The following is a 288,358-nucleotide window of genomic DNA, read 5'->3' as shown; positions in this document are numbered from 1 at the left end:
TAATTACGCAGGGCCCTAATCCATAACGCTGCTCCTTGCATATATACCATTGCTCCTTGCATAACGCTGCTCCTTGCATATATACCATTGCGTGCCGTCAGTCTCCCACAGAGTTAACTGACCTAACCATAGCCATGGGAGGAGATATATATTTAACATACAATAAGCAAAGCAAGCAAAATTAAAAAGAGGTAATTATATGGAGCAAACGGCCTTTCTTCTCAAAGGATAGCAGGATGTGCATAAATCCGAACTCTGCAAGCCGCGTTTTGAAACATTCGTGCAGCTAAGAATAGGGTGGCCACTTTCTTCTCTGCTCCTGTCCCTTTAACAGCTGCCTGGGACTTCGGCTGAAGTTATTCCTGGCATGGGGGAAAGAAAGCTTCACCTGTTTGTACATAACAGGCAGCTGCTAAAGACACAGGAGCAAGGCGATGAAAAAGTACGGTATATGGCGGCATTAGCTCAGTTGGTAGAGCACGAAACTCTTAATCTCAAGTTCGTGGGTTTGAGCCCCACGTTGGGTGAATGATAGCTGTATTGCAGGGGGCTGGACTAGACGATCCTCGTGGTCCCTTCCACAGAGCCATCTCCATGGCTCTATGGTTCTATGGTTAGCCACATGCCCCTCCATAGCCTCTACCGCTTGTCCTTATTTCAAAAGTCAGTCCACAGTCACTTGTAAGATGGATCAGACCAAAGACCCAAATAAATCCAGCTTTCTGCTGTCAGCATTCATCTAGATCAGTGTTCCCCAACCTTGGGCCTCCAGCTGTTTTTGGACTACAATTCCCATCATCCTTGACCACTGGTCTTGCTAGGGGATGATGGGAGTTGTAGTCCAAAAACAGCTGGAGGCCCAAGGTTGGGGAACACTGATCTAGATGACAATGGGAAGCAAGACATGGGCGCAATAGCTCCCCCCCGTTACTTGTGCACCCAGCATATTGCCTCTGATCCAGAAAAAGGCCCATTCTTATGTTACCACCCTCCGAACCTCTCGCTGTGGGGAGGCACATACAGAAGAGCCTCTGATTATGATTGCCGGGTCGAAGTAGGTTCATAGGGAGAGAGGTAGTCCTTGAGGTGTTGAGTTTTATAGGTCAAAACCATCACTTTGAATTGGGCCCAGAAACTAATCAGCAGCCAGTGCAGTCAGGCCAGGATGGGAGTAATGCGCTTGAACCGTCTTGTCCTGGTGAGAGACCTGGCTGCCAAATTCTGCACTGGCTGAAGTTGCCAATTCATATTCAAAGGCAGCCCCATGTATAATGCATTGCAGTAATCTATGAGAGCTCAAGCCAGGAAACAGTAACCATCTTGAACACTTTCATCCTTCTTTCGCTATACCCACTAATAATGCCTTGCTACATGATCAAAGGGGGGATGCAGGTGGCGCTGTGGGTTAAACCACAGAGCCTAGGAATTGCTGATCAGAAGGTTGCGGTTCGAATCCCTGCAACGGGGTGAGCTCCTGTTGCTCTGTCCCTGCTCCTGCCCACCTAGCAGTTCAAAAGCACGTCCAAGTGCAAGTAGATAAATAGGTACCGTTCCGGCGGGAAGGTAAATGGCGTTTCCGTGCGTTGCTCTGGTTTGCCAGAAGTGGCTTAGTCATGCTGGCCACATGACCCGGAAGCTGTACACCGGCTCCCTCAGCCAATAAAGCAAGATGAGCGCCGCAACCCCAGAGTCGGCCACCCCAAAGTCAGGGGCCCCTTTACCTTTTATATGATCAAAGGACTCTCTGGTTCTAGTATTGTAAAGAGAGGAAGAAAAAGTTCTCTCTTATCTACTCTATCTCAGGAACACTTTCACACACCTCAAATCACGTCCCACCTCCCCTCTCCTCTTTGCTCCCCGCCACCCCCCACAACAGCCCCCGAAGATCTCGCTCAATAACTGCGGGCCGAGCTGCCGCAAGTTGGGCTCATGCTAAAACCATCACGCGGGCTCTCCAGCACATGCGGAACTCTTCACAGATCTGTGTGACCGACATTCCCATCCTGCCAGCTGGAGCGAGTTCACTGGCCTTAGCTGCACACTTTGCTTCCACTGTACAAAGCAGACAGCATTTTTTCCTTGAGTCTTCCAGTTCCCCACACGCTATATCCTGGCCGGGAGCCTATGTCAGTACACAGCAACTCCATTCAGATAACACAGAGGCCAGGATAGCACACAGGCCGCTCCAGGCACAAGACACCGCTAAGCTCCCCGAATGTTGTAAAACGGGTCAGATTAGGATAAAGCAAACACACACTGATGATGTTAACCAGCCATTGCTTTGGCCACCTGCCAGGTGACACCTAGTTTATTTCTGCATTAAAAGGTGCTCTGCCAACTTTGGAACTGGTTCTGCTTTGCAGTAATTGAAGTAGTATAAAGCAACATTCTTCTTGTTGATACAGACGTGATCTGTATTGTTTTCAATAATTGAAACACATGGTTCGTATCAACAGTGTAGCTTGTGGTTGATGCATTTGGGGCGGGGGGGGGTGGCAGGGAGGAAGAGATCACAAAGTTTATTCAGCTTACACAGATCTGAGTATTCTCTTCTGAGTTCCAGCTCTCGGAGAGTCTTAGCAATTTCATCTCACTCAGCAGAAAGTATCCGGACCGTGCCAAATGGGACACTCTGCAGATTACAGCGTCCAAATGGGACACTTTTTAGATTAAAGTGTCCAAAACTACGGTTCCTTGATGAGTTTTAAGTTTCTCCGATTTGTCCTTTTAAGGATTAAATGCTAAATGGGGGGAGGGGTTTTAAAATAGCCATCCATGTAGAATGAAAATGAACTTGTGTCAGATCCACCACACCCAAGAACATGGGTTATGTATTCAGGTTGCCTCCATGCATTGATCATTGAAGTCTGAACTTCTAAGCTAATGTGCAGGTAGACTAGGGGGTATTTGCTATTATCACCATTCAGATCGCACAGGCAAAGCAATGGCTTTGCAGAGTGTTGAAGGAGGTGCGACAAAAGGCACCACTATCAATTCTGGTAAACAGATATTGCAGGTTATGTAGTGTGTCAAAAGTCAGAAAGACCCATTTGAGTTGAGAAAGCAGTAAGGTGGTTTTTTTAAAAAAAATGTGTGCATAGGTTATAAACAAGAATACCTGACTCATATTACTTTCAGTTATTGACCTGGTTTGTTTATAACACTCTAAACAAACCACTATCTGTAGCCAGGGTTTGTTACACCAGGGTTGCCTGGTGGAGATAAACCATGGGCTTGGGTTTGGATGTAACCCCGATTCAAACCATGGCTTAGCTCAGAGCAACCCAACGGCAGGGGCAGAACTAGAGGAACTGTAAAAGTGGACATAATCTTCTCTGTGCTAAGCCACAGTTTGGCTTATGCAGGGTTGCCATATTTCAAAAAGTAAAAACCAGGACACCCTGGTTGTTGAGCTTATTTTTAGGAAGATCCCAAAATCGTTGAGTTTTGTGGGACTTGTGCTCAGCTAACCAGACCTCCAGTACGCCTCTTGCCATGCAGCCCCATGATGCCAATGGGTGGAGATGATGACTCACTTGCAGGCTGGTCATTCTGGAGTACCGGTAAGTCTTCTCAGGAGCATGGGAGTTTTCTTGTTAGGCTACATCCAGCTTGTTTGCCTCATGTTGCCTACTGTTTAATCTTGCCCCCCCCCAGTCCCCTCCCCTTCTTTTGTGGTCTCCTCTGAGCTTCACAGAACGAGGCTGCTTTCAGATGACCTGTTTATTGAGCACTCAATAATTCTGATTTGTTTGCACAGAGTTTGTGAGGAAGTTATACAATGCTATTTTTCAAACACTTGTTCTGGTGTGTTAGGAGGGTTGCACGTCACTGCATCAAGCCATAGTTATCTCACGCTTGCCAGCACATTTTCCTATCACTTTCCTTATCCCAAAAAAATGAATTTTGCCAGGTTGGGGAGAGTGAGTTTATTGCACCTGAGCACCTAATTCACTAACTGTGCAACCTGAATTTGGCAGTATGTGACTGAACCCTACTTGCAAAATTGCCTGCCGCTCCCCCCCCCCCGGAAAACCCGCTATCTACTGCTGAATCCATGGATAACTCGATTGCTGTTTGAACTGATTCAGCAGTAAACAGCGGGACAAAAAAAGAGAGAAAAGCCCATTCAGACATGGACATGTGTCTGGAAAACAGGATGCAAAATGGATGAGCCCACGAAACAGGTTGTTCACATATTGCTCCCCTTCCCCAAGTTTATTGGCTTCTTCGCAGAAAAGATAAATAATCTGGATTAAATGTGGGAGAGGGAGAGCCTGGCACTTTAAGGCCAACAACCTCATGTGGACGCTGCAAAAAAAGAAAAAGAAAACACCTTTGCTTGCATAAAGAGCAGCCGTCCCACAAGAAACACCCAACTGGAACGCCATGTGTGTAATGTGGTTTTCCTGCTGTGGAACAGGTGCACAAAATAAAAGACTTGGTGACCTAAAGGGGGAAAAGAACGGGGCTTTTCATGTCTGATGTGCGACTGGTTTCAATTGCTTTCTTCACAGGATATAAAATTTTATGGGTGCTACTTACTTGTTTCATTGTTTTGCTTTAATATTGTGTTTTATTCTTCTTGTGTTTCTAGTAAGCCACCCCCCCCAGGGAAATATGTTATTGGGTGGCCTATATAAATACAGTGAACAAGCAAACCATGCTCCTTAAGAATTAAAGATATTAATAGCACTGGTCCAAATAATTACAGTAAATTTTGTCATCAACGTGCTGCATTCTAGAACAGCACCCCAAATCTGGTTAATGACAGGGCCTGCCCTGGATATTAAAAAGGATTAACAACATCATACACACTCCTGCCAATGATATACAGAACAGAGAAGTGAAATGGTCCCTGCTTAGAGGACTTGCAATTTACACCACAGGACCTATAGTCTCCATGTATATATATACAGCGGCTGGATGTCCATGGATACTTGAGTTGGGATTCATGAATTGCAATTCTATGATTCTGTGAGATGCGTATTGCCTCTGAACCCAGAGGTAGCATAAGCAGAGAGCCAACCTCTTGTCAGCCTCTGGCCTCCGGCCACTCCAAACTCTGAACCCACCATAAAAAAAAGGTTCTGCGGTTAAAAACCTACCAGATGCAGCCTTCTCCCCTTGATCTCCCAGCCTAAAAATACTCTTCTCTCTTCACCACATTTTGCTATAAAAACACCTTTGCACAATATCACAGGCCATTAGAGGGAGGTTGCCTGCAGGACTGGGGCAGGCGAAAGAAGCGTCACGCCTAGGGAAAGCCTGCTGCCGCTGAAAAGTGCAAGGCGTTCCGTTAAAAAACCCAAACCGATTAAAAGGAAATAAGACCCCCCAAAAAGAGGACTTGCACCAGGATATTCCCCACCCTCAGACGCAAACCAAAGAAAGCAATAAACAGTTGGCTCCCGTGACTGCGAACAGAATGGCAAATATTCAATGGTTTGGCTCTGCCACTGAGATGGGCAGAAAAATGCAGCTGAAAGAGAATCGCTCGCACTCTCCTGCCCCGCTCACCCCAAACCAGATGAGAGAAGGACGCTTTATATGAAAGGAAGCCACAATCTTGGCACTAAATGACAAAGCACACCTCAGATTCCAGAGGCAACCATGTCTCTCTTTAATGACTAACAGATTTATTGGCGCATAAGTTACCATGGGCTAAAGCCCTTCATTAATTGTTTGTTTGTTGTTGCATTATTTCATACACCTCACTTTTCCGTTCATGACAGCTTGGGGGGGGTGGGAGGCTGACAATGAAATTGCAACAATAAAAGAAAAAGCAGAAGCAAAATACAGCATAATACAAACAGTGTCCTGTTATGCTGGAACTGCTGGAACTAATAGGATTTGCTGCCTGATTGAACACAGTGCAGGGGATAATCGGTTCTCTACAGAGGGGGAGTTCCTTAGCCAGGGTGCCGCCACCGAGAAGGCTCTGTCTTGTGTGAAAACACCCACCCCACCCCTAACCTCCAGGCCATATCTCATGAGGTAACCACAGGCACAGCTTCCCCTGCAGTTCACAAAACTTGAGTTGGCTGGTACAGAGGAAGATGCTTCTTCAAGTGCTTTGATCCTTCAAGTTGCATGCAACACCTCCCCAGCTGGTGGATATTTGGCACATATATGGCTAGAGAATGGAGGAAATGTAAACAGTGGAACTGAAAGGTCATGAAGTGCAAGAAGCACAGTTAAGGTCCAAGCATGGGGGGCATAGGGTTTTAGAACAGGGGTGGCTAACCTCTTCTGGGCCAATGGCTGCATTGACCCATGGCTATCCCACCGAGGGCTGCATGATAAAGTGGGGTGGCCGAGGTGAAAAAATGGATGTGGCCAAAACAGAACATTAATACATTTTATCAAGGCTCTCTCTCTTTCTCTCTCTCTTGGTAAAAAAATGAGCTGCTGGCACTCATATATTCATATCATATTAAAATGCCCTGGCTGACAGCACAAAAAGGATGTGATGGCACTCCACACTAGTGAGTAAGATCCCAAAAAATGCAAACTGCCTTTTATTACATTTCATTCTATTCCTAAATCCCTCAAAACTTGGTCTTTCCCTGAGCTGGCGAAACTCGCTTGGTAGCAAAAAGTGAGTGTCATCAGCTCAGTCCTGTGGAATTCTGCCGGCACCTTCTGTTTCAACTTTTTAAACGCCTGCTCCAAACTCTTCTATTCCACCAGGTTTATGCAAGCGCTTCAAAACACTTATTTCCACAAAGGCTAACTAATGTCTGTTTTTAGCTTCTTCTTCTTTTAATGGTTTTACTGTATGGTTTTATGTATTTTTGTTGTAAACCACTTTGATATTTTTAAATGAAATAGTATATAAATGTTTTATTATACACACACACACACACACACACACACACTGATTCTATTTTTATTTTAACCATTTTCGTCAAAGTCTCAAAGCATTGCAGTGGAAGAAACAGAAGGGAAGGGAACAGTCTGCTGATTGGCAATGCTATTAATAGAGCATCAAGAGTCAGCAACAGGAAAACATCAATTAAACATTTGGAGGGTTTTTTAAAATCATCAATTTACTTAAAAGTGACAAAAATTAACTGGAGGCACTTTGGGATGCCCAACGAAGGTAATTAACCTAAGGAAAAAGTGGATAAGTCTGGCAGTGTGTGTGTGTGTGTGTGTGTGTGTTGCCATAAAAAAATATGTATTTCCAAAGAAAAACCACAAAATTGTGGCATTGTTATATTGAAACTGGACCTCCCTAGCCATCGGCTTAACACTGAGGTGCCGTGCAATGTTTATGAACATCTCAATGTGCTCGGGAGTTTAAAATAAAACATGCCAGCACACTAGGCGTATGCAACGCAGAAAGGAAAAGGCAATACTACATAACTGGCCCGTGGTTAGACTTGTGTATTTGAACGTTGGATTTGCAATGTAACGACACCAGTATATGAATTACGTGTCTGAGTAATTGTGTACATCAGTGTTGTGAATGAGTAGGCTCAGCAAGTGTGTGAGAGAGCAGAGACTATGAGTGTGGTGTGAAAACTGGAAACAGAAAAAGCTCTACATTCAAAAAATTGACTTACACAGATCTCTGCTTCTACGACTACTGCTACATTTATCATCTTTACTCAAAGGTAATGCACATGGCTCATCCCTCCCCCATTGCACCCCCACAGCAGCCCTGAGGGAAGTCAAGAGGCAGGCCAAAAGTCATTCGGTAAATTTCATGGTGGAGCGGCATTTGAACACAGGTCTCTCCAGCCTCAGCCCAATAAAATAACCAGCACATTACACTGGCGAACAACAACAAGAAGAGGAATAATTTAGGCTTATGGCGACAGTGCATTTGAACTTATTCTGCCTAGAGTCCTGTTATTTTTCCCCAGCCGGAAGTAACAATCTGAAAACCCGTACCTTTGTGGGAGAGCAGAAGAAAACACTCACAAGCTAAAATGTGCTTTTTTGCAAGATCTCCCTGCCAATAATACAATGCCACACACCACAAGAAGCTTGAGGAAAACCCCAGCTACACTTCGCATGATACAATGTATAGCTTGTGCCATTAATTTCTCATTTTCCTTTGTTAGCTCTGCGAATGACATCATGTTAAGTCCTGAAGCATGACACTTCTGGCAGGACTCCTGTTTGGCTGCTTGCATGGAGTTAAAAGTTCTTTTTTAAGCGCTATCCTCTACGTTTAATAAGAATGATTAATTGAAGTGACTTTTTAATGATTTAGTTTCCTCCTCTTTGGAATAAGGTGTGCCGGGGGGGGGGGAGCTTGCCACCACTCTTACAGCCACAGATGGGCCGTCGCTGTCACTCGGAGGTTCCTCAGAAGAAAATCAGAGTACGTTGGCATGTAAATCTCACTGAACTCAAGGGACCGTAGCTCAGCTCTGAAAGCTGCCGATGGAGCCAGGAATTACCAACTCAAACAAAACTCAACTTTTGTTGTTGTTGTTGTTTAGTCATTTAGTCATATCTGACTCTTCGTGACCCCATGGACCAGAGCACACCAGGCACTCCTGTCTTCCACTGCCTCCCTCAGTTTGGTCAAACTTCATGCTGGTAGCTTCGACAACACTGTCCAACCATCTCATCCTCTGCCGTCCCCTTCTCCTTGTGCTCTCCATCTTTCCCAACATCAGGGTCTTTTCCAGGGAGTCTTCTCTTCTCATGAGGTGGCCAAAGTATTGGAGCCTCAGCTTCACGATCTGTCCTTCCAGTGAGCACTCAGGGCTGATTTCCTTAAGAATGGATAGGTTTGATCTTCTTGCAGTCCATGGGACTCTCAAGAGTCTCCTCCAGAACCATAATTCAAAAGCATCAATTCTTTGGCGATCAGCCTTCTTTATGGTCCAGCTCTCACTTCCATACATCACTACTGGGGAAACCATAGCTTTAACTATACAGACCCTGGTCGGCAAGGTGATGTCTCTGCTTTTTAAGATGCTGTCTAGGTTTGTCATTGCTTTTCTCCCAAGAAGCAGGCGTCTTTTAATTTTGTGACTGCTGTCACCATCTGCAGTGATCATGGAGCCCAAGAAAGTAAAATCTCTCACTGCCTCAATTTCTTCCCCTTCTATTTTCCAGGAGTTGATGAGACCATGATCTTAGTTTTTTTAATGTTGAGCTTCAGACCATATTTTGCGCTCTCCTATTCCACCCTCATTAAAAGGTTCTTTAATTCCTCCTCACTTTCTGCCATCAAGGTTGTATAATTGACTACACAAAAGCCTTTGACTGTGTCAACCACAGCAAACTATGGCAAGTTCTTAAAGAAATGGGAGTGCCTGATCACCTCATCTGTCTCCTGAGAAATCTCTATGTGGGACAAGAAACTACAGTTAGAACTGGATATGGAATAACTGATTGGTTCAAAATTGGGAAAGGAGTACGACAAGGCTGTATATTGTCTCCCTGCTTATTTAACGTATATGCAGAATTCATCATGTGAAAGGCTGGACTGGATGGATCCCAAGCCGGAATTAAGATTGCCGGAAGAAATATCATCAACCTCAGATGTGCAGAAAAGCTCATCTGAGACCCACTCTATCCCGAAATGTCAAGGCTGAGGACTCTACGAAGCTAAGGGGAAGAAGGTGGAGAGAAAGCTTTTTGGCACTGCGGCCTGTGTTGGCACTCAGCCCTTACGGCTGGAGAAATGCCAGAGCTTTAAATCTATATATCATCCCCTGCATCGTAAAAACAAAACAAAAACGGCACAGATTATCTTTCCATAAATTCGCTAGAATGGTGAAGCTTTGGTAAAGAGAATAAAAGGGGATCCTTCCTTTACGCTCCTTTCTTTTGGCCTACTTCTCAGGTGAATGCTATTAACAACATTGTCTGTGTTTTTAGGAAATCACTTTCCTTCAGGATAGATAAAAATCAACGATTTTAAATATATATATAAAAAAATCGATGTTTTTTAAAATTTAAATTGGGTTTTTAAAATAAAATGCTTTTGGAGGAAAAATCTTTCTAAATATAGTTTTCTATTTAAGTTACATTGTAGTCCAAAGGCTATTCATCAGGAAATAAAGATTTAAGTTTTTCATGTGCGCTAAAACTCAGTCTAAATTGTTTAACCACATCAGATAAAAAACATGGATAAATATGCTATAATGTTATCGTTTTGGTTAAATAAATTGTTTAAATTGTTATTAAGGAAATGATTATTCTTCTCCTTCCAATAAAGTACAGCAGAAAAGTTGTCCAAATATAAACAGTTAACTTATTAAACCTCACAATAATTTTATAATTATTTGTCTATGTATTTCTAATAGTATAACCAAATCAGTAATTTTTGTTGGGAAAGATGGAGGGCACAAGGAGAAGGGGACGACAGAGGACGAGATGGTTGGATAGTGTTATCGAAGCTACAAACATGAGTCTGACCAAACTGCGGGAGGCAGTGGAAGACAGGAATGCCTGGCGTGCTCTGGTCCAGGGGGTCACGAAGAGTCGGACACGACTAAATGACTAAACAACAACAATTTTTGATATAGCCTAACTGTAAAAACAACTCTGAAGATTTATTATTCCAAAAATGAAACCTTCATCTGGTTGTAAATATTAAGATTGTACCAGCAAGAATTAGTCTTTCTGTAAAAAAAAAGAAAAAAGAAAGAAAAGATTGAAATCAAATCTTACTGACTAGTGATTTAAATAGTGATTTAAATCAATTTGATTTAAATCAAATCCACCCTGCTTTCCTCCCTTCCAAATCCATTGAACTTTTGGTCCAGGGATGGGGAGGAGAGACCACAGAATAAAAAAAAACTGTGGGGGCTTGTGGCATTTTTCTGCCTGGCGCAAAGGACAAAATGGCACCCTCCTCCCAACTGCTGGTTGTTGGGGCGCAATAAGGGTCAGTGCGCCTGGCTGCTAACCAGAGAAGGTTGGTGGTTCAAGCCCACCCAGGGATGTCTGTGAGCCGATTCCTACATTGCAGGGTGTGGCGTTTGACCGTTTGTTTGAAAATGTCTGTACAGGGGAAAAGAAAGAGTTAATAGGTAGACCAATAGGAAACCCAGAGGTGGAGCCTACCTGTTTATAAAAGGGCTTAGCCCAAGGTTTGGATTGGCTGGTTTTAGTTGGTTGGTTGGGAAAGGCAGTTGGGAAAGCAGTTGGCAGACAGTTAGAAATAGAGAGACAGTTAGTGCAGTTGGTTCTTTTGTGAGGGGAAGTAGAAGAGTTAGAGACAGGATAAAATAAGACTAAGAAGGTCAAGAGTAACAACGTTTTGAATGCAGTTAAAGTTTATTTGTGTTTGCAATAAACTACACTCTTCTTTGCTAAGAACCTGACTGATACTAAGTGATTTACCGGGAGGACCTGGTTGGTGGCAGCGGATTAGTGGTGTACAGGTCATGACCGGGGGCTCCGTACAAACGCCACCCAGGGGGATGGACTGGATGACCCCTGAGGTCCCTTCCAACCCTACAATTCTATGATTCTATCTGCAGAATCCAACCGGGCATTAACACTGATGATAGTCCACTGTCCACCTGAGAATGGCAGGCTAGCCCAGGGGTGCTCAGAGGAGGCTAGCTCAGGTGTCTCAGGGGAACGGTGGAGTGTGCAGGCTGCTGCTAATGGGGCCAGCTGTGCAATGAAATTTTGGTATATTTGAATATCTTCTCTCGCAGAAGGCACAACAAGCTGGTAGCCATGATGGTTCCAATGGCTGAAGCAAGTCTGAGCCTTTCACAGACCATGACTTTGACAACAGCAGAAGCAGCTGAAAAGAGAGGAGCTCAGGGATAGTTTTTAAAAAACAATTCTCTAAGTTGTGTGCCTTTGTTTCTCAATTTGATCCTTTTACATTGTTTTGTATGTTTTGTGGTATTTCATGCATTGAGATTTGCTGTTATTTTTTATTGATTATAGATTAGCAATTCTTTATTGTAATTGATGAGTGTAAACTGTTTATTATTTGCCAATCTTTAATTTTACTGTTGACTATTGGATTCCTATGGAGTTTTGAATATTGCTTTATTTATCAGCAAACTGCCCTTAGACTTGCAGGTATAGGGCGATATAAAAATTCAATAAATAATAAAAGTAAGAATAATATTTGATATGTTATTGTTATTGGGACTTTTCACATTTTCACATTTCTGATCGTTAATATTAATGTCTGGTGTTTTATTATTATTTTTATGTGTGTTGGAAGCTGCCCAGCGTGGCTGGGGCAACCCAGCCAGATGGGCAGGGCATAAATAAAATGGTTGTTGTTGAGCCTCTGAATACTTGCTGCTGGAAATCACAAGTGAGGGAAAGACTGTTGTGCTCATCTGGTTGGCAAATGTGAGAACGGGATGCTAGATGAAATAGGCCTTTGGCCTGATCCAGCAGGGGCTTTTAATGCTTTTAAACATTAAAGGACACACCAAGGACATATTTACATCAAAGACTTTAATGGTCTTAAGATTAATGTCCACTGCCAGAGAACTGGAGTTTGTGGCAGATCTGAAGAATTCTCTACACCTTCTCTAAAATCAATAATTCCCAGATTCTTCTATAGAAGCCATTATAGTTGAGGTGGTAAAAAGCCAATACAGTACAGTCGAACCTTGAAAGTTGAATTCCGGAAGTCATTCCGGAAGTCTGTTCGACTTCCAAAACATTTGGAAACCAAAGCGTGGCTTCTGATTGGCTGCAGCCCCGTCGGACGTTCGGCTTCCAAAAATAGTTTGCAAACCGGAACAGTCACTTCTGGGTTTGCGACGTCTGGGAGCCAAAACGTTCAAGAACTAAGCTGTTCAAAAACCAAGGTTGTCACACAGCTGCGTCCAATAGGAGATAAGATAATAGGATTAACCGCTCTTTTCAAATGCACATGAACCAAAATTGGAACCATGAAAAAGAGCATCATCTTGTACACTGTGGCTCATTAGTCCCCCCCAAAAAATCCTGAGAACTGAAGACTGCTGGGAACTGTAGTTCTGTGAAGGGTAAACCACAGTCTCCAGGATTCTTCAAGGTAAGCCATGTGTATTCAATGTATGGTCTTGTTATGACCAAAGCTATTTGATGCATAATGGCCATGTCAAATTAAAAAGTCAATTCCAGATTAGTTTAAGGAATGCAGTCTGCCTGTCTCTCATTTTTGGAGATTGCTACAACAACATGTCTCCATACAAAATGCCTCCAACCCAAAGCACCAATAGTAGCTGTGAATTCAAAACAGTAACGATGAAATAATAAAACAAGTTGCTGCTGTTCAAAGGCTACGAGAATGAAATTTATGAGCAGAGGGCTTGTATCTACTCCCCTCCCATATGTAAAAAGTAATTAACGGATTAAATCCAGGCAATTCCGCAGCCAGTGGAAAATGCTGAGATGCCTTTTACATCGCATTGGTTTAGCTATATCTGTCGGGTCCGGAAAGTTCTGTGGAAGGAGAAGCATAAATGCTTCAGCCCGCATGAATTACGATGTGAAATTGTCACTGTGGTTAATTTCAAAATGCCAGAACCTCAAATGCTAAAAATGCTTCTGAGACAAAATCTATAAATTCATAGCTGCTGTGTTCTTCCCCTTCCCCTCCTCCTCGTCCACTTTTCGGATATTTGCAGCCTTGTTACTTGCTTATTTTTTACCTGTGGTACCTGGCAGGAGCCTGTGTGACTCAAACAGATCTGCTAATTTTCTTTTTTCTTGGGAATTTCACTGGCATTCCCTCACAGGCGTCCTACCCCTGATCCTGTTATATGTGTGTGAATACACTGGATTTTTTGGAGTGAGACAACATATATTTTTATGTTTTACACCACAGGTGGAGAACCTACTGTCCTCCAGAAGTTGCTGGACTACAACTCCCATGATCCCCTATCCTTGGTACAGCAGCTGGGGCTGATGGGAGTTGGAGTCAAACAACATCTGCAGGTAATCAGACTGGCTACCCCTGGAAAACCACCTAAAACCAGCCTTCTTAAAAAAAAGATTTCTATCACAATGAAAATCCTCAGTCCATAATATCATCTATTGAAACAACACTGTTTGCCCTTACCCTCCCATATGTTAGAAGTACGGGAGGAAGGCAGGGATGGTGAACATCAGGGATGGATGAAAGTGGTCCATGCCCAGCCACACCAACTCTACCTAGTCCAAACCTTTTACCAGCCTTGGTTGGCGCTCTACTTGAATGCTCTTGCCAGGCTGGAATGTGTCCTCCTGATAATGCTTCTTTTTATATATATATATATTATATTTTTAATCAGTTTTCAAATACAAAAACAAATTTATACATTCCATACATCTTAATTACATCTTACTTCTCTTTTTTGACTTCCCTCAATTTGTCTGCCATTCCTTCCTATTGTTACTTTTTACACATTTCTGCCCTTTTAACCCTTTCCTCTCACAGAGCTTCCTTAAAGCTTAGAAATGGAGGCAGTGAGAGATTTTACTTTCTTGGGCTCCATGATCACTGCAGATGGTGACAGCAGTCACGAAATTAAAAGACGCCTGCTTCTTGGGAGAAGGGCAATGACAGGCCTAGACAGCATCTTGAGAAGTAGAGACGTCACCTTGCCAACAAAGGTCCGTATAGTTAAAGCCATGGTTTTCCCAGTAGTGATGTATGGAAGTGAGAGCTGGACCATAAAGAAGGCTGATCGCCGAAGAATTGATGCTTTTGAATTATGGTGCTGGAGAAGACTCTTGAGAGTCCCATGGACTGCAAGAAGATCAAACGCATCCATTCTTAATGAAATCAGCCCTGAGTGCTCACTGGAAGGACAGATCGTGAAGCTGAGGCTCCAGTACTTTGGTCACCTCATGAGAAGAGAAGACTCCCTGGAGAAGACACTGATGCTGGGAAAGATGGAGGGCACAAGGAGAAGGGGGCGACAGAGGATGAGATGGTTGGATAGTGTTCTCGAAGCCACAAACATGAGTCTGACCAAACTGCGGGAGGTAGTGGAGGACAGAGGTGCCTGGCGTGCTCTGGTCCATGGGGTCACGAAGAGTCGGACACGACTAAACGACTAAACAACAACAACAACAACAACAACAAAGGGAATTGGGGTTGCTTGTGCGTAAAGGGTGCTGCAGCTCTAGGCAACGTTGCCTGGCTAAACCTTTCCCTGGCTGGACAGCCCTTTCTCCATGGCTGTGTCAGTCGCTGGCAGAATCCGTTAGTGGGCGTTTTCTGAACTTCTTCCAACATAAAAACTCTTTGACCCCAAGTCTCCTCCTAGCCTCCCTGCGCGGAAGTCTCCTGCGCAGAGTGGGCGTGCCCAACGGAGGTCCTGGGCTCTCCCCGCTGGTCTCTGTGGAAGAGTCTTGGAGCCCTCTCTCCGCAGTTCCCCCTTGCTTCCTGGTGTCCCTCCTATTTCCTTCCTCAACGGAAGTTTGCTCTCTCTCCCTGCTGGTCCCTTCTCCTGCATCGTTAGGGAGCCTTACCTCCACTCTAGGCTCCGATGGCAGTTCCCTGACACTTACAAACGTAATTTTATTATCACTCAGTTTTTGCATATATTGAATAAACTTTTCTCAATCTTCTGTAAATCTTTGATTTCTTCGATTCCGGATCCTTCCTGTCATTCTGTCCAGTTCTGCATAATCCATCATTTTAGTTCTCCATTCTTCTATCGTAGGTAATTCCTCCTGTTTCCATTTCTGGGCCATCAATATTCTTGCTGCTGTCACTGCATATAAAAATAACTTCTTTTCTTTCTTATTTATCTCATTACCTGTAATGCCTAGTAAAAATGCTTCTGGTTTCTTAACAAATGTATATTTCAACATTTTCTTCAATTCATTATAAATCATTTCCCAAAAGCATTTTACCTTCTTACATTCCCACCACATATGAAAAAAGGTACCTTCTTTTTCTTTACATTTCCAACATTTGTTACTTATCTTATACATTTTTGCTAACTTCACAGGTGTTACATACCATCAGTGCATCATTTTCATAATTTTCTTTTATAACTGTGCATGCAGTGAATCTTAAACCATCTTTCCAAAGTCTTTCCCAATCCTCCATTTGAATATTATGCCCTATATCTTTGGCCCAGTCGATCATAACTGATTTTACCTCCTCACCCTTTGTACACCATTCCAGTAATATCTTATACATTTTTGCTAAATTCTTATAATATTTCAATATTTCTGTCTGAAATTTTGATTCTTTGTCAGCAAAACCCCTCTGATTTAAATCTTTTCTAAACATCTCATTAATTTGAAAATAATGCAGCCAGTCATTCACATAGTCTTTAACTTCTTCAAATGATCTCATTTTCCATTTTCCTACACTTTTACATATTAACTTCTCATATGTCACCCAACCCCCTGTCATATTGACTTTCTTCACACTTATTGCCTCCAACGGCGACAACCAATATGGAGTTTTTTGTTCCAACAAGTTTTTATATCTTTCCCACACTTCAATCAAAGACCTTCTTATAATGTGATTTTCAAAACCTTTATGTACTCGTCTCTTGTCATACCACAAATATGCGTGCCACCCAAATCTATTATCAAAACCTTCAAGATCTAACACATCCGTGTCTTCTAATTTCATCCATTCCTTCAACCAACAGAAGCAAGATGCTTCGTAATACAATTTCAAGTCTGGCAGGGGGAAGCCTCCTCTTTCTTTTGCGTCCGTCAGTATCTTAAATTTTATCCTCGGCTTCTTACCCTAGGCTGATAGTGCTTCTTGCTTGCACTGAGACTCTTAATCTCAGGGTCGGGGGTTCGAGCCCCACGCTGGGCAAAATATTCCTGCATTGCAGGGGGTTGAACTAGATGACCCCACTAAATTATTAGTTAAAAACATGAAGAAAGAACCGAATTAGAACAAAACATTGAGATCGAAGTCCATAAAAAGGTTAAATATTTAGGGATTTGGTTAACATCAAGAAATATAAACATTTTAAAATAACTATGAAAAAATTTGGCTTGAGGTAAAAAGAATTTTAGAAATATGAATCTCTCAATGTTAGGAAAAATATCGGCGATTAAAATGAATGTGTTGCCAAAAATGCTATTTCTTTTTCAATCAATACCAGTCATCCTGAAAGATGAATGTTTTAAAAAATGGCAGAAAGAGATTTCAAAATTTATCTGGGGGGGCAAAAGGCCAAGGATAAAACATAAAATACTTACAGACGTAAAAGATAGAGGTGGGTTTGCCCTCCCAGACCTTAAATTGTATTATGAATCTGCTTGTTTGGTATGGATCAGGGACTGGATGAGATTAGATAAGCAAGAGGCATTAGAACTAGAAGGACATGACAACAGATTCGGCTGGCACACATACTTATGGTACGGGAAAGGGAAGGTTCATAGAAGTTTTTACAACCGTGTAATCAAGAAATCACTAATGAGAGTATGGGAGAGATACAAAGACTTATTGGAACAAAAGACCCTGTGGTGGCTTTCACCACATGAAGCATTACTGCTCAAACCACTTGGAAAGAAAGGAAAATGGCTCACATATGTTGATTTATTAAAGGAACGTGATGGAAAATGGAAATTAAGAGATTATTATGAGATCAAAGACCACTCTCAGAGTTGGTTGCATTATCGACAACTATATGAAACACATAAAGAAGACAGCAAGAAAGGATTTAGTTATACAAGATCTAGGTTTCAAACGGAAGTGATCGAAGGGAAAGTGAAATTACTGAAGGCCACATACAGCATACTATTAGAATGGGAGAGGAAAGATGAAGAGGTAAAATCAGTTATGATTAAATGGGTCACAACATTATGATGGAAGATTGGGAAAAATTATGGAAAACTGATTTAAAATTTACAGATTGTTCCCTATTGAAGGAGAATTACATGAAGATGATGTACAGATGGTATATAACACCAGTGCAGTTAGGGGAAATGTACAAAACTAGTTCAAATATATGTTGGAAGTGTAAAGAAAAGGAGGGGACATTTTATCATATGTGGTGGGATTGTAAGGTAATTAAAAAAAAATGGGAAATGATATATAACAAATTGAAGAAAATGTTCCATTTAACATTTGTTAAAAAACCTGAAGCATTTTTATTAGGGATTGTAGGGAAAGATCTGCCAAAAAAGCTGAAAAAATCTTCATGTATGTGACAACGGCCACAAGAGTTTTAATAGCACAAGGATGGAAGACTGAAGAAACCCCAACTAAAGAATCATGGCAACAAAATGGATAGACTATGCAGAACTGGCAAAACTGACATACAGTCATACCTCGGGTTAAATATGCTTTGAGTTGAGCGTGTTCGAGTTGCGTTCCTTGGCAACCCGGAAGTAATGGAGCATGTTACTTCCGGGTTTCGCTGCTTGTGCAGACGCTCAAAATAACGTCATGCGCATGCGCAGAAGCGGCGAATAGCAACGCGTGCGTGCACAGACGTGCCGTCGCTAGTTACGTTTACCTCTAGATGCGAACGGGGCTCCGGAATGGATCGCGTTCGTATCTAGAGGTACCACCGTACAAGCTATGGGACAAGGATAACTGTGACTTTAAAGATGAATGGGAACCCTTTACAAAGTATTTGAAGATGCAACAAAGCGAACTGGACTCCTTGGCTGGTTTTGAATAAACATTCACAAACTTTTTATTGACAATTATTACTTAAATACTTTGAGGATCTATACAACTGTGTAACATGCAGAAAACAGCATTTTTAGAGAAACCAAAGACTGGAACTGAGGGAAGTCGGGGGTGGGGGTGGGTGGGTTCTGTGGGGGGAGGGAAGGGGAGGGAAGAAAAAAGGGGGGAAATAAAAAACTTAAAACTTAAGTTTTAAATTTTAGGGTTTTTTATGTAATATAGGTCAAAATAGATTAAGGTAATTTAATGACAGGATATTATGAAAAATGGAAAGGATTTGCTGTTATAATTAACAACTAGAATACAAAAAAGGGAGGTGTGAGGAGATTGATGAAATAAGGTCATGACAGTTAAGGATTTGGGAATATTGGATCTGTTTTAAAATTTTTGTGGTTTATTCTTGTTTTTTGATTTTGATGTGTTATGTGTTTTGTTTTTGGTTTTTTGATTTTGATTTTTATCGATTTGTATTGTTTGACTGCTGTTTGTCTTTCTATTGTTTCCCCCCCCCTTCTTTTTCTCTCTATTTCTTTGTAATCTTAAAATTCTTAATAAATATCATTTTTAAAAAAAGAAAAAAGGGGGAAAATAAGGATGATATGTTTCTGGATAATATGTTTTTTAAATTTTGAATAAAAAAGTAGTTTTTTTTTAAAAAGAACTAGATGACCCAAGTGGTCCCTTCCAAATCTACAATTCTAATAGCCCCCCTCCCACAAACACATTTAAAAGGCCATAGATTGTTTAATCAGCCAAGGGCGTGGTTATAGAGAAACATTTTCACCTTATCCCAATACAGGGGCACTAACTATAGGGCGTGGAAGGGGCTTCAGCCTCCTCAATATTTCTAGGCAGGGGACTTATCCTCCCCAATATTGAGGGGGCTGCCAACCTCCGCCGCCCCCAGGTGAGCACTGGCCTGCATCGCATTGGAGACCTGCGTCACAAAATTCAGATAAGTGAGAAATTCAAATGATGGTTGTGCTTTGGAAAGTGCAAATCTGGTAAGATTCAGCCTTAAATGTGAACTGGATCGATTTTCTCCTCTACCCCTAGTCCAAACACAATGTGGCCAGTCTAGTGCGTTCTTGCTTTGGACTCAAATAGCCATTCTTCCTGCTCTGGGGAACAGCATTTACATTCGCCCTTCCTTGGTTTACTGGTGGTTTTCTCAGGCAAATAGTTTATCCTCTGGAGTCCTCATAAAATCTCCTTATCTTGCTGGCTGCTAGAGGGAGACATGTGGTTTCTCTCTGTTGTTCCCTTGGGCCCAGGAAAGACTGTTTGCCTGAGAAAGTCAAAACAGGGGCATAGGCTGCTTTATATGGAGCTAGACCCTTGGACCAGCTAGCATGGTTTCAGGCAGGAACTTGCCCAACTCTCCCTCCCTAGAGAGGCTGAGGGTTGAACCTGAGACCTTCTGCATGTAAAACAGATAATTTACCACACACACAATCTTGGGACATTACCATCTTTCCACCCATCCCTCATACATAATTTCTTCTTTCCTGTAGGAGGTTGGCAGTCTTCTACTTCTCCTGGATCACAGAACCTGGATCCTCAGGTTGTGGCGATAGCTAACTTGCGTTTTTTCTAGTTACAGGTAGGTAGCCGTGTTGGTCTGCCACAGTTGAAACAAAATAATAATAATAATAATTCCTTCCAATAGCACCTTAAGGTCCCCTGACCATAAGTCCAGTCGTGGCCGACTCTGGGGTTGCGGCGCTCATCTCGCTTTATTGGCCGAGGGAGCTGGCATACAGCTTCTGGATCATGTGGCCAACATGACTAAGCTGCTTCTGGTGAACCAGAGCAGCGCACGGAAACGCCGTTTACCACGGATTTCCGGGGTGGCGCCGTCGGCAATGGCGGACTCCCTCTGAACTGGAGGGACAAGCTCTGCGCGAAACGGGTCTTTTCCGCTACGGCGAAGCGGGGACCCTTTAAAAAATCACAGGCGGATGAAGCCTGTGACCATGGGACTCGGCAGGCACCCTTAGCGTCCCCCCGGGCTCTGAAGCGAAGAGGGGGAAGTGGTGCGGTGCTGAGAGTCAACTGCTCTTTCCGTGGAGTGAAGCCGCATAGCCGTTGCCGGAGAGCGCTGCCTTCTTTTTGGGACAATTTGGATTTTAAAAATAATCACCGTGAGTACCTAAACTTTGAAAAATTGGACTATAAATAAGGAACTGTGAAAAGAAAGGAATCGGACTTAAAAAATTATTATAATTTGGTACTGAAACGGGAAGGTCTAAACAGGAAGTCAGCCTTCCGTTTCCTTGTAGACTGAACAAAGCAAAGACAAAGTAAACTAAAGCTTTGAAAATTACTATTAAATGAGTGGATTTCATCATCTAAAATAGCTGAACCCCCCCCTTCGGCTGCAGGAGGAGAAGGGGGAGCTTTCTTTGGACTGTTTTAACCTGCAGAAGTAAGTTTAAAGCAGAGTAATTTTCCACCGTCCTGACCCGGGAGCGGGGTGTCAGGTCTGACGTTTGAAGCTCATTGACCAGAAACAGAAGTCGTTTGACAGATAGTTAAAAGAAGAGAAACATTGTGATTCCACTGTTTTCCTTCGCATTTTAAAATAACAACGATTGACAAAGTATCTAAAAGAAAAAAGGGGAGAAAAAAAAGAGAAACTCTGGGGTTGGATCTGTAACAGAAGTTTTCCCCCTAGAGGGAGACTGTGAAACTGTAACTAATTCTAGGGAATTTCCAGCCGCTACAGTATAACTCGTGGGAACTGATTGGTGACCTTGAAGGACAATGCATTCAGAAATGTTGTTGTGCGCTTTTTACAAAACAAATGCTCTATTGGAAGAATTACATGAAGGAATGAATTTGATGACTGACTTGGTTGGAAATCTTAAGCAGACAGCAGGAAATTTTGGACAGGCAGTAGGAAAAGGTATGGAGCCTACCCAGGAACCAAACCAGGAGTGTGCCTTGACAGAACAGATGAAAGAAGAGGATTCTGCTGAACTTGGGGAATCAGAAATGGAGCCAGAGATGGAGGCTGCGGCCCTGCAGGAACATGAGTCTTTGGATTTGGCAACTGATCTTCGAAAAAATCAGACTCGGAAAGATAAAGTTTGGACTGGACTGAAAATGGGGGGTTGGATTGACCCCCCTGAGCAAGGTTATATCGACTTTCCGAGTCTGGCAATGGGCCGCGAGAGGTTTGGAGATATGGGGGCTCTAAAGTTTGGAGGGATTCTGAAATATGCTTTTAAGTACTACATGGAGCTCAGTCTGGACTGTGGAAAAGGGACTGATTGGTTGAAAAGGGGCAAAAGCATTATTAAATTGGAGATTACACGAGTGAAAAGAGCTCACCCTGTCAGGGGGATTCGAACCGCTGATCTTCTGATCAGCAAGTCCTAGGCTCTGTGGTTTAACCCACAGCGTCACCCGCGTCCCTTAGTAGCACCTTAGAGACCAGCTAAGTTTGTTATTGGTATGAGCTTTCGTGTGCATGCACACTTCTTCAGATACACCATTCATTACACAATTATGGGATTTCATCTGAGTCTAGACACAGGGCAGAATGAGGCAGTACAGTGGTACCTTGGGTTACATACGCTTCAGGTTACAGACTCTGCTAACCCAGAAATAGTACCTCGGGTTAAGAACTTTGCTTCAGGATGAGAACAGAAATCATGCTCCGGCGGCGCGGCAGCAGCAGGAGGCCCCATAAACTAAAGTGGTGCTTCAGGTTAAGAACAGCTTCAGGTTAAGAACGGACCTCCGGAACGAATTAAGTTCTTAACCTGAGGTACCACTGTATCCAGGCCAGACCAGTGGAGGAGTGACGTCTGCAGTCATTGGAAAGAGTAGTAGTGATATTTAAACCAGGAAAGCCATCACTTGTTATGTGATAATACTCATTAACCGAAAAGGATGGGGTGGTGGGTTCCAGCGATACAAATGCTTTAAAATCAACATGAAATTTCAGCTGCGTTGTGTTTGCATGCCTTCAATTGCTCGGAGCTCAAACATTCATCATAAGAGATAGGTGCAGAGTTAGGTCTGATAACGTTACCTCCCCGGTAGGAATACATCAATAATAATCTCTTTTATTATGTTTTATGGCTGCCGTTCTCTTAAAGCTGTAGACCCAAAGCAGGTTACAACCCAGGGGCAACCCGGCCAAATAACCAACATATAAATAAATAAATAAATTATTATTACTACTACTATTATTAATTTTTTTACAAATCAACAAAGCAGTAAAAACAGCAACATCAACCACCTCATAGAAACGTATCTCAAAACTAAGATGCAACAGTGCAATACATTTAATAGTGCGTATGAGCAGAGTTTGCCTTGTACTATGATAGAGCTTTAGTCCATTTGTGGCTGCTTCCAGAAAGTCAGTATTTTGAGGGAGGTAGTCAAGAGCATATAGCAGAAATGTAGGTTTGTGCAATTAAAGCGCTCTGCTGAAACAAATCTATTAAATAAATAAATTGCTGTTAGGAAAGTGATAAGGAAATGCATTTGAATGAAATATTGGGAAGGCCTATTACCTCTCTACAAACAAATCAGAATGAACACTCAATAAAGATCAGACATAGTCTAACCTCCATGAAAGCTTTGTGCAAGTAAGCTAAGATTAATAATAATGATAATAATATTAATTTATACCCCGCCCATCTGGCTGAGTTTCCCCAGCCACTCTGGGAGGCTTGATAATGCTTGATAATGCAGATCATTTGCAGGAGCCTCGTGTCCCAATTATGGCACCTGGAAACCTTTTAATCAGAGGTGTCAAGAGTTTGATCTGTCATCTTCTACATGCAAAGTGAGTGCTCACGAAAACAATGGCCATCACAACACCTCCCAAGAGCATGCTACCTCCAGCCATATAGCTGTTATATTTGTTTCATATGCAGTTATTTTATTATGCTGTTTGAAGTATTTCGGAAGATATATGCAAATTGCCTTAAGTACACCAGTGGCCACACAGATCTTGGGGGGCGGGGGGGGGGCAAAACAAAATCAATAAATAAGGAATACGAGCACTCCCTCATTTGCCTGTGGGATGGTCAGGGAGCCAAGCTATGCTGACATTTTTCAGAATGGAATACTCTTTAGGCCCAAGGGCAATAAAGGTGACACGTATGGTTGTTCAGCAACTCCCTTTCACAAATCATAATTAAAGCCTGGCATTGGTGCTGACGGCTCATCGAAATTTAGGGCCGTTGTAATGTCTTGCGTTACAGCTTTGTGCTTAGTGGATGAGCTTTTTATTACCGTAATGTGTTGGCGATTAACGAAGCAGGCTTGGCAGAGCAGAAAGACACGTTTCCATATTTTGGAACGTGTTGCCATTCAGATTATTGCATCTTTCTTAGCCAATTAACCATGTTGAAATAAACAGGGAAACAAACTAGCTGACTTCTGTTATACAATCACCTCTTGCAGGAAATATAAATCTGCTGTCTTTTTTAATTTGCTAATATGCAGCGAATGAAAAATGTATCAAGCAAAAGACACATTTCTCAAGTGGCGAGGAGGCTTTCCCTCAGGGAAACAGCAGCCTGATCTCTCAGGAGATTTGAACCAGTTTCTTTTCCCTTGGAATTAATTTTAGTGGACTGTGTTCACTTCAGCACTCCAGGGGGAAAATAAATCACAACGAGAATATAATGCTTAAACAGGGAGTTTAGGAAGCTGCATGGCAGCAATCGTACCAGGCAGTGTGGAATTTAAGATCTTATGCAAAATTCAGTGGGGTTTGGTATAATCTCTTCGCTCATTTTTTTAAAGACATGTTTCTATCTCTCATCCTGGCTATAAATAAATACTTGAAAGAGGCTGTAGCAACTGCTAGTCTTTAAAAAGAAAGAAAAGAAAAGAAAAGAAAAGGAAGATGGTTCTTGTGTGTGGAAAGGTCTGCTGGCCTTCATACAGGACATCTGCACTGTATCCAGTAGAGCTGACCTGAAATATCTCAGAGAAAATTTCTAAGATTTCATTTTCATTTTTCTCACCTTCCTAGAAAATGGAGTGCTGCAGAATTTTCTCCAAATATCCTCTACCAATTTTTGTGGCACCCTGCCATTTTCTGCCTTCAATGCCCTGGAAAGATGTTAGTGTAATGCACTGAGGGGGAGTAAAATAGTGGCCAGGCTGCCAACGCAGCAAGCAAGCAAGCAAAAGGCTTAGGGGGAAAACAAATAAGCTCTGCTACTTTCATTGCTGTGGGATGTGGGTGGCGCTGTGGGTTAAACCACAGAGCCTAGGACTTGCTGATCAGAAGGTCGGCAGTTCGAATCCCCGCAACGGGGTGAGCTCCCGTTGCTCGGTCCCTGCTCCTGCCAACCTAGCAGTTCGAAAGCACGTCAAAGTGCAAGTAGATAAATAGGTACTGCTCCGGTGAGAAGGTAAACGGCGTTTCCGAGCACTGCTCTGGTTCGCCAGAAGCGGCTTAGTCATGCTGGCCACATGACCCGGAAGCTGTACGCCGGCTCCCTCAGCCAATAGAGCGAGATGAGTGCCGCAACCCCAGAGTCAGCCAAGACTGGACCTAATGGTCAGGGGTCCCTTTACCTTTACTTTCATTGCTAATAGTGAGCCACATCCCTATCGGAAAATTTTTCCTCCTGTCACTGCTGCTATTGCAAGTCTATTGAACTTGTAGTCTGCCAGATGTTGGTCAGATGGTGGTCTGCCACCATGGCCAGCATTACCAGTGGGTCAGGGATGCTGGGAGTTGTAGTCCAACAACTGTACTTGGTTGGGCTATATTAACGTAATTTTGTTGTTGACTTTATGCTGCCATGATTTCTGTCCTTGATGTTGACAGTGCAGAAGTTTTTGGAAATAAGGTAATAAACACCTTCAAGCCCCCAGGTTCCCCTCACCCACTCCTGGGTGAACTGCCATCTCTTCGCTTGCTGAGCTCTTTTGCCTTTCAGTAGCTGGGATGATAGTCACAAATATGACAGGATAAGGTTTTCCCATCTCCACAATGGGAGAAACTTCAGCTGTAGAACAGAACTAATGTGGCACAGCAGACAGACCATTAGATTTGGGTTACAGGCATGAGTTTTCAACTCCTCCAATAGGTAGCTCATAGCATAGACTTGGGCCCATCACTAACTCTCAGTTTTACTGGGTTGGGCAGAATGTGGGAGAATGTGATAGCCTCATGTTTTCTGCTTTGAACTCCTCAGAATAATAATAATAAAATTTTATTTATATCCCGCCCTCCCCAGCCGAAGCCGGGCTCAGAGTGGCTAACAACGGTAAAAGAAGACTGCTAAGATACAGATTGAGAAGAGAAGACTCCCTGGAAAAGACCCTGATGTTGGGAAAGATTGAGGGCACAAGGAGAAGGGGACAACAGAGGACAAGATGGTTGGACAGTGTTCTCGAAGCTACCAGCATCATCATGAGTTTGACCAAACTGCGGGAGGCAGTGGAAGACAGGAGTGCTTGGCGTGCTCTGGTCCATGGGGTCACGAAGAGTCGGACACGACTAAACGACTAAACAACAAGATACAGATGTGATATACAAACACACCCATTTTTGCCTGATACTTGAGCATGCCAGAAAAGAAAGAGATGGTAACTCTTAATTACAAGTCCCCTCTAGATTTGTGGCAAGCCAACAGCTGCAGTCATGCTCACAGGAGTCACTGTTGGGATCTGCCTGTCTCGAGCAACAATGGAATGTGCTTCCAGGAGTGAAGTCACAGCGCCTGCTGTGGCTGCAGAGACTGGTATCGCGTAACTGCCGCCTGCTGCATTGCTTTTGCAGCAACAGCAGCACCACAATGACCTCTCCGGGGCACAAGCCTGAGCAGTGTGCATGGAAGTCCTGGCCTGCCCCCTCTCAGCCTCACTGATGTGGTTCAAAGGAAAGCAGAGAAATACGTTTGGCACCCGCTTGGAGTACATCAAAGCAGGGGTCCCACTCTGCTTCACACTTAACATGATAAACATTTTTTGTGTGTGCATGCACGTGTATTTAAAGACAGTAGGCTTCGGAGAACCCATCTGTTTGTGAAAGGAGCCAATTGACCAAATAACCACACACGTTCTTCCTCCTGCGTCTGAATTAACAGACAAGAAGTTGGCAAACACCAGAAAACAGAAAGCTAAATGAACAAGTCTGCTGAGTTTGCTAGCCCAGCTGGGCTACGAAACCTTATCTGCCGTGTCTTTTAGAATACAGTTTATTAAGCTCTGGTGCTCTTGTATAATTCAGTGCTGAAATTTGCTTATTTAGTTAGTTAAAGGACAGGGCGGGGTGTGGGTCTGCTGTTGCAGTTGTTGAATACAGTGGTTGGCAAGCTTGCATCATTAATCAGATCTGTGCCTTGCTCACAAAAGTTATTCATGTTTAGGGCATTAAAGCTTGAAGCTGAAATTGCAGCAGTAGGCAATTTGAGTAGGCGTAGCCTGTCCGTCTGCAACAGATTTATGACTGTTTACTCAACAATGGATTATATTGGGGGAGGCGCTGAGCGAGGGAAAGGGAGAAAAAGTCCCATTTCAGAACACTACCTCAAGCCGCAGTGATAACGTGTCTAATTTTTGCTCTCTCCCTTTTCGGTCATAGGAGCTTGTTTCATAATGACTGCCAGGGCTGATTCACACTTTACTAAACAGACATGCCTGCCATGTATCCATCGGTGCAGGAGTGTACAGGGGATGACCCAGACGGCCAGTGGCTGTGACTGACTGCTCCTCCCTGGAATATATTTATCTCCATGGACGTGCAGTTTTCTAGTGTTTACCATGGCAAATACACACTGCAGACATGTGAAGTGGTGCTCTGTTTGGCCCACGAAAGACTTAAGCCACAGTGTGCAACACATATTCACTTTGTGAAATTCACCATCACAAGGTGAGATGATAGCAAGTGGCCTGGATGGGTTTAAATCACCTCCACGCTGTATAGTTAAAGCACATTGCTTCCCCCTAAGAATTATGGGAAGTGTAGTTTACCCATCTTCACAGAGCTGCAATTCCCAGCACACTTAAGAAACCACAGTCCCCATAATTCTGTGGGGGAAGCCACATGCTTTAAATTAAATTCGTGGAGGAAAGCGGGTCTATCAAGGATTATTGACTGTGACAGATGCCACATGCAACAAAACGTTTCATTTTAATTGTTTTATTTTGTTTATTAAATTTATATATCTTCATCAAAAGATCTCAGGGTGGTTCGCAGAATAAAATACAAGATAAAACAAAAGTAAATAATTAAACCAAAACAACATAACAATACCCCCTTCCCACAGAGACATTTAAAAGGCTGTAGAATATTACAGTGCAGCCTCACCTTCTAACTGAAACACTTCTCCTTGGTTTTATTAAGACACCTAGCCACACCTTCCTTCGGGATACTTTATATTTTTACTTTTATTTTCTAACTGAAATACAATATTGGATTGGGGTTTTTTGAGGGGGCGGGTGAGTTGGCTGATACCTCCCTCTTGTATCACAGAAGCCCCATTTTGGCTACACAGCCATCGAAATTTCACCTCTGCTACCAGGAAATCATTACTGCCATCACGGCCTGATGATGCACTTCCAAAAGGCACCTGTCTGTCTCCTGTGCAGTGCGGGATTCAGAACTAGACAGACCTTTGGTCTGATCCAACAGGACTCTCCTGGTGCCAGTGTTTCTCAAACTTGGGTCCTCAACTGTTGTTGGACCACAACTCCCACCATCCTTTAGCTAGCAGGACCAGTGGTAAGGGATGATGGTAGTCCAACAACAGCTGGGGACCCACGTTTGAGAAACACTGCCTTATGCTAGGATTTATGGCAATGCATAAGGTTTTTAAGGCAGGGCTTTGAAGTCCGAAGCTTATGTGGGGTCAAATAAATGTGGAAGTTGTCGTCTGTGGCGACTCACGTTATGAGATACACGGCACATGTTTAGAGGAACTCTAAAAACAAGTGACACCAGGTGTCCTGTGGGAAGGAGAAGGAAAGTACCTAGGCGGCTGTCATAGAAGACAACAGAGCCGGCTATGGCTGGATTGTCCCACCTCCCAACACATACAGTGGTACCTCAGGTTAAGTACTTAATTCGTTCCGGAGGCCCGTACTTAATGTGAAACTGTTCTTAACCTGAAGCACCACTTTAGCTAACGGGGCCTCCTGCTGCCGCCGTGCTGCCGGAGCACAATTTCTGTTCTCATCCTGAAGCAAAGTTCTTAACCTGAAGCACTATTTCTGGGTTAGCTGAGTCTGTAACCTGAAGCGTATGTAACCTGAGGTACCACTGTACTTTGACTGGGCCAACTGACACCAAATGACCTGTGGGGAGAATCCTGATGAATTGCTATGTGTGAATATTGAGTGTTAAGGGACATTTGTAAAGCTGTAAAGCTTCTCCCCAAAGATACTGGGTTCTCCCATCATGGCCTAGTGACTTCCATCTCTGCCTTTGCCTCTCAGTTTCCTGGACCTGGCCACCTCTTCTTGTCCTCTTCTGCTAAGAGGGACAGCCTTACCATGAGGCAGCTGCCACCATTAACAGATTATGAGTTTCCTACAACAGTGGCTCAAAATATCTTGGTCCTGTGTGCTGGCGCAGAAGTTCAAGAGAAAGAGGAGGAAGTACACAGAAACACAGGCAAATCCTTGCATTATTATAACATTTTCTCCCATCTCTGCACGCCAAATCACTTTGGGGTGTTGAAACTAAAGGGCATTTTGCACACTAGTGTTCCAGTCCCAAATACACAGCCATGCACCAGACTATCTGCCTGCAATGCCAACAGAACGTTGTGGTTTGTGACGCTGCACAGCCACAGCAGCCTGAACACTTCCATCTGGACCAATTTATTTGCTGGTGCAGCATGTTTCGGGCTCAGGCCATAAATATGCTAACTTTTAAGGCCCACGTTGAAGGGGCCTATTCACGCAAGGCACAACAAACAAAAATGAACGGCACTGTTTTCTAGAAATGGGCTTGCCGTTCACAATAAGCGCATTTCAGCTGCATAGCAATGCTGGGGGGGAAAGCACCATATCCAAATTAATAATCCTTTACTCCCAGCTTTGCAAATCCAATTGCTGTAAATATATTGTCCTTTTCCTGAGGCTTTTATCTTGTTAAGTTATTTGCTGTAAATGAAATGCTCTTCTGAAAGAGCTGCTCTGTGTATCAGGTTCAGAGCAAAATGAGTTTCGTCTTACTTGTCTGTTTTGCCAAGAGGGCTATGTGTAAATTAATTTGAGAAATTTTAGTTGCTTGATTATATGAGTTTCAACCAATTCAACATTTAATTGATTAAATCTGCACCAATTTACACATGATTTACACATGCCTAAAACAGACAAATATGAAGCGGATTTATACAAAGATCCATGCCAGGTGGGCAAGTGCCTTCTCTCTCTGCCCCTCCTTTCCCAGTGGACCAAGTTTGGTAAAGACAGCCCATGTGGTTCCCTTCAGTTGAGATCAGAGTCTAGCTCCCATTGCCCCTGACCATCATTGGCCATGATTAACAAAAGGGAGAGAGAGAAAGAGCCTCTCCCCCATTAATTAGGGTAAGTAAAGACTATCTGAAATATACTCAGAGTCCTGTAGTGATTTCATGCTCTTTATTGCAGCTTGTAAAAAAGTTGATAGAATTGCCCCCCCCAAACCTCAGGCTGTTATATACATTATTTACACAATGAGACCCATCTGATTGGCTGATTCTGCTTCCCTCCTGGAGCCTGATTGGTCTTTTCCTGCTGGCCAATCAGTTGTTGCATTCTAGGATCCTACTTGCCTATTGTTCTAGGATCCAAGCTTAGTACATAACGCTATCCTTCCTAGGTGGGGACAGAAAATAGCAATCCCCACCCCAATCTGCTAAGTGCTGAAGGTGATATGACAGGACAATTATGAGCTTGAAAGAGTTGTAGAGTTAGAATGGTCCCAACCACCCCACCATCACCTCTTTTAAACAGGCTTTTGCCAGTTTTTATAGTATTTCGAAACACGTACAACCTATTTCATCAGAGACAGCAACAACAGGAAATGAGGACTGGAAACTTAAAAAAACAAGGCAGTGGAATTGTGAGCATTAGCACTTAAGAACAATTATTAGTAGTAGTAGTATATGGTCTCAGAGCAGTTCACAGGATTCAATCATTTCCATCAGTGACATACAAGCCATGCCCCCCCCAGTCTATACTCTAGCCTCATGCTACTCTGCTATGTGTCCCATGAAGAGCGTGACTTCTTGACACAGAAACAATGACCAGGCCTTAGGGAGGGGCATGGCAGCATGGGCAGAAATCCCATCATTTTCACAACCAACATGGCTCCATCATCCATATATCGTTGGAAGTGGCATGGGCTCCAGGGGAGGGTATGTGGCCCAGTGGTACACCGTCTACTTTGCATGCATAAGGTCCCTCACATCTCCAGGTAGGACCACCAGGAAAACCCTCTGTCTGAAATTCTGGAGATCCACTGCTGGCCTGTGAATATAATTCTCTATTTTCTGACTGGGTGTTAGTCAGCTTCCCATGTTCCAATAAAATGATTCCCACAACACTACAACAATGAAAGAATCAAGCCTAGTGGGCTCAGATCAGAAGGGGTGGATGTGGTGGCTTATAATTCCCTTGGCAGAGACTATTTGTTATCTTTCCAGGGCCCAGACATGAACATTTGCACAGAGGATCCCAAATGCAATATCCCTGCCATCTCTACTTTAAAGAATCTGAAACAGCAAGACTGAGGGGAAAACTCCTCAGGAGGCCTTGGGGAGCTGTTGGCAGCCAGACTGAAGTTTAGTCTGTTTGATCACTAAACACAAGTGGGCGAGATAGACCTATGGCTCAGTATAAATCAGCTTCCTCTATATATGACTTGAAGCTACAGTTTAGTCCCTAAAGCCATGAACTGTACAAATCACACTTAATAAAACCAAGGTTCAAACAAAAATTAAAAATATACAAACTGCACATGCTAGGATTCGAAAAGCATATCAGGGAATCCTGAACCTAAATCAAGATAATCATACACGCTCTCTATTTTGGATTCGACTTAATGGTTACAAACATCCTCTTAGTGCCAGATTTTGGTGAGAGTGAGAAAAAACCCACCCACCCAACCTTTTAAACCTCCCTCTCTTAAATTGAAACTTGATATATAGTGACTCAATCTCAAAATGTTATTATTTATATGACATTATTTCATGGAACGGGGGAACACTTCTTTTTGGATCATTCGAGAACAATTCCAAAATGTGTGTAAAATGCTGGCTTTAGGCTTCTTACATCTCCATTGTGGACTTATTGCCTATACTGTACATCTAAGATGCTTTGGCGTTAAATGCCACTTAAGAAACCTATTTTGTAGACACTTTCTTTGAGGCTTATATTAATAGTATCCTGTGGCACATTCCTCCAACAACACATGTTTATCAGTATTTCCCTATTTAATTATTTTTTCCCATTTGGACTGATGAGGGTTAGGACTCCTGGGTAGGCAAACTATCTGGCCCAATCACCTTCTAAATCTGGCCCGCGGATGGTCCGGGAATCAGTGTGTTTTTACATGAGTAGAATGTGTGCTTTTATTTAAAATGCATCTCTGGGTTATTTGTGGGGCCTGCCTGGTGTTTTTACATGAGTAGAATGTGTGCTATTATTTAAAATGCATCTCTGGGTTATTTGTTGGGCAAAGGAATTTGTTCATTTATTAATTTTTCAAAATATAGTCAAGCCCCCCCACAAGGTCTGAGGGACAGTGGACCAGCCCCCTGCTGAAAATGTTTCCTGACCCCAGAGTTAGGTAAAGGCTCCAAGTTTGTAATGATATCATTATGACATGCCTTTTAAAAAAACAACAACCTGATATAGTGTTAATCCTTCTCCCCACCTAGCAGAACTTTGAGAGTAGGAGGGAGTGCAGAATTGGCCTGTGCGCAAGAAGTAGTTAAAACTTCTCTTTCTGCCAGTTCTCCCAGGTTCCCTTTCTCCCCGTGGGCATATTTCTGAAGGCTGGCTAGGGAAGAAATGGGTGCAGCATGGGACATGAGGAAGAGCAGTGGCATATAAAAAATAGGCAGGGGAAGACTGAAGATCCCATCCTGAATTGCAGGATTCTATATTGTCATTGGGGACGCGGGTGGCACTGTGGGTTAAACCACAGAGATTAGGACTTGTCAATCAGAAGGTCGGCAGTTCGAATCCCCGCAAAGGGGTGAGCTCCCATTGCTCAGTCCCAGCTCCTGCCAACCTAGCAGTTCGAAAGCATGTCAAAGTGCAAGTAGATAAATATGTACCACTCTAGCGGGAAGGTAAACGGCGTTTCCGTGCGCTGCTCTGGTTTGCCAGAAGCGGATTAGTCATACTGGCTCCCTCGGCCAGTAAAGCGAGATGAGCCACGACTGGACCTAATGGTCAGGGGTCCCTTTACCTTTTATATTGTCATTACAAGGCAAACAGGGGTTTAGGTCACTCCATACTTGCCTCATAATGTGCTGCCCAGTTTGAAGTTTCTAGGCACAAGCTCTGCACTGGAGGAGGCGGGTGTTTAAAAAAGAATTCCTTAGTCACAAGGAACAAGTTGCAGGGCAAGTGAGCATCGCCTCCGTGAGCGAATTACTTCTCAGCAACAAAACACAGAGGCATTCGGTGGGGTCGCTGTGGTGAAAGTCTATATGAGGGCGGACACACCTTTGTTCTGGGTCCTCCTCCTTTCTCCTGCATGTGGGGGGAGCACCCTGTTGCAACAGTTCAATAAGGATCAGGCTTACGAGCTGCTTTGCTTCTCAATATTCTCTGGTTGGCCTCTGTTATTTTCTCCGACCAATGGAGAACCTACAAAGGACTCTATAAGGGCTCTTGTGTCCCCCATAAGGGAATAAAGGCAGATTTTCATTTATTACAGTACAGACAATGTTATGGGACAAATCTCAGGAAAAAACTGCTTTGGTAGGGTGAAGACACCTCGAGACTACTAACATCTATGGCATTGGAATGAAGGAAGGTGTTCTTCGGCCTCTGCATTTGGAACAGCAAATGCTGCATTTTGCAACAGTGGCGGGTTTTATTTTATTTTATTTTTCAAGTTCAAGCGTTTCACACAGATAGGTCCCATTTTTTTATTTTAAAAAACCAAACCAAACCTAGATAGTCTTTCAGAGACAGGCATCTTTGGTGTTTTTTTTTACTGCTTCCAAAGCTGCTGAAGAATGGCGAGGGCTGCATGTTTTTAGCCCAGCTCAGCCCACATTTCGTGATTCGATGATGTTGCATAGGCCATGGCGTGGGCAGAGCCAAACCATTTTGAGAAGAGCCCCAACTGCTTTGTGCACAAGTTCCATCCAGGTCATGTGATAACATCATAGTGTGGGAGGGACTGCGAAACCCCACACGCCCCCAGAAAAAGAAAGCACCTTGTTTTCCCTTAGAAAATGCGTAATTATCTGAGGGAAATCACTACTACGAGACAAGATGACGTCGAGGTGTTGTATTCCAGCACTGTCACCTTAAGGGCAACCCAAACCACAGCTTCTCCTCTCCTTCTTCCCCCTTAAGACTTGGACAAGCCCTGCTACAGGCCTAGGTTAGGAGCCGTGCCACACAGCTTCATATATAACCTCAAATCAAATCAGGCAAGCTACTGAGGTGAGGCCCAAATTCAGTAAAACAAGTCCTTACTTTTAGACAGCGTTCTGCCTACAAGGTTAAAGAGAGCTTCAAAAAGGCACAGGCTATTTGTTTTCAATTGGTGGCTGAAATATACTCGGAGTTGAGTGTGGATTTCATGCTCTTTATTCAGCTCATAGTAGTGAGGAGGAATGGAAGTTCCCCCGAAATGTCTGCTTTATATACATTATATACACAATGGGCCCCACATGATTGGCTAATTCCGGGATTCTCCTGTAGGCCAATCAGGTTGCGCATTCACTTCCACCTGGAGTTGGATTGGGTGGCTCCTGCGGACCAATCAGACTGCTGCATTCTGAATCCTATTGTTCTAGGACCAATCAGACTGCTGCAATTTGGATCCTATTCAACTCAGTACATAACAGTGGCTCTGGATACACAATGTTGACACAATGTACTAGTGGCTCCCTTTTTCTTGTTGTCATTGTTCGGGTTTTTACAAAGAAAATGCAGGACGAGAGCAAGAGAATTAACAGGTGCCAAAACAGGACTGTGGGGTTACTCTTATACCTCAGACCAGGGGTAACCAAACATGGCGCCCTTCCAACGTTAATGGACTACAGTTGTCATCATCCCTGGCCATTGGCCAACCTGGCTGGGGCTGATGGGATCTGCTTTATTAACATTTACATAATCTCCCCCCCATCTTTCTTCCAAGGAGTTCGTGGCAGCTTCTCTTCATCTCCATTTCATCCTCACAACCCTGTGAGGGTCCATCTAGTCCCACATCCTGTCAATGGTCAGCCTGATGCTTTTGGGAAGACCACAGGCAGGGCATAAACGAAACAGCTATTAGGAATTTCAAGGGGAATTTTGTTTTCATAGTTAAGTGCATGATAAACACATCCTTTGAAAGCCATCTACGCTGAAGTGCATGCATCCCATGAGTTCTCATCAACGGATTACTGAGTAATTTCAGCTGATTGTGTTAACGCAGGAAGCTGCCTTATCCCAGTGCAGACGAAGAACTGTGTACACACAAGCATTGCATTCTACATTCAGTGCACACTGAGATCTTCCCGTAGTCCGCACACAAACTGGACCTACTACAAATTTCATACCCTTGGAAAGCACTTTCCCACAAACTGGTTTCATCCCAAAAATTAAAGCTGAGAGAAGGTAATTCTGCATTAGCTCCCACTGTGTCCATCTGAAAACCTAACAGAGGTGGTCCCAGCAACAGTGTGTTTGTGTGTGTAGAAAGTGAAGTGAAAATTATGTTTGCGGCATTTTAGTCAGCTTCTGTGATGTTTCGGTTACACACACTAGTCACCATTTGATGACCTTCATTTGTCATCACCAAGCGAGAAACATAGAAGTGTGAACCAGTCTGCATCATAGAATCATAGAATAATGTAATTGCAGCATTGGAAGGGACCACAACAGTCCTACAAGCAGCCATAAATGTTGGTCTAGAAACTTGCAAGTCTTGTATACTTCAGGCTTTGGCCTAATATGTAAACTGGTTTTCTTTTTTTTTAATTCATCATCTGTCTCATGTGTTGTGGGCCACAAGTAATAGTTTGCATGAATGGCATCAGACCAGATGGCTTGGGTCAGAATTTGACTTCAGATAGTTTTAGGAAGTCATCTTTCCCGTTCAGAACTGATTTCCCCTCATGTAATATTAGAAAACACGTCTGTTGTTTCCCCCCCTTGCCCTGCAAATCATGGTTCTTCTGAACATCATATTTCTCAAAGAAGCAGCTGCAAAGCCCAACCAACCATGCACCAAAGTGAAACACCTTCAAATGACTGGCATGAACATTCAAATGGCTTATTGTCAGAACAGGTTTAAAAATAGGATTTTTCAAGATAAACAAACTCAACCTCACAGGAAATGAGTGAGCAGCAAATACAGAAAGTCAACATGTTAGATTTCTCGTGAAATCTTAATTTCGTTGTGTAAATAACATACAGTAATCTTATGAGGATGAGTATTTCCATAGCCACACGCTTGCTCTTCTCAGAAGGAAAAACCCTTAAGTATCTATTTACCAAGCAAAAATCATGCAAACCTCATGACTACAACAATGATGTGTGTGTGTGTGTGTGTGTGTGTGTGTGAGAGAGAGAGAGAGAGAGAGAGAGAGAGAGAGAGAGAGAGAGAGAAGCTGACCACTTCAAGTTTTAGGAAAGATCAAGAGAACATTTTGCTAGTGTTGAGTGGTCTATGAGAATTCAGTTGCTGTTACCGGAAAAATCCGAGGGCCCCCTTGGACAAAAAGTAAAGACACCAACCAGAGTAAATTGGAGCAAATCAGCAGCCTGTAGGCTTGGCCTTTATTGAACTGTTGCAACAGGGTGCTCCCCTCACTTGCAGGAGAGAGGAAAGACACAGAAAAATGGGTGTGCAAGGCCTTATAAAAACTTTTGAAATTCCCACCCTGTAGATCAAGACCACCCCCAGAAACATCATACATCACAGAAAGGAGGGGTTGAGGGAGGGGTGGTGGTGGTAACCTGAGTGTCATGTCACCTGGCTGGTTCCCTTCTCCCCCTCCCCATGAGTCATTTTCAGAAGACAAAAGGTAGTTGCAGTTTCCTGCCCCCTGAGGGGGAATCCAATCACTGTTCTTTTGTTATAGTCCGTGTTGAATCCACTCGTGTATGCAGTGTTGATGGTCTTCTGTCTGAGACCATCAGGGTTGGCATAGCAACTGGGCAGGGCTCCTGTGTATGTACTGCTATGGTCAAGGATTATGGCTGCCCTGTTACAAACCTTCCCCATTTTGTAGTCCTTCCTTCATGGAGTAAAATAAAAGTGGAATAGTACAAATCCGATGTATGGTTGATTTTCTATGAATTTATAAAGAAGCGTAGCGTATGTAGTGTGTGAGTGTGTGTGAAGTTTGTACAACTGAATGATTGGGGGGGGGCTTCCTGCTACATTGCCTATTTTTATTTTTAAAAAATTGCACTAGGATGCACACACAGAAAAAGGGGAATGAAGAGAACCAGTCCTCACCCCTCTGCATTTCACAAAAGTGACTGCTTCAGGACTGAGGAACCAGGATTTAGAAAGACTGTTATAAGAATTTTAAGGTCCTACAACAGTACCTACCAGAGACTTGCAAATATGCCCACTAATGATTATTTTGACTAACCAGTTTGCTCTATGCATGCTTATGTTAGATGATTGGGGCCTAAAATAAAGAAAGGTGATCCATACTTATCAGAGCAAGAGTGAGGCTTACCCTAAAGGGATGGCCAGGTTAGTTTCTTACAACAAACACAACCAAAAGTATTGTGAGGCCATAAAGACTGAACGATTTATTGTGCCATAAGCCTTTTGTGAACTAGAGGCCACTTCATCTGATGCATGGAACTTCATTGTCATCTGGCAGATATATAGAAACACACACACAAATGTAGAGAGACAAAATAATAAAAATGATGAGGCTAAAAGGTCATAAAATGCAAAGGGGACAGTCTGGGACTTCCTTTGACACAAAATCAGTTGTATACAAGATTAGCAGTCTTACTGGGATTCTTAGTCACGCTTTCTTCTTTCTTTTCTTTTTTTAAGCTGGCATTTCCTTAAAACTTAAATGTCATTTCGTTCTTATGAGGAGACATTGACAATCTTTCCATTCAGTGTCGTACCAGCTGGTAATAGCAAAAAAACTACCACCGATAGAAAACAAAGCTGGCTTCAAGGAAGCTGCACATTTCATTATTACTTTTGGGGGGGGGTGTTTTGGCCAGAGCAGTCAGGAATAAAAAGCAGTACCGAGGAAGTGAAGAAATTTCACTTGGGAGTCTCAGAGACATAGGACCTTGTGTAATGCGAAAATCTCACAGAAACCCGAAGTCTAGGTTTTACAACATCCCATTTTGTTAAGAGACGACAGCTATTTACTTGAGACACATGTAGGGCAAACTCCCCCACCCCTCCAAACCATTTGAAATACCCAAGCATCTTGAGCTGTTTTGCTATCACAGAAGCCACAGACTTGTCGGTATCTGCCTCCTCAACAGTTCCTAATATAAACAACTCTTAGCTCACTCACATATATAGCACAGGTGGGAGGTATGTAATGTCCCCAGGGTTCTTGCTAGAACCAGTTTCTGGGTGGTTTGTTTTTTTAAAAAAAATGTTAAGTTACTAGTTCTCAAGGTTGCAAATATAAGTTTGAAAATAGGACAGGAAAGTGTGGCAGGAGTTGGGGTTTTTTGTGTTTTTTTGTTTTAAAAGCCCACATTTATTCTTTGCTTCTACTGTAAACCCATACAAGAATTTTCAAATGCTTTCTTGAGTTTATCTCGTTTGATGGCATCAAATGCAGAAGCAAAGCAAGAAGTTCCATCAGCTGTAGTTTGGCATCTGCCGGGTTCCTGAAAAGTGTATGCAAATTATGCTGATGGCATGCATCAAAACACATAGGACCCCTTACAGATTTCTGGTTTGTAGCCTTCAAGTGCTGACACTAATGAATAGGAAGAGGCAAGCAAACGGATCACGTGACTGGAGCAGCTCTCCTATGAGGAAAGGTTCAATGTTGAGGCAATTTTTTCCATCTAGGAAAAAAAATTTTCCATCTAGGAAAAAAAATATGAGGGTTAGGGTTAGGGTTTATGCATGCTGTGAAGAAAGTGAATAAACTTCCCCCAGCTATTCTAGGCTGCATCAACAGAAATATAGTGTCCAGATCAAGGAAATCATAGAATCTTAGAGCTGGAAGGTCCACCAAATGAAGCTGAATAATGGCAGATTGAGGCCAGACGAAGGGACACACTGTGCCCCACAGCATATAATTAAACAATGGAATTTGAAGCACAAGATACCTAATGTCACAAAACTGGTAGCTTTCCTCATTTTTATACCTTTTCTGTAAAATGAGAAATCAAAAATAATGGTCATGGAAAGGTATAAATGTCTATATAGACACACACACAAAATGGCCAACTGACATATCTTTAAACGGGGAGTAGACAAATTCACAGAGGATATAGCAATGACTCTTAGTCGTGATGTGGGCTACAGGCAAACTCCAAGACTGGAGAAAGCCAGCCTCTGAATACCAGTTGCGGAAGAAACACAAGTAGGAAAGTAATATTGAGTTCATCATCAGGTCTTGCTCACAGGTTTCTCACAGGCAGGTGAGAGAACAGAATACTGGCCTAAATGGGCCTTTGGCCTGATCCAGTCCAGCAGGGATCTGCTTAAGTTCTTATAATGAAGTTTCATTTAACCAAATCACAAAAGCGGTAGGGCAGAAATGGCCACTGCTCATTGCCACACATTGATTCACTTAAATATATAAAAATATAAAAACCGCCATTGCCTAACGTTGAGACAGAGCTGATGAAAAGGAGAAGAAAACTTACCACCTATTCACCACAACCTAAGTTTGGAGGAAGGGAAGGTAGGAAACACCAAGACAATCAGAAATTACAGGTAAAGGAGTGTGCTGTTGACATAAGATTATATTGCCATGAAGCTATGTAAGGAGCATACTATGAACCTAGATTTCCCAGTACTGGCATTTGAGTCGAATAGGGTTTTAGCTGTATTGCTCAGGTGTATGTTACACTCAGTACTAGATTGTTAGGAAAGTGTCGGGAGTGTGCAAAGACCTTGCTAGATACAGTTCTTTTGCTGACTGTCTCTTCTGTTGACAGCGTATGCCCTCAGTTTCATTTCAATGCAAAGGAAGCTTTGCAGTTGTCAGGCACAAGGAATTGCAGCAAAAGGGAGGAAATATTTGCAACTGATAAACAGAGAAAATAGTCCCATGCAATGTGGCACAAAGAACCAGCTGCACACATGTAAGATGGGGGGACAGGTGGATTGCTAGTAGCACATGTTTAAAGGATCTAGGGGGTCTTAGGAGACCACAAACTGAACATAAGTCAACTGCATGATGTAGCAGCAAAAAAAAAAGGCTAGAGTTGTTTCGGCAGTGGAACAGATTCCCAGGAGAGGTAGTGGACTCTCCTTCCTTGGAGGTTTTTAAAGTAGAGCTTGGCTGGCCATCTGTCATGTGTGATCTATTTAAGATTCCTGCGTTGCAGGGGGTTGGACTAGATGACCCTCGGGATCCCTTCCAACTTTACAGTTCTGCGATTCAACAGCAAAATGCTGTAAAACTGTTTTTTTTCTTTCTTTTAAGCAGGCACTAAGAAGCCTAAGCTTCTCTAAGGCAATATAAGTAGCCACTATGTCCCACGTGTTAAGTGGCTTTCCCCCTGAGCAACAGTAACCAGAGTGTTATTTCGTCTGCATATATATTTTCACATGCCTATTCGGCCAGATGATAAAGTGACTTGAAACTGGCATGTACAATACAGCCATCCTTTCCCAAGGGGTAAAGTCCCATTTATGTTGTCTCACTGCCACCTCTGATAGAAGTTTTTTTTAGGTTTCTAGAGCGCCACAAAAACCAGCAACATGAGTTTTGCGTGCCACATGCAAGCCTCCTAAATGTATTTCCAAGCCACAGAGAAGTATATTTTTCATACCCTGTTTTCCAAGTGACAGCAAACCCAGCTCTGACTTCAAGAGCCTTTCCCCAACAATTGTACTCAAATGCTGCAGAAGAACATCTACCCAACCTCACACCTACAGGTGCCTTCGCTGTGGCGAAATACTTTTTTTTTCATTACTCAAACTGAACTATGTTGTTGGTGAGGAAACATGGTCCACAATCTTCCTCTGCCAGTTGTGGAAAATGCCTCCCCATATCACACCATAGCTGTCAACGTTTCCCTTTTCTTGTGAGGAATCCTATTCGGAATAAGGGACTTTCCCTTAAAAAAAGGAAAACGTTGACAGCTATGTCTCACACGAATCTTCCTTTACTGTATCACATACATTAAGTCCTTTAAAATCAATGCAATGGGTGGAAGAAGAAGCAGATTTTGGCTAAACTATAGGAGAAATGTCCTCAGGGCTTACTGTGTTTTGACAGTGGGACAGACTGCCTCCGAGAATAGTGGGCTCTCTTTCACCGGAGATATTTAAGCAGACGCTGGATGGTCATCTCTTGGAAATGCTGTGGTTGCATCCTGTATAGCAGATCCAGCATTGATAAGGAAGTTGGATTTTCCAGCTTTATGATTCTAAACAATAATGCTCAGACCAGCAGGACCAGCTTTTCCTCCAAATGCCCTATCAATTTTGTGAGTCTTTCCTGTTTAGTTTTTCGATAGTTAGTTAGTTTTTGGGAGGCAGCACACGCCCTTCTTTGAAATTCTAAGAAACCACCTCCTTTAAAAAATATCTTTTTTTGCTTCTACAGAAATATTACCTGCACTGCAACAAAACTGTCCCTACACTACTGGGGAACAGAATACTGGTTCTATGCTGCTGGATCGGGGCTGCCAGTTATTATAGTGCTAAAAATAAAATAAAAATATTTAAGTATGTTTGTTGTTTGGGGCTTTTTATGGGCATCTGGAAAGGATCCAAATTGTGAACCAAGGTTATAGCATGTCTAGACTTCAAAGGCTTCTTCTTGAGCTGCTGAAAAGGTTAAAACAATTTTCCTAGCGAAACCGAGTGTGGGTTGTGAAAGACCCATATTAATGAAGAAAATTTCCCCCTAGGGCTGCTTGTTTAGTATCACCAAAAGTCATCAAGTTTCAGTTTGAGTTATTTGTATTTATTTGTAAAAAACAAAGATTAAAGCGGCAGAACAAAAACAAAAACCTCATCCTGAATTTTCTGTTCAACAACCGACTTACTTCAAGAGACAAAATGGATTGTATACTTTGTTCACAGGTAACTCTTTTGCCCACACTATGAGAGGATGACAAAAGGCTGTGTTCTTGCCTCCAGGCTGCGATGTGTAGGAAAAATTATTCTGAGCACGGCTCATGAATCACACCGAGGATTTTCCCTGCCTTTGCACTACTGTGGAAACATGCATTTAAATGCAGCAAATTCATCATGCCAGTGGCTTCCCCCTCCTTTTAATCGCTGGTTCTTCCTTTTAGTTTTACCACAGATGGGGCAAGGCAGGCGGACACTCCACAGTAAATGTCAGATAATTAAATTTATAAGCTGCAATCATAGCTACAAATGCAATCAAAAATTCAAAAGCTGAATAAAGCTTTGATTTAAATCAGCCTCACAGAACAGGAAAGGATCCTTCATTTTAAGTACAGATTGTTTCAAAGCAATTTTAGCATAGGGCAGCCGAGAGATTTTTGAATTGTGAGCATACAGGCAGCAGAAGCAGTTCTGTCAGTGGGGTTATCTAAAAGATTTCTCATCAAGGTAATTCATCAAACATCATCTAAATACTGCAGACTCTTTTCAGAGGTTAGCTACATAGTGAAATAGAGTAAAACACACACACACACACACACACACACACACACACACACACACGTCTCCAGTGGTCTTTCAGCTTTATATCTGTTTTTGTACTTCTTGGTGTTGTTGGCTGCTGTTATCAGTTCTATCTGCAATTTGTGGCCAGTTCTCTCATGCTTTAAGTAGACATTTTGTTCCTGAACTTCTTATAACACTTAAGGTATTGTACAGTACACCCAGTTTGTGGAAAGCCACAACTTTTATGTATGCCTGCGCAAGTGTGAGAGAGAGAATTATTCTTTAAGCCAAGAACTAAATATTTTTACCAATCTCTAAATGCTGCAGAGAGTAAAATACTGACGATTTTGACTAAATAAAAATCAAATCTTTTCTTTTTAAATATTTTCTACATGTGCCACACACACACACTGCAAACCAGGCACACAGTATTTTTCATGATTAACAAGATTTTTAAAAACTTCATACAATCTGAATTACTGTTAATATAATTGCTAGCAGTTTGCGATCTTGAAGAAAAGCACTTAAATTAAATCATTAGACAAATATAAACCCAATTAAATTACTAGACAAATACAAACCCAAATTTTAAGTCTTTTAATATTTTCCACAGGGGTAGGAGGAACAAGGATACTGTAAAGAAGAATAGTTCTGCCAAGCAGAAAAGAATGTAAGTTCCTTCAAAGCAAAACAGAAGTCAAACAAATCAGATATGAAACAGTTTCTCTAATTTTGCCACATGCGGCAACCAAGTTAAATTGCCGTTTAAAAAACGGTGAGTTACTTTTTTGGCTTTGCTACACTAAACTGTATGTAACTCAACAAACAAACCCCTTTTCGTCGGGGTTTCAAAAACAACCGTCACCCAACAATGCTGAGAAAATAACGAGACAACAGAGTCATGAAATAAAAGCACCTACTGCGAATACTCAATTCCCAGTTAGGCAATATCTGAAGCAATAATTTAAGAAGTATTCTCAGCTCTTTAAAGCAGTTGTATCTCCCACGCTTTCTTTCCTGCGAGTCAAGAGACACAATGACACATTCTGAAACCATTCACTAAAGCTCCCTTTTCTGCAAATACCTATGAAAGTCAAAATTGAATTAAACCGATTCTGAAAGATTCAAAACAGAGTTCTAAAGTGGGCGCACTTAAAATACAACAGCACAACACACACGGAAAGCACAGCATTTAAGCCGGCTTTCTTTCATTCTCAAGTAAGAATTGTATGGTACGGTGGTGAAAATGTCTCATGGCCTTTTAATACTTAGGCAATTCTTAACATTTCACAAAAAAATACCTTAGGAAGGATACCAGTATTTCCTGTTGAATTTAACCTATTTTTGGATCAAAGACCCCACTGTAATTAGTATTTCTTTGTCTAGTTTATTATTTATCGTGCCATTTATTTTTAAGGCATTTTCCTGGTTATCATTTGGTGTGCAAAATCCCTCCCAGTAAATATATTTCATGTAGTAATTGACAAATCTTCTCCTTTTTTAAATAAAATTATTAGCAATAAAAGGTTACCAGCCTTCTGTCTAATTGAAACAGAATAGACGTCAGACTTTGGATGCAATCCTTTATATGTATTTTGATGACTAAGCCTGATTGACTCCATGCAAAGCCCATCAGTGTCTCAAAAACAAAAAAATAGAACTTAGGACAAGCCATCTAAAATGTAACCCAACTCTTCCATCATCCCTCTGTATTCCCTGCTATTATCAGCCATCTTTTAACCTGAACTTACTTTCCTGTTGCCACTAAGCCAAAGAATAAACAGAACCACCTATTTACAATTCAGTCCTCTTCATATAATCAAAGAAACAACTTATAACAAAAATGAGATACATACAATGGGCTGTTAAAAGTACTACTGGCAAAGGACATTAACAAAATCATAAAATGAACACCATTTATTGTTGCGGGTAAATGTATAATTTCAAAATGAAAGTTAGCAAGGGTTAGTAATTCATTACTATTTTTTAAAATACCACATAGTGTGTACCTCCCTAAAATGACTTTCACAACTGCCGTCACGTTTTCAGCAGCTGCTAAATTATATACTGCGGATTATTACATCCTCAACTTTTGACTCATTTGTTTCTTGAAATATTTCCTTTGTCTGCGTACGATTTACTGTAACTCATCTTTGCCAAGAACAAAACTCAAAACGACTTCACAGAGGGTGATCTCGCATGCTGTGATTTGTATTTGCCGTTCAGTCTGTTTGCAAGAGTCCAGAAACACTGAATATATTTCAGTTTTGTGGAAATGGCAAAACTTGACAATGCCATAAGAGCTGAATAATAGCTAATAAAGACAGATTAGTTATCAAGCACAACACCTATGGATATTCAGAATATGCTTCCTCGTTGCTAATACATTTAGGGATATGCCAGATTCAGAATATTGCTAGAGAACAAAATTATTAAATACTAACTGTTAACATAACAATTTAGAAAGTATGCAAAGGCCCAAGATTCCTGACAACTTGTTTATTATTCTCTCTCTCTCTCTCTCTCTCTCTCTCTCTCACACACACACACACACACAGAGAGAGAGAGAGACAAAATAATTACAATAATATAGGATTGTCACCTAATTTGCAGAAATCTTAGTCATGAATTTTAGTTTCAACTGATTTATTCAGTTGGTTTACTAAACATGGCTAAAAGCAATAGCTTGGGAGGGAAAAAGCCGATTTCTTTATTTTTAGATTGGGGTAGGCAACCTAAGGGCCGGATCCAGCCCAATCACCTTCTCAACCCCGCCCGCAGACAGTCCGGGAATCAGCGTGTTTTTACATGAATAGAATGTGTCCTTTTACTTAAAATGCATCTCTGGGTTATTTGTGGGGCCTGCCTGGTGTTTTTACATGAGAAGAATGTGTGCTTTTATTTAAAATGCATCTCTGGGTTATTTGTGGGGCATAGGAATTTGTTCATTATTCCCCCCCCCCATATAGTCTGGCCCCCCACAAGGTCTGAGGGACAGTGGACGGGCCCCCTGCTGAAAAAGGTTGCTGACCCCTGTTTTAGATCATGCACATGTTGTAGCTGGCATCATTCAGAGGGGCCATTCTCCACTAAGAGACAGGGAAGGGGAATAAATTGTAAGATTTTGTAATAGTTTTTGGTTTGTTCATTTAAATACAAGTTGATAAAAACCACTGTTGGCAATCATCATCGTAGAAGCACCATCCTCTACTAAGGCTTCAGACCTCACTAGGCCTCTGCTGGCGGCTGCATCCTATGAGCAGAATTCCATTGGTTGTGTGGCAGTGGCCCAAAGGGCCACAATAAATGTGATAATGTGTACCCCTGTAAATCCTTGAGTGTGCTTCTAATAGAGAAGTTATGGTAGCCTGTTACTGATTTTGCAAGTTGCCGCCCCCCCCCAATGGGTCAGAAATACTGCTAATATGTGAATCACAAAGATACAGCTCAACGCTGGAACATCAGTTGCTACGTTGTGCAAATGGCGACACGTAACATAGGTTCCCAATATGCACACTAACACAGTGTAACAGAACACGATGGGAATAAGAACTTAATCAGCAGAAATTGTCAGTGCTTACTGTGCATGTGTATTAAACATGAAATGAGGTAATGGCGTATACGATTGCTGAAAATTGAAATGCTTTGTTTGAAATTTTATAAATACCACTGCCTGGACCACCGGGCGGGGTTGCAGTTTTGCAGAACGATCCGACTGTAACCTATTGCTTTGCAATAAACAACGTTGGACTTCTAACTCCTCACGTTTCTGAGTTTTATTGGCATAAACTCAGGAGATAAGCTGTTTTATGGCCCACAACAGTAGGATGCTGTTCCTACCTGCCATTCCCACCAGCAAAGAGGTGGAAGTGACTTTCACTAATTCCCTCTTCCCCCTTCCATCTTGGCCCCCAAAACCAAAAGATCTGCCCATTGGGGCTGGGAACGCAGCATGGGAAATGGTAAATTGGTAATAAATGGTTCCCTTCTCCCGACAGCAGGATCCTCTGTGCTGGATCTCAGTTTCATCTGTGAATAGAAGGAGCTGTTCCATCTACAGATGCCTAGTTAGGATCCAAGCCAGAGAGAAGGAATGCCTTTTTTTTAAAAAAAAATGATGCTTACCACCAACTCTATAGTTTGTTATGTAATAAGACCTGCACTCAAAGTAATTTTTTTTTTAAAGAAAAGAAAATCTGGCGCACAAGTTAACCGAGGCCACTTTTCAGTGATTAAAACCTTTGTTTAATCAATTAACCAACTGATCCATTAAACACTGTGGCACTGCAAAAAAATATAAACAGGAAACGGGAGATCTAATTTGTTCACAGTGGAATAATGGCATCCCTGCAGGTACAATATGTAAAGATTTAACCGAAGAAAGGTTAAATGCAATAGCAGCAACATCTATGCCACTCTTCTACAGTTAAGATGAAACAATGAACAAAAAGCACCTGCTTTGATCTTTAATGTTCTTGAAGCAGTTGTGTCTGAAGCATAGAAACAGATGAATCAACAACTCTACCTGCAGTTCAACTATATGTTTGCAGTCTGATCCCACGCATGCTTACTTGCTAGTAATGCCTACTTAATTTAGTGAGGCTTTATTCTTAAGTAAGCATGCAGAAGACTGCACCCTTACGCTGGCAACCGCCAACATTGGTTTTCTATACTGTTTCAAAGCTTGCAAGACCTGTTTGGATAAGAGATAAACAGAGCAGACAGGGCAGACAAAATAAATGTAAAGGATAAACTCTCTTAAGACACTTTCAAATCTCTTTAAAATATTGCCTCCAAAATACAGGCACAGTCATTCAGTCATTACTGGGGGGGGGGGCGAGTTTCACTATACAGTAGTTCAGAAACACCCTTTTCTAAAAATGAAATCCATGTGAAGCATCAGAAAAGTCATTTCACAACGTAGAATTGATTAGTAAGCCAAATTACACTGCGACGTGTTTGCACCGGGGAGACAGAGAAAAAAACAATCTGATGCCTTGAAGTGTATTTATTTTTACAGTACTCTTACCCACTGTTACAGCAATAGGCTGTGCAGCCAATAACTCATTCCACAACACACCAGCCCTTTGAGGGAGGCCTCTTATTTGCACAGGTGGCACAGCAGCAGACGAGGTGCTGATGGACCTCAGTGAGTACATGACCAAAAGCCTTTGAAAAACAAATCTAAAGCATAACATACACTGGGCCACACTGGTTTCCATCATTAGTGCGTTCATTCTCACGAATAAAAGCTGGCTAATGAAGGTTCAGAATATCTGGTAAATACTTCCAAATATGGAAGTTTTTGTGCAACACTGCAAGAGGGGCCTTGTTGGTGGCGACACCCCTGGCTGCTCCCTGGTTGGTGTTGACTTCTTGGTGGCGGTTCGCTGTTTGTGGAATGCCCTCCGTGACTTTCGGCAGGGTGGAATTAAGCACTGCTGTTCACCCAAGCACTGGACGACAGAGATACTGGCCGTGGCAACCTTTAAATTAGCAACTGCGTTGCTAAAGTGATTGATTTAAAACCTTTTAAGGTGTTTTTGATGAAGTTACATTTTTGAAAAAAATGCACAGCTGAGATGTTTCCCACTTTAGGCTCCTTTGGGAGGAAAGGTGGGGGTTAGAAACTTAAATAAATAAAAAATATATGCTCCGGTTAGTGGTCAAACTTGCCAGATTTCACTAGATGTAAGGTCTTGATAGCTGCCCTGCCAGCAAACAGTCCTCCCAACAACCCACCAAAAATCTGAAGGAAACCATTAAATCAGGGGTAGGCAACCTAAGCCCGTGGGCCGGATCCGGCCCAATCGCCTTCTCAATCAGGCCCAAAGATGGTCCGGGAATCAGCGTGTTTTTACATGAGTAGAATGTGTCCTTTTATTTAAAATGCATCTCTGGGTTATTTGTGGGGCCTGCCTGGTGTTTTTACACGAGTAGAATGTGTCCTTTTATTTAAAATGCATCTCTGGGTTATTTGTGGGGCCAGAATGTGTGGTTTTATTTAAAATGCATCTCTGGGTTATTTGTGGGGCATAGGAATTCGTCGTCCCCCCCCCAAAAAAAATAATAGTCCGGGTCACCATATGGTCTGAGGGACGGTGGACCGGCCCACAGCTGAAAAAGGTTGCTGATCCCTGCTTTAAATGAAGCATGGGTAACGTGCAATGCACAAAACTTGTCATGGGTATACTTATTTCGATCTATTGTGGAGCAACTGTAGACTGATGCGTAGGTTGTCAATCTTTTTCATCAAAGATAGCCGAAAACAAAACTGAGAGAAACAGCTTGTGGCTTCATAAAGGCTGAATTTACATAAACATATTTTAAAAAGGAAGAAAGGGCTCTGGTTTGATAAGAGGTAGCACTCGCAGCATGTGCTGTAGGTATCTGACATTTAGAAGGAGCTATCATCACACATGTCAGCTTCACACACACAAAGCCTATATATATCTTTAGATGAAACCTCACTTCAAGAGATTCGATAGTTAGACAAGCCCTTGCTGGTTTCAAATTTAGAAAAACTTCCCTATTGCCCCCACTTGAATTGGAAATAATAATTTGAAAAAACCACCTACAGTACACAGAGAAATAAGATTCTGTTTAAAAGAAAAAGTGGGTTGTCAGCTGTTTCCTATTTTAAACAAATATCTAAAATACCTTTAGTCTACACCCGTGGTTCCAATAAAGACTGTTGTCTATACAAACAGCCAAGTCTCACATGATTTGTATCTGCAACTAACAAAATAAAGCGGCACGTGCAATGTGCACATCTTTGTGTACGTTTTCTTCATGGTCTCTGACCACTTCTGGGTTTTTCAAATGAAAATCAGTTTCATGTTAAACAAATAACAACATTCGCCCAGTGTTTTCAGCTTATGTTGTTCCACCCTTCCTCCACCACAACTCCCTCCCTTTTCAAAATCTGATTTTGGGGTGGGTGGGTGTGACTTTTTTTCTATTTTCGCAAACACCTTATGGATGCATGTGACTCCTATTTGTAGACATTCAGAGTAACCGTCCTAATCCTTATCACCCAAGCGCACAACTGCTGAGAAGGACCTTATAAAATGTGGTGGACATGGTTTCAATACACATCCATTGCATTGTGAAGCCATTTGATGTCAGTAATGAGAAAGAAATTCATTCTGTTTTAATACCAGCCTACCTAATATGTACTTCCTGAACCAATATGCAAACTGAAATGCAGGTACCCTTCGTAGTTCAGGCTTATTGGAATTTTCTAATGTAGTTCTCTCTCTCTTGGCAATGCTTGCAAAAATGCACACAAAAAAGGCATATGAACTTTCATGGATTTTTTTAATGAATACTTATGCAGAAATAGGGCAAACCAAATTTAAGATTGGGAAACTGAGAAACTGAGAGAGAGCAATACTTTCAGATTTGCCCATCCCTTATTTGTGTTCAGAGCAGAATATGTGTGTTCAGAGCACTTTCACTATACTTAGAGGCTGAGATCCAGTGTTAGTCATATATTTCATTATCATTTCATTTCATTTTACAGTATTGTAAACTTCTTTAATTTTAAAATTTGTCCCCTGATTAATAGGCAGCATGCATTTAGTTGATTCATCTAACAGAATTAATCATTTCAGTGCTCCTTTCTGAAGTGCAAAGTAAGAAAACGATTTGAAATTTCTCACATACACTCACGCATTTACCAAAATAGCTCCTCTGCGCACCTGGCTAATCCATCCATCTATCCTCTGCCCGCCACTTCTGCTCCCTAGTTGTGCCCCTAGTTACAGTCCTTACTGCACTCCAGACCTCCAGAATTACTATTACTTTGAGAAGACTGGCACAAAGAAAACTAAGAGGCACATGGCTCCTTAAAGACTAATAAGTTTAAGATGGTGTCATAAGCTTTTGTGAACTAGAGCCCATTTCATCATATGCATGAGGGTTATTTATCCTTAGTCACAGGTATATACAGTAGCCAATGACATGGTGGGGTAGCAGCACTCACCTGACCCCCCAACAGCTGAGTCGCTGCTGTTTACCAGCAAGAAGAGGGGTGTGTGGCAGGGAGGCTGGTGTGGTGCGCACACCCCAGTGCAGCCAATTCTGCACTCATTTGCACCATGCCAACATCCCTGCTTACTCCTCCTTCTCCCTATTCCTGTTAGCAGCGACTCAGCTGTCAGGAGGGCAGGTGAGCACTGCTACGCTCCCCTCACCATCTAGTGCCAATTAGAGAATTGCATACAGTGAGGTCCAAGGGAAACAAATGCAGAAAGGTATATAAGGCAACTCCTGTTTTTCGCAGGGGTTATGTTCTGGGTTATCACACATGTCGGCAGAGCACACATAAGCCCATCATGCCCCAGTTCTGCCGTCACACCCTCTTCCGGGTCTGAAAACAGCCCATGCACACATAGTCATGCATTATTTGAACACACGCAAAACAAGAGTTGCCTGTACAATGATAATTATGCTCAAAGAAGTTACTGAAACAAAAATGAGGAAATGTATGGAGAAGTTAGGTGAACTTGGAAGGGGATGGTGACAACACTAAGGGGCAAAGCAAAGTGTCTACAGCAGGTGGTCTGAGACCTGTATTACTGGTCGGCGGTTCGAATCCCCGCGACAGGGGGAGCTCCCGTTGCTTGGTCCCTGCTCCTGCCAACCTAGCAGTTCGAAAGCACGTCAAAGTGCAAGTAGATAAATAGGTACCTTCCGGCGGGAAGGTAAACGGTGTTTCCGTGCACTGCTCTGGTTCGCCAGAAGCGGCTTAGTCATGCTGGCCACATGACCCGGAAGCTGTACGCCGGCTCCCTTAGCCAGGAAAAGCAAGATGAGTGCCGCAACCCCAGAATCGGCCATGACTGGACCTAATGGTCAGGGGTCCCTTTACCTTTTTATACTGAGCGAATATTAGTGCCCTACCTAAAATTATTGTGATTCTGTGGGTGTTACCTTTCTTTTGTGGCCAATTTTTTTTTTGTCTAGTGGAGAGATTCTAGAATGTTTGCTAACATATTCCCCCAAGTGTTTCCTCGCTGAATTCTAATTGTTTCAGAATGTATTCATTTCTTTTTACCTGTGTTCTGGCAATTCTTAGTGGAGCAATATGACAATTTATGTGAGACTGGAGTAGAAGAACAACCTTTGGATTCCCCCCTCCCCACATTACAATCCACAGGGGATCTCAAGAAACCCCATTCTGTCATCCACCGTGAACACTTGGTTCCTGCTTAGCGCTAACCCTTTGAAGAGGCAAGTGCTGAGCTTCACATAGATTCACATGCAGCTGATTAACACGGCACTTCGGAGGTGTTTTAATGTATTCTTCTCATTAGAGCTGGTGTGTTTGGGGGTTGGTTGACTTTTCCTAAAATGTCTTATGATTTATGTAGCAGCAAATTATACAATGATAAATGCGCTTCCTCTGCAAAGAGGGGGCACATCTCCCCCACATGTATTCACTTCATTTTAATACCAAAATTCATTTTTTTATATTTTTCTTTGCTTTACTACAGCTTCTTCCACAAGTGGTAGAAAGTTCAGCGCAGCCTTTTCAGCATGCATTCATAAATTATAATTATATCTATTACCTGTTATTATTATGACTATTATTATTTTTAAATTCATATTATCCAGCTTTCTCACCAGGACGCCCAAGAAAGCTCACAGAGCTAAACCAATACAAAACATCGTAACAGGACTGTGAGTACCAAACACAATAAAAAATCCTGTAATACTAAAATCACTACACCTAATAAAACCAATTTAGCAGCCCAGCACATAGTAATTTCAAGATCATAAATTCATGAGAGAAAAAATTAAATAACTAAAGTTTCCTGCAGAGAAGCTAGCAATGAAATCGTAGGGCAATTTAGAGGGTTGAGATGGGTAGGTGGGAACATATAGACATATCCAAAAGCCCAATAAAATTTTATCCTTTGTTATTTTAAATTCATGATCCCATGTTGGTAGATATGCATTCCATATAACACAACACATTTTTAAAAAACAAAGAAGACAGAGAGGTAGGTGCATTTTGTAATTATCAATTTTTCTGGCTTCCCACATTAAGGTATCACCTGGACATGCTATCGCTGCAGCCTTTGTGAAATAATGCATATTCACAGATTTGCATTCACATAACCACACATTTAAAAACCCCAGCAACAACCACTAGCACTACTTCAATTTGTTTTTCCATTTGGTTTTCAGCAAACTCTGCCTCCCAGGTTGCTTCACCTCAGACTCTGCTTCCCATTCTCATACGCAAAGGCCGGTGCCTGGGACGCAGCCATTTAATCCTATAATCCAATGAACAAACAGGTAAAAACATGCATCCCACAGGATGTGCAACAGTCCACACAAACAGTCTATTTAAAGAAACCTAGAACATATGCATCTTAGACAGCATCTTAAAAAAGCAGAGACATCACCTTGCCAACAAAGGTCCGTGTAGTTAAAGCTATGGTTTTCCCAGTAGTGATGTATGGAAGTGAGAGCTGGACCGTAAAGAAGGCTGATCGCCGAAGAATTGATGCTTTTGAATTATGGTGCTGGAGGAGCCTCTTGAGAGTCCCATGGACTGCAAGAAGATCAAACCTAGCCATTCTGAAGGAAATCAGCTCTGAGTGCTCACTGGAAGGACAGATCGTGAAGCTGAGGCTCCAATACTTTGGCCACCTCATGAGAAGAGAAGACTCCCTGGAAAAGACCCTGATGTTGGGAAAGATGGAGGGCACAAGGAGAAGGGGACGACAGAGGACGAGATGGTTGGACAGTGTTCTCGAAGCTACCAGCATGAGTTTGACCAAACTGCGAGAGGCAGTGGAAGACAGGAGTGCCTGGCATGCTCTGGTCCACGGGGTCACAAAGAGTCAGACACGACTAAACAACTAAACAACAACAACAACAGCAACAACAACAGAACATATGCATCCCCGTGCAAGTAAAATGCAACTGCCCTCTAAAAAGTAGAGGACCCGGACATCCTAAACGGATGGCACTAGTGATGATGCCAACACTGAGGATGGATTTCTGCGTTTCTGTTGAGGTGAATCCATTTGGTGTCTGAAACTTTGCCAACCACGCTATGCCTCCCGCGGTGTTCAACAAACCAGGTTGCTTTTTATATGCTTGGGGGGGGGGAGTCCCCAAAGGCCATTCCAGATCCAGTACCCCCTCTTTATTTGGACTAGAGTTGACTTGATCTGAAGTCCAAACAATCTAGCATGCTGTTAGGGGCCTTGGACATAACTTCAGAGGACCCTGAAAGCCAGGCAGAGCAATGGCAGGGAGACAACTTTATCAAACACCCTCATTGTGGGATTTACAATAAGCTAAATCACTTAAGTGGTTTTAGGTGCTAAGAAGACACTATCAATGCTTTTGTCAATCGCACATTGTTCTCAGAACTAGTTAGATTAACCCTGGGTTGTTCAAAATAGCAAAATCTGTTTGCTGTTCAGTGCTTCAAGGTTATGACTTTTTGTATTTAAGATCCAAAGATTCCCCCCTCCCCCAGGGCAGATTACCAACAGAGTTTCTGGAGCTTTGAAAATAAAATAAAAAACTGGTTCTCAACACAGCACAGAAAATGACAGGAGACAATCCCTCAAGAGGACCTAAAACTACTATTATATGCATATTAAAAACAGAAGTAGAAAATGTGGATGTGCAATTAATTGCCAGTCTGTTATCAAGCACAACTTTGCTCAACTATGGAAAGAAAAAAGAATTCCAGTATTAAAAGAGTTGCTGCAGAAGATACAGGAAGTTTCTTTAATGGCTAAATTGATATATCAGAGACAGAATAATTAACAAGGGGAGTTTTAGAAAGAGGGGCTTTTTTATTAACTTCTGGAATAATAAAATCATCCATATTAATGTGCATCTTCCTGTATTCTTTAATATATTCACCTTCTTTAATATAACCACAGTTTTTAATATAGTGTCAATTTTAGTTCCTTTCTCCATATTTGTTAAAAGATAATAAGTAGAGGTGAAAGAGGTAAACAATGGCTGTGATGAAACATTTACAATATTGGAACCCACACATGCAGAAAACCAGAAGCTGTTTTCTTTTCTCCTTTTTTCAATTATTATTATACTTATTATATATTATATATATATATATTTATTAAAGATTTCTCAGTTTACAAAAATACGTGCATTGTCTCTTTTTTCAAGTTTTGTTTTCTAAAGATCAGTCACATTTATTGTGAGACATTAGTGTTGCATGCAGTATAAGGTTGGGAAGAAAAGAGTGGTTTGGGGATAGAGACTATTTTGGAGGTGGTCCAGGTTTTAGGAATGGGGTCCCCTTTTTTATGATGCCATTAAATAGGTCAGTCATGTAAGGCTTTAGGGGTTATTTGAATTTCTTGTAGAATTCTGCTGTAAAGCCATCCGGGCCAGGGGCTTTGTGTGGTTTCAGGATTTTGAGGACCGTATCTATTTCCCCCAGGGTGAAAGCACTGTCCATGAATTCCTGTTCCGCATCAGTTAAGGTTGGCATGGTCAGTCCTGCTAAGAATATTCTGATTTCCTCCTCGGGTGGGAGGTGTATAGGTTGGAGTAAAATTCTGCAAATACTGAGGTTATTTCTTTGGGGGAGAATGTTATGTTGCCGTCTTTTTTGGTGATGCAGTGTATTCTTGTTTTGAGTGATTTTTTCCTACACCTGTTTGCTAATAATCTGGAGTTTTCCCCCTCCATACTCATAGAAGCGTTGTTTTGAGAATTGAATGTAGATTGTTGTTTTGTTGATTTCTAGTGAGTTGAGTTCCCTCCATTTTTGTCCTGTAAGTTTAAGGAGTTTAATGTTTGTTTGTTTGTATTGTGATGAGAAGGCCATGATGTCTTGTTCTATTTTGCAAATTTTTGAGGTGGTTTGTTTTTTAAGGGATGCTTTCTCTTTTATGCAAGCTCCTCTGGTGACTGCTTTCATTGTGTCCCAAAGGAAGGGGCTTGTATCTTCTACGTCATTTTCTTTGAAATAGTTTTGGAGAGTTTTTGTGAGACTTTCTCTTATTAGTTTTGTTGTGTATTGAGTCAAAGGATTTTATATCTGTATTATTATTGTCTGTATTTGCATTAGGGTAAAGTAACTGCCTTTTGGTTCCAGAGGGTACAGCTACTATTGGTTCATTTAAGCTGCTGTATTTGGATCCTCTGTCTTATTGGTTTCCTCCAAAAGGCAGGACTGTGATTGCCTGATATTGTTCCCTCCAAAATGTATCCTTTCTAGCTAGTTCCCTGTCCCTATAAATGTAGCTCTCCCCTCCTCAGTTCTCAGTCTTGTTTGCTTTAATAAAGAAGTGTTACTACAGAACTGTCTCCAGCATATTATGTCAAGAGAGCTGAAATCACAAACCCCACGTCACAACAAGTTTATTTGTTGTTAAGATGCGACTGAAGGACCATGACAGGCTGGTTCGTGTTTCTTCTCCTATTTTAAGTGCAGCTTCTACTGGGGCTTGGTCTCTGATTTGAGTGTTACCTATGTTTGCTGACTCAACCAAGGGGATCAGGCCTTGTGTGAGCAGAATGCTATCTAGTCTGGACACTGACCAGAAGCTGTTTCTGAGCTTTGAAAACAAAACAAAAAACCCAAAGCTTTTTCAGACTGACAGATTTTAGGTGCTAAGGAGCGGCTGAGGCTCCGAAAGAGAATGAGTAAGTGGAAAGTTAGTTTCAGGTAGGTAGCTGTGTTGGTCTGACGCAGTCGAAATATATAAAAAAATATAAAAAAAATGTCCAGTAGCACCTTAGAGACCAACTAAGTTTGTTCTTGGTATAAGTAAGGGGAAAGTTAGTTGTTTGCTCAACTGGGAATGGGTGAATCTGTCAACTTTGGTTCGTCTCAGTTTCTCATTCTTCCAGGTCAGTATTCCACATTTGCGATTTAGTTATTTATTTCAAGTCCTCATGAAATTTTAGCAGCGCTTTAGTGTGACTTTCTCCCGATATCCACATCTTTGTATACCTAATATACACATTTTTATAAATGAACTCTGGGCCCCCCTTATATAATGAATTTTTGTAGGCTCTTTTCATTAACATAGGCACACCTTATGCTAACATATGCATCTTTGTACACATTGTTTAGCTGAATAACTGCACTGCAAGATATAGAGACGTGTCAACTTTTGAACAATGCCTGTGTTTCAGTTTGTGTATTGTTTCGGAAAGGGCAAATTAGGCAGGTTCGCCCATAAATGCAAACTGAACCGAATTTCTCCCCCATCCTTATGCTCAGTCAGTGTTATTTAAAGGAACTTTCACATGCTATGCTTCTTTTCACAGCTTCAGTGTGGTCGAGTTGAAATACGTCTGCGGTAAGCAACTGGAGAGGGGAAGAACCAAGAGGTACACCCTGAAAAACTCTTGCTTACATAAATGGAACAGAGCACCCCCACTCTATATTAATCCAGTAATATAGTGATTCCTATGTTCCCTCCAAAATGTATCCTTTCTGGTAAAGGTAAAGGACCCCCTGGATGCTTAAACCCAGTCAAAGGCGACTATGGGGTTGCAGTGCTCTTCTCGCTTTCAGGCCGAGGGGGCCGGTGTTTGTCCACAGACAGCTTTGCGGGTCATGTGGCCAGCATGACTAAACCACTTGCGCAACAGAACACTGTGATGGAAACCAGAGCAGCGCACGGAAACACCATTTACATTCCTGCCACAGTGGTACCTATTTATCTACTTGCACTGGCATGCTTTTGAACTGCTAGGTTGGCAGGAGCTGGGACAGAACAACGGGAGCTCACCCCGTCGTGGGGATTCGAACCCCCAACTTTCCGATCAGCAAGCCCAAGAGGCTCAGTGGTTTAGTCCACAGCGCCACCCGCATCCCTGATTCCTGTGTACTAGCACTCGGCTCTATTAACTGAGATCTCTTCTGTTGTTGTTGTTGTTGTTATAATATACCGTCCTATACCTGCAGGTGTCAGGGTGGTTCACTGGATAAAATCAGAATATAAAACCACAAAATAAGTAATAAAACAAAAACAACCCAATACCCCACCCATTCCTACACATTTTAAAAAGGAATAGGATGTCAATCAACCAAAGGCCTGGTTAAAGAGGAACGCTTTTGTCTTGCACCCAAAGGTGTATAATGAAGGCACCAGGGAAACCTCCCTGGGGAGAGCATTCCACAGACAAGGAGCCACTGCAGAAAAGGCCCTGTTCTCGTGTTGCCACCCTCCAGACCTCTCATTAAAGAGGCTTTCTCCTGTCAGCAAGCTGTGACTGACAATCTTCTACATGTCTTCTATTCATAAATAAGCCCTACTGAGCTTAATGGGATTTACCCTCAGGTAAGTATGCATATACAGGATTGCAGCCTAAATGCCACATAAAGACAACCAAGCTTCAATTACCAGCTTGACAGAGAAGTGTTACTAGAAGATATTATCAAAAGCATAAGCAAAGGAAAGACTGTGTTGCTTCCCCACCCACCTATAATCTTTTAAACTCTTATATAAACTGCTCAGGGCCTTTGGGATGGAGCAGAATATGAATAAAACAAATTAATAAAATGTACAGGCTTAAGAAAATATACTTATGTGTTCAAGGCCAAAGGTTCAGGCTATCAGCATGCAGAACTAATGGCACATCAGTTTTTTAAGTGACTCCCTGGGTGGAAGAACCAGATTTATTTTTATTAATTTATTGTATTGTTTTTTTACAGGAAGGGTAATTTTCAGCAAAATCACCCAAGCCTATAATTTGGCAGCCAAATGCTTCTTTTACGTTTTACTGCCCTCCCACTCTTAATTCTGATTGCACCTTAATCCTGAGTACTGGTACATCTAATGTGAATTCATGGTATGTGTGAAAGTATAATCCATGGGATCAATAAGCAGTCAGTTACATGTTATCTACTGGATAGGAATTAAGATTTATTTGTTGTGGATGGTTTAGACCAGGATACAAATGGGCCCCTCCAGATTGTCAGTATTTTGTAGCAGGGATTCAGGCGTATACCAGGAGATTTAAGTCTGTGCAGATAAAGTGGATTAAAGCACTCTGTCACCTCAGCACAATAAATCCACTTTACAAAAGGGACTGAATTTTTGAGGTTAGGAAAGTGACAGGGAAACACACTGAAAAGTGTGCGAGGAATGAAGATGATAAACACAGGAAGATGATAAACACACTGCAAACAAATAAGCATGAATGCAGAATGTGCAGTTGCTGTGTAACCTCCCTGCAAGCAAATCAGAAGGAATGGTTAATAAAGACTGGATCTAACCTAACCTCCACAGAAACTTTGTGCAAACAAATCAGGATGAATGCTAGATAAACAGGATGCCTGAAGGAGCTCAGCGACTATCACTAGATTACATTTTAGCACTCTCCTCTCCTCTTATATTCTGTTTCTGAGGTTGCTTCCAGACAACACATTTATTGAGCATTTCTTCTTATTTGTTTGTGGGGAGGTTAGGCAACATTGTGTCAAGCAGGTGCTGTCCCAAACTTTCCAGTGCAGTTCTCTATCAGTTTCCTTATCATAAAACGTCCCATCTTTGAGGGGAAGCAGGTTTTTTGTTCAAGAGCTGCAAAATCCCACCCCCAAATAGCAACTGTCTAGAAGAGCCCTGAATTTCACATTTCAGAGACGCACAACACTGTTTATATTAATTAGATCTTCCTTTATGCATTATTAAAAAACTCCAGTGGTTTCTTTTAGTAACCCCCACTCATTTCCTTTTTAGTCATTATGAATCTGTTTACATTGTCCTGCATGCTGACAAGCGAACACACAAAGCCTTCATGACATCGGCTTAGGACAGTTAAATCCTGTCTCTGCTTTAGCATAAGCAATGTGCAAAGCATCTTCCATTAACAGGGTCAGTGATTTAGCATATTCAGGAAGTTATATTTCCCAAAGTAAACAGAAATGAGCCTACTGTCTTTATTGGCCTGTTTTGAATTTTAAAATCCCAATACATGCAAGGTAAGAAAAGCCCTTTAATGGTGAAACAACAACAATAAAACACATCGCTTATATTAAATTTTAGCAGTTTTGTCAAAATGGTAATCAGATGCTCCCTTTTGCAAACAGATTGCTGCATTGCAGTTCGGAGTTTTCTCATTAAATTCACCGATGAATCAGCAGCCGAAGCAATCTGTGGCTTCTCTGACCCATAATGCCCTGCCCCTCACTCCTTTCTGTTTACTGGTGAAAGCAAGTCTGGACTGGGGTCGGCAGTGGGTAAAGGGAAATGTGTGTGGGGAAAACCACAGCTTCCTTATCTCCCAATTCAGCTTCTAATTTAAAGGTATATGGGAAATCTCTGCACGAACTTTGTGCTTCATCCTTGCCATAGCTGCCTTAAAAGTTTTTGCTATAAAGCAAAAGCTATAAAGCAAACCACCTATACTCTTTCCAGAAAGTGAAGTGCTTCTGAAAAGGCACACACCACATAGCCTCATACTAGCTGTATTGCACATCCACACCACAAAACAAAGGGCAACAGTTATAATAACATCTGCCAAAAAATACTCTGACCACACAGTTGTTTTGTGCCAGGCATAAAGGCACAAGTACAAAAACTGCCCTATATGAAAAGTTGACAGTAAGGCAAAGTAACAGAAAATAGTACTCCCAGCACAATATTTAAAATACAGTACACTAAAAATTTACATAGATGGTAGTATTTACAACAATCAATCTAGATTGTTTGGAGCTCTGTTGTTTGGAACAACAAAAGACACACATTAGCAGTAATTATTATTGCAGTCAGTATTATGCATATCTAAATCTATGGGTTTATCCACACTCACATTTCCTCTGCTCTTTCCAGACACAGGTCTGTATTTTAAATGTACATGTCTGAATGCCTTTCCAGCTCCCTCAACCTCCCCCCACCCCCGCTGGAGCTTTCCCTGTGAAAGCCAGCTCTTTAAAGTTCAATTGGAGCAAAGAGCAATATGCAGAAAACCCAAATTGACATTTGCTCCTATTTGGTGCCAAAGAATGGGTTTTTGCAGGGAAAGATCTGTAGCAAAAAAAAAAAAAAAAAAAAAGCAAATACTTGGACATGGAGCTTTAGAGTGCAGACTTGTGCCTGGAAAGAAAGGGGCAAACTGTAAGTGTGGATAAGTGTGGGTTTTAAAGGGCCTGCTATCAAGTTTTTTTAAGAGATAAAATTTGGATCCTTGATTGTTACGAAAACAAACACATGTCTGTCCTAGGGCAGCTCAAGATCTTTCCAATTGCATTTACAACATAATACTGTTAAAATAATGTTAATATTAAAAGAAAGATGTCTAGGACTGTATTCTAGGTAGATACTTAACATTTAATTTTCTTTTTACTTTATGGGCTCCTCAAATGGGCCAGAGAGACGTATGTAGCAGTCAGGTTCCTGACGCAGAACAAAAGCCAAACCACACAATGAGGCAATACTGTTGTTGAGAGTGTTGCTTTTCAAGTTACAGAGAACTCTCTTTCAGGTACAAATGTCTGCACACACCCACACAAATTCAAAGGCATTACATGCCAAAGCTAATGATAAGTTGCTAATGCTAAAACCAGTTTAAAATTATTTAAAGCAATGAAATAGGAAAATAGGAACAATGTTCACTAAATAACAGCATGTTGAATTTTCCTCCTTCAGGAAGCCTGTGGATACTCTGTGCTCTTGCTGTAGGGTTCACATTACGTAAACCACCAGAAAAAAGGTAGCAGAAAACTTCAAAAAAGATGTGATTTTAAAAAAATTATTATTGTAATGAGCAGCGGAGTGGGGTCAAGTTTTGAGATCAGAGCGCCTGTACTTTAAAAGAAGCACCCTCTTTCTACAGCCAGACCTCACAGTGTTTCAAAATTATTATTTTGTTGCATCTCTGAGGCTTTTCAATCTACGAAGCATTTTACAGCTTTGCTGTTGTTTTTTATGCTATTTATGTACAATTTAGCATCACCGTACCATGTGTTACTCTGGAAGAAAACTTTGTAAATTATTGTAGCTTTTTTTTGTTGTTTAGTCGTTTAGTTGTGTCCGACTCTTCGTGACCCCATGGACCAGAGCACACCAGGCACTCCTGTCTTCCACTGCCTCCCGCAGTTTGGTCAAACTCATGTTTGTAGCTTCGAGAACACTGTCCAACCATCTCGTCCTCTGTCGTCCCATTCTCCTTGTGCCCTCCATCTTTCCCAGCGTCAGGGTTTTTTCCAGGGAGTCTTCTCTTCTCATGAGGTGGCCAGAGTTTTGGAGCCTCAGCTTCACGATCTGTCCTTCCAGTGAGCACTCAGGGCTGATTTCCTTAAGAATGGATAGGTTTGATCTTCTTGCAGTCCATGGGACTCTCAAGAGTCTCCTCCAGCACCATAATTCAAAAGCATCAATTCTTCGGCGATCAGCCTTCTTTATGGTCCAGCTCTCCGTTCCATACATCACTACTGGGAAAACCATGGCTTTAACTATACGGACCTTAGCTTTTTTTTTACTAGGGTGTAAAATGTGATTGGGTCCTTGAGCGGTCTACATGGGTGTATATGCCACAACAAGCATGTTGTGGGCAAGGTAAATGATCTAGACTTGTGGGTGAGCAGTGAGGTAACCACATTTGCTGATGACACCGAATCGCTCACAGAGTGGTTAAAACAAAAAGGAATTGTGGGCTGCTCCGAAAAGGATCTCTCCAAACAGGGTGAATAGACAGTAAAATGGAAACGCATGATGTAAACAAGTGCAAACTGATGCACATTTGGGGGGGGGGAATGCTAACTTAAAATATATGCAAATAGAATTTGAACTAGGAATGACTGACCAGGAACCAGACCTTAGAGTCACAGAGGCTAGCTCAATTAAGATGCTGACCCATGCTAGGAAATTTGCCTTTTTCACAAAATCTTGAGGAAAGGGATTGAAAAGAGAACTGCCAATATTGCAGAGCTGAAAGAAGTTCAGGAGGACACAGAAAATGACCAAGGGGATGAAATAATCCCCTTGCAGCTTTTAGTAAGAGGAGATATGATAGAAGGGTATGAAATTATGTATGGTGTGTCAATAATAGATAGGGAAACAAGGGCGTAGTCAGGATTTTTATTAGAGAAGGCAAGACTTGGTGGACTTTTGTTAGGGCGTGCTGAACCGAAGTGATTGGTTAGTTAGTTAAGTATTTCTATTGTTTTACTTTCCATTCTGCTTTCTATTTCCGTTCTATTTGTTTTATTTCCATTCTTAAGGAAATCAGCCCTGAGTGCTCACTGGAAGGACAGATCCTGAAGCTAAGGCTCCAATACTTTGGCCGCCTCATGAGAAGAGAAGACTCCCTGGAAAAGACCCTGATGTTGGGAAAGATGGAGGGCACAAGGAGAAGGGGACGACAGAGGATGAGATGGTTGGACAGTGTTCTTGAAGCTACCAGCGTGAGTTTGACCAAACTGCAGGAGGCAGTGGAAGACAGAAGTGCCTGGCGTGCTCTGGTCCATGGGGTCACAGAAGAGTTGGACACGACTAAACAACAACAACAACAACAACTGTTTTACTTGATCTAGCTACACCCGGCTACACCCATGTAGGGAAACTGTTTATACCTTTTTTCACAATGCTAGAGCACAGGGGCAAGCATGGGAGCTGAATGTTGAAAGAGTCAGGACATGAAATTCACTACCCCAAGCTGAAGTGATGGGCAACAACTTGGATGGCTTTAAAAGAGTAACAGACAAATTCACCGGAGGATATAAATGACTACAAGCCATGACGACCTAGGTCAAAGGTAGTATGCCTCTTGTATGCTTGTTGCTGGGAATCACAAGTGCACTGCGGCACTTATTTCTGCGCGATTTCAGCAGGGCCTACCACTGTTGTGGTGGGGTCCTCAGCCCTAGAGGATGGTGTGAAATAAATGCATGTAAGCAAGCATCTAAATGCATGCTCTAATCAATGCTATTTCATTCCCTTAATAAAATGAAAGCTAGCTTTTTATCCCAGGATTTTTATACTTCTTGTCAGCACAGTGGAAGTTAGGACCAAGTTTACTTCTTATTGAGAAATTGAACAGAATTTTGCTTGGATGTTTTCTCTTAAATACGCATAAATAAAAATGCTTACTGGGTGTTGTGTTTTTTGTTTAAAAAAAGCTAGGAACTCTGGGCAGGGGCTGGAATATTCTGAAGGAGCTCTCCATAGCCAAAGCCCCGTGTTCTGAGGACAGAGTAAGCTATGCCTACAGGTTGGTTAAATATGCAATTTATAGATTCTCAGCTCACACACGTGCTTCATGTTGAAGTGAGCAATTAATACATGCCCCTTTTCAAAAACTGGTGCAATAGTAATGCCCTCAGCTGGTCGGAACTTCAATTCTTCATTCACGTGCAGGAAAGACCCAGCTCATGCAAAACCCCCCCAAAAAAGTGAAGCAGAAGAAGATGAAATGAGCCGCTAAAGAAAGCTTTACTCTCGTATATGTGGGTAAGACCAGTGTTTTGCAATGAGTAGGGGTGAGAAAGAAAGAAAAATAAGTGAAAACACTCCCAGTGAAAGGGAGATAACAAGAGCGTCTTGCCTTACCACTGGTGAGAATCATCATTCTGCCGTCATGATTCATGAAAGGAAATGAAGCAGACAGGTCACTCCTTCCTGTGGAATATTGCAACACATGCCTTGAAGGCATGTGCAAGAATATTATTTACTCTATTTATCAGATGCACTCTCTCCATATGGGAGGCTCAAGGAGGCACATATGTTCTTCAGGAAGCCCGTTGCTACTCTAGGCTCTTTAGTTTTTGTGTAAACACACCTCCATTTTGCAACGAGAGCTAGTGTGGCAACTCTGCTGCCTCAAGGCCAATCGTTAAAGGGAGACTCCTAGCATCTGGGATCCAGCGTTATTATGGCGTTTTACTAGGAGGACCTCCAAAAAGAGGATTTCATGCCCAAACTTAAAACCATCTGCATGGCAGAAGATAGGCAAGTTTCCTCCCTGAATGCTTTCCCCTGCTATTTTAACATTCAAAGCCACCAAGAAAAGCAGCAGAAAATTTGTAAGTGCGAGGTCAACCTGGAACTTGACCGGAGAAATTGTGGGTGTACCATGGGTGTAGCCAGGATTTTTGTTAGTGGGGGGTAGAACCTCAGTTAGCTATGTATTTTTGTTGAGGGGGGGGCAGCTGCCCCTCCCTGCCCGCTCTTGGCTACACCCATGCGGTGTACATATGCAGCCAAGTGATGGCTTTGTATTACTTCTGTGGGCTTTGACCAAGGATTCTGTGCTCTACGTGTTTCCATATCCTCCTTTTGTGGTTCCTAGGTTATGTGAATTACCGTATTTTTCGCTCTATAAGACGCACCAGACCACAAGACACACCTAGTTTTTGCAGGAGGAAAACAAGAAAAAAAATATTCTGAATCTCAGAAGCCAGAACAGCAAGAGGGATCGCTGTGCAGTGAAAGCAGGAATCCCTCTTACTGTTCTGGCTTCTGGGATAACTGCGCAGCCTGCATTTGCTCCATAAGATGCACATACATTTCCCCTTACTTTTTAGGAGGGAAAAAGTGAGTCTTATAGAGCAAAAAATACGGTAATAAATACGAAACATGAAAACACTTTAAATAGTGCTTTCAGGGTTCAAAGTGCTTTGTGTACCTTATCAGTGTATTCCTGATAACCAGGCCACCTAGCGCTGTTTGTCCCACATTGTAGATGTAGGGCAGAGACTGAGAGATAATGGCTTGTCTGAGGCCCTTCAGGGTTCTTGCTGGCATGAGACCTGGTGACCTCTCACATCCTATGCTGATATATATAAAAAGGTAAAGGTAAAGGTACCCCTGCCCGTACGGGCCAGTCTTGACAGACTCTGGGGTTGTGCGCCCATCTCACTTAAGAGGCCAGGGGCCAGCGCTGTCCGGAGACACTTCCGGGTCACGTGGCCAACGTGACAAAGCTGCATCTGGCGAGCCAGCGCAGCACATGGAAACGCCGTTTACCTTCCCGCTGGTAAGCGGTCCCTATTTATCTACTTGCACCTGGGGGTGCTTTCGAACTGCTAGGTTGGCAGGCGCTGGGACCGAGCAACGGGAGCGCACCCCGCCGCGGGGATTCGAACCGCCGACCTTTCGATCGGCAAGCCCTAGGCGCTGAGGCTTTTACCCACAGCGCCACCCGCGTCCCACTGATATATATACATATATATATCAGTATATATATCAGCCACCCGCTGATATATATACATATATATATATACACACACATATATATATCCTAACTTCCTGATGCATTCCATCCTCTTCAGCAAGCCCCAACCACACTTTCTCATAAGTTACCTTTCTGAGAAAATTTCAGAAATGTTTCTTGTTCCCACTTCCCTTGAAAAAGATAACCACTTAGCAGAATTTTCTCCCAATATCCCGCACCATTTATTTTAATTTATTTTTGTAGCAGCTTCCAATTTCCTCCCACAATGCCCTGGAATGATGCTAAGCACAGGGAATTGTGGAGGATGCAAAAGGGTGGCCAGGTTACCTACAGAGTTACAGGTGTAGTGACAAAGCAAAACAAAGCAAGTCCTTAGGGAAAAAAGAAAGCAGCTATGCTACTATCTATACTCATGGTGAGCTGCATCCTGACAAATTGTTATAAAATTTCTCCTCCTGCTGGAGAAAAGGTCCCCCTGGTTGTTTTTTTAGGATGGGGAATTTTGAGGACATGTGTGTACAAAGAGAAGAGAATTGACCAAGCTTTGACTTTAGCCAACCTTGGCTTCCAAAGGTTCAAAATCCCCTGCCTGAACTTTTTCCCTAAAAGAACCTCAGGAGCTCAAGACCTTCGAGTTCTAGCAATGAAGAAAACATGCCGTACCAGACATTGTGGGCACCGCCCAGAACTAACGTTCTGTTTACACAGCTTAGGAGGCAGGATAATTGCAAGGTCAAAATCACATGACGAAGCTGATATTTTATGGCACTCCGCTAACAGTTAGCACTTCTCAAAAACATTCATCTACAATACAGCAAATCCTGAGCTAAAGCTCCTTAATTATAGTGAGAATAGACTTAGGAACATGGGCATGAATGGAGCAAGACTGTCGGCAAACACGCCATAAAAGCAGAAGTCGCAATGATTCCCCGTTCCACACACAATGCAAATGACAGTGATCTATCTCACACCTCCATCCCATTCATCAGGATGGATTGCTATGATTTGACTTATAAAACAGTACATGTATTTTTTATCAAATTAGACTGTGGGTTGAACAATAGGCTTGATTGGGGGGTAAGTTAAGATGGGGGAAACTCTTTTTAATTGTGTTTATACACTGAAGATCAATAAAACTTAACCAAAAAAAACCCCCAAACCCAACAGGCTTGAATACCCATTTCCTTCCAAGGTAAGAAGTTACCGTGCAAAGCCTGCATTACTTAGACTTAAGCATGTTGGTTATATCCCACAAATAGTGCAGCAAAGGTATGAACACGTATTATATTCATAAAGAAGAGAAGGGCTCAATTCAGACATCGTGTCAAAGCATAGTTAAGAAACCTTAACAGCAGTTGGCATGATTTGGTCTGGAATTGACCAGCAAACTATATATTGCTAAAGCTAAGTACAGAAAGTACATGAGGTGACAGCAGACAAGCAGTTTTATATCATGGTTTTTTAGTTGTACAATTCAAAGTTCAATGGTTCTACTATGGTTCTAAACAATGGTGCCTGAATTGAGCCAATTTCTTAAGAACATAGGAAGCAGCCTTAAACCAGACCAGGTTATTTATCTTCCCAGAATTGTCTGTGTTGACTGGCAACAGCTGAGTCACTGAGTTATGATTCCCTTCCTTGTCCTTTTGTTCAATAATTTTAAGAGGCAACAGGAATGGCAGGCTTCAGAATAAAAATGTATTACCAAATATGACAGCATTTCTCAGTGTGTGAATTTTGAGTTGTTCTCTCCCTGGCTTCCATGTTACATTCTGCCCAAAGGACAAAGGTAAACAAACAAACAAACAAAATAAACTGGGATGCTTATGCGAAGGAATGTTTGTTTATATTGTACACACCCTTTCTTAAATTACTCCACTCAATAGTGGGTTCACAAGTTACATACTCAACTACTTACAACTACTATAGAACCAACAACAACACTATACTGTAATGACAGCAGTAAACAGAGAATAAGTTTTTTTTTGTCCAATCCAGCAAAACACCAGCAGAATTCAGCTCCAACAAAAATTCAAATGAATCAAAATGCAAGCTTTAATAGGTGTAATAAGAATGTTAAATGCACAACTGGTGAATTAAAACCTCCCAGTGCAATCAGATGTTTTTTAAAAAGTTTTTGACCCTATGAAGATGCAGTTTTCTACAAAACAGGCCTACCTATCAATGCACGTCTGGGTGAAGTACTTCCAGATACTATATACTTGTCCTGTGATCATAGTGCTTTGTCAGATAGCTGGCATGTTGACATGACATGAATGAGATACCTACAATCCAGGCATTAACTAACACTTGCTGTTAGTGCAAACTATCAGCGTGCCTCTTTCAAGAAAAACCATGAAAACCCCGTGCAATCCCTCTAAGAACAAACTGGAAATGAAAATTAAAAATTTAATATAGATACAAGCTGCTCCCCGAGATGTGCTAGTGCAAAGCTGCCATAAATATTATGAAGGCAGCCGCTTTTATAACTCCAACAGCCTAAACCGTAACAGAATTTAAAACTTAAGCGGCATCTCTCTAACATGATTCCTTTATTAATAACACCCCCTACAGACTTTTGGCTGGAACTGTTTCTACTAAGACAAAGAAGCATCTGGTGCAACAAATTTTGTTTCTTTGCTGCTGTCTATATATTGAAAGCCATTGGCTGAAAGTGTTGGTGGCAGAATAGGCAGAAAGGTTTTAAACCAGGGAAGGGAAAGGGGGGAAAACTGCAGCCACAGCACCAAGTAGCAGTATCTTTCAGGTGGGACATGCCCTCTTCCCGCACCCAATTCCTGCCTCCAAAATACCTTTCAAATGTAGATAAGCCACTTACAGGGCATATCTATATTTTAGGGGTAGGGCGGGAGGTTCATTTCAGTCCTAAGAAAGTAGAATATAAGAGTTCAAACTCTGAAAATGGCCCCAAAAGAAGGGATGATGGGATACACATGTTGCAAGTGGGGAAAACATTGTGCATTTCAAATGTTGCTTTTAAAATCTGACTCTCCACTCCCTCCCCTGCCCCTTTTCCATGTGGCTGGGGTAAGTCCTGCGTTGAAACATACACCACTGTCTGTTACCACTGTATAATTTGGCCCAATATAAAAAGATCTCCGATGGGCCAGCAAAGCATTGTTATGGGTTTGCTTGGGGGGGACAGATCGCCCTAAATTCCTGGGTCCAATCAAAGTTAGTACTGATCAAGGTTTGGGGATTTAAGGCTAGTGTGAGAAAGACTGAACCCTTGGATTTAGCATGTTAAAAGCATGGCTTTCTGTGTCCTGGAAATCACCCATGAAGATGGGTCATTAGGGTGACAATGAAGACAAATGCGAGGGGCGCTCCTTCCCTCAACAGTCCGTTAGTTAGAAAGACAAAAAGGAGAGTTAAGGGTGGAGTTTGGCAGAACTGGCAGTGGGGGGTGGTTTAAGCAAGAGGAAAATTAGCGGTTTGTTTTGTTTTTGCAAGCAGTTTGGTAAGCAGGAAGTGGGGGGGGGGAGAAAGTGGGCTGGCAGCTTTGGCTCCAACATGGCAGCTATGAGGGAAAGAGAGCGGCTGTACCTGTGAGAGAAACAAGAAACCCTCTTGGAGTGTGTGATGCTGAGAACCTCTCCACAGTCGGCTCAGATATGTGCAAATAAACCATATATTGTAAAGACACCACAGTCTCTGCTGTGCCTTAAAGGAATCACAGGCCCTGAGTTGAAGCATGCCTGCAACCTCTGGAATCTCATTGAGATTGCAGTGGTGTGTAACAGTGTCATAGGAAGCTGCCTTATGCCAAGGCAGACCAGTGGGCCCTGCTTGTCCTACGTGGAGGTCCCAGGGATTCAACCTGGGGTCTTCTGCATACCGGCAACCCACAATTTGTGTGTGTGGGGGGGGGTAAGTTCCGGGTGTGCAATGGTGTGCTATTGAAACATCCCATTTCATCCTGTTGTTGTTTAGTCGTTTAAGTCGTGTCCGACTCCTCGTGACCCCCTGGACCAGAGCACGCCAGGCACTCCTGTCTTCTACTGCCTCCCGCAGTTTGGTCAAACTCATGCTGGTAGCTTTGAGAAGACTGTTCAACCATCTCATCCTCTGTCGTCCCCTTCTCCTTGTGCCCTCAATCTTTCCCAACATCAGGGTCTTTTCCAGGGAGTCTTCTCTTCTCATGAGGTGGCCAAAGTATTGGAGCCTCAGCTTCAGGATCTGTCCTTCCAGTGAGCACTCAGGGCTGATTTCCTTAAGAATGGATAGGTTTGATCTTCTTGCAGTCCATGGGACTCTCAAGAGTCTCCTCCAGCACCATAATTCAGAAGCATCAATTCTTCGGCGATCAGCCTTCTTTATGGTCCAGCTCTCACTTCCATACATCACTACTGGGAAAACCATAGCTTTAACTATATGGACCTTTGTTGGCAAGGTGATGTCTCTGCTTTTTAAGATGCTGTCCACCCTGTTAGTGACGTATTTTATGATGTTTCTGGGTCCCTTCTGGGTTTGGCGCTGTGCACGATTGCACATATCGGTCACACCTAAAACAGGGGTTGCCTGCACAAAGCAGGCTCCCTGCTACTGACCTACAGCCCTTCCATTTATCACCATCCTGTTCCTAACAGTGGCCAATCAAATGCGTCCAATGAAGTGCAGAAGCAAGGCACTGATTCCACAACAGCTCTCCCTTATTTAGCATTTAGCAGTCTAAATACTGCCTCTTTCTTTCTTTCTTTCTTTCTTTCTTTCTTATTGATTGAATTTGTATACTGCCCTATACCTGGAGGTTTCAGGGCGGTTCACAGAAAAGGTCACAACATATATAATCGGAATAAAAACAACCCAATATCAACCCCCCCAGAAAAGTGCCACGTTTTAAAAGGGCATAGGATGTGAAACACATCAGCCAAAGGCCTGGTTAAAAAGGAATGTTTTTGCCTGGCGCCTAAAGGTGCACAATGAAGATGCCAGGCGAACTTCCCTGGGGGGAGCATTCCACAGACGAGGAGGCACTGCAGAGAAGGCCTGTTTTCGTGATGCCACCCTCCAGACATTTCAAGGAGGAGGCACACAAAGAAGGGCCTCAGAAGATGATATCAGGGTCTGGGTAGGTCTTAACATGCCTGGCATCCAACAGCCTTGTTTACCTGAGCCCAATCCAGAGATCAAAACCTATAAATGGACCTAACATTTCAGGAGTATTTTTTATTATTATTATTATTATTATTATTATTATTATTATTATTTAGCAAAACTACCATTTTAGCAATTTAGGTAATTAATTAATTAGCAAAAGGATTCTAGGATTCTGGTCTTAAACCAACTAAGTAGCATTTGTAAAGGCACAGCTGAGCCTGACCACAGATGCTGTACATTTTACACATTGCTACAAAAATGAAGTGAGATTTCAGGTTTTGCCAAAATTTACAGACAAAGGGTTTCAGGTTTGTTGTGCGCTGGTAATTTCTCTGCGGGGGCCGGAGGACCCGAGAGGCACCAAATGAGTCAATGTGATTTCTGCGGCAAATCAGATAGTAACTTTTTCATTCTCTCTTAATCTACTTGCGGGACAAGCTACTGCCGGGGGTTGGGGATGCTGAGAGACAAACAACTTCACAAATTTGAGAACATGTGATAGTTACAATTTTACAGAAATGCAGGGGAGAGAATCGGTGGCAGTTAGTAAAATGAGGGCATATTAAGTCTGGAGCACATTTCATGCGACTGTTTTAAGTCAGAAGCTCCCTTTTTTCTTCTCTTTTTGGAGCATTGTCTCAGGTCAGAGCCCTCCAGTTTTTTGTGAGTGCATTCTGAAACATGTCATTGACAAAGTAATAATGCATTAGGGGGTGAAACTATACTAGACATTCTGCACACCAGTGGTATTGTATGAGGGCTGGGGGGGCAGTGGCCCCGGGTGCATTTTTTTGAGGGGGTGCAACCTCATCAGAGCCTGAATTGGCCCAACACCACCAGCCACAGCTCCACTCCTGGGTCAAGCCTGAAATTCTGCTGCACAATCAATAGGCAAAATTAATCATTTAGTTTATTTTTTCAGTGAAAAATCTAACCAACAAATGGTACGGTCCAAGGGTTGGATTTAGACTTAAGCTGCTGTAATCCTAACTACCTTAATCTGGGAATAAGCTCTACTGAATCCAGTAGAATTTATTTCTGAGAAGACATGGTTAGGACTGTCTTGTTAGCCATACAAGATCCATGAGCCATAAACTTTAAGTCACACAGATTTCAGAGGGTCTGCTTATTGTCGTTTGTTTGAACTTATATTTAAGTAATGCTCCTCTCCCATAATGTTAGGACAACTTTCTCCACTGAAAGCCCATTTTTTAAATTTTGAAAGATGCCAATTCTACCAGATTAACAAAAACAGCCGGCCCTTATCACTCGTGGATCTTATCTGGCACCTAGCTCTTGCCTGCAACCTTTTCCTTCAAGAACTTTCAAGTGGTAAAAGCTTTTGATGCTTCCCACAGCTGTAGCTTCAAGCCTGGTGCAATCGCTCATCGGTTTTACTGTTTGGGTAGGGAAGGAACACTGCCATGTTTTGCTTTTCTACAGAAGCTATAAATGAACGGACGAGTTGGTTACAGAGTGCCTAACCTCACCGCTTGGCTTTTTGTCACATTGCGTAACTCAGAGTTCCCACCACCTGTGGATTAACTTTGAAGATTTCTTTTAAAAAAACAACAACACACAACTGAGTTGACTCAGGCAAGGATGGAGAGGAGGAACCCGGCCTTCTCAGTCAACCCCAGCAATATAATAAATCCCAGGTCCCATTAACATAGCAAGTTGGTGATTCTTGGCATGACTAATTCAAATTCCTGAAGCCCCAAAAGCAGGGCTTAAATATTCAATAACAGCCTTACTGAGATCATAAGAACTGGATCATGTCAAAGGCCCATGTAGTGGAACATCCTGTTCTCACAGTGACAAAACCAGAGGCCTTTGGGCATAGGCACCAACTCAAGGGGGCTGGGGCCCCTTGGGACCCCCCAATAATTTTCTTCTGGGGGCACAATCCCCTCAATATTTTCTCCACCTACCCACCTGTCTTCCTCGGTCTGCTGCCTCCCCCGGGGGGGGGGGGGCTGTCAGTGCCCTCTGTTTCCGGCTTGTCTCCAGGAGGAACAAGGGGGAATGTCTGCCCCCCCCCGGTCTGGCTACCCATCTCTCCTTCCTGTGCTTCCTCCCTCTGTGTAGCTTGGCATGGAGCAGCTCAGCTCCAGGTATAGCTTGGCAAGGACCGGCGAGCCAGCAGAGGTGGCCTTCCTGCAGCAGGGACAGCAGCCCCCTCTGGGATAACTCCCAAACTACCACGGTGCCAGTCCGGGCACCACTAAGCACTCCTGAGAGAGCACACTGAGAGCCGGTGTGGTGTAGTGGTTAAGAGCAGTAGACTTGTAATCTGGGGAACCGGGTTTGCTTCCCTGCTCCTCCACATGCAGCTGCTGGGTGACCTTGGGCTAGTCACACTTCTCTGAAGAATGTTAGCCCCTTTGAGACTCCTTCAGGTAGTGATAAAGCGGGATATCAAATCCAAACTCTTCTCTTCTTCTTCTTCCTGGCCAGTGGGCTTCGGGCGTAGGAGAGGCAGGCACCTGGATGGCGAGAGGCATGTGACAGAACGCCTGCATTCACTGTGCCTTCATGAGGGCATGCCAGACCAGTCCCCAGCTCAGAGGGGGCGTGATGTGGCCCCCTCAAAAAAATATTTTGTTCAAGTTGGTGCCACAGCCTCTGGGAAGCCCATAAGAAGGACTTGCGTACAACAGTGCTCTCCTTGCTTCTGACTCCCAGAAACTGGATTTTCAGAGGCCTCCAACACAGCCACTGTGAGTAGTAGACTTCAATAGCCTTGTCCTCCCTTAATATGTCTAACCCTCTTTTAAATCCACCCAAGTTGGAGGCCATCACTACATCTTGTGGTCCATTTACAAATGCTAAAATGGTGCTGTGGGGAAATGGTCTATCTACAAATGCTAAAATGGTGCTATTACTCAAGACCGCATCACAAAATGCCAATGGGGGGGGGGCGCGGAGTGGAACTCTCTAGGACAGTGCTTCCCAAACTTGGGTCTCCAGCTGTTTTTGGACTACAATGCCCATCATCCCTAGCTAGCAGGACCAGTGGTCAGGGATGATGGGAATTGTAGTCCGAAACCAGCTGGAGACCCAATTCTGGGAAACTCTGCTTTAGTTAGTCACAAGCATTTACTCATACAACCCAGGTCTCCTCCACTATTATCATTTATTTTCATTCCAGCAGCAACTCTTTATCTACAGCCTGAAATTGAAAATCCAGGAAAAGTTCAGCTGTTTCCCCCCCAACTGGTCTATATTTCTGACTTCTTGCTGCCTAAGGGCACGTTCATTGGCCTCAACTGATTTATGAGAACGTCACTGCACGATAAATCAAGATGTAGTATACAAAAGACCATTCATGGACCTATTCAAGTACTGCACAGAAAGAGATGTCTTCAGTGACCTAGCTTCAATGTTAAAATGCCCATTGTCCCCCATATAGGGAAGTGAGATCCACTCTCAGCATAAAGCAACACAGCGGTAGCTAATATGGGTGCTCTCCAGATTCTGCCAGACTACAGCTTCCATTATCCCTGACCAACAACATTTCTGCTGGTTGAACCTGCTGGTAGTTGGAGGAAACAAACATTTGGAGGGCAGTATGCTGACTACCCCACCCACTCTCATGGACAAGGAGGGCGACAACAGGAAAATGTTATAGTAACACATTCACTCAAAGACTCCCTGATGTCTTACAGGAATCTGTGTGGAATTTCCTGCTCCACGGTGAAGCCTACGCAGCTGAAATGACAACTACAGCCAGCCACCTGACCTCTCGAATCCCCAGAGGCTCAGGCCGATTCCAGATGACCTGTTTGTCGAGCGTTCATCCTCATTTGTTTGCACAAACTTTGCGCAGAGTTTAGATAATGCCAGCTATTTATCAATTTGTTTTCAGGGCAGATTCTAGGCCATTACATCAAGCAACTGTTATCTCAAACTGTCCTGTCACTTTCCTTACTGTAAAAAATCAATGGGTTTGTTGTTGTACAAGAGCTCTGTTCAGCTTTAATTGCACAACCTAAATTTGCAAGTTTGTGACTGAATCCTGCCCCAAAACAGTGACAGCCTGGGAGTCCCCATATACTTAAAGTTGCCAACTCCTGACCTAAAGGAGACCCACATTCATTAAAACCCTATGCTATTATTTCTAAAATAATAGATTAATCGCTACTCAATCTCCAAACTGGAGAAAGTGCACACTATTTCACATGATCATGTTAACGTGGGGTACCTTGGAAGAAGGATGGAATATAAATTTAACAAATACAATTTAACATATGAATTAAAACGTGTATGACTGTGTTTTATTGGGCTGTTTTAGGATGGCTAAGGAAAGGAAACCATTGCATATTTAACTTAAGGAATTGACTGCCACAAGATGTGATGAATGGCGACTAGCTTAATGACTTTGTTCTACTGCTGCTACAAAACAAAACACTTAAACCTCATTCCTGGTAAGCTAGGGAGCTCAAGTACAAAATTTCAGATGGAACCAAGTTTTTTCTCAGCAGCCAAAAAGCGGAGAAGATCATTAACTCATTACGATGATTTTGACCTATAACAGCTGCCGCATTTCTGTCCAAGATAAATAACTCACCATAAAGCAAAGGTGTATGCTACAAAAAACAAAAAAAATTCTCTCTCACACACAAAACCCTTTACCCTTGGCTTCTAAACGCTTCGCACTTGAAGTAGCAAAATTTATTTGAGTCTGCTGCAATTTAGGCTGTTGGCAGAATTAAAAATCATGAAAGAGCAGAAGAGCAGGACGTTTCTATGAAGACCTTAAAATAAGAATGCTTGAGATTCCAAAAGATGTTTATTTTGATGCACCAAAGCTTCACTTTGCCTACACTTCCATGACGCACCCAATTTCACACCATTTATTTTCTTATTCGCTCACTCGCACCATTTATTTTCTGCACCTTCAGTACCCAAAACTAAAGCAGAACAGCAGTAGAAACCGACAAGAAAGAACAGCAACAGCAGTCTCAACATTAAAAAGTAAATTCAAAGTTTCTAAAAGTTCTCTAAAAGCCTGTGATTTCTCTAAAATCTTTGCAGGCAAATCTCCCCAACATAAGGAGCCACCACCAAGAAGGCTCTGAATCCAACCATTCCATCACGTATGAAATGTACACAGAAAGAACTGTGCAGCTCTCAAAAAGAGAGAGAGATAACCATAGAATTGTGGACTTTGAGCCAAGTGAGTGATCCAGTGAGTGATGCTGCATTGCCACAATGAAGATAAACAGATACGAGCCTGTCAGAAACTTGGATCGGAGGTCCTCATATAAATAAATATTTGGTGCTTTTTTTAAAAAAAGAAAGAGAATTATTAAATGATCACAAATGCCATCATCATTACCACTGATCTGTATACCACTTCTCCATAGCAAGCCAAGCTCAAGGTGGCTCACAACAGAAAAAAATACGTAATTCACAAGGCACAAAACATAACAATTATTTAATCATTAAGTAAACGAAAGCACCTCCTTCATTAAATTAAACAGCCCCTTTATAATTAATAATATAAGGACTAACAACAGAATACAAAACAGCAAAAACAACACAGCATCAAAATTCAATCTTGGCCCAAACAGAAGCCCTTAATTTCTGCCCCACTCTGATGGTCTCTAGGCATCCTGAGCAGCCTATTTTTCTGGACTTGTGGGTAAGATGTGTGGAGTTTGGAACTGACAGGGTCAAAACTCCGTGGTGTCCTGTATCTGGGAGGAGGAGGAGGAGGAGCTTGTCGCAGAGTAGTGAGTCACAGCGTCTCTCTGCTTTCAGACTTGCTTTCGATTCTGCCTGAGCAGCAGCTCAGCTCAGAGGCTGCGTGTGTGCTCTTGGAGCACGGCTGAGAATGTCACCAAGTTCCGATGGAGTGTGACTGATTTATGGCTTGTAAATAAACGCTTCTAGAGATAAGAACCGAACTGTCTCTGGACTTGATTTATCCCTCATCTCACACGGACACAGGACCGCTGCTACTCTGCTCTCCTGCCAGGTCAGCTCCCGAGCAGAGCGACGCAAGGGAAGCGTGACTGGACGCAGGGGTTTTATTTCCGCAAAGGTTATGGCGGTACGTGTTTCCTGACAAGTGTGAGAAGGGAGAAGGCTGCCAGCGGTGAGTTGCTGTCATCTCCTGCCAGGAAGGGCAGTGGGAGGATGCTGGAGAGCGGAGCCAAGAGCCAAGAGGAACGGCTGCTTCGAGAGTCCGGCTTGCTGGCACTGTGAGTACGCTGAAGCCCCGGGGGGAGGAAGAATGGCTGCTGCACAGGCACAGCAGAGCCAAGACAGCTACCCCGGTGAGTGGCTGAATGGGGCCAACTGGGAGGCCTGGTCAAGAAGAGCAAGGGGGTGGTTTGTGGCCACAGGGCTCTGGAGTCCAGTCCAGAAGGAGCCGGCCCCACCCATGCATGCTACTGCTCTGCTAAGTGAGAGAGAGCAGAGAGAGCTCTGCATCTTGAAAGCAAGTGTGGACGCTTTGCTGTTGCCCCACCTGGAGGGCGTTAAATCGGCTCAGGCCGCCTGGCAGGTGCTGAGGAGTCTGTGCGAAAGCTCAGCAGGAGCCAAGGGCCGGGAGGAAGCCGAGGGCCAAGGGATTAAGCCTCAGGCCGAAGTGAGAGCCAGACCAGAGGGGGCTGGAAGCCCAGTGGGGGCTGGGACTGTGTTGGAAGGCTGTTGCAATGCTTCGACACGTCTGTGTGATGGACTGTGTGCTGGAGAGAGGCTGAGAGCTGTGGAAGAGGGCACAGGCTGCACCCCAAGAAGCAGTGGGGGGGCAGCAGCCAGAAGTGGCGAGGACTGTGTAAGAGCCTTTGTTTCCAAGAGCTGCTATCGGTGTGGTAGCAACACACATCTGGTCCGCAATTGTCCGCTAGAGGTGCAGGGTGGCGCCAAGGAGACCGGCCGGCGTGGAACGTCAACAAAGCAGGTTCCCAAGGCCGGTTCCCAGCAAAGACGTGGGAAAGCAGCAGGCCAGGAGAAAAACAAAGACAAGGCGTCTTATCACCTCACAGCTGCGATGGTGTCTCTGAGAAAAGGCAAAAGCCTCAGTCGGGGGGAGGCTGTGGCCATGGCAACCGATGGGAGTGCGAGCAACGCCACGGCATCTTTGGAAAACAGCCAGAGACACTCTTTATCTCTCGTGGTCGATTCGGGAGCTTCGCATTGCCTAGTGACCTCTAGAGGGCTCCTGAGGAACTGCAAGACAGTTAAAACTGGACGTTATGTCACCTTAGCAGATGGGTCTCAAAGACCACTGACTGAATCTGGGTTTCTTTATTGTTCTTTTATAGATCATTGGGTGCAAGCTTATGTGGTTCCAGAGCTTGCCCACTCTCTTTTGAGTGTGCCAGCTCTTATGGCTGCTGGGTTCGATGTTCTGTTCTCTAACAATTTGTGTTCCTTCTACAGGGATGGGAAGAAGATCTACAGTGTCCAGAGAAGAGACAGGCTCTTTCTGGTGGAGATGCCCATTGAAGATGGGGCTGGTGGGAAAATGGGGCTGGTGGAAAATGGGGCTAGTGGAGAGTCCATTGAAGACGCCCAAGGGCAGTGTGCTAATGTCCCACCACACCATGATTGTATACACTTATGGCACAGGAGATTTGGGCACGTAGGGTGGTCATATGTGAGGAAGGCCACAGGCAACACCATTGGGTGCAGGTTCAAAGCATGTGACAAATACCTAGATTGTCAAGCCTGTAAGCAATCAAAGGTCACAACATGCTCATACCCCAGGTCAGAGAGGAGAACCAGTAAACCCTTTGAACTTGTCCATGCAGATTTGTCGGGCCCCATGCCGACACCTTCGTTAGCTGGATCTAAATGGGTTTTGCTTCTGGTTGACGATTTTTCTAAACATTCTTGGGTTTTTGCGCTGCAACAGAAGTCAGAGGCAGCTGCACTGATCAGGGATTGGATCACAGCGGTAGAGCTACGGTTCTCTACCAAGGTGATTTCCTTTCAATCTGATCGGGGGGGGGGGAGTTCACAGGTTCTGCGCTGCAATCGTTCTTCAGGCAGAAGGGTATCAGTCATCGACTGACGGCCCCCCACTCTCCGCAACAGAATGGGGTTGCAGAGAGAAAATTTCGCACGCTACAGGAGTCAGCGAATGCTATGCTGGCAGACTCGGGTCTGCCACAGCGTTTTTGGGCTGAGAGTTATAAAACAGCATGTTTCCTGCAGAACAGGGTGTTCAATTCCAGTGTAGGGGACACACCGTACTTTCTGCTGCATGGGAAGCAGCCTAAAGTGGGTTTTCTGCGCACTTTTGGGTCTACGGCTTGGGTTCTCATTCCAAAGGCCATGCGCAGAAAAGGTGAGCCAAGGTCTAGGAAGATGATCTTTGTAGGCTATGAGCCGGGTTCAAAGGCGTGGCGCTTCGCATACCCTACTGGCAACCAGTCCAAGCTGCTTATTAGCGGCAGTGCTGAGTTTTGCGAGCAGAGTGGGTGGAAGCGTCTTCACGGGAACCCGGATGTTCTGTTAGACTCAGATGAGGAAGAGGAGGAGGGCGAGGCTGAACCTGTTGCTGAGGTGCACAGTCCACAGCCACAGAGTCCAGAGCCGGGATCTCCAAGGGAGAGGCTCCGTATCTCTCCAAAAGGGAGTCCCAGGACCCCTCCACAGGTCTCTGTCAAGTCTGAGCTAAGGAGTGAACCATCCTCGCCAGCAGAACCAGCTGTTCACCCTAAACGGCGCAGCAGGTCAGAGGGGGATGTTTCTGACACAGAGGGTAGTAGGGTTGATCCAGGTGAATCAGGCGCAGCTCCAGAATTCACGCTGAGGAGGTCAGCAAGATCAACCAAAGGGAAGCCACCTGAAAGGTATGAAGCCACGAGTGTCTGGGTTGGTGTGGCTAGATGTGAACCTGAATCCTTTGAGGATGTTCAGAAGTTGCCTCGGGAAGAAGCCAGCAAATGGCATGAGGCGATGCAGAGGGAGATGAACTCAATGGAGTCTCTTGGAGTGTTCTCACTCACACAGCTGCCGGCTAACCAGCAAGCTGTAGGCTGCAGATGGGTTTACCGACTTAAACCCACAGAAGCAGGAGAACCACAGTACAAAGCGAGGTTAGTGGCCCGTGGATTCACACAGAGAAGGGGTGTCCACTTCACGGAGGTATATTCGCCGACCTCAAGGGCGGAGACTTTGAGAACGCTTTTGGCGATAGCAGCACAGAGAGGTTGGAAGGTGAACCATTTTGATGTAGATGTCGCCTACCTGAACTCAGATCTCCAGGAGGAGTTGTACATGCTTCCTCCTCCAGGGTTTGAAGTCAGTGAGCCAGGCGTCGTGTGGCGGTTGCACAAATCCATCTATGGATTACGCCAATCTGCCAGGAATTGGAATATGTGCCTACATGAAGCCTTAGAAGAGCTAGGTTTTAAGAGATCTCTTGCAGACAGTTGTCTTTACATTAGAGATTCAGGCTTGCAACAGCAAGTGGCTCAGGTGTTTGTTGATGACATCTTGCTCATGGCACGGACAGGTGAACAGGTGGAGAAGTTTGCTAAGGAGCTTGGAAAGCGGTTCAAGCTGAAGCAACTTGGAGATGTCAAGTCCTATCTAGGCGTAGAGATCACTAGAGCAAGTGATGGAAGCTTTTTGCTTTGCCAGAAAGGTAAGATTGAGCAGTTGCTTGAGAAGTTCAGGATGTCTGATTGTGCAGGTGCCAGATCACCCATGGAGACTGGGTACGTGAAGGAGTGTCAGCAAGTAGAACGCGTGGTGTTCGAAAATACTGAGCTCTTTCAGTCAGCTCTGGGTAGTCTGTTGTACCTGTCACAGTGGAGCAGACCAGACATAGCGTTTGCTGTCAATCTGCTCAGTAGAGAGGCTTCAAGTCCTAGTGTGCAGGCCTGGAATGGTGTTAAGCGGGTGCTACGTTACCTGCAAGATACCAAAGACTTTTGCCTCAAGATGTCAGCTGAGGGCGATGTCAAGCTGACCGCCTGGGTGGATTCGGATTGGGCTAACCTTGAGGACCGCAAATCAGTGTCAGGCCTAGTGGTGAAGTTTGGGGACTCAGTGATTGGGTGGAGGTCCCGGAAGCAAAGTCTCATAGCGCTTTCATCTACTGAAGCTGAGTTCAGTGCGCTATCAGAGGTTTGCAGAGAACTGGAGTTCTATGTGTGTTTGGTCGAGGAAATCTGTGGAGAGAATTGTCTGCCCGTTGTGGTTCATGAAGACAATCAACCATGCCTCAAATTAGCTGAGTCAGGGCAATTCAAGGCGAGGACCAAACATTTGGACATACGGTTCCGGAATGTATGTCAGAGCGTTCATGAGGGGCTAGTTGCTCTGAAGTACTGTCCCTCAACCAAGAACCTCGCTGATGGTTTCACAAAACCATTAACCTTCCAGAAGCACGAGGAGTTCTGTGAGGGTCTGTGTATGGGGAAAGCATTGATGGCTACTGTCCCCAGATGCAGGACAAGAGGGGGTGTGGAGTTTGGAACTGACAGGGTCAAAACTCCGTGGTGTCCTGTATCTGGGAGGAGGAGGAGGAGGAGCTTGTCGCAGAGTAGTGAGTCACAGCGTCTCTCTGCTTTCAGACTTGCTTTCGATTCTGCCTGAGCAGCAGCTCAGCTCAGAGGCTGCGTGTGTGCTCTTGGAGCACGGCTGAGAATGTCACCAAGTTCCGATGGAGTGTGACTGATTTATGGCTTGTAAATAAACGCTTCTAGAGATAAGAACCGAACTGTCTCTGGACTTGATTTATCCCTCATCTCACACGGACACAGGACCGCTGCTACTCTGCTCTCCTGCCAGGTCAGCTCCCAAGCAGAGCGACGCAAGGGAAGCGTGACTGGACGCAGGGGTTTTATTTCCGCAAAAGATGGTCTCTAGTACCTAAAGCAGCAGCTTTTGTAGCAGAAATCAGTGAGGACCAAGCCCTTCCAGGCCAAATGGAAAAAGGCCAACAAAGCAGGGAGGAGGTCCTGCAGGACCCACAGTCAAGATGGCCATGCAAGTGTTACGTATAATTTCTTCTACCTGTAGAGACTGAGCATGCCCAGTTAACAACTAAATATTCATATATATATATATATATATATATATATATATATATATATATATAGGTAAAGGTACCCCTGCCCATACGGGCCAGTCTTGCCAGACTCTAGGGTTGTGCGCCCATCTGACTCAAGAGGCCGGGGGCCAGCGCTGTCCGCAGACACTTCCGGGTCACGTGGCCAGCGTGACAAGCTGCATCTGGCGAGCCAGCGCAGCACACGGAATGCCGTTTACCTTCCCGCTAGTAAGCGGTCCCTATTTATCTACTTGCACCCGAGGGTGCTTTCGAACTGCTAGGTTGGCAGGCGCTGGGACCGAGCGACAGGAGCGCACCCCGCAGCGGGGATTCGAACCGCCGACCATGCGATCGGCAAGTCCTAGGCGCTGAGGTTTTACCCACAGCGCCACCCGCGTCCATATATATATATATATATATATATATATATATATATGCTGATTCCTAACAAATGCACTAAAAGAAACCCCAAGCTAAAGTAGGTCAGTAAGTATATATTAAGGAAAAATTAACACCAGAATGCTGATAATTTTCATGAGCACTTAAGAAATTCACAAACTAATGTAGAAACTGAGTTTAAGACTGGATAGAAGAGGGAGAGACCAGAGTCAGATGTAGATGAGAGTGGTTTTCCTCAGGGTGTGAGATTGAGGAAAATGGAAGCTTTTCCAGGTGGGGGCTGGAAGGATTAAAATATCTGTATGTGGATTGAAGATTAAGATAAAACGGTGATAGAGGGAGATATATTTATTTCTATATAATTTTGTATTTTATTAGGATTATTGTTGTTGTTTTATTTTATCTATCTTCCTTGTTTTCTTTCTCTTTCTTGTTTTCTTTCATTTTTTAGTTTTATTATTGTTTTTAGGATACGTTGAAAACTCTTAATAAAATTGATTTGAAAAATGAAAATAGGAAAAATGAAAAATTAAGAGAAACCAAAAATGACAGATTCACTCACGGTTCAAACGGCCCCCTTTTAAAGCCCTAGCTAAAAATAAAAACAACTGATTTCAAAATGATTCCAACTTCACATAAGCAGATTTTATTGGTATCATATTCCAAAACGTAGTGGGAAACAAAACAAAAAAAGCAGGGTACACAGGCTCCATAATGTTAAAGAAAAACAGAAGCCAACATGTACCAAGCTGAAATGGTGGATTTATACTAAATAATGGAAAGGGTCCATTAAGAGTAATCACAAAAAGCAATCATTAAAACTACTGGCTATGTCATGGTTCAGTATGAAATGGTCCAGGATTATTTTTTAAAAAAGAATGTTTTCTGGGTTACAGGCAGGATCAGACCAACCTCATGGGAATTCAGCCCAGTCAAAAGCTAGTGACCCAGCTCACATATTTAAATTCCTGGTGGCTGTATCCTGTGTAGGAATGCTTGAAGAATTCGTTTCTTAAAGGTTGTTTTTTTTAAAAAAAAATTCCATTTATACTGCAAGCTTGAACAAAGTAGAAAATAGAATAACGGGTATCTTAACAGTTGGTCAGGTTGAGATCATGCTTATAACTTTTGTGTAATGGACCTTCCTTGATATAACAGGGCAGAAAGCCACTCAGAATTAACATAGCAGAACACTAAGAATCCGTAACATGCACTGGGCAGCCACTTGCATCTCTTGCAATGATCAATAAAATCAGTCCATTTTTGCCTGAACAAATCCTGAAAATCCTTGGCAAATTTTTCAAGCAGTTGCTGACGTCCACAGCAACTCCAAGAGCCCAGTATAAGACTGTTAAACACACCCACTGCTAGTCTTATTGCTGCACCTTGTAAGATCTGAAAGAGTTTAATTAAACTGAAAGTTAGCTCCAGCAAGCCAGATGGCAAAGTGAAACGGCACGCCGAACAAAGGATAATAAAAGCACACATTGCGGTGTTAATGTGCTGTGCTTAATTATATTCCTTTGTGTTATAACAATGTTGAAAACATTTTGTCTGCCGTCGTGCAACTGAGTAGCGGAGTGAAAATCCAGCTGACAAAATGTTTACTCAACTTTCTCACCGTGCAATTTAGACGAGGATGCCAATTTGACAAGCAGAGCATATTCAAGTGCAGGTGAAACAATTAAATGCAGCGTCATAAGCAAATGATTGCTTTGTTGTTGTTGCTGCTGCTGCTGCTAAAGTCCTTTTAGTTACTAGCAGTTGCAAGTCATCCAGCAACTCATATCTCCTGGGCAATCTGACAGTAATGGAAAGGGCTCCCTCCGGAAGAAGACTGTGTTGCATGATCTCAGCATAAATATCAGAGGTTGTGAAATAAAAGAGCACCCTCCCTGTGGAATCCTAAATAGTAGATATTTTCTGAAATGATGTGAACAAGAGCAAGATAGGAGTGCACCCACAGAAGATGTCAGTGAAAGAGACGGACAAACTGTAAAAAATATATATTAGTGGGTGTGAAATATTTTTCAAGGCTAGGCCCTGTTTAATAAGGCCAATGTTAAACTGCAATAAATGGCAGTTTTCAAGTCCTCTCCCTTTCTTCCAAGCAGGTTTCAACCCCAGAACTTGTTTTCTATATGCCCCAGGCCGCTTTCAGTGTTTGCAGGGGAGAGGTTTTCTGGGTCTCCTAGAAGATTTGGTGGGAAAAAAGAGTTAGAAAGAGGAGGCATGACAATATTATTAAAGCACCTAAAAGGTCTTTGTAGGAATAAAGGTAAAGGGACCCCTGACCATTAGGTCCAGTCGTGGCCGACTCTGGGGTTGCGGTGCTCATCTCGCTTTATTGGCTGAGGGAGCCGGCGTACAGCTTCCAGGTCATGTGGCCAGCATGACTAAGCCGCTTCTGGCGAACCAGAGCAGCACACGGAAACGCCGTTTACCTTCCCGCCGGAGCGATACCTATTTATCTACTTGCACTTTGACATGCTTTCGAACTGCTAGGTTGGCAGGAGTAGGGACCGAGCAATGGGAGCTCACCCCGTCGTGGGGATTCGAACCACCGACCTTCTGATCGGCAAGTCCTAGGCTCTGTGGTTTAACCCACAGCGCCACTCGCGTCCCTATTTGTAGGAATAGTAGGGGTGAAATGGAATTTTATCTGTATTAGAGTTAAGACCTGCAGGGATGTTTGAGCCTGTTTCGTGGAGGAAGAGTAAGTGGACTATGGAGGTACCCATAATAATAAAGGGGAGTACAAAGTGACGGGTAAAGAATCGAGTTAAGGTTGTACTATCTACTGCAAACCCGCCTCATACCCACTTGACAAGGGTAGAACCTAAGTAAGGTACTGCGGAGAGAAGGTTGGTGATGACAGTGGCCTCTCAGAATGATATTTGCCCTCAGGGTAGTACGTAGCCCATAAAAGCTGCGGCTATTACTAGGAGAAGCAGAAGGACTCCAATGTTTCAGGTTTCGGTCTAGGTGTAGGATATTGGTAAAACCTATTTGGTGTTTCGCAACTTTCTGACTAGTTGCAGGACCTTAGCCAGACCTAGCAGAGTTAACGCAGAATCCATGGAAGCAATTGGCAACTTGGCTGCAGACAGGATAGACGAAGAAGGAACCAGGAACTTGTAGTTAGGTGTTTATTATATACAGTGGACTATTTACAACACAAATCTTTTGCTAGCTCTCTCATACACGACTCACAACTCCTACCCTGACACACAGAACTCTGAACTAACAGTTAGTAGGCCATTAATTATCACTACCTTGAGAGAGCTTGACCAATCAGGGAGCGGTCTCCATGTCGCTGTTATCACCAGGCAGACTTACTCCTTCAGATTGCCTTCTGGCTGGCTGCCAAACCTTAATTGACTCTGTGTGAGTAGCTGCACGTACACAGTTTCCCAACATAGGAGCCATAGTAAAGACCTCATCCAATGTGAAGGTAAATGCAGATAAAGAATAAGCAGTGCCAGTGGCATGTATTCCATTGTCCCAATTCTCTGCAAAGTGAAAATGTGGGGCTCACCAACAAGATGACAAAAATCCACCAACAGCATACAAATCAATATGGCTAACCCGACCCAAAACACCCACCCACCCCACTCACACATGAAAACAAAGACCACCACAGCCAACCACAAATCAATAACCACACTCTAGGCCAACCCCAACCTCTCACCACCAAAGGAACACAAGTGAACAGCAAAGAACCTGCACAAGCAACGCTGACACCAAACCCTACATATAGTAAGTAAAATAGAAACATCGCCACCCGACCCCACCCATCTCCCCTGCCTCGACCTCTTTCCCCCTTTTCTTCCCAATGTCTCAACAAATGAAACTGATTTGTAAAAATGTTACTGGGGGGGGGGGATACGAGAAATACGAGAAAATCTTTAATAAAAAAAATCTTTAATAAAAATAAAAAATGTAGGGCTCACACATCCCCCCCAAGTAGGTACACATATGCAGCCCAGTATCTCATCACAGAAGAAACGTGTGAGGCCAGCCATCTTCATTCTGCACAATGCAATGCCATGGGCATGCAAGACCTTACATTATAGAGAAACCAAAGTGTGGGGTCCAGAACCCAATCACTGCACTTCTGCCAGCGCCACTCTTGGGCCACTTAAGGAGCAGCCAAGCACATAGCACCCAGAAGTCCTGCTGTCAGTGGGACATCCTGGATTTACAGAAGCCTCCCCGGCTTTTGTTTGAAATCCCAAATGTCCTGCTTCTGTTGTCTCGCCTTCGCCATGGCAGCTTCTGCCTCCACCACGCTTCCGGAAGTGTGCACAGCACATCCAGGAAATACACTTCCCGGAAGGGGATGCGCCACTTCTGGCGGACGTGGCGAGGAGGTTGCAAGGAGGCTCAGAAGGCTGAGGTCTAGCCACAGTGGCAGAAGAGAGAAGCCGGTGAATCTGGGCGAGAAAACATAGGAGGATATGGAAGAAGTATCAGGAGTCTCAATGCACCCAACTGGACTTGCCCCTGCCGCCATTGTAATTCCCCCCCCCAAAAAAAAACCCAGATGTTGCCATTGCTCCAGCAGTGAAAAATAGCCTTGGATCTCCATTGCACCTGGGAAAAACACAAAATAATGCCGAGGTAGTGACATGCAGGGACACGATGCAGTTCTTCTGTTGAAGTGAAGCAGTTTTGCCCCTCTAAACTGCTTGTAGGGGAGATAAGCTGGGACTCAGAGCGATTTGGGAAAGCATGGGATAAATGTAATAAAAGAAAGCTAATTTACAAGCTTAAGATTTGATAAGAGGAACATACAAATTCCCTGATCCAAGGCACTAAAAAGAAAGCTTTTGTCTCGGTGATAGTAAATGGTGAGAAAACTAGTCATATCATGCATTCGTGTCTTGTGGCACAGCCCCCAAACGGCATTTCTGACTGAAGACTGGTAATTTTTTACTTTCAAAACATGATGTCCATTCTCACTTGAGTGTTTCATCTTCCCTCAGTTCTGTAAATGAATTTGTACTCTACGGTCTCGCGAGTTGTGTTAGTTTTATCAATAACATGGACAAGAGACCTATCTGCTCTTTTACTGGTGAAATGTCTTGTCATAGTAGCTACCATAGATGCACCACAGAAAAATATGTTCACTAAATAGCATTATGGCTTCTTGTTAATAAGCCCTTAAGTACATGCAGTCTGTTAAGTCAATTTCAGGTCAGTTTATGCCATCATTTACCCTTTTGTTTTGCTTATTCGTGACATCTGTATGCTGCTCAATTACTTGCATTTCTACGTGGTGTACATAAAAAACAAACCACAGAAAATGGGAAATTTTAATAAACCTTCTCTATACGGAATTTCATTCAGACAGCTCAGGGGATGGATACTTCCATACCCTCCAACATTTCTCCAATGAAAATAGGGATGTCCTAAGTAAAAATGGGACATTCCATGATCAAATCAGAAACTGGGACAGCTTTTCTAAATCAGGGATGTCCCTGGAAAATAGGGACACTTGGAGGGTCTGTATACGCAGAACTGGGCAGAGGATAGGGATGGCAAAATCGGTCAGGTTTGTTTTTCCTTTTCTCATTTCTCCCAACATAAATTCAGTTCTCCACATTTCCACCACAATTTGTGAATTGGGGGCGGGGGGGGGGAAATCTGCATGAAAATTCATCAGAGCTTTAGTGTGAATATCTCCTGATAAACACATTTTTGTATGCCAATTCAACTAATATACACATTTTTGCTAACAATTTCTCAAAATACTCATCATAGCCCATATAGCATAACTTGGTTACACTGTGAAAAGACGAAACCTCAAAATCCATTAGAAAATGCCTTGAAAACAATAACAAACCTGCAGGGACCCTCCCCCCAATGTATGTATGTATATAAAAACCTTTTACTAAAATTATTAATTAATTTAGCAGGTTTTTTTTAAAAAAAACCAACAACATCCTGGAAGACAGGAGTGCCTAGCGTGCTCTGGTCCATGGGGTCATGAAGAGTCGGACACGACTAAACGAATAAACAACAACAATGATACAAAGTATCCCTATATATCGTGCAAATACTGTACTCCATTTATTTGAAAATTAACACGGTCTAATGGTCAGATTTGTACCATCACTGTTACGAAATACACATGAAAAAATATGCCCCTTTCTTGATTATTTAAGCCATCATTTATTTAAATCAGTCCACCTCATCTGTCATCTCATCTCATCTGTCCTCCCAGTTGAACGACGTGGCCCAGGGAGAGAGGGAAAAATAGTGGAAGTGAACAACTGGCTTCGCAAATGGTGTAAACAGGAACGGTTTGGATTCTTAGATCACAGAATGCAGTTTCTTGAAGATGGACTTCTGGCAAGCGATGGGCTGCACCTCACAACGGTTGGGAGGAATGTTTTTGCAAAAAATCTCAGAAACCTCATCAGGAGGGCTTTAAACTGACTAATGTGGGGGAGGGAGACAGTGCTCCTGAAGGTAGGAGTCTATCAATTGATGAAGATGATCATCCAAATGTCATAGACCGAATGGAGCAAACAGCACGCAGACCTAGTGGTGAGAGGAAAAAATCCTTAAATAAGAGACACGGGGGAATGATTAATGGACTTCAATGTCTGTACACTAATGCGCAAAGCATGGGAAATAAACAAGATGAGCTTGAGCTCTTGGTACAGCAAACTAAATATGACATAACAAAAAAAAAAAATTTTTTTTCTCCCTTCCAGTAGCACCTTAAAGACCAACTAAGTTAGTTCTTGGTATGAGCTTTCGTGTGCATGCACACTTCTTCAGATACACTTCTTCAGATTTCGTGCATGCACACGAAAGCTCATACCAAGAACTAACTTAGTTGGTCTTTAAGGTGCTACTGGAAGGGGGAAAAAATTTTTTGTTTTGTTTTGACTATGGCAGACCAACACGGCTACCTTTCTATAACTGTAAATATGACATAATAGTCATCACTGAAACCTGGTGGGATAAGTCCCACGATTGGAATGTAATAATGGAGGGATACAATCTATTTCAGAGAAACAGACCAGACAAGAAAGGAAAAGGAGTGGCGTTATATGTCAGGGATGTGTATACCTGTGAAGAGGTCCAAGATTTAGAACCTCAAAGCCAAAGTGAGAGCATTTGGGTCAAAATTAAGGGAGAGAAGAATAACAGTGACCTCATTGTGGGAGTTTACTATAGATCCCCAAGCCAAACGGAGGACATAGATGATGCCTTCCTGGAACAGATGGCCAAGCATGCAAAAGGAAGGGAGATAGTAGTAATGGGGGACTTCAATTACCCGGATATTTGTTGGATGTCAAACTCAGCCAAGAGCATAAGGTCAAACAGATTCCTCACTGGCCTTGCAGACAACTTCATTGTCCAGAAAGTGGGAGAAGCAACAAGAGGAACAGCCATTTTAGATCTGGTCCTAACCAATGTTGATGACCTGGTTAGTGGGGTAGAAGTGGAAGGATCATTAGGCACGAGTGATCATGCTCTTCTGAAGTTTACAATACAGCGGAAAGGAGCAGCCAAGCATACTAAGACTCAATTTCTCGACTTTAAGAAAGCCGACTTCATAAAACTTAGGGAAGTGCTGGGTGAGATCCCATGGACAGTAATACTAAAAGGAAAGGGAGTTCATGATGGCTGGGAGTTTGTTAAGAGGGAGATAGTAAAAGCACAACTTCAGGCAATACCAATGAGACGGAAACATGGAAGGTGCCTAAAGAAGCCAGGGTGGCTATCTAAAGAACTTTTAACTGAGTTAAGATTAAAAAAGGATGTGTACAAAAAATGGAAAAGGGGGGAAACCACCAAAGAGGAATTCAAACAAATAGCCAGCACGTGTAGACACAAAGTCAGAAAAGCTAAAGCACAGAATGAACTCAGGCTTGCTAGAGAGGTTAAAAGCAACAAAAAAGGCTTTTATGGGTATGTTCGTAGCAAAAGGAAGAACAAAGAAACAGTGGGGTCACTCAGAGGAGAAGATGATGAAATGCAAACAGGGGACACAGAAAGGGCTGAACTCCTCAATGCCTTCTTTGCCTCAGTCTTCTCCGATAAAGAAAACAATGCCCAACCTGAAGAATTTGGAGCAAATGATTCAGCAGAGGAAACGCAGCCCAGAATAACTAAGGAGATAGTACAAGAATACTTGGCTAGTCTAGATGTATTCAAGTCTCCAGGGCCAGATGAACTGCATCCAAGAGTATTAAAAGAACTGGCAGATGTGATTTCAGAACCACTGGCAGTTATCTTTGAGAATTCCTGGAAAACAGGCGAATTCCCGGCAGACTGGAGGAGGGCAAATGTTGTCCCTATTTTCAAAAAGGGGAAAAGAGAGGACCCAAATAATTACCGCCCAGTCAGTCTGACATCAATACCAGGGAAGATTCTGGAGCAGATCATTAAGCAAACAGTCTGTGAGCACCTAGAAAGGAATGCTGTGATCACCAATAGTCAACATGGATTTCTGAAAAATAAGTCATGTCAGACTAACCTGATCTCATTTTTTGACAGAATTACAAGCCTGGTAGATGAAGGGAACGCAGTGGATGTAGCCTACCTTGATTTCAGCAAGGCATTTGACAAGGTGCCCCATGATATTCTTGTAAAGAAGTTGGTAAAATGTGGTCTTGACTATGCTACTACTCAGTGGATTTGTAACTGGCTGACTGACCGAACCCAAAGGGTGCTCATCAATGGTTCCTCTTCATCCTGGAGAAGAGTGACTAGTGGGGTGCCACAGGGTTCTGTCTTGGGCCCGGTCTTATTCAACATCTTTATCAACGACTTGGATGATGGACTCAAGGGCATCCTGATCAAATTTGCAGATGACACCAAACTGGGAGGGGTGGCTAACACCCCAGAGGACAGGATCACACTTCAAAACGACCTTGACAGATTAGAGAACTGGGCCAAAACAAACAAGATGAATTTTAACAGGGAGAAATGTAAAGTATTGCACTTGGGCAAAAAAAATGAGAGGCACAAATACAAGATGGGTGACACCTGGCTTGAGAGCACTACATGTGAAAAGGATCTAGGAGTCTTGGTTGACCACAAACTTGACATGAGCCAACAGTGTGACGTGGCAGCTAAAAAAGCCAATGCAATTCTGGGCTGCATCAATAGGAGTATAGCATCTAGATCAAGGGAAGTAATAGTGCCACTGTGTTCTGCTCTGGTCAGACCTCACCTGGAGTACTGTGTCCAGTTCTGGGCGCCACAGTTCAAGAAGGACACTGACAAACTGGAACGTGTCCAGAGGAGGGCAACCAAAATGGTCAAAGGCCTGGAAACAATGCCTTATGAGGAACGGCTAAGGGAGCTGGGCATGTTTAGCCTGGAGAAGAGGAGGCTAAGGGGTGATATGATAGCCATGTTCAAATATATAAAAGGATGTCACATAGAGGAGGGAGAAAGGTTGTTTTCTGCTGCTCCAGAGAAGCAGACACGGAGCAATGGATCCAAACTACAAGAAAGAAGATTCCACCTAAACATTAGGAAGAACTTCCTGACAGTAAGAGCTGTTCGACAGTGGAATTTGCTGCCAAGGAGTGTGGTGGAGTCTCCTTCTTTGGAGGTCTTTAAGCAGAGGCTTGACAACCATATGTCAGGAGTGCTCTGATGGTGTTTCCTGCTTGGCAGGGGGTTGGACTCGATGGCCCTTGTGGTCTCTTCCAACTCTATGATTCTATGATTCTATGATTCTATGATTCTACACCTGACTTTAAAGTCACCCCCCGACACACTCAATTCATTACCAGAATATGACACAATCTGCATTTTGACATATTGGCCATGCCGCCACAATATCTAATTCTCTCCTTACATTGCATTGTTTCCAAAAAACTACAAAGCACGGCACCTTTTCTCTTGTAAGGAGGCAAATACAACTGCTCATTGTCAGCGATAAGCTGATTTTAAAGATTGTGGCTGCTTACTAATTTTAACCCCAAAAGTTGACACACTAGAGTGACTGTATGTAGGCGATAGCGAAGCGCTCCCCCTTCCCCAAAATTAGGTCACTGGGAGTTCACCGACAAAAAGAAGAAGTCTCTTCTCGTGAATCTCAACAATGTAGACCCAGTTTCATTTACCGTAAGCAACATCCACTTGAAAATACACAGAAAGAAATTCCAACAGAGAAAAGGGGCACCAAAGCGGTGAGTAAGAAGCCAGCTAATCAGCACCTTTCAAATTCTGCTTTCATCTACAATGACACTGTAATTTTTATGCACTCTTGTCTTCACTTGCGGATGAGGCTATACATTTCTGAAGCTGAGGTTGCAATCATTTCTGGGTCAGTCATTTATTGCTACACTTCTACCTACACTGTGGGTGAGGAACCTGGGCTCTCCACTTGTCATTGACCACAGCTCGCATCATCCCTGACCATTGGCTATGCTAGAGAGTCCACACACCTGGAGAGGCACAGGTTCCACATCCCTACCCTGTATCTCCTCAGGCAAAGCAGTGTGGTGTAGTGGTTAAGAGCGGTAGTCTCGTAATCTGGGGAACCGGGTTCGATTCCCTGCTCTTCCACATGCAGCTGCTGGGTGACCTTGGGCTAGTCACACTTCTTTGAAGTCTCTCAGCCTCACTCACCTCACAGAGTGTTTGTTGTGGGGGAGGAAGGGAAAGGAGAATGTTAGCCGCTTTGAGACTCCTTCAGGTACTGATAAAGCGGGATATCAAATCCAAACTCCTCTTCTTCTTCTTGTCCCTCTTTCTTAGTAGCTTCAGGGCTCCTCCGGGTGTCATTTCTTTCTTTTTTAAAATACATTTTTATTATTTTTTTAAACAAATCATTTCCAACAGTCATTTAACATACATTTTTGTCTTATACAATATTTCCATCAACTACCTCTGAAGATTTTCCATTCTTTATCGCTTAATCTGCATTTCTTAATTTCTCTATTACTTTTAATTATCCTTAACTGATATTCTCTTCATAATCTTCGTTGCAATATTTCGCACAATCCTCCTTACAAAACCTCTTGCAGTCCTACTAGCGTAATCTGTTTATTACAATTGCTTTTCAGATAATTCAAATATTTACTCCAGTCCTCTAAGAATCTCTGGTCCCGCAGGTTTCAAATCCTTCCTGTCAATTTGTTTAATTCTGCATAGTCCCTCCAGGTGTCATTTTACTGTGCATCCATTACGATTTTTGCTTATAATGGTATTGGGCTGGTTATACGCGACCACGCTTTCAATATGGTTTGCACGTGCAGAGGTTTTGGGGCCAACACACTGCTTCGTTTCCAAACAGTACATGTCCCATAATATCCTGCTGAAACCCTGCAGCTGCTTATACCACAAATGTTCTGGGTTGTTTTTTTAATTCTGCTTTTGCTGCATTATAGCACAAGAGTGCCCCCCCCCCAGATGGCAATAATGAAGAAGAAGAAGAAGAAGAAGAAGAAGAAGAAGAAGAGGAGGAGGAGGAGGAGTTTGGATTTGATATCCCGCCTTTCACTCCCTTTAAGGAGTCTCAAAGCGGCTAACATTCTCCTTTCCCTTCCTCCCCCACAAACACTCTGTGAGGTGAGTGGGGCTGAGAGACTTCAGAGAAGTGTGACTGGCCCAAGGTCACCCAGCAGCTGCATGTGGAGGAGTGGAGACGCGAACCCGGTTCCCCAGATTAGGAGTCTACCGCTCTTAACCACTACACCACACTGGCGCGTCGAGGAAGCACAGCAGAACAACTAATGAGAGGCATGATGTGTGGATGTCCCTGTATAAATCTACCACTGGTGTGCAATTATTATTACCTAAATGTTGCAGGATAGAGCTTCACCCACAAAAGCCCCACCATTTTGGAGGGGCTAACAGACTGCTGGGGACTGTGCCTCATGTCCATTTGTATGAGTTGGGTATATATATATATATATATATATATATATATATACACATATACATATACATATACATATATATAATTGTCCAGTAGCACCTTAGAGACCAACTAAGTTTGTTCTTGGTATAAGTTTTCGTGTGCCTGCACACTTCTTCAGATAGCTTATACCAAGAACAAACTTAGTTGGTCTCTAAGGTGCTACTGGACAATTTTTTTAATTCTTTTATATATTTCAACTGCATCAGACCAACATGGCTACCTACCTGAATCTAGAGCTGGGAGTAGTGATTTTAAATTCTCGAGAATAATCTTTTGGAGAATATTCTCGATTAATGAGGTGTGTACATTTAAAGCAGCTGTGAAGATGACACAGAATTTACAGTTGGTGGATAATAGTTTCTCCAGGTAATTTTCTAGGAGAATATTCTCACCTCACATCACTAGTTGGGAGTCTCAACAAAGGCCCAGCCTGTGCTCACGTCTAGACAATTAATCTAATCCAAAGTGAGCTGCATGCAACTTTAGCAGCAAGACGCCACTGCAAACCAACATTACGCATGACCTGTAAGTTAGGGAAGTCCTTACCTGCTCCCTCTATCTCAACCAATGCACATAAAAAGCTGGACTGCATTTCGTCTCATCTGGTAACTTCCATGTCTAACCCATTCTCTAACCCATGGGTAGTCATGGGTTTTTTATACCTACCGGCCACTAATGCATCTTTCTTGATGGTAAAATTTCCTCACCGCCCACCAGTGCTCGATGGAAGGAGGATTCAGCTTGTGCCGTAGAACCCCCTACCGCTCACCTAGAATCCTGAAACACCCACTAGTGGGTGGTAGGGACCAGGCTGACAACCCCTGCTCTAACCACTGCACCATCCTGGGGGGGGGATGGTGAGAGGGGAGAGCAGAAAATACTGTAGTGGTTGAAGGAGAAGGGTAGCCCTCTGTATACAATCAGGTCAGACCTCTGGAAAGAGCCAGGTGTGCTTCCCCTGATAGCCTGCTGGGAAGGAAGAGAGAGGAAAAGAGAACAAAGGGGAAGGCAGAAAGAGGGAGAGAAGAGATAGGTACTTTTAGCTCCTGCTCCACCCATCACCTGCATTGTAGCCCTCAACACGCTGACACGGAGGGAATGCAGCCCTCAGAAGATGAAAAGGTTCCCCTCTAAGGCATCCACCTTCTCACATGGATTTGGTTTTTCCTTTGTATGTAGTAGCAGATGGTGCAGTGGGCGCTTTCCTGACCTCTTGGCTGTGGAGTTTCCGCTGAGTACTGGGAGGATGGACAAGGTGGCATGAAGGCCAGCGCTGTGCAAACATACCAGCAGAGCCCATACGCATCGCAAGATGGTGCAGAACCGACCTCCCCACCACCTGGCTCCCCCAACTTTCCCTCCTGGTATGTAGCACTGACGCTACTGTCGGGAGGTCAAGTAAGTGTTGCCACCTCACCCCGCTTCTGCTACTGAACAAAACAGATTCAGTTTCCTGCACCTGAAGTCTGGCAGTAGAATTTTGAAATGAAGATTGGTATATGTAAATCAGCAAAAAAAGGGGGGGGGGTAGATTCCTTAAGCTTCATTTACAGTGGCACCTCGGGTTAAAAACGCTTCAGGTTACAAACTCTGCTAACTTGAAAGTAGTACCTAGGGTTAAGAACTTTACCTCAGGATGAAAACAGAAATCGTGTGCTGGCGACATGGTGGCAGCGGGAGGCCCCATTAGCTAAAGTGGTGCTTCAGGTTAAGAACAGTTTCAGGTTAAGAATGGACCTCCAGAACAAATTAAGTTCTTAACCAGAGGTACCACTGTACAAAGATTTTCCACACAGAACCTAACCTTTACTTCATAGCTTTGAAACTTCCTATTTGTCTCTTGATCTAAAAGAGATTTAAAGAAGATTCTTTTTTCCATGGTGCCCATGGACACCAGGATACCTTAAGGCCCAGTCTGTCTCAATTTTTTTCATGAGGTTTTTTGGCCTTTTTTGGGGGGGTGCCTATTTGTGGAGGGTGTGACCTGCTTTATTGGGTGGGTGGGGGGGTTCTGTGCTTTATTTGTTTTGGTGTTTGTGTGCGTGTTTTGCCTGTTGTTGTGGAGTTCCTGTGAATCATAGTTTTTCTTCTGGGAAATTGGCATTTTGTGGCCAAAATATGCCCCAGGGCTGATGTAGGACCCCTGTCTCAAGCTTTGCAAAAGTTGGGTTTAATGCCTCGTTAAAACTACAGTCCTATTGATAGTTCTGTGCATATTCCGTCTGAAATGGCTGGAGCTTCCACAAACACAGCTGCACAAGGAACGAACACGTCTACGTCTGCGAACACATGTTCCCAAAACTACTGTGTTTATCAAGGTTACACAAAGGTAACCTTGAGATGAGAATTGCAGATGGGAATTGGTGGGTGCGAAGGTTAACTCTTCCCACACCCACCAATTCTTACCTCAAAATGTCCCTTTAAAGGCAATTTCCTCTTAACTGGGTTTACTTCTGGTCCCAGAGAGCAACAGGAATTAAGTGATATTGCTGGAGGAAATTGCATCATTCAAAGCATCCTGAGAAATAATTGCTCAGGTCAAGGAAGCATATGGCAAGAACTTCCATTTTATAAAGGCAGAATTGACAGCATTTTAGGAGCCACCCAAACACAAATCAGAATGTTGTTGAACTGCTGTTGCAATTAGGGCTGGACTGGCCAATTTAGAATTGCTACAAAGCCTACCTACTTGGCGAGAAGGAAAACAAACTGCTAAACCTCCAGAAGACTCAGTGTGGAACTGTGGAACTGATAGGTCTGGCTGCTCAAAATTGGGGTGTGTGTGTGTTCATTGCCCCCCTTCAAGTCCCATTTGGAAACGGGGTAAAAAATAGGCATTTGGGTGAAGAATTGTGAAGCAGACAAAGGTAGGTGGTTGGCCATCCATTCATATTGGAGAAAACACCCACAGTGCCTGTTGCAAGGACAATGTGGCCCTACTAAGGTGCCCTTGACCTAATGCCAGCCACATGGGCTGGAAGCAGAGTTGTCCCTCAAGTTAATGGGCTGGTCAAAATATTATCCATTGACCAGTGGTGGAGGAAGGGGGTGCAGGGGGTGCAGTCTGCCCTGGGTGTCATCACTGAGGGGGAGGGGTGAGGGGTGACAAAACGAGTTTTGGTTTTTTAAAAAAAAAATGGGCTCACGAAACTTTTTAGGAGTGATGTGGTGGCTTAGGTGCCTGCAGGTTCCGTGCTGCCTGAAACGGCAGTGTGGGACTTGCCTCTCCCTCAGCCACCCTACAGCTGAGGGGGAGGCAGCGTAGAGGCTCCAAGCGTCAGGGAGACTCGCCCCACCCCCACAGGTGGATCGCCCCGCCCCTGGCTGCAGGACACGCCCCCATACCTGAGCAGCTAGCTACACCGCTGCTATTGACCACCTAGACTGTGACTGCAGCCACATGTTGTCAAACAATGGCAAACACATTCCATCGGCTCTGCTGAAAGACAAGTTGCATCAAGCCTATGCCTACACACAGAGAGAGACACACTAACACCCATCACTAGGTAGCATTCATGCTATTCCATCAGGTTGCAGCAGCGGGTGAGATGGAAAGCAAGGCCACCCCATGGGCTTAGCTGGAAGCCCAGCCATATTTGCCCCATCCTCTCCCTGAAACTGCTTCTCTTTCCAGCTGGTCATGATCAGAACTACTATTGAAGAATAGGTGCCCAGTTCTCTTTTTTCCTCTTTCCTCACCAACTTTCTTTCTTTCTTTCTTTTTAATTATTGCATCTTTTAGATGGTAAAGACAAGGGCTGTCTTTCTTTCCTTTTTTCCTTTCTTTACTGATTGCATGTAAGGCTCTCCAGGAGCCTTTCTGACTGTCAAGTAGGTGCAAAAATGCATCAGATAAATAAATGCCGCATTGCAGATAGCAGCTTACATCTTAAAACAGAATTCGCTATAGTGTTATATAGGAAGACTAAAGGTTGTTTCCCCTTCATGGATCACTGCCTTGCCGTGGCGAAGGGGCTTGAAGAACTCAGAGAAGCTATGAACTACGCCGAGCAGGGCACACAAGATGAACAGGTCATAGTGGAGAGTTTTGACCAAACGTGATCCACCTGGAGGAGGAACCGGCAAGCCACTCCAGTATCCTTGCCAAGAAAACTCCATGGACAAAGACAAAAGGTTGTTTGCCTCCTAACACTACAGCAGTGTTAGGGGTCAAGCCAAGAAGCACAACAAAGCATCTTTTGTTGTCTGCCTGCTACATTTGCAACCATCCCAAACAGGAAAAGAAGACGTCAGCAAGAACAAAGGCCACTGCCTAGGGCTGACCCTGTCACAATTCTTCTCGCTGCGGAACCCGGAAGTAGATCCTGCATGAGATCTAGTAGGCTGCTCTGCAGAGCTCCTGTGAGGGGCTGCACTTTCAACACCTGAATACTTTTAAACGGGTAATCTGACTATTATTGGAGCAACTGAGGTTTTTTTTGGTAATTAACACAATTTTACAATTAATTATCTCCTAACATTATGCGGGTGGCGCTGTGGGTAAAAGCCTCAGCGCCTAGGGCTTGCCGATCGAAAGGTCGGCGGTTCGAATCCCCACGGCGGGGTGCGCTCCCGTTGCTCGGTCCCAGCGCCTGCCAACCTAGCAGTTCGAAAGCACCCCCGGGTGCAAGTAGATAAATAGGGACCGCTTACTGGCGGGAAGGTAAACGGCGTTTCCGTGTGCTGCGCTGGCTCGCCAGATGCAGCTTTGTCACGCTGGCCACGTGACCCGGAAGTGTCTCCAGACAGCGCTGGCCCCTGGCCTCTTAAGTGAGATGGGCGCACAACCCCAGAGTCTGTCAAGACTGGCCTGTACGGGCAGGGGTACCTTTACCTTTACCTTTTTAACATTATTCTATTAGGTTAATGCTTCAAAAATGCTTGCACATTATTGGCCAACATTTGACTTAGTGACTTGGCCAAATGTTATTTGAATGGTCAAATGCCCAAACCTAGCTTGCAGCACATTGACATACACTGAAAGTAAAATAAACTACAGTACTGCACTGGCACCAAATCCATCGGAATCATTTCCATTAACCCGAATTATTGGCATTTTGCATGCTGAATTTTTCAGGTACTACGTTTTAGATGGTTGTCACGGGTAGTCAGCCCAACATAGCAACAAGCTATTCAGATCACTTTCTCACAGAAGCTGAAGACCTTGATCTGTAAGTGTATATTTAAGGAAGGGCACACTGGATTTGTGGCATAGTGCTACAAAAAGAGCAATGGAAAAGAAAAAAGTTTTTTTCCAGCATTATAAGGGGCTCTCCACAAAAATCAGAGACATCCTGATTTGCAGGTCTGTGCAACAACCAGCACTGTATTCTGAACTCTATTTCCAAGGACTCTCAGCTCTCTGCACCACTTCACTGCTCAGTGTTCAGTCTGTCTGCAACACTCCCAATTTGTCTGCAAGACTCTTTCTCAGCTAGGTAAGATTCTAAAGCTAAAGCAGATTAATTAGGGAAGGTAAAACACTGAGAATTCAATTGTCAGAAAACTGCTGTACAACAGAAGGCCACCCTTTGCACATGAGAATGCACTGGATTCTGAACCATGCTGGGAAGAGCAGCTAAATCTTAAGGTGCCAGTATATCCTTAAGCCACATAGCCTGCTAAATTGGGCAATGATAGAAAAGAAAGCTGCTTACCCTTCTCTTTCTTCCTTTCCCCTCTTTTCTTCTCTCCATGTTCTTTGAAAGAAGGTGATAGAAACTGATCTAGAGATGGTACCACTTTGTGAAGGATTGATGAAAAGCAACTGCTAGCAACAAAGGCATAATATCACTTATTTCCTTGCATTTTAAAAATATTAATAATGAAATGATTAACAGGGGAGAAAACTCAACTCCAGTCTTCATGTTCACTGTAACCAGATTACTCATGCTGACTCACCAACCACCACTTCCTCTCTTACATTCTCTTCATACTTCAGAGTATGACTAGTCAACTTCTCAAGATCACTGTATCTCAAATTTATTCCAGGAAGGAGTCCATGCCGTGGGAGGAAAACGCTTTCCAACTCAGTTAGAATCCTCCCCCCCTCTAATGCTAAAGGAAGTAATTTCATCCCACAAGGAATAATATGTTTGGAGAGGATTTGCAGGCAGACACACCACACACACAAGAGTCAGGAATTACAGAGGATGCTCAACGTTCAATGGGTGCACTTTTAAATGTGTGGCACCATCTTTTATTCCCCCATCCAATTTATATGTCGACAGCTCAAACTGAAAAACTAACAAAATCAAAGCAATAAATGGGAGAAGAGACTGAAATAAAACGGAAGAAGGCTTTTGTAGGCAAGTTGTGTGTAAAAGACTGCCAACCCTGTGCAGATACTAAGAATACTCTGGAATTAGCCCCCTTTCCTCAAACTGTCTATTTTCATTTGACAGCCAAGGGTCACTTCCCACCATCCCCGATTTTTCTCTAGGATTGCAATCACATCCTTGAAAATGTGTCAGCAATATTCGGTGAAAGCTCAGATCAGAATAAGGGCTGCTAAAGTGGTCAGTAGTGGACTGCGCCGTCCCAAGGGATTGCTCCACCCACAGGGAAATGTCCTGTTATGCACTAAGCTTGGATCCTAAAACAATAGGCAAGTAGGATCCTAGAATGCAACAACTGATTGGCTTGCAGGAAAAGACCAATCAGGCTCCAGGAGGGAAGCAGAATCAGCCAATCAGACGGGACTCATTGTGTAAATAATGTATATAAAAGCCTGAGGTTTGGGGGGGTGCAATTCAATCACTGTTTTACGAGGTGCAATAAAGAGCATGAAATCACTACAGGACTCCGAGTATATTTCATGTCCACTGCATAGCATACCACTACCTAAGTGCAGCAGAGCGAGCTCGGTTTTTTCAACAATTAAGTGGATTGTCCCCAAATTGGGGAAATCTGAGGTCAGGGGGGAGAATGTGTGTGACTGCAGTTCTTTGCAATGCACATCACGTGGATGGCAAAAACTTAATGAGAACACGTGATGAGCAATTTCAACTCCACATTATACTCCAGTGTGGACAAGCCCTCTGTGTTCTCAAAGAGTTTTTTCACGACCCACTTCTTTAGCAAGATCTTTCTGATCCATCTTGATCACAGCAGGACCTCGCCAGTGTAATACCAGTGTAATACCAGTGTTCTGCCTCAACAGGCCGATAATTACATATTAGGAACCCACAGAGCTCCCAAGTGAAGGTGAAGGAGGCATGTGCATTGTTCATATATCACACATACCGTATTTTTCGCACCATAGGACGCACTTTTTCCCCTCCAAAAATGAAGGGGAAATGTGTGTGCGTCCTATGGTGCGAATGCAGGCTTTCGCTGAAGCCTGGAGAGCGAGAGGCATCGGTGCGCACCGACCCCTCTCGCTCTCCAGGCTTCAGGAAGCTATCCGCAAGCCTTGCAAGCCCGGCGGGAGTTCCCGCGGGCTCACAAGGCTTGTGGGCAGCAGCCTGCAGCCCCGGCAAGTGTCCGCAACCCTTGCGCGCCGGCGGGAGCGCGCGAGGCTTGGCGCGGCAACCTGTCGCCCGAAGCACGGGGAGCCCTCCGGAGGGCTCCCCGTGCTTTGGGCGAGTGTCCGCAAGCCTTGCGCGCCCGCCGAGCGCGCGAGGCTTGGCGCGGCAACCTGTCGCCCGAAGCACGGGGAGCCCTCCGGAGGGCTCCCCGTGCTTCGGGCGAGTGTCTGCAAGCCTTGCGCGCCCGGCGGGAGGTCCTGACGGGCGCGCGAGGCTTGGGGCGGCAGCCTGTCGCCCGAAGCACGGGGAGCCCTCCGGAGGCGGGAGGTCCCGACGGGCGCGCGAGGCTTGGGGTGGCAGCCTGTCGCCCGATGCATGGGGAGCCCTCCGGAGGGCTCCCCGTGCTTCGGGCGAGTGTTCGCAAGCCTTGCGCGCCCGGCGGGAGCTCCCGCCGGGCGCGCAAGACTTGGGGCGGCAGCCTGCACCCCGAAGCATGCGGAGCCCTCCGGAGGGCGCCCCGTGCTTCGGGCAGGTGTGCGCAAGGCTTGGGGCGGCAGCTGCGGCTGGGGGGGGGGGAATAAATTTTTTTTATTCATTTCCCCCCCAAAAAACGAGGTGCGTCCTATGGGCCGGTACGCCCTATAGAACGAAAAATACGGTAACTGCTGCAGGAAATGCCAGTGCTGGATCCCCCCTGCCCTGATTCCCACACCACTCCTGGTCAGTTCCTGACCTCTCCCACAGCCTCTATCTTGTCCATCTAATACAGGTTGTAAATCCTCCTAGTTGAAGCTTCTGTACCACAGCAATTCCAGGGCAATGTCATAAGGACATGTCTCAGGATAGCTAACGACAGCAGGCCCAGTACATTAAAAACCAAAAACTCTAGTAACAACAAACAGTCCATTAACAACTAAAAGCAGCTGGTGAAAATAAACCAACAGCCAGTACTAAAATTCAGTTCCAGTTAAAAGGGAGGGGTGGAATGCAAGGAATCCAAAAACCAATTAAGTGCCACTACAAGAGAACAGGACAGTCCTCACCCAGAGCCCCAAACAGAGCAACACAGGTAACAAATTAAGAGGGGTGCTCCTATCGTAAGTTGCAACAAGCCACGTTAAGGCTGAGGCGGTAGATCAGGAGACACAGCGGATTGTGCCCTCCCACTCCTCATCTGTTGCTCACAGGGCCGCCCAAAAACCGCAATGCACTACTGAAGCTACTTATAGTTTACACACATGCGCTTGCGTATAATGTGTAGTTTGGTCCTTTGTCTCTTTGGCCCCCTCAGCACTACACACTTAGCACATTGCCGTGCCACTTTAAACAGGCATGGCTTTCCCCAAATAATCCTGGTAAGCGAGTGCAGTTTGGTAAGGGTGCTGTAAGTTGTTGGTTGTTGTTTAGTTGTGTCCGACTCTTCGTGACCCTATGGACCAGAGCACGCCAGGCACTCCTGTCTTCCACAGTTTGGTCAAACTCATGCTGGTAGCCTCGAGAACACTGTCCAACCATCTCGTCCTCTGTCATCCCCTTCTCCTTGTGCCCTCCATCTTTCCCAACATCAGGGTCTTTTCCAGGGAGTCTTCTCTTCTCATGAGGTGGCCAAAGCATTGGAGCTTCAGCTTCAGGATCTGTCCTTCCGGTGAGCACTCAGGGCTGATTTCCTTCAGAATGGATAGGTTTGATCTTCTTGCAGTCCATGGGACTCTCAAGTTGTTAGGAGACCCCTATTCACCTCACAGAGCTATAATGCACATATTTCCCCAGGCGCCCTGAAAACTGTAGCTCTGTGAGGGGAACAGGGATCTCTCAACAACTCTCAGCACCCTTAACAAACTACAGTTCCCAGGATTCTTAAATGACAGCCATTGCTGTTCGAAGTGGTATGATACTGTTTTAAATGTATGGTGCAGACAGAGCCACAGAATGAACAATTCAATCCAAGAGCAAGGACAAAAAGCTACAAATGTTGTCCGAAACCAAAGACTTACAAATGCAAAGATTTTGGGCTCCTACAGATGACCTGCTGATTGAGCTTTCATCTTGATTTGTTTGTGTGTTTGCCTGTTAATCATTTGACCATCCCAAACTTTCCCCTATGACTTTCCTAAGCACAAAAAGTTGTTACAGGAAGTGCATTTGTTGCGCCAGGCAGCAGAGCACTCAAAACCACTTCAATTGTGGTAAACCTAAATTCCGGAGTGTGCTTGAAACTCTGTCATGAAACACAGATAGACTGGACACAACTGTCCTTACACCAATTTGAATAAAAAAATAAAAATTTAAAGACTTTCTCTACATGCAGGTTAAGTTTAGATAGTCAGCTAACCCTGTGTATGTTTGCTACCCAACAAAGGCTGGTCAAGGAAGTTCTGGTAAACCAACAAACCACAAGTAAGGGTCATTTGAAGCAGCATGCCTCAGCTTGTCAGGGTGACAAATACCTCAGGACTGTCTTTTGAATGCTACCAAGCAACAGCTAAAGCAGAAAAATAATCTCTCAGCAGTTTACATAAAGCAGTATAAATTATTTGTTTAAAATAGCGATTTTAAAATATAGACATAATAAAAATTATCAGAATATGTATAAAATCAACCACTTTAAATACAAATGTTTACAAGAAAATTCCTTGTCTGGGCAGGCTGGCCTATACAGAAAAATAAAAACAGTAGATGTCAAAAACTGTACAATGAAGGGGCCTGCATGATGTCAATAGGCAGGAAGTTCCAAAGAATAGGTGCTGTCATGTGAAAAGCTTGATATTTCACAAATACAGAACATTATTTGAGGCTGTAACACTGCCCCTTCTGCAGGTTGGGTGGCACACACAGGGCAAGGCATTCCTTTAAATAAACAGCTCCCAAGCATATATAAGCACCTGTTATACTAATTGTAATATCTTGAATTTGGCCCAGTCACAGGCGGTTGGATCTTTGAGCAGCGTGCTGACAGTCTTAACTGCTCTCAGTTCGTGAAGGAGTTTTGAGGCTAGATCTGTACAGGGTAGCAAAAGATGGGACTTCCATTCTGCTTCACTAACTACAGCTTCTGGACAAAGCACAAAGGAAACCCCACACCAGTGTGCATTGAGAACCTACCATCCCATCACTCCCAGACAAATGTGCACAGGACTGCAGCCATAAAAAGATACACCCCTCTTTAAAGAGATGTACCTTTGATCTCGAAGCTATTCATAGCTTTTTTGTCACCTTTCCTTTTTACATCAGAGTGTCCCTTTCTATCTGAAAGTATCTTGTAGGAAGCAAATTTCTGGGACTTATTTTGGTGCCCGGAACAAGGGTTGGCCCAACAGTGAGGTTTTTTAACACATCACGAAGTTAAAATACTACCAAGTTAAAATAACAGTTGGTGAAATCTTAAGCAGGAGTTAACTGGTGGACCCTGTGACCACCTCTAGTCCTGTCCAATCACTCTGGCTCAAAGTAGCCCTGTTGGGTTCCCCTTGCCTTCTTTTACTCCCTGCCGCTACCAATGTCACTGTGGAAACCCCAGCCAGGGCCAGCCCACCCATGAGGCAATGTGAGATGACTGCCTCAGGTGGCAGGATCCACAGGGGCAACATATCCCAATGTAGATCGTTATTCCCTCTTGTTCACTTACCACTTCTTCCCTGGTGGAGAGGAGGCGCCATTTTGTGGTTTGCCTCAGGCGCCAAAGTGTCTATAAAAATTAGGATGCTGCCATTGGTTTCTGCCACCCAGTAGATGCTCTCCAGGGTCTCAGAGAGGAGGTCATGCCCCATCATCCGCTACCTGATCCTTTTAACTGGAGGTGCTGCCATGGATCACCTTGGTACCTACTGCTATGGTCTCCCTGCTCCCATGCAAGACAGTCGATTCTCTCTCTTGCTCAGCCTCATAAGTTCAGGAAAGATAACAACTGTCTGAGGGCTCACGGTGCCAGTTAGGCCGATCAGACTCCGCAAACTATCTGGATGGGAAATCACCCAAGAACCATATGCAGACCATGCTTTAGCTCCTCAAAGGAAGAGCGGGAGAGACCAAAAATAGCTCCAACCAGTCAAAATGAGGCTTATTTTCCTCACTCTATTGTTTCAGTAAATACCAGGGCCTTTATTTTTTTTAATGGCTAGCTCACCGCACGGCAGACAGATAATAATCATCACCTAGAGCAAATACTGTCTAGCTAAAAGCAACCAGGACAGGGTTGGGGCTCTTCTAAAAACTTTTCAGCAATAGCCTAGCAGGTGTAGCTTCTCCAAAGGGAGTGTTGCAGAGATGCACTGCTGTGCCTGCAGAACGTTGTCCTGCTTCCAGAGCCCTAAAGCAACGGAAGTCCTGCGCCTTTAGAAACGTGGCCACGCTGCGCCCAATCCTTCCGCACAACATACATTAATAGAAAGCTGCTTGCCATTCCCTTACCTTTCTGTGGCTTCCACTGACATCGATGCAGGTCACGCAGCACAACTGCAAATGGTCCAGCTTGTCCTGGGAATAATAACCATGCTAGGTCCCATGTCAATCCTGTGCCAAAAAGAAGGCGAAGGGGGTGGGGAGAGATGAGGAAACGAAGGGGCAATATTTTCCCACACTTTGTAGTCACACTTGCTGTTTTACTATTCCTTTAAAAGGACAGAAATCTGTTTTTGTAAGAAAGTGAAGCTTCTGGGAGAAATTATAAACCGAGATCAAAATTGAGTCTTAAAAAAAAGAGGGAAAAGAGGTAGGGGGAACGGATAAACAAATTTGTCAAAAATAACCGGAGTGTGTGGCTCTGCTTTCCGGTGAACTTTTAGACCTTTGTAGAAAGAAGTCCTGAGAAACATTTTCATGGGAACATTAAGGATCCATCTTTCCCACACTGAAGCCAGCATTAAAGACTTTTACTAACTTCTGTGGAATCTGGACCAGATCCTCTAATGAAGATATTAATTCCCTAGCCGCTATTGGGAGGGCAGGGGTGGAGATGAAACAGCACAAACCAAATGGAGCACAAACCAAATGAAACTGAGTAATAGAAGGAGTTGTGAATGCCCATGAATGGATGAAGCTGCCTCAGACCATTGGCCAGGGCCAGCCCTACTATTAGGCAAAGTCAGACAGCTGAGTTTGGGAGTCATGAAAGGGCAGCATATTGTTAGCTATTTCATTAATTAATATTTTTTTTACAAGCAGCATTGTATCTGTGCAGTTTTGAAATCAGCTGTTATAAACTGTGCGGTTTAGAAAGGTTCAGTCTGCTATCTCAATTCAAAATGGCATCCGATTGTATACCTATACAGACAAAAAGCCTTCTTGACCTCAAGGACCATCATGCAAAATATCATAAGAGGTGTCCCAAGCCAAGCAAACAAACAAACAACTTACCAAAACACACAGCAGACTAACAGCCTTGGTGTCGCTCAGGAATTGAGAAACCAAAAAAAACCAGCCCTTCAGTGCGACAGCAACATTTACAGACATTTTACAAGACGACCACATGACACTGGTCCTAAAAAAGTATAAATTGGCTCCCAATATGTTTCCAAGTACAATACCGAGTGTTGGTGTTGACATTTAAACCCTACCCAGCTTCGGCCCTGTATACCCTGTATATCATCTCTACCATCTTCAGCCCCAACACGGAGGTCCAGCGCTGAGGGCCGCCTGGCAGTTCCCTCGCTGTGAAAAGTGGAGTTACAGGGAATCAGGCAGAGGGCCTTCTCAGTAGTGGCACCCGCCCTGTGGAACACCCTCCCACCAGATGTCCAGGAAATAAACAGAAGACATCTGAAGGCAGCCCTGTTTTGGAAAGCTTTTAATGTTTGAGTTGTTGTTGTTGTTGCTACTACTACTAGTAGTAGTAGTAGTAGTAGTAGTAGTGTTTTTGTTGGAAGCCGCCCAGAGTGGCAGGGTATAAGAAATATTTGATGCTGATGATTATTATGGAAGGGGCCTTTACCCTCAAGACAACTGTCCGACTAATGCAATTCTTTTCTTTTGGGACTCCAATAGTAGCTATTTTGCCCTACATGTGCACCCCACCACCTTTTCATGAGTATCTTAGGAAATTCTTGCGAATTTTGAGACACGCAACTCCCTGATTTCTTTTGACAGCACAATACTCATTTACCTGCTTCTGGTTAGAATCCACACACACGGCTGGTTTTCTAACTGAGAGGGCTAGCTCTGCCACTACGCAGTGAAGCAGCTGTTTCGGGCAGCTGAATTTGGATGTCATTAACGAGCAACAGACTTATTTAATTTATCATTGTTGCATTTTTCCTGCAAAGAAAAGGGAAGAGGCACTTGTGGCATTTTCCGCCTCAGGTGCCTGGGGGCTGCCTGTATCTTGATTCTTGACAGGAGAGGGACACCGTTTGCTGTTCTTCTCAAGCAGCCAAAGGCCTTGTGCCAGCCTGTGCAATCACATCCCCAGCAACAAATCATATTTTTTTACTTTCAATAGCTGGCAACCCTGCGACATCACCGAGTCCCATTTCTTGAGTTTCTGACTTTGGGATACTGGTGATCTGGCAACTTGACAAGATGAGAAAGACTAATACTGCCCATTACGAAGTAGTTCCTAGAAGAGCTACTAAAAAGTGAAATAAGTTTCATTGGGAAGTAATAGAATCCCACTTCCTTGTTGGAAGTTGTGAAAAGCTCAAAAACACTTGGGCAGGCTCAGGACAGAGAATTGAACTAGATGGTCCACTGGCTTCTGTCCAACAGCAGGAACTGAAAGAGGAAATGTAAACATTTGAATGCTCCCTCTGTAGAATATTGAGACCTGTTGATGTGTCACAAACACCCTGCAGATGGAAAACCTAACGATTAGGGAAACCTAATCATCATAAACTTACACCCCAACATGTAGGGTGCTTTTGATCTGGGGGAGCATTCAAATAGGTAACTTCCCACTTGTGGTTAGGTTTTGTAGGAAGGAATCATACAGTGTTTCCTCTTTCTTTCTTTCTTTCTTTCTTTCTTTCTTTATCAGCTATATTACAGTCCCAATAAAGCAGCAAGCTTAGAAAATTCCTGCACATATTTCAGAATCTTAAAAAATAAATAAATCATCCTGCATCATGAGAATTCAAAATGAACCACCACACAAACTGAGCACTGAAAACAAGCACTTCCCCTTGGAACACTTGCATGCCTTCTTATAGCACAGTGCATGAAGATCACACACTACATTTGTGTTGTACAAAACATGTGCATTCAAAATGGGAATCCTCAGGTTGCATAGGGCACCATGTTTAAGGAAGCATCTGTCCAGCTCTACCGCGGACTGCAGGATCTGATTACCCACCTATAAAATGGGTGTAATAATCCAAACAGCTGCCTCCTTGCTAATTGGTTCATTACAAGCACTCATTTCTCTAGCATATAATAATGGGATACATCTTGCAATAAATATGCTAGCTAAGCACTACAATATTGTCTCTATAATTTAATGGACCCACAGCGGGGAGGAGAGACAGTTCATGTTTCACATCTCATTTTGCCTTTGAATAACCAATAACACATTGCTAAAAGCTGGCTGCATGAAACAGCCAGTGCTTCATTTGCTGCTTTGGCTTTCTGCTAAATTACAGCACTTTGAAGGAAGGAGAGTGGAGAAGGGGAGAGAAGGAGCTGACTGTTTTCTAAAAGCCGATCAGCTGACATTTAATTGCGGTTATGCTTTTTTTTATTATTGCTTTTGGCTTAACCTTCCTCTCTCCTCCTCTACTACCTAAATAACAGAGCGGTATCTTTTGCCATGGAAAACAAAAACCTATTAAATGTCAGGCACAAAGGGGAATAAAAAGATGCTGACATTATGCTTTGCAAGGACAAATTAATTTATGAAAAGAATGTTCGCTTGCCACAACTCATGGAAAAGGGAAGAAAAAAATCTCCACGGAGAAAATTATATTAGCCAAAAGAAAATGTAAATGTAAAGTCCTGGTAAGTATGGGAAGTTAGCGTCCAGCTTTCCCAGATCTTGTTCTGTGTGCAGCAATGACACTCCTATGTGCAGCAGTTGTATTGGAAGTGCGACATCCTATGCGATTCCACTGCACATAGAAAACGGGAGCAGATGCACTGCCGCGGTGCAGAAAAATCGCAACTTAACCAGCAGGCTAAAATTACAGTCCGACTGCTGAGAACTTGTGATTTTCGCATGAGAAGCACTTCCTGGAGGAAGATATTTTTATTCCCTGTGGCAACTAACAGTTTTACAACTTCAGGGACACACATTGGAATCCCCTGCATCAACTAAGTAGCGACTATGTTTTTGGACTTGTTCGTTTCTTAAATGCCCAGAAATGCCTTCAGAGACTGAGCAGGGCCCCTACCGTCACAATAACATTCCTGCCACATCTTAGATCCGAACATAAGCTAACTTACCCTCACAAACAACTCTTATCCATTTGGGGACCTCGCTCATGCTTTACATTTGCTTTACAGTGGTACCTTGGGTTACATATGCTTCAGGTTACAGACACTTCAGGTTACAGACTCTACTAACCCAGAAATAGTACCTCGGGTTAAGAACTTTGCTTCAGGATGAGAACAGAAATCACGCAGCGGCAATGGGAGGCCCCATTAGCTAAAGTGGTGCTTCAGGTTAAGAACAGTTTCAGGTTAAGAACAGACCTCCAGAACAAATTAAGTTCTTAACCAGAGGTAACACTGTAGTTCTTTGTGGATTGTTTGCTGCCTGCTCTAGGGAGTTAAAGTGGGTATCCCGTCTCCTTTTGGGGTTTTGCCTAAAGTAATAAGGCAGACTAAGAAATAAGGTGGCACGACTCAGCCTAGGCTTCACCAGTTTGCTCTCCTATGCCTGTGGGTGTGGAGATCTCTCACACCAAGCATAAAAGAGGGGCACTTCCAGATGTTCAGGAGGGATTCTATATAACATACAGTGATACCACTCAGAGCCAGTGTGGTGTGGTGGTTAAGAGCGGTGGACTCGTAATCTGGGGAACCGGGTTCGCGTCTCTGCTCCTCCACATGCAGCTGCTGGGTGACCTTGGGCCAGTCACACTTCTCTGAAGTCTCTCAGCCCCACTCACCTCACAGAGTGTTTGTTGTGGGGGAGGAAGGGAAAGGAGAATGTTAGCCGCTTTGAGACTCCTTAAAGGGAGTGAAAGGCGGGATATCAAATCCAAACTCTTCTTCTACATACTTAATTCATTCTGGAGGTCCGTTCTTAACCTGAAACTGTTCTTAACCTGAAGCACCACTTTAGCTAATGGGGCCTCCTGCTGCCGCCGCACCGCCACAGCCTGATTTCTGTTCTTATCCTGAAGCAAAGTTCTTAACCTGAAGCACTATTTCTGGGTTAGCGGAGTGTGTAACCTGAAGCGTATGTAACCTGAAGCGTATGAAACCCGAGGTACCACTGTACCGGTGAATTCAGGTATTGAACACAGTTCAATATGATTTGGTGCTCTTGAGCAACAAAATCGTTTCCCCACAGCGCCAGACATTTTACAATAAGAAAAGTGAGGGGGGGAAGTTGTGAGATAATGCCTGCTTAAGAAATCATCTGACCTCCCTGCAAACAAATCAGAACAAATGCTCAATAAACAGATGGCGTCTTATAACCTCCCCACAAACTTGTGCAGACAGATCGGGATGAATACTCAATAAACAGGTCATCTGGAAATGAGCTGGGCAGGTTAGCTTCTCGGCATACAGGGGAGGAAAACTGCTGATTCTTGCCTCGTAAGATCACCGTTGCAGTCGAGGCACAACCTCTCCAGCCATCCCAACTGTGGTTAATAAGTGTGCACAGGCAGCTGCAGCTGGGGTTGCAGGTGTCTGAAATTGAGGGTGCTCCTTGCATGAGCAGAAGTGCCTTTCTACAAGCAAGATACTCGCGGATCCAGGCCTTTGGCAATGGAAATAAATAAATAAACTAAACATATGGTTTCCTGAAATTGGAGATAAAAATCTATCAACTGAGTTTGTATGTTGATGCCATCGCTCTAGCCACGGCAGACCCAGCCAAACTGACAGGATCATTGCAGTGTGTGATTTCGAAGCAGTTGCAAAAGGTAAGTAGATTGAGTTCAATAGACAGTGGCCTTAAAATAAATAATAAAGGTCTAGATATGCCAGTAGTTTGCTTGTTTCTATTTGAAATGATATGAGCAGGCTGAACACTGGTGTCCCCCTTCAGGCGTTATAGATGTGAAGGGCATATTAGGTATATAGACATCCACAGGGCAATGCAGGAACCCCAATCATACACCCTCCAGGGAAATTCATAAGGCAGCAACCAGTCCTTCAGATATCCAGGTCCAAAGCTCGAAATGACTTTGAATTGTGCCCTGGAACAAATGGGAAGCCAATGGAGTTCACTGGAGCTGGTGCCAACCTGTGACCCAGCTATCGTATTTCATGCCAACTGGAGCTTTCTGAGTAGTTTACAAATGTGGCTCCACATATAATGCACTGCAGTGGTCTAGTCTAATTCAGGTGCTGGGTAACAGTGGCCAGGATATTTCTTTTCAGGAGGAAGACACAGCTGGAGCACCAGACTAAGCTGATGGAAGGTGCCTCATGCCACAGATGCCACCTGGGCATCCAACAGAAGGGCAGAATATAATAACTGCATCAACTATCCTGTTTAGCCCCAAGTTAGCAGAGTCCAGCTCCTGCGAAAGAGATGCAGAATGCTCTTCTTCACTTGCCGCAGGCACCTATTGGACAGTACTTGTGATGACATAGAAGACCATACAACCCCCATGCTTTATAGGTTGCATACCCATTGTTCCTTTAAAGCACCCTTCAAAAGAATCACGGGAACTATAGTTCATTAAGGGTGCTGGGAACTGTAGCTCCGTGAGGGGTTTCCTATTGATTTATTAAAATTTATACAGCTCCCTTCATCCAAAGATCGCAGGGAAGTTTGCAGCATAAAAATACAAAGCGAAAACACAAAATATGTAACAGAACAAAAGAAATGAAACCACAGTTCCCAGAATTCTTTGGGGCTGCTTTAAAACGCACAATGTGGATGCAAGCATAGTTTCAGATTTTTAGTTCTGTAAAAAAAAGCGAGGGCTCCTCCACTATTTTCCCTCAACTTTCTTCTTTTTCAGCAGGGGAGTGACCACCTAACATTTTTCAAAGGCAAATCTTTTCAGCCTCAGCAAAACTCGTCCCATATGAGTAAGCCTCTTTCTCTCCACCTCGGCTACATATGTTAACACACACTACAGTTGCATGATCATTGCTAGTTTCGGCTGTAATACCAGGCAGGAAGTTGCTTCCGTAGCTCAAAAAGGCATAAATAAAATACTCTTAGCTGATAGTGGTTTTGTTTTTATTCCTGCCTTTATTGCACTTGACATAATGTAGGCAGTTTACATGTAACCAAGCCAGATGGATGTGAAATGTTTTTTTCTTCCCTTTTTTCCCCTTTGCAGGTGCTTTAATAGTGATGCCAAGAAAATCTGGATCAGAAAAAGCCAGTCCTTTTCCAAACATTCTAAAGGATTGAAGTATATATGGCTCAGCTTCAGATGACATATTTGACTGCACTACATAAAAATAAATCCCTCAAACCGCACTTAAAAAACTACAGCAAGGACTTTTAAGCAATACACACAGAGCTGTAAAATAAAACGGAGCTGGCTAATGAAGCATACTGATTTCTATAAATCCTTATATTTTAAAAAACAAAAATATCGCCTCGAGCTTAGCTTTTGAGAGAAACCACATCCTTTGTTTCAATAAATTGGTATGGAAATTCATATATAAATATACATTCCAAATAGCTTTTTATTTCCTATATATTGCTCTTTATGAACTATTCTGTTACATACCCCTAGCCTTTTTCATATGGAAACAGGTATACTTAGTTTCCATGCCTTGTCAGAAGAAATAGCATTATAAATGGTATCTTGCAGTAAATGCATGCGAAACAGCAGCAGCAATGAGCTGCACCTCACTGCCCTTTTTCTAGAGAAGTTCATATCAAGCTTTATTTATGTACAGTGCATGCGCAGGTGGAAATCGAAGACATTCCCGGTAGCAACCCTGTTACCCACCTACTTCATTGCTTGGAAGTAAGACCTATTGAACTCAGTTAAACTTACTTCTGAGTCGCAATGTAAGAAGGCATCATTTCCCGTTCCTCCCGGTTTTCGTCACACGCAGCACTGTTTCTGCTCTGCTGCAGTTCGTCTTCCACCAAAAGCTACAGTCTTCATCTCGCTGTCTGCTGCGGCAAAACTGCATAACTTAATTACATCAAGTCATTCCACTCCATTCATTTCAATGCAAAAGAGAGGGGAGGGGGACATAATCAATTACATATTGTTTGCGAACTGAAAGCAACAACAGTGAATACCAGTCGTATTTACTGGATTGATTTATGTGCTGCAATTGGGGCGAACAGGTGAACAATAGCATTTTCTGCCCCCGTTTCAATTTTTGCTGGAATCCTACGACTTCCAGACAGAAATGTATAGGATTCGCTGTTGTGAGCAACTCAGCACCTCTGAGCATGCCTAAAGATTTCCTGAAGGGAAATCTTAGCAAATACACACAGTGATTATCCTGTTTGTTGGTTTTGGTTTTCATCTGCTGGGGGAAAAGTAGCATGCTCCTATTGGCCTTCAGTTGTGTACTCCGTTTGGAACACATCAAAAGGACAGTGCTAACACACTGGAGAAAATTCAGAAGAGGCAAAAATAAACCCAGAACGCAAGATTCTTGCCGATGTAGGCAGAGGCAGAACTAGTGCACCCAGGGGTGGGGCCATGGGGGCTGGGCAAGCATCCCAGGAGGCAAGCTGCCTATGGGGGCTGCTTCCTGGGTGGGGAGGGAGCCACGTCGCTTTGCCAGCAGCCTTCCTTCCCTCTTCCTTTTGACAGCTCAGGGGTGGCTTCTCCCCACAGGAGGCAGCTCGAGAGTGGGGAGCAACAGTGTGCCACCCGCCCACGACTCCCAAGCCTCCCCCGAGCTGTCAAAACAAAGGGGGAAGGGGGGAACACTACTGGCAAGGCGGTGCAGCTCTGCCCCTTCCCCCAACAGCTCAGGGTAGGCTTGGGAGTCGCGGGTGGGCAGCGCGCTGAATGTCACCCCCCTCAGTGATGACATCCGGGGTGGGGCACCTCCACCGCCCCCCTTCCTCTGCCCCGAAAGGTAAAGGGACCATTAGGTCCAGTTGTGGCCAACTCTGGGGTTGCGGCACTCATCTCGCTTTATTGGCCGAGGGAGCCGGCGTACAGCTTCCGGGTCATGTGGCCAGCATGACGAAGCCACTTCTGGCGAACCAGAGCAACGCACGGAAACGCCGTTTACCTTCTCGCCGGAGCGGTACCTATTTATCTACTTGCACTTTGACATGCTTTCAAACTGCTAGGTTGGCAGGAGCAGGGACCAAGCAACGGGAGCTCACCCCGTCGCGGGGATTCGAACTGCCGTCCTTCTGATTGGCAAGTCCTAGGCTCTGTGGTTCAACCCACAGCGCCACCCGCATCCCTCCTCTGCCCCTAGATCCAGGTAATTTGGGAGTTCCTTCCACTTCCAAATAGCTGGGTTCTAAGTGTGGGATAAGATTTTGTTGACCTCCCTGCAAACAAATCAACAGCAGCCAGTGTCAACTACACCCCCTGAAAACTTTGTGCAAACCAACAGGATGAACATTCTATAAAAAGGTTGCCCAATTACTTTTAACAAAAAGATGCAATAAAGAGAGAGCTTATTGTAGTACGAGGAGATGTATTTCCTAATGCATTATGGTAGGTGTGGGGGTGGGTGGGAAGCAAAGTGCTATCAAAGTGCAGCAAGCCAGGTTAGAGTGCATTGTCAGGAATAAACACGGGAGCCTCCTGCCCTTCTTCTGATCATCACTGATATTTCCTTTCAGTGTGTTGGCCTGTACACGGCAAAGGGCCCAGAGCAAGGTGAATACACCCCTTCCCACAGCTCACAGAACTTTTGGAATGAATAGGAGCCTAGGCCCGAAAATGCCCATGTGAGTGAGTTGCACTCATGTGAGCCACACCACCTCACAGTGGGCAGATCACATGAGTGGGGCCAACCCATTTGTGTAGGTGTTTATGCATAGCAGCCCCCGCCCACACAGAAGTTTCTGCATGTGGCAGAGGAAAGTGTATTAATGTCCATTGAGTCCCCTGAGAGACCAGCCAGAACCTGGCTCCTCCTCCCTTTGGACTCTTTCCTCTTCCGGCTGATTATTATAAGAACGATGTAACCAGGCACCAGTGCCTGAGATTTCTTTCTCCGTCTGCCCACCAAATTCCTTTCGTGTTGTGTCTCTTAGGTCCGCATCTGCACTCTTAGACCACTTTAATACAGTGGTTTCCCAACGGGTGGTCTGTTCACACAACAAAAACTACCATAGAGAGTTCAACATTTTCAAAAGAATTTGGCTTTTGAAAAAACAGAGGGCCCACAGTACTCAGCTAACCAGGAACCATAGCTCTAATAAATATGGAGTATCCTAGGTACTGTCGTTTCTTAAGAGTGCTGGGAATTGTGGATCCGAGAGATTTGCGCCTTTAACAAACTACACTTCCCATGGCTCTTTGGGGAGAAGCCATGACTGTTAAAGTGGTATAAGAGTGCTTTAAATGGACTGTGTGGATGTGACCTTAGTCCCTGCCCTCAGACTTAGAATGGCTGCTTACCCGGTCACAGGGGGGGCAGCTATTGCGGCCTGTCGCACCAGGCCCTTGCCCTTGGGAGCAAGGTCAGGGCTAGGCAGCCGTCAGTGGGGAATTCCCAGACCAGCTGCGGGAGACTGGCGGGCTTTCCTGCTATCGTTTTACAGTACAGTGGTACCTCAGGTTACATACGCTTCAGGTTACAGACTCCGCTAACCCAGAAATAGTGCTTCAGGTTAAGACCTTTGCTTCAGGATGAGAACAGAAATCGTGCTCCGGTGACGCGGCGGCGGCAGGAGGCCCCATTAGTTAAAGTGGTGCTTCAAGTTAAGAACAGTTTCAGGTTAAGAACGGACCTCCGGAACGAATTAAGTACTTAACCTGAGGTACCACTATATTTGAATACTAGCCAATCTGGCCAGGTCAGTTGGGCAGGGTTTGTTCCCCTTCTTGGCTCAGGCCTTGCTTCAGGGTGGGGGTGGGGGGTCACTGCGGATGGGTCCGCAATATGTTTTACTATTTACATTTGTAAGCCATTCTGGGGGCCTTTATTTGGCGGAAGAATGGTGTAAATAAAAACTATTTTAAAATGAAATAATAATAAAGGAATCCACCACAAAAGTAAGTCACTCAGCAGGAATCTATCCAATTTGCACTTCCCAAATAGGGTTGCCACACGTAACATAGCCGGTATTCAGCTCTCATAAACAGTGTGTGGGTGGAAATTGCTGAAATGTCCATGAAAATTCAGACGTATGGCAGCCCATGTCAGTAGTACACATAGAGAATTTGACAAATTTAATTAAAAGTAGCTGAAACCCCCTTTTTTTATTTCACCAAAAACGCTCAACAACTTTGCCAATAAAAGCCCAACAACTTTTGTGTCCAGATTTTCACTTTTTGAAATATGGGAAACCTACAAACCAATTTGTGAACTGATATGCAGCATTTCTTCCAAATATATCCAAATTTTGCAGTACAGTTCACCAAACAACCAAGGTTTATAAAGCAGCATATATTAAGGCAGAGGGTGCATATAAGTGAAAGTAACGTTAAAATGCATTATATTGGGTGGAAACTGCTTGCAAAAAAATGTATACATTAGTAAAAAATATATATATACTGCAGAATTGCAGAGAACTGAATTTAAGATGGGGAAAATGTGAAACCGAGAGAACTGAAATGGACAGACCCTTCCATCCCTTGCCGGGACATGAGTGAACCAGATCTAAGAGGCGTCTCAGCCAGAATTCAAATGTTCAGCATGGGGAAGGGAAAAGCTGTAACTAATAAAAGTTGCGCAGAATGAAATCAATCCCAGCTTGTGTATCGTCTTAGAAGGCAACTCAATGCAAGCAGGAAATAAGTTGTCCTTCGCAGTAGCATGTAAGCCAATGCCCTCAAATATTGTTATGTGCTCCCCGCTTCCCAGAGCAGAGAGTAATTCCAAGGGCAGAATTATCAGGTTTAGATTCCGTTGCATGGAACCGGAGAGTTGTGGTGTCTTTGTAATATTTCATTTATAAAATACACAAACAGAGCATAAGCGGTGGCAAACAGTAACTCCAGCAAGGGATCAGTTCTGCTTCCACCCCAACACCTCAGAGTTTCAGAAAGAGAGAACATATTTCACCTTCAGCCTCCTCACACATTCACAGCTCTGTATTGTCTCCAAATCCCCAAACTGCTCACTAGGCCGGCCCCATACATATTGCTGCCTGAGGCAAAGGACAAGATGCCCCCCTCTCCACTCCATGGACAGAAGCTGATTGGCCTGGCAGCTGAATTTTACTTCAACGCCTTAAGGCAGCAAGCTAGTTTAGGGGGACCAAGACAGAGCATGTGGCAGACATATTATTTCCTTCAAGCAGAGGGAAATGTTTGAGGTTGCTCAGGAGGAACACTCAGTGGAATGCCACTGCTGGCCTTCGCCTGCCACCAAATACCTAATAGTAGGGCTGGCCCTTCCTCATTTGACAAACACCACAGACCCTGGCTTAGATCCTGTCACGGTCCGGTCTATGGGCGATCGAAGTCCCGGCTGAGGAGGTCGGGACCGGGGGCAAGATGGTGGGTGGGAGCAGGAACGAGAGTCCAGAAACCAGGGGTCCGAGGGTCAGGAAGCAGGGAGTCACAAAGTCAAGGGTCTGAAGGTCGAGAAGAAAGGAGTCAAGGAGCCAAGGAGCTGGGGTCCGAGGATCAGGAAGCAAGAAGCCAAACGCAGCGAGGCAGGAAATGTGTCGCTGTGGCAAAGAGCCGAAGGGAAATGCTGAACTTATATCCCTTCCGGCTCTAGCCACCAGGTGCAGTGAGTTACCAAGCGACCTCACCTGTGCAGCCGTGCCTTGCCTCTCCAGAACAAATTTAGGAAGGCCCCAGTCCTGCGAAGCCCTACTGGTCACAGGGCCCAGCTCCTGCACGCACTCCTGACTGATCCTCAAGCTACCCTTCTATTCGCTGAAGGGCCTTCAGTCCAGTATGAGGGAGGGGAACTGATTTTTGCTGATTTTCTTTTCCCCGGCATCACCTTTCAGACTATCCAGAGTGAAATATACTCAAATCTGCTCCAGAAGTTAAGGAAATTTCTCTGGATAGTCTGAATGGTGATGCCAGCATCTGTGGTGTTTGCGGGTGGGGCAGAGCAAGGAGTTGCAGTAAAGGATGGTTCCAGTGAGCAGCCCTGCTCCTTTTGGGGAAAGGCAATCCTGTGTCGAACAGGAACAACCACTTACTTGCCAGACCTGGAAATCCCCTACCCAGAGGGCCTCAGCCTTGTTGGGATTCAACTTCAATTTATTGGCCATCTTCTAGCCCCATCACAACATCCAGGTCCTGGACCAGCATTTGCCTGGCTACACCTCATACAGGTGCAACAGAGAAATAGAGCTCGGCCATAGCTCAGTGGCAGAGCATCGGCTTTGCATGCAGAACGTCCCAGGTTTGAACCCCAGCATCTCCAGGTTTGAACCCCATGTCACCTCGCCTGATGCTAGATAAACCAATGGTTTGATTCACCATAAGGCAGCTTCCTATGTTCCTGCGACACGCTGCACTCCAGATCTCTTAACGAATTTCAACATATGCCAAGATTCAGAGAGTTCTTCAAAGTCAGCTATAAATAAAGATGGAAAGAATTGGGACATGTGCTAGCAAGGAAGCCAGGGCATCTGCTATGGCAGGCATTCACTTGGGCAGCTGGAAGAACAGAAGATAAGAGCCAAAACTGAGGAATTCCTTTGTCACACAACACTCACTGGAAATAAACATGAGAGGCCTTTTAAAAAGGGAAATGTCACGGCAATGCGCAAGGCATGTGTAAAAATGTTGTGGATATAAAGAGGAAATGCAAGAGGGCCCTGGTGTCGTTTATTGGGATAATGGATGCTGTCGATAACAGAAAAATCGTCTCTTGCTTATTATCCACGTTAATGTGAATTTCTGTGTCAATATGCAACGGAAACAGGGTTACAATAAAGTAATAGTTCTCGGAGTTTATCTGCTTACCATACCATGGTATCAATTTACTTGGGTCAGTTGCAAATTATAGGCACAGTTAACTCTGTGTGTTATGCGGCTCCTAAGGACCTGCCCAGACATGCTCTACAGTTTGAAATGAGAGACGTGGTTTCTTGGTAATTTCAAAATGTTCCTCACTCCTCTGGGAAACGTATATAAGGGGACCAGTTAAACCAGTACAGTTACTGAGTCCATCCTTCTCTAGCTACTGTTTCAGAGCTTGACCAATTTAGTAGCCTTGAGGGGCTGAAGACCTGGGCTCAGGACTGACCAAAAAATACAAACAAGCAAGGGTTCCAAAGTGGCCAGCTGCCATCTTGTGGGAGCTTCAATGTTTAACAATTGGGACAATGTTTTGTTGGTGGGACTGCCTGGGTTGCTATTGACATATAACGGGGCCTTTTCAGCCACAGCCCCTCATTTGTGGAATGTCCTACCTGGGGAGGTGTGTCTGCCTCCCTCATTATTGAGTTTCAGGAGAAAATTAAAAATATTTCTGCTTACTCAGCTTGATGGCTGAATGACACTGTTTGCAGTGACCATGAGATAACCATTCGTATAAAAAATTTTGTTTTAAAAAATGATGTTTGGTTTTCTTTTATGCATTGCTATTGCTGAGTTTGCCATCTTGGGCTCCTTTGGAAGGAAGGAATAAAAGTAAAATAAATCCCCAAAACTCTTCAAAATATATATATGAGAACTATGCAGCAATTCATCTTGGGGTCTCCTGAGAGATTACCTTGTTGGGAGACCCTGAAGAGCAGATCCTGAATCCGTGACTGAAGGGATAACACCATTGTCCTCTGACCAAAGAGTAAACTGTAGGAAATTACGCTGTCTGGCAAGGAAGCCTCTTAAGCAAAACAGGCCAGATCAGATCAGATGATATTATTAAACCCTTCAAAAAAGGCTTATGGGTTAGGATAGCAGAAATCCGTTTTCCCCATTGATGCTTGTCTTGGCTGTCAGAAACAGATGCAAAGCTATCCAGAGGCCATTACAGGTAGTAAGGGCTAGCTTTGGGCCTACTACTCACTTCCCACCTCAGTCAATTAATTACTCTGAGAACAAATCCCTGTGTAGCCTTAGACTCTGCTTGTCAAGGCCACTAAGGGCCAAATTACAGGCAGTGAGTGAGATCTGATCAGCTCTTCCAAGGTGTTGATTTGGATTGTGAATATGGAGCTGGGAAGAAGCATTTTTAACCTCCCCAGCACGTCTGATATAAATATAAACCATCTTCCTGAAGTTTCTAATAGCATACCCTCCAACAGTTCTCTGATGAAAACAGGGACGTCTTAAGGAAAAGTGGGACATTCTGGGATCCAATCAGAAACCGGGGTGGCTTCTATAAATCTGTGACCGTCCCTGGAAAATACTCTAGCAACAGTTTCAAGGAATGGCAGGGGGGTGTCAATTTATGTGAGATAATCCATGCAAGGTGAGAGGGTCAGCCCACCCACCACCCACCCAATTTTAAGTCCCTGATTCAGCTGCTTTTAGAAAAATTAAATGACTTTGGGATATCTGTTCACAGATCCCCTGCTTCCTGCGTACCATGACCCTCACAATGCATATCTTCCAGCAGCCAACCAAAGAATTGCTAGAGCTGACTTCTGGCTGATTCCAGGCTCCCACTACCACTGCCTGGTTTCTGGTTGAAAACAACCTGGTGGTGAAAACAAGCAGCTGGTGCCTTCAGCAAGACATTGGTTCTGCTCTTCCCCCCATTCAGAGAACATCTCCTACAGAGAAAAGACATCGCCTAGAATATAAGTTAAAACTGCATCTAAAGAAGTTCGTGGAACAAATTCACAGCTGATTGACATTGCTTTTTCTTTTAACATGGTGAAGCGACCACAAGGTACTATTTTCAGCCAACCGTGGTGGTGAATAAGTTTTAGGAATGCTTCAAATAACAAGCGCAACTCTTCGTCACCAACTCCTGGGCTCGGCACACATTTCAAAGGTTTTCCAGGATGTGGTCAGGCATGATCTCAGCATAGCACAGAGACGGGTCGTCAGAGACTTCCAGGAAAATAACAATAGTTGAGGTGTGGATACCCCTTCCACATCTTCTGCAGTGAACACAGACAAATATGTTCCTTGCAATTCTCCTGTCTTCCTTTCTTTGCTTGTTTTCCAGTGGTCCCACTATCTCTTTGGCTAGTTTCCTAATAAAACTGTGCAAGATATGACACTAAACCACCACAAAAGCCAGCAAGGGAAGGAATGAGGAAAGACAGAGCAACTTTGAAAGCCTCTTCAGCATCTTTTGGAAGATCTGCAGTGTTATGCCTGCACCAAGCCAGTATTGGAGCAAACAGAACAAAGCTCCTCTCATTATTGCATTGTTTGTGAAAGACTGCAAATACTGGAAAAAGGCTCATGTCCAAAGATATCAAATAATTCCATCCCACTTTTGAAAGAATCTAGCAAACAGAATCGATGTTGCAACCTCACCATGTGTGTGTGTGTTAAAGACAACAACAAATGCATTAACAGAATGATCTGTGCTAACAAAAGGTTTTTAATTGTCCGTTGTGATTCTGCATAATCAAAGGGCCAGGTATTGCAAACAGCAGCCTGTGAGGTTAAACACACAAAAGAGGCCTCTGGTTTATTTTTATTTATTAACAACTGATCTGTTATAATTATACTCTTTCGTCAGATGGTGGCTTTGGAATCCAGTGCGTTCAGTTCTGTTCATCTGAGCACTACATTAACTTGCAAGACAAGTTATACGGGCGCTGCCAAGGTTCAAGAAGAGGACAGAGCCCTCAAAGCTATGCCAGAACAGGTACTACTCACTCAGGCTGTCATAAATACTTGACTCAGATAGTAGCTCTGGAATCATATTTGCTCAGCTCATATCTCAACTTTTTACAAGCTATTATCATGTGTTATCACTCATGGCCAGCTGTCACTCTACGTGAAGTAATCTGTTTAGCCTTGTTGATTTAATATTCTTGTTGTTATCTTCTTTGCCAGTTTCGAGTTGGCAAAAGTAACTTGTAGGCAGTTCTAAACCTAGATCCTTCAAGGTTGGGTTATTTTTATACTGCTAGCTTGTGATAGTTTTCCTACGTGGTAAAATTGATTCACCATCCCTGTTACTTGTGAAAGTGACAATAAGAATAACAAGGCAACATCTTGGAATACACTTTTTAAAAAACCCATATAAGTAGATTTGCTCAGCTGAGTTCAGCTAAGTGCTACATTACTGGCAGGGTAAGTTACTCAAGCTTTGCCAAAGTTCAAGAAAAGGACATAAATCTTAGAAGTCTGCCAAGATAGGTAACAACCCTATCAGTATTACTCAATATGTTGGCCCATAAAAAGCCAGGAGAAAGGAAAGTGGGAGGCTTAGGGTACCCAGGAAAAATCATAGGCATTTTTTGTCAACACAGTTAACACATAAGGAAAGAGTGTGGCTTCAACACTCAGCAAAACAAAATACATTTATTATTATTATTATTATTATTATTATTATTATTATTATTATTATTTTGTTTACCTCCAGATGATCCTCCTTCAATACACGGCTAACATCCTTATGCAGAAGAAAAGTTTTAATTTAAGAAATTGTCTTTAAGTGATGATAAATATGATACTGCACAGAGAGTGAGAGAGAGAGAGAGAGAGAGAGAGAGAGAGAGAAGACAGGTGATAATTTGTTTAATAATAATACTAATAATAATTTTATTATTTATATCCCGCCCATCCAACTGGCTTTCCCCAGCCACTCTGGGTGGCTCACAGCATATATCAGAACATACTAAAACATCAAACATTAAAAACTTTCCAATACAGTTTATGTGCTAAAATAGTATGAAAACAGGCAAAATGTCTATATATTCAAAATCCTTGTTTCCACTAACAAATACAAGTTCAAACTACAGGTAAGAGTCTCATTGCTGAATGTTTCTCTACAGGGGGAAAATCCATGCACAGAAAACTACTGCCCAATTTCTAATTTTCTATGTGAAAGGTGTTTTTTTATGTTGTGTGAAGCTTAATGCAAAGTGGAGGGGAGGGAAACACTTTTTCAGCCTAAGGACCATATTTCCTTGTGGGCAGCCTTTGAGGAGCAGGCACTGATGGACAGGACCAGAGTCAAACATTGGCAGAGCAACAGATGCAGACCTTGTCTCTACATTCTAGCCACACAAGAAAGGAGCACTGTCATAGTTCAAGGACATATTCCAACCATGCAAAAACACTTGAAGTGGCTGTGAACCAAGCCCAGTGAGGGGCGTAGCCTGGGGGGTGAGGGAGTGGCTTAGGGGAGCCCAGAGCATTGCATAGAGAGGCCCGAAGGTTCTCCATCCTTGCTGAAATGGTATAACCCATGTATTGGTTTGCCATCTCATTGAGAACTAGGTTTCATAGCTGGAAGACAACCCAATCTTATAAAGCCTTTCATGCATCTGGGTGTTTTAAGGGTTACGACATGAGGCCAATAATTCAAAAAAAAAGGTAAGCAGTATGCCAGATTTGAGGTTATACTACGAGGCATCCTGTCTCTGTTGGCTTCAGGAATGGATAACATTAGAAAACACCGATGTTCTAGATTTGGAGGGTCATGATAACAGATTTGGATGGCATGCATATTTATGGTATGAAAAGGTAATAGTACATAAAGGATTTTTTAACCATTTGGTAAGAAAATCGATCTATGGTGTATGGGAGAAATATAAAAACTTACTAGAACAGAAAACACCATGGTGGCTTTTCCCACTTGAAGCGATATCATTGAAAAAGTTGAATGTGAAAAATAAATGGGCAACATATAAAGAGCTGTTAATGGAGTCAATTGAAATTAAAGAACTTTGAAGATATAAGAGAATTATTAACAGACTGGCTACAATATCACCAATTAAATGCTGCATTTAAAAAAGACAAAAGAAACGGATTTAGTAATGAAATTTCAAGGTTTGTAAAACAGCTGTTGGAAAGTAAGGTAAAAACACTGTCTAAAACAAAAAAAGGTAAGCAGTGCATGCAACAACAATGGCGGCAGTGCGGGCAAAGCCCTGGTGAGGCCGGTGGCATCGCAGTGGCGGGAGCCAGATCTGCTGCCTGAGGCAAATGGCTTCACCTTGCCTCACTGATGGGCCGCTCCAATGGGTGGTCTCTAAACAGAATAAAAACGAAAGGAGGGTGAAGGACATGAAAGGTGTAGAGGAAGCACAGGGTCTGTCAGGGGTTTGGAAAGACAAGAGGTGAGACCTATGAGAATAAAACCAGAGTGCTGAGGGCAAAAGGCCCTGCACATAACCCAGCTAAAGCGAAACATTAAGATAATCTGCATTGGCTGCAATCTTGACAGTGAAGATGTACCTTTTCCTCATCTTCCCCTGCCCCCAGCACCCCCCAGCTACAAGGAGGATCCTGGGATATGAAGATGAGCCACAATAGCAAAGTTCTACCTCCACTGTGAGAAGCAGCATGACTCTGAACCCCAACTGCTGGGAAATCACAAGTGGCAGAGTAGTGTTGCACTCTTGCAACGCTTGCAAGTTTTCACAGTTTGGCTGCTGTAAGAACAGGATGCTGGACTAAACGGGCCATTGGCCTGATCCAGCAGGCTCTTACAATGTTCTTAAGAGTTATGACATCAGAATAACGGGACAGATGATTTGGGGGGGGGGAGGGAGTGGGTTAACTGAAGGGGGTAAGCTGGGAAGGGGAAACTGGAAAATCATGGAAGAAAGGGAACGTTTGGCAATCAATGGAGCTGCTGTAGATATTGGGGTAAGCCCTGGTGGGTGAGTTTGAGGAGTGTTGTTTTTTTAAGAGAGTGAGAAGCACAGGTGATGTGGTTGGGGGCTTTGGAGAGCAAAGGGTTGATCTAACAGCCGAGGTTTTGGGGAGGGAGATGAAGTAGCAACAAGATGTGGTATATTGTAGCTCTGAGCCACGTTATGATTTTGGCTTGTAGTTCTGAAGTCCAGGGACTTTGGCCGCCCCGTGTATTTAATTTCCTTCTATCAGTTCTTCAGACAAAATATTATGTGTGCGTTAATGCTGAAGAGACGCTAGCCTTTGACCTTGCGATTCCAGAGGGAACATAAAACTGATGTCATCCAAGAAATAAAATAATTAAGGCATATCCATAGATGCACGGCAAACTGGGGGACGTTGTTTTCTTTGGACAATGAACTGATGTATGCTCAGCCATATGGACACTGACATTTTTATGCTTAGTTGTAGTCTTCCAGTCCCAGCGCACCTGCGGTACTAGTGGTTTTGCTTTCTGATCCTAATTTCCCACAGTGATAGTATGTCAGCAGCAACAGCCTGCAGAATTTGAAAATCTGCATTTTACTTTCCTTATGAGCTCTGTGGGTTTTCTAAGTCATCCAGTAGCTTCAAATTAAAAGAGGCATTTCATCTGGAGGAATTAATCCCCAAACTTTCCATTTTGAGTTAACCTTGGGTGTGTGCCCCCCCCAATTCAGCTGAGTGATTTTGTTATCGCACCTGCAGTACAGTTTGGCTGCTGGACCATGATCCGTGCACCATATCATTAGATGTCAGGGGAGAGAACGTACGTCAGTGGTGCAACGCTTTACTTGCAGAAATTCCCAGGTGTAGCAGGACCTATGCTTTATAACTCCCTGCCTGCCAGACAGGCCCTCTTTGCTATATTGTTTTAGAGAGCTTCCAGACAACCTGTTTGTGGAACATTCATCCCAATTTGTTTGCAGGGAGATTAGATGATGATGATGATGGCTATCTAATGAGCATTCACTCAGATTTGCTTTGGGTTGACGTTGCACTAAAGCAAATGGCATTTTCCCATCACTGTACTGTAGTTTGTCAAGGGTGCTGGGAGTTGGGTGTGTGTGTAAACTACAGTTCCCAGGATTAATAATAATAATAATAATAATAATAATAATAATAATAATAATAACAACAACAATTTATTATCTATACCCTGCCCATCTGGCTGGGTTTCCCCAGCCACTCTGGGCGGCTTCCAACAAGACACTAAAATACAATAACCTTTAAACATTAAAAGCTTCCCTAAACAGGGCTGCCTTCAGATGTCTTCTAAAAGTTTGGTAGTTATTTTTCTCTTTGACATCTGGTGGGAGGGCGTTCCACAGGGCAGGTGCCACTACTGAGAAGGCCCTCTGCCTGGTTCCCTGTAACTTTAGGGGAAGCCGTGTGCTTTAGATGTATGGTGTGGGTGCGACCTCTGTTGGGTGTTTCTTTTCAACTTGTGAAATGCACTCCCCACATAACTCTACCCCCTTGGGCTCTCTAAACCTGCAAACTTTCATAATAGCTCCGTAGTTTGGAGCGTAGTGGTGTGACAACACCAAGGTTGCAGGTTCAATCCCCGTATGGGACAGCTGCATATTCCTGCATTGCAGGCAGTTGGACCAGATGATCCTCACTGTCCCTTGCAGCTCTACAATTCTATAACATGGCTTATTGTAATACCAATTATACCCTACGAGTTAACAGCTTTGTCTTGTGCTTATAGATCATACGTTCTTAAAAGAGGTGGCTCACTTTAACAACGTGTGTTAATTCCCTGAATGATGTGCAGTTTCCCTAGCGAGAAAAGAAAGCGCTGACCTTTTTATATATGCCAAGTGGCAGCCCGGTAAATCTTGAGAGTTCTGGTGATTTATCTGTGGAGGAGCAATCCTAAATCACAACAGCTGCAGGTCAGCCTCCCACAATGCCATCTGGGGCCACCCTGGCCTTTAAGGTCACTGCAGAAAGATTCATGTTGCCACTTGAAGCTGGACTCCTGACTCTTCCAGAGCTGATGGCTAAACCTCCACCGGCGTTGTGAAGGTCGGGCCTGCCCTGTGAAGCTGCACGCAGCAACAGCCTAGTTGCCAAGCGGCAGGAATCGTAGGATCACAGAGTTGGAAGGGACCACGAGGGTCATCTAGTCCAACCCCCTGCAATGCAGGAATTTTTTGCCCAGCATGGGACTTGAACCCACAACTCTGGGAGTCTCATGCTCTAACAACTGAACTATCCCAGCTGGCAGGAAAGGCTCTATAAGGATTCCCTTAACCTGCCACACCAGAGTGTGAAGGAAGAAAAAGGACAAAGTTTAAGAAACAGGAAAGTGTCCTCCTTTCATAATTATTTCAGTATGTTACTAAACGAAACCTTTCACAGCCTAGCGAGCTGTTTTGTGGCCAAGCTGGATAGCTTTCAAGGAAAATGGGGCAGTGGGCGGTGGGGAACAACGACAAGGGTTTGAAGAATCAGACTGAGCACAGAACATGTTTGTATTAATGGCTTTAAAGTGCAATTCCACCGGTCTACCACTGCCATTTGCATCCTAGTTTTCTGGGACAGATTCCACCAGCTTTACCCATTATAAACAGCACTTCTGAGTCCTCCTGTGGAACAGCTTCCCCAAAGCTTTGTACTTAAATGCGATCGTTTAAGAGCTGCCCGCTCTTTTCTCCAGAAGAGATCTTGTGTCTTTAAGCTGCACATCAACCTGTATGTTGCATCACTAGAGGGAAACGCACCTGTTAGAGTCTTCCTGTTGTGCTGCTGTTGAAGGTAAAGAAGCCCTGCCAGGAAGAAACAAACAAACAAAATTAGCAACAGTAAATTAATGGTAGTTAAGTGTTCTTGGTTTTCAGCGTTTAAGAACCTTGGCCAGATGCTCCTTGAGCAAGGCTGGAAAAAATCCAGGAGGGACACAAAAAGAAAAAGAAAGTTTAATTAATTTTTTATTATCCTCTGTCTATTAAAAATTCTCTGGTTTAAAATTAACACTAGCAGGCCCTAATCCAGCGCAGAGTAAGGTGTACTTATTGAATTAATTGCAATTGTGTTGGATTAGGACTACCATTCTCGAAAAGACCTGCTCTTGTGTCTTTAGTGGCAATTTGATTTGCGGAAAACAAAAGCTTTAGTTTCTTCACAGCATGGGGCTGAGCATTAACATCAGTTGCTAAGGCCTGCACACCGTGCTCTTGTCAAAGGCACAGGACCAGGCAGCAAAAGTTTTCAAACATAGCCAGCCCCACTTCTCAAAAAGGAATCTAAGCCATATTGAGCAAAAGCCTTCCTTCCTGTTAAAACAGGAGAGGGGAACCTGTGGCCTTGCAGATGTCGCTGGACTACAGCTCCCACCATCCCTGATAATTGATGTGAAATGCCTGCAGATAAAAAACAACAGCACCTGACTCTTTGAGGTCAAGCCTGAGATGTATGACCAACAGGTTATATAATATTATTGTGGCAATTCGTGAACCAAACAGCACAGACTCTTTGGCTCAAGTTACATGTTACGTGAATATTTTTATTTATAAGGTTTGTTTAAATACAGAACACATTCCTTTTGCACTTTTGCTGCAAGAAGCAATTTGAGGGAGGGGAGGACAAACAGCAGCCGAGTAGAATTTGAAGTGGCACATTGATGCAAGGGGAAAAGGCTAACTCTATCCCCACTGCCAGGTCAGATTGGGGTCCCATAAAATTGCTTTTTCTTGCCAGTGTCAAGCAGACCTTTCTAAAAGCACATTTCACAAAACGTACAGTATAGCTTAATTTTTACTTTTTACCTCACAGTGGAGCATTTTTTCCCCTTCCCAGTGAGTTAAACTGCGTTGATTTAAATCACTCTACTCTGGCAATAGCTGGTCCCTTCGGAGTTTGGTTCCAGATTTCCTCAGTTTCAAACAGTAAACACTGCTTCCACCAAAGCCTGCAGATACAGCTTTTTTGGGGTGTGGAGAAACCAAATTAAACCAGTAGATTTAAAGCAGCAGAGGAGGGTCCAGTTACCTCACGGTTGCTCAGCAAGGTTGAGCTAAGCATGACACAAAAAGAAAGACACCAGCCAATGTGTGTGAGAATATTTCCTCAGACTGATCTGTTTCTGAAAGCATCTGTGAAGAAGTGTTAAAACTTTACCACTATGGTTTTCTGTGTTAATAATGACTATATTCAGACCCTGAAGAAGCACACTCATTTTCTGTCTCAGTCAATAATCTATTTAAGGCTGTGGGCCATGTCAGACATAGGTATCTCAGCCTAATAAACCATGGTTCATTAGGCTGGGAATGATGTGATGCATTCATTTTCTGTACTCCTTTGTCTGCCACTATCAGTACTTCTGTTGTAGTTTGTTTAAACCAGTGGTGGCCAAACTTGGCCCTCCAGCTGTTTTTGGACTACAACTCCCATCATCCATAGCTAACAGGACCAGTGGTCAGGGATGATGGGAACTGTAGTTCCAAAACAGCTGGAGGGCCAAGTTTGGCCACCACTGGTTTAAATCATTCTTTTCCATTTGTTTAAACAACAGTTACTCCTTACATCAGAACCAGGAAACTGTGGTTTAATCATGTTCTACACATGAAGATTAGACCAGGGGCCCAAAACTAATTCTCAGCCTTATAAACCATGATACAGTGGTACCTCAGGTTACATACGCTTCAGGTTACGGACTCCGCTAACCCAGAAATAGTGCTTCAGGTTAAGAACTTTGCTTCAGGATGAGAACAGAAATCGTGCTCTGGCAGCACGGCAGCAGCGGGAGGCCCCATTAGCTAAAGTGGTGCTTCAGGTTAAGAACAGTTTCAGGTTAAGTATGGACCTCCAGAACAAATTAAGCACTTAACCCGAGATACCACTGTAGTTTCTTTAGTCCTTGGTGGCAAAAGAAAAGTTATAGGGGATTCTTGAGTGAATATATATATATATATATATATATATACACACACACACTAAATTTCCACAGTGTGCATGTAGACATTTGGCCCTGTCAAGAAAGGAGAACATGACCACCCTTCTTCTCTTGTTCAGAAATCCAGGGATACAGAAGAGTACTAAGAGTCTCCTGCCCACTTCGTAAGATAACACTGGTAAATAAAGGAAAGGGACTTACTTGTTTCCCCCCCCACACACAGTCCATACACAATCTAGACCTCTTGTGTTTTATTGTATTTTTAATATTTTGTTGACGCGGGTGGTGCTGTGGGTTAAACCACAGAGCCTAGGACTTGCCGATCAGAAGGTCAGCAGTTCGAATCCCTGTGACGGGTTGAGCTCCCGTTGCTCGGTCCCTGCTCCTGCCCACCTAGCAGTTCGAAAGCATGTCAAAATGCAAGTAGATAAATAGGTACCGCACGTTTCCATGCGCTTCTCTGGTTCACCAGAAGGTTCTGCTGGCCACATGACCCGGAAGCTGTACACCAGCTCCCTCGGCCAATAAAGCAAGATGAGCGCCGCAACCCCAGAGTTGGTCACGACTGGACCTAACCTTTACCTTTACCTTTAATATTTTGTTGGAAGCCACGCAGATGGGTGGGGTATAAATATTATTATTATTATTATTATTATTATTATTATTATTATTATTTGCCCCTACTAAGTGCATATTGAGAAACTGGTTTCAGTCCGAGAAAAGCTGTAAATCATTACAGATTGATTCTGCATTACCCTGCAATGTGTTCATTTCAAAACAGGTATAAGGTGGTCCCAGGAATGGGGAGTGTATCCAAACCAAATGACCAGGCTGAGGGTTTTCTCAGGTGTATCGAATAACCACACTGAAATAAAAAAATAAGGTCTTCTATATATAATAAATGTACCAACCAAGCACGTACACAGATATGGGGACCACATGTCTGGAGCAGCTCAGAAAGACCGCCCTGAAACCATTTTGACTCCCAAACTGACCAAATGTTTTCCCTGCAAGGAGGGAGGGGGTGAGGGAACCTTCCCATTGTCTCAGGAATTGGGTAATCACCATCTCAAAGGAGTGGCCAGACTACCAGGAAAGGCAATCAGATAAGGCATTATCAGATAACCTGGCAGACAGGAAAAACAGCAACATTCAAATTTCTGTTGTAGACCACCTTTTCTGTGATGTAGGTATTATGTTTGTGGGGGGTGGTCTTGGGTTACACCCCTTCTGTGGTGTATGTATGATGTATGGAGGGGTGGTCTTGAGCTCCAGGGCAGGGAATTTAAAATATAAGGGCAGGCACACCTTGGTTCTGGGTTCCTCCTCTTTTCCTGAGTGTGAGGGGAGCACCCTGTTGCAACAGATCAATAAAGATCAGGCTTACTAGCTGCTTTGCTTCTCAATATTCTCTGGTTGGCCTCTGTTACTTTCTCCTGCCGATGGAGAACCTACAAAGGACTCTATAAGGGCTCTTGTGTCCCCCACAAGGGAATAAGGGCAGATTTTGTTTATTACAACACCCACCCAGGATCGGCAGGATCTAGAACAGCGGTTCCCAACCTTTTTTTGGCCATGCCCACTTAAGTATCTCTAAAATCTTGGTGCCTGCCCCTCGCCACATATATTTCTTATTCAAAAAGTGAACTCCTATTCATGTGTAGGAAGCCTAAAAGGTCCATTCACTGTTAATAACTCATTCTCGAATTACCCCCCCTTAAAAATCAAATTTCCCCCCTGTTGGGAACCACGGATCTAGAATCAATCTAGATTGAAAGCGGCATGTTGTGAATGATTCTGGATCGAGGAAAACTACATTAGTGTGTACGTAGCCTTTGGCAGGAAGTCTAAGGATGTTTAATTGGAAGTAAGCTCTGCTGAAATCAATACATTTTACTTCCAAGCATAATGAAAGGAGAAATCTTTTTGATCTCCTCCCAGCCACCATTTATTCATGGAACAGTGAGATCGCCCTCTAGTGGCCAAAACTAGAGCTGTGCTGCATCCTAAAAGATCAACAAATAAATGGCGCAATCTTTATTGTTTTAGCTGCTCCAGACTAATGCAATTAACCCCTCTGGAATACGTATTTGATGGCTGAAGAAATTATTGTGATAAAAATTGTTTGTTTGTTTGTTTGTTTGTTTACAGTGATGTTTGTCTCATATTCAAAGTTAGTGAATGAGCATGGGTTTGGAAAAACTTATTCCTCAAAGCTACATGCAAACCACACATTTAAAGCACATCCCTTCCCCCCCCACCACCACCACAAAAAGAATACTGGGAACTGTTGCTTGTTAAGGGTGCTGGGAACTGTAGCTCTCTGAATTACAGTTACAGGTAGGTAGCCGTGTTGGTCTGCCATAGTCGATACAAACAAACAAAATCCTTCCAGCAGCACCTTAGAGACCAACTAAGTTTGTTATTGGTATGAGCTTTCGTGTGTATCCGAAGAAGTGTGCATGCACACGAAAGCTCATACCAATAACAAACTTAGTTGGTCTCCAAGGTGCTACTGGGACGCGGGTGGCGCTGTGGGTTAAACCACAGAGCCTAGGACTTGCCGATCAGAAGGTTGGTGGTTCGAATCCCCGCGACGGGGTGAGCTCCCGTTGCTCAGTCCCTGCTCCTGCCAACCTAGCAGTTCGAAAGCATGTCAAAGTGCAAGTAGATAAATAGGTACTGCTCTGGCCGGAAGGTAAACGGTGTTTCCATGCGCTGCTCTGGTTCGCCACAAGCGGCTTAGTCATGCTGGCCACATGACCCGGAAGCTGTACGCTGGCTCCCTCAGCCAATAAAGCGAGATGAGCGCCGCAACCCCAGAGTCGCTCACGACTGGACCTAATGGTCAGGGGTCCCTTTACCTTTAAGGTGCTACTGGAAGGAATTTTTTTATTCTGTGAATTACAGTTCCCAGGGTTCTTTGTGAGGTGCTTTAAAGGTTATGGTATGAACAAGACATTCAGTTGGCACTTCTTGCCTACAATATCAGTCGGCCTCTGGTATAGTGTGATCTAGCAGGCTGGAATTGCTGAAACCTGCTCCTGTCACTTCAGAGCTTGCAGTAAGGGGTGGGCAAGTCAAGTGGGGCTTGGAGCTCAGGAGAGTATGGGATGAGGAGAGGAAAGGGAAGAATGTGGACTCATGAGTGAAACAGCGGATTAGTTTAAATAAACTTCAGGTGTTCCCATTCCTTAAAGCCTCTGGTTCCCTGAAGCACACCCATTTACAAAGAAGGATTTTAAAGAAATTAACCCGTTATCAATCTCCTGTTTGGGAAAACCAACCAAGTACAAACTATTCAAGCCAACAATAATTAAATAATGTGCATAATCAAAAAGTTTGCTTCCCACATTCCATGTACCCACACACCTGAAAAGCTCCTACCATCATCATCAACGTTATTTTATTTATTCATTGCCCATCCTTCATCCTAAAGGTCTCAGGGTGGGGTTACACCATTTAAAAAATATATTTAAAACAACTTAAGGGCAGGAGAGAATCAACCTCCTGGCTTCTCGTTGTGGCACAAAGCTACTATTTTTAAAGGTTACTTGTGAGGCATACTCATTTCCAATGCTGAATCAAACACGCATTCATAACCCTGTTTTTCCCTTCATTAATTACAGTAATCTGAAGCCTCAACAGAAGACGTAGCATGATGAGCCATTTTGTTTTAATCACCACATTACTCTACAACTTGAAAACATTAATCTAATAATCAGGCTTGCAAATGCTGACGGTTTGTGGAAATGTAATGGAAATCCAGCAGCCATTCAAGCGAACATCTGGAAAGGGCATTTTGTGGAGCTAATAAAATAAGAGAGTTTCAGAATTGATGCCAGTAAGCTTTGTCTCCTCGTTGGGTTTGTTTTTCCCCCCCTTCTCTCATCTCTTTTGTCTTTTCAGTTCCTGCTGAATGTGAGATCTTGGGAAGATGCACTTTCACACTATTAGCAATCTCCAAAGGGACCTTGGCAGCCAATTAGAGGGGCCAGTGGGAGAAAAGGACAAAAGAACCAAATGCAAAAATCAATATCAATATGAACTATCTGTGCCCTCTTGGCCCAAGACTTGCAACCCAGAGACTTACATTTCTTAAGGGATTAGGATACACTTACAAGAAACTCTCCAGGAAAATAAAGATGGAGACAGTCTAAAGGAGGCTTTTTGAATTTCAATGAGCAACGTGATCTTTTCATCGGGAAGACTTCCCCTCCCGATTGCTTCATTGATACACAACTAACTTAAAGAGTTACCATATTTCTTCCATAATGCTCCATCCATGCTTGCTGGGGAGGAGGGGAAAACACACAAAAACAGGCTCTAACTCCCCCAGCCCGCTCCCCTTCTCCAGATTTCCTGTCTTGTTATACCAAAAGCCGTAAACAATATGCTAAGCTAAGGTTACCCTGCCAATCAGCCTGAATTATTGACTTCTGCTATGAACTATTTACTAGGGGGTTCTTGGTGGATGGCTGGAAGCAGACCAAAGCTCTTCTGGGGGTAAATGGGAAAAAACAAAAAACCCTCGTCTAGAATGAATGCTCTCCAGGTTTATTGTTACAAAAAGCCATTCAACAGTGACTCCACAATGCCGCTGATAATTTGCACTTAGCACTTACGTGTTTTGACCCCCTGCGTAGCCACTAAACACCTGAAAAGTCAAGAGGTGCATTCAGGTGCACCAAGTAGCAACTTCACATTTTTAAAAAACACAGCAAGGGCTGCTGTTCTTTTCCGGACACATACCAACACAATAGACCGAAGGCAGTTTCTGGGAATGCTTTTGATTTGTAAGCATTTAGCTGGCGTGCAATAATGCTCCAGAAGCAAAGGCCAGGGACTGATGGGCAATTTTTGCATTTGGGAAGATAACAGTGCAAGATTTACCCCTCTACTTGTCGAGCTGCCCTGTTTACAAAGGGGTGGGGGGAAGGCAGGCCACAGAATTGTAGAGTTTGTATACAATTGTATACAATTATAGAATTGTAGAATTAAGGAAGGGATATTAGATTGTCATCTGTTCCAACCCCTGGGGCTCAATGCAGGATCTACAATGTAGGAATCAAGCAAAGTACAGTGCTACCTTGGGTTTAGTACTTAATTCATTCCGGAGGTCCGTACTTAACCTGAAACTGTTCTTAACCTGAAGCACCACTTCAGCTAATGGGGCCTCTTGCTGCTGCCGCAACGCCGGAGCACGATTTCTGTTCTCAAGCTGAAGCAAAGTTCTTAACCTGAAGCACTATTTCTGGGTTAGCGGAGTCTGTAACCTGAAGCGTATGTAACCTGAAGCGTATGTAACCTGAGGTACCACTGTATTCCTAAGATACAACCATCCACCCTCTGCTTAAATACTTCTATTGAAGCTCTTACTGGGAGGGGGGTTTCTGATGACATTCAAGCAAAATTTGCTTCCCTGAAATTTTCATCTATTGCTTTTGAGTCCTCTGGAGGAAGAGAGAACAAATCTGCCCTTTCTTCTTTTTAGGTGAGTGTTGGGGTTTGAAAGCCTGTAGATTTGTGCAATTTATGTGTATTAAAGCCAAGTCACCCTTGTGTGACAAACACACTTTTAAAAAAACACATGGATTTGGGGGAGTTAAAAGTGACAGGGAAATGCCTCGTGAACAAATTATTAGTGGGAAGAAGATGCATAAACACCCCACATGAAAATCAGGGTGAATGTTTGCTGCTGTGTAACTGCCCTGCAAACCAACCAACATGAATATCCATTGAAAACTGGGCACCATCTAACTCTACGGAAGCTTTGTGCAAGTGAATCAGGAAGAATGCTTAATGAATAGGTCACCTGACACGCTTGCAGTTAGCCACTTCTTCAAGGAAAGACTAAAACTTTCCTGTGGTGTCTGTGAGTCTATGGGATTTTCAGTAGTGCCCTTCATTTTTGGAATGAACTCCACAGAGAAACAGGCCTGGTGCAACAGACCAAACCTGTGCAGAGGTGGGTAGCAGCCAGGTTCACTTGTCCTGGGCCTCGGAGGGCTAAGCTGGCTAGCTTTGAGGTAGGACCATGGGCTCCAGGGAAGGGGCATGTGCTTTGCAGGCAGAAGTTCCTCAGTTCCCCAGCATCTCTAGGTAGGGCTGGGAGAGGATCCCGGTCTGAAACCCTGCTGCCACCCAGTGTAGAAAACACTGAGCTGGATGGACCAATGGTCTGACTTGGTATAAGGCAGCAATTGCATTCTTCTTTATTATTTAGTCACTTTTCCCCACTGCAGGCAACTCAAGGCAATTTACAAAAAACACGCTGTATGATGCAGCACAGGCCATGCAGGGCACAGACAGCTTAAGTCTTCCAACACCTGATCAGCACTGCCTCCACAGCAGCCATCGCCTCCCTTTGCCTAACGATAGGGCCGGCCCTGCATATCCACCCAACGTGTAAAAGAGTAACCAGGCACGAACATCTCTTGATTCTGCAGCAATAGTGAGCAACCATCTACTGTGGCTCATGTACAGTCATACCTCGGGCTGAATATGCTTCAGGTTGAGCGTTTTCAGGTTGTGCTCCGTGGCGACTCGGAAGTAACGGAACGCATTACTTCCGGGTTTTGCCGCTCGTGCATGCGCAAACGCGCAAAATGACGTCACGTGCATGCGCGGAAGCAGCAAATCGTTACCCACACACGCGCAGATGGGGGTTGCGTTCACTTCAGGATGCGAACGGGGCTCTGGAACGGATCCTGTTCGCATCAGAGGTACCACTGTATAGGTAAAGGGACCCCTGACAATTAGGTCCAGTCGCGGATGACTCTGGGGTTGCGGCGCTCATCTCGCTTTTCTGGCTGAGGGAGCCGGTGTACAGTTTCAGGGTCATGTGGCCAGCATGACTAAGCCACTTCTGGCAAACCAGAGCAGCACACAGAAACGCCGTTTACCTTCCCGCCAGAGTGGCACCTATTTATCTACTTGCACTACCTGCTTTCGAACTGCTAGGTTGGCAGGAGCTGGGGCAGAGCAACGGGAGCTCACCCCATCGCAGAGATTTGAACCGTCAACCTTCTGATTGACAAGCTCTAGGCTCTGTGGTTTAGACCACAGCGCCACCCGCGTCCCTGGTTCATGTATACAAACAGCCTAAAATCTGCCCCAGGGAGTTTGATCCGCCAACGGGCCAGTATCGGCCATACATCGCACACCCTCTGTCTCTTGAAGATACAGGGCTTCAGTGCAAATCTTCTGCTGTGCGTACAAATACGGAAAGAGAATTACTGAAGCAGCCGGGCTCCAGCGGGTGGGCTTTCTCCCTCCAAAAACTGACCAGCCCCATGGGCAAAGTCGCTGTGCGATCAGGAAACCATGGAAACAGCAGGATTATAATTACGGGCTGGAGCCTAATCAGGGGCATGGTAACTGTTTGATCTCTTCCCTGCCTTCCAGCCCAGACATCTCATTTTGCGAGGTATGTGTGCTTATTAAGGGAACATTTGCCTCTGGGGGTAACCTGGCTGGCAACCTTATTTGGTACCACAGGGTGACTTCCTCTGGCGGGTGCTGCGATTTGGGAAGGAACTTCATCCACCCCCATTCCGATCCCTTCACAATTCTACTTTTGCGGAGTCAATTAAATTACCTGTTGATCAAACAGGGACAGAGCAGGAAGCCTGCCTGCCTGGCGACAAGCTTTTTCGTAATCTATCTATTTCAGGACATTGGGGTGAAGGAAGACACTTAATTAACTCTGAAGCAGGGCGACTACAACTGAACTGAACAAAACAATGGAACTGCCTCCGTCTGGAAGTTCCAAATGCCTTATGGCTCCCCTTTCAGAGAAATTCATGAACATGGATCCAAGTAACTTTTTTCATCTGCTCATAAGTAGGAATATCCAAGGCGGGTGTCAACACCTTAAGCTACAGGGCTACAGTACCCCAGCAGGGCCCACTGCCAACATCATCCCTGGCCTGCTCCCATTATAAACATTTCTGGCACAGTGCTCTGAGCAGAGCTGAGTGCCACATTAATTTCCGGCAATGTCCCTGCCCTAGCATCATTTTGGGACACTGAGATGCAGAGAGACTCGGCCATCCAGTGTTGTTCACAGCACAACTGCTAATAGGTAAGCCTAAAGGGGTTCATCAAAAGACATCACTTTGCTCAGCCTCCAGCCCCCCCAAATCAGCTCTGCATGGAAGCACAGCCAAACAACTGTGAGCCTTAACTGCTTTTCCACATTGCAACGACATTTGCACATAGGCAGGGCTAGGGATCACTGTTAAATGCCACCTAAAGCACATGAACTTGGCATGAACAGCAGGGATAAGAATCTCCAAGCCTCATGCTCTGCGAACCAGTAATTCATAGAAATCTTTGTGTGCAGTTCATAATAATAATAATAATTTATTATTTATACCCCGCCCATCTGGCTGGATTTCCCCAGCCACTGGGCGGCTTCCAACAAAACACTAAAATACAATAACCTATTAAACATTAAAAGCTTCCCTAAACAGGGCTGCCTTCAGATGTCTTCTACAAGTTTGGAGGTTATTTTTCTCTTTGACATCTGGTGGGAGGGCGTTCCACAGGGCGGGTGCCACTACTGAGAAGGCCCTCTGCCTGGTTCCCTGTAACTTGGCTTCTCGCAGCGAGGGAACCGCCAGAAGGCCCTCAGCGCTGGACCTCAGTGTCCGGGCAGAACGATGGAGGTGGAGATGCTCCTTCAGGCGTCTCCATAGAATCGTAGACCCTGTGGACCATCTAGTCCAACCCCCGGCAGTGCAGGAATATGCAGTTGTCCCATATGGGGGTCAAACCTGCAACCTTGGAATCATCAGCACCACGCTTTAACCAACGGAGCTAGTTCGAGCTGGAGAGCTCTGAAAATAAGGGATAGTTTTGTAGACCTATTCTGGCTCTCGACTGTTGCCACTCACAAATCTAACCTGCTGTTAATGTTATGTGATATGTGTTTTGTGTTTTGATGTTGTAAACCACCCTGTGATCTTGGGATGAAGGGAGGTATATAAATTTAATAAATACGGTAAATAATGAACAAGATGAGTAAGACAGAATCTACCCCCAATGGTTTTGGTTTTGGTTTTAATGGGAAGTGCCTTCTTTCTTGCAACATCTGGAGTTCTGCTCTTGACCAATGGAGAGAAAAGGAGAGTAGACAACAGGCCCTGGCTAGTAACAAGCAAACTCCCATGTACTAAGGGAGTTTCCAGACTGTCACTCTTTTCAGCTGGGATTCAGTCACATGGAGGCAATTTTTTCAGTTTGCAGAATTAAAGACGACTGGGAAGCCTTGCGCAACAATCCTCCTTTTTTTCAGAAGATCAGGCTTTTTGCAACAAGGAAAGTGATGAGAAAACGCCCTGGAAAGTGCGAACCAACACTTGTTTTGATCATCCAACGTCCCCACTAACAAATTAAGAGTAAATGCTCACTAACTAACCAAGATTCTTGCAAATAAATCAGGACGAATACCCGACGAACAGGTCGTTGGAAGCGCCCTATGTTTGGCATGGACACAGTATTGATCAGACTTCATGGAGGTTATTCCCCAAACCCTGCGCTAGATGGAAAAACAGTGTGACATAGTATGAGAAAGCTTTCTATCTTCAAAAAAATACAATCCCATGTTTGACAGTTCAGACAAATTCACAGAGGATAAGACTATCCACGCCTGCTCATCATGAGGGATGTCTACTACCTTGGTATCAGAGGTGATAGGCCTCTGAATACCAGTTGCCTGAAATTGCAGGAGGGGGGAGCACTGTTCACTCATGTTCTGCTTGAAAGCATCCCACATGCATCTGTGAGTACAGTGGTACCCTGGGTTAAGAACTTAATTCGTTCTGGAGGTCCGTTCTTAACCTGAAACTGTTCTTTTTTTTAAAAGATATTTATTGGAATTTTACAAAATGAAAAAAGAAAAAGAAAAATACAAAGTAAAAATAATTAAAAAACAATTCCATCTTTCCATCACTTTCTTTCATTTGCTTATTTCCCGGACCTCCTCACACCTCCCTTTTTGTATTCCAGTTCAATTTGTTAGTTCAGCAAATCCTTCCCCTCTTTGTTTATCCTAATCTTTAATCTTAAAATAATATAACATTAAGTTTTTGTCTGTTAATAGTCCATTTTTTTCCCATACTCCTTATAGCATTATAGCTAAAAACCACATAACTTTTCATCTAACATCATTCTAACATTCATTAATTTTACAATATTTCTGTAGATAGTCTTTAAATTTCTTCCAATCTTCTTCCACCAACTCTTCTCCCTGGTCTCGGATTCTGCCGGTCATTTCTGCCAGTTCCATGTAGTCCATCACCTTCATCTGCCATTCTTCCAGGGTGGGTAGATCTTGCGTCTTCCAATACTTTGCGATAAGTATTCTTGCTGCTGTCGTGGCATACATAAAGAAAGTTCTATCCTTCTTTGGCACCAATTGGCCGACAATTTTTTTAACCTGAAACTGCTCTTAACCTAAGGTACCACTTTAGCTAATGGGGCCTCCTGCTGCCACCGTACTGCTGCTGCGTGATTTCTGTTCTCATCCTGAAGCAAAGTTCTTAACCCGAGGTACTATTTCTGGGTTAGCGGAGCCTGTAACCTGAAGCATCTGTAACCTGAAGCGTCTGTAACCTGAGGTACCACTGTACAGGATGTTGCACTTGATGGGCCTTTGGCATGAACCTTCTAATGACTTTTGGTGCACATCAAAGCTACCTTGTCTTCCGACGCACTGGAGGATTTGAAAAAAGGAGGAATGGTTGAGGGAGTTGGGTATGTTTAGCCTTGAAACAGAGGAGAGGAAAATCTGACAGCCATCTTCAGATATCTAAAGAGCTGTCACATGGAGGATGGAGCAAGCTTGTTTTCTCCTGCTCTAGAGGGTAGGGTGCAAACCAATGGAGTCAAGCTACAAGGAAGGAGATTCTGACTAAACATCAGAAAAAGCTTTCTGTCAGTAAGAGCTGTTCGAAAGTGGAAGGTTCTCCCTCAGAAGGTTGTGGACTCTCCTTCCTTGGAGGTTTTAAAGCAGAGGTTGGATGAACATCTGTCATGGATGATTCAGTTTGAGATTCCTCCATTGCAGAAGGTTGAACAAGATGACCCTTGGGGTTTCTTCCAACTCTACCATTCTATGATTTCCAAGGAAGCAGAAATTCCCTTGGCGCCAATATAGCAAAATAAAACCTTTTTTGTTCTCCCAGGCTTTTAAGATCTCTTGGTTTTTTGACGTTTCAAGCCACTTTATCAAGCCCTTTTTAAAGCTCTCACTTGTTTGGTATTGATCAACTGGATTGCGTTTTATTTGCTGTACGGCCATGTTATTTTATTGATGGTGCAAATTTCAACTATTGTAAAGGCACTCTGAAAGCAGTCCTGCTGAAGGCGTGAGATAGAAATTTAAGTTATTAGTTAATTATTACCATTCTTGCAATCTAACAAGCCTTACCTCTACTCCAGCAGACATAGGAGGTTTTTTGTTGTTCTTTTTTTACACAGTCAGAGATTTGGGACCTATTTGCACTGCAACCACCACCTCATGTGCCCAAAAGGTAATTCACACACATCATCTTAGTAAAAAAACAAAATGTTTTTAGAACTACCTTGTATTCTTATTAAGGCTTTCTTAGGCACCTGTTCCTGGGCTTTCACAGATGGTCTTGGTGAAAGTTTCCCAAAGACTATAGTCAATCAGCCTGTCTGTCTATCCATGACTTTCGAGAGTTATGATATTATAGATACCGCAGAAAAATTGCTGAAAACCATTCGTGTGACCCTGGTGTATTTAAAAAAAAAAGTTCCCTTCTTGGAGAGCTAAGCAACCATGGGTTGCATGAACAGTTGCAGCCCTGTTACAAAATACTGTTTTGCACCAAGACACAAAACACCTGCTTTCTTGCTCAAGTAAAAACAAGGCAATAGTCATAGCAAAACCATGAACGAAAAACCACAAGTGACCAAGCACTTCTGAGTCATCCCCCCCCCTCCCCAACCTCCTCTCATACATTGTGACATTCCTCTAAAAAACTCTCAGCCACCTGCAGCCTGCACAAAAACTGCTGATCAGCAAGTCTTTTGTTTGCCTTAAACACCGGCATAATTACATGTCCGTATACTGCCCAGATGGCTGGAGCCTTCTTCAGAAAACATTCACCCATAAGCCCTAATGATTAAGGAAAACTGGCAGGGGCCTTTTCCCCCTAAGGCAGAATCCTGGAAAAGCTCCCACAAAACCATTTCCCCCCCGCCCTCTTTTCTGAAAGATAAACAGAGCGCTTGTGGTCATAACCAAAGTTTTCAGAAAGAAGCACTGCTGAGAAGCTTCCTTTCTCCAAAACATGCAAGGCTGATTCTCCTTAACATTTGCCCACCTCCCCTCTTGCCTCAAGATCATTTGTTTGGACATAAAAGCCAGTCAAAGAGTTTCCAATAGGGCCTTTAAGTATCGAATGTCATATTGCTGATGGAAGCTGTAGGGAAAGAAAACCAGGGCTTATCTTGGGCAATAAAGATTTGGTGTCCTCAGGGCAATATTTTGGAACGATCCTATGAGTGGGTGCACGCACACCAACAGCTCCTCTAGACATCACCTTTTATTGTGCTTTTATTATTATTCGCACACACGATGTTATCAGGGAGGTTGCACGTTGATCCTGCATTCAATACGGTTTGTGCCTGCAAAAAGTTTTGGTGTGGTCACAAGGCTTCATTTCTAACCAGTGGTGGAAATCCAGCGACATTTTATACCGCAAACGTGCAGCTCCTTGCCCCACTTTTATCGCTCCAGACAGCATCCACGTGGCAGGATTGGGGAAACATTGCAGAACAATTGATTAAGCACAATAAATCCACCACGAATGCACTATTATTATTGTGGCAATAATTCGTTGTAGAATACTCCCACAATAAAATACCTATCTGGAGAAGCCCACAATTAAGGTGCAATAGTCTCTGTCACTGAAATAATTCAGAGGTGATTCATTAATAGAATCAGGGCCGCCTTACCCATAGGCGCTAGGGGTGTGGGGCACCCGGGCGCCAGCCTCTCAGGGGCGCCAGGCCGAGAGTCCGGGGCCTGAGAGTTGAGTGCGGAGAAGAGCCCATTGGTCGGTTGGAGCACCGCGGGGGGCTCTTCTGCTGCGGGCGGCTCTGCGTCGCGAGTTCGGGGGAGACTGAGCCAGCAAGATGCTGAGGTGGCCGGCCCACTCCGCTCTTCTACATGCCTGGGAGTGGGCCACCTGGGGGAGGGGGCGCCGGGTGGATCTATGCACCCCGGCACTGCATATGCTAAAGGCAGCCTTGAACAGAATCCTGACTTCTTGTTAGATGTTATGTGCATGGTTCTGTCAATGGTGTTGGAAAGGTTATACAGTGGTACCTCGGGTTATGTACTTAATTCGTTCCGGAGGTCCGTTCTTAACCTGAAACTGTTCTTAACCTGAGGTACCACTTTAGCTAATGGGGGCCTCCCACTGCTGCCGTGCGATTTCTGTTCTCATCCTGAAGCAAAGTTCTTAACCCGAGGTACTATTTCTGGGTTAGCGGAGGCTGTATAGAGCAATTTTATCTGTACTCATGAATTTTGAGCTGCGAGATGTAGTCTCACCTCTGCAATGGAATTTTAGCTGGTCCATTACAGGAAGAAAGATGCAGAAACTGTAACCCAGAAGTGTGAGGGAACAATTACTATGCCATAGAAGACTCTTGAGAGTCCCATGGACTGCAAGAAGATCAAACGCATCCATTCTTAAGGAAATCAGCCCTGAGTGCTCACTGGAAGGACAGATCGTGAAGCTGAGGCTCCAGTACTTTGGCCACCTCATGAGAAGAGAAGACTCCCTGGAGAAGACACTGATGCTGGGAAAGATGGAGGCCACAAGGAGAAGGGGGCGACAGAGGACGAGATGGTTGGATAGTGTTTTCGAGGTTACCAGCATGAGTTTGACCAAACTGCGGGAGGTAGTGGAGGACAGAGGTGCCTGGCGTGCTCTGGTCCATGGGGTCATGAAGAGTCGGACACGACTAAACGACTAAACAACAAGCCTTATTTTTCCTTTCAAGCAAAGCTGGATTGTTGTTGTTGTTTTTTGGGGTATAGTATTTAAAATGCAAAAGTAGCTGGGGAGGAAATGGGGCGCTTAATCCTTTCCCCACCCACTGTTTTTCCAGTCCTCCTCCTCTGCTTCACCATTCTGAATGATTTTATATCCCATGATTATGAATGACCAAGGTACAAGAATGACTGAAAAGTCTACTACACACTTCAAAACGACCTTGACAGATTAGAGAACTGGGCCAAAACAAACAAGATGAATTTTAACAGGGAGAAATGTAAAGTATTGCACTTGGGCAAAAAAAATGAGAGGCACAAATACAAGATGGGTGACACCTGGCTTGAGAGCACTACATGTGAAAAGGATCTAGGAGTCTTGGTTGACCACAAACTTGACATGAGCCAACAGTGTGACGCGGCAGCTAAAAAAGCCAATGCAATTCTGGGCTGCATCAATAGGAGTATAGCATCTAGATCAAGGGAAGTAATAGTGCCACTGTATTCTGCTCTGGTCAGACCTCACCTGGAGTACTGTGTCCAGTTCTGGGCACCACAGTTCAAGAAGGACATTGACAAACTGGAACGTGTCCAGAGGAGGGCAACCAAAATGGTCAAAGGCCTGGAAACGATGCCTTATGAGGAACGGCTAAGGGAGCTGGGCATGTTTAGCCTGGAGAAGAGGAGGTTAAGGGGTGATATGATAGCCATGTTCAAATATATAAAAGGATGTCACATAGAGGAGGGAGAAAGGTTGTTTTCTGCTGCTCCAGAGAAGCGGACACGGAGCAATGGATCCAAACTACAAGAAAGAAGATTCCACCTAAACATTAGGAAGAACTTCCTGACAGTAAGAGCTGTTCGACAGTGGAATTTGCTGCCAAGGAGTGTGGTGGAGTCTCCTTCTTTGGAGGTCTTTAAGCAGAGGCTTGACAACCATATGTCAGGAGTGCTCTGATGGTGTTTCCTGCTTGGCAGGGGGTTGGACTCGATGGCCCTTGTGGTCTCTTCCAACTCTATGATTCTATGATTCTATGATTCTATGATACTACTGAAAAGGCACAGTTTCATTTCTAAATGAAAGCATCTATGCAAGTGCAAAATGTAGAATTTGGATCCCTTATACGAAGTTGCATTTATGGGCCTCAGACAGAGGTGCTTTGTCTACACATTGTCAGGGTAATTAGTGCATGGCAGAATCCCCCTGAAGCCCCACGTAGCCTGAACGGGACACTTCATCCTGCATTTATGAGCTATGGCAAACTGTGCGATGAACTTCCGCTGCGGTCAAGAGTAAGTGCCTCAGGTCTGTATTTGTTCATACATGGTTTTTAATCACAAAGTCCTTGTCTTCATCCCCACAAGGAGGACCAAGTTCAGAGTGAGAGAGGAAGAGACAGAATAAATAATAAATTGTAATAATGGAATCCCTGCCCGTGAGGGACATCTTTAACTACTACTCAGTCTTCAGCACAGGCCTGTCTGGTCCTGGCCTGAATGGCCTTCTGACATTGTTAGGATCTGGGTCGGGCCCAGAAGAGCACATGAACAAGGTCCCAGTTCCAATCCCCAGCATCTCCTGGCAAGGCCACAAAATAAAGGTAAAGGAACCCCTGACAGTTAAGTCCAGTCGCGGACGACTCTGGGGTTGCGGCGCTCATCTTGCTTTACAGGCCAAGGGAGCTGGCGTTTGTCCGCTTCCGCAGACAGTTTTTCCGGGTCATGTGGCCAGCATGACTAAGCCGCTTCTGGCGAAGCCAGAGCAGCACACGGAAACGCCATTTACCTTCCCGCCGGAGTGGTACCTACTTTTCTACTTGCACTACGTGCTTTTACAAAATACTCCTTGCTAAAACCCCAAAGAGCCACTGCTGAGCTAGACAGAACAACAGGCTGATCTGGTATGTAAAGCATCTTCTATGTTCTAAAGTGTGTGTGCGCGTGTGTGCGTGTGTGTGTGTGAAAAACATTTGGCAGGAGATCAGGTAGGATGATGAATTGTGCCTCCTGGCCAACTGAATTCTCATTTTGTTGCTATACTCTATTTTTATTGACTGTTTGCTGATTTTAATAGCTGTATTGGTAGAACTTTTGAAGACAGAAAGATCTAAATATCATAAAAGCATCACCACAAAATAATACCACCATCCTAGGCACTGGCTTTGCTATATTTCTCCAGAAACCTTTGCAAGCTACCATTTCTCTGAATGGTATCCAAGTGAGTAGCTATCATCTCAAAGGTATACAGAGGCACTTTGGGGTGGGGAGCTGGAGGGGGGGAGGAAGATAGTAATGGTATTCTGGTCATGTTTTTAGGAACCAAAACATTCTGACACAGAAATAGGTACAGCCTGTTCACCCACTTTAAATCTCAATCTCTCTCTCTCTCTCCACACACACACACACACACAGCAAGAACAGAAGAGAAGTTAAAAGCGCATTAAGGGTTTATTAAACTGTGAAACAATTGTTCCTAAGAACAAGGTTCAAGTCTATTGACTTTGGCTAATATTGACAACACAGATTTCCATCTACCGAAGGGAGGGGTGGAGGAGAAAAGAAATTTCTTCTCTGGAATGGCAGCTTTCATGGAATTGTCTCAACAAATATGGCACTTGCTCTGTGGATCCCGCCCCCATTCCCAAGGGTATCCCCTTATGCACGCGCCCTCGGCATTATCTGAACTTTGATGTGACCTTATTGCTAATTTGGACCTCTTGCCTTTCATGCTTCACAGCTGCACAACTCTTTGATGTAGGGACTTGAATTTCTGGTTGAAGACTGTCCAAGTGACTCAAGTTTGTTCCCTTTCCCCCCCACTATACAATAGTGGGTAATTACAGTTCCAGGAGACCCAGAGTCACACTGGAACGAAACCATCTGTGCTCATAGCCTTGGACATACAGTACTCTGTAGTCTGGGAGAACATAAAACCAGTTCCGTTGGATTTCGTGTTATCTGATATTTTCTGCTTGGCGCACCTTTTATGCAAGGGCCCTGGGTCATCGATTGGGCACAAGACAGCTATGGTAGCTGTACCAAAGTGTTTTAGCATCTCCAGTCCCTAAAGCGTAGATGCAGAGGGGCTTCCAGTCGGGCGTACATAACTGGCAAACGCACCCAATAAAACCACGCATGTGGTATATTGTAGAGTGATACCAGTCTTTTAAAAAAAAATCTTCTGGATTAAATATTAAGAAAAAGAAAATCACTTTTTCCTCCTCTTCAGCGTTCTGTCATCCAAATAATAATAATACAGTGGTACCTCCGGTTGCTGTGTTTTAGTTACAGAAGTTACACTTCTGAAGAAGTGTGCATGCACACGAAATCTCATACCAATAACAAACTTAGTTGGTCTCTAAGGTGCTACTGGAAGGATTTTTTTTATTTAGTTTGCATGTTGTTTCAGAAAGCATTAATTTATAGATTCACAAACTGAACTGAATTTTCGCCCTATTCCTAGTCCTTACCTTCTTGAGTTCTTTCTTACACGAATAATTTTGTCTTCCTGAGCAATCATTACCAACACCAATTGGTTTCAAACCAATTGGTAGTCATGAGACTAGCAGTACACATTTTCAGGCATAATATGTCCTCTTAAAATTGCTGGTTAAGGGTCCCTAGTAAGTGAAAGCCACAGACAAAATTCCTTTTCCAATGCTGTTTTTCCTGTCTCAAGAAGCATATTTTTGTGGAAAATCTGTCGACCTGAGGTTTGGCTGTTCCATTTTACACTGCCTTCCCTACAATATAATTGTATGGAAGCCATGGAAGTTTTTGTACCTGGTTATAATGCTCGTAGTTGCCCTACATCATGGATTTTGTAGTCTTAGAACCACACATTTTCAGATATGCATGTTCCACTACAAGAATTACCGTACTTTTCTGTCTATAAGATGCCCCCATGTATAAGACACCCCCTATTTTGAGGGACTCAGATCTAGTTTGAGGGGAAAATCTAGTCTTATACCGTATTTTCCCGTGTATATTTTCCTGCAAAAGTGCTGAAATGTTATAAATGCTTGGCACAAAAATAAACCTAAAACACTCAGAACTATCATGAGAATACATTGCATTCTCATACAGATCATAACTAGTGGTAAAGTTGGTGCTTTTGCATATAGAAGGTTCCATTTTCAATATCTGGCAAGTCCAGTTAAAATGACCAGTGGGAAAGTGATGGGATTGAGATTGATTCCTGACGAGACAGAAGTATTGTTTTGACAGGATAGGGATTGGGCGGATGTGAGGGACTCTGTGGTCCTGAATGGGATAACTGTGCCTCTGAAGCACCAGGTGCGTAGCCTGGGAGTCATTTTGGACTCACAGCTGTCCATGGAGGCGCAAGTCACTTCTGTGTCCAGGGCGGCTGTCTACCTGCTCCATCTGGTACGCTGGCTGAGAAAAAGCAGAACCACGAGCCACAGCTTAGACCAGGCATAGGCAAACTCGGCCCTCCAGATGTTTTGGGACTACAACTCCCATCATCCCTTACCACTGGTCCTGTTAGCTAGGGATGGTGGGAGTTGTAGTCCCAAAACATCTGGAGGGCCAAGTTTGCCTATGCCTGGCTTAGACCATGGCTTGCTTCTCCCGAGCACTGTTGCAGAGGAGCAAAGCGCCCCATATTTACAATGGTTTCCCACAAGGTGTGAACTGGGCCATTGTGAGACAGCAATTGCCCATGTCATAACTTTATTATAATAAACTGTCATAGTATATTATTGTAATGTATTAAATTAGTTGCTTTTTGTAGTTGTGTTGCATATTACAATTAAGGTTCATAAATAAGGTTGCTTGAAGGTACGTTTTACCATATGTGGTGGGATTGTAAAAAGGTAAAAGCCTATTGGGAAATGATACATAATGAGTTGAAGAAAATGTTGAAAGTAACTTTTGTTTAAAAAAAAGAAGCCTTTCTACTAGGTGTCTTAGGTCAAGATATACCAAAAGAGGACTTTATTTATGTATGCCACTACAGCTGCGAGAATGTTGATTGCACAAAACTGGAAGACTGGAGAAATACCAACTAAAGAACAATGGCAAGGGAAGCTGATGAATTATGCAGAAGTGGCAAGAATGACAGACAGATTAAGAGAAAAGGACAACAGTGATTTTGCAAAAGAATGGGAACCATTTATATTATACTTGCAGAAACAAAGAAAGTCTATAGACTGGATGGCAGGATTTAAATAAACATTCACATTATTAGTATTAGAAAAAATGTGGAAGATAAGAGAAATAGTACGGTGTATTTATTTTTATTTTTATGTTTTTAGTTTGATGTTGTTGTATAAACATGTTATTAGTATTATTTTCTTTTAGGAAGTAGCAAAGTGGGTGAAAGGAGAAACAAACCAGAAACGGAAGTTGGGGGAAGCCCAGGTGGGGAGGGAGGAAGGAATGCATAGTAAATGTTATGGATATGAGATGTATGTAAGGAATGAAAAAGGAAAATGAATAAAAATTAAATTAAACAAATAAGGTTCATTGCTTGGAAGAAGGAATAGGGAGCAAGTCTATGGGAGAACATCATAAGAACAGCCTGCCAATGACCTATCTTAAGCAGCATTCCATTCTCACTGTGTTCAACCAGATGCCTGTGGAACACCAAGGGGCAGAACATGATCACAAGAGCACCCTTTCTAGAAACTGGCATTCTGTGGAGGCAGAACACAACCATCTTGGCCAGTAGACACCAATAGCCCTCTCCTCTGTGATTCTGTCCAATCATCTTTCGAAGCCATCAAAGCTGGTTGTCATCACTGCCTCCTGGGGGAATGCAGCCTGCATAATTCGACACCAACTAAGTCTGCCCAGATTATAGGTTTCACCTGGGCCTTCTAAAATAAGCACCTAAGTCAGTAGTAGCCTGCAAAGCTTTTTTAGTCGCTGACAAAGGAGGCATGAAGAACTGTATTTATAAGCTGAGCTAAGAGGAGGGGGCTTCTAGCAGCCAACTTGGTTTATATGACAAGTGCAGAGAAGGAACAGAGCACCCCGTTCCTCTACTACCAGCCTGCTCACTCACTTGCATGCGATTCCTAGTTGCCTGTGGTTACCAGGCTAGTGCTTAAATGCAAGGCTATTTTACCTGCTTTGAGCTTCATATTTCTTTCCAGGCATGGCCAAACTTGGCTTTCCAGCTGTTTTGGGACTACAATTCCCATCATCCCTGACCACTGGGTCCTGTTAGCTAGGGATGATGGGAGTTGTAGTCCCATAACAGCCGGAGGGCCAAGTTTGGCCATGCCTGCCTGAGACCAATACGCCATCCTCTGACTAGTGATTTACAATGGGGAGGGATGCATAGTTGAAACGATGGATCATGCTTATACTTCTGACTGCAGATGTCACTTCCTGCTTCTATGCTGCCCGCTTCAGTCTGTCTGTCTTTCTCTTTCTTTCTTTCTTTCTTTCTTTCTTTCTTTCTTTCTTTCTGTAGTTTCTGAACCACAAAAGAAACAATTCAGGGCTGCCCAAATTCTCACCACGGATTTCAAGACACTTGACTTGAAACTGATTCGCGACAAAAGCCACCGGCTCGTGCACTTTAAAAAGCTTTCCTCCATAGGACTTCCAAGTCGCCAAGGACCAGAAATCTTGCCGGAAAAAATTCCCGCTGCCTTCTGAGAAAATTATTTCCTCTCCCTGCAAACACAGTGGGCTGCTAGCTCCCAAACAGGCTAGAGATAAGGCCTCGGCTCTCCAGATAAGCTCCGTCTTATTCAGCCCTTTTTAAAAATTGGTTTGACTGCAGTTGGCAGATAAGAGACTCTGGATGGCTACAGCAGGCCTGTCAGGGAGAAGGAGGAAGAATACCTTGGACCGTAGAAGCCAGCAGCTCACAATGTACAGAGAGGCAAGAGGGGCGGGAGGTGGGGGGGAGGGGGGAGGAAGTCTTTGTTTTTTCAGAGATCAGGTTTCTCCTTCCATTCACAGTTGGTGGAGACTAATCTCTGGCTTGGAAGGCACAGCGGCCTATGTGCGCTGAGATCATCGGGGGACAAGAGGCAAGATTTAATGAAACTAATTTCTTGACTGTTGCTCGCCGTCAAGTAGGGCTGGGCACATGTAACACGTCGTTTGATGGCGAAGCGCTCCCACCGGAACGAAAAGGACTTAAAAATAATGCCACCAGATTAAAAACACTGAGAGAGGCACCCAAGCTATTTATTATTGTTATTTCGTGATTTCCATAGCACCACCAATGCTTTGTATAAAACAGAGTGATTCTTTTTTTAAAAAAAAGTAAGCTTCTTTGTCATGATCCCACAAAAAGAAATCAATCCATCCGACCTCAGATTTGTTTTGTTTTCTTCTGTTTAAGAGCCAAAATAAGGGAAGGGAACCAAAAACGGCTTTTATATCACCTGTTAAGAAAAGATCAACAATGCATCCTGCAAGGTTTCGAAGACGTCAACATAATCGCAGTGTATGTTTCCACGGGGTCGAGAACATTTTGTCTGATGCACAAAGTCGTCAAATAAATTGGATAGTGTTGGCACCCTACCAGAATATGTTCCCCACTCCCCAAAAAAAAGCTAAGGCGGCCCGATTGTGTCACAAAACCATCGCCCATCTTGAACACCCATACAAAGGGGAAGATTTCAGATCACATCCCCTCAAGCGCTGTTCCTTTCAACAAATGGAAGTGAATATGTTTGGCTGATACAGTGGTTAGCGTGTCAGATTAGGCGCTGGAAGAACAGGGTTCAAATCCCTATACAGCCATGAAACTCGCCAGGTGACTTTGGGCTATTCACTGTCTATGAACCTCTGAACAGGGTTGGGAGGATAAGGGTTGTGGAGGGGGAGAATAACTAAATAAATAAGTCATTGTGCAATGAGACTCCAGGGGCAGGGATGGGGAAGGTTTTTGACCTGGGAATCCAGATCTTTATCACCTCCTACCTGACAAGCCAACTTCTGACAAGTGGGTAGGGTCCCCCACCTGTCAATCATTTGATGTCACCAGGTGACCAATATGTGGGTGCTCCCGGCCACCTGTCAAAGTTGACCGGCTTCTCCAAATTTTGCAGTGCAGAAATGTACAGAGAAAAACACATTATACAATGAATATATTAGGGGAAAATTGCGTTCGATAGTGTGTATACTAAAACGCCGCCGAATTTGCATGAGGTCTTTTCAAGAACGACACGTGAACTTTGGAAATGTGGCGAATTGAATTCAAGACCGGAAGGGTGAGAAACTGTGCAAAAGAAACCAGCTGACACCAGACAGCCACAATCCAGACATCAGCTCTTTCCCAGGGCAGTTGCTGCTAGTCAAATGCATGAGCAGGATGAGCAGTGTGGGCAGAGAAAGAGGAGTTTGCCAAGCAAATTCAATAGCTCTGTGGAATACGATAGGCTTCCTTGGGTCCCAAGAGGCTCTTGGCTTGGCTCCACCTCTCCTGTACTTTTCCTATATGAACCTCTTCTCCAACACCTGAGGCCAACTCTGCCCCATGAAAAGGAGGGGGAAAGCCAAAGGCCACTTGGAGTGTCCCTGACCTAAGCCATGCAGAGCTAACTCATCACAACACATGGATCCAGCGGGATGGTCCTCTTCATTGCACAAGCGTGTAGTTTTGGGTGGATGTGGTGTGTTTTTATAAAAGCTACCTGCTGCTTTGAGGCCTCGCTTCCCCTCAAGAGGTGGAAACGGCAATTCAAAACATCTGGATGGCGCCAGGTTGCAAAGGCTGGTCTACAGACAAAATCTACTGTAAAGGTAAAGGTAAAGGGACCCCTGACCATTAGGTCCAGTCGTGGCCGACTCTGGGGTTGCGGCGCTCATCTCGCTTTATTGGCCGAGGGAGCCGGCGTACAGCTTCCGGGTCATGTGGCCAGCATGACTAAGCCACTTCTGGCGAACCAGAGCAGTGCACGGAAACGCCATTTACCTTCCCGCCGGAGTGGTACCTATTTATCTACTTGCACATGCTTTCGAACTGCTAGGTTGGCAGGAGCAACGGGAGCTCACCCCGTCGCGGGGGATTCGAACCGCCAACCTTCTGATTGGCAAGTCCTAGGCTCTGTGGTTTAACCCACAGCGCCACCCGCATCCCCTAGGTTTTTACTGTAAAACCTACTGTAGTTGGAGTTAAATGTTTCAAGTCCACGAGGCTATCAACTACCTATTCCTCGACCAAGTAATCAGCATACTTTATTTACTCTAAAACCTCAGTCAGTTCACAGTGCCAGAGCAAGAGAAGGGGTTGCAAACACCTACCGAAAGCACCCACCTTTTTGTGATTTTGACTGAGGCCTCAAAAGTGGGTGAAAATGTTTACAGGAGCACCACAATCGCATAGGCAATCAGGGTGATGTGTTGCTAGCACAGCCCAGTCGCTTGAGCAACAAAGACAGAACTTCCCTCCTTCTCATGAGTTTATTTTGAGGGCAAAGCACTGGTTTCCTTTCCCCCCACAACATTATCCATAGGCAAATCTGATTGGGTGATGTAGCAGTGATCCTATATGATCCTGCGCTGACAGGGAAACAGTCAGGGAACAAGAGAAAGCCACTCTGCTTTCTGCAGAGAATTTTGAACGTCCTCTCAAAGCTCTTCTTTTGACCCCAAAATGTTCATGGGTAGAGATTCATACACTGAATGTCAAAATACCGATATTTCCATCTGCAGCAAAAGTGTCATTATACCTCAGTTTGTAGGCTGAATTTTGAATTTCATTTATATATTTACTTTACATATGTTAGGCCATTCATATGCCATTCTAGAACCAAGTTCTCTGCACGGCTTACAACAAGGAGAAAAGCTAATTTAAAATATATGCGACAAAGGGGGTCAACAGTAAATATAGAAAAACAAGCAGCAAATCTCATGCAACGAGAACAGCTCCTTCCCGTTCCTCACGTCTTTCCTTTAAGATCGTAATTGTCTTAATACCCAAAATCCGACTGGCTCATTGGAAGCCTGACTGCGATTAAATATTTACAGAAAGGCGCTATCAGGATTACTCACCAGTTGCGCCACTTCTGTTTACATGAGTCATGCAAGGCTCTTAAATTAGAGCCTCGGAGGAGTTCCTTTAATATATTTTTTTTAAAACTTGTCCTCAGAAGACCTTGTGGAAACTGTTCTGTGGTTCTGATCAGAAGTGGCAGCTGGTTTTTGGCCTTTGTGTTTACAGACATGCCAAGTGCTGGTGTGTGTGTTTTAATGTGATCTTGTTTTGGACTTAAATATATATGCCTTCCTCACACAAGGAAAACATGAAAAATCAGGACATGACAGCAATAGTGTGTCGCTAGCGCCATCTACCGCTTAAAGGTGAAAATGCAATATATATTGCTCTTGATCCATTGCATTGACAACAACGAAAACCTCCTGGTTCTTAAACAGAACACAAGGACATTATGCATGAACATTAAATATTACTGATCTTTAATTATGAGCCATTCAGAGAGTTATACGCTTCTCATTCCTGGTTTACTACAAATAACAGTAAGCGGTGGAACTCAAGAGGAAAACATGTGACAATTATGTGTTCATCTTACTGATCTTAGTGGGGAAAATGACAGATTACTCTGCATAAACTGGGGGCATTTTCACATGTGAACTATAAGTGGACCAGTTTGGGTGTGGAGATGCCAGCTTCACATACTCCCTCTCCTCATCTGGAACATACATCTGGTGTGCATCTGCTTCCTCTTTTAAACTAACCACAGTTTCCCATTTGTCTGAACATGCAGCACTGCAGCTTGCTTAAACTCTAGTGGGTTGTCAAGCCAGGCTCATGAACCAAGGTTTAATTACGGCTTACTTAAGCTACCTACAGTCCAAATGGACCACAGTCATCCAGCGTATGACACAATGGAGAGCTCTCATACTTTGCTTCTTGCACACAAAACAGGAGGGAATGAATGAGCCTGAAATTTGCGATGGATTGTGCAAAGGAAACAAAGAGATCACCCACACCATCTCAAAATTTGCCATGTAGGCTGCTGCTTTCTCATTTTATTTGCAGGAACCACATGATGTTTCTACTGACTTGGTAGCATGTCGGTCTTTCTGAAGCTAAGATCTGCTTTCCCCCTAACCAATAGTAATGCAAAAAGGTTTTCTAAATCGATTGCACATGGCACTGTGTCTTGTAATGTGCACTTGTCACATTATGTTTTTTGGGTTATCCTATTTTGCCCTGTCCCTTAACTCCTCCTCTGTGCCAAAGCCACTGCCTTCAGTCCTCATTTTGTTTTCATTGTCGCTGCTGTTAATATCTGAGTGAAACTTTCTCTCCTTTCTGGGTAGATTTACCATGGAGGAAGACTCCCTTGCACCTTAAGTAGGAGGCGTGCCTGAGAATGCATTGTAAATTTTGTTGGTCAGTAAGGACCACAAGCTGGATTTTCCTTTATCTATCAAGGGAGAGCTAATGTTAGGACACATCAGGAAGTTTTATGGACTGCTTACGAAGTGTCCATGGGCAGGTTAAATTTAAAAAGAAGAAGAAGCAACAAGACTCTAGATCCGAAGTAACAATAGGCCCAATGTGTGTTCCTGGTACAAAAGAATGAGAGAACAGCTAACTGCATAGATACTGAACCACAGAGTGCTTTAATGCACAAAACAGATTTGGAAAATGTGGAATTTCAGGAGCGGTTTAGATGAGCTCTAAGAGTGTTCCTGTTCTGCTATTTGAGCATATGTATGAATATTTATTAATTTAGATTTAATTGCCCACACATCATCAGTCCCAAAGGGTATTCCAGAGCAGCTTTAAAAAAAGTTTTAAAAAATACAATAGTTGATAGAACAGAGTAGACAAAAGATCTAAAAAGGCCAGGCAAATAAAACAGTATTCATCTGGTGCCAGGGGAATAGCTCCTGCAACAGATGTGTGGAAGAGGTAATTTTAGCAGGTGTAGCTTGTCATGCAATTGCCTCTTCTATATACAGTGGTGCCTCGCAAGACGAAATTAATTCGTTCCGCGAGTTTTGTCGTCTTGCGATTTTTTTCGTCTTGCGAAGCACGGTGTCGGAAAAGTTTTGGAAAAGCTTCAAAAATCACCAAAGTCTTCAAAAACCTCAAAAAAGACTACCACACCGCATGCTATGAGTTGCTCCTCGAAGTCAAGTCGCAACTGTATTAACGGTGTTAAGAAAAAGGAAACAAACTTGCAAGACGTTTCCATCTTGCGAAGCAAGCCCATAGGGAAAATCATCTTGCGAAGCAGCTCAAAAAACAAAAAACCCTTTCGTCTTGCGAGTTTTCCGTCTTGCGAGGCATTCGTCTTGCGAGGTACCACTGTAACTATTAAAAATGAAGCAACCTAACTGGTATCTTTAAAAAGCTGACATTAGAATCAATGCAGGTTACGCTGGGGAAACACCATAATCTTTGAGATTCTTGAAAGAGCCATCGTGTCTCTTGGTTTTATTTTCACCATACTGTCACCTCTGATTAAACAGCATTTGCCACAGTACAGAAAGCCTACAAAGACACCATTTTTTCATAGATGAAAGTGGTACAGATGTATGTACCACAGCTAGGCCCATTCTTTTGTGACTAGCTTAAAATCTATGGAGAGAGAGAAAACACACCTCTCTCCAACCTTAGGCAGTGGGGCTTGAAAGAAACGCAGTCAAAAACAAACAAACCCTGAACGTGCATTTCAGCCAATGAAAATTACACATTCGCATGAAAGATGCACAGAACAGATTTTCAACTTCTTTCTTCACGAGAGGAAAACACTTGAGGCTCTTTCTCACCCTTCATCTTTCGTCGCCTTTGCTTTCAACAGCAGGTGGCGCTGCTGCCAAAGAGAATGGCAACAAAGCATGATTCCGCCACAAAAAAGACGAAACATGAAAGTGTAAAAATATCTGATGCTGTGCCCATTTTAATAGCATTCTAAAAACAGACTTCCAGATGTGATGCTAACCTTTTTTTAAGAAAAGAAAAACAGGCATATTCATTGGCTTTTCAGGCAGAGATCACCTGAACGCTCATCCTTTTAACTAGAAATACCAGAGATTGAGGCTCAGAGCACGTACTCTACCACTGAGCTGTGGTTCCCCTCCCCCAACAAAACTCCAAAACATGTAACACCACTGCCCAGTGCTTTGACTGGCAGCGACTCTCCAAGTTCTTTGTATTATTATTTTTAGGACTTTTTAGAACTGTTAAGAACTTCTTAGAACTTTTAAATGAGTTCATCCTTACTTGGGCCTCCACCAGAAGCAGGTCTGATAAGATGGCATCACGACTCCTTTGAGACACAATGGAGTGCACCTCCAGGGGTGAAGCCAAACCACTGTATTAGCAGCAGCAAAGTGCCCTCCCCAGGGCACACGCCTGGGCAGTGTGAGTGTGTATGGAGGTCCTGGGCTGCCCAGACAAGAAGACCCCCTTCTTGGCCTCGCTGGTGTTGTCTAAAGGAAAGCAGAGCAATACGTTTGGCACCAGCTTGGCTGCAGGTGTCGCTGGAATGAGGCATACAAGGTGCCATCCAACCATCTTAGGGAGCCCATTGTTGTAATAAGAGGCAGTCCACCAGAGGGCGCTTTGCCCATCAACGCTGGAGCCTGCCCTGCAAGAGTGGAAGTTGGCTCTCATTTTCAGTCTGCAGCCCCTAGCAAGAAAAATTGTAGTTATATTATGTTATTGTTTAGTCGTGTCCGACTCTTCGTGACCCCATGGACCAGAGCACGCCAGGCACTCCTGTCTTCCACTGCCTCCTGCAGTTTGGTCAAACTCATGCTGGTAGCTTCGAGAACACGTCCAACCATCTCATCCTCTGTCATCCCCTTCTTCTTGTGCCCTCCATCTTTCCCAACATCAGGGTCTTTTCCAGGGAGTCTTCTCTTCTCATGAGGTGGCCAAAGTATTGGAGCCTCAGCTTCATGATCTGTCCTTCCAGTGAGCACTCAGGGCTGATTTCCTTAAGGATGGATAGGTTTGATCTTCTTGCAGTCCATGAGACTCTCAAGAGTCTCCTCCAGCACCATAATTCAAAAGCATCAATTCTTCGGCAATCAGCCTTCTTTATGGTCCAGCTCTCACTTCCATACATCACTACTGGGAAAACCATAGCTTTAACTATACGGACCTTTGTCGGCAAAGTGATGTCTCTGTTATATATTATATTATATTATATTATATTATATTATATTATAGTTATTATATTATAGTTTCACCAAAAACAGATAAAAGTGGGGACGAGGAGAAGAGAAGAGTCAAGCAGAGGCTAGGTACTTCTCTCCTTTTCCTTTCAAGGTCTTCCTCCTTCAGGCTAACCAGGTCAAATGGCAACACTTTGAAAGCTTGTGCTTATTTCCATTTGAAAGCGAAGGGTAGCATTTCATCTGGCTGACAAAGGTCAAGGTGTTTTACAAGTTAAACCTATGCACTCGGAAACAATACCACCAAAAACGTGTTAAGACTTTGCAGGGTGTTGAGGACTCCTTTTTGACAAACAAACTCCTCCATTTTTCCTGGTAGAAGATACGAGACAGGAAACTAAAATAGGCCTCTTGCTAATCAAAGTCAAATGTTCCCACATTTTGAAGCGAAACAAAGCAAAAGCAAAAACAAAACCCTGTTCAGAGATGTGGAATGAATCATAGGTTAAAAGAAACAAAAAATGCAAGGTGTTCATTGACTTACGTAAAACCTCAGTTATGTAACTTCATCAATTTCAGGCAATTATCTGCGTTGATAAATCCACACAATATTGTGCTATCATGGTGGGAATGGACTTCACAGCTGTCTTGTGGAAACTAATGCTTAGTTAACAAGTCCTAACATAATGTATAGTGTTATAAGAATTTTAAGGTCTTATATATGTAAAATAAATGTTCATAGATGTACCAAGCAAGTACATACATAAATGTATAGACCACATGTCTGAGCCAAGGTTTTTAAACTTCTTTTTAACCCACAGTCCAGTTTACAAATGAGTAAGGAAAGTTATGAAAGAGCATAGGATTAACCCAGTGCTGTGGTTTACTATTACAACAGTTGCTATTTGACTGACAAAATGATGGCACTTAAAACTGTGATGTAGCACAATGATTATGCAATCCCCAGAGTTTTTTTTTCTTCTTCGTTTTTGTATTTTCAAGGGGTGGAGGACTCTAAAGACAATTATTTTTTTTACAAGCTAGTGGTATGGTTTTGTAGGAGGCAATGATCCTCTAAATTCCTGGGTGCCAGTTTCCCCCCTAATTCTGAAATTAGTAAATGTGGGTTTGATCAACGGATTTAGCAAGGCCTAAAAAAAAAAATAGGTCAACTAGCTTGGCTTAGAGAAGTGCCATCAAAGAACCTATTTTCCTCCCCAAATGAGTCAATCACTAGAAAAGAATGTGAATAGAGTCGGTATGGGCAAACCTTTCCACCCCAAGAGCTGCATTCCCACATAGGGAGCCTTCTGGGAGCCCCATGGCAGAGGCCAAGTAGGCAGAACAACAGATGCAACTCTCACCTTTGCACAGGAGACCAGGAACGAAAGAACAGGGAAATCTGCCTTACGCCAAGTCAGACCCATTGGTCCATCTAGTTTAGCAGTGCCTACACTGACAAACAGCTGCTCTCCTGGGCTTCAGACAGGGAGTGTTTTGCAGCTTTACCTAGTGTTGTAAAGAATAATACTGCTCCCTTTCCCTTATGGGGTATCTAAGAGCCCGTATAGAGTCCTTAAGTAGGCTATCAGTAGGAGAAAATAACAGAGGCCAACCAGAGAATATTGAGAAGCAAAGCAGCTAGTAAGCCTGATCTTTATTAAACTGTTGCAACAGGGTCCCCCGCTCACCCCACGCAGGAAGGGAGGAGACTGGGGACCAAGAACAGGGGTAGGCAAACTTAGGCCCGGGGGCCGGATGCGGCCCAGTCGCCTTCTAAATCCAGCCTGCGGACAGTCCAGGAATCAGCGTGTTTTTATATGAGTAGAATGTGTCCTTTTATTTAAAATGCATCTCTGGGTTATTTGTGGGGCATAGGAATTCGTTCATTTCCCCCAAAAAAATATAGTCCGGCCCCCCACATGGTCTGAGGGACGGTGGACCGGCCCACGGCTGAAAAAGGTTGCTGAACCCTGACCTACAACATTGGTGTGCAAGCTCTTATATAGACATTTGAAAGTTGTCTCCCCTGTAGCTCAAGACCCTCCCCCAAAACATACATCACAGAAAGAGGTGGTCCCCAGCAGAAATATGAGTGTTTTGCTTCTCTACTGTCTGCCAGGATACCTGATAATGCCTTATCTGATTGCCTTTTCTGGGTAGTCTGACCATCCCTTTGACATGTTAGTTCCAGAATCTCTTACACATATTGATAGTTTGCTCATCTTAACAGATACTTGCCAGACTGTATTCACAGGGAGGTGTAAGCCCCTACAAGTCCAAAGACAACTGGAAAGTTTTTCCCATTTCCGTCCTCCTTGCAGAGAAATATTTGAGGTCAATTTGGGAGAGTCAAAATAGCTTCAGGATTGTTCTCCTGTACTATTTCAGACACGTGGTTTATATTGGGAGCAGCCCAATCTGACTCCAGGAGGGAAGCAGAATCAGCCAATCAGATGGGACCCATTGTGTAAATAACGTATATAAAGCCAGAGGTTTTGGGGGAAATTTATTCACTGTTTTACGAGCCGCAATAAAGAGCATGAAATCACTACGTGACTCCGAGTATATTTCAGGCGGTAAAGGAAGAATAATATCAACAAAGGAGGTTGTGACCACATGAAGCTGCCAAATTGGTCTAGTCTAACACAGTCCTGATTTTTTTGATTAGCAGTGCTGTAAGTACCCAAGCTGTGGATCTTTGCCCTTCAGGGTCAATCCAAAAATATTTGCTTATTTTTGTCATCTGGGAAGCCCAGGACCTCCATACACACTGCCCAGGGTTGCACCCCAGGGCAGTTGAAGTCACCCCGGGGGGGGCACTCAGATAGATGGATGCCAACAAAATTACACTTATTTAACAAAATGCAACAATGGGAAACAGCCTAGCTTTATGGCAAAACAAATGCTTTGCGTGTAATAATAATAACTCTGGTCCATGGGGTCACGAAGAGTCAGACACGACTAAACGACTAAACAACAACAACAACAATAATGATGATGATGATAATAATAATAATAATTATTATTATTATTATTATTATTATTATTATTATTAATATCCCGCCCATCTGGCTGAGTTTCCCCAGCTACTCTGGGCGGCTTCCAATAGAGTGTTAAAAACAATACAGTATTAAATATTAAAAACTTCCCTAAACAGGTTTAGAAGGTTTAGGGTTCAAACCCAGCATCTCCATCCAGATAGGGCTGGGGGCAGTACTTAATAGAACCGCTAAGCAGTTTACAGAAATAAATAAAACAAACATTTAAATTGTCAGTAAAAGAACAGGTTAAAAGAACCAGGTACTTAAAAAAAAATTCAAAATGTAATTAGAATCAACAATAAGCTAAAAACAGACTTAAACAGAATTAGACCTTTCATACTGACATGTTTAAAGGCCAAAGAGAAGATTCAAATGTTTATTGCCCTATACATTCCAGCAATGCTTGCTACGCCTTCTCCCTTCCATTTCTAGGGAAGATGAAGACCTGAAGAGAGCTCTGTAACCATCTATGCTATGGGAAGCCCCTAGATTTTGCAACATCTGCCACAGGAAAGCCACGTTCTTGCAAAATAAAAAAAAATACAGGTGCATTGCATTTAATGCTCTGTTGCTGTCAGTTTGTTCTGCAATGCTCATTTTGCGTAAGAGTCGGGGCCTGGCTTTGATGCAGACCATTCAGCTCTGGCAAAACTTGACTGACAGCAACACGAGAAAGGCCAGACATGAGAGCCAGCGCTCTAGCTTGCTGGAGTTTGACTTGGATCAGGTTTGAGTTCCTGCTTGCCACAAAGCCAACAGATGGCAGTCAAATTCCTTCAGACTAGGCTACCTCATAGGGCTTTCATGCGGATAAAATGTGCGCGAATGGCAGCCTGAAGTGATCTTGTTGGAGGAAGGCTTGGATACCTCGACCTCGGTCCAGTATACCTGAAGGAGAGTCTCCACCTCCGTTGTTCTGTCCGGACACTGAGGTCCAGCGCCAAGGGCCTTCTGGCGGTTCCCTCACTGCAAGAAGCCAAGCTACAGGGAACGAGGCAGAGGGCCTTCTCGGTAGTGGCACCCACCCTGTGGAACGCCCTCCCATCAGATGTCAAAGAGAAAAATAACTACCAAACTTTCTGAAGGCAGCCCTGTTTAGGGAAGCTTTTAATGTTTAATAGGTTATTGTATTTTAGTGTTTTGTTGGAAGCCACCCAGAGTGGCTGGGGAAACCCAGCCAGATGGGCGGGGTATAAATAATAAATTAATTATTAATTATTATTATTATACAAATATGAAAAACCAGCAACGAACTAGGTCAATTACTCTCACTAAATACAGAAACTGGTTGGAAACCCAAGACACAATCCTCTGGGCCTCACTTGTCCATCTCTTATTTTTATTGATCACAGAACACCTGGAAAATGGCAATTGCTGTTTTTAAACTTCCCATGTTGGCACCTGAACCTTCCGAATATTCTACCATCACATTCTGCCTACCCCAGTTGACAGTCTACTTAACATGTCTGCTCAGAAGTCACTCCCATTCAGTTTCATGGGGATTATTCCCAAATAAATGGCTTTAAGATTACAGTGTGTATTTCAGGGAGAAAGAATATAACTGAATCCAGCCATTCAGCTTTCAAAGCCAAGTACCAACATTCTGTTGCCAAGACCAGAAATCAGAATAGCAGAGAGAGAGTCTATGCAGATAGGTGCAGGTTTAGTTCTCAAAGAAGGGGCTCCGTGCAGCTAGGTTTTATCCCCTCCCATCTCCTGTGATCAATGACAAACCTAGACAGCCTCTTAAAAAGTAGAGACATCACCTTGCCAACAAAGATCCATATAGTAAAAGCTATGGTTTTCCCAGTGGTGATGTATGGAAGTGAGAGCTGGACCATAAAGAAGGCTGATCACCGAAGAATTGATGCTTTCAAATTATGGTGCTGGAGGAGACTCTTGAGAGTCCCATGGACTGCAAGATCAAACCTATCCATTCTTAAGGAAATCAGCCCTGAGTGCTCACTGGAAGGACAGATCCTGAAGCTGAGGCTCCAGTACTTTGGCCACCTCATGAGAAGACTCGACTCCCTGGAAAAGACCCTGATGTTGGGAAAGATGGAGGGCACAAGGAGAAGGGGATGACAGAGGACGAGGTGGTTGGACAGTGTTCTCGAAGCTACCAGCATGAGTTTGACCAAACTGCGGGAGACAGTGGAAGACAGGAGTGCTTGGCATGCTCTGATCCAGGGGGTCACGAAGAGTCAGACACGACTAAACGACTAAACAAAACAAACAAAAATCTCCTGTGATGCCCCAACATGGATTCTGCTACTTTCCTTCATATAAGTCAATGGCTTCCATTCATTCCTGGGGGAGGGGATAAAACACTGGCTGTTCCAGGCTGTTCCAATAACCTGCCCTCCACACACTCCCCTGGGGTCCCCAAAGTGCTTTGTGCCCCCGTAGAATAGACTTAAGTACAGTATATCCTCACCTTCCATGATGCGTTTGTTCAGGGATGTTTGTTGCCACTGCTTGAAAACGACAGATATCCTTCTACCCTTGCTAAAAAGCCTGCTTTCTCTCTAGCACAGAGGCTGCCCTTTCAGCTATGTCTGTGCAAGTCCTCAAAAAGCAATTTGCAATTTTTTTAAAAAAATAAACAACAGAACTTAACAAAAACATCAGATACGGTTCCAGCAAAAGTTGCAATTACTGGTGGAGTAAAAGTGAGCCACAGGTGAGGCAAGTCTCTCACACACTGATTCTCTGCAGCTGCCTCGCGTTCTTAAAATTAGACAGCGCTAACAGGAATCGGGTTCCAGTTTTCTTCCTGAACGAACTCTGCCTCATTCAAGAACCTGTTGTCTATACTCCTTACCTGAGACCTGTTGCCATACCACACCCGCAAGCCCGCTTCCAAAGCACTAAAACAACATTTCTGATCAGAAGTTATTACTAGCCCTCCTGAATTATTTCCACTTTACTAAACAAGACCACATCACTGAGCTGAATGAATGATAAGTTTCCAAATGACGTCTGCAGACCAGGATAGGGCTGAATCAGAGTCTAATAATACCCGTTTCCAAAAACTCTGGCCCAAGGCTGAAGCATCTGGAGAAAGAAACGACCCAGAGAGCGCAGGTGCGTAATTTGCGGGGAGAGAAGGGCTTTCCGATCAGGCATAGGCGTTTCCTGGCACGCTTGAGACCCGGGTGTTTCCTGCCTCCCCCCAAATTAGAGCAGGGGGCAGTTACAGAGCAGATCGGTGGAAGCTTTTAACACACAACCCCCGTGATATTTGCAAACGAGGCTATAGGAGCTCCACGTCCAAAGCTGCGGCCAGTTGTTGCGCAAAGTGCAGTTTTGTAAGAAAGACGGATGAAGTTGCGTCTTACCAGCGTAGCTTCCTGCCGAGGGGGGTTCCTTAGGTCTGTTTGGCCAGCCTGCTGAAGTTAGCTGTCGGGGTCCGCCCATGAGCCAAGCGCAGTTTCAAAACGATTTTTAAAATAACAGAGAAGCGGCGCTTTTGCAAGAACTGACATACCATTATCTCCTCCAGCTCTTTCCACGTGCGCAGGAGCGAAGAGCGCACAGCTTCGCATTTGTAACGGGCGCCAGAAATGAAAGTCGCCTTGCTCGGCTCACATCATTGGTGCGGCGGGTCACGTTACCGGCTGGTTTCAAATTTTGTGTGACAGCTTGGAAAAAAGAAAAAAAAAACCCGAAAAAGGAAACAGGAAGCTTCTCTCTCGGATCTAATTATGACACGCTTGACGTGCAAAGCTTTTCACTCATCGGGCTCCTTCCTCCAGCCCAGAAGCCCTGCATGCCAAATCACTCGGCGACTTTTCGGGTCCCGGGGGGGGCGGCGGCTCGTGTACAGCAAGCAACCCTCCCCCCCCAAAAAAAAACAACCCCCACCAACGAAGATCTTTTGCTCCTGCCCAACTCGGTGGTTCGAATCCCTGCTCGGCCCCTGCTCCTGCCAACCTAGCAGTTCAAAAGCACGTCAAAGTGCAAGTACAGTGGTACCTCGGGTTAAGTACTTAATTCGTTCCGGAGGTCCGTTCTTAACCTGAAACTGTTCTTAACCTGAAGCACCACTTTAACTAATGGGGCCTCCCGCTGCCACCACGCCGCCGGAGCCCGATTTCTGTTCTCATCCTGAAGCAAAGTTCTTAACCTGAAGCACTATTTCTGGGTTAGCGGAGTGTGTAACCTGACGCGTATGTAACCTGAAGCGTATGTAACCTGAGGTACCACTGTAGATAAATAGGTACCACTCCGGTGGGAAGGTAAACGGCGTTTCCATGTGCTGCTCTGGTTCTCTAGAAGCGGCTTAGTCATGCTGGCCACATGACCCGGAAGCTGTATGCCGGCTCCCTCGGCCAGTAAAGCGAGATGAGCGCCGCAACCCCAGAGTCGACCTAATTGTCAGGGGTCCCTTTACCTTTTTAACTAAAGGTTGAAAATGAAGCATGCTTTGCACGTGTGTGTTAGGTTCCTCTGCCATCGGAGGCAACCTTGAATCTCAGTTTGCTGGGAATGGTCAAACTGGGGAGCTCAAGCTGGGCGCCGTGAGAACGGGATTCTTAGCTAAATGGGTCTGCGACCCGATCCAGCAGGGCTCTTCTGGACCTCAGGTACTTGCTGCTTTAACAAAACACCAGGATCCGGGGTGGGGTGGGGTTTGTTTTTTTTTGAGTTCATCAGCTCTCCAAGCGCAACTTGAGTGCCAACGATTGACTGATGGTCAAAGATCTGGAAACCAAGCCTTAGGAGGATCGGTTTGGGGGAGCTGGGAATGTTTAGCCTGGTAAAGAGGAGGAGACTGAGAGGAAATAAGACAGCCATCTTATATCGCAAGGGCTGTCACTTGGAAGATGGAGCAAGCTGGTTTTCTCCTGCTCCGGAGGGTAGGACCCGAACCAATGGCTTCACCTTACAAAAAAGGAGATTCCGACTTAACAGCGGGAAGAACTTTCTGACAGTAAGAGCTGTTCAACTGTGGAACAGACTCCCTCGGAATGTGGTGGACCCTCCTCCTTTGGAGGTTTTTAAGCCATCTGTCATGGATACTGAAATATACTCGGAGTCGAGTGTGGACTTCATGCTCTTTATTCAGCTCATAGTAGTGAGGAATGAAAGTTCCCCCAAAATATCTGCTTTATATACATTATTTACACAATGGGCCACACGTGATTGGCTAATTCTGGGATTCTCCTGTAGGCCAATCAGGTTGCGGATTCACTTCCACCTGGAGCTGGATTGGGTGGCTCCTGCGGATCAATCATACTGCTGCATTGTTCTAGGACCAATCAAACTGCTGCATTCTGAATCCTATTGTTCTAGGACCAATCAGACTGCTGCATTCTGGACCCTATTGTTCTAGGACCAATCAGACTGCTGCCTTTTGGATCCTATTCAACTCAGTACATAACAGATACTTTAGCTGAGATTCCCACATTCCAACTCTATGCTTCTACTGCTATTCTCTCAACAAATGAAATAAACTTCGGCAGTTTAGTTATAAATAGGATTTATATAAAAGAGGAATGTGGCCTTTCCCCCCTTGACACTCTTCCTCCCCTTGCTTTCTAAACGTTGCCAGTTTTAACACATGGATTCGCAGCTGTGTATCAGTTGTGCGTGCAATAATTAATTTAGGTGAATTGTAAAATTGGCTAAGCAAGGAGTTGAGGTCGCACACTTGCATGAGTGTGCTATGCATTTGTATACTGTCTTGCTTGCTTAGTGATCAAGAATAAAATACCACTTGGCTGTACATATATTAATTTTTAAGTTTAAAGCAACAGCTATAGTTTGGATTTTCATTGTTTCTGTTCTCTTTGCTAGCTTTCTTGGTTCCTTATCGCCAACCATTTAGCTTGCATGCTGCAAGCACAGATACATTCCTAGACTAATATCCCATCAGGAACTGGAGTGTGTAACATAGTGTCACAGTCCAGTTCACGGGCGATTGAAGTCCCGGCTGGGGACGTTGGGACTGGGGGCAAGATGGCGGGGTGGGAGGAGGGAGTCCAGAAGCCAGCAGTCAGAAAGCCAAGAGTCCGAGGGTCAGAGAGCCGGAAGTCAAGAAGCCGAGGGTCAGGAAGCAAGGAGTCATGAAGTCAAGGGTCCGAGGATCAAGAAGCAGAGAGTCACGAAGTCAGGGGTCCGAGGATCAAGAAGCAAGGAGTCAAGCGCAGCAAGGCAGGGAACGTGTTGCTGTGGCAAAGAGCTGAAGGGAAAATGCTGCCCTTATATCCCTTCCCAGCTTTCGCCACCAGGTGCTGTGAGTTACCAATCAGCCTCACCTGTTTGGCCACACCTTGCCTCTTCAGAACAAACTTAGGAAGGCTCCAGTCCTATTGGTCACAGGGCCTGGCTCCTGCACGCACACCTGACACATAGCTTGGGCATAGAATGAATATGCACTGCATGCAGTGTGTTCCAGGTTCGGTTTCTGACACCTGTTAAAAAAGGGGGAGAGAATTGGTGGCCTTCAGCTGCGGCTTGACCAGTGGTTTTCAAAGGGTGTGGCATGAGAGGATGGAAAGTGTGGCAGGAAGATTAAAGGGCCATCGAAGAAACATTTAAACACTAGTATATAAGAAAATTCTTTGCAGAATATGGATAGACACCTTTTCAAAATGAGAGCAAGAGCATCAGGTGATACTGAGGACAAATGTTTTCCAATGTATTTCTTGTCAATTAAAAACTTGGTGTGTTGCAAGCAAATTTTTTTATTCTGAAAGCGTGGCCCCGAGAAAAACAGTTCTGAGAACCACTGGGCTAGACCATAACTCAGATTATGTATGACACTGGCCATGCTGGTTGGGACTGAGGCCCACAAACATCTAGAAGACTACAGGTTCCACAACTGTTGAGAGCATGAAGTCCCTTCAGAGGAAGAGTCACAGTGGGACAGACTTCAGTGGACTCTCCTTCACTGGAGGTTGCTAAAGAGGTTGGATGTCCACCTATCAGGGGTTCTTCCCTCTGCAGCCACAGCAGGTGCTGTGATTCCCCAGCAATTTGACTTCACCCCTGGAGGTGCACTCCATTGTCTCTTGAGACAGCCGGATGCCAACAAAAATAGGTTTGGTTGATAGGGTTGCAATTAGCCCAGGTTTTAAAGGATATTCAATACTGGTGCTGTTAAGTTTTCCATATGTACTTTGCAGGATTCAGCTAAGTTGCTCCATGCATGGAACAACGTGTGCTTCCTCCTGCAGCCCCTAAATATGTTCTGGAGGGCTAGGGGCACACAGCGGGAGAAAGTCCTGTTGCACGAGCAGACTTTGTTCCCCACACACCTTAGCACTATGTTGAATTCCACCCACTGTTTTATACAGTGGTACCTCAGGTTACAGATGCTTCAGGTTACAGACTCCACTAACCCAGAAATAGTACCTCGGGTTAAGAACTTTGCTTCAGGTTGAGAACAGAAATCGCGTGGCGTTAGCGGGAGGCCCCATTAGCTAAAGTGGTGTTTCAGGTTAAGAACAGTTTCAGGTTAAGAACGGACCTCCAGAACAAATTAAGTTCTTAACCTGAGGTACCACTGTACTTTTAAAAACCACCTTGGGTGGGCTATACTAAAAAGGTGGCTAATTTTATAAATAATTAAGCAGATCACAACATAAGGAAAACTGTTTTCCGGGTGGGATGGAAGAAGTTGAAGCGGCACAGGGCTGGAATTTTCATTGGCACCCCCGTGTTTCTTGTAACATATAGTTCCTCTCTGAAAGTGCATGGAACCTGAATTCATCATGATGGATAGCCAGCACTCTCACCTTCACTACCATTCTACACTGAAGGAGTATGCATGGCAGTAGTAGTATACTATAAGTTTTGCTTGTTTTGAGCGATCAGACTTTGGAAATATATGTGCAAAGGTGACTTCAAAGAAGGCACTGAGCTGAGCTTTGTGTGTTTCTCCCACCTGGAGATTCAAATCGCAACATTTAGAAGAAACGGGCAACGTAGCGCTGCTAGTTCAAGGATGCTGTGTCGAAAAGAGCTGTTCACAAATTGATTCCAGGTGGTTTATTTTCCCAGTTCATCATCAATCTCTCTCTCTTTCTCTCTCTCTCTGTTTTGGCAAACAAGCTTTATTTACAAAAAGTAAACATATTAATTAGCACGGGCATGTAAACCGTCCAACAATATATAAAGCTCTCTCTCTTTTTTTATCACTCTCAAAACATAAAAAGGGAATGGAAAACGCCGAGGAAGAAATTTGTAAACTTAGAAAGCAAAGCCTGACTTCATCAATGCATCTTTCGTCCGATGTCAAATGCTAAACGGATACTGGCGTTTTGGTCGCGTCAAATTCAAGTTATTGCTTTCACAAAAACATTGCCTGTGGATTCCCCAGCAACAGAGGGGCGAGTCTTAGAAGGGCACGGACTGGCATTCCCAGGGGCTTAAATTTCAACAGCAATTCAGAGAAGGTTGTGCAACCTAGAAGGATAAAGGAGGGGGGGAAATGATTACACCTTCAAGGAGAACAAATATACCAAAACAATGCATTTTAGATGCAGAATGGCAACTCTGCTTTAGCACAGAACAGTTCATACCTGTTGTGTGACAGATAGATAACTTATTACGGTCAAAGACCAGCTCACATAACATAACACAATAAAAACAGTGTTCATAAAGATAAAATATACAACTGGAGAAGATTGCAGCAATAGCTCATGAGTTAAAATTGAGATATATACATAGACCCGTACAACTGAGATTTTTGTTGTTGTTTAGTCGTTTAGTCGTGTCCGACTCTTCGTGACCCCATGGACCAGAGCCCGCCAGGCACCTCTGCCCTCCACTACCTCCCGCAGTTTGGTCAAACTCAAGCTGGTAACCTCGAAAACACTATCCAACCATCTCATCCTCTGTCGCCCCCTTCTCCTTGTGCCCTCCATCTTTCCCAGCATCAGTGTCTTCTCCAGGGAGTCTTCTCTTCTCATGAGGTGGCCAAAGTACTGGAGCCTCAGCTTCACGATCTGTCCTTCCAGTGAGCACTCAGGGCTGATTTCATTAAGAATGGATGCGTTTGATCTTCTTGCAGTCCATGGGACTCTCAAGAGTCTCCTCCAGCACCATAATTCAAAAGCATCAATTCTTCGGCGATCAGCCTTCTTTATGGTCCAGCTCTCACTTCCATACATCACTACTGGGAAAACCATGGCTTTAACTATACGGACCTTTGTTGGCAAGGTGACGTCTCTGAGATTTGGGCTACCATAAAAAATTGACCCTGAGGCGCCCCGAAGGGCAATTTCAGCATTTCCCTAGTAAGCTGTTTTATTCTAGAGGATGTACCTGTTGTGTGTATAAAATATGTTGCTGCATTTTACATTTTATTATGTTTTTATATTCTGCTGGAAGCCGCCCAGAGTGGCTGGGGAAACCTAGCCAGATGCATGGAGTATAAATATTATTATTATTATTATTATTATTATTATTATTTGCACCGCCATAAACTCATTTTGTTATATTGTTATCATCGTTATTTATTCAGCTCCTGCCTTCTTGTTCCTTACAACTGGTAAAGTACTACTAAAGAGAGCAACCGCGTGTTGGCCAAATGAACATATGGCAATTTATTGAGAGGCTGAAGCTCAGGAGCAGAGCACAAGGCTTGCACGGAAAAGGACCCATATTCAGTTTCCAACATCTCTGGGTGGCTCTGATTCCTGCATTGCAGGGGGTTGGACTAGATGACCCTTGGGTTCCCTCCCAATGCTACAATTATAAGATTAGGCTTAGGTTGAGATGGACCAACTTCTGCATTTTTGTACAGTGTTGGTAATCCATGGTTTTCTCAGTGTTCTTTCCCCGCCCCCCAATAAATCGTGATTAAGAGCTGGGTTTTAATCTTACCTTCCAAGCCTCCAGCTAACAGCTGTGCCGGTGTTGGAACAGAATGATATATGAGGAAGCAGGCCAATATGCTTAGCTGAGATTCGTCAGTTGGCTGTCCACTTAAATAGGAGTGCAAGCAGACGTCGCCTCCAGCTGCAACACACAAGAGGTGAAGCTCAGATTTAGCAGATGGAAGCGCAGCAAAATGTTGCAGTGTGGAATGTTCCTGGTTCATGGTTCTGACAAGCAAGGGCATCTATGGATGCAACTAGGCTCAAGGATATCACGCACTCACTACCTGCTGATTTGCCCCTTATATACAATGCCCAGAGAGAGAAAAATATTATCTATTCTTAAGTGGTTCTCAGGCCTATTCCACCCAGGAAATAACTGAAATTAGCTGATAAAGACAAAATGCTTTTGTTTTTGTTTTAAATTTCCTAATGTTGAAACTGGTGTTTTTTTAAAAAAAACTATTAGCAGCAATATTAAAAAAAGCAGTGTTAAGAAAATTGGTTTGCATTTTTGTTTTGTTTTTGAGATTGTCTATTGGTTTTACAGTGGTACCTCGGGTTACATATGCTTCAGGTTAGATACGCTTCAGGTTACAGACTCCGCTAACCCAGAAATAGTACCTCGGGTTAAGAACTTTGCTTCAAGGGGAATAGAGGGAGAGGAAGTTCCACTGAACACGTGGAAGTTGTTTGGCTTGCACAATGACTTAACTGGATTCAGCCCATACAGAGCCAGATGTTTTTATTTTTGGAACAGCTTCAAATCATGGTAAGAACCAAATCATTTTAAGACTTTCTGGCTTACGCACGCACGCACACAAAAAACCCTTACTAGAGATTACAAATGAACATTGGGTCGTTTGGGGGTAGAAATTCATGGTCTTAGGAATTCATGGTCTTGGCTTAGCTATTTTGACATCAAGAGGAGAGTCATATCTGCCAGCTGCACAGAACTTGCTTCATTTAGCAGTAAATCCTCTGCTATTTTTACCTTGCAGCCACTGATCCAAGGTATTATCGATGGAACACTTAATCACAGGTAAAAACTCAGAGTTCATAAAAAGGCCCCGGTGTGGATTTTTCCTCATTCTCTCCTGGTGACTTCTTGAATTGAAAAACTCTAGAACCAACTTTATCTGCCACAAGTCAAATGTCTCTGACATTTCTCTTTTTTCCAGTCTTCTCACAGCCTAGCGGAAAAGGAAAAGGAGCTTGAATTAACTCAATACTGTTGGAGCTGCAGATAACTAGTTTATAAAATGAGTTGTTTAGAGACTTACATAATCAGAAAGCAAGCTTAGGGGGAGCTTGCAAGATCAGTGTCAAAAGGTGCCATGAATCTGCTACGACTACTCGTTCATGCAGACACGTTTCCATAGGTTAAAAATCAAGATATACTGCGATTACAAATGCAATAGGCTTTTCGTCTTTGCTTTCTTAACGGGCAAAAACCAGCAGGGAAAAAAAGCAACCACAAGCAAGGTCACACTTTGCTGAAATGAAAAGGATTGCGCAGCATGCTTTTACCTGGTCAATGGCGATGTAAGCCGGCAGCATTTCGGGATTTTCCTGAGTAACACACTCGTACAGGATAGAAGAGAAAAGGTCGAACACTTCCTGTTTCTAAAAAAATGAAAAAGAGGTACATGTTGCAGTGGGTGGGGAGCCAGATGTTACTGGAATATAACTCCTATTGCCACTGACCGTTGGTCTTGCTGGCTAAGTCTGATGGAATCCAATAACAACAACAAAACAACAACAACAACAACAAAGGTCGTGACTGACTCTGGGGTTGCGGCGCTCATCTCGTTTTATTGGCCGAGGAAGCCGGTGTACAGCTTCCGGGTCATGTGACCAGCATGACTAAGCTGCTTCTGGTGAACCAGAGCAGCGCACGGAAACGCCGTTTACCTTCCCGCCAAAGCGGTACCTATTTATCTACTTGCACTTTGACGTGCTTTTGAACTGCTAGGTTAGCAGGAGCACGGACCAAGGAACGGGAGCTCACCCCGTCGCGGGGATTCGAACCGCCAACTTTCTGATCGGCAAGTCCTAGGCTCTGTGGTTTAACCCACAGCACCACCCACATCCCTCTACTACTACTAATAATAATAGTAATAATTTATTATTTATACCCAGCCCATCTGGCTGGGTTTCCCCAGCCACTCTGGACGGCTTCCAACAAAGATTAAAAATGCATTAAAACATCAGTCATTAAAAACTTCCCTAAACAGGGCTGCCTTCAGATGTCTTCTGAACATCAGATAGTTGTTTCTCTCTTTGACATCTAATGGGAGGGCGTTCCACAGGGCGGGCGCCACTACCAAGAAGGCCCTCTGCCTGGTTCCCTGGCATCTGGTTCCCTGGCAAGCTGCCCACACTGGCATACTGCCTACTCTGCTGGTACTTTAATTAAACTTTGGAGAGGCTGATTTTGTCAACTAGAATGTGAATCGTCCCACCCTTACCTTCTTTTATTTTTAAATTCCTCCTGTGCAAAACCAGGATACTCTAGTCTTCCCAAAGCCTTACAATAACCTCCAGCAATTGTGCATTTACAGGCATGCTCTCTCTGAGAGTGGAGTTTTACGTTGGCTCTGCCGAAGCCTGCCTTTTAATATTTTTTTTAAGCTAGGTTTTGCACCTGACAACTTACTTGCCCCGTGTTTGCAGCCGGTTTGCAGAAATAGTCAGCGAATGAAAGCAGCGCAGGATCAGATGTAAAAGCAGAAATAGCTTCTGGCTGAAAAGGAAGGTGACATTTAAAATTAAGGATTGTTTCCTTCTTTGCGGTTCATGGGGAAAGTGCAATTCATACAACCCTTCCTCACTGCAGGCTGCCACCTCCCAGACGAATGGTCCAGCCTTCTTGGGAAAAAATGTAATGGAAATAACACTACCCCTTAGCAAAAAGCTCTGACCTGAAAAATAGATTCATGCAGCTGAAAATCTTGCTACCTTACCAGCACAGCTGAGCCAACAAAGTGGTATCATCTCAGCCCTTTGGGGGAGAATGAGACAGGCGGCTGAAACTTCCCCCAAAGCAGGTCAGTTTCTCATTTTGCACTGACGTGAGGTGCCACAGGGGCCAACGCGGAGACGTTTGGAGTCTTCCCGGTGAAATTTGCACCAGAATGACAGCTGCCTTTCACAGCTTGCGTTAATTTTCCAAAGATGGCTTTTCCTTATAACCACTGGCCTCACAACCCAACAGAAAATTCAGATTTATTTGGTTTTTGCTTATTATATACTGCAGGGGTCAGTAAAGTTTTTCAGCAGGGGGCCGGTCCACTGTCCCTCAGACCTTGTGGGGGGCCGGACTATATTTGGGGGGGGGAATGAACGAATTCCCAAGCCCCACAAATAACCCAGAGATGCATTTTAAATAAAAGGACACGTTCTACTCATGTAAAAACACACTGATTCCCAGAATGTCTGTGGGCCGGATTGAGAAGGTGATAGTTTGTCTACCCATGTTATATAGTTTATATTCATTGCAGCTTTTTTCACTCAACAGTGGCCATAAGGACTACCTTGAATGCCCGGGCATCCGCATTCCGGTGAGTGACAGTCTGCGCCAAAAGGCTTCGCCAACCCATTGGGTCCTCTTTGTATGAAAGCTGCCCAGCCCTCAGTTTTACATACAGGACCCCATCTTTTGAAAGAATTGATCTGCAAGAAGAAAGGAAGGTTTGGGGGGTTTTTTTGTTTCAGATTAAGAAGTTATCCATGCTAATTCACATATCTTGAGGACAGATTATCATTGCACCATGCAACACCTGAAAGCATTACAAATTCCACACTCAGTTCCCTACCACAAACACCGAGGTGAAGCACTGTTGTTTTTATTCTGCAGAGTTTTATCCCCTGATATACGTTTATATCCAACATGGAACTCATTACGTTCCCAGGTGGGCTCCCATCCAGGTACTGGCCAGACGCACACCTGCTTAGCTTCAGCAAGGTGGCTGCATCATGAACCCATAAGCCAGGGGTCAGCAACCTTTTTCAGCCGTGGGCCGGTCCACCATCCCTCAGACCATGTGGAGGGCTGGACTATATGGGGGGGGGGGAGATGAACGAATTCCTATGCCCCACAAATAACCCAGAGATGCATTTTAAATAAAAGCACACATTCTACTCATGTAAAAACACGCTGGTCCCCGGACTGTCCGCGGGCAGGGCTGAGAAGGTGACTGGGCCGCATCCAGCCCCCAGGCCTTAGGTTGCCTACCCCTGCCATAAGCTATGCATTAAGAGTTGTTGGATAAGGATATCTGCATGCCTACTGCCATGCAGAGGATGAAAGAGAAAGCCAAGAAAAAATGGCGGGGATCAAATGTCACAAAATGGGAAGGAGCTATGGAGGTTAATCAGTGACCCAAAAAATAATTCAAAAGGGGAAACCCAGATTTCCTTGAAAGTTCTTTTTTTGAGCAGATTTCTTGCTCTTTTTTTTTCTTTTTTTTTGAAGTAGGAAGACCATTTTGAGGGATTGGTTGGCTATCTGCCCTAGATGCTTCCAATTCTATTAGTCATTTGATTTTATTGCCTGTTTTCACCCTGCTGATATATTAGCAAACCAGATGGAAGTGTGTGATATTCCTGTTGCTGTTCTGTCAATTTTCACACTGTGTAACACCTTTGTTCCGGCAGTCTGCACTGGATCCATTTTATAACAGGCACAGAGTTGGATCTCATGTGAATTTCACGTGCAAAAGGGAGGAAACGTCTTCTCTGCTTTGCAGAAGATGGGAAAAATCCACAGGTGTTCCACACATAGGAGAAAATTGCTGGGTCAAGGTTGACATTTATATATATATTTAAAAAAAACAGTTTAAAGCTGCATATCTGCTTAACACCAGCCACTGGACAATTCCTACAAGCAAACAGATTTTCCAACAATTGCAACAGCAGCTTAAATTTGGACTCTGGTTTGTCTGCAGTGCAACTGTAATTGTGGGCTGATATACTATTATTGCAAAAGCTTCACCAGGACTACTTACTTTAAATGGTGTGTGCCTCTGCTTAAATCAATCAGCAGTTCCCAGTATCGGGGGCCTTTCACTCTGATCTGGAAACATAAAATAAAAATCAGTTACACAGGGAATTATACATATTGGATGGAATCAAAACACCACGGGCAGTGTCACAACATGCATGGTTTATTACAGTGGTTCTCTGCCTGTGGGTCCCCAGATGTTGTTGGACTACAACTCCCATCATCCCTGAGCTCTGGCCTTGCTAGCTAGGGGTGATGGGAGTTGTAGTTCAACAACATCTGGGGACCCACAGGTTGAGAAAGGCTGGTTTATTAGACCTCTAGGAACTGTACTCCGTAAGTCACAAAAGATGCACCTGAGATGACATTCCACCAATGATCTTTCCATCCCTTAACTGGAAATCCAGAGCGGGACTGCAGGTGCAAAATAGTGGGGGTTTTTGCAAACCAAGTTTAAAAGCAGAGTTGTTAAACCGAGCAACCTAACCCCAAACCCTGTCTCCACTAATTCTCATGGTATCGCACCCTACTTTCTATAATAAATATCAAACCTATGATGTCGTAAGGTGGCTTGCTAAGGGACTATACTATTTCCATCCATTGCATCTTGGAATTACACTATGGCTGCTTCTACCCCCACCCGCAACTGTGCTTGTTGGGAGTTGTAGACCAAAACAGCAGGAGAGGACCCAGCAAAGAAGGCTGCCATAAAGCAAGCTCCGTCATATACCTGCTTCAGTAGGTGGAGTTCGGGAAGAAGAGTGGGTGCCATCAGTTCCTCGGTTGTTTCCTCATACCACTGAGTTCCCTTTGGTGGGTGGGGGGTAGAAATACAAAATAAACCACACACTTTAGTCAACCTGTATCACTGAAGAAAGCACATGACAACCATGCTGGCTCAGAGGGACTGTGTACATTCTGCCCCCACCCTTTGGAAAAGTCCCCTTCACCCCACAGAACCAAGTCTACCTTGTAGGTAACCTCCAGCAGTGAGTAGCAAGGCGTATCTGTATCCACGTCCACAGGGACAAGGAGCCTGGGCTCTGCTGCCAGAACATACAGATGCCGCAAGGCCTGAAGGTGATACCTGTGCATACAAAGAGTGCAGTTACTGCAGGAAGGTTATTTTAAGGCTCCGTCATGAATCTAACTGCATTCAACAGGCACCGGGAAACTGAAATAAAGCCTCCCAGGGTGCAGAACGCATTATCTGTTGCTGGGTCCAACCGGGCTTTCCCAGGATCTTTGTTTTAACCAAACCTGCTGGTTAAGCCTTACCTGTTATCCGTACTGTGAACTGGGAAGTGAGGATACACAGCACAAAGCAGGGCAGCAATGGAAGAATTTGAAGTGCTAAGTGAGTACCTGCAAAGAAAGAATATATACAGTCATACCTCATGTTACATTTCCTTCAGTTGCGCATTTTCAAGTTGCATCCCGTGGTGACCCGGAAGTACCGGAAAGGGTTACTTCTGGGTTTCGCCACTCGCGCAAAATGATGTCACGCGCATGCGCAGAAGTGGCGAATCGCAACCCGTGCATGCGTAGACACGGGTTGCGTTCTTTTCAGGTTGCGAACGGGCATCCGGAACGGATCCTGTTCTCAACCAGAGGTACCACTGTGTGTGTGTGTCTATATATATATATATATATATATATATATATATGTGTGTGTGTGTGTGTGTGTGTGTGTGTATACATATATGGGGGTGGCGCTGTGGGTTAAACCACAGAGCCTAGGGCTTGCTGATCAGAAGGTCGGCGGTTCGAATCCCCGTGACGGGGTGAGCTCCTGTTGCTCAGTCCCTGCTCCTGCCAACCTAGCAGTTTGAAAGCACGTCAAAGTGCAAGTAGATAAATAGGTACTGCTCCGGCGGGAAGGTAAACGGCGTTTCCATGTGCTGCTCTGGTTCGCCAGAAGCGGATTAGTCATGCTGGCCACATGACCCGGAAGCTGTACACCGGCTCCCTCGGCCAATAAAGCGAGATGAGCGCCGCAACCCCAGAGTCTGTCACGACCGGACCTAATGGTCAGGGGCCCCTTTACCGTGTGTGTGTGTGTGTGTGTGTGTTTGTGTGTGCAATAAAAGAGCATAGAATTGGTGCTTATCCCCGCAAAGCAGAAATTAAGGTTATCAAAGATATTCATTTCTAACAATAAATGTCTGCTCTGTAGGGCTGTGCAAGGCAGCCCTAATTTAGTTCAGGGCCCAATGCAATGATCCAAATCGGGTCCCAGACCAATTCAGTCCCCAAATCTAAACAGAGGTGTTGCAGACTCCTAATGCTTCATTAAGCTTCTAAACCAAAATTAAGCATGCAGTCATTGGCCGGGGAGAGAGAAGGAGACCTGCCAGTAGTGAGTCTTACCTGCATCATCTCCTTCCCCCACCCCTCCTCTTTGCTGGCTTACAAACCCCACCACCACTTTTGATAGACGCAAATCGCTCCAGGTGGACCTGACCTGGGGCTGCCTCAGCACGAACAGGACAAATTCCAGATCCGCCAAATGAGTCCAGGGTCCAGGATTTGTCCAGACCAGATGCACAGCGCTACTGCTCAGCCCCTCAAATATTTACCAGACACCTTCCTATGCTTTTAACTCCTCCCTGTACTTCTGAGTCCTTTAAGACTGGAAAATGCTGGTGGTTCTTCTTTTTTTAATAAAACAAGGCCAAAGGCTACCTCAATACTGCAATGAAGTGGTATACAAATTTTCATAATAAATATTAATAATAACATAACAATATCTACTTTGGAACAAAAAAAAGGATTGTGGACGTAACGAATACGCAGGGAGATATTGGGGTGTTCATATGCATATTCGCTTTGCGGGGGAAAGGCTTCCCTTTGAAATGACGTTATTACCTTCCCCCTCCCAAAAAGAGGAGCCCGAGAGCCATATGATGTGCCATGTGGAACCCGTAGTTCATCTCCCCACCAGTCTTCTTGTGCATGAAGCGGCAGAGCTGGAGGACCTTCAGGTTTCCTGATCCCGCCATCACCATCGCAAGAGACATCAGCACCACACTCAGGCAAGTCTCCAGGTTGTAGTGGCCTGCCTTGAATATGGACACAGAGGAGGCAAGTGGTCAGTTCCACTTGTATCTCCTAAGCAGGCAAGCAACACAATCCCAGGCTCAGGAACAAGGAAGATCTTATTCAGTAATAATAATAATAATAATAATAATAATAATAATAATAATAAATTTATTTATATCCCGCCCTCCCCAGCCGAAGCCGGGCTCAGAGCAGCTAACAACAGTAAAATAATACAGCATTCTAAAACCAATTCATTATAAAATCAGTTCAAATCAAATTAATGGCAACCATTGGGCTAGAGTTCTGTGAGGATTACCAAAGGAGAGATCTCAAATAACCCCTGCTTTAGAATAGCTGCACTGGTTTCCAGTTCATTTGCAGGCCCCCTTCAAGGTCCTCAGGTGTGCTTAAAGCCGTAAACGACTCAGGCCCCAAATATCGGAAAGACCACATCCTTCTCTACAGACCCTCTTGGGCACTGATATTGGGAGAGGGGCCCCTCTGTCCTCAGACGCTTGGGGGTGGGGGTAGAAGCCTGCAAAAAGGACTTCTCTATGGGAGCCCCTAAGTTACAGAACTCCTTCCCCACAGAGATGCACCTGGTGCCTTCATTATACAGCTTCTAGAAAATGATACAAGACGCACCTCTTTACCCTGGCTTTTGGCACTTGAGATGTTTATTTTTTAAGACTCCCCTTGTTTTTATGACTGGAAGTTGTTTAAAACTGTTTTTAATATTGTGTTTTAATGTTGTAACTTGCTCTGGGACCTTAGGGTCAAGAGTAGGCAATAAATAAATAAAGCAAGCTGTGGAGCAAATTCGGAACAAGTAGCCATTCCTCTTCTCAAACTCTTTGTTTAGCTAGCAGAAGGGTAGGTTACTGCAGTACTTGAAGACGTGTGGGGTCAGGGTAATGGTCCAATGATCCCTCCCCCCCCCAAAAAAAATCAACCAAAACAGCATTATAAAATTTTGGATTTTACTATTAACAATAGTGAATCTGGAGAAACTTACTATGGAAGCCGTAGCCGAGGACAAACACTTCATGAAATCTTTTGCAAATGTGTACTAGATGGAGGAATTCAAAATTGGCACATGTCAGGAAAGCGCAAGAAACAACCATGGGGCAGGGAGTGAACCTGGACTCTCAAGACATGCAAACCACTCACTCGTCCACCCTGCTAAAGTCTCGCCCATAAATATGCATCGTTCATTATTCTTTCGTAAGATCAGAATCAGAAGAGACCTGAAAGCCGCCTGGCCCTGAAGCAAACATTTCTAAACCTATAATCCAGAGGTAAGAAGAAGGGCTTCCTCAGTTTTTGCCCCAGTTTCATCAAACCACACACACACACACACACACTGCAGCCTCCCTTTGCAACCTCCCAGAAAAGACGTTAAAACTGTGTTTCTTCAAACAGGCACCCTATAATGTTCTGAACATTATATTATTGCAGTAACAAGACTGTAGGTTATATTAAATTTGCTGCTGCTGCTGCTGGCCCTTTGTGGATCTGTGCCAGCAGAAAGCAGGCATGAGCTAGTTGTCCCAGGCATGAGATGCTGAAATGTCATTCATCATTATGGTCAAACCATCCACATGGCTCAAGCAACGTAGTATGGAGGAGTTGGAAGAAACATCATTCCCCAACCCTTTTATTCTTTTAGGATAGGGGTGGGGAACCTGTGTCCCCTTCCCTAGAAGCTGTTGGACTCCAATGGCCTCTAGCTCTGTTCCGCAGGGAGCTTATTGATCAGGGATGCTGGGAGTCATTGCACAAAAACATCTGGAGAGTCGCAGGTTTCCTACTCCTGGTTTAGCATGTATCAATATCAAGCTTGCACAGGGATCCGGCAGTCACAACTTGGCCTTGAAATTCACAGACACAGAACAGAGGGAAAGTGGGGGTTTGGGGAGGCATAAATTAAGTGCCCTGGACTTGCATATTTCCCTGAGATTACGTTACACTATAGAATCATAGAGCAGGGAAGGGACCACAGTGGTCATCTAGTCCAACCCCGTGTAATGCATGAATCTTTTGCCCAACATGGGGCTTGAACCCACGACCCATCCCTGCAAGTCTATGATAACAAATCCTGACCAGCTACTGATGCACTTACCAAGCAGTTAAAGGCAGCTAGGTTTTCTGAACCGGCAAATCGAAAACCCAAAGACAAACAGGCCCCAGCGATGATGTAGACATGAGCCTGCCTAAAAAAAAATGTTCGGCATAAGGTGTGTCTTCATATACAGTTAAAAGATTATATCAAATTACACTGGCTTCCACTTCCTCTCTGGTTAAAAAATATATCATGCAATTGAGCTACTTCTGCAACAGGAAAGATGAATTCTCCTAAAAAGCACTGGAGGAGAGAACTGACCTGTCTTAGGAATGGTCGCAAATAAGCCTTTGCTCATTCAGGATGCTGTTGCTACACACACTTTTCCATGAATTATCCCATGACTCAGCTGTAATGTTCAGGGGTCCAAAACCACACGGGAGTGGTCAAGCATGTGGAACTTCAAAACAGTAAATCAGGGCTTCCATTGATCCAAGCAACTGGGCATGCCCCTGTGGTTGTGGACCTTTAAGCGTTACAGAGGTGCTGTGGGATGATCCTGCAGGAAAGAGGCTTGGGTTGGGAAAGTAATCTTGATACAACCTGGTTTATATATTTTCAAGAGGTTGTTCTTATGTTGCTAATACAGTGCAAAAATGCAACCGAACCCTGGGGCTTTGGGACTAATAATAATAACAATAATACTTTTTTATTTATACCCCGCCCTTCCTGGATCAGAAAACCGGGCTCAAGGCGGCTAACAACAAATTTAAAACACTTAATTGTAAAAGCAGCATAAAATACAGTATAAATACGTGAGTAACAATAAAATTCAAAATTCAGAAATCAATTTGGGGGAAATCCATCTAATAAGCATTAGATAGTCACCAGGGCTAGCTGGCTGAATTAGTCCTAATTGGGCCAGCGAGGAGGCCAGGGGAGAATTAGCTGTGGGGTCTCAGAGTGGGTAATCTCCACAAAATGGGAGGGGGAGGGAAATAAAAGATCAGGCTGAATTCAAATTAAAGGCCACGCAGAATAGCTCTGTCTTACAGGCCCAACGGAAGGAGGTTAAATCCTGAAGGACCCTAGTCTCATGGGACAGAGCATTCCACCAGGTTGGAGCCATCACTGAAAAGGCCCTGGCCCTGGTGGAGGATAGTCTGACTTCCTTAGGGCCCAAGACCTCTAAACTATGGTTATTCATGGACCTTAAGGTCCTCTGCGGGGCATACCAGGAGAGGTGGTCCCATAAATATGAGGGACCTAAGCCACAAAGGGCTTTAAAGGTCAAAACAGCACCTTAAATCTGACCCTATACTCCACTGGGAGCCAGTGCAACTGGAAAAGCACTGGGTGAATATGCTCCCATGGCAGGGACCCTGTGAGGAGCCTTGCTGCAACATTCTGCACCCGCTGGAGTTTGTGGGACAGCTTCAAGGGCAGCCCCGTGTAGAGCGAATTACAGTAGTCAAGCCTGGAGGTGACCGTCGCATGGATGGAAGGAAAAAGGAAGACTGGCAAAGCCATTTATTCAGCACATTTCTATTAACTTCCAAAAGCTCAACAAGCAGAAGGAGATGCCTGCACATGGTGCCTGATCGCAATACATTTGCAGTACAGGCATTTATGCGTGTTCAATTCCCGCACGCATGGGAAAGCAGCAGGGCTGTTGCGCTTTCCCACACATCAGCAGTTAGCCAGGAGTCTCAGCAAAGCCCTGCTGCACCTCTGGCTCACGAGGAGACATTCCCCAGAGGGGAGCAGGACTTGGCTGAGCAGCTTTGCAGACACGCAGGGAAGAGGTTTCAGCGCATGCCAGCTGTACAAGATCCGCTGCCTCTCTGGCTCATGTGGATCAATATATTTTTTTTTAACAATAAATTTTTATTTATTACTGCAGCAAGAATTTTGTTAGCGAAGAATTGGAAAACACAAGGAGTACCAACAGTGGAAGATTGGCAGATGAAGATGATGGATTTTTCGGAGCTAGCCAACCTGACTGGAAGAGTCCACGACCAGAAGGAGGAGGAGTACCAGGAAGAATGGATGAAATTTAAAGATTACTTAGCTAAATATGTTAAGATAACTTAATTGGAAAAGCTTGCAAATATTAGATAGGCTTAGTATTTAAATATGTAAGGATAGGAATTAAGATGTTTCAAGCTAAATTAGAAAGAATGAAAGATGTTAAATGATCAAGTTAATTTTTTTGAGAAAATTGATTTTGGAAAACTGTTAAAATGATATACAATGAAATTCAATCAGGGGGATTTGAGGAAGTCACTTAACAATGTTATTAAGATTGGTTTAATTACAACTAGGATGTTTGTTTGTTTGTTTGTTTGTTTGTCTTAATTTTTTGGGGAAAATTAATTTTAAAAATTGGGGGGAAAAAATTATATCCCTCCCTTCCCGGTTCAGAAAACCAGGCTAACAACAAATTTAAAACACTTAATTGATGCAACAAAAATCGCATAAAATACAGTATAAAATGTGAATAACAATAAATTTAGAATTCAAAATCAATTTAGGGGGAAAATCCATCCAATAAACATTAGATGATCACCAGGGCTAGCTGGTTAAATTAGTTCTATTTGGGCCAGCGAGGAGACCAGGGGAGAATTAGCTGTGGGATCCTAATCTTCATAAAAAGGGGAGGGGGAGGGAAGGAAGAGGAATTAAAGATCAGGCTAAGTTCAAATTGAAAGCCAGGGGGAATAGCTCTGTCTTACAGGCCCTGCGGAAGGAAGTCTGACTCCATATATTATTTATTTATTTATTGAATTTATATACCTCCCTATACCCGGAGGTCTCAGGGCAGTTCACAAAAAAGATCACAATATATAAAATAAAATAAAATATATAAAAATAAAAACAATAGCCCAATAATAGCCTCCACAGCACAAGGAGCTGCCACACTACAGAACCTCCCACACCCACTGACATAATACATCTAGGGCCCCTGAGTTTGTCCTTTGCTATCCCTGCCCAAGGACTACAGGATGTAGGAATCGGTCCCATTTGATTACTTACGCCAGAGTCTCCAAATTCAGGTCTTCGGAAGAAGGCATTTCAGTCGCATGAAGGGATACGCTGTTCTCCCTCACAATCTGTTAAAAACAAGCCAGCAGATGCAGAGAGTCATTGCCGTTTGTAGAAAAGGTTTCTGTAGCTTCGTGGATACACTTTACTTTTTAAAGTCAGAGCCCAGCTGCAAGATTTTAATTTTGGATGCCTGAAAACAAGAGGACTCCGGTAACCTATTCTTCCATTAAAGATACAATCTGTAAGTATTGCATGTCTTCTTTTATAGAGTTACAAGTTACAGCTCACTTCTACATGTGGTTAGCTGGGATTAACTTCCATGAATGGAGCTTGTTCTCAAGCCAGCATGCTTAGAATGTGTGGTTTGTCTTGTTTATGTGAAATGACATGTTGACTGAATGCGTGTCTCTAGCCACAAAGTGTAGAACCCTTTACTGCTGTAAGGGGAAAATGGAGGAAACCAGAAAACCCGGGCAGTTTTGCAGGTCTGCCTACCGGAAGCATCACGTGCCTTTTCTTTAGTTTATTACTCTTTAGTAAGGAGCAGAAAAGGTGAAATTATCAGCTGAATGCTAGTTTAAGAACATAGGAAGAGCCCGCAGGACCAGGCCATCTAGTCTGGAATCCTATTTTCGCAGTGGCCGATGCCTATGAAACCCACAAGATGACCCTCCTGTCGTTTCCAGCTTTGGATATTCAGAAGCATTTCTGCTTCTGACTGTGGAGACAGGGCATAGCCATTTGCAGTAGTAGCCATTCATAGTCTTATCCTCTATGGATCTGTCGAATCCTCTTTTAAAGCCAAGCTCAGCTACTTGTTCGCTGGACAAAGCGAAGTGGTTGCAAAGGAACTGCAATTACCTGCAAGCAATATGCTGGTTTATTAAGACAGAGGCATTATGGTGCAAACTCGGCCGCTGTCTGCACTAGAATACTCATGGTCCTCTGCAACAGGTGGCATGAAGCAGATTATGTATGTATGTATTTATTTATTTATTTATACATACCCCACCCATCTGGCTGGGTTTCCCCCAGCCACTCTGGGCGGCTTCAAACGAAATACTAAAATACAGTGGTCTGTTAAAACATTAAAAGCTTCCCTAAACAGGGCTGCCTTCAGATGTCTTCTAAAAGTCTGGTAGTTTGTTCTTCTCTTTGACATCTGGTGGGAGGGTGTTCCACAGGGCGGATGCCACTACCGAAAAGGCCCTCTGCCTGGTTCCTTGTAACTTGGCCCCTTGCAGTGAGGGAACTGCCAGAAGGCCCTTGGCACTGGACCTCGCTGTCCGGGCAGAACACTGGGGGTGGAGACACTCCTTCAGGTATACTGGACCGAGGCCGTTTAGAGCTTTAAAAGTCAGCACCAACACTTTGAATTGTGCTCGGAAACGTACTGGGAGCCAATGTAGATCTTTCAAAACCGGTGTTATGTGGTCTCGGCGGCTGCTCCCAGTCACCAGTCTAGCTGCCGCATTCTGGATTAATTGTAATTTCCGGGTCACCTTCAAAGGTAGCCCAACATAGAGAGCATTGCAGTAATCCAAGCGAGATATAACTACAGCATGCACCACTCAGGCGAGACAGTCCGCTGGCAGATAGGGTCTCAGCCTGGGTACCAGATGGAGCTGGTAAACAGCTGCCCTGGACCTGCGCCTCCATGGACAGATGTGAGTCCAAAATGACTCCTAGGCTGCGCTCCTGGTCCTTCTGGGGCACAGTTACCTCATTCAGGACCAAGGAGTCCTCCACACCTGCCTGCCTCCTGTCCCCCCAAAACAGTACTTCTGTCTGTCAACCTCAATCTGTTAGCTCAACCTCATCCTCGTCCAGACCTGTTGATGTGTACAGGGTTCCCCGAGGGTAGAAATTCCCTGAACCGCTGGCTTCGTGTAACAGTTTAGTTGGAGGAGTGCTACTTACTTGTGGCACGTTGCTGTCAATCCACTTAGAACTGGGCAGAATGTCATCCCACAAAATCAAGCACCGAGCGAGCGTCTGCAAAGAAAGAAAGAAGAGGATCAGAACAGGGTAAAGGAAAGCGAGTTGTGATGAGCTCAGAAACGGCAATTGTGTAAGAATTCCTAAGGAATCAATTAGAGTTGATCAGGAAGCTACAGGCACTTCTGTTTCAAGCTCAGAACCCAAAAGCACCCTGCAATTCTTAAGACTGTCGGAGAAAACGCAAACCCTCTTTCTCAGCACGGTGCAATAATCTACGCAAGAATTCTGTTTTGCGAACTCGGTTTGAACGATTTGTGCACCATTACACAACCAGACACTGGCTTTCATAGTCTGCGGCTAGAGTGTTAGATTGGGGTTCAAATCCCCGCACAGCCATGAAGCTCAGCCTAACGGTCTCTCAGCCTAACCTACCTCACAGGGTTGCTGTGAGTATATAACGGGCAGGAAGAGAACCACATATGCCACCTTGAGCTCTTTGGAGGAAAGGTGGGATAAAAATGCAATAAACAAACAAGTATTGCCATGGGCCAACGGGATCAGATCAACTGCAAAGTAGCCTTTGACTCAAAGCCTAATACAGTGGTACCTCGGGTTACAGATGCTTCAGGTTACAGACGCTTCAGGTTACAGACTCCGCTAACCCAGAAATAGTACCTTGGGTTAAGAACTTTGCTTCAGGATGAGAACAGAAATTGCACGGTGGCATCGCAGCAGCAGCAGGAGGCCCCATTAGCTAAAGTGGTGCTTTAGGTTAAGAACAGTTTCAGGTTAAGAATGGACCTCCAGAACGAATTAAGTTCTTAACCTGAGGGACCACTGTAATTTGAACAAGAGCATCTTGTTTAACTTTCTGAGTAGCATTTCTGGGCTTCCTTTTTTGCTGCTGAAAATCGCCCAAGAATATATTTTTTTACACAACAAGCAATTTAGCGGACAGATTCAAGGGCAACTCAAGCTTACATTGCCAACCGATGAGCACACAGGTGTTTTGGCTTTGCTGAATATTGCACTTCTGCTGGCCACATTTGGCCTTGCACGTACAAACTTTCTCTTATGCAAAGTGATTCTAAAACTGGGACAGGATGGAGAGCACTGTCGTGTGTGTGTGTGTGTGTGTGTGTGTGTTTTCTTAAAAAGATGAATGGCCTAAGCAGGAACGGCAACCAGCATGTGTCTAGACTGAAACATGCAAAAGTAATTCATACAATTTATTTTAACTGATTTGCATAAAGTAAACCCAATAAAAGGTAAACTACTTAGAAGCTTTTGTTGATTCAGTGGCATATAAACCTTCTTTTTTAAAAAAAACTCAATAAATAAGGAAATTCCGTTTTGAGCAAAGGGCATTGCAGAAGAGCAAGAAAACAAAACAAAAGACCCCAAAATATGAACATACCCTTAATAATAGAAATTCTGGTTTCACGAAGTCCAACAAATACATGGTATCCGGAGCTCGAAGCCAGTCAGCAATGGACCTAGCAAAATGTAAGTAAAAAAATAAAATGAAAGTTCTGAATTACAATGGCTTGCTTAGGGAAGCATGAAGATATGCTTCAGTAGAGCACATCTTGAATGGCTGAATTTGCTTGCTGCTTTTCTAACTTCCTCTAATCTTTCAGCTCAGCCGCCCTCCTGCTACAATCTTCACACATTTCAGTAAGTTGCTGTCAGGGAAGAGTTAGAAGTTTTCAGTTTATCAGAGGGAGAAAGCATTCCCCAAGGGGGGAAGGAGAGCAGTGAATCTAATAGAAGGGAGCAGGAGGAACAACAGGGAGGGACCGGCTGTTCACAGGAAAGGCAAGGGTTAAGTTCTAGCTCAGATTCGGAGGAAGGGAGATACAAGCCAGCTCTAGCCAGGAGGTTAGAAAAAAGAGCGGGAAAGCGAAGGGAAGGGCGCCTTCGCCATTTTGAGGGTGGCTGGTCATGGAGAAGCAGAGCTCAGAAGGTATCTGAAAGAAGTGACTCTGAGGAATAATAGTTAAGAACTGTTTATAAGATTATTTTGTTAATACACAATAAAAAGTTATAAAAGAACAAGAAGCGTTTGTGTGGTGATCTGAAGAGGACAACGACCAGTCCTGACAGTTGCAGAGGCACAATTCCAAATGCTCAGACTGAACTGCAAAGCTTCCTTGCATTTATTGGGTGTTCCTCCATCACATTCTGGGGACTGCCTGCATTGTGATGAGTTGCAAGTACCCTTAAGCATGAAGTCCTGTGATAATAAAAGGTTACGTCTCTTACACATAAAGCACGATTCCAAAACCAGTACCTATTGTTAGTCTTTAGGTAGATCATCGCTAGCGCCAGAGTCGCGCCTGGGCACGTCACGTCCACGTTTATGGTGTCTCCTTCCTATAAAGAATAAAAGCAGGGAGATAAATCAGCCTGAATGCTAGAGAACGATGTCGCACGCCACTTTTATATTTATTTACTTTCATTCCACTTACAAATGGCTTCCTGTAAAAGATCTCAAAGCAACACAACTTTGCTTTGTGCGGGAGGTGGGCCAAGGGAAACCTCTGAAGGTGGTCTGACGGACTCCTGCCCCCCAAGAAAAGTAGGGCTGAGCCTAACCAGTAACTGAGATGGGAGACTGTCTTGGAACTCCACTGATGGTGCTCTTGTCGGAATCTCCACTCGGCCAAGCTGATAAAGCTCATCTTCTGACGTTAATTAACGACCTGAGCCTCTGATAAGGCTCCAAGGACGTTCCTCCATTCAGCAGAGTTTCCAGCAAAATGCAGAAGTGATGAGATTTATGGCTACATGGCTAAAGAGTTTTATTTCTCGCTACGCAGACAGCAAAGAAAAATACATCCTCTCTCTATGAAAGCAGAGAGCAACTGAAAGGAACAAAAGAGCAGGAAACCACTAACGTCACATCCCGCCTCCCGTGAGACTTCCAAGAGCCTGGAATGTGTCTGGAATGTAAACAGAGCCTTGTGACTCTAAGCAGCTGCTCAGCGGCAAACAGAAACTAACAGCTCTGAGGTCCCTTGACAAAGGTGCGAAGAAACGAACCAACCTATTCCTTACAAAAGGATGAAGGGGAGAAGCTGCAGTGCACAACGGCTGATCCTTGCAGTACTCAAAGGGCAGAGCTCAGTTTCAGAGCATCAGCCCCTGGCATCTTCAGGCAGGGCTGAGAAAGACCCCCTACCTGAAACCTTGGGAAGATGCTGCCAGCCGGTGAAGAAAACAGGGAGCTAGATGGACCGAATCGGAATAAGGCATGGTTTAAGAAAACTAAGGTGTGCACCTTAATCTGGTAGCTTGGAGACTTGTGCTTTTCACGGTGCATTCCAGCTTGAAACCGCCGGTGGCCGCCGACCATATACTGGTAAAGCTGCTCAGGCACATTGAGGTCCGACATGCCTATCAAGTTGCTGCCGTGCTGCAGGAGTAACGGAGAGCAAAGGGTTAAATCAGCCCTATCCTGTTCTACAAATGCAGTTGCGGCCCAAGGTGCCTGAAGAACGCTCAGCGAACAAACAGATGCTGCATTCGGATGAAAATCTAGCAAACAGGCCAGCATCTCTCTCTTATTTCACTCACAACCACACGTTCCCCAAAAGAGAGAGCTACACTTACCCCGAGGCAAACCATGCCCAAAGCTAAACCAGCAGCTAGCGAATAGGACTCTCTGTCGGTGCAATACTCCATTTCAGGGCCTGGGGGGCGCCCTTAAATTTAAAACAACAACAACAAGAGTAAGTCAAAACTAGAAAGAAAGAAAGAAAGAAAGAAAGAAAGAAAGAAAGAAAGAAAGAAAGAAAGAAATAGTTGATTTTTACTCAGTTAAATATTAACCTGAATTTGAGTACTGAAAAGCTTAGATTACCATATTATCAGGGACAAATCAGGGGCCAATTTGGACAGCTTCCTTAAAGATTTTAGCCTGCGGCAGCAAAAATAAAACCCATCCATGAAATCATTCGCGAGGGGAAGCCCACACAGCGCTCGCTCCAGATGTTGTGGACTACAACTTAGCTTTAGCCAGAATAGCCAGTGGTCAGGGATGATGCAAGTCCAGTAACATCTGGAGGTTGAGCAAAACATTCATGACCCGGATGCCGCCCCAAGAGATTTCCTCCCCTGGAGCTTTACCTATTTCCGACAGCAGAACCTCGGCCGTGTGCCTGTGAGCCGTGCCTTGGTACACCAAGCCAATCCCTATCACGGCTGCCACTTGTACATTGTGAGGCACATCCAGTTCGGTGGAAGTGGGCGGCAGAAGAGCAGGGATGTGGATGCTGAGCAGGCGAGTGATGGACATGTCCATGGTGCCCAGCTTGGCGGCTGAGACCCCAAGCAGCAGCCCGATGCTCGTCATTTCGTGGCCCTGCCAGGAGAAACAAACGCATCCATCAAGTGCCATTTTTGAATGGAACAAATGCACAAAGGCACATTCATGAGCTGCACCCCAAACCGAAAAGCCTTAGGCCATGTTTCAGGATTCTTTTATTTTACAGCTTAATCAGATACCATATTTTTCGCTCTATAAGACGCACCCGACCATAAGACGCACCTAGTTTTTAGAGGAGGAAAACAAGAAAGCAATGCAAAGCCTCTTGAGCGAAGAGGGAGGAGCGCTCCAGCTGCGCTCAAGAGGCTTTGCGTGGCTATCCCTGAAGCGGACACGGAGCAATGGTTCCAAACTACAAGAAAGAAGATTCCACCTAAACATTAGGAAGAACTTCCTGACAGCAAGAGCTGTTCGACAGTGGAATTTCCTGCCAAGGAGTGTGGTGGAGTCTCCTTCTTTGGAGGTCTTTAAGCAGAGGCTTGACAACCATATGTCAGGAGTGCTCTGATGGTGTTTCCTGCTTGGCAGGGGGTTGGACTCGATGGCCCTTGTGGTCTCTTCCAACTCTATGATTCTATGATTCTAAGCCAGAAGAGCAAGAGGGATTGCTGCGCACCGATCCCTCTTGCTCTTCTGGCTTCAGCGATAGCTGCACAGCCTGCATTCGCTCTGTAAGATGCACACACATTTCCCCTTACTTTTTAGGAGGAAAAAGGTGCGTCTTATAGAGCGAAAAATACGGTAAGTGCTGGAGATGCAATGAGGACAAAGGTACCTTCTTTCATATGTGATGGACCTGTAAAAGGGTAAAAGAGTATTGGGAAATAATTTATAATGAATTGGAAAAAATGTTTAAAAGCACCTTTCCGGAAAAAAAACAACAATCAGAGTTATTTTTGCTGGGGATAATTCAGATGGAAACTCCCAGGTGTCAAAAAAGGCTATTTATGTATGCCACTACAGTGGCCCATGTTTCGTTAGCCCAAAAATGGAAAACGAGCGCGGTCCCAAAGAAGAATGGCAACTTAAACTGATGGAATATGCACAGCTTGCAGACCTAACATATAGAACAAGAGAACAAGAAGAACGTTCGTTTAAAGAAGATTGGGAAATGTTTACTGAATATATGGGGGGAAATTGTGTGCACTTGAAAACGTTGGCAGCATTAAGATGAATTCAACAGTGTAAATAAGTTTTGACAAAAGTAATAATGGAATACTGAATGGTTTAGTTTATGTAAAATATGCAGGGATTTATGCTATGTAAAATGAACCATGGAAAGAGAAGAAGGGAAGTCACTGATATTTTAAGGTTGTATAAATGAATATTCTAAATTGTAAAACAGAAAATTTAATAAAAATTATATTCTTTAAAAAAAGGATTCATTTATTTTAACATACACCACACACAAACAATAAACACATACTGTTTGGAGGGGGCCCTTCCTGACCCCACATGACTAATTTTTTTTAGGGATGTGGGGAACTGCAGTGGTGAGGGAGGAATTGGCAAAGATCTAGTGCCTTGCCTTGCACAAGGAGAAAAGCTTTTCACCAGTGCGAAGCCATCGTTGATAAAACCATGGTTTGCTGCAATGCAGTACAGTGGTGCCTCGCAAGACGAAATTAATCCGTTCCGCGAGTCTCTTCGTCTTGCGGTTCTTTCGTCTTGCGAAGCACAGCTATTAGCGGCTTAGCGGCTATTAACGGCTTAGCGGCTTTAAGAAAAAGGAAACAAACTCGCAAGAACTCGCAAGTCGTTTCGTCTTGTGAAGCAAGCCCATAGGGAAAATTGTCTTGCGAAGCGAAAAACCCGAAAAACCCTTTCGTCTTGCGCGTTTTTCATTTTGCGAGGCATTCGTCTTGCGGGGCACCACTGTAATGACGGTTAGAGTTGCTGGTCTGCCTCTGGAGGCAGAACTGCCGGGCAAGCAGAAAACAAAGGCAGACAAGCAGGCTTGAACTGTGGTTGCCTGTATGTCTGGGTACTAAACTACGATTAGCAGAAACCATGGTTTGGCATGACCACCTGACTATAGTCAGAAATACAAAAATCGTGACATCCTCCTCCCTTTGCCTTTGGGTCAAGCGTCTCACCTTTGTCAAGTAGTCATGGATGTTGAGTGTGGCGAGTTTTGTGAGGTGGCCGTTCAAACCCAGGGCCATGAGGAAGCCCGCATATTCATTGGCTAGTTCGGCATTTTTGGGTTTGTTGTAGACGATCCATGCAGAATCGATTTGAGAAGCAGGCGCGATCTTCAGTCCAGCAGCAACGCCATTGTGGAAGTTGGCCCAGCAAGCCATGTTCGGAGGCACATCTATGTTCCCACTGTTGAGGTCCACTGTGGTATTCCTAGGAGGAGCCCGGCCTACAGAGTGCAGAACGACCAACTGCATGTGAATCAGAACCGTAGAAGAAAACCCCTTTCTACTTGGGAGGGCTAAGCACAGTTAGCTGCTTTGGCGTCACAGTAAACTACAGTGGTACCTCGGGTTAAGAACTTAATTCGTTCTGGAGGTCTGTTCTTAACCTGAAACTGTTCTTAACCTGAAGCACCACTTTAGCTAATGGGGCCTCCTGCTGCTGCCGCGCCGCCGGAGCACAATTTCTGTTCTCATCCTGAAGCAAAGTTCTTAACCTGAAGCACTATTTCTGGGTTAGCAGAGTCTGTAACCTGAAGCATATGTAACCCGAAGTACCACTGCATAGTTATCCGCAAACATCAAACTGTCTTGTGTCTTATACAGTGGTGCCTCGCAAGACGAAATTAATTTGTTCTGCGAGTTTCTTCGTCTTGCGGATTTTTCGTCTTGTGAAGCACGGCTATTAACGGCTTAGCGGCTATTAACGGCTTAGCGGCTATTAACGGCTTAGCGGCTTTAAGAAAAAGAAAACAAACTCGCAAGAACTCGCAAGACGTTTTCGTCTTGCGAAGCAAGCCCATAGGGAAATTCGTCTTGCGGAACGACTCAAAAAATGGAAAACTCTTTCGTCTTGCGAGGCATTCGTCTTGCGAGGTACCACTGTATATGCTATAAGCCACTCAGAGTGGCTGGGGAAACCCAGCCAGATGGGCGGGGTATAAATAATAAAATTATTATTATTCTTTATTATTATGACAGTGGCCTGGTTCAGTTGCTGCTTCTGGCCATGGAGGCAAAGCATAGCCATCACAGCTAGTAGCCCGATAAACCCTCCTTCAAGGAACAAACTTGCTATAAGAGCTACTAATTTTTGTTCCTGTTGTGACTCAAATTATCCCTAAATTTCCTTCCCTCCTTCAGATTCCCCCACTGCCTAATCCAGAGGAGTGTCATGGATTTCATGCTACAATGGTAGCATTGTAGAGCAGGCAGTGCTCTCTCTGTGTGTGAGCCCGCAGGGAAATCAGGTTATCATGCTAAATATTGCAGGAACGCACCTGTCAGGTTTAATTTGGGAATAGGCAACGGTTCTGTTGGAACTGGATGATACGAGAACAGAGTGAACATTCCTCTTCCCAAAGGCAGAGCCATTGTCCGCTGACACAACTGCAGTAGCCTGTTGTGAAAATCAAACACAGAAAAGAATGCAACCAACAATATTATTCCTTTTTAAACACACACACACACTTATACCAATGGGTTAACTAAATTATGTTACCATCAACTTTAAAATGGGCAATAAAAAGCTGTAGGAATATAAAATACAAATAAAGAAAGCATTTCTCATAGAACAACTACCAGAAGACATCTGAAGGCAGCCCTGTTTAGGGAAGCTTTTAATGTTTGAGGCATTACTGTATTTTAATATTGTGTTGGAAGCCACCCAGAGTGGCTGGGGAAACCCAGTCAAATGGGTGGGGTATTAATAATAATAATAATAATAATAATAATTATTATTATTATTATTATTATTATTATTATTATTCCGAATACATCTAGTTCTTTTTTCTGGGGGTATGCAGGGGTACGCATACCCCTAAACATTTTGTGAATCCAAGATTGGCCTTATTAAGGGGCAGTATTTCAATATGAATAGGAAAATGGGAATACCCCTAAACATTTTTTTTCTTAGAAAAAGAAAACATTCCACCAATGTGAAATATGCAAAGCAGATAGGAAACCTGTGAATCTGTGGACTGAGTGACAGATGAACGTATGAATTTGGATTTCTCCATGCTTTATTTGTGAATATGTTATGGCAGGCATCAGATTGTGTGAATGGAGTCTACTGAAAAAGACAAGAGTTTGAAATGATGCAAGGACTTGTCTGTGGTGGTTGGTCTGCAATGGCCCAGTCACTCGTATGCAAGTCATCAGTTTAAGTCATCCAGTGAGATAGTAAATATAGTCTACCCTGGTTTTTTCTTTCAGGCTAGGATTCTTTGTCTGTGGTCTTGGGCTCAAGATGGACCCTGTTTCTTTTCCCATCCTCTCTTTTGGAAGCACCTGAACTCAGGCAGAAGACAAGAGAGAGCCCCTCCAAACAAACCAGCTGTGTGCTTTATGTTTTGATTATGCCTGGGGAGACTTCCACAGCTATTGCCTGTGCCAAGAGCTCTTCCAGACTGGCAGGTCTGCAGAGGATTTGGCATGTCAAGTAGCAGAGCAACCACTGCGCTAAAACAGAGACATCAAAGGTGCTTCCAGGCAACAATGTTTACTGAAGATTCACCCCAATTTGTTTGCAGGGAGATGACATTTGCTATTGAATGCATAAGGTAAAGGTAAAGGGACCCCTGACCATTAGGTCCAGTCATGGCCGACTCTGGGGTTGTGGCGCTCATCTTGCTTTATTGGCCGAGGGAGCCGGCGTACAGCTTCCGGGTCATGTGACCAGCATGACTAAGCCACTTCTGGCAAACCAGAGCAGCGCACGGAAACGCCGTTTACCTTCCCGCCGGAGCGGTACCTATTTATCTACTTGCACTTTGAGGTGCTTTCGAACTGCTAGGTTGCCAGGAGCAGGGACCGAGCAATGGGAGCTCACCCCATTGCGGGGATTCGAACCACCGACCTTCTGATCGGCAAAGTCCTAGGCTCTGTGGTTTAACCCACAGCACCACCCGCGTCCCTTTTTTTTTTTTTTTACAATTTGTTTGTGGGTAGGTTAGATTATGTTGCATCAGGGCAAATGCTCTACAGTGTATTTCCCTGTCACTTTCCTTACTGCAGAAAGTCCAGTCTTTGGCAATCTGTGGGTCTGTTGCACCAGAGCTCCCAAACAACAAATTTTGCAATCTGAATTTGCCCTGTGAGTCCTGCATTGAAGGGGGATGAACTAGACAATCCTTTAGGTACTTTCCAACTCTACAATTCTATGATTCTATGAATCCCACAGTGACAGTCTAAAAGTGCCCTCCATCTCAAACCTGCAAAAGAACACAGCATTTTCGTAAGGAAACTTTCTACTGAGCTTCCCGACTGCCCACTCCCATTGCTGATCCCAGCATCCTTAGGAACTTCCAGTGCCTGGAATCACTGCTAGGAAGCCTGACTCTGGCAAACGTGGGGATCTCTGCAGTGACACAATATGACACTCCAACAAACAAGCTTCTAGGAAAGCCAACAATTTACCGGTTTTCTTTTTCTTCTATATATTCGTGGTCACTGACTTCTGGCATCTGAACTACATTGACACGGACAGGGTGAGCACTCTGCAGAAGTCTGCGCACCTCTTGCACTCTCAGGTCTTCGCTCCATATGAGTGACATCACTTCCTGGTTCATATCATTCATTCCGTCGTCCTCCTCTTCTGACTCGGCTGTTGAGGGCATTTCGGAGGAGAGCACCTGGGTGTCAGACTTTTGGAGAGAGAGAGAGAAATTGTATTTTGAGTGGGGAAAGGTTGAGGCTATATATAAAAGGTTTGAGGCTATATATTTAAGGGGGGAAAAGAGTACTGGAGGCGAGAAACGTAACAGAGGTACATAAGGTTTTGCAGAGTGTGGAGAAAGATCACAGAGGAAAGCATTCCTCTCCTTCTCAAAATACCAAAACCCGGGGTCAGCCAATGAAGATGAATGGTAGGAGATTAAAGATAGATAAGAGGAAACACTTCATCACACAAAGCATAGTTAACCTATGGAATTTTCTACCACAAGACATAGTGAAGACTACTAACTTGGAAGGCTTTAAAAGGGGATTAGACAAATGCATGGAAGATGAAAATCCAAACATTCAATTTTTCCCCTTTTTCCATAAAAAGGCATTATTGGTAAAACTGGAAATACTCTTTCCCTTTAATTTAAACAAACGGAAAGCCAAGCACAGGCATTAAATCTCAGGAACTATTTGAAGGAATCTTCCCAACTTTTCTCTGGAAGATACTTATATTATGGTACTTACAGCTTTACACTTTGGCAAGTTTCCCTCGCACGCCTGTTTGGAAAGATCCTGACGGCCAATCAGAAGGCAGACTGCTTCCGGCCAGTCAGAGGCAGGCTGCTGTCGGCAGTGATATATTGCATCTCTGATAGGAAGAGCAACTCCAAATGGCAAAGACTCCAGATCTCTTAAGGTGAATCCTAATATTATAAAGAAAACAAAGCTTGGGGTAATTTTGCATGCTAATTTATATGAACCCATCTTAAGTCCAAATATACATATTAATGCCTGTAGGCACAAAGGCAGAGATGCAAACATACCCTGTAGGACAGGGGTGAGGAAACCTTTTCTGGCTAGCAAGCCAGATCTTAATCTCCCTTGGCCCCGGGGGAATCAAATCTGACAGGTTTCAATCACCTGACATCAGAGAATCAGGTGATACTGTGCTTCAAAGACCCAATTGTAAGGACTTCAAAATGCAACATGGGGGGCTGTTTGAAAGTGCTTTGCAAGCGGCACATACTGTTCCTTAAGTCTCTGAAACAGCTTTCAAACAGTAGGGTTTGGGAAGGATCAAGAGCAGTACTGAGAGGGAGAAGCAGTTTCCATGGACCGCGAACCAGTTATACCTCCTTGAGAAGTTGATGGGCAGGAGGGAGTACATGTTGGGAATCTGAATACGTGCAGCTACTCACACAGTCAGTTAGGGTTTGGCTGACAGCCAAGGCAATGTGGAGGAGTAAGTCTGCCTGGTGATACAGAGGCATGGAGACAGCTCCATGATTGGTCACATCTCTCACGGGAATAATGATTAATGGCCCACTAACTAGTACGAGTGTCAGTGTAGGAGTTGGAGGTTGAGAGCTGTGAGTCGTGTATGAGAGAGTTAGTCAAAGATTCATGTTCTGTTCTGTTCTGTTCCTGTAAATACAGTGGTACCTCGGGTTACATACGCTTCAGGTTACATATGCTTCAGGTTACAGACTCTGCTAACCCAGAAATAGTGCTTCAGGTTAAGAACTTTGCTTCAGGATAAGAACAGAAATCGTGCTCCGGCGGCGCGGTGGCAGCGGGAGGCCCCATTAGCTAAAGTGGTGCTTCAGGTTAAGAACAGTTTCAGGTTAAGTACAGACCTCCGGAACGAATTAAGTACTTAACCCGAGGTACCACTGTAGTCCACTGTATGTAATAAACACCTAACTACAAGTTCCTGGTTCCTGCTTCGTCCATCCCGTCTGCAGCCAAGCTTCCAATTGCTTTCGTAAATTCTGCGTTTACTCTGCTAGGTCTGGCTAAGGTCCTGCAACTAGTCGTGAAGTTGCGAAACACCAAATAGGTTTTGCCAATAGTACAACTTGCCTTGCTCCAGCAAAGGAATGATTGGACACACTTTAGATTCCTGAATGCTCCTAGGAAGCCCCTCTATTATCAACCCATAGGGTGGGAGTGGCTTCCCCAAAACGGCCTTAGCAGGCCGGTGATCCCTGCCCCCTACACACAGTAGGTACAGGCCCATGGCATTAGAATCCTTCAGGATGAAGACAAACAATGGTTTTTAAGAGCGTTAAGAGTATTCTAAGTGGAACACTGCTTCCCATGGTGCACATTCGTATTTCTTTTGCCTCACTGTTACATCTGGCCGTAAACACTTTTCAGGTTTTTGAAATGATAAAAACCTATGAAACATCTTTGGCCAGAGACAACAGCAGTATAGGTGCACACACAAGCTGCGACCCCACTTTCAGACTGCTTTCTGCTCTGGAAAAAAAAGACACATGTCTCTAGATTCTGCTTTCAAAAATGAAGTTGCTAGCCTTTCTATATATGCACGCAGAACGCCCACATAACCAAACACAAGTTGTATTTTTAGTGCTTAATTTTTGGTTTGGAACATATGTATTTTCTACCCTCGGACCTCCAGTTGATGGGCGGATTTATAAATACTTTAAATAAATAAAATAAATAAATTCCTGGCATAAAGTTGGAAGATCTCCTTACCTACATTCATCATCCAGACAACCAGCTTTTCCGCAAGACTGGAAGCAGATGTGCTCTGCCGAAAACTGCATCTGCACAATGGGAAAAGCAAGAGGAATGTAATGTGCTGCCGTTGCTCTTCCAGAAAGGCCTGAAGCCCAGGAGCCAAAAAGGGGCTTCCATGCCTCTCCACCTGTCCCTGATGATTCTCCCTAGGCCACCCCAACCTCACCAGCCCCGTTCCATGTCCTCCTCAACTACTTCTGCCTGGCAGGAATGTATCCTTGAACTGTGACAATGCATCTAGCTTGCCTGGACAGAGAGGGCTGTGAGTGTCACATCCATTGCCATAGGTTGCAACTCTATCCATTGCCATTGGTGTTAGAATTCCTGCTCCATGACTGCAGTCATGGGATTTTTGTCTATCATATGACGGTATATGTTTTGACTCCACAGAGTGGGAAGTGACAGAGACAGGATGTTTGTGTTACTGTGTTCCGTGAAGTGGGACTACTGTCCTTTGTTCTTTATCTCTTTGCTGTCTGATGCTAGAGAGAGAGGGAGCCATGTTGCAGTGCTCTGTCTGTGTTTATATGTAAATAAAGTAGATTAGCCAAAATGCTGAGTTGCTGAGGTCTGTCACGCAAGCTGCGAAGGCTCTGCGGATCCCTAAGTGTGCCGATGTCTGTTGGCATTGGTCGCTGTGATGTTCGGGCTGAAGAAAGCTTTTGAAGCTCCCGAACGATTGACAAGAACATGGCAGTCGGGCATGTGTCTCTACCAGGGTCCTACTCGAGTGTAGGCTGAACTCCTGACAGGGGACACCTTAGCACCCCCCAAAAAAGTATGCTGGCATGGGACTGAGCCTCCCCAAACATGAGGGGCTGGGCCTTGCCAGGCCTCACTGCAGCAGCAGTGGTTCTTGGCAGGCCTCATAGCCTCCTCCTGACACGTGTAAAGGCCTTCGCCCTCCCTGCCACTGTTGGGCAGAACTTGGCGCCTCTGTCCATTGCCTTACTCACTTTTGCCTCCGGCCCCCACTCACTACCAGAATACCATTTTTCTCCAGAAAGTTCCTCACGGAGGAACGTGGCCCTCCTGTTGAAAAATATTCCTCACATAGCAGGAAGGAGACGTGACTGTTGTCCTCTCCTTCTCCTCCGAGTCCCTACTTTGTTCCACAGTGAGCGGCCACAGTTTCCAGACAGATTTTGAGCCTTGGCCCCTCTACTGCCTAAACGGAAGGAAGCAGCAGGGGTGGGGCCAGGGCGGATCAGAATGCACCTACTGCAACACAACAGGGACTTTCTCTTGCTGGTGTGGCCCAGGCTTCTTATCTCCCCCTCCTTCCATTTGGCTCTTAGGGAAAAATTCCCTGAAAAACTAAGGCACTTCAGGAAATAGACCATAAAGAGCCGAAGAAAGAGGTGGAGGAAAAAGATCAATAGTTTAGAGGTCCTTTGAGGGAAAATAAGACTTCCCCAAGGGCAAGAATTGAGCAGAACCCATAAACCAGGCATAGGCAAACTCCGGCCCTCCAGATGTTTGAGACTACAATTCCCATCATCCCTAGCTAACAGGACCAGTGGGTCAGGGATGATGGGAATTGTAGTCCCAAACACCTGGAGGGCCGGAGTTTGCCTATGCCTGCCATAAACCGAGAGAGTAGTTTTCATATTGCTCAGGGAGGAGATAGCAAGCAAGGGCGAGCACCAAAATACCGTACTTTTCCGTGTATAAGACGAGGGGGTTTTTTTACGTTTAAATAATTCTTAAAAATTGGGGTGAGCGATGGGCATTTTGGTGAACGTTTTTAGGCACCCCCCACCCAAGAAAAGCTCAACTACTCTGGGCAATCTCCCCCCATTTTCTGAATTTTGAGTCCCTAAAAATAGGAGGTATGTTATACACGGAAAAATACGATAGCTCCCAAGTGGAACGTTACGCCATTCGCTAATTAACATACCGAGGTTCCTTCAGCTCAGTTTGCTGCTTTCGCTGCCCTAAGGAAAAGAAAGGAGAGAGGATGAAAAGGCACCGCTCTTACCTTTGCTTGCAAAGATTAAAACAAGCAGCAAAAAAACAAAAACAAAACAGGGACTTTTCTGTGGTGGCTCCTCTCCTTTGGAAAGCCCTCTCCCAGGAGGCCCGCGTGGAGAACTTGTTGCTGTCATTTCAGCACCAGGCAAAACCACACCTGTTTCCGTGGGCTTTTAAGAACTGCTAAAGTAAGCAGCTTATGAATGGTTTGGTTTGACTCTCTGCTTGAGGGAGCTGTCACTGCTTTAGTTTGCTGCTCTTAATTTGTACAATTTCTTCTTTTTTAAAATTAGTAGTAGTAGTAGTAAATTGCACTTTTTGTTTCTTACAGCTCTGCAAGCCACATGGAAACTTAAGAAACATACGTTGAATGTGCGGGGATACAAATGATGTAACTAAAGCAAGCAAAACAAAATGAACATCCCTATGGGCATTGGAGAGCCTCAAAAACGTATTACCTGTAGTTATCCAGGACAAATAGTTGGAGGCTTCATTTAAAACTGCTTTTTCATCGCCGAGGATGTACAGCACAACACTCTGCTCAGGAGAAAGAAATTCGCTTTTACAAAAGATCCAGTAGATTCATCTTGTACAAACCTAAGAGTCACATCCACTGCGCTGGGCAATTTTTGCCTCTGGCTCCCCTCACTATTGTCTTGCATCCTGCCTGCCCAGCTGCCCGTCAAAGAATGTGACCCTTGGGATAAAAGGGATTCCTCACCCTTGATTTAGAGTAAGGGGATGAGCAACGTAAGATGAAGATAAAGAGTGAAGTTATAAGTTGCTGTTAAGATTTTGTGCTGAAAAAGTCAACGATTTTGCTAAGAATGTGAAATGCTAAGAGTGCAGCTCATTGTTGGCTTCAGTATACAAACTGTACAGAATTGGGTATAGGTAATGCAATTCTCTGCAGGGAGACCTGTATTCTAATATAAGTGGGTAGGCAAACTAAGGCCCGGGGGCCAGATCCAGATCGCCTTCTAAATCTGGCCCACGGATGGTCCAGGAATCAGTGTGTTTTTACATGAGTAGAATGTGTCCTTTCATTTAAAATGGATCTCTGGGTTGTTTGTGGGGCATAGGAATTCGTTAATTTCCCCCCCCCCCAAAATATAATCCAGCCCCCCACAAGGTCTGAGGGACAGTGGACCACCCCCCTGCTGGAAAGGTTTGCTAACCCCTGTACTAGCTAAAGGCCACTACTGTTTGATTTTTTAAAAAGCTGTTGCTTTAAATTGTTTTTAAATGCTATAAGTTAATTTTGATTTTTGCATTTGTAGGCTGGCGTTGGTTAAGGGCTTTTGTTAGGAAGTGTGGCTTTTTTATTAGTTTGTACACATTAGTATCGTTAATTGTTTTAATTATTTTGTTATGCATTTTTTGCCTTTATATTGTAACCTTGTGTTGTGAACCGCCCTTAGACCAACGGGTATAGCGTGGTATACAAATTTAATAAGCAACAACAACATGCAACAAAGCATGCCGACACCTATTTGCAGTGCCGATTCTACAAGCGTTGTCTGCACATACCAGCACCACTAGCTTGCTCCTTTCACAGATGCCAGGCAAGTAGGGGTAGGGCGGCACACTGTCTCCCTTCAAGCAGGAACTCAGCCACTGGAAGATGCTTGGAGGTTCAGCCGAAAAAAAGGAAGGGTGATGCATGAAACCTGTTTGGGCTGAATCATACAAAGTATCAGGTCACGTGTGCCATTTTAATAATATGGAGGTGGTTCTAAAAAAAAAGAAGGTAAGGACCCTTGGACGGTTAAGTCCAGTCAAAGGCGACTATGGGGTTGCAGCACTCATTTCGCTTTTAGGCCGAGGGAGCCAGCATTTGTCCACAGACAGCTTTCTGGGTCACGTGGCCAGCATGACTAAACTGCTTCTGGTGCAACGGGACATCATGACGGAAACCAGAGCACACGGAAACTCTGTTTACCTTCCTGCCACAATGGTACCTATTTATCTACTTGCACTGGCGTGCTTTCGAACTGCTAGGTTGGCAGGAGCTGGGACAGAGCAACGGGAGCTCACTCAGTCACAGGGATTCAAACCGCAGACCTTCTTATTGGCGAGCCCAAGAGGCTCAGTGGTTTAGACCACAGCGCCACCCGTATAGGATTAATGCTATCAGACCAGCTTTAAATCATTCATATAGAGCTAGCAACCTCCTTCGCCAGAGCTGGGGAACTTGGGGTCCCCGGACCTCAAGATGTAGCTGAGGTGGGGGACCGGTGCTTTCCAGATGTTCTATTTCAACTCCTAGCAGTCCCAGACAGCAAGGCTAATAATCATGGGAGTTGTAATCTAAAGTATCCAGAACTCACCACGTTCCCCGTACATGGATTATGGTGCCAAGTCTCTCTGGCCACTGACTAAGCTGCCTGGGGTTGATGGGAATTGGGGTACAATAATAACATCTGGAGGGTCACAGGTTCCCCATCCCTGAGCTATGTTCCAGCCTGCATATTTGCAAACTAAAACACCAGCGACCTCAGGCCAAAGGAAACCAAACCCAAGTAAATCCTGAGCACCTTTTGATACTTCTCACTGCCTGGAGAATTTGGATGCACATAATATTGCGGGAACTTTGGTGTCTACAGTAAATATATATTTTATTTTCTGGGGGCAGAATTAAGTGCTTCACAAACAGCACCCATTGACGCTGCCTTTGGTTTCCAAAAATGTGCATTTGTTAAGAAGACTTCTCAGCCACAAACAACAGCATATATATATATATATATATATGTGTGTGTGTGTGTGTGTGTGTGTGTGTTTGTGTGTATATGGACACAAAACACCCTAATAAGTGCAAGTTGTTTGAAATAAATATAATGCATTGAATTTAGTACCACAGTTAATTCTGATTGCCATATAGCAGCCTAGGTCAACCCAGTGCTCTCTAGATGGTTCAGACTACAATTCCCATCAGTCATGCTGGCTAAGGCTGATGGGAGTTGTAGTCCAAAGCATCCTGAAGGGCACTCGGTTGGAGAAGGCTGCTGCGGAGGACTAGGAAAGAGACTATAAGGACCGTGAACCATTGGCAATCTGTTTTCCAGTTCCGGGAGTCATTAAAATAAATGCTATTACTGGATTGTATACAGCACATGGAGAAAGCTAAAAAGATCTAGGACTGCACTTTAGTAACAGCTCCACAGCCAGAGTCTGGCAGCATGGCTTCTAAACACACAGTAGATTAGTGACGCAGTTACTAATACGAATGTTTCTTCTCCAAAGCAAACCAAGCTATTCTCTAGAAACACACCTGGATCAATTATGCAGGCTTGGCTGGAAGTCTTTACAAGCACTGGATAGTCTCTGTAGTAATAATCAAGATAAGCTTCCAGTTTCAAGTCCCTAAAAGGGGGAAATAATAAACAAGTGCATAAAGTTATAAACTCTGATGGTGTCACCTCTTACTTTTCTCTGTACTATTCTCTAAACATTCACCTGTTCACTTCATTTACTTAAATTTGTAAAAAATAAATAAAGATCAGGTGTGCTTTAAAGCCTAACTCCAAATCCTCTGACCTGCTCCCAGGAAACACCACCGGCCAGAGTTCACACCCACAAGGACATACCTTGCCAGCTGAACCAGAAGGACAACGAGGGAACGAATCCCTTCGCCCATCAAGCAATTCAGCTTGAGCTCCTCGTAGATCAAGTGGAGCACGCAGAAAATAGCTGGGATGTGGGGGAAGAGAAGGGTGGTGGAATCCAAGCTGTGGTTGGGCGAGAGGCTGTCCCTGGGAGATTTCACTTCCAGTGGATCCAGCCGTAGAGCTTTGGCCAAAGGGTGAGACTCAACATTTTTATGATAGTCAGAATTTAGCAGATATTCCCAGTCCTGGATTAAAGAAAAGGGAAGGGAAGGAGAAAGGACACATGAGACAATCCTACATACTAAATTGTTTTAGTTTATATTTTTAAAAGGAAAAAAGAATGCAAAGCAGGGAATTAAAAACACCAAAGGCAACGAGATCACCAATGCGATCTTATAGGCAGCATTTACAGTTCTCAAGCTGTTTTTAAAAAGATGCTTATTAACATGCTGTTGGTTTTGAGAAACATAGTCCTGTGGCCTCTGAAAGACAACTGTTGCATAATGTTTTATTAGCAGGAGCTAATATGAATGTACCTATTGCAACAGGATCCTTCTCTCGCTGGTGTGGCCTATTTTGAAGCCTATTTTGTCAAGACATTGTTTGCTTGCTCATTAGCATTTAAGGGCATTCTCCAGCACAGTTCAGAAACGGGCACCCACAACAATGTATTTCATATTGCGAGATCAGGAAGAAATGTTGCCTAGTCAGCTTCTGAAACACGCACCAATGGTGATCATTTGCATGTGTCAAATAGATATCAGAGAGCAGACAAAGCTTTGGTTATTAGCCTAAACCTCTTCATCCCAAACACAATATAAACAAATAATTTTTTATTTATACCCCGCCCTCCCCGGTTCAGAAAACCGGGCTCAGGGCGGCTAACAACAAATTTAAAACACTTAATTGATGCAACAAAAAAAACAGCATAAAATACCGTATAAAATGTGAATAACAATAAATTCAGAATTCAAAAATCAATTTAGGGGGGAAATCCATCCAATAAACATTAGATGATCACCAGGGCTAGCTGGCTAAATTAGTCCTATTTGGGCCAGCGAGGAGACCAGGGGAGAATTAGCTGTGGGATTCCAGAGTGGGAAATCTTCATAAAAAGGGTAGGGGGAGGGAAGGAAGGGGAATAAAAGATCAGGCTAAGTTCAAATTGAAAGCCAGGCGGAATAGCTCTATCTTACAGGCCCTGTGGAAGGAGGTTAAATCCTGCAGGGCCCTGGTCTCATGGGACATGAGAAACAGTTTTTTCAATGCCACCATTAACAATCTGAGCTACCTTGTACCAAAACCAAACTCCAAATCTGATGAAGTGGGCTCTAGTCTAGAAAATATTATGCCATAGTACATTTATTAGTCTTTTAAAGATGCCCCTGCACTCTCCATGGTTTTACTTGTGGCTATCCCTCTGGGAGCTTTTTATGTTGAGCTGCTAATCACCAAAGTTCGTCAAGTGATATGCAGACCTGTGAAGTCAGCCTTCAGTCCAAAACACCAGGTTGTGGCTGAAGTGCAAACTCTCAGCTGTTGGACTACAAATCCTACCCCTGCTGTAAGTCGAAAGAGCACACCTGATGCTCACAGAACACCAAACAAGTTCATGCAAATGTGTGTGTGTTTTTAGCTAAGCGCCATACAAGTCTAGGAAGCAGCACCTCCCGAATCAGAGGAATGCACAAAAATCCTCCAGCTGGTCAGGAACTACTAATTAAAATGATAAATCATTCCCTTACTTCATCTGATCCTGTCTCTGACGGCCGGGCTTTCTTGGGAGCAATGACTGGAGAAAGAGAGCCTTCAAAATCAAGCTGAAATAAATAGATAAAAAAAAATCATCACACTGGGCACTGAATTTCAGTTTTCATATATTACAGGAATCGTTCTGTCAGAAGAAGCAAAGCTGATCGTGCAACAGTTCCACGTACAATTGTGGTTATTTCTTTGCATTAGCCTCCGCCACCTGGAACCCTGCCCCGGATTTGGACTAAAACTCTCACCAGCCCCAGACAACCTGGAGGTTGGCTGTCCCTGCTCTAAGATCTATATTGAACTATTGTATAGAGCCAAGCAATAACTAGTAAGATGTGTGAGCACCCAAAATCAAGGGAACCATGCTGTTGCTAGTGCTTGCAAGATTCTGTGTATATATAGTTTAATTCTAAGACAGACTGCATCAGAAGCACAGGGAAGGGACAGGATACATTATCTCAGCAATACCTTGTTACTAGCAGAAAGCCTGTTACACAGCTTGAAGGTATTTGGATCAATAATAATAATAATGTAATAATAATTTATTATTTATACCCCAGCCACTCTGGGCAGCTCCCAGCAGAATAATAATAATAATATAATAATAATAATAATAATAATAATAATAATAATAATAATAATAATGTGATAAAACATCAAACATTAAAACTTCCCTAAACAGGGCTGCCTTCAGATGTCTTCTAAAAGTCAGATAGTTGTTTATTTCCTTGACATTTGATGGGAGGGCGTTCCACAGGGCAGGTGCCACCACCAAGAAAGCCCACTGCCTGGTTCCCTGTAACCTCACTTCTCGCAGTGAGAGAACTGCCAGAAGGCCCTCAGCACTGGACCTCAGTGTCCGGGCAGAATGGGGATGGAGACGCTCCTTCAGGTATACTGGGCCGAGGCCGTTTAGGGCTTTAAAGGTCACCACCAACACTCTGAATTGTGCTCGGAAACGTACTGGGAGGGTCTTTCAAGACCAGTGTTATGTGGTCTCAGCAGCCGCTCCCAGTCACCACTCTAGCTGCTGCATTCTGGATTAGCTGTAGTTTCCGGGTCACCTTCAAAGTGCGCACTGCGGTAGTCCAACACTTCAGAGCACATGGTGGAATTCCCACCCTTCAAGTGACGCCTTAGTATTAAGCTGTTGGTGAGAAGTCAAGTGATGTCGCTGCAGAAGTCACTTACATTACGAGTCCAGGCCACTCTGTCCGTGTTGTAGCCCATCATGTTCATGAGGCAGGTAACAAATAAGTTCCACTCCGAGTAGTAACTTGGTCCGCCCGGTGCGTTATAGGCATTGTACCACCTGACGAGCATTTGCACAGCTACTTCTCTAGGCAGGATACACTTAATGCCTTGTAAACATCTTTTGACTGTTTAGAGTAAAGGGGTGAAGAAAGAACTGTTCAGATGACCGTTTGGTCATTGAGCCACTCAATCCATTTCTGTGACTTGAAAGCCATTTGCTCTTAACTGACCCAGCGTGACACCATCAAATTTTATAAAACTATGCATGGCATGGAGCAAAAGCAGATACAGAAAAGTTTTCCCTCCCTCTCTCGTAACTCATGGACATCCAAAAAGGACTTGCTTTGAGCCCCAGCCTATAGAAATCAGCTGTGAAACGATGGGGTTAATTTTGTTCTCTTGGTCCTGTTCTCCTAATCATGGCATAGAGACCTGGAAGTGATAACTGGTCAAGCAATTATGCTCTGAGTCCTATCCAAGTTAAGTCTACACTGGTTCAGAGCTTGGGTTTTAATTTGCTGATTCTATGTCACTGGTGAGACAAAAGGGGGTGAGGAGGGAAGGAGAGCTCACAAGCAAGAACAAAAAAAAGTATTATTCTTCAATACCATACCTAATTCTGAAGTTGCAATTTCTGGGATGGTAATTCTGACCATGGAGCCACTGCTGAGTTCCTGGGAGAAGAAAAACAACAACAACAGGTGAATTACCGTATTTTTTGCTCTATAAGACGCACCAGACCATAAGATGCACCTATTTTTGGGAGGAGGAAAACAAGAAAAAAAATATTTTGAATCCCAGAAGCCAGAACAGCAAGAGGGATCGCTGCGCAGCGAAAGTAGAAATCCCTCTTGCTGTTCTGGCTTCTGGGATAGCTGCGCAGCCTGCATTCTCTCCATAAGACGCACACACATTTCCCCTTACTTTTTAGGAGGGAAAAAGTGAGTCTTATAGAGCAAAAATATACAGTATCTAGCATATGCCATTCACATAAACTAAAGTGATTGGTTAACATGATCAAGAGACCCATGGACAATCAAAAGCATGGTCTTCTTCTTTTGGCAAGAGACCCACAAAGGGAAGAATATAAAAAAAACGGGAAAGGAAAGATCCTTAACACCAGGGTCTTACTCTCTCTGCTCATCAACAAGCAAACTGTGGTTTGGAGATCTAACAAATGATGAACCAGAAAGTTTATTTGTTAAACCCAGAACAAGAGAGAGAGAGCGACACGAACATTGGGACTAAGTTTTAGATTAACGCATGGATGAGCAAGGATTTGAAATTGCGCTTCCCAGAACCAAGCTGGAAACCCTTCAACTACTGTGCCTCGACTGAGGTCAGCTAACTCTCTGTCCACAGAACACCACTTACCAGAGTCACTCTGTTCTGGACAGGATCTCTCACAGAATGAATAAAAGTTGAAAGTTGCTGAAAAGTGCAATCATCGATGTAAGAGGAATTTTGAAGTTTGGAAGAATCCCTCAGCTCTGGAACAGGGGACAACACGCCCTGCTTAAAAGGGGGGCAAATATTAAAATCTTTTAGCACTATTCTCAACAGCCCAGATTCAGGATTAAACAAAACAAATTTCCTTAGCAGGTTCAGAAAGATATGAATCGAGCTGTGACTACAGTTTCCTTACAATCTGTTTGTTTGTTTACAATATTTAAATACATTGAATACAGAAATAAATCACAACGGACAGAAACAATGGATTAACATTCACTGCCTTAAGACTGCAATTTTTAAAGACCTGGGAGAACAAAAAGGTCTTCATAGAACTGTAAAGACCATAAAGTAGCAAGCAAGTCTCTTTGGGGAGGGCATTCCAATGTCAGGGGAGCACCACTGAGCAGGTCCTCTTCCTAGTTGCTACAAGTCTCCCTTCACTTGGCAAAGTCACCCAGAGCTGGGCTTCTGAAAAGCATCTCAAGGTTCAGGCAGGTATATGTGGGAGAATGTGAGCTTTCGGCTAACTTTGCTGCCCACTCTAAAGGGCTATGATGGTCAAAACTAGGATTTAGAATTGGGACTTCCAGGGCATGTGTCTGCAACCCGTGGTGTCTGAGCAGAATGCCAAGAACCACACTTTTCATTTAGCCTTCCACCTGACCCTTACGTGGCCAGCTTTTGTGGGCCTCATTTCTCCTCAAAGAGCCCTCCCCACAAGTCCCCATTCTGTGTCCAAACACAAACAGGGCAATAGTGACAGCGATGATCTATACATCCACAGAGCCCCTTACCTCATCTAAGGGTCCCAGGTGCTTGTTCAAGGGCTTGGAAGGAGTATTGGCATTGTCCAGAGGGGTGCTGGGGCGAGGCATCTGATTGGACATCGTCAGCAACGGAGCTGGCAAACCAGGTATAAAAACCTTCCCTACCTTGTAACGGGCGAGAAATGAAGAAACTAAGTAGAGTTCCAAGAGAGCGAGCTTTTAAAGTCCAAAGCGTCCCTAAAAAGACAAGCTTAGCAACGAATGCAATGCTAGAATTCAGTTGTAAGTAATAAATAACCACCTTTTGCCTCTAGCTGCTTCCCCCCACAGAAGGAAACAAAGTCCTTGGACTTAAAAAGGTTGCCAACCCTCAAACTAGAGCAGGGTAACTTGGGTCTCTTTTTTGGACTACAACTCCCATCATCCCTAGCTTGCAGGACCAGTGGATGATGGGAATTGTAGTCTACAAACAGCTGTTTGGGAAACCCTGAGCTAGAGGAAAGGTTTTTGAGGTTTCTTTGCTTGGTTTGCAACCGAGTAGCATATAAGTTTTATGAAATAAACACTATAAAATGAACACTTACCCGAACCACTCCGGTGTACAGGACTAAGTTTCCATTGCTTTCCAGAACCAGCATTGTGTCAATGCTCTGTAAAGGCCAAAAGAAAGAGAGTAAATTCATCCGCTGGCATTTGAGAACATGCAATGAAGTGGCATTAAGCCTGTCTGCACACTCTACATTTCACAGTCTCATACTTACTTCCACTGGAGCTGCATCCTTTGCCGGGATGTTGGTGACAGAGCCAAAGATCAACTGTGACATGTCGTTACTCTGTTGAAACTTTACACAGCTAAACACCAAGGGAGGAAAAAAGCAAAACCTTATACAAAGAAATATCTCCAGTATTATTTTTGCACTACAGTTTTCCAAAAAATATCTTGGCTGCCAGCTGGGAAGGCTATTAATGCTTAACTTTTTGTATATAAATATGAATAAATGCTGTTGCTTGACTTGAAGCGCCACGTTTAGAGAGGAACTCGGTTTCGTTATCAAACCCAAGCTTGGTCAAGGAAACTTTTTGATACAATTTCCGAAATGGCAAGCCGTGGTTTGTAACTGGACGATAAACGAGAATAAAAAATGACAGTTGGTACTTTCTATGATTTTTGCATGTCTGAATAGACAAACCATCACTAGGGGGAATCGCTTCAACTCTGGAGAGCCCTCTAACATACAAATGAAAATGATGAGTAATAGGAAATGAAAACTGAGAAGCAGTTGGAACCAATTGCTCGTGGTAAACTATTAACTGTGGCTTATTATTTGCCATCTGGGACGCGGGTGGCGCTGTGGGTAAAACCTCAGTGCCTAGGACTTGCCGATCGTATGGTCGGCAGTTCGAATCCCCGGTGCAGGGTGAGCTCCCGTCTTTCGGTCCCAGCTCCTGCCCACCTAGCAGTTCGAAAGCACCCCTAAGTGCAAGTAGATAAATAGGTATCGCTTTATAGCGGGAAGGTAAACGGCATTCCGTGTGCTGCGCTGGCTCGCCAGAGCAGCTTCGTCACGCTGGCCACGTGACCCGGAAGTGTCTCCGGACAGCGCTGGCCCCCGGCCTCTTAAGTGAGAGGGGCGCACAACCCTAGAGTCGGACACGACTGGCCCGTATGGGCAGGGGTACCTTTATTATTTGCCATACTGCTTGTATGGTGAAATGCTTCTAAGCAGTTTATGCTATAAAATCAATTATACAATTCCTACGTAATTAAAATACACAATAACAATTTCATCAGAGCGTTAAAACATTCTAAATTAATACATGCAAGGCAGTTTAAAAGGCTGGCAATTAAAACAGTTTAAAAACAGTTAAAGCATTAAGATCAGAAGTTCACATTCAGGGGAATGCTTGCCTAAACAAGAGCCAGCGGAATGCCAATACTGATGGGGCCTCTCGTATGTCTGTGATATTTCTCATTTACGATGATATGCGAATGAGTCCCCTTTCTGAATGCTAAAATTGGGATTTGCAATAATATTCAGCTCTCTTTTGGTTATGTTTCCAGTATTTTAGACAACAATTCGAGAAAGTCACATATCGAAATGCACTTACCGTAACTGAAGCTGAGACTCCACTAAGTAGCACAAAAACTTTTGCCCACAAAGGTCAGTCGTAATAAATACTTTGGAAGCTTGAGAATTCTTCTCTCTGTCAATATTCAAATAATCAAAAGAAGAATAAAGTTAGGCTTACTCAAATAAAGTTTACAAATTAAACTGTAGATTATTTTATGCTTCCCTAACAGAGCAATCCTAGGCAGAGGAAAATATTCCCCATTTTATTTCATCTCTGAATCTATTTTGCACAATCAAAGTTTTGCAGTCAGCAATCTGGGCTTTACTAAACCTTTCCTAATAGGGCAAACTAACTCTTCTAGCACAACTGAAAGAAATGGAATGCATCGAGAACGAAACAATAGGAGATACGGCCAAGCACAGTAGTGTCACAGGGGTCTCCCCCAAGAACTCTTAATGAACCAGAGCTCCTAGAATACTTTAGGGAAACCCATGATTGCTTAAAATGCTATATCACGCTGCTTTGAATGTACAGTGTGAATGTGGCCGACATCTATCGCGAATAGATTTGTGTCAATCTGAACTTTTTCTTTGGTTTATTACGGTCGATCATGGCATAAGTATGATGCCTGAGTTTTGAGTTTCCTCTTCCCTCCTTGTTCCATTTCCCTTGTGTGCTGTATTCTTTTAATTAATTTGTTTGTTTATTATAATGTAAGCTTGTGGGTAGGGAATGTCTTGTTCTGATTTAATGTAAGCCACTGTGGGAGACATTTTTGGCTGAAGAGCGGGGTACAAATACTCTAAAATAAATAAATAAAATGTTGACATAACTTAAAATATGACATGAGATCCTCCATTATGAATCTTGCTTGACCCTGGAAATAGCACCCCGCCCCGTGTGCTTTCGAGCAACTAACATACAGAGAGGCATTCCGCCTCTGGGAGCAGCGGCAGAACAGATCTCCCCAAGTTTTTTCTTCTTACTTCAGAGCAGCCATTGGGGTGGGACGAGGCATGGAACTGGATCAAAGCAGCAGCACCTCCTAATTTTTAACATTTCCGAGTGAATACCGCACTCAGCTTCTTAACTCTGCTTTTACCGGCGGACAGGCATGTCTGTTCAGACACATACTTGCAATGCTATTCTCTTCTCCAAACTTTATAAACAATAAAATACCCCACTCAAGAGAAAGCAGCCCCGCTGTTGAGACCCCTTGCTGAATAGATAGGATTATTCCAAACCTTGTGGTAGTGAAGGCCTCCGTCCATAGATGGTCTATGCAAAGCTCTGGAACAATGAGTTCCGTTTCCGGGGCAAAGAACGAGTCCATCGCACTGTTTGGAGAATGGCAGGCACTGTGCCTCCTGGGAGACTGTGCATGGTTGGAGAAGTTGAATCTCTGCACTCCTGAGAACGAATGCACCCCTAAGGCCGGGGAGTGAGATCGGCTGTGAAAAGAAAACCATTTTTCCCAGTGATGAGTTACATGCCCAACGCCCCTTTTTTTCCACCAGAAAGCCAAGGTGCTCACACCTCCAAGAGAGGAGGAGGTCTACGTTTTAATTCTCCACTTCAGATCTTCAACTATGAAGTCATGGGCTTCTGGAAAGCGGCTATCTTTCAGCAGGCACCAGGGTGTATGATATGGAGCTAAAAAATAATACTGGCCTCACTTTCCACAATGAGCAAGGGGATCCAAAGAGCAGTGTGGCAGCCACAGCGGCTTCCAACACAGTGTAAGAGATTGCAGCCTGGGTGGAAAACTGATGCAATCCTTAAGTTTGTATGGAACTGCTTGAAGCTTGCACTTGGGGTGATGGGAAAGAGAAACAGGTTCTTAGGATCCTGCTTAAGGACTATAATTAGAACTACAGGCAACAGGTTTTATTGGAATGTATGAATGTGGCCGTGTAGCACTGCAAGAAGGAAGCAATAGGCCCCTAACACCAAGGAGCATACAATCTAAGCCTCCAGCCACCTCCAGATGTTTTGCATTACAACTCCCAACTGCTACAGCCAGCACAGAAATATTTCTTAAGGTAATGTTCTTGGCAGCTGGCCAGGAATTGACCAGGCGATTAACGTTCCAAGGGGGCAGGGAGCCTCTACAGCAGCGTTTCCAAAATGTGGAATGTGGAAACTGCAACGTCCCTATCACAGTTTCATAATGTAGGAAGAGTGAAAATGGGGGTTGTGTTCAACACAGCACTAAGGCAGGGTCCCATTAGCGCAAGGATTACTGCTAGCAGAATGGGATTCTCCAAACCTCGCCTCCAACCACATGCCCCCTAAATCTGTTCGAGGGATTCCCCCAAACTCTCCAGACCAGATTTGGGAAGGGTGCAGGGCGTGCATGGGCAAGTTCCATTGCACTCATGCCAATCTTCACATGAATAAGGCCAAGTTAGCTGAATACCACCTGAGAGTCTTAATTTGCCCCAGTGGGAGAGAAAGGTTGGTGACCCAGCAAGATCTGAGAGGCTAAAATCTGCTAGGGAAGCTGAAGAGCAGCGAATGCATTTCAGCTTACGAAAGATATGAGCCCTGCCTCCACAACCCTTTAAGGCTGGAGTCTGAAGCCGCAACCACCCGCAGAAGATTTCAGTAAGCCAGGATTTGTAGCATGCATGGTTCCCCCGTATAGTTCTTTGCAAATCGACAACCAAAGCTTACCAGCCTACCTTAGAGCTGCCATGTTGGATATGGAGGGTGATCGGGAGTGAATGCTGGGGGACGATGCTGACCTGCTCTGACTGTGAATAGAGGAATAGTTCTGGAACGGGGAAGCCACGGGCGAGTCGCCCTTAGAGAGGCTCCGAAGGTGGACTGTGAAGGAGCTGCTGGCGGCTGCATACTGAGGGGTCCCCACCTGCTCGGAGAATTTCAAGACAGCGCTTTGCTCCTGCAGAGAAGAAGAGCACAACAACAAAAATCAGCTTATGTTGTTCGAAACTGCATAGCTTTTACGTAACAGGATACCTTGAAGTACAGATCTAATTTTAAAACATAGAATCATAGAATTGTAGAGGTGGAAGGGACTCTGAGGAGCCCAACCCCCTGCAATGCAGGAAGATGCAACTGACCCATAGAGGGATCGAACCTGCAACCTTGGTGTTACCAGCACCACGCTCTAACCCACTGAGCTATCCAGGCTCAGTAACATGAAATGTATCCAAAGTTTAAGGGGCCAACTAAACAAGGAGAGGAGAGGTCCAGGATCATAAAAAAACATAAGAAGAACCCTACTGGATCCAGCCAAAGGTCCATATAACCCTTCTTCTTCTTCTTCTTCTTCTTCTTCTTCTTCTTCTTCTTCTTCTTCTTCTTCGGTATCACTCATAGCTGAGTAAGATTGTTTTCCATGAAAACAGCCTTAACAGTGAGTCTGCAAGTGACTGCGGAGGCCAATTCTGGATCCACATGTCCTTCCACAGTGGGGACATAGGTTTCCAGGCAAGATTTGATCATGGCGACAGTTTGCCAAGCATGCCTTCCTCTTAGCACGCTTCTCCCTTTCATCCTGAGTTTGAGTGTTTTCAAAGCCTTTGGTAAAGGCGGTTCTCCAACTGGAGCGCTCACAGGCCAGCGTTTCCCAGTTACAGTATTGGTGTTTATACTACATTTTTAAAGATTTGCCTTGAGAAAGTCTTTAAACCTCTTTTGTTGGCCACCAGCATTACACTTTCCATTTTAAAGTTCGGAATAGAGCAGTTGCTTTGGAAGACGATAATCGGGCACCCGCATGACATGACCAGTCCAACGAAGTTGATGTTGAAGAATCTGGAGATCTTTGCTTCCCTATAACCCAGCACCCTGCTCTCAAAGTGGGCAAGCAGATGTCTATGGGAAGCCGCCATGCAGGACCTGAGTGCCACAACTTAGGATTTTGAGCAACTACATACAGAGGCATCCCACCTCTGACAACAGTGGCAGCACAGATCCCCCCAGGTTTTTCTCCTTTCTTCAGAGCAGTCATTGGGGTGGGACGAGGTATTGGAACTGGATCAAGGCAGCAGAGCCTCCTGGTTTTTAACATTTCCACGTGGATCCTGCGCTTGGCTCCTTACCTCTGCTTTTACTCGACGAAGCGCCCAGATGGTATGCACACTCTGAGTGGCATCGTACGTCATTAGGATGGAAGGCTCAGCGTTGAGGAAAACAATTCTCATCGAATAGTCGGCAACGTACTGTACTCTGGCAGAGCCAAACAAACCTGCTAAGCGGGAGAAAAGTCAGGTTAGCCACCTAAGAGAAAAGGCCGGGCAGGGGACATAGTTCAAAAACAACATGCGCACACCATCGTAAACATTGGCAACAAGGAGATGGCAGGAGTGTGGTAGTGCAAAACGAATGTGGGGCCTTGTGGGGCTGTAGTAATATGCCTTTGCTTGGGTTATTTTCAGCTGTGGAGATTTACCTGTCTATTTCAACATTTAAAAAAACCCTATCAAGGTACGTAAGTCACCTGCATTTTAGAGGATGAGAAACAAGTCCCAATAATATATTAACAAAATGAATGAGCACATCTCAGCAGAAGGCTAATTACAAAAACCTCTTCCTGGCATTCCCAGTATGGATTATTTTAAAATTTAGAGAGGGCAGAATTAACCTCTTGAATTTAATCACAGCTACATTTTCCTGAAATGTTCACAAGCTCAGCACTGTAAGATAGTTGCATATATATTGTATTGTAACATTTAAAAAATGGTATAAAAGGGTAGTTTATAAATATAATCAATGTCTTTTGTCCTGACCCCTTGGAAAGTATGAAAGTATTTCTCCTGTGTGCACTTGTTAGGGGTACAACCCCCTTTTAATTTTCTAATTCTACTACCATTAATGCAACAGAGAGTTGAAACGTCTTCAGCAAAATGTCTTTTACTAAGATAAACGCTCAAAGGTTTCTTTTTGGATTTTGGTCTCCCCAATCAATCAATCAATCAATCACATTACAGTCCTTGCTTCAACTACCAAATAGTATAATTGAGGCCTCCAGAGAAAGAGGAAGTGCCAGGATTTCCCCTGTACTTTAATCTATTTCCGCGACCTGCTAAATTTTATAATAATTAGTGCCCAGGTTGGTTTGCTTTTTTCCTCCTCCCTACCAATCCTTTTACCTCTTGTGCTCTGACTTTTTGATTGTAAGACTTAGAAAGACTTTTGCTGCTCTGCGAGCTTGGTTCTCCTAAACAGCAGAGCAAAAAATGCTCAATCGATGAAGCAATTAGTGTTCCAAATTCCTAAACGTCACCAAAAGCAGGGACCAGCAAAACGTTCGTCAAGCATCTCCGAATACTGCTCAGCTGGACTTGTTTTTCCTCCTTGTTTTTAAGAATTACATATTTTACCTGCTGACTTACAAACCATTGGTGTTATTTCATCTAACGGATGCAGCATGCTGAACATGGTGGGCAAAGGTTCTCTGAAAAGAAAATGGGGCAAAATATTAAGCACTGCAGGCAAAACGGAGAGCAGCAACTAAAGGCTGCACTCCTAACCTGATTTACCTGGGAGTAAGCGCCACTAAATTCAATGGTGCTTACCTCTGAGTAGACATGGTTAGGATCACAGACTTAACTCAGTACAGCATCCTAAATGTATCGTGAACTGGTAAATAACAGAAGGTTTGCATATAACAGCAGACTGTAGTTTGGCAAACCAGGAAGCGTCCCCTGAAGCTGGGAACATACGGGGAGGCAGGAAGGAGACACGCTTATTCCCAGTCCTCCAAACTACAACTCGGAAGATCAGAGAACATGACATTTGAATACAGCCTGTATGTGTTGACTTTAATAAGTTAGTATCACATTCAGAAATCATTTTTAAGTTGGTTTATGCTTTTAATTTATTTTTAATTTAAAACTTTGAAATGTAACCCCCAAAAAGTAAGACGGGTAAATAAACAAAGTGTGTGACATTATATCTCAGAATATACAGAACAGAGCAGTCCTACTAATATCATGTTGTGCTTTGCACTCTTCGAACTGATACAGGTTACAATTCCGGGATGAGGCACGGCATAGTCACAAAAAACCTGGTTCTTGCAGATATTCACGCTGTCCAAATACCTGTGTATGCTTCTGGGGCTTTTCAGTTAAGTGATTGACACATTTGTATGTACAGTGGTGCCCCGCAAGACGAATGCCTCGCAAGACGAAAAACTCGCTAGACGAAAGGGTTTTCCGTTTTTTGAGTCGTTCCGCAAGAGGAATTTCCCTATGGGCTTGCTTTGCAAGACGAAACGTCTTGCGAGTTCTTGCGAGTTTGTTTCCTTTTTCTTAAAGCCGCTAAGCCGTTAATAGCCGCTAAGCCGCTAATAGCCGTGCTTCGCAAGACGAAAAAACCGCAAGACGAAGAGACTCGCGGAACGGATTAATTTCGTCTTGCGAGGCACCACTGTATTTTAAATTGATACCAATCTGCTACAAAGGTGCCTGCGTGTTTTTCAAGTCAGTTTATTTTCAAAGGGACACTTAGCATAACTTGGAAAATTTAGAAATTAAAATCAGATTAAAAGGAAAATCTCATGAGATTTTTATCCATTCTGTTAGCTACAGAATTATCCTGCCAAGAGACATGCTAAGGAATGAAGTTAAAGAGCCACAGAATGTGTGGGCCCTCACATTTACTAAGCACACTGGACCATCTTCTTACCATGCAGTCAAGAATCAATAAAGTCTAATTACCTGGCTGGGCTAAGAGGCACTTCGTGCGAAGAACTGCTACGTTCAAACAGCAAGCCATATTTTGTTGGCCAGACATTGGCTACCTATATATATATAAAAGTTATATTTTTAAAAACACTATTCACATGTCTATATCCATGATATTTGAAAGCTTCTGATTTTCAGCTAGCTGGCAAATAATGTCAAGGCTTTAGGTACCAGGACACAAATGATTTCTGCTTTGTTTATAACATGGGTGGGGAACCAAGGGTCAAATACAGCCCTCCAGGTCTCTCTCTCTCCCTTGGGACTGTCCCCAAGCCACCCCCACCCCCCACGCCATGCCCTTTGCTGGCCCTGCTTTGCCCCTTCTTTTTTGCCTGGCTGGAATATGTCTTTGAACTCGGATACTGCTTTTTACTTCCCTGCAAGGATGTCAGGAGCAGGTGCCGGGAGCAAGTCAGCAATAACTCACACGGCGTCTGTTAAATTAACTCTTTATTCAAAGAAATATGACAGCTCAGGAGGCCAGGCTTAGTGATCACAGCAACTCTTCCCGATTTCTGAATTTGGTTTTCACATATGCTTACCTGAAAGGGCAAAGAAGCAATGTGATCCTTTCCTTCAATGCTGTGGATATTTATGCAAGAGCTCTGTAATATACAGATACACTTTTCTACTACTTCGGTGCTATCTGAAATTGGGGAACAAATAAGCATAATTTAATAACCTTCCATTCAGCTACCCTTCTCCCAAAACCAGACTGCATTTCACACACTTGGTTTCGGGGAAACTATAGCATATTGCAACAGATGGTGCCTTTCAAGCTGGATTGATTACTATTGTTTCTCATGTTTGTGCCTGCAAGCAGATTTTAAGCAACTCATGTGGAGGGGAAAGTGAGGCATACGTATTTAAAAAGAACGTTAATCATTTCCAGACTTCAAATGAAGCATAATAAAAATGAAACGTACCTTCCGTTTTGTCAGACTTATCCTTGGGTATAGAGAAATCACACCACAATGCCTGAAACAAAATAAAAATATTCAGCAGGAAGAGTAAACCAGGTCTGGCTATCGGAAAGCTTGTTATCTGAAATCTCAGTTATCTGAACACAAAGAATTATACCCAAACCTCACTACACGAACAGCTGATTCAGATATCTGAACAGCCAGAGTTTGCCCACGTCTTAATTTGCGTTTTGCTGGTTGAGGGCAGCCATTTCAGGCAGAAACCACTTGCATTTACTATTTGCAAACTCCATCTGCAAGTGCCTATGCTTATTTTATTTCATTTACTTCCTTCAATGTATAGCCAGACCTTCCTCTTTTAATTATTAGGTGGGTTACAATACAATAAATACGTAACACATCTGAGTCAGGACAACAAAAACTTTAAAAAAAAGAGAATAATGATTTCCGCAAATATAATAATACACTAGGCAATACTGGCAAAATGACACAATCCACACACCAGAGCATTTCCAGTGTAATACACTCTTTTCACCTAAGTCACAATCTCCATTCATTTTTCATTCTCCTACCCCACCTTATTCCTGATGGGATCCAGAAAACATGTTATAATCCTAACTATATTAATGATATAAAAATGCTCCTCTCTGCCCCCATCATGTTATTCTCTCCACATCCAAGTAGTGCTGGGAGAGACTCCTGCCTGAAACCCTGAAGAGCTGCTGCCAGTCAGAACAGACAATACTGAGGCAGATGGACCTGACGTGGCATAAGGCTGCTTCCTATGTTGCTGTTTGCTTATATAAAAAGACCACGCAACCCGAACTCCTGCATATCTGACTGGTCATCTGTGCCACTGATCCCCACGAGGCTTTCTCCTAAGCAAGTGCAAGGATAATTCTAGCCTCGGTTTCATATGCAACTTGCAGCTAAACAAGCTAAACCATGCCAGTTTCCATACCTGCAAAACAGGGCTGTCCACCGTAAACGCTTTGTAAACTGCAGAAGCTTGGCTTTTACTCCCTCTGCTCCAAATGACCATATTGCCAGCCACGTAAAGCTCTTCATCGTACTCGACTTCTTCGCCAACATCACTAATGCCCTTCCTTAGCTGCCAACTTTCCTGAAGGGGGGAAAATGAATAAGAAATATTAGCAAATGCTGCGTATTATGCTCATTGGTGTGATTGTTTTTCAAAGACTATCTAGTAGGGAACAGAGAATGGTCCTAGCTAGTTGTAGTTACATTAAGCCGATCTTGCCCTGATCAGTAAAAGTTGAACACATTTCAGTTTGCATGGCCAGAAGGAGCATCAAAGTGATTTAAAGGGAAATTTTGGAACACTCTAGGTGGCTTCCAACAAAATATTAAAATACAATAGTCTATTAAACATTAAAATCTTCCCTAAAAAGGGCTGCCTTCAGATGTCTTCTAAAAGTCTGGTAGTTGTTGTTCTCTTGACATCTGGTGGGAGGGCGTCCCACAGGGCGGGTGCCACTACCGAGAAGGCCCTCTGCCTGGTTCCCTGTAACTTGGCTTAGTAGAATGTGTCCTTTTATTTAAAATGCATCTCTGGGTAATTTGTGGGGCATAGGAATTCATTCTTCTTCTTTTTCTCCAAAATATAGTCCAGCCCTCGACAAGGTCTGAGGGACAGTGGACCGGCCCCCTGCTGAAAAAGTCTGCTGACCCCTGACCTATCTGTTCATGTTATTAACGTTCTTTGCATAGCTGTCAACGTTTCCCCTTTTTAAAAAGGGAAATTCCCTTATTCCGAATAGGATTCCTTGCAAGAAAAGGGAAAAAGCTGACAGCTATGGTTCATTGAGCGTTCACTCATCAATAAAGTATCAAAATGTGTACCACCTATTCCTATGACTTAGAAACTATTTTAACAGACCGTTGTATTTTCCCATCACGTCTTCTCCTCTTCCCTTCCTCAATGGCTGATCATTTTGATTCAGAACCATAGAACTGGAAGGGACCATCTAGTCCAACCCTCTGCAATGCAGGAATCTTTTGCCCAGCATGAAACTCGAACCAACAACCCTGAGATTAAGAGCCTCATTCTCAAACCAACAGAGCTATTCCAACAGCACATTGGCACAAAGGCTTTGTCTATTTAAATGCTGACGCCAAAGGCAGCTCTACCTTGTGTTTCTCGTGGATCGTAACTTCCTGAAGGGATCCCACCAAACCAGCCGCTCCGTCCGACGACCAAAGTTCCGAGGCTGGTTGCAGCTGCCGAAGTTGCAGGTTCAGCGCATTCGGGTGGTGCTTGCAGTGGTCACGGCCAAAAGGGACAAACTCCTGCAAATCCCCTGCTGCAATCATCATTACCCTCTCTTCATAGATGTTCGACATGAGTTCCAAATATCAACATTATTTCTGAAGAAAGACCCAATACAGAAACAGAGGTGGTTTCAAGTGTGACTTTTTCAGCATGCACAATCCTTCGACTCTCCCTTATTCATTTGGCTGTCCTCATTTATCATTATCATCACCGGTGCTTCTTTGATTTAAAAAAATTAAAGGTGCCGGTACTTATATTGTGAAGAAGTGTCTCCACCCTCATCGTTCAGCCCAGATATCCAAATTGGCCCTTTTATTGCACTGAAAATGATCAACCTACACTGAAAATGCTTGAATCAACTGGAGCAAGCTTTTATAATGGAAGTGCACTGACTTGTAACAGATGCTGTGTATTAAAGGAGTATCGTATTTTTTGCCCTATAAGGCGCACTGGCCCATAGGACGCACCTTGTTTTTTGGGGGGGAAATGAATTTAAAAAAATTATTCCCCCCCCCCAGCCCCCAGAACAGGCTGCTATCTGCAAGCCTTGCGAGCCCGGCGGCAACTCCCCCCGGGCGCGCAAGGCTTCCGGACACCTGCGCGAAGCACGGGGCGTCCTCCGGAGTGCGCCCCGTGCTCCAGGCTGCCGCCCGCAAGCCTTGCGAGCCCTTGGGAACTCCAGCCGGGCTCGCAAGGCTTGCGGATAGCTTCCTGAAGCCTGGAGAGTGAGAGGGGTCGGTGCACACCGATGCCTCTCGCTCACCAGGCTTCAGCGAAAGCCTGAATTCACCCCATAGGATGCACACGCATTTCCCCTTCATTTTTGGAGGGGGAAAAGTGCATCCTATAGGGCGAAAAATACGGTATCTTATGGTTGACAGAGTAACCAACTGCACAGTCCTAATCATGTATCCTTAGAAATAAATCCTATGGACTTCAATAAGCTCACTCCTAAGCAACTGAGGTTAGGAGTGCAGCCTAAGTTAAGCACTGACTCCAAGCATATGTTCTAGGTTACACATTCCTCATAGAACTGTAGAGTTGCAGGAACCTCAGCTGAAGCTTACATCACAGGCGGCCATCCAACCTCTGCTTAAAAACTTTCAAGGAAGAGGATCCTTGGAATAACACACCACCTGCTGTGTATCTTGTCCTTTGGACATATGATGAATGGGCAACATAAAAAAATAATAATCTTGTGGTTATTTGGGGAACCCAACTCAACAACATTCACAGTGCAATCCTCTTATGTGTTTACAACTGGAAGTCCAACTGAGCTCAACAGCACTTACTCCCAAGGCAGGCTTTGGTGTTTCTTATGCTTCTTACGAATATCCCCGTCCTCGCACAGGGTTGTTACTGCCCTTTGCAAACTCAAAAAGCTTGACACTTGTGCCTTTCCCCCCACTTTCCATACATCCTGCTTGAGGAGTCCCGGCAAGAAGAAAACTGGAAACCCCATTCGGAGAAGGAAGAAAACACAGGTCGCTGGGGTGCTTTTCTCTACCAAAGAGATTGCTTTTTTATTGTTATTATGGTATGCATTTTTTTAAATTGTAAAACACACACAGCTTGCAATCTCAAGATAAAGGGCGGTATAAAAACTAAATGATAATAAAAGCAATAGCAATAACAACCACAATATATCCAATATTTAAATTGTTGTTGTTGTTAGGACATGGACAATTATTATTATTAGGACATGGATTATTATTATTATTATTATTATTATTATTAGGACATGGATTATTATTATTATTATTATTAGGACATGGATTATTATTATTATTATTATTAGGACATGGATTATTATTATTATTAGGGCATGGACAAGTCACCCTGCCCTCCTCCGGGATCGATGAGCCGGGCGAGGCTGCAACCCCGCACACCTCTTTCCCCGGGAGGAGAGCCATGCCAACCCGGCGGCTTCCTCACGCGCGCAGGGCACGCGCCGCGAGCGCGGGGCGGGGATGCAGATGCGCGCGCGATACGGAGCCCCGATTCCGCGCCGAAGGAATGGAATGGGTAACGGGTCCGAGGGAGGCTAGGAGGCAGGAGGGGCTGGGCTGGGGGGGGGGCAACAACTGGCTGACGAACCTGAGTGACACAGGAAAGCGCGGTCGGCTGCGGGCCTGGGCTCCAGCGGCTCCTCCCGGTGTCTCTTGCCTGGGTAGCGGCGGGCGGCGCGGTCTCCCTCCGAAGTTCTCTCAGACGGGCGCCGCCATCTTGGGACTCCCATCACCGCCCGCGCGGCAGGCCGAGGGCGGGACTAGCGCGGGGGACGCCGCAAACTGGACAGGGGGAGAAGCGCGGAAATGGGGGGGGAGTTGGTGGCGTTCGGGGTTGGGGTTCCCCCAGCTGCTAAGGCAGCAAAGAGAGGGCAGGGCAACAGTCCCTGAAGAGGGCACGAGGACTAGTGACTAAATAAAAATAATTAAAAAATAATAAATTGTCCAGTAGCACCTTGTAGAGAAGTGTGCATGCACACGAAAGCTTATACCAGAACAAACTTTTTTTTAATATATAATTTTTGTAAGTTTTTTTAACATATCATTTTCAACAGTAATTAAACATACTTTTACATCTTATTCACATTTTTGACTTCCATCAATCCTGTCTGAAAATTTTCCAATCTAATCTCTCAGTATGCATTTCTTATCTTCCCTATTACATTTCAAACTCATAACCAAGATCTTTATTTCTACTTGGTAACACTTCGTATATTTCTCCTTACAAAACTTCTTGTAGTCCTACTAGCGTAATTTGTTGATTACAGTTGCTCTTCAAATAATTCATATACTTCTTCCAATCTTCTGTAAATCTCTGGTCCCACAGGTTTCGAATCCTTCCTGTCATTTTGTCCAATTCTGCATAGCCCATTAATTTCGTCTGCCATTCTTCTTTCGTCGGAATTTCTTCTTGTTTCCATTTCTGGGCTAAGAATACACTTGCCGTATACCAGAACAAACTTAGTTGGTCTATAAGGTGCTATGGGACAATTTTTAATTTTTAATTATTTTTATTTCGATTACGTCAGACCAACACAGCTACCTACCTGAATCTAGGGACTAAATACTTGGTTTCTTGCTGCTGTCAGATGAGCTTCATCCGATCAGCTGTGCAAAACAATGCATAGCAGGGTGGGGGAGAGAGAGAATAGGGATCAAAGTGACTAGGAGCAGCCAGGAATTTGTATTGGGGTAGTTTTACAGATCGCATGGTGTGCATTTCAGTGGCACACAGCCCATAAGCCTATGGTTGATGAGTGTAGCCTAGATATTGCACAAACAATTAAAGGGGACGGAGAGAACTTAGCTGCAGTTTCTGTGGCAATAAGAGGGAGGGAGTCGCACATGCACACACACACACACACACACACACTTGTCCCACCACCATTTCTCAGTCCTACTATGCTGATTCAGCAGTGTCTTTCACACCAAATGTAACTGACCCATAGGACTCTAGGAACTGCAAACAGGTTACACGTGCCTTCGTTGTCCACGAAAATCTTTCAGTAAAAACAATTTTTTAAAAAAGAAAAACGGTGCTGGCAACTGGGACAATACACTGGCACCTAGTGGTTAAGATGGCTATACCATTACAGTATATGCACACTTAACTTGCTAGTATCGCTGAAACTCAGTGGACCTAACTTCAAACTAGCCGCATACATAGTATTGGGCTGCTCCACACATGCAGGTGGTCGAGTCCTGAAGTGGTGGCATAGACTGTACCACTTCAGGCTTCAGGATGCATATCACTTATTTAATAAAAAAATAAACACAACTACTTTAGGAGAAAAGGTCTCCATCTTATGGATACTGCAAGATGGGAAGCCATGGGAAATTAACCTTGCCAATAGTTCTTGCTATTATTTCTTAACCTAGTGAGGCCACAAGATCTTCTCCGTATAGTTCCTCATTTGAGAAAGGAAAACTACTCAGTACATATTCAAATGTATTTTTATTATGTCACATGCTGCCCTGTTGAGTCCTGGAAATGAGAGCAAGGCCCGGGGCTATGTTCTGTGGAGTTCTGGCCCAAAGTAAACCAGCTGCAAGCCCAGTGACGCAAACACACTGAGGTGTGAAGGTGGCAGAAGTTTGCCCGAGAGCTGAAAGATGATGTAATGGCTGGCTGCAACCCTAAATATAATACTTAACTCCACGGAAACTGGAGAACCTTCCTTCCAAGTAACAGCCAAATTCTATGCAGAATTAGGTACACAGATTTCAGTTGTCATTATCTGTGCCTAAAACATCACTGGACCAGACAGAAAAAGGGTTTTGAGTTTGGGTTGTAACTACAACCAAGCTAGAGAATAAGAGGGCCTTGAATGGTGACAGGGTTCAGCATTCCTGGGCACCTACTGAGCCTCATATCCCAGTAGGGGCCCCACTGTCAATCCCTCGAGCATCTCCTTGCTGTTGCTACCTGTTCAGTTGGCTTCTCCAAGCAAGCCAGAAGGTGAGAGGAGCAGCAGCCTCAGCCTGGAGGTGGTGCTGGTTGAGCCCAGGGAGCTTTGGGGAACCACAACAGCCATTGAGGCTAGTGGAGCCACCCTTTCCTCACTCTTCGGAGTAACTGATCTGTGTTGTGTGATCTTGAGAACTAGCCACCATCACAAGCCTGGGCATAACGGCACCAAACTAATGGCAATTACCATGCAGATGCTGTAGTCACATCTCAGTGCCAAATGCGCCCTCAAATATGTGCTGAGATAGCACTGCCTGATCCAATGAGCTTAATCGCTCACACATCAGCTCGTAGGATCAGCCTGATAGAAGTCCTCCCCCCCCCATTTGAAACAAAGTACTGTAGAGTTCTCTCCTTGCTTTCAATAGCGCATGTTGCTAACTTGAACAGTGGTTGTCTTGGTGTTCCAGTAAATGGCTAACAAGCACACGTCTCGAATTTCAACATACCCTGGAACCAAGTTCTCATTATTTCCCTGGACACTTATTAGTCCAAGTTACTTTCACCAAGTGGAATACAAAAGCCACAATTATGCAAGCGTTTAATAAGGCTCGGCTGTGTAAAAGCCCTCTTCATGGTAACAAGTCCCTGGAGTGGACCCAGCAAGTTAATATGCCAAGCAATGTCCGTTGTAGTTTGTGAATGGGACTCTGGCTTCTCATTGAGAACGTAGGGGTGGAATCTATTCAGGTGCTCAGCCCCAGTGAACAATACATTCTGTGATTGTGCTCAAAATATAGTCGTCGTTTTGCTGGTTGTTGTTTTTTTTAAGTACCCTGCTCCACTTTCCAATGCTCCCATATTACACAAATATAAATGCCACATTCACATTAATTAGAAGAGAACTGATTTTTCCATTTTTTTTGGAATACTGAGTTAACCAATCGGAAGTTTGCATCACATGTAACTGAAATCAAAGAATGAAATGTCACTCATTTCTTTCTACATCCAAAGCTTTGTTGCTTAGCCAAATAACGTCACCAGTTATCCAAAGTGTACAGAAAAGAAGTGTAATCTACAAATCAGCATATCATTAAAATGTAACCTAACACAATCCATTGCAACATCCAATATCTTAATAATATAGCAGAAAATATTATATAGTACTATATATTACAGAATTATTTTGTTTTTTAAAGTCCTTGTTAAAGTCCTTGGGTGTGAATTTCAGCTAATGTACACAAGTTTCTATGCAAATGTGCCTAATATACACATTTTTTGCAAAGCAATTTCCCCTAATAAAAGAGGGTTTTTGTATGGCATTTTCACTAATACATGCATTTAAGGAACTCTTTACCCCAGTACATAACTTGGTTGGAGAACTGCACTGCAAGATGCAGAGAAGCGCAGATTTTGAAGCGTGGGTGTATTTTGATGCTCAGATTGATTCAGAAAGTGTGATTCAAGTAGATTCACCTTTAAATGTAAACTGAATCTCACCCCCCCCCAAAAAAAATCCTTAGCAGAAAAGCACACTTAGTGACTGCTCTTCAGCAATGGAATTTTCATCCCTGGAGCCTGGCTATTCCAATGTTGTTATCTAATCACCAGACTGTCAATCTCTTCTCAGGAAGGCAACTCATTTCACTTTGATGCATTGCTTTTAATTAAACTCTGGTGCCAACAGATGCAGACTTTAAGGAGCATATCCGCTCTTTGAACAGTCACATGTTGAAAATAAGTGATGAAGTAATGACAAGCCAACTGTATCTCCAGTTGGTGGCAGTAGGTGTCAAGCAAACATTTTTTTAAAATTTCAGAAGTGATTACAATAGTGTGGTCTCACATTGCAGGAGCTGCGCAGGAGTAACTTTTTATTTTATTTTAAAGAAGCTTCCAACAGAACTCTTTGTTAACCTGAGCCTTGAAATGCAAGTCTTTTTAGAGGACTCCCAATCTGGCCATACAAATTAGTTGTTGTTGTTGTTGTTGTTTAGTCGTTTAGTCATGTCCAACTCTTCGTGACCCCATGGACCAGAGCACGCCAGGCACTTCTGTCTTCCACTGCCTCCCGCAGTTTAGTCAAACTCATGCTGGTAGCTTCGAGAACACTGTCCCACCATCTCGTCCTCTGTCGTCCCCTTCTCCTTGTGCCCTCCATCTTTCCCAACATCAGGGTCTTTTCCAGGGAGTCTTCTCTTCTCATGAGGTGGCCAAAGTATTGGAGTCTCAGCTTCAGGATCTGTCCTTCCAATGAGCACTCAGGGCTGATTTCCTTCAGAATGGATAGGTTTGATCTTCTTGCAGTCCATGGGACTCTCAAGAGTCTCCTCCAGCACCATAATTCAAAAGCATCAATTCTTCGGTGATCAGCCTTCTTTATGGTCCAGCTTTCACTTCCATACATCACTACTGGGAAAACCATAGCTTTTACTATACGGACCTTTGTTGGCAAGGTGATGTCTCTGCTTTTTAAGACGCTGTCTAGGTTTGCCATCGCCTTCCTCCCAAGGAGCAGGCGTCTTTTAATTTCGTGGCTGCTGTCACCATCTGCAGTGATCATGGAGCCCAAGAAAGTAAAATCTCTCACTGCCTCCATTTCTTCCCCTTCTATTTGCCAAGAGGTGATGGGCCCAGTGGCCATGATCTTCGTTTTTTTGATGTTGAGCTTCAGACCATATTTTGCACTCTCCTCTTTCACCCTCAATAAAAGGTTCTTTAATTCCTCCTCACTTTCTGCCATCAAGGTTGTGTCATCTGCATATCTGAGGTTGTTGATATTTCTTCCGGCAATCTTAATTCCGGCTAGGGATTCATCCAGCCCAGCCTTTTGCATGATGAATTCTGCATATAAGTTAAATAAGCAGGGAGACAATATACAGCCTTGTCGTACTCCTTTCCCAATTTTGAACCAATCAGTTATTCCATATCCAGTTTTAACTGTAGCTTCTTGTCCCACGTAGAGATTTCTCAGGTGGTGATACCTGAGATACCTGATAGAGATTTCTCAGGTGGTGATTACTAATACAAATTAGTAAATCTGTACAATTTCTTCCTTGGCAGAGAAGTCAACATGAGAAGGGTTCCCTGAAGATTCTAGTATAAGCAGGATTTTGCTATTGAGGATGGTTTGTAAGCCACTGGATTCAAGCAAAAGCCAAGACTACAACAATATTTGCAAAATAATAATAATAATAATAATAATAATAATAATAATAATAATAAATTTTATTTATATCCCGCCCTCCCCAGCCGAAGCTGGGCTCAGGGTGGCTAACAACAATCAAAATAGTCCAACATTCTAAAAAAGATCTTCTTTGCTGAAATAGAAACATCACTACCCAGCAGCCATGCTGACCTTGAGGCAATTTAACTTTGTTAAATTGGAAATATTAATTTACATTGTTGCAATTTTGCTTGTTTGCCTTATGATAGAATTGTTTAGTTGTCCTGCTCATATGATTTTTGTATTTTATTTTTGGCGATTTCTGTATATTGTTTCTCTGTGTTTAATTTTATTACTTGGTTCCGCACTCTGGGATTGAGTTTTTAAACGTTTAATGTTTTATTATGTTTAATGTTTTTATATATGTTGGAAACTGCCCAGAGTGGCTGAGGCAACCCAGTCAGATGAGTGGTATATAAATAATAATAATAATAATAATAATAATAATAATAATAATAATAATATTATTATTATTATTATTATTATTATTATTATGGAACAGGATGTCCCTAATTTCATCTGAGAAATGTTGGAGGGTATATTATTGCCTTCTGAAGAGGCACTCCTGTGCTGCAGCATAATGAAAGTGGGGCCCCCCCTTAAAAAAACCAATTTGTGGTATACTGTAAAAACTTACAGGATTTCAACAGGAAGTTACAGGATAAGCACTGATTGAAAACAAAGCAGTGGGTGGTATTCAGACTAGTCCTACTCAGAGTAGATCCGTTGACACCTAAGGTTCATTCATTTCAGCAGGTATCAAGTACGTACAACTCAGTATGTGCCCCAAACTTTTGCAGGCACAAACATCATTGAAAGCTGGATGGCGTATAACTCAGTGGCGTGCGATCCATGAACTAGTCCCCTTAATGTTCCCGGCAGGACCTTTTCTTGTACCTGCTTAGCCAGTGCCTCCAGGCTCCATGTATGTGTGTGTACATGCACGTCTCTCTCTGATTACCTCCAAAAAGGCTGCAAAATTGCACAACCCTGCAAAGCAATGCACACAACTGAGCAGGAAGCAACTGCCTGAAGCAGAACTGCAGCCCCTTCTTCATTTTTTAAGGAATAGCAGTTGGTGGAATACAAGACCCCTGCAACCTTAATAATCTCACTTCCTTCCTCCTCTCCTTCAGCCCCCCCCTCTCTGTGTGTGTGTGTGTGTGTGTGTGTTTGAAAGCATGGGGTTATAATAAACTGTCAGTCCCAATCTGCCAGAACCTGAAGGATTAGCAGAAACACGCCACAACCAACAACAGCACGATCATAGTGAGGGAGACGATGAAGAAAGAAAGGGGTGTAAAAATAGCTTTTTAATTGGGAAGAGGAACCCACCCTTCCACCTCTGGGCTTGTCTTCTTCAAAAAACAAAGCCAAGCCAAACTTTTCTTCTTCTTTTTGCAAGCTGCTAGGAATTGGCAAATTGACCGGCTGGGGAATGGGCTTCCTTGGGAGGGTGTGAACGCTCCTTCATTGAAGGATTTTAGGCCTCTGCCAGGGATGCTTGAATGGAGATTCCTGCTTTGCAGGTGGTTCAACTAGATGACCCTTGAAGTCACCAAATCTACATACAGTGGTACCTCAGGTTACAGACGCTTCAGGTTACAGACTCTGCTAACCCAGAAATAGTACCTCAGGTTAAGAACTTTACCTCAGAAATAGTACCTCAGGTTAAGAACTTTGCTTCAGGATGAGAACAGAAATCGTGCAGCAGCGACGCGGCAGCAGTGGGAGGCCCCATTAGCTAAAGTGGTACTTTAAGAACAGTTAAGAACAGTTTCAGGTTAAGAACGGACCTCCAGAACGAATTAAGTTCTTAACCCAAGGTACCCCTGTACACCCCTACAAAAAAATTCATCGCACACCACTGGTATAACTGGCTCGATACCCTCATGAACACAAACGATTTTGAATGTGCCATAATAAAAGGGGATGTCGAAAGGGGCCCATAGTGGGAAATAAGCCCCGCAGAGAGAAAATCAGGCAGAAGCAATGTTAGAGGGAAGAGGCCTGGCCAGGGAAAAGATTTGGCACACATAAGCACCACCCTGCTGCCCATTCTGTGCTTTAAATTCACACAGAGACACAGTTTGCTGCGTAGGAAAATGGAAGCGATCCAGGCCTGGCACTCAAGACTGTTGCTGCTGTCACGTCTTGCTTGTCCCTTGGCTGCCGGAGGCACGTGCCTTTTCGTAGCCGCTGATTGCTTCAAGATGTCAAGACATTTTCAGGGCTAAAAAGAGAGAGAAGCAGAAATTCAATATCCGCCAGTAGTGCAGCTTGGACTGTATACTGAATAAGCATTTTCTTTTTTTCCCCTCCCAGACGTTAAAAGGCATCTGGGAACAATTTGCTTGTCCTCCCGCTTGGCCTCACCATTATTTATTTAATTTTGAAAGGTACTTTATATCTGGGACACACTATAGACATGACTATATACAGACTGCTTATATCTATAATCTGGGAGCCATTCTAAAAAAAAAAAAATGTCCAGTTTTATAATGTGATTGTGAAACTCTTAAAAGTATAGAAAACCCTTTTTTCCTCTTCACCCCCCCACCAACATCCCCGCCAGAAAAGCCTTTCACAGATGATATCAGCTTCCAGTGCATTTATAAACTTAGTCCCAGGTGTGGTTTAACAATCCGTCTTCACAGGGAATTCTGGGAATTGTATCTCTCTGAGAGGACTAGGGGTCTCCTAACAACTCTCAGGACCCTTAGCAAACTACAGCTCCCAGAGTTCTTTGGGGGGAAGCCATGACTGTTTAAAGTGTTATTACATGGCTTTAAACATATGATGTGAGAATACATGCTTGCAGCTTGCCACTTTTTTCTAGCCCTGAAGTACACATTTCCCTCCCCTCCCCTTTCCTTGGGGCTCTGGTCCTTTTAGCTTGTAAACCCGATGACAGGGCCTGCTTTTTAGTTTATGTGAGCCACTTTGAGATACCTGAATTGCCTGAAAAGAAAGTTTAAAATGCAGTATTATCAATAATCAAAAGAGAACATTTTACAGAGATGGGCAATAAGAAGTATACCCTTTGGACAGATCCACACCAATTAAAGCACATTTGACACAGATTTAAATGTGCTTTAAATACATGATGTGGATCTGCCCCGAAGTTTAGAACATTCGAGATAAAGGGAAGCCCTTTAAATAATAATTTTAAAATGCTATCATTGGCTTGTAAGTTGAGATCTGTGCTCAAAATGGGGTAAAGGTGCCCTTAATGAAGCCTAAACTAGCCCTAACCCTGACTCACCACAATTTTATCAAAATCTTATGCCACATACAGTGGTACCTCGGGTTAAGAACTTAATTCGTTCTGGAGGTCCGTTCTTAACCTGAAGCTGTTCTTAACCTGAAGCACCACTTTAGCTAATGGGGCCTCCCGCTGCCGCCGCGTCGCTGCTGCACAATTTCTGTTCTCATCCTGAAGCAAAGTTCTTAACCTGAGGTACTATTTCTGGGTTAGCGGAGTCTGTAACCTGAAGCATATGTAACATGAAGCGTCTGTAACCCAAGGTACCGCTGTAGTTGGCTTAAAACTAACTAAGGTTAGCATCACTCCACCCCAGTAATTTGAGCAGCCAGGTGAGATCCTGCTATCTCCCTTTTCAGGATAAAAGGGAGTCTTCTGGCACCTTAGAAACTAGCAGGATGTTTGAGTATAAGCTTTCCTCAAATGCCAAAGCGGATTCTAACCGGGCAGATCCACACACAGACAAAGGGATGGGGGGGAACGTAAACAGTGGGGTCAAAAGGTCACACAAAAGAGATAAAATTTCACAGTGGGAAGCTCAAATGGATACAAGTTAAAAGGTGACCATTCACATCATGGGCATAGCCAGGGGAGTGCAGGGGGGCAGCTGCCCCCCTAAATTAACCAAAAAATAAATAAATACTTAACTAACTGACATTGCAGATAACAGATTACATTACATTACAGATAACATTACATTACATTACATTACAGATAACAGATAACATTGCAGATAACTCAGTTTTGCCCGCCCACCCCCAATAAATCTCGGCTACGCCCGCGCATAGCTGTCAACTTTTCCCTTTTCTTGCGAGGAATCCTATTCGGAATAAGGGAATTTCCCTTTAAAAAAGGGAAACGTTGACAGCTTTGCGCCCGCGATTCACGTCTTGTATACGTTTCAGCTTTGCACAGTCGCGTCACAGCTTTGCATTGCAGGGCTTTCCTGTTTAGATGCCGCCTTTGCCAACATGGCGCCCTCCAGATGTTTTGGGACAACTTCCATCCGAGGGGGAGTTTTCGTCAAAAACATGGCGAGGGCTGCTTTACAATGCCATCCTCTCTACGTACGTGTGTGTGTGTGTGAGCGCGTAAAAGCTCCTGCCACAACCATGCAAGCTTCCGCGGGGAGCCTTTAAGGCGCGTCAAGATTCCTGTACGACCTGCTGCTTTTCTCCATCCAAGTACTATTCGCCCCCTGGCGGGAATCGGAGCCCCTTCTCTTGCCCGACCAGAAGGAAGCCAACCCTTCCAGACCCCCGAAATCCGCCTCCCCGCGCCCGCCCCGGAGTCGGAGGAGGAGGGACCTCTCTCCGTCCCCGCCTCCGCTCAAGTTTCGCCCAGAACTTTTGTTTTGGGTCAGCGATCTCCGGCTTGGAGAGGGCGATATTTTGCGGCGTCTGTGCGCTCCGGGGGGACTCTTCGCCCGGCGGCTCCGGAGGAAAACCCGGCTTTGGAGGTGGCCTGGTGGGGCTGGAGCGGGGCCAGCGGGGGACCCGGCGGTGCCCAGATCGGACGCTTGCCAAGCCCGCTTCCAAATCGCCATGGGAGGCTTTTGGGGGCTGCTGCTGGTGGCGTCAGCCTTTTGCGCAAAAGGTAAGGCGCCTCTTTCTCCTCCCGTGTTTGGTTACGCGTCCGAAGTGCTGGAACAGGAGTTGGCTGGATGTCGGAAAGGTGTTGTTGGGGGGCGGGCAGGGTTACCCCGTCTTCCAACTCTTCGTTTTGGAGGGTGTCTCATTTCCTCGCATTTGGTGGGCTCCAGAAAGGCTCCGGGACTCCGGGTGGGGGGAACGTCATCCCTCCACCCTCCCGCGCTCTGCGCGAAAAGGGAGTTTGCAAAAGTGGGGCGGGGGGAAGAGGATTACTTTTGTCCTCGCTTTTAATCCGAGCACAGCTCGGGCTTGGCACCTGCCTGTGAATGGAGAGAGAGAGAGAGAGAGAGAGAGAGAGAGAGAGAGAGAGAGAGAGAGAGAAATATCTGAGGGGGATCAGAGATCGATTGCCTCCATCTCTTCTTATACATCCCTTGGAATAGAGTTTTCTCGAGTAGGGAGACCTTAACTTCCAGGCAAGGTTTTAAAAAGGGTGGTATTCAGCGAAGGTTTTACTCGTTGGAATGAACAAACCCGATTAAGGCAGGTCTGAGTACCACCCCCAACTTTCCATAAATTAAGCCCACAAAACACACACTCTCCTTACTCTGGCCACAGTTTCCATTGCATATGCGGGAGCAGTACATGGCCATTGGTTCCTTTTGAACAGTCATTAGGAATACAATGAATTCCTAAATTTAGTGTGCAAATGTATAGAGAGATAAACACAGTGTGTAGCTGCTATGGATAACTGACCTCATGAGGGTGTGCAGCTGCTTTTGGGAGCACAGGGGGATGAAGAAAGCTGTTGGGCATCTCTGTTCCTGCCTGGCACTTCTGTTCCATCCCATTGACTTTGCCCGGAATCCCCTCCTGATGTTTGCTCCAGCCATGGATCACATCTTCACCCCCCTGGCAGCCTTCAGAGGAAGGGTGCAGCCAAGCAGACAGAGGGGAACTTACTTTTATTTATTTGTTCATCTCAGGCATTTATGTTCCTGCTTAATTGTTTACGTTTCTAAGCAGCGTACGCAAGAACAATCCACAGAAAATGGGACAATAAAACAAAACAAAATTGTCGTAAAACCAAGGAGTTGCTGTGGACAGAAATAGCCGTAGATTACTATCCTTGCAGTGGATTGCATGCAGACCTTCTCAACCTGCCTTAAAGGGCTGCATTGCACAATGTGCTTCTAATCCAAGTGATACGGTCAGTGGTTACAGTATAGCTCAGCTGTGAAACTCGTTGGGTGGTCTGCCTCTCACCTTCACCTACCCTCACAAGATTTTTGTGAGCTTTGTTAAAAAAAAGGGGGGGGAAGATTCTCATCTGAGTTTCTTGGAGGCCCTAGATATACCAACATACTGCAGTCGGATGTGTGCACCAAATAAACTCACTCCTTAACAAGGCATGTACTGTATGTTACAAGTTGCACATGCAAAGAACTGAAATTACAGTGGTACCTCGGGTTAAGAACTTAATTCGTTCTGGAGGTCTGTTCTTAACCTGAAACTGTTCTTAACCTGAAGGTTAGCGGAGTCTGTAACCTGAAGCATCTGTAATCTGAGGTACCACTGTATATAATGCTCCGCAGCACGTCTGCATATGATAGGAAATGCATGCCACATAGAGCAAATCCACACCGTAGATTAAAGCACATTCAGTGCCCATGACCTCCCCCAAAGAATCCCTGGAACTATCATTTGCTAAGGGTGCTAGGAAGTGGAGCTCTGTGAGGGGTGAACTACTGTTCCCAGTATTCTTTGTCCAGGGAAACCGTATTCGACTCCTAACATAACATTCAGTGTGGTTTTTTCCCTTACTCTGGTGAAGTCATATCACCAGCGTTGTGTCCTTTTCTGGCACCTGGCGTGCACCTGGCGTGCACACATGTACAGTGGTACCTCGGGTTACAGACGCTTCAGGTTACAGACTCCGCTAACCCAGAAATATTACCTCGGGTTAAGAACTTTGCTTCAGGATGTGAACAGAAATTGCACGGCGGCGGCGCAGCGGCATCAGGAGGCCCCATTAGCTAAAGTGGTACCTCAGGTTAAGAACAGTTGCAGGTTAAGAACGGACCTTCGGAATGAATTAAGTTCTTAACCTGAGGTACCACTGTACAGTGGTACCTCGGGTTACATACGCTTCAGGTTACATATGGTTCAGGTTACAGACTCCGCTAACCCAGAAATAGTACCTCGGGTTAAGAACTTTACCTCAGGATAAGAACAGAAATTGCACGCTAACAGTGTGGTGGCAGCGGGAGGCCCCATTAGCTAAATTGGCGCTTCAGGTTAAGAATAGTTTCAGGTTAAGAACGGACCTCCAGAATGAATTAAGTTCTTAACCCGAGCTACCACTACACTAGGTGGGACCAGGGACTGGACACGGAGGGTAAACAAAACCCAACACGCCCAGCCCAAACCTTACCCCCGCTGGGCAGGTGTGGGGCAAGGAGGGTTCACAGGGCTACACTTCCTGCCTGCCCATGCAGGGGGAAACCTGACCGGTTGACATAGCCCTTGGCGGGCGCATCCCCCCAGGACTAGCTGGGCAGTCATTCAGCAAGGGGGCTGGGGCCGTGGCGGGAAGGCCAGGCCGGGCTCCGGGGCCCAGAGACCCCCAGCAGCAGGCAGGTTAGAGATCCCTGCATGTGGGTGCTTCATTCGTGTCCTCTCAAAATCATGTTCTCGGGGCTCCAGCCCCTGGCTCTCCCCACGCTACACCCCTGAGTCATGGCATAGATGCAATCTTGCCTATAACAGAAGTGAAACTTGGATTTTTATAAGTGCCCCGTAATGTTTGTTCCTCATTGGTGAAAAGTCAGTCCTTTGGTGGGCAGAGCTTAAACTTTGGAACTCCCTGCCTTTTGGCATTAGGCAGAAGTCATCACTACGTTGTTTTGAAAGCTTCCTGAAAAACCTACCAACACATCTCTTTCCATAACCTATACAGTGGTACCTCTGGTTGCGAACGGGACTCCGGAACGGATCCCGTTCGCAACATGAGCAGAATGCAACCCGCGTCTGCGCATGCACGGGTTGCGATTCACCACACCTGTGCATGATGTCATTTTGCGCGTCTGCGAGCGGCGAAACCCGGAAGTAACCCTTTCTGGTACTTCCAGGTCGCTGCAGGATGCAACCTGAAATCGCGCAACCTGAAGCACACGCAACACGAGGTATGACTGTATTCGTTTTTTAAAGTTTTACTGGTTTTATAGGTGTGATTTTCACAAAGGAAAAGAGATTGGTTTCTAAACCACACTGAGAATTGTCGTTCCATGGAGAGAATAGGGTCCTCTCAGAAACCCTTGGCAAACTACAGCTCCCAGGATTCTTTGGGGGAAGCCACGGCGGTTTAAAGTGGTACGATACTGCTTTAAAGGCATAGTGCAGATGGGGAAAGGGACTTGCTTGGCTTGTACTTGCATGACTGGTTTTTTGTTTTTTGGGGGTGTCTTTTGCCCTTCAACAGTGGGGGCTGCAAATCCTTGAGTAGCCATGAGCAACTGGGACAAATGTTCACAATTCTTCACAGGCAAAGTTCAAGCAAAAAGTTTAGTTAATTATTAAGCATATTCAGGCGTGCTGCATTTCAGTTTTTGCTGAACAGCACTTACTCATTTGCTGCTCAGGCACACAGCGCAAATCCCTCCTGTTTTCTTTCTGTAGAATGGATGGCCACAATTCCCAGAGCTACAAATTGGAGAATAGTTTTAACTATCAATCCCTCTTCTGAGGGAACTCTACAAACTGTAGCTCTGTGAGGATACCAGAACCCTCTTGGCACCTTTAACAAACTATAGTTCCCATGATTTTGGGGGGAAGCCATGGCTGTTGGTATGATACTGTTTAAAATGTACAGGGCAGATGGGCCTAGCACAGCTAGCCCTCTGGGTCGGTGGAGTGAAATCCTGTGAGGAAAAGTTGATGTTGTTGGATCTGTGTAACCCAGAGAAGCAGGACAGCTGAGAAGGAGCATGATAGCAGCACTCTTCAAATCACCAGAGGGCTGCCACATAAAAGAGGGCAAAGGCTGGTACTCCTTTCCCCCAGAGGGACAGAATGGACTTCAGTTACAGGATGATATATTTTGGTTGAACTCAGCACCAAATGGCTCCTTAAATTAGGGCTACTGTCACCAAAACGAAACGCCCAATAAAAATGAATCTACTCCCAAAGATGCTATTCCTATTTCAGATGGTACCTATAGTTAATGATATTCAAAATTTTAAGAAATGGCAGAAAGATCTATCTTAAGTTTATTTGGCAGGGAAGAAAACCCAGGATGAAACATAAAATTATGTTTGACACCAAAGAGAGAGCTGGTTTTGCCCTCCCTGACTTACAATGATACTTTGACGCATCATGTTCATGCTGGTTGAAAGAATGGATCTTACTAAAGAACAGCCACCTGTTAGACCTGGAAGGGCATGATCTAAAATTTGGATGGCATGTGTGCCTGTGGTACAGGAAGGCTAGGATATATAAGAGCTTTTCAAACCGCGTAATCAGGAAAAATCTCTTTAGGGTATGGGGGAAATATAAAAACCTATTAGAAAGGAAAACACTGATGTGGCTGTCATCAACAGAAGCCCTGGCAAGGGGGAAAAAATAACATACAAACAGACTGGAGTACGTATAAAGGTAAAGGGACCCCTGACCGTTAGGTCCAGTTGTGACCGACTCTGGGGTTGTGGCGCTCATCTCACTTTATTGGCCGAGGGAGCTTCCGGGTCATGTGGCCAGCATGACTAAGCCACTTCTGGAGAACCAGAGCAGCGCACGGAAACACCATTTACCTTCCCGCTGGAGCAGTACCTATTTATCTACTTGCACTTTGACGTGCTTTTGAACTGCTAGGTTGGCAGGAGCAGGGACCGAGCAATGGGAGCTCACCCCATTGCGGGGATTCAAACCGCGACCTTCTGATTGGCAAGTCCTAGGCTCTGTGGTTTAACCCACAGCGCCACCCGTGTCCATGGAGTACATATAGAGACCTGCTAATTGTCACTGGGGAGGATTACAAATTGAAAGAGTATGGAGAGATAAAAGATCATGTGACAGATTGGTTATGCTATCAACAATTGAGTGCAATATTTAAGCTTGATTAAAAAATACGGATTTGCGGAAAAGAATTTGCAGATTGAAAAGGTGCTATTACGATCCAGGGTCAAAATATTATCTAAAATGTATAACTTATTACTTGAGTGGGATACGTGGAGGCAGTCTGTGTTTGAGAGAGGGTATTGCCCCATTTGCCCCAATGGCCCAGCCTTCACTGAGGTCCCTTCCAAGTCTATGATTCTTTGCAAAGTCGCCTCCCCTGTCAAACCCTCAAACCATCTGAAAATCTGTATTCCATCACCCAGTGTAGACAAAGGCAAGATGCTGTAGGTAAGGGGGAATGTTGGAACAAAAAACTTGACAAAACCATGTGTCTTAATTTGCAGGTCCTGTTGAAGCGAAACAAGAAGCGAAGGGATTCAACTCGTCGGCACCCGTAAAATCACACTCACCTTTAAAGGACTCAAATGGCGCACACCGATTTCCCCGCTCCTTGGAGGTCAGGATAAACAGCACTCCCACAATCTATGCACCGACACGTCCCGTAGACTCCAATACTGTGAAAACGAATAAGCTCACGTCTACTGAAAGCAACGCTGCTCACCCTCTTGGGTCGTTTAAGTTCAACCCTACAGTAGGAAGTATCGTGGTTGCTGAGCACATGGAAATAAAGTTTAATTGCTCTATCAGTGTTCCTAAATGGCTAATCAACCATGATTCGGCGCTCATTTCCTTGTGGAAGAATGGGAAGGAGCTCGTTGGCGCTGACAGGATAGCCAGCCAGTATTTTCAGTTTGATGACAATGAAGTGACCACCATGATATCTACTTTCAAGTAAGTAGCAGTTCAAAATTCCGGTCAGCAGCTGCTTAATATCTTGAAAATATGGAAAAGCACGAGTTAGAATCATAAAGCGTCAGGAGACTTGGGACATGAGTAGAATGTGTGCTTTTATTTAAAATGCATTTCTGGGTTATTTGTGGGGCATAGGAATTTGTTCATTACAGTGGTACCTTGGGTTACATATGCTTCAGGTTACATATGCTTCAGGTTACAGGCTCTGCTAACCCAGAAATAGTACCTCGGGTTAAGAACTTTGCTTCAGGATGAGAACAGAAATTGTGCTCCGGCAGCGGGAGGCCCCATTAGCTAAAGTGGTGCTTCAGGTTAAGAACAGTTTCAGGTTAAGAACGGACCTCCAGAACGAATTAAGTACTTAACCCGAGGTACCACTGTATTTTTTTTCAAAATATAGTCCGGCCCCCCACAAGGTCTGAGGGGCAGTGGACCGGCCCCCTGACGAAAAGGTTTGCTGACCCCTGGTCTACCTGAATTGTAACAAATGCCTGCATTGATGCAATTTGGGCATTTGCTGAAAACTCTCTCTTTTTCTTGCGCCTTTACTGGCCACTCCATGGCCCAGTAAGGACACTAAAACCAACAGATTGAACCCACATAACCTTAACATGGCCGATTAGTTTGTTTTGATGCAAAGGCAGGCTTTTTCACCAGTGTTGTATTTAAGCAGGAACTGCACTCCATGGGGTGCTGCATCTTAATTGGCATTCCGCTGGCCTCCGAAGATGCACCTGTTTACGCTGATGTTTTTACCATCAATCAATCATTTTATTTGTATACTACCTTTCTAAAGTTAAAACTGTGTTCAAGGCAGTTTATAACATATAAAAAAATTACATAACTGCAGAATAAACAAAATATCAAATTGAACCAAACCAACCAGATCGAACTTCCACATAAATCATCAGATACAAAATAGAGATACTACAAAAATTTCACAGCAACAACCCCCCACCCACAACAAAACTCCCTAAACAACAGCCCCATCCAAGATTCTGTTCAGCAGTCTCATATTTTGTAGCTGGAGTCAGTCAGGGCCTTACCCTTCCAGGCCAGGTGGGAAAAGGCTTGCAAAGGAAGGGGGTACACTGTCTTCTAGGACTCACAGCCAAGAGCCTGCTGTTTTTATTGCTGTGCTATTTTATTGCACATTTTAATCATGGGCAGTTATATTTTAATGTTTCAATTGAATCATTTTATTGTGTATTTTAATTATAGTATATTTTAATTATCCCATAATTTAACAATCGTGTGCAATTAACTTTTATGTCTTCTTGGCACTCGGTAGTATTGAATAATAATAATACCATCCATTGGTTTCTTATTAACTTACTGACCATTCTGTTTTGAATTGCAATTTTATTGTTCTTTTTTGTGGGGGGGGGGATACACTGTCTTCTTACCATGTATGAAAGGTGGAATAGAAATTTTTTCATAATAAAAAACCCAAATTTTAAGTCTTTCCCCCACTTCTCCCATGCAGTATACCCAACGTCCTGCGCTCTGATAATGGATCCTACACCTGCAAACTGAAAGTCAACAGCGAAGAAATCGTGTCAGATCCTATTTTGGTTTTGTTGGAAGGTATGCTTAGTTTTGAAAGAAAGCACTTGATAATGTAAAACTGTGAATGAATAGCTAGCTTGGGAGATTTTGTATAACAAATATGAGAGAGACTATTCCAAGAGAAGTGGAAGAAAAAAAATGAACTAAATGTAGAACCAGTCTGGGAAATTGCAGAAAAACCTGGAGGAAGATGCCATTTTCAGGCAATTTCTCCCCATTATCTTCCGGCAAACCCACATGGCATAGCCTACAAAGGTCAGTAGATCGCCCCAATCCTGTGGAGAAGCTTTTTGAGGAGTAAAGGGATCTGCAAGAGGGAGAAGGGGAGAGAAAAGACCCCTTGTATGAACGGTCTTCCGTTTGCAACCCATGTTATGCTCAAAAAGGCAAATGCATATACAGTATCTTATCCATCTTCCAGAACAGAGGGCAGGCATCCTTGTTTCAACTGCAGGATCACCTGGTCAGTATTGCCTCCTGGCTCTCACATTCCCTATGCCCAGGTAGTCAGGATCGTGCTGCAATCCATACCTGGGAGTGTAACTTCCTTCTTGAGTAGAAGTGCACAGAGTTGTGCCGTCAGAGGCAGAACCGTGTTTTCTGGACAGTTCTCTCGTGCTTGTGAACTGTAGTGGGGCTTCCTCAAGGAAACCCTCTCTTTAGACCAGGGATAAGGAATCTGGGACTCTTTCCATGCAGTGGTAACTTTTGAAGTATGGGAGCAAATCACAGTGGCTCGTATAGCCACGCCTCCAAGGGGAGTACACAAATTCAGGATGCTCCATTGATCTCAGTGGTGCTTATTTCTGATTTCACGGGGTCGACTTGTCAAACGCTTTAGCAAAAGGTACGTCATCAGTTCACGTTTCTAATTAAAAGCTTTCTTGCAAATGAAGTGTTACCATTTAAAATGGTAGGGGGCAGGGGGAAGCCCATCAAAGAAAAGGAAAGGAAAGGAATCGTACTCTAATTATCTCTTGCTTGGACTACTGCAATGTGCTCTATGTGGGGCTACCTTTGAAGGTGACCCGGAAACTACAACAAATCCAGAATGCAGCAGCTAGACTGGTGACTGGGAGCAGCCGCCGAGACCATATAACACCGGTCTTGAAAGACCTACACTGGCTCCCAGTACGTTTCCGAGCACAATTCAAAGTGTTGGTGCTGACCTTTAAAGCCCTAAACGGCCTCGGCCCAATATACTTGAAGCAACGTTTCCACCTCCATCGTTCTGCCCGGACACTGAGGTCCAGCGCTGAGGGCCTTCTGGTGGTTCCCTCGCTGCGAGAAGTCAAGTTACAGGGAACTAGGCAGAGGGCCTTCTCGGTAGTGGCACCTGCCCTGTGGAATGCCCTCCCACCAGATGTCAAAGAGAAGAACAACTACCAGACTTTTAGAAGACATCTGAAGGCAGCCCTGTTTAGGGAAGCTTTTAATGTTTAATAGGTTGTTGTATTTTAGTGTTCTGTTGAAAGCTGCCCTGAGTGGCTGGGGTATAAATTATTATTATTATTATTATTATTATTATTATTATTATTATTATTAGTCTCTTTCTCTCCCTTCCTTTATGCTAAAGCCTCATTATCACTTCGATTCACTTGCCAGAGGAGCAAGGAGGGTCTGCCAGTTGCCCTTGGCTCTCCGACAGATGACATAATCACTCTTGCGCTGGAAAAAAAAACCCAGGATACACCCTGCCACCCAGGTTCCAGATCTGAAGTTTGCCATGATGGGATCATCCCTATTGATCTGTGTCGTACAGTTTGCTCTTTGGAGTTTGCACTTGGTCTCTTAAGCCTGCCTAACCATCCTTTCTCTCCTGTTGCGTGGCAGGACTGCCGTATTTCATTAAGCAGCCCCAGGGGCTGAACGTGACCCGGAACACGCCCTTCAATCTCACCTGCCATGCCGTGGGGCCCCCTGAGCCCATTGCGATTCACTGGCATTGGAACAGCAGCCAAATTACCAAGAAAGCTGACATTTCTCCTTCTGTCTTGGCCGTGCCAGGTGAGCCGAATAGTTTTCGAGACAAGTCCCTTTGATGGGCTCTTGTGCCTTTAGTTGGTATGTTGAAGAAGGAATTTCATCAGGTGTTGCTTGCTGTGCATTAAAGATGCAGGAGCTCTCTGGAACCGGATGCCATCCAAATACTTTGGACCACAGCATCCAGCATCTCTGACTGTGGACCATTTTATCTGGGCTTCTGGGAACTGAAGGTTGGGGAAGGATGTTCTAGAGAGCTATTGCTGGGGGAAAAGGAGGGGCCCTTGTGGCATTTTCCCCCCTTGAGATAGCCACACAATTTCCTTGGTTTAAGGGATTGTTATAATGGGTGTGGTCCCTTCAAGTGGCTTATCTGGTTCTTACCAAAGCCTTGGAGAAAATCGTTTCAGTATTGCAGAATGTGGTAGGCATTTCCTTTTTGTTTAACCATTTTAAAATAGCTTAGCTAGTTTTCTCAGTGAAGTCACTTTCAAGGTTTGAGAACTCGAAGAGAGAAAGAAGACGAACTCCAGTTAACCAGGGATTGCCTTCGATTGCAGTGTTTCTTTTGAGCTTTACTTTCTGCTGACCTGAATGAAATCTCGCCTCGTTCCATGGCCACACGTCTTGTTTTCTGAAGCGAGCTGTTGCTTATCTTGCTTGGCTTTCAGCCAAAGGCCTTGCAAACTGCATGCTTGGGAAATCTGAGGTTCTTCAGAAATTTATTAGGAGTTGCAGGAAGAAGGCTGGAAACCTCACATCAGTAACAGCTGTTTGGCAGTGGAAGAAACTGCCTTGGCACAATGGTGAGGACTCTCCATACTGGAGGTATTTAAGCAGCGGCTGGGCAGTCATATTTCAGGGGTGTTGTAGCTGCGCAATTCCTCCATTGACCTGGAGGCTGGACTAGATGACAGCAAGGAGCCCAACTCTAGCTCCCTGTGCTTCTATCAGCCTTGTAAATTAGACTTACCAAAGTTACTAGCCTGCCAAGAGACTAGTCTGTGTTTTCATGCTGGTCATTGAGGAGAACTTTTATCCAACACAGAAGTGCAAGCTGCTAGCCTCTTAGCAGGCTAATTTAAAAATTGCCTTCTTCCAAGGAGGAGGAGGGATGGGTGGATTAAGAAATGAAATCAATCAGAATTTAAGGCAACGTTAAATTATCTAACTTTGGGTATGTGATTCCAAGTGTGGTATTTTAATCTTCCCATGATTCAGCTGGAATGAGGAGAACGTTCCGCTGAGTTATCCCTGGAGAGATACAGGTTTTTGGCAGGGGTGAAAAGTTGCAGACCTTAAAACATCAGGAAAACTCCCGCTGTTTAAGCTCTGCAAATTTTTTCTTCCTTGGTTTTAAAAAGAAAATAAGTAAAAGAAGGAAGTTGTCTTTTTAAAAATCAGGTCACCCCAGCCATCTACAAATAACTCTGTCCACCCACCAGCCAGACTGCAAAGCACTTCCCACAGGAGGAGAAGCCACAAGGCGAATTCTGCCAAGCCTTGCTGCTTGTTCAGCTCACAACAGTTTCAACAAGTGCTTGGATGGAATAATGCCCCACTAAAAGGGAGGGCAATGACAGGGCTGGGTGGATCACATTGTGCCTGAGAAGGACCAGTTGTTCTTTTTACACCCAAGCAACATAAAAAAGGGGGGGGGGAATCTCAGTTGTCTCTTCTGCTTTTGGCTTTGTTGCTTCTCAAGAAGTGAATCTTACCTCTGCCCAAAGCCAGAACCTTCCATCTTAGGTGGAACTAGGCTGGCCAGATGGGGAAAAAGACAAGGCTTCTGTACCTTTAATAGCTGGCTACCTGGTGAACATCCATCTCATGCACACAACTATTAAAGGTACAAGAGCCCTGTTCTCTTTTCCATCTGGCCACCCTAGGTAGAGTTTAAAGTAGAATGAATGAATGGAAAAGCAGTGGTTATAATAACAAAAAACTTGTATTGCCTTGCCTACAAGCCCTTATTATATTAACAAAAAACTTGTATTGCCCTACCTACAATACCAAGTGTCTAAAAAACACATATTCGAGTGCAGATTGGAAGAATGTCTGGCTATAGTCAACTCCTGGGTAAGTGTGTATAGGATAGCCTTACAATACAATCCTATGCAAGTCTACTGTATACCTGAAGGAGCGTCTCCACCCCCATCGTTTAGCCCGGACACTGAGATCCAGCGCCGAGGACCTTCTGGCAGTTCCCTCATTGCAAGAAGTGAGGTTACGGGGAACCAGACAGAGGGCCTTCTCGGTAGTGGTGCCCGCCCTGTGGAATGCCCTCCCATCAGATGTCAAGGAAATAACTAGCTATCTTATCTTTAAAAGACATCTGAAGGCAGCCCTGTTTAGGGAAGTTTTTTAATATTTAATGCTGTATTATTTTTAACACTCTATTGGAAGCCGCCCAGAGTGGCTGGGGAAACCCAGCCAGATGGGCAGGGTACAAATAATAAATTATTATTATTATTATTACTCAAAAGTAAGTCCCAGTGCATTACAGGCAGCTCACTTGGGCAAACGGGAATCCTCTTTCCTTCTGCTTTCGGAAAACCCAGTCAGCAAGCCCGAGTTTAGGGGTGCAATCCTGAAATGCGAAACCAGTGGCCCTCCAGATGTTATTGGACCCCAGTTCCCTTCAGACTTAGCCAGCATGGCCAATTGACAAGGAAGATGGCAGTTGTGGTCCCAATAAGATATGGTAGCCCAGAGCCCCTCCCCTGCCTGGTGTAACCTCTGCCTTTGTCCTCTCCTGATGTTTTGGACTGCTGCCACCTAGTCTATAACATGGGTAGGCAAACTAAGGCCCAGGGGCCGGATCTGGCCCAATTGCCTTCTAAATCCGGCCCACAGTTGGTCCATAAATCAGAGTGTTTTTACATGAGTAGAATGTGTGCTTTTATTTAAAAATGCATCTCTGGGTTATTTGTAGGGCATAGGAATTCGTTCATCCCCCCCAAAAAAATATAGTCCAGCCCCCCACAAGGTCTGAGGGACAGTGGACTGCCCCCCTACTGAAAAAGTTTGTTGATCCCTAGTCTATAACATCTGGAGGCTACCAAGCTGGGGAAGGCTGCTGCTGTAGTAAAAGCAACTGAGCTGGCAGTGTGGTGTAGTGGTTAAGAGCGGTAGATTCGTAATCTGGTGAACCGGGTTTGCTTCCCTGCTCCTCCACATGCAGCTGCTGGGTGACCTTGGGCTAGTCACACTTCTCTGAAGTCTCTCAGCCCCACTCACCTCACAGAGTGTTTGTTGTGGGGGAGGAAGGGAAAGGAGAATGTTAACTGCTTTGAGACTCCTTCGGGTAGTGATAAAGCTTTTGGATATCAAATCCAAACTCTTCTTCTTCCTCTCTTATTCACTGACGGTTTGTCAGACATTCTCCATTTCATGACTTTGTTCTCCGCTTGGCCATATCTACAGCAGACGGCACGGGCAGGTTTTTAAATAGCTCCGTCAAAGTGTTCAATCACTTCTTTGGCAAAGGGAAATAATTTTACGAAAAGAAAAGAAAATGAGCCAGTCTTTCCCACAGAGAATCTCCCTTGCGGTTAGCAAAGTGCCGCACTCAAGATGTTTATCCAAATCGTCACAAACAACACCTGGGAGTCGGGTTTCTTTCTGTGGTCTTGTGTTCAAGAAGAAAGCCGAGTTGGAGGAGAAGTGGTTTCAATGGCTTTTTCTTTCTTCCTCTGTCACATTCCCGTTGGCCACCTTGCTGAGATTCTCGTTTTCTTCCGCCTTACTTTGATTTTATGATTTATCACCTTGTTTTAATTGGGCTGCAGGTCTTAACGAAACCGCCGTTTTCCACTGCGAAGCTCATAACGTGAAGGGTGTGGCTACATCGACGGAAGCCCGAATCAATATAAAAGGTCAGCCATAAGTATGACATGAGCTTGATTGTTCCCGCTAAAGCCTTGCTGGTGCACGCCTGCAATTCTTGACTGCTTCCAACTTGCCTAGGTTCAGATATTCTGTGATGAGCACAAGGGGAGTGTTGAGAACCTGCCTGTATCTCAGTGGGCAGCTGCACGGCCAATTTCTGGACAGCATTTGGTCTGCATGATTTCTCAACAATTGTCGTTAGCGATGAGGTGGAGCCTGAAAGATGATTCAGACTGAAATTTGCAGATCTGTCATTATGACCCCCAACATTCAGGTGGAAAATAAGATAAGGCTCTTGCACCTTTCGTAGGAGGCCCAAACACCTTAAAATGCCTGCTGGAATAAGTGATTTTTTTATTATTGAACAGCATTTCTGCATGCTATCTTCCCTAAGACACATACTATTTTTTTATTTTTTTAAAATAATTTTTATTAAGTTTCCCATTTTAACAATCCAATCCAATCACATTAAATGTTCCAAATTATACAAATACATATCAAATAGTCAAATATTCTGCCTAAATTATAAATTTTTTTGTTGGGACTTCCCATGCTTCAAGTTCGGAGGGGCTTTGATCATCTCATATCTCTGCTGCCTTGAATAGTCTTTCCAACAGTTCCTTTAAATCTTCCTATTGTTAACCTTCCTTCTTTCATAGCCTCCAAGTTGTTTCCACAAGCAAGTTGAAATAAGCAATGATGTGTTTCTGTGTGAATTTTATATGTATGACTCTCCGATGTTGTTGCAGTGTCTCCTCACACGCTGGTTTAAGACACATACTTTTTAAAATCTTTGTTGGAAGCCGCCTAGAGTGGCTGGGGAAACTCAGCCAGATGGGTGGGGTACAAATAGTAAATTTTTTATTATTATTATTATTATTATTATTATTATTATTATTATTATTATTAGCATGCTAATAGACACATATTTGTACACCTCATTTGCTTGGGGAACTGCCACCACAAAATTTGGAAGAGTGACCATTTAGAATAGCTGTATTTCAGTTTGTGCACTGTTTCGGGAAGAGCAATTTAGGGAATTTTGGGTTAAAAGGCAAACAGGTTTGCCCCAAGGATGGTGTCCTGCAGTGATGAAGGCTCCATGAATCTCCTACAGTGATGGAGCAATGGAGTCTCAGGTCCTCTTGGGTCTTCTATAGTGGAGTCCTCTGAGTCAGAGGGTACCACTGCTACATCCTCCGGCCAAGGAAGCATCAGTCCTGAAGGTCTCGACTGGTAGCAGGAGTCGGGGAGCTAGTCCTGCATGCCTTTCCTCTTGAGGTTCAGGGTCCTCACCTCCATCACCCAGCGAAGAGGAATCCTCGTCCCTGACCCTGCATGTGCTTACAGCCATGTCAAGGCGATGATTCTTGCTGCCTCTCCCCTTGCAATGTTTGGAGAAACCTCTAGGTCAGAGCTTTCCAAACCTTTCATGTTGATGACACACTTTTTAGACATGCATCGTCTCACGACACAGTAATTCGGTTTTACTAGCAAACCCGAGGTTAAACTAACCCCTTTCCAGCCCCGGGAGGAGTGCAGGGAGCGTTTGCACAACACACCTACACACTGCAGCCGACACACTAATGTGTCACAACACACAGTTTGGAAAGCTCTGCTCTAGGTCCTATTTGGCTCTCATTGATATCATTCGAAGCATGATGGGGGTCTGTTGATTTGGGATGGGGCTGAATATCAAAAAATTGATTTAGATCCATATATTTTATCTGTTATGATTGGCCCCAATTTACTTTGGGCAGAAGTGGATCCTCTTGTCCCTGATTGACACCCAGTGAAGGGGACTTTATGTGGTGGGAGAGGTTTTTTTTTAAGATCCTGGGATAGATGCTCAAGTTTGTTAAGGTATTCCATTCAGCAGCAGCCTAATGTAAAAATAAAAATCCCCTTTCCTTTCCTTTGTATGCTCTCCAGGGATCTTCCTAGATTTAGGACTCAGAAAGGACACAGTTTACTTCTAAATAAGGCAAATTGTTATTTTGGGTCCTGAACAGAGATCATACTTAGCTCTGCTTTGCTATGTCTCTTGCAATGTGTTCCAAAAATAGTTCATAATTCTGTAACTCCTCAAATGGTCAACTAATAGTTATTCCATTATTTCTTTCCAACCAGTTCCACCCACCATAAAACAGATTTTGAAATTGCATGATTTTTTTCCCTATGGGACCCGAGGCACAGATCCTTATGGATTCTCATCATTTTTACAAGGGATTCTCTCAAACCCACAATCATAGGTTGATTGTTCTGGGATTGGTTGTTTTTTGTTGTCATCCTATTTAAAACCATAAAGATCTGTAAATTGGATCAGTGGTATTGTGGTACTGTCAAGAACCAGATCTTTGATTTTTTTATTGCACAGTCTACTGATGTAAACTTTAATTTGATGCTGGCTTTTTTGGGATGGGGAACCTTGAGCAGAATCACACAAATCTGTATTTATCCTAATGGATCTGACCTTTACCCAGATTCAACTGGAAAAGCAAGCAATATGTCTGTGTATGCACACATTCTCCCTCTCTCTCTCTCTCTCTCTCTCTCTCTCTCTCTCTCTCTCTCTCTCTCTCTTCTCCCTGTCAGAGTAGTGGTGACTCAGGGGAAGGGGGAGAGAAGCAACTGGGGTGGGGGTTGTTGCCCAAAACACTCTCTCAAGACTCCAAATGTGTTCAAGGTTGGTGATCCCTGAATAAACTGGTTGCCAAGCCTTTTGTGGGGGGGGGGGAAACACTCTTGTTTGCTTGAGACTGATTGGCTTTTGGTTTGGATAACACTGTTTCTATTATTTTTCTAAAATTACTTGAGTTTCTAGCTTGCTCTGGGAGCTAACAGCAACTTAAAAATCAAACTGTATAACTCAAAATTCATTAAAACCAGACTGTGACGATGTGTAGATGTATAGTCGGGAGCAGTCTGTGTTTGTGGGAGCAGATGTTCCTGCACTGTCCCTTCAGTGCCTTGTCTGGAACACTCATAGAGAAGAGACCTTCAGACACTTATTTAAAGTCCTTCATGGGCACATTCTCCTCCGTAGCAGAAGAGCAACACTTAAGGTGAAAACCAGAGTCCCAGGTAGTGGTCAGGATGCTGCAGAGCTCAGACTTAACCCTGTGACTTTAGTGTCATCTTCACCCATTTTTCTTAACGGTGCTTTGAAGCTGCAAAATCAGACATGGGGAACCAGTTGTGCCTGGACTAAAACTCTCATTATCCCTGATCTTTAGCCATGCTGGCTGACACGGGTGGGCACTGAAGTCCACTCTCTGGAGGGCCACAGCTTTCTCATACCTGAGCTAGAGTGTTGCGCTTAGACTCAGGAGACCTGGGTTCAAATCCCTGCAGGCATAAGCACTTAAGAAGACCCCTGCAGGATCAGGCCACTGGATGTCTAGCAACCTGTTCTCACAATGACCTGAATGCAATAGCACTCTCCCCTCTGCAACGGTTGTGAGTAAAAAAGTGTGGGGTGTGTGCTTGGCAGGCCGGGATGGGGAGGGGGGGACTTCGTAAACTTACCCTGAGCATCTTGGAAGAAGGGAGAGGAACAAATACAAACACAAAATCATATTATACCTGAAGGAGCGTCTCCACCCCCATCGTTCTGCCCAGACACTGAGGTCCAGCGCCGAGGGCTTTCTGGCGATTCCCTCGCTGCGAGAGGTCAAGTTACAGGGAACCAGGCAGAGGGCCTTGTCGGTAGTGGCACCCGCCCTGTGGAACGCCCTCCCACCAGATGTCAAAGAGAAAAATAACTACCAGACTTTTAGAAGACATCTGAAGGCAGTCCTGTTTAGGGAAGCTTTTAATGTTTAACAAACCACTGTATTTTAATACTTTGTTGGAAGCTGCCCAGAGTGGCTGGGGAAACCCAGCCAGATGGGCGGGGTATAAATAATAAATTATTATTATTATTATTTTATTATTACTAAATGTCTTTTTTGGCTGCCATCCTAAGCACACTCCCAAACTCTTAAACCCCACGGAATATAGTGGAACTTGATTTTGAGTAAACCGGCATATGGGATAGCAGGCACTGTCTGGTCATAATTTGGCAAGCGGATGGCTTGGCCATTTTTATTTCTGCCCCCTCCCCCAAAGCATAAAATCGAGCAATTGTGATGGTTTTGCTTGGTGTCCAGAAGGCCTGGCAATGGTGTGTGTGTGTGTTGTGCTGGCTGCCATATTCAAGCACTATTGCTGAAGATCTTGTTCTTTCTAATGCAGGAATCCCTTCCCCTCCTCTTGAGGTGCAAGTGAGGAGCAGAACAGCTCACACGATAGCAGTGTCCTGGGTCCCAGGCTTCGATGGCTATTCGCTTTTGAGCCGCTGCGGAGTTCAGGTATGCCTTTATTCATTGTTCAGCATTTGTGTGGTTGCTTTTAGCTGATGTTTCATATGGTACTTCCAGTGCCGTCATACAGTGGTACCTCAGGTTAAGTACTTAATTTGTTCCAGAAGTCTGTTCTTAACCTGAAACTGTTCTTAACCTGAAGCACCACTTTAGCTAATGGGGCCTCCTGCTGCTGCTGCGCCACCAGAGCATGATTTCTGTTCTCATCCTGAAGCAAAGTTCTTAACCCAAGGTACTATTTCTGGGTTAGTGGAGTCTGTAACCTGAAGCGTATGTAACCTGAGGTACCACTGTATATACAAATCTCCTCAGAAGTAAGTTCTGTTGAGTCTTTCTCCCAAGCAAGTGAGCATAAGGTTGCAGTCATTGGTACTTCCCTGCCCTCTGTTGCAAGGTTGCAGAATATGGGGGGATGTGGCAATTCTTCTGGGTGCACTGCTGTAAATCAGGATTTCCCTGCATGTCTTAGTTTGCCTTCCTGCAAAGGGAAGCTTGAAAACAGAACTAGTGTTATGCAGAAGGGAAATATATCTAGACCCTGCAATGGTCAGCAACCATTTGGACCTTGACGTGGTTTGTTCTTTCGGCCTGTTCTTCGTGTTCATCTTTTGGCTGGACTGGAAATGATACTTTGCATTTTTTAGCATTAAGTATGATTTTTACTGTTTGGGTTATTTTATCGTATTTTTATTTTTTTTTGTAAGTCGCTTTGAGGCTCTTTTTAAAGCAATGAATAAAATTGAAAATAAAGGATACAGTAAGCTGTTTCTCCTCTGTTAACCTGGGTTCCTGGAAGCCAGGCTTGGCTAAAGAAAGAGAAAGGAAAGGGTGGATGGAAAGAAAAAGAGAGTCGCCTTCCTCATTGCTCAGAGTAATATGCGCAACTGGCATTTTCAGTTCTTCTTAAAGAGAATTCTGGGTGGCACATGTAGGAGGAACTCCAATCAGAGTTCATAAGTGAGTCATCTGAGCTACCGAGGTCCAAGTGGCTGTTGTCGATTTTATGAGTTCAGGGTACAAAAGCCTGGCGTCAACTCCTTCAGTGTCTGCCTGCAAGAAATCAAAGAGCAAGCGTCTGGTGATGACTGGCTCAGTCATGCAGGTGAAACGGCAACACAGCTCCCTTTGAGTTCATTGATTTACTTACATCCATAGCCCGCCCCTTCCGTCAGGCTTGAGGGGGATAACAAGAGCAGAAGATCCCAGCGTAAAAGAATGAAACCTTGCTGTCTCACAAGCCCTTTGCAGACCTAACCCAAAGCATTGAGGGCCAGCCCAAACTGGTAGACCTCAAAATACTCCTGAAATGTGCCCAGAGGGGCGAGTTTCAGGTGCAAAGGGGTTCTATATCTGGAACAGGCACAAGCAATGCCTATCTTTTGCCCTTGCTCTCAGGATCTGATACGTAAGCTTTTTGCAAACATCCATTCCAGGTGTAACTGAGGGCACAGTGAAGAGAAACAAGGTGGCGCTTGCTAGCTTGGCTTTCAAACTCCACATGCTCTAGGTATCCTTTGTGCCAGAGTCTGTGTGCACACACCCAAGAAGAAGAAGAGTTTGGATTTGATATCCCGCCTTTCACTCCCTTTAAGGAGTCTCAAAGCAGCTTACAATCTCCTTTCCCTTCCTCCCCCACAACAAACACTCTGTGAGGTGAGTGGGGCTGAGAGACTTCAGAGAAGTGTGACTGGCCCAAGGTCACCCAGCAGCTGCAGGTGGAGGAGCGGGGAATCGAACCCGGTTCCCCAGATTACGAGACTACCGCTCTTAACCACTACACCACACTGGCTCTCAACACTACACCCAAAGGCTGCCTACGCACAAACTGCCCTGGTCAACAGTGTGGGTCGGGATTGTATAGTTACTGGTGCCAGATTTTGGGAGGCCTTGAGCAAGAGGCTCTCACTGAGGCCCCCCCCATCTCCAAGCGGGCACAGCTATAAGATGATGGTAGTTTGCATGCAGAAGAACGCAGGTTCAGTTGCATACCTGGGAGAGAAACCTGTCTAACACTCTGGAGAGCTGCTGCCAGACCGTGTAGGCAGTACTGAGCTAAATGGTCTGACCTGGCGTTAGAAAGCTGCCTGTTCTTTTATGATACAAAACACTTTGGATCTCCTTTCCTCAGGAGATCAGATGAGGTCTCTTCTTTTTAATGCTTTTCCTGGAAGCAGAAACCTTTTTGTTTGCCAAGTTGTTGAACGCGCTGGCTTAATGTGTGTAGGGTGTCTGTGTGTTTTCCTGTTGCTGTTCTTAAATGTTTAACTCTGGGTTTTATGGCGATGAGTTTAGGTTTTATTGCATGTCGCCTTGAGTGCCCTCTGGCTGGGATGGTGGCTGGAGAAAAAAGCAACAGGTTGGATCCTGCCCCTCCTGTGAATTCTGCCTTAACTATTTCAATTTTCAAAAATTGTACCGGCGAAACGCTCTGCAGTTTGAAAATGGCCAGAAGTTATCAAGCGAGGCACCGTCTGCTTAAGCATTTGACACATTTCACAGTAACGCTGAACGCATTTTATCTCACTTCCCTTTGGTCACGCCGTGTCAAATGAACAGAACTGTGTGGATGTTGGAGCGCAGCCAAATAGTTTTGGTATCTAAGCGGTTGGCGTTTGGGGTTTCTCAGAAGCCACTGGCTTCACAATAACAGTTTGTGCATCCTAAATTCCTGGGGGGAGGGTATTTGTGGGCTGCCATCCTCCACATGGTTAAACAACTTGCATCCCGTTGATTTCTGGGGGGGTGGAGGCAGCCTGTATATTAGGGCTGCAGCCCCTAATGTAGCTGTTGAATGCTGAATCAGGGGGTGTTTGCTTGTTTATTTCGCCTGGAGAAATGGGATACGAGGAACAACACTCTTGCCATCCAGCGTTTATGACCTTGAAAACACAAGGATGCTTCAATTATTTCGTTGCTGCCATTTCAACCCATGCTTCCTCCAGTCAAAGAGCACAGAGGAGTGCAGAATGTTTTCCTTATATCCTCACAATGACCCTGCAAGATAGGTTAGGCTGAGAGCAGATAACCGGCCAACTTTGCAGCTGGACAGGGACTGTGAACTAAGTCTCCCTGCTCTGTTTAACATTCTGCTCTTTACATTATGCTGCTGGTGGCAACCCACATCCCATGGAAGCTGCTAGTTTAGGCAACAAAACATCTATGCATGTTCTGAGTGGTCGGGAGGAGACTGATTTGCTGCTGGAGATGGGGAAAAGGATGTTTCGAAAGCATGCTAGCGATTGCCAGAAAAGCAACAGGATTCTCTGGTTGGAGGCAATAAGCTACAGAGCCACAACTTCATTAGTGTCCAGCTACACATTTATACACAAACTCTAGTAACTGCATCCTAACAGTATCTGTTAGGATCTGAAGAAGTGTGCATGCACATGAAAGCATATACCAAGAACAAACCTAGTTGGTCTCTAAGGTGCTACTGGAGATTTTTTTTATTTTTTTATATGTTTCGACTGCATCCTAACAGCGCTGTTTTATTCTTTTCTTTATTAAAAAAAGATTTTTCAGGGGTGATTTTGACTAGGAGAAGAGCAGCAAGGTGGCAGGTACCTGTTCCCTTGATTCTTTCCTCACCACTATCGTTTCTGGCAGAAAACATTTTTGGAAAACAGAAAAATGGGGCCATTGAAATTAGTGGACCTAATAGTAAAGATAACGGGACCCCTGACCATTAGGTCCAGTCGTGGCCGACTCTGGGGGTGCGGCGCTCATCTTGCTTTATTGGCCGAGGGAGCCGGCGTACAGCTTCCAGGTCATGTGGCCAGCATGACTAAGCCGCTTCTGGCGAACCAGAGCAGCACACGGAAACTCCATTTACCTCACCGCCGGAGCGGTACCTATTTATCTACTTGCACTTTGACATGCTTTAAAACTGCTAGGTTGGCAGGAGCAGGGACCGAGCAATGGGAGCTCACCCCATCACGGGGATTCGAACCGCGACCTTCAGATCGCGGTCCTAGGCTCTGTGGTTTAACCCACAGCGCCACCCGCGTCCCTGGAACTAATAGACTCATGGCCATTAATTTCAATGGGTCAACTCTGAGTACAACTTAGTTGACTACCACCTCTGCTTTGCAAGCAGGCAGTACCTGCTTCAGTTTCTGGCATCTCCTGGTAGGACTGGGAAGGGACTGTGGCCGTGACCCTGGAGAGCTGCTGCCAGTCAATGTTGACAATATCAGCTCAATGGACCAAGTAGATCCCTATGTAAAGGGATGAAAGGAATGAAAGAAGGCATTGGCTCTGGCCAGGGAGGGCAGGGTATAAATAAATTTTATTATTATTATTATTATTATTATTATTATTATTATTATTCCCTGTATTTGTCACATGCACCGCCGCTTCCATTCTGCTGCAGTCCGCCTTCTGCCACAAACTATGCTGTTCATCTTGCTGCCCACTGTGGTGAAATTATGCAACCCATTTAATTTCGTTGTTCCACTCCATTCATTTAAATGCAAATGGCAGGGGGCTTAAATTCAATGGTGTATTGTTTGCAGACCAAAAGCAACAGCAAGAGTAAATATTCATTGGATTGATTTCCATTCTGGACATTGGATGAATAAGTGACTTCTGCTCTCGTTTCCGTCAGAATTCGCCAGCATCCCTAGTTATAAAATAAATTTTTGCACCAGCTAGGTTCTGTGCAGAACAGAGAAAAACCCCAGCCAGAGATCCGTTGCAGAGCCACAAGATCTCATGGATAAGTGACCGAGCAACACACTCCGAAGCTGCCACGATTGGCTAAAACAGGTCAGAAGAACTCCTGGCTGGAAGCCACAAGCCCATTGCTCCCTGTTCTTTCCATGGCTGCTTGTAGACCAATGGAAAGCCCCAGGATGCAGGCAGAAACCCAACTTCCGGGGCAATGCAGGGGTGCAGAGTCACATCCGCACAGCAGGCCACCCTTTGTGATCATGCTCCGCTTTTAAATAATTGTTTCATTCAGCTGAGGAAGTGCCCTTACATGCAGATAACTGGGCAGCATCAGGATTTCCTCTCGCTGGGGCTTGTTCCTAAGAAAGGTCAGGGCATATTTTCCCCCATATCTCATTTTGCACAGATGTATTCCTTCTAGTGCTGAAACATAAAAGCATCCGTGAGCCTGGTTATTGCGTTTCCTATGTGATATTTCCACAGTATCAGCTTAAGCAGCACCAGTTGCTTTCTGGAAACTCAAATAAGCTGCTTTTGTGAGTTGCGGTGGGTGGATCAGGAACAGGGTGATGATTTTCCTTTCTCGATGTTGTCACGTCAATGGTATTTGATGCTGCATTCCTGCTGAAACTCCGGAAACAGGTTGGAAAATAATAATATTTTTAAAGAAACCCTATGACTTAATATTCTGTAACTGGCCACTTTACAGATACTGTAATAAAGGAAGAGAATTTCTGAATTCAAGAGCATTCAAAATCCCCAAGGCAAGACCGTTTTTAGAGCTCTTAGCATTTGATACTCACAAAACCAGGCCAGAATTACTGTGGTGTTGATGTTTTTAAAAGGCGGTGTGCTGTGTGATTTGGTTTGGTTCCTTTCCCTGGTCCAAATGGCCTCAGACACCTTTGGGAACACAAGAGCCAGTAAGGTGATGGCAAATGTAATACACCCAAAACAGAAACAGCTGGTTTTGATTACTCTCCCGTATTTGCCTGCCAGAGCATCTGGTAGCATCAAGGGCTGCTTAATTTTCGTTTTCTGTCTGGTGGTGTGCAGCACTGAAGTGAATGCTGCCAGAGATGAGACTAGATTTGAGCAATACAGGCAGGGAGAATGAGACTGGGTTTTGCAAAAAGAATTTTTTTTTTAAATTAAGATAAATGTGCCGTGTACAATGTAAAGGTAAAGGGACCCCTGACCATTAGGTCCAGTCGTGGCCGACTCTGGGGTTGCGGCGCTCATCTCGCTTTATTGGCCAAGGGAGCCGGCATACAGCTTCCGGGTCATGTGGCCAGCATGACTAAACCGCTTCTGGCGAACCAGAGCAGTGCACGGAAAAGCCGTTTACCTTCCTGCCGGAGTGGTACCTATTTATCTACTTGCACTTTGATGTGCTTTTGAACTGCTAGGTTGGCAGGAGCTGGTACTGAGCAACGGGAGCTCGCCCTGTTGCGGGGATTCGAACTGCCGACCTTCTGATCAGCAAGTCCTAGGCTCTGTGGTTTAACCCACAGCGCCACCCGCGTCCCTTGTACAATGTACTTGGCTTGTTTTAATGATAATTTGAGAGGGGCAACAAAACAGAGAAAAATGGTTCTCCACTCAGGGTGAAGGTAAGAATCATTGCCTTCACTTTCATTTGGCTGCAGTTGGGAAATCACGTGGCAAGCAGACACCTTGCACACAAAAAGATAGCAGGTCAGGGATAAGGGTTCTAGTTTCTCCCTGCCGTGCTTATTTTCTAAGTACAGGGATTTGTATGTGTGTTTTCTCTCTGGACACCTCTAGTCACATAAGCCCTCACTGTGAAGATTTGCAGCTCATTTTATGACTCAGGTGAGAGCAGATTCAGGAATTTCTAGTTGCTTTCCCTCTTCACATGAGTAACGCATGGAGAAACTTTGGTTTGACCCCAAATGTGTTTCTGAAGCTTGTGTTGGGCCTTGAAACCTCTCTTCCTCCCGCCTTGGGCAGTTGCTGTAACTCTGTGGAAGGGAAAGTTTCCCCATGTGCTCAGCCATGAGCCATTCCTTGCTGTTCAACATGCTTATTTTCTGTGGCGAGAGGGTGGGCTTGCCACTTTTCTTCTTGCAAATTACACAGGGCTGCTGGCAGATAATGGTGCCTGTAGCTTTGGAACTCCTTGCTGAATCATCTTTGCCTTAACCATTTTTGTTTTTCATTTCAGGTGACGGATGCTTTTGCACCAAGCAATGCCTCTGTGTTGGTTTTCAACACTTCTGTGCCCCCTCATCTGTACCGTATTCAGAATCTGGGGGCCGTGAAGGATTATAACATCCGTGTTTCTTGTATGAATGAAGTAGGCTGGTCTGCCTTCAGCCCGTGGATAACTGCCAATACAACAGAAGGAGGTAAGTAAAACAAACTATTTCTGGGTTAGCAAAGTCTGTAACCTGAAGCGTCTGTAACCCGAGGTACCACTGTACTGTCAATTAGGATAGTGGCTGCTGCATGGGAATGTAGTTGTGCAAATGTTGTGGGCACCTATTGGACAGCGGCAGTGACATCACTGATGATGAGTAGTGCACACACACACCCTGCTCTCGTATCTGTGCCATTTTCTTAGCAGATGGGTATTCACTTTCTGTGCCGCTCAAGCAGTGCATGTAGCCCTTTAAAAAAAAGAAAAATTAAGAGTGGAAGACACAACAAGCCCTACATACCCTGTGCCTATCTTGTGATCTACTTGCATTTGTTTTTCTCTTGTTCTTTGAATGCTGTATACTCCCACCCCAAAAATTCTGCAGCTTGCATCTTCCCAAAGTTAACAAAATGGGGAAATGACGAGCCTTCTGTTTTTCCACTGTGTGTTTTTCAGCTCCCTCTGCTCCGCCTGGGAATGTCACGCTCTCCGTCAACGAGTCTAGCTCTTCTGTGATCGTCACGTGGATAAAGCCTCCCTCTGCACAGATGAACGGTGAACTTCAAGGCTACAGCATCTCTCATGTGTGGCAGAATTCAGAGGTGTTTGTAAGTATTGAAACAATGGCTTCATTCACATGTCACCCTAAACGATGGTTAATGATAGCCAAGAGTTTTAGACCAACAGGAAACCTTGGTTTGCCAAGCATATTTGAATTGTATTTTATAAACCATAGAGAAGCAGTAAGGCTGGGTCCAATGATCAAATATGGTTTGCTAAACCATGGTTTATAAACTATGGGTTAGTGATAGCATGCAAACCAGGCCAGTGAACAACCCAGGTTCCTAACGACCAGAGTTTTTAAAGTTATTTTGAACACTTGATTAAGGGAAATACAGATGCTGATGTATCGCACAAATGCAACTAAGGCAGAGTGGTGAATTTGCTCAGGGAAAGGGATGTTCCCTCTGCAAATGGCCCCAGATATTTAGCAGCAGTTAAGAGATTGAGGAAGGGACGCGGGTGGCGCTGTGGGTTAAAGCCTCAGCGCCTAGGACTTGCTGATCGAAAGGTCGGCGGTTCGAATCCCCGCGGCGGGGTGCGCTCCCGTTGCTCGGTCCCAGCGCCTGCCAACCTAGCAGTTCGAAAGCACCCCCGGGTGCAAGTAGATAAATAGGGACCGCTTACTGGCGGGAAGGTAAACGGCGTTTCCGTGTGCTGCGCTGGCTCGCCAGATGCAGCTTGTCACGCTGGCCACGTGACCCGGAAGTGTCTGCGGACAGCGCTGGCCCCCTGGCCTATAGAGTGAGATGGGCGCACAACCCTAGAGTCTGGCAAGACTGGCCCGTACGGGCAGGGGTACCTTTACCTTTACCTTTAAGAGATTGAGGTGGCAGTCCTACACCCACTTACCTCATAGTTAGCCCTCCTGAACTCAGTAACAGCGTATTTCTAAGTAGACATGCACAGGATTGCACCGTGAGGCTCTTAAGTCTGCACTACTCCAGACTTGGCATTCATCCTATATCTCTGGCTTTATGAATGAGAGAAGAAGATTAGGCCCTAAAATCTTCAGCTGCTTGTAGCTTAAAAGGATGTTTGGGAAGACCCTGCGATCTAATACTTTGAAGCCTTTTGTGTTTGCTTATGAGAGCATTGCAAAAAGCCTGTTGAACTTCGAGACCTTGTCGAGTGGGGAGTCTTACTCACAGCAAGCCTCACTCATCCCTCCCAGCCTCTGAGCAGGTAGAGAACGGCTGTGAAGTCCCCACTTTTATCTGAAATGTGTTGGCCTACATCAGAAAAATTGTGGCATCACATAGCTACAAGTCCCATGAGGAAGGAAAAAAGAAAACAGAAGTTTATACTTGTGATATAAGCATGATCCAAAACAGATCCTGATTCCTAGTTTAGGTTTCCACTGAGTTGACTTTATTTATATTAGATTGGCTTTTTGAGTCCAAAGTGTGAGGTATTGAAAAGAAACTGCACCGCGGCTCACCAAAATCCTATGCATGCCTACGCTGAAGTAAGCACTGTTGTGTTCATTGGGGCTTGTACTCAGGTCAGTGCGCAAATGTTTTTGTTGTTTTCAAATCTCCCATGGAAGGGGGGAATGTGATTCATGCTTGTTTTCTGTACGACTTGAGTTTTCTGTTCCCTTTTTAATGTTTTTGGGATTTAGAAATCAAAGGGCTCAAACCCACTGAAATCAGCAAAGTGATAATATGGTCTTGTGACTAGTCTAGGGTGGAGACGCAAACTCATCAACTTGTCTTAACTAAAGGTCACTTCCTTCATCCTCAGAGAAGGAAGGCATAAATCTAAGCATCTTGCCTCTCTAGAAAAACGCTGGATGCCAAAACTTTTAATATCTAGGCAGTTCACATTCTGCATGTGCCTGCAGCTTCTGAGATGTAATAAAACACACTCCATTGTTTGCTCTTGAACATTCCTGAGTACGACAGAAAAGCATTTGTCAGGCTGTAAGTTCTTAATGAAGCCCTTTCAAAAGACAAGTGGCTTCTAGCAACAGGACGGATTTATTATGCAGCAGAAGTTGCTTAGGCAAGAGTTTAATATGCTTGTAAGATGGTGCAAGGGACGCGGGTGGCGCTGTGGTTTAAACCACAGAGCCTAGGGCTTGCCAATCAGAAGGTCGGCGGTTCAAATCCCCACAACGGGGTGAGCTCCCGTTGCTCGGTCCCTGCTCCTGCCAACCTAGCAGTTCGAAAGCACGTCAAAGTGCAAGTAGATAAAGTGCAAGTAAGCTCTGGGGTTGCGGCGCTCCTCTTGCTTTATTGGCCGAGGGAGCCGGCGTACAGCTTCCAGGTCATGTGGCCAGCATGACTAAGCCGCTTCTGGCGAACCAGAGCAGCGCACGGACACGCCATTTACCTTCCTGCTGGAGCGGTACCTATTTATCTACTTGCACTTTGACGTGCTTTTGAACTGCTAGGTTGGCAGGAGCAAGGACCGAGCAACGGGAGCTCACCCCGTCGCGGGGATTCGAGCCACCAACCTTCTGATTGGCAAGTCCTAGGCTCTGTGGTTTAACCCACAGCACCAGTAGCTTAGGGCCTCATCAAACCTAAATCTGGCCCTGCTCCAGATAAACCACGAGCTGTAAACCAAGAACAAACCTTGGCTATATAATGGGGTATATAAACAGATTTGACTTGTGACCCACCATCACCACCCTTTGCTCCATGTTAACCAATATCCAATCCCTCCTTTGTTAAAGCTTCCCCATTTTGGGGTGGTGTGTGTGCCAGTCGGTCTATTAACGATCAGCTGAGAGCCTTAATCATTTCATAATTTTGCCTAGTTCCTGTTTACACAGACCTTTGATGCAGCCTTATTCAGTTGAAGCTGTACTACCGTAACACATTGCCCTACAAAGACACTGAGCATTACATGCCAGCCTGCCAGCTGGACTGTGAGTCACAGAAGAAGTTATTTTTTGTGTATTTTGGTTTTCAGTAGCGGTTCAGCAGGAAGCAGGACCTGTCGTTCTTTCAGCTGTTCAGCTGACTCACTAGATGTCCAGGAAATAACAGGGAATTTACGGGAAAGGGAATCTCTTGTTTCAAATCGGATATGCTAGTGTTCTTGGAGGGATATCTGGCTGGGATGCCGCTTCGTCACTTAAGCTTATTAAAACAATTTGCTTTGCTCCTGCGTAAAGCTGCTTCAGCTGTAAGTGCCCAAATGCCCATTTCGTCTCTGGAGGAATTCTAGCTACAAGCATGGCATCTAAGATCAAAAACGGCATCTTGCATATCTGCTGCATTCCCATGTACACAAACAAGTGTTAAGAGAATGCCTAGTTGTCAGAATTAATATTTTCGTTAATGGCAGTACTGCTTTAAACATAGGTAATTTCCAGACCATTAGTAAACGCTCAAGAATATCTTAAGGTTGCAGTCCTGTGCATGTTTACTTAGAAATAAGTCTCATTTTTGTTAATTGGGCTTATTCTCAAGCAAGTGGACATAAGATTACACTCTGATGCTCTGTGTCAAATATTCATGGGCAAACATGTGAGATGAGGTTGGCTTTGGGTTCCCAAGATTCCTGAAGCCCAGTTATTTTGCCTGTTCTCTGTTCCTTGTATAGCAACTGGTTTTGCCCCATTTGTTTATCTTCAAAGTGGCACTTTTTATGTGTTTAATTATATTTATTGATCCTTGTCCAAAGATATACAAAAGTTCATATCCAATACAAAGTATCTTTTCATAATACACTGAAATAAAAGAGATGTTTAATCTAAAAAGGAATGGAGGTGGAAAGAAGAAGAAAAGAGTAAAAAGGGGGGGGGAGGGAAGGAAGAACGAAAGAAGAGAGAGATGGAAAAAAAGAATAAAGAAAGATATAAAGACTCCCGGTTCTTTGTCCTGCAGCTAAATATCGTATTCATTCATTAAATTCCAACCACTCTATTTTCCATAAACCAATTTCTTTCAGTCTTCAAATCCAGATATTCCAAGTTAATTTTCTCATTCACACAAAAAATCCATAAAAGTTTTACATTCCTTAATCAATGTCAGTAATAGTTTTTCTCTAATTAAACACATTAATTTTGCGGTTTAAGTGGTACTTCTTGCTGGGAACATTCTTGTGGCTTTGCAAATTCAGAAAGGAGTGGGGAAAAGCTGAGCACAGGGAGAAAAAGCAAGGAATTTTACAAACCATTCCCATCCTCGGCTTTCTGATAGCACTCCAGTTTGGGGAGTCTGTACCCCCCTCTTGATTATTTGGCTCTGCCTGTAAGGAGGACAGGTTTGCAATGACGGAGCTTGATGGTTCACAGCTGGAAGCTTGTAGAACTGGGTAAAATTTATGTTGAGTTTTGACTCTGGCAGTAAGAGCGTTTACAAAAAATGCTGGCCAGAGCTACCATCTCGTACTTGGAGTCCTATCTTCACGGAAACTGTGGCTATTCGTGAATCAATAGCTCTTCTCTTGACATGAGCGCTGCCTGTTTATGTTCAGCAAACAAGCATGAAATCTGATCTGGAAATCTGTTGGATGGGGATAAATGTTGGGTTTTCAGCTAATTATCTAGTCTAATGGGAGGAAATGGGTCTACGAAGGGGAAAGTCTTTCCCCATTAATTCCTCTGCGTTTTAAAGAACCTCTCCCCCCTTTGCAGCAGAATCTCTCTTCGCGTACCGGTAAAGATTCCAGTGCCGTTCACATTCCAATCGTGGCCATCAATGCAACCTGCATGGTGCGAGTCGCTGCCATTACAAATGGCGGAGTGGGGCCATTCAGCGATCCAGTGGCAGTTTTTATTCCAGGGAATGGTAAGTTGGACTAATGTAGCACGATAATGAGCTAAGGGATTCTTGCAGCCTGGCAGTATCTTCAGGTGGAATTCAGTGGCCAACCGAGATGGCTTTAAAAAGAGGATTGGGCGAATGAACAACGCATAAGGCTACTAGCCGCAATGGCTGTTCTCTGCCTCCACGGTCAGAGGCAGTGATGCTTCTGAATGTCCGTTGCTGGGTACCACAAGTGGGGAGAGTTTTCTTGTGCTTGGGCCCTGCTTGAGGGTTTCTCACAGGCATCTGGTTGGCCACTGTGAGAACAGGATGCTGGCCTAGACGGGCCATTGGTCTGATCCAGCAATCTCATCTTTATGTTCTTATCATAACCTGGCAAATTCAAGGCTGTGCAATAAAAGTTTATTTGGAGCTGTTGCGCAACACACATGCTTGCCACCCCCATATCAGACTTTTTTGCAATAAGAAAAGTGTTGGAGAAATGCAGTGGAAGGCGGGAGACAACTTGTTTGTTGTTGTTAAAAAAAATTACACTTTTCAAGTTTATACATTTCACTAATTTTATACATTTCCTTAATTTTACAATCATTTTGACATTTCAGAACTTGACGTCCTTCCCCCTCTTTCTGTGTTTCCTCAAATTTATTTTTTATAACTTCTGCATATCCAAATTAACCTAATTTGCTCATTTATTCGCCTTCTTTAAATATATACTCTTATAAAACTGCAGGTTATCACAGTAATCCTGCCAATGTTTTTATCTGTTTACAGTTTACCTGTGAACATTCAATAAACCATTTCCATTCTTTTATAAAAAGTTTGTTATCTTGAGTTCTTGTTCTTCTGGTAAGTTTCGCCGTTTCTGCATATTCCATAAGTTTTTGTATCCATTCTTCCTTTGCTGGGACTTCTGCTTCTTTCCATTTTGGGGCAAGTAACATTCTTGCCGCTGTGGCGTGAGATAGCTTTTGAATGACATAATGTTCCTCTTCATCCTTGCAAACAAATCAGGGCGCATGCCGTGTAAATACTCTACTATGATTTTGTGACTGAACCAAGGGATGGGTATTGCAATATAGTCGCATCTTGAACCTTCAATAGGGCCAGTTTGGAACAGGCAACTCTAGTGAAGCCATCTACTTGCACCTACTCTGAACATATTTGAAATCTTCTTGTGAATCTCCCTCATAAGCAGCTCCCCAGGTCCCCAAACTGTCTTCTTTTTCTTCTTGTTCTTCTTCTTTGACTATCACTCGTAGCCAAGTAAGATTGTCTTCCATAAACACGGTCTTAACAGTGAGTCCGTAAGTGACTGTGGAGGCCAATTCTGGATCCACACATCCTTCCACAGTGGGGACATAGGTTTCTAGGTGGGAGTTGATCATGGTGATGGTTTGCCAAGCGTGCCTTCCTCTTAGCATGTTTCTCCCTTGCGTCCTGAGTTTGTGCTTCTTCAAAGCCCATGGCACCATTGATAAAGGCTGTTCTCCAACTGGAGCGCTCACAGGCCAGTGTTTCCCAGTTGTCGGTGTTTATACTACCTTTTTTTAGATTTGTCTTGAGTCTTTGAACCTCTTTTGTTGACCACCGGCATTACGCTTTCCATTTTTAAGTTCGGAATAGAGTAGTTCCTTTGGAAAACGATAATCAGGCATCCGCACAACATGACCAGTCCAACGAAGCTGATGTTGAAGAATCATCGCTTCAACACTCTCCAGGTCCCCAAACTGTATGAAGATCTCCACTCCCTTTTCTCTGTAACGCGTCTTATTGTCTTAGGTTTCGTATCTACTGCCTCTTCTTCAACTCCAGCATCAAGAAGCACACATTCACTGACGATAGTCCTCGGGTTTGTATGTGGAGTTGTCGTCATCGGGTTAATCCTGTATGTGTCTGTGATTATCAGGAAAAAGTTCACAGAAGAGACCAAGTTTGGGTAAGTACACACAAAAAAGACAAAATTCTAATCATTTTAAGCTTGGGAGCTGGTTTCTAGGGGCCCATTCACACCTTTAGCTGAAATTCACTGATTGGGCGATGCAAAAATTCACTGGGTTTCAGCAGCAATCTGCCATAAAGCTGGCATTAACGTCCACCTTTAATGTTGAGCCAGAAAACCTCCATGCATCTGGGATAGTCATAATCCCCTGTGATAAAAGCTACTTTCTAAAGTCTATATTAAGCAGGATAATTGAATAGAGGTCAGTGTGGTTGGCTAGTTAAGTGCTGAACTCCCAGGCTCAGCCCAAGACTTAAGTAAGTTAGGCTGAAATGGTATGCATGTTTGCATGTCAGTAAGAGCCATTGAGCACATTGGGGCTTACTTCTGAGTAAAACTACAGAGGTCTGTAGGACTGACTCCCCAGCAAGAATGCACAGGATGGCAGCCTTAAGCATCCGTTTAATTTCCTCCTGCTGAAACAAAATTGGATTTAAATAAATTGGATTTTAGCTCCATGATGCCCCAGTGAGTAGTAAGAAAGGACACAGAGCCCAAATTCATGTAATGAGCAGATTTGGATAATAGAGGCTCTGTAACCTTTTTGTGAAGCATGATTCAGTTGAGCATGTGATTGTGAACAGTTTTCTGACTGCTAAAGGTTTTAATTGTCCTGGATATTTTTACAAAATAATAATAACACACAGTCAAGTTTCTCTGAACTTAAGGCCACTCTAATCTGCACCCTCTGCCTTAGGTCCCCTTTTGGTCATTCTAAAATCGGGAGGAATCAGGAATCAGAGGAATTGGGAGGAATCACAGGAATCAGATTTATTTTAGGGGGGCAGCCCTCTAGAAATAGAACAGGTTGTGCTTTGCAACTGTGAATCCTGTTTACAACACACACCTCTTCTGATCCTTAGTCACTTTTAACACGGGAGGCTGTTGTTTTATCCAAGGATTGTTTTCTTGCATCAACAAAGGCCCATTGTAATCCTGGCTCACGAAACTCCTTCCCTTGTGACCTTATACAACGAAGTTCCAAACAGATCAGCCCTTGCCCTTTTCTCGTAAGACCTTTTGAAATGAGCAGCTGTTCTGAGTGGGCCAGAGAAAGAGAGAGAGAGAAGTATATTCCTAATGTGCCTCTGAAAACCGGGCTGTGGCAAAGCCTTGATGCAGAATAATAATGCCCTAATTGGTGTTTGTGTACATGTTTCTGCACATCTGTTCAAGAAGGACAAGGTGTGTTTCCCACCCCCGCAAACTTACACAGATCTAACTTTTAAGAGATTGAACCCTGGAGAATCATAGCGAACAAGTCGCTGTGACATTTGTTTAAAGGGGTGTGGAACTTTTTTCAGGCAGGAAAAAAACGTTTTTCATTCTTATTTGGGCAACATGCACACTCTGTCCTCTCTAGGCATTGCCAGTGTTTAGGACCCGTTCCAGAAGTATATGAAGCAGGGATGGTGAGGGGTGTTTGGCTATTAAAAGAGATGGAGAGGAGAACTTCTTACAGGAGCAGTGTGACGGCTGCCACCACCTCCCTCTGCTTTCCAAGGCTTTAAGGCATTTCCTCCTTGCCAGCTCTCTGGCAAAAATGTCTTTAGACAGCAGAGTGTAGGGAGGTCAGGTCACTCCCTTCCCCATGCATTCCTTTAGTGTAGAAAGCTACCCTCCCACCAACTCTTCGTATCCATATATTTAATAAACAGATACACATCTGGTCTGACCTTTAGCAAGTTATACTGGTAGTGCAGTGGCAAATTCAGAAGTGCAGTGTCGCTTCATGACAGACCCGTCTAAGACAACAGTATAATCCTACAATTATGCAAGAATAATATTTAGAGATGCATTGCAACTCCACACACTGCCCTTCACGCGGGCAAACAATTTGGCACTCCAATGTCTTATTTTGGCGCAATGTAAGTTGTATTTTCCTTGAGGTTCAACTGCACACAACGGAACGTGCACACCATTCTGTAGAAACTGGAGCACCTTATGTTTTCGGTGTCTCTAAATGCTTTGCTTTGGAGCATACAGAATAACTCTTCCTTGGTGTTCTCCCTTCTCCAGAATGACCCTAAGAGCCGCTCCTTAATGGCTGACTCTCCTCCTTTTACTTTCCTCCTTTCACTCTTAAGTGAGAAGACTTCTTAGCAGTGGGTAAAAAGTCTCCCTTTCCCTGCCGATTGGGTGGCTCTAAGTTGCTGGAGACAGGGAGGTTGCTGGGACCCTGCTGCAGAAATATTAACAGGTCTTCGATTCCTCAGACGCCTCTGAGCTACACCAGCTTTCAGTAAAGATACTTGTTGAGTTTGGCTTTAAAGTAAACTTATTGCCTTCTTTGCAAAACTCACAATAGCTTAGTACACTTGAGTGGTGCTATTCCAAGTTGCTCAGTTCCCAAGCTCCATCACATCACCAAAACCACAGCTTTTTGGAGGTCATTATGGGTGATTTGAGCTCGGATATTGTGAAATGTTGGTCTTTTGTGTTCTGTTGTGCTGATCTGGGATATTAGAGAAAGTAAGGAAACTGAAAGTTTGCATTGGCTGGGTACATGGATGGCACAGATGACTCTCTTAGTTTTGTTTAGATGGAAACTTCCCTCTTGGGGTGAATGATGTTGTTGCTGTTGTTGTTGTTGTTGTTGTTGTTGTAAATGTCTCTTGCAGCCTTCCTCCCAAAGGTGCACAGAGTAACAAACAGCAAAGCAGTAAAACAATATAATTTGAAATAAAATATAAACATATTTCAAAGACTAAAAGCTCTAAACATGTTCCTGGTACCAGCATATATCCCACTCAGGAAACGGGCTCCCACAATATTAAAATCTGTTAAAATCTGGCCTGAAGGTGCTATTCACCAGCTGCAGGACTGTTTTGAGAGAACTAATTGGGATATTTTCGATCGTTCAGACCTGGAGGAGCACACGGCGGCAGTTCTGTGCTATATCAATCACTGCACAGACACTGTCACAGTAAACAAATCCATCCGGTTTTATCCCAATCAGAAACCCTGGATGAATAGAGAGGTCCAGGGCCTGTTGCGGGAAAGGAACAGGGCTTTCAGGTCAGGCGAGGTGCAGCTTTACAGTGTGGCAAGAGCAAACTTGAAGAGGGGTATTCGACAGGCAAAACGGGATTATAGGCTGAGGATTGAGGACAATTTAAGGAGCAACAACACAAGACAGATGTGGCAGGGGATTCAGCACATTACCAACTACAAACCTAACCTTGGTGCTGTCGACGGTGACCCTTTGCTGGCGGAGGAGCTTAACCTCTTCTTTGCTCGCTTCGAGAAGGAGCCACCTGAGACGCCGGTATTACAGCCACCAGCCCATAGGGGCCCCTCATTCACGGTAGAGGAGCATGAGGTGAGAAAGGTATTGAGGATGGTGAATCCGAGGAAGGCGGCTGGACCTGATGGCATCACTGGAAAGGTGTTGAAGGGCTGTGCGGATCAGCTGGCGAGGGTCTTTACTAAGATCTTCAACAAGTCCTTACACCAGTCTATTGTCCCACCCTGCCTGAAGTCGTCAACTATTGTCCCTCTGCCTAAAAAATCCACAATCAGTAGTTTGAACGACTACAGACCAGTTGCACTGACTCCAATCATCATGAAGTGTTTTGAGAAACTGATGCGCCGTCATATTATTTCCTGTCTTCCATCAACTTTTGACAACTACCAGTTTGCATACAGGGCAAATAGATCCACAGAGGACGCTATCACCACCACTCTCCATGCTGCTCTGTCCCATCTGGAGCAGCCGGGGAGTTATGTGAGGCTGCTGTTTGTGGACTTTAGCTCAGCTTTTAACACTATCCTCCCCCATAGACTGGTGTCCAAGCTAGAGGCGATTGGACTCTCCAACTCCACCTGTCTCTGGGTTTTGGATTTTTTGTCAGAACGTTCTCAGAGGGTTAGAGTAGGGTCACATATGTCCACAGCCCTTAGCCTTAACACCGGCTCACCACAGGGTTGTGTGTTGAGTCCCCTGCTCTATGCTCTCTATACGTATGACTGTACAGCCACCTATTCCAGCAACAAAATCATCAAGTTTGCTGATGACACTACGGTGGTAGGGCTCATTTCAGGAGGGGATGAGTCCGCCTATCGGGACGAGGTGGAGCGGCTCTGTGTTTGGTGTGGAGAGAACAATCTGGCTCTTAATACGGCTAAGACCAAGGAATTAGTGGTGGATTACAGGGAAAAAAAGGCGGACATTCAGCCCTTGCATATCAATGGGGAACGGGTGGAGAGGGTGGCGGAATTCAGGTTTTTGGGAGTAACTATCGATCAGGGCATGACTTGGAGCGCAAATACCACTGCTCTGGTGAAGAAGGCCCAGCAGAGAATTTATTTCCTCAGACTTTTAAAGAAGAACAATCTGAGTGAGAGACTGCTGGTGTCCTTCTACCGAGGCTCCATAGAGAGCATTCTTACATACTGTATTTGTGCTTGGTTCTCCAGTTGTACAGCTAGGGAGAGGAAGGTGCTCCAGAAGGTTATAACCACAGCACAAAGGATTATTGGTCAACCTCTCCCATCTTTGGAAGAATTGTACGGTTCCCGTTGTCTTAGGAAAGCAAACAACATCCTGCAGGATTCATCTCACCCGGGATACAGTCTGTTTGCATTACTGCCTTCTGGCAGGAGATATAGAAACATCAAGTCAAGGACAAATAGACTGAAAAACAGTTTTTACCCGAGAGCTGTGGCCCTTTTGAATGCTGTAACTCGATAGTGTGACCTGGGAGATTGATGGGTGTGGGTGTGGCTGGAATGTGGTTTGTTGGTTGTTGTTGTTGTTTTGCTTTTGTTGTTTTTAAGGGATGGCATCCAATTTCGTTGCACTTGTGCAATGTTGCACGTGTGTAATGACAATAAAGAATCTATCTATCTATCTATCTATCTATCTAAACATTTAAAAACAATAAGAATAGTCACTTGAGAGGTGAGGGGCAGGATTTCAGAAAAAGGTAAACCTTTTATTGTGTGCTTTGTCCCTCTTCTATGATTCTTACTCCCTTTCTTTCTTTCTTTCTTTCTTTCTTTCTTTCTTTCTTTCTCTATGCATGTTAATTGCTTTCAGGTTAATCGCTTTGGCCTTTCCAGCTCAGAAGGTCTTGGTTTCTCTTTGAGAAACTTGGAACTGCAAGCCAGGAAGGGAAAACACAACAGTGTACGGAAGCGAAAGTTTATAGGGTTTTACATTGTTATTCATAAGAGCGTGGTTATAGGAATAGGAAATGAATAATCCACATAGCTTTCCCCCCCTGCCCCAAAATAGCTGAGTGACTCAGCATTCTTTCATAGTCAAGTTTAATTCAGGAGTCTATTTCAGATGAAGTAATGGAACCGAGTGTATTGGTCAATCCATTCAAAGGAAAAACATGAGAATAATGATGTTTCCTATTGTTTTTCGTTCATTGTGAGCCCAACACCTGTCTGTGACGACCCCCTAGCCTCATTCTGCAGCTGTGAATCCCGTGCTTTCCAGAGAATTCAGGCTGAGGGGAATACTGTTACGGCGCCATGACAATGTTGTGCTTTCTGTCCACCCACCCGCTCTTAGGTATGCCTTCAGCAGTGATGAGTCAGAACTGGCTGTAAATTACAGAGCAAAGAAGTCCTACGGCCGCAGAGCTGTTGAACTGACACGTAAGTTTTGGATGTGTCACTACAGCTGCTTAATGTTTTGTTTCTTTATTTAAAAAACAACAACAGTGGTACAGTGGTACCTCAGGTAACATACGCTTCAGGTTACATACGCTTCAGGTTACAGACTCCGCTAACCCAGAAATAGTACCTTGGGTTAAGAACTTTGCTTCAGGATGAGAACAGAAATCGTGCTTCGGCGGCGCGGCAGCAGCAGGAGGCGCCATTAGCTAAAGTGGTGCTTCAGGTTAAGAACGGACCTCCAGAACGCATTAAGTACTTAACCCGAGGTACCGCTGTAACGCATTTGGTGGATTAAAATTATTTATCTGAGGCCGCCCTCTGGGTGCCCCCTCCAAGATGGAGGCACAGAGGGTGACAATGATAGACAGGGCCTTTTCAGTGGTGGCTCCTCACTTGTGGAGGACCTCTAGAGAGATCCCCCCCCCAGCACCATCATTAGTATCCTTTTGTTGTCAAGTAAAACGTGTGTCTTCTCCCAGGCATTTGGCGGTTGATGGTGCTTATTGATGGAGATATATATGTACATTGCTGCTGCCTGCCTTATGGGTTTTTTGTATGGCTTTTATCTATGTTATGCTAGACGCTCTTAAAGTTTTGTAAGTCACTTGCTGATACTCTACTTTTCTTTTTTGGTAAGGAAGAGAAAATCCCCCTCTCAAGGGTCAGTCAGTCACTAGATTATTCCCCCCTGCTCTGAAGTAGAATAGTCAAGGAAAAGCTGTACTACGTAACTTTGCAGCTTGGTGTTGACCAAGCTAAAGTTAAAGCAGGAATCAGCAAACTTTTTCAGCGGGGGGGCTGGTCCATTGTCCCTCAGACCTTGTGGGGGGCCAGACTATTATTTTTTGGGGGCGGGGGAAATGAACGAATTCCTATGCCCCACAAATAGCCCAGAGATGCATTTTAAATAAAAGGACACATTCTACTCATGTAAAAACACACTAATTCCCGGACCGTCCACAGGCCGGATTGAGAAGGCAATTGGGCTGCATTCAGCCCCTGGGCCTTAGTTTGCCTACCAATGAGTTAAAGCATAAAAGAGCCCCCCCCCCCCCGCTTCCTTGGGTGCCAGCAGGTGTCCTCTGGTTGTCTTAGGCTTTTGAATCAAAATGCATGCCATTTCCCTTTTCCCCAACTCATCAGAAGGCCTCTCTTGCAGTGGGCAGCCTTGGTGTGAGCGAAGAGCTACAGGAGAAACTCCAGGATGTTGTGATTGTTAGGACCAATCTGGCTCTGGGGAAGATCCTGGGAGAAGGTAAGAATGGCATACACTAAGTGAGTCCTTCTGCTCCCCAGACTGGCAGGAGAAAGCTCCTGCTTGCCCTCTGCTGGGCAAGGTGAAATCTAGCCCCTTAGCATCTAAAAGACCAGACTTGCTCCCTGGGAAAACATCAAAGGGTTGAAGCACACTTAACTCACAGGAAAGGCTATTATTATTATTATTATTATTATTATTATTATTATTATTATTTTAATTATCATTATCATCATTTCATTTCATTTCATTATTTCTTTTTTTAAAAAAGTTTTTATTTGTACTTTTCAAGTTTATACCTTTCATTAGTTTTACAATCCATTTAACATTTCAAAGTTTGACATCCTTCCTTCCCCCTCTTTCTGCAGTTCCTTAAATTTATTTTTTCATATCTTCTGCATATCCAAATTCATTTAATTTCCTTATTTAATTATCTACTTTAAATATATACTCTTATGAAACTGCAGGTTATTAAAATAATCCTGCAGTTTTTATCTGTTTGCAATTTTTCTGTAAATATTCAATAAACCATTTCCATTCTTTCATTAAAAGTTTGTTATCTTGATTTCTTATTCTTCCGGTAGGTTTCTGCATATTTCCACCATTTCTGCATATTCCATAAGTTTTTGTATCCATTCTTCCTTTGCTGGGACCTCTGCTTCTTTCCACTTTTTTCATTTCTTTTCATTTCTGTACCGGTTTATATTTTTAATTTTAAAATCTCAAAGTGGTGTGCAAAGTATACTTAAAACATCAAATAAAACCATCCAGAATGAAACATTACTTAAGAAAGCCCAGTAAAGCTAATGACTGATTTCTAAGTGCTGGACAGATATAAATGCAAGGTGTTTTCCCCCCTTCTTCATCTAGGGGAGTTTGGATCAGTCATGGAAGGGAATCTCAGCAATCCTGATGGAACTACCCAGAAAGTAGCTGTGAAAACTATGAAGTGTAAGTACCAGTAGATCTGGTAGGCCTAGAGTTGTTTGGGGTTTTTTATAAGAAACATTCAGATGCCCCTAGGTGTGTTGCGAGCAGGGCCGGATTTAGGTTTGATGAGGCCCTCAGCTACTGAAGGTAATGGGGCCCTTTATATGTCCAGCTGTCCTTTGTCAACAACAAATTGTTGCTGTTTTTGTGTTGAATATGTTGTTGTTGTTGTTTAGTCATTTAGCCAGGCACTCCTGTCTTCCACTGCCTCCCACAGTTTGGTCAAACTCATGCTGGTAGCTTTGAGAACACTGTCCAACCATCTCGTCCTCTGTCGTCCCCTTCTCCTTGTGCCCTCAATCTTTCCCAACATCAGGGTCTTTTCCAGGGAGTCTTCTCTTCTCATGAGGTGGCCAAAGTATTGGAGCCTCAGCTTCAGGATCTGTCCTTCCAGTGAGCACTCAGGGCTCATCTCCTTAAGAATGATTTGTTGAATATATGCTATATGGTAATTTATGGACCTAATAGGTATCTAAAGCCATTTGCACATAACAAAATATGTATTTTATCAAAGTAATTGTTGAATTGAAATACAATTAAGAAGAAGTATATTAATACAGTGGTACCTCGCAAGACGAATGCCTTGCAAGACGGAAAACTCGCAAGACGAAAGGGTTTTTTGTTTTTTTAGCTGCTTCGCAAGACGATTTTCCCTATGGGCTTGCTTTGCAAGACAGAAACGTCTTGCAAGTTTGTTTCCTTTTTCTTAACACCGTTAATACAGTTGCGACTTGACTTCGAGGAGCAACTCATAGCACACGGTGTGGTAGCCTTTTTTGAGGTTTTTGAAGACTTTGGTGATTTTTGGAGCTTTTCCAAAACTTTTCCGACACCGTGCTTCGCAAGACGAAAAAATCGCAAGACGACAAAACTCGCGGAACGAATTAATTTCGTCTTGCAAGGCACCACTGTAGTGAAATACTGGCGGGGCCCATTACTTACATCATAGGAGCCTACACAACACAAAACACTGTTGCTGTATGTAGGTTTTATTTTATTAGTTTTTTATCTTATATTTTGGAAAAGTACATCCAGGTTTTTTTCCTTTACATTTTTTTGGGGCCCCAAGAGAGTGGGGCCCTAAGCTGCAGCTTGTTTAGCTTATACGTAAATCCGGCACTGGTTGCGAGGGAGGTTTGACAGTACTGTGGAGCTTCTCTAAAAAAGAAAATGATAGAAAATCCTTCTAGATTTAAAAGTCCAGCAAGTACATGGAGAGATCGATGGCCTACATATCTCAGCACAGAAGACATAACGCGGGGTAAAATTATTACAAGCAGTAATCTAAAAGCAAAGTCTTCTTCTCTGTGTGCGTGTTCCCGAGATGTGTGAAGTTACAGCGCAGAAAATACGTTAGGAAAAGCTGCTTGGATAGAAAACAGATGAAGCTAAAATGGAGGCCAGAGCACAAAGGACATCAACTCTGTTCTCCAACATCCCAGAAACCTTTTCCTGCACTCACGGATTGGTTCCTTTTAAACCTCCCCCCTTGCTCACAACTAAACTGTATTGGTACACAGAAGGTGATGAGATGAACACTTGGCAGAAACAGTTTCCCATTGTTCTTAGGGCATCTTGTGAAGGTCACTCAGAGCTGCAAACAAATTGTGTATCTTTCCCACCCTGGTACATGGTTTCAGCTTGACTAAAGCCTTGCCAAGCCTTCTGTTCCCATGTTCCAGCATGGGATACAGGCAGACAAAAACATTTCTGCCTTTAGGACAGGCCTTTGGACCTGCTTAAACCGTGAACCAGTGTTCTCTTGACTAAAGTTTGCTTTCCTCCCAACCCCAAAATTCCTGATGTGATTGCCTCCATCAAACTGTATTTTTCGCGCCATAAGACACACCTGACCATAAGACACACCTAGTTTTTAGAGGAGGAAAACAAGAAACAAAATATTCTGAACGCAACAGTGGGTGCATGATTTTTTTTGGTGCAGTCTGTAGCCATGGACATGCTATGTGATCTGATGGTGAATTTGGGGTGACCCAATGTAAAAATCCTGAGGATCCATGGGCTTTTACCTCCCCCCTCCCAGGCAGCCCCCTTATCGCTAGCGTCCCTTATCTCCCTCCCCGATCGCTTACTGATCAGCTGCTTCCTTTCAACACTCACTTCCCTCTTGTTTGCCTTAGTGTATTTTCCTTAGCTGGAGCAGTTTTTTGCCAATTTTGCCTTTTCTTCCAATTTCCTCTCCTCTCCTTGCAAGTTCGCTGTCTTTACCTCCCCCCCTCCCAGGCAGCCTCCTTTATTGCTAGCGTCCCTTATCTCCCTCTGATCGCTTGCCGATCAGCGGCTTTTGTTTCAACACCCACTTCGTTCTTTCAAAAAAAAAAGCATGATCTGCTTTTCGCCCCTGGGCAATTCGGCTCCAGGGACCATGCATTCGCTCCATAAGATGCACAGACATTTCCCCTTACTTTTTAGGAAGAAAAAAGTGCGTCTTATGGAGCAAAAAAAATACGGTACTTGCCCTAAAAACTGAGCTCATTAACAGCAATCAGTGGTGCCCACAGCCATGCTTTGAGAATGGGAGCCCAAAGAGGTATTAGAAAACTTGGCTTTTCTTGCCCTAGAGTTTTTGGAACAAAGGGGATGTCTGGGGCCAGTTCTGAGGGCAAATCTCTCTTGCATTCTGATACTTCTTCTGAATCCATGGTCCTCATTCCCCCAAAAGAAGGGGAATTGGAACCTGAAGTAGTCACACATTTCTGGTTTTGGGAATCCGAAATCATAGAATAAATTTGCAACAGAATCTGATGATATTGGAGTTATCTTAAAAATACATGTAATCCTGTAAGGATCAAAGTTAGAGTTTTGGGGCTTGGGAGATCTGGATCCCTATTTAGCCACAGAGTGAAAAGGTTGCTTTCTGAACACAGAAAATCCATCTTGAAATATTCAGCCAAACTATCTAGTTGTGCCAAAAAAATGTTGCTGAGGTAACAACTCCCGTCTGGATATATGGTGACCTTTCAATAAACTCAAAGTGTGTGAGAGGGGGGAGTCTGTTTTGTAATTTACAGCCAGGCAGCCTCTTCGTTTCATAGTTAAACTGGCAAATGCTGGAATATATATATATATATATATATATATATATATATATATATATATTAGGGCAATGCCTTGCTTTTGCCCTCTGTTGTTCACTGTGAAAGCCTTTGGCCATATAGAATAAATTTAATGGATTGATTGCCACAGGCAAAGGGATATTTACAATTATTTTTTTTTAAATGGGGAAGGGGGTATTACCCTTTGTAATAAGCATTTTTTCCCCTTTTCTTGCAATTTTTCAGTGGATAGTTTTTCCCAGCGAGAAATCGAAGAGTTCCTCAGAGAAGCAGCTTGCATGAAAGACTTCGATCATCCAAATGTCATCAAACTTCTGGGTGGGTCAACCAACAAGTGGCAGTTGTCAGGGACAAGATTTTATTCATAGCACAAGGCCGGTGGGTGGGTGTGTCACTACCTCTGTGGAGGCCTAAGTAGTGGCTATTTTGTCTGATAAATCAGAGTTGGGGAACATCTAGCCTGCAAACCAATCTGGCTGGGGTGAGGAGGGATGCTCCGTTTGGTCCACCAGGCCATTTTCCCTGAACCATGCTCAGGATTTAATCTCCGCTCATAATCTGATGAGCAGAGATTAAAGCCCCTTGCCTTCTCCCTTAAGCAGGCGGAGACCAGGAGATCTGAAGCAGAGCCCTCCGCTCCCCATTTTCACCAGATAGATGCCTTGGGATCCTTGGGATGAAGTTCTGCTGGACCAACCCCTCATTCAAGTTTTCCAGCAGACATTTGTTGAATGAAAGTGCTGTGCTGATTTTATTTCCATCCCTTCTAGGTGTGTGTATAGAACCAAGTTCTCAGCACGTCCCCAAACCCATGGTGATTCTCCCGTTCATGAAATATGGAGATTTGCATAGCTTCCTCCTTCGCTCAAGGCTTGGAATGGGCCCGCAGGTAATCAATTATTTGGGAGAGAATTGCCTTGTTGGTAGAACAGAAGACTGGGAGTCTGTCTAGAAATGTGATAATAGAGGCTTGTATTGCTCATAGAATCATAGAACCGTAGAGTCGGAAGGAATATTATTGTTGTTGTTGTTGTTGTTGTTGTTGTTGTTGTTGTTGTTATTTTTATTTATTTATTTATTTATTTATTTATTTATTTATTATTTATACCCCGCCCATCTGGCTGGGTTTCCCCAGCCACTCTGGGCGGCATTCAACAGAATATTAAAATACAATAATCTATTAAACATTAAAAGCTTCCCTAAACAGGGCTGCCTTCAGATGTCTTCTAAAAGTCTGGTAGTTGTTGTTCTCTTTGACATCTGGTGGGAGGGCGTTCCACAGGGCGGGCGCCACTACCGAGAAGGCCCTCTGCCTGGTTCCCTGTAACTCAGCTTCTCGCAATGAGGGAACTGGGGGTGAAGTCGCTCCTTCAGGTATACTGGACTGAGGCTGTTTAGGGCTTTAAAGGTCAGCACCAACACTTTGAATTGTGCTCGGAAATGTACTGGGAGCCAGTGTAGGAACTCCAAAGGTCATCTAGTTTAACTCCCTGCAATTCAGGAATCTCAACTAAAGCATCCAAGACAGATAGTCATCCAGCCTCTGCTTAAAAACCTCCAAGGAAGGAGAGACCAGCCACCTCCCTAGGAAAGGTTTTACTGCTTGTATTGCAAGAGAGAACAAAACCTCTGCTTCCTCCTCCTAAGAAATGAGGAGGTCCTCATTCAGCAACACTGCCCAGTGCAGGAAAACATTTAGAGGCTTGATCTGAATCCTGCTATGCCATTTCAGTGTATTTTTAGTATTGCTTTCCTGCAACTGAGAAAACAAAACAAAAGGCATGCTGTGCCACGCAGAAAGCAAAACTGTTTTGAGGAGAGAAAAATACAAGTTGCTTGTGGTTCCATGTAAAAAAAGGGGGGTGAACAAATGAAGATCTTTAAGTGATATGCAGTGCAAACCTATGTAATAATAATAATAATAATAATAATAATAATAATAATAACAACAACAACAATTTTTATTTATACCCCGCCCTTCCCAGCCAAGGCTGGGCTCAGGGAGGCTAACAAGCAATAATAAAAACAAGTTGAATGAATACAACTTAAAAACAAGATTAGAATACAACAAGTAAAATACCGAAACATTAAAATATTAAAATGCAGCCTCATCACAGGAGTAGAAAGGAAAAAGAAAGAGGAGGAGGGAATCAAATTGGCTCCAAGCCAAAGGCCAGGTGGAACAACTCTGTCTTACAGGCCCTGCAGAAAGAAATCAGATCCTGCAGGGCCCTGGTCTCATGAGACAGAGCGTTCCACCAGGCCGGAGCCAATGTTGAAAAGGCCCTGACTCTGGCTGAAGCTAATCTAACTTCCTTAGGGCCCGGGACCACTAGGGTGTTGCTATTTATGGACCTTGAGGCTCTCCGTGGGGCATACCGGGAGAGGCGGTCCCGTAGGTACGAGGGTCCTAGGCCGTGAAGGGCTTTAAAGGTCAAAACCAGCACCTTAAAGTTCCACTGTGTTCAGTGCAGCTTATTTCCAGGAAAGTTTCCTGAGGCAGGCTGCTATTCTGAATCCCGTTAGTCACCTGCTCGTAGTCACATGACTGCACCAGCACAGGAGCTTAAGGCACAGCCACACAAGAATAACATCTCCTATAAAGCAATCTTCCCCATCCTTGGGTCCCCAGATGTTGTTGGACTACAACTCCCATCATCCCTGACCATTAGCCATGCTGACTTAAAGACAATGGCTATTGTAGTCCAACAACATCTGGGGCCCTAAGGGTGGAGAAGGCTTTATAAAGGCACAAGGCCTTCATCAAAGGTTCAGGGGCCAAATTCAATAACTGGAGGGATACCGTTTGGCAAGAGAGGTTCATGGAGGCATCAGTGTGGGGGACATTGGAGGATAAAGGTAGACTGGCCCATGAACCTCTTCTCACCTCTCACAATTGCCTTGGATGGATAAAGGGATGTTGCACTCTGGAACTTTAAGCAAACAGGTACTTTTGCCAGGCAGAATGAGTATTCAGATCAGTTTGCTTTGTCAGCTCGGTTTGGAACGGGCTGGGACTTCATTCTTGTTGTGTGCATCTGCTGAGCTACTGATTCCTGACCTTTGAGTGTTGCCTGCTTATGTCGCACTTGGCGAGATATAAAGGCCACAATCTTGCCAGACAGAAGGAAATCTGATGTCTGTTCAAAACCCCACTGATGCTAAAGTCCAGTTGCAAGAAATATGACAGCTTTCTGGAGGATTGTTCCTGTAAGTGACCAGGCTGTGGTCTTCCTTGTTAGTGTCAAAAACGGATGGACTCTTATCCTTGTACTGGAACAGTAGAGAAAGGCTTTAATTGTTCTGGAGACAAGGTCTCTGGAAGAGATGGCTGTCCTACGTTTTGTGGCGAAAGCAGTTCCGTTGTTTTCACAAAGGAGTCCTATTGAAACAGGACAACGCACTGAAGGGCCTTTCAGTGGAAATCAAATCGTCACAATAGCTGACGATGCTCTTTTTTGTGATAAACGAATAGCTTAATTTGATTTCTCGCATTTATTTCACTAAAGAAAATATGGGGGGGAAAGGAACCCTGCTATAAACAAATGATAATTCTGTCCAGCGGCTGTAAACAAAGGAGTTGTTCATAACTAAGCGTATGAATCTGCGTGAGCTGCAAACAAGTGGAAAATTAAATGATGTCTTGGCATGTAATTGGGAATAGTCAAAGAGAGCTTTATCCTGCCTGCCGTTGTGCTGGAATGGAAAATGGGGGCCACATTTCTCCCTCTTCTAAAAGGAGCAGGATGAATTTCATTTTATCATTTACTAGAGCCCAACTCTGAAGGAGCACGTACGTTTGATACAGGGTCAGTGAGGAGCTGGCTGGGGAAGAGGTTTTCTGTTGTGCAAGGAATCATGAGATATATTTTGTCATCAGTTCACTGAGACCCAGTGTGGTGTAGCTGTTAGAGCATCGGACTAAGACCAGGGAGAGGAGAGTTCTAGTCCCTGCTCAGCCTCAAAGATCACCAGGTGACCTTGGCTGGTCACTGTCCCTCAGCTTCACCTCACAGGGTTGTTGTGAAAATAAAAAGGAGAGACTAAGAACCATGTACGCCACCTTGAGCTCCTTTCCTCAAAGGTGGGATATAAATTGAATATATAGATAAGTACCTGATAGATTGATAGGTAAGGAATTAAGAAAATTCATGCTGGCCAGAGCTGATAGAAATTGGAATCCAGGAACATTTGGAGGGGCACCCTTGTCGTAGGACATGTTTAGGGAAATGTGTTTTGGTTGCTCTTGAATGGGTTTTCTTTTATCCTTGTAAACAGCCTTAAATCTCTGATTAAAAATGGAGGTTTGTTAATTTTCATTACAGTGGTACCTCTGGATGCGAACGGGATCCATTCCGGAGCCCCGTTCGCATCCTGAATTGAACGCAACCCGCGTCTGCGTGGGTCGCGATTCGCTGTTTCCACGCATGCACGGTATGTCATTTTGAGCGTCTGCGCATGCGGTGAAATCTGGAAGTAACACGCTCCGTTACTTCCGGGTCGCCGCGGAGCGCAACCCAAAAATGATTAACCTGAAGCTACTTCAACCCGAGGTATGACTGTGTTGTTGTTGTTGTTGTTGTTGTTGTTGTTGTTGTTGTTGTTGTTGTTGTTGTGTTTGTTTGTTTGTTTGTTTGTTAACAATACATTGAATTCATCACGATTTTTCTTCTCTCCTCCTCTTTCCCAGTATGTACCACTGCAGACCTTGTTGAAGTTTATGATCCATATTGCTCTAGGAATGGAATACCTCAGCAACAGGCATTTCCTCCACAGAGACCTGGCTGCTCGAAACTGCATGTGAGTTTCTACGTTCCTTCCTTCGACTCTTAATAAAACAGTCCAGCTTCAGTTACAGAAAGGTAGCCGTGTTGGTCTGCCATAGTCAAAACAAAACAAAAATTTTTCCTTCTATCTGAAGAAGTGTGCATGCACACGAAAGCTCATACCAAGAACTAACTTAGTTGGTCTTTAAGGTGCTACTGGAAGGAAAAAAATTTTTTTTGTTTAGTCCAGCTTCAGTCTTCTTTCTGGGTTTGCCACTCCAGAAAGAGGAATGAAAAGCGCATGTTAATCTTGCTCTGAATCTGCAGCTTTGAGCAAAAGTCGAGCAGACTTTATTCCAGAATTTTGGAACATTGTTTTTAGGAGCTGATTCAGAATAATCATGCTGGAACTTCAGTCTGCAGTTGCGGGGAGCATTCAGATTTGAATGTTCTATCGGAGGCAAAAAGGCTCATGGCACTTAGAAAACTTGCACATTAAAGAGGAATCCTTCTCTCAAGTTTGCAAATTTCTGTGGCCTGGCCTAGATGAACCAGGTGCAGAGCCCAGATCTGAGAATCTGGGTTGGCACCGAACTGGTGAAAAGTGATGGTGGGAAGTGAGTTATGATTTAGATGTGTAAAAGAGTGACTTTCACTTCCCTGACCTCTTCTCTACAAACCACTGCAGACCTTGACTTGGAGGCAGTAGCTGGGGAAAAGGGAGCAGAGGAAAGACATGGTGGGAAGTGGCCTCCGCTTCCTAAACTATTTCCATTCAAGCTGGTGTTGTAAACAAAAATTGCCCTTTTCCCTTACGGGGTATCCAAGAGCCCATATAGAGTCCTTACGTAGGTTCCCTATTGGTAGGAGAAGATAACATACCAATTAAAAAAGGCAAACAATGGAGCAACAGCATGAGAATAATAAATGGGTAGATTGATGGGAATTGTGTCAAGAGACCTCCCATCAGAGCAAATTATTATTTTGGAAGTGTTCGTGAGTCACTTAAAAGGTGCACCCAAGCTATAAAATTAAAGGCCTAATTTAACCCTCAAGGGCTTTCTCAGGGGTTGTGTTTTTGTGAGAATGCTGTGAACTGTCTTATTAGAAATCCCTAATCCCTTAATAGGTCTTCATTTTCCCAGGGGTTCCGTGTGGGAAGGGCCACATGGGTTTCAAAGCTACATCATCGCCATGCCTTTTGTCTTTTCCAGAAGCCTGCACATAATATTACATATTTCAGTTGCCTTTGTCTTTTTCACATGAATCTGTATTAATGCTACTTCGTATTAATCGATGGCAGGTTACGGGACGACATGACTGTGTGTGTGGCAGACTTTGGTTTATCCAAGAAGATTTACAGCGGCGATTATTACCGGCAGGGGCGCATCGCAAAAATGCCTGTGAAGTGGATTGCGATAGAAAGTCTTGCCGACCGTGTCTACACGACAAAAAGCGATGTGGTACATAATGGGAGGGACATTCAGTTTGGTTTGCATTTTAATGTACACCGATGTAATTCAGGTTTCCTGAAACATCATGTGAAATGGAACACAGCATTTCTTTGAAAGTTCCCCTTGTCCGAATTTTGCAATGCACGTCTCCACTCATGTCACCCAAAGAAAGTATATATAAGGGGAATGTATGCATAAAAATGAATATATTGGTGGAAACAATATACACAAATGTGTTGTATTTGGAGCAATTAGTCCCCAAAAGTGTATACAGTGGACTCTTGGGTTGTGAACATGATCCATGCGGGAGGCACGTTTGCAACCCACAGCATTCGCAACCTGCAGTGCCACGTCTGCGCACGTGTGGGTCTTGATTTGGTGCTTCTGAGCATGCGTAAAGCACAATTTAGCGCGCATGTGCAAGCGCCAAAACCTGGAAGTAACCCGTTCCGGTACTTCCAGGTTCAGCGCAGTGCGCAACCCGAAAACACACAACCTGAAGCATCTGTAACCCGAGCTATGACTGTAAAGGAAAAAATGCACCCTGAAATTTGCAAACTGTTGCAGAAAATGTAGCAAACTGAATACTGTATGAGATTGGGGAAAATGAGAAATTCATGCAACATCTATCCATTCATTTGAACTGAAAAAGTAGCCCTTATATACTCATGTCCGTTTTGACACTTGCCTGTGCAGCTAGTTCTGATGCAGAAGAACTGCATCTGAAGACAACACCTACAATCCGCCCCCCCCCCAAAATGTGAGCTTCACTACATTTGTACCAAATACTTTGGGGAATATCACAAATAGAATTTTCAAACAATGTATTAGGGAACAGAGCCCAATCCTAGCTTCCTTGGGCACCAGTCTCACTGAGTTCCGTGATATTTATTCCCAGGTCAGTGTGTTCAGGGTTGCACTTTAGGAGATTATCTTTCCCAAGGTATTCCGTAACGCTGATCTAAATATATGTTTATCTCTGTGTTGCCTGCAGTGGGCTTTCGGTGTTACAATGTGGGAGATAGCGACGCGAGGGATGACTCCGTACCCAGGAGTGCAGAACCATGAAATTTATGACTACCTCCTTCATGGGCACAGGCTGAAGCAGCCAGAAGGCTGCTTAGATGAGTTGTAAGTATTTTATCTCACTGCAGTAATAATGCATAGGAAGTATGGTATATACTCGAGTATAAGCCGGCCCAAATATAAGCCGAGGCACCTAATTTTACCACAAAAAACTGGGGAAACTTATTGACTCGAGTATAAGCCGGTTCACCACACCACAAACCTCCTGGTGGGCCGGAGTGCGTGTGTGTATGTGTGTGTGTGTGTGCGCGCGCGCATGCGCACACGGCAGAGGGGGCTTCTCCCCCCCAGCCCCTCCTGTCCCCCTGCCTACCTAGGGTGGTGCCAAGGGGCAGAGGCTGGTGGCGGCAGCGGCGGAGGAAAAACAAGCAGCCCGAAAGGTCTGCTTTCAGGCTGCTTGTCCTCCGCTGCCGATAGCGGCAAAGGCGGAGGAGGAAGAAGGAGCAGCCCGAAGAAGAAGAAGAAGAGTTTGGATTTGATATCCCGCTTTATCACTACCCGAAGGAGTCTCAAAGCAGCTAACATTCTCCTCTCCATTCCTCCCCCACAACAAACACTCTGTGAGGTGAGTGAGGCTGAGAGACTTCAGAGAAGTGTGACTAGCCCAAGGTCACCCAGCAGCTGCATGTGGAGGAGCGGAGACGCGAACCCGGTTCACCAGATTACGAGTCTACTGCTCTTAACTACTACACCACACTGGCTCTCAAGTATAAGCCAAGAGGGGCTTTTTCAGCATAAAAAAATGTCCTGAAAAAGTAGGCTTATACTTGAGACCAGCATTGGGGTAGCATAGTATTTGTGCTCACTCGCAGTGGCTCTCCAGGGTTATAGACTGGGGTTTGAATTACCCCTTCCTGGGGATTGAACCTTGGGACCTTCTGCATTCAAAGCAGATGCTCTACCACTGAGCTACATACAGCCCTCCCTGTAATTTGGCTGAGATTCTGCAGTAATGCAAAACACAATGGTTTGCTCAAGACAATTGTCACTGCTGCAGTCTGCCAGCTTGGGAAGCTGGAAGCTCTGAGGTCTGTCTGTTTCTTCGCTTGACCTTCCACACCACTCCTGATTTCCAGCATTTGTGAAGGCTTTGTCTCCTTTATGTTTCTGAGTATTATGCGCCATATATATACATGGTATCATATGCTATTTTTGACCACTTGGTCCTCAAAATGCAACTTTGGGGCATCGTTCTGCTATAGCTCCTCCTCCTTATACCATCTTCTCCTCCACTATGTTGAAGGATCCTCATGGTGAAGGGAAGGATAAGGAGTCTAATAAATAATAAAGAGAATTCCTCTCCAGTACACATACAAGAAAAATAAAAAACCACTCCCAGAGCTATTTTATTTGTCTTCCACCTTCCTTATTTCATGGAACTCAAAGACAGCGCACCTAGGACTCCCAATCAAGCACTGGCTAGGCCAAAAACTCCTTAGCCTCAGCAGGTGGCTGCATCACCTCAGCTCAGACTCATGTCAACATCAACAACCATAATTTATTACTGATTCGAGCAGAGTTTCCCAAACTTGGGTTTCCAGTTGGACTACAATTCCCATCATCCTTAAGCTAGCAGGACCAGTGGTCAGGGATGATGGGAACTGTAGTCCAAAAACAGCTGGAGACCCAAGTTTGGGAAACTCCGGATTAGAGAGAGAGAGCCTCCATTATTCTCTCCACTCCAAAGCATTGTTCCTAAGGCACAGGTGTATTTGCAATGCTTTTACTGCTGCTGTTCTGGTGAGACTCTATTGTATTTTTTAATTGCTTTAAAAGTTGTAAGCCCCAGCAGGAAGAATTTTGGCCAATAACTCTCTAAAGCAAACAGAACGTGCTTCACTCCACCCTGTTCCTTTCTACCTCAGGTACGAAATAATGTACTCCTGTTGGAGGGCAGATCCCGCGGAGCGGCCCGTCTTCTCCGAACTCAAGCTTCACCTGGAGAAGCTGTCGGAAAGTTTGCCTGCCCTCAGCGAACCCGAGGATGTAATTTATATTAACACCAGCCTGATGGAGGACAGTGTGGAAGAGCTGACAGAAGACTCTGAGTTTCCCCGGATAGACACGGACCTTGACCCTAACCACATCATAGAGTCCTGTTCCCAAAAACCAGAGACCACTGTGGTCACCGTGGACGTCCATGACAGCAATGGGATGGGGGACAGATACATTTTGAGCGGGGCTAACGAAGATCACCTCAGCAGCATGAGGAGATCAGAAGAGGAAGATATCCCTTTGCTGCAGCACACACCCTCACAGAATGGACTGCTGTGGTCTCAAGCCAGCACCCTTCCTGTCGGGAGCACGTTAGCCGGTGAACTACTGTACGCGGACGACTCTTTGGAGGACTCTGAGATTCTGCTGTGAAAGAACGAGCAGGACTTTCTGATGAGCAGCAGTCTCCTCAGCCAGAAATGTTCTGAATGGACTTGTCTTGCTCTCGCCGTGCAAAGCCAGCCCTGTGTAGCAACCTCTCCAAGCCTTGTGTACAGCATGTGATTAATAGAATGTTCTATCTCTCTGTTTTGTATAATACGGTATCTTTATAGAGATTATATTTTAATAAACAACACCCCCATTAGGACGGTCTCTTTCATTTGCTCTTTTCACGGGGTTTTGCTCTCTCTCTCTCTCTCTCCCTCTCCCTGTTCACTATGATATGGTATTGCCTACAGATTGTCTTCTGGCTCCTTCCACAACTTCTGTATTATCCTCACCAAACATGGTGTTAACATATTAAGGTTGCCATATTTTGAAGAGCAAAAAAGAGGACACATTTGCCGACTTCTGCTTTTAACAAGGGATCGCTATGACGACTCTACCCATGAAAATGAAAAAGAGGATATATGGCAATCCTGTTTTCTGTTTAAATAGCAAGGAAAGGGCTGTACAGTGGTAACTTGGTTCTCAAATGTAATCCGTTGCAGATGTCCGTTTGACTTCTGAAATGTTTGAAAGCCAAGGTGTGATTGGTGCAGGCGCCCCGGAAACAATAGCCGACAGCCACACCAGGCGTTCAGCTTCCGAAAAACGTTTGAAAACTGGAACACTTACTTCCGGGTTTTCGGCATTTAGAACCAAGGTGTTTGAGAACCTAGGTACCGTGGTAGTGGATTTGTATTGAATGCAGAAGTTCCCCAGGTTCAATCGATGGCATTTGCAGGTGGGGCTGGGAATATCCCCTAACCAAAACCCTGGGGATCCTCTCCCAGTCAGTGGGAGCTAGACAGTATAAGGCACTTCTTACCTCTAGCAAGGGTTGGGGTTGCTTCTGCAAAGGAAGACAGCACAGTGACTACAAGTGTGAGCTAGAATATCCCTCATTCAAAGCTCGCCTCCATCATGAACTCACTAGAAGACCTGTCCCATCTAAAGCATGGCAATTATAACAGTGGTCTATCTTACAGGGTGGTTGTAAGTTTTACTGAAATAAGATGCAAAGTGCTTTGAACATTAGGAAGCACGGTTGCATCTTGTAGTTAAGAAGACAGTTTATCTCTCTAGAGCAGGGATGGTGAACGTGGCGGTGCTCTCTAGATATTACTGGACATGTAGACTTGAC

General features: G+C 44.1%; 2 protein-coding genes, 3 long non-coding RNA genes and 1 pseudogene across 15 annotated transcripts; 4 read left to right on the top strand and 2 right to left on the bottom strand.

The window, feature by feature from the left end:
• The first annotated feature begins 11,095 nt into the window (after positions 1-11,095).
• LOC128411278 (uncharacterized) lies at positions 11,096-27,421 on the top strand. Its single transcript, XR_008329744.1, has 3 exons — positions 11,096-11,221; positions 20,074-20,162; positions 27,132-27,421. It is a non-coding gene; the product is annotated as an uncharacterized LOC128411278 (long non-coding RNA).
• Positions 27,422-84,800: 57,379 nt separating this feature from the next.
• LOC128411593 (cytochrome b-like) lies at positions 84,801-86,446 on the bottom strand (annotated as a pseudogene).
• Positions 86,447-95,270: 8,824 nt separating this feature from the next.
• Positions 95,271-100,868, top strand: LOC128411280 (uncharacterized). The gene is made up of 3 exons (XR_008329747.1): positions 95,271-95,445; positions 98,320-98,484; positions 99,790-100,868. It is a non-coding gene; the product is annotated as an uncharacterized LOC128411280 (long non-coding RNA).
• An 18,816-nt stretch (positions 100,869-119,684) lies between these two features.
• Positions 119,685-123,317, top strand: LOC128411276 (uncharacterized). Of its 2 annotated transcripts, none has more exons than XR_008329742.1 (4): positions 119,685-119,791; positions 121,411-121,539; positions 122,347-122,475; positions 123,199-123,317. It is a non-coding gene; the product is annotated as an uncharacterized LOC128411276 (long non-coding RNA). The 2 variants fall into 2 exon arrangements; XR_008329741.1 differs by lacking the exon at positions 119,685-119,791 and adding an exon at positions 120,334-120,678.
• Positions 123,318-169,578: 46,261 nt separating this feature from the next.
• ANAPC1 (anaphase promoting complex subunit 1) lies at positions 169,579-224,221 on the bottom strand. Of its 6 annotated transcripts, none has more exons than XM_053383459.1 (48): positions 224,063-224,219; positions 221,824-222,060; positions 220,634-220,795; positions 219,676-219,727; positions 219,292-219,395; positions 218,723-218,805; positions 217,385-217,458; positions 216,104-216,252; positions 214,718-214,938; positions 213,278-213,484; positions 212,070-212,165; positions 210,722-210,812; positions 210,545-210,610; positions 209,988-210,125; positions 209,116-209,256; positions 208,355-208,415; positions 207,679-207,866; positions 206,472-206,546; positions 204,706-204,971; positions 204,390-204,481; positions 202,649-202,797; positions 201,577-201,655; positions 201,045-201,081; positions 199,100-199,170; positions 197,123-197,301; positions 196,352-196,578; positions 194,215-194,333; positions 192,890-193,161; positions 190,595-190,829; positions 190,079-190,170; positions 189,747-189,881; positions 188,757-188,839; positions 187,881-187,959; positions 186,443-186,517; positions 184,511-184,587; positions 181,535-181,625; positions 180,428-180,481; positions 179,239-179,432; positions 177,649-177,735; positions 177,340-177,457; positions 177,101-177,178; positions 176,375-176,442; positions 174,902-175,040; positions 174,025-174,111; positions 172,896-172,991; positions 172,360-172,558; positions 171,373-171,507; positions 169,579-169,950 (listed from the first exon to the last, which is right to left on the bottom strand). In XM_053383459.1, the coding sequence occupies exons 2-48, from the start codon at positions 222,034-222,036 to the stop codon at positions 169,835-169,837; spliced, it is 5,850 nt and encodes a 1,949-aa protein (XP_053239434.1). In that variant the 5' UTR covers positions 222,037-222,060; positions 224,063-224,219; the 3' UTR covers positions 169,579-169,834. The 6 variants fall into 6 exon arrangements, 5 of the variants coding, with proteins under 5 accessions (XP_053239434.1, XP_053239436.1, XP_053239435.1 ...); XM_053383461.1 differs by having other exon boundaries at positions 209,116-209,253; XM_053383460.1 differs by having other exon boundaries at positions 216,104-216,249.
• A 10,031-nt stretch (positions 224,222-234,252) lies between these two features.
• On the top strand, positions 234,253-287,377 carry MERTK (MER proto-oncogene, tyrosine kinase). 5 transcript variants are annotated; one of them, XM_053383453.1, is made up of 20 exons: positions 234,253-234,468; positions 237,596-237,649; positions 239,924-240,371; positions 241,879-241,979; positions 243,795-243,968; positions 247,736-247,822; positions 252,072-252,187; positions 259,059-259,242; positions 259,710-259,861; positions 264,412-264,562; positions 266,321-266,477; positions 272,065-272,150; positions 273,331-273,426; positions 274,297-274,377; positions 277,716-277,808; positions 278,261-278,379; positions 282,181-282,290; positions 283,560-283,719; positions 284,705-284,841; positions 286,662-287,377. In XM_053383453.1, exons 1-20 carry the CDS (start codon positions 234,417-234,419, stop codon positions 287,161-287,163), a joined length of 3,060 nt encoding a protein of 1,019 aa, XP_053239428.1. In that variant the 5' UTR covers positions 234,253-234,416; the 3' UTR covers positions 287,164-287,377. The 5 variants fall into 5 exon arrangements, with proteins under 5 accessions (XP_053239428.1, XP_053239431.1, XP_053239429.1 ...); XM_053383454.1 differs by having other exon boundaries at positions 234,254-234,468; positions 264,409-264,562; positions 266,354-266,477; XM_053383457.1 differs by having other exon boundaries at positions 234,402-234,468; positions 264,409-264,562.
• Positions 287,378-288,358: the final 981 nt, after the last annotated feature.

Source organism: Podarcis raffonei, chromosome 3, assembly GCF_027172205.1.
Source record: "Podarcis raffonei isolate rPodRaf1 chromosome 3, rPodRaf1.pri, whole genome shotgun sequence".
Classification (NCBI taxonomy): domain Eukaryota; kingdom Metazoa; phylum Chordata; class Lepidosauria; order Squamata; family Lacertidae; genus Podarcis; species Podarcis raffonei.
This window is presented reverse-complemented; position numbering and strand designations above follow the sequence as displayed.

Coding starts and splice junctions, on each gene's coding strand:
- ANAPC1 (XM_053383459.1), bottom strand. CDS start 222,036: ATGTCGAACATCTATGAAGAGAGGGTAATGATGATTGCAGCAGGGGAT. Junction 186,518..187,880: donor CAGAATTTCTATTATTAAGG/GTATGTTCATAT, acceptor CTTTCTTTGCAG/ACGCTCGCTCGGTGCTTGAT. Junction 171,508..172,359: donor CTTGGATCAGTGGCTGCAAG/GTAAAAATAGCA, acceptor TGTGTGTTGCAG/CTGGAGGCGACGTCTGCTTG.
- MERTK (XM_053383457.1), top strand. CDS start 234,417: ATGGGAGGCTTTTGGGGGCTGCTGCTGGTGGCGTCAGCCTTTTGCGCA. Junction 247,823..252,071: donor AGCCCGAATCAATATAAAAG/GTCAGCCATAAG, acceptor TTTCTAATGCAG/GAATCCCTTCCCCTCCTCTT. Junction 273,427..274,296: donor GGGGAAGATCCTGGGAGAAG/GTAAGAATGGCA, acceptor TTCTTCATCTAG/GGGAGTTTGGATCAGTCATG.